Consider the following 288358-nt stretch of genomic DNA (forward strand, 5'->3'; position numbering starts at 1 on the left):
CACGGAGACAGTGTATGTCGCATATAGCCGAATCACTTGAAATCTCAGGAGGACCTCTACAGATTCTAAAGTTGTCTTAGTCAGTACGGTGCGTCACTATGTGGTAACTACGTTGCGTGAATGCTAATCGCATAAATTTCGATAGTCGTATTAATATGGATTCTGGCGGAATTCTTTTGTCTTCGCGATACTAAAAAGCTCTGGTCAGCAGTGTTCCCATGTGATGTTCCCATGTTCCCAAAAGGCCTCGAATTTCTTTGGGAATTCGCGGCCTTTATAATCATGCTCAGACGTGAGATGGACGACCCAACTTTCGATGTACGTAGCGCTGTGACTTTGACAGCGGCCCCGCCTATCGACAAGGGGAATCGCACTGGGGTGGTTGTGAGTGGCGGCGAAAGGCAAACTTCAAGAGCGTCTGGACATCACCGAGTCGTATCAATCAAAATGACGAAAAGTCAGAAAGATATTTGCATCTTCCGCAAAAATTAGAATGTTCCACAAAAATTGTATTTCGGTTTCGATAACATCAAAAATATCATTCATAAAATCAAGGAAGAGAATCGGCCTCAACACGGAGCCCTGTGACACACCAGACGTAGCAGCAACATTATTTGAGCAACTTCCATTCTAAACAGCTCTTCGACGTACTTACTTATCAACACTGCATTAGAGCCTGTATACCGATAGAAGTATTTACGCGTTCATATTACCGCTAATCTCACCTGGTAAACCTGTACTTTGGTTTACTCGCTCCGTTACGTTTATAATGCCATCCTCTCTCTAGTTAGTACTATAGAAGACATTAATACGAACACGACTAGAGTATGTATCTGCCTTATTGGATCCCATTAACTTTATTACCACATTAGAACTTCTCAAAATTATTCCACTCGTTTTATATCCTCAACTTATGATCGAATAGTTGCTCCAACCACACATAAAACCAACCTTGATTTTCCAACTCAAACTGATATCTCCATCGCAACAAATATGGAATCGTATTGATAAGCTGCATAATGTAGGTATCAAATCTAATCACATTAACTTTCTTAAGCTCTTTCTCACCTTAAATGGATTCACCTCCCCAAAGAAATCCTAAAGATTAGTAATAAACGCAGGTTTCATGCAAAATAAACCAGCGTACGTTGTGTAATCTGAATTTGTTAATTACTGATTATGTTACTTATAATTCTTTCCAATGGCAGGTAATATAGTATAACTGCAAAGCTGCCTTCCTGGTGCACAACGACTTTTATTTTTATCAGCCAGAATTGTATGATTATAAAGTTGCGTTTTAATCATTGCATTATTTCTTTATCCTTTTTAACCCATCCCTTTCTGTAATGCCATCGAGCCCTCATGGCGTAAAAAAATAAATTATTAAACTGTAAAACGTATTTTTGGATGAGGGGCGGTCATCTACCGCGATGCAGCAGCAGCAGCAGCAGCAGCGGCGGCGGCGGCGGCGGCGGCGGCGGCAGCAGCAGCAGCATTTGTCACTCTTAACCCTTATTTTGTCTGTGCATGAAAGTCTCATATTCATTACTGAAATGACAACCAAATCCACGAGCTCTTGAAACGCGTATCACAATTTCGGATTATCTCCGCAAACAGATTACTTATGTGTTTCTGGACTCACGTGATAGCATAAAAAAAGAAACGTGCGATGTTTCATATATGCAGTGGATCAAATGTGCTGCGAAAAGACAAAGCCGTGCAATATATTTCAAAACTCTCCGCTAGGGGGCCGTGGAGTACTGACGTGCCTCACATGGGCTCCTGCGTCTTGCGCTCATTTCTGCAGAAAGGCCACTGACCCATTTCATTTTGCACCGACAGAATCGGCAAGCTACAAGGAACCAGCGGATACCACCTACTTTAAAAGTGAGTGCGTTTTGGTCAAGATATCGAACTTCATATTCACCGACCACCCAGCGCCTTGCTAAGCCTACCGCCGCGCGAGACCACACCGGCCCACCAGGGAGAACCACCGTCGCACGTGCAACAGGCACACGGTGCGCGTGAAAGGAGGCCGACAGCGCTCGCTGCCGCACAACAGGCGTTGCACGTTCACTGTGAGCCGAAGAGGAGACTCGGCACTCGCAGGCGCTGCGGCTGACAGGCAGACTTTGAGAAGAGCCAAGAAATTGCCGCGACGGACGCGACGTCAAGCGAACGGCAAGAAGAAATAAGCGCAATGCATACAGATCCAGCGGAAGAAGCCGACGTCGCGCAATCTTGCACCTACGATAAAAACAGCGGCAGAACTATAGACCTCAACGACCAATGGCTGACATGGAAACGGAAAGGCAAGAAGGAAATCACGCGCATCAAAGCCGCCCCAGCGACCCAAATCACACAACAGCTAGCTATGCCGCCGCCGCCACGCAAATCCAGAATGCCACCGCTACCTTTGGACGACATCAAGATTGTCTACCGCCCACAAGCTGGCCTTGAACTTGCCAAATGGTCACTCGTCGCAGTCACTCACGCAGTTGGAAGAGGCAGTGGAATATTGCAAAAAGAATTCCACGACAACGTGCGAGTACAAATGCAAAAAGAAGAAAACCTCATCATTGCAATTACAGCAAACAAGAATAACGCTCAAAACTTAGCCAAGGTCACTAACATACAGCTTGGAGGCAACATTTACAACGTAAAAGCCAACTCGCGTCTACCCGAAGATGTTAACAAAGGTGTTATCGACAGTATCAAGCCTGGGACTTGCAGTGCGGAGCTAATGGATGCAGTTCGAGTGCCAGCACGCTATAAAGTCCTCAAGGCCGGCATGCTCGGGCAGTCCACGCGGCGGTCATCTATTTTGAGGGCCCACACTTCCCCTACAGCATCATTGATCAGAGCGGCTACTACCGATGCAAACCCTACCGCAAATCAATTCAGTATTGCCGAACCTGTGGCAACCTCGGACATCGCCAAGACATTTGCCCAAAACCAACCCCAAATTTCTGCTACAAATGTGTCAAAACAAACCAACCCCCGAACCATGACTGCCAACCCACGTGCAAGATTAGCGGAGAAGGACACGAAACGGCCGGGAAAGAGTGCAAGAAAAAGCTCAAGCCTAACCCACCGCCTTACCAAGTAAGATAGCAATGGCAAACAGGATCCAAGAACGAAACAGTCGGTGCAGCTCCAACCGCGATGAGTTCCCCGAACTAGGCGCTGCCAATGGATGCGCCGCCAAATCAAGTAACGCCTCCAGTAGCACCGCAAGAAGTAGCAGACCCACGTCAAGATCACGATCGAGATCGCGGTCGCGTTCCCGAAAACGCGTGAATTACGCTGAAGTGGCCGCAGCTCTGGCAGTGTCAGCGTCGGATCGGCAGAAGTGGTGGCCGTAAGAGCCCTCGAGAGCAAGCTACAAGATCAACAAAGCCTCATAGACAGACTATTCCAAAGATGCAAAGAATACGAACATGGAAGCACGCAACCATTTACAACGCTAACCACGGATGCAGTTGATTCCACGATCGAAGCTAGAGTTCGAAAGTGCCTCCAGGCTTTCGAAGATGTCTTCACAAAGAACATCCTCGCCCTGATTGAAAACATCACCAAGCCAATTGTCCAGAAGATTGCGACCCTTAACGCCCAAGTCACCACCCTCGCAAATCAAGTCGCCACTCTCACAAGCCAGGTCACCGGCCTAACAGCCCAGGTCAACAATTTCATAGCACACGCAAAGAACAGTTATGTAACCAAGTCTTATACCCCTGAAACACGGGCAAAACTAAAGTCCTTTCCAGTAAACCCCTTTTCCTACTGTGAAGGACCCTTTGCAGAAAGGAGTTGCACCGATGACACACGGCACCGCACTGAACTTCTTCAGGTAGTTCCTCAGATGAACGCCGCAAGAAAAATAGCGCTGGCTGTTAAAGCCACAAGAGAGAAAACATTCTTAAAAAGCTGCGTATTTAATTACACTTAGCTACTGTACAACCTAAATATATATTTTTTTCATTGTTGATGGCTAATAATGCTTATAGTCGTTTATTTTATTCGCGTTTTTGCGTTGTTAGCAGCCATTTAACTTGGTCCAGCAACTATGTGCAGCCGGTGTTTTGCTGTGCGTGCTGTTTATTTTGGTGATGCCCACGTTTCTGTCGTCCTTTTTCACGCCTTTGTCGTCCCTTCCTTTGTGCGCGCAGGCGTAACGCGTTTTATTCAATATGTTATTCCAACAACTGTGGTTTCTTCTGGGTATTTCCTGCGGGCGCTGATTGTGCAGTCTCCATCTCGCGACGTGAACACACCACATGCGCGCAGCAAACGACGACGACACTGCCGGAATTCAACATGGCGGCACTAGCGACGTTATGCGAGCGTTTGAGAGTACAGCTAGAGGAAATCTTCACTATTCGACAAATTGTATTACCGCTAACAATTAAAACATTTTCGCAAGGTAAAAAAAATACCTATGGACACCGTAGTTGTGTGGCAGGTTTCCTTCTATTGACGAGTTGTGCACGCTGTGTGCGAGAGTAACTCCTTTTCCGCTCGAAAAGTAGTTGCGCGATCTCCTTTCCCGAAAAGGAACTTTGCCGTAAACGAGATACTCCTTTGTCGTGTGTCCCTGCACTTCAACGCCTTTCCGGTAGATGTCCCCTTACCTAAAGGACTTTAGAGTGCCCGTGTGTCAGGGGTATTACCTCGACAGCCTTCTCAACACTACCGAGCAGGGTAGAAAGAAGGCTCGCACGCACAGTCGCAATGCCTCCCGCTCGATCTCACCCAACCATGAAGCTGCCTGTGAAATTGAAGAGCCTCATGATGGTGACGCCTAAAACCACAACAAAGAGCCCGCAAAAACCTCTACGCATCTGGCATTCGAACTGTCAATCCTTCCGTCCCCGGTATGCAAACGTACAAGAACTCATCAAACTGGACCGCCGTGATGTAATTGCCCTACAGGAAAAGAATACCCACAACGTTCGACTTCAAGGATACACCGCTCATACACAAACTCAACGCACGGCCATCCTAACCAAGAAAACTCTCACAACGCAGGAACACAAAATAGAAGACATCCCCATCGAGTACACCCTAGTGGAGATCATACCAGAGAGAAAAACGCAGCAAAGCCTCTTTATCGCCAGCATATACAGCCCTCCTCGTGATCAACTTCCGGAATCCGACCACTTTGTCCGTGAACTCGGGATACACACGAAAGGCTATCAAGTTGTCATCATGGGAGATTTAAACGCCCCACATAGAGCATGGGCTTATCCAAACACCACCAAGAAGGGAGCCCGAATGCACGACACTGCTCAACAACACAGGCTGACCCTCTGGAACGACCCACTGCAGGCTACAAGAGTCGGGAATAGTGTCTCCAGGGACACAAACCCGGACCTTACATTCACAGCGAACGTCCACTGGGCCGAGTGGAGTGGACTCTCGGAGACGCTAGGAAGCGACCACCACATTATCCAACTTGACATCGCGCATAACCGGAAACCGACCAAGACTGGAGTTGCTCGACTAACAGACTGGAAGTCCTTTAGAGACAACCTCAGCGGCAACACAACAATCGACGACATCGACCATTGGCTCAAGGGCCTCCTCATCACCGCAGAAAACCCCACCAAGAACATCCAACTAAGCACCAACACCCCCGCAGTCGACCCAAATCTCCTTCATCTCTGGGAGGCCGAAAGAAGCCTCCTGAAGAGGTGGAAGAGACAAAAGCTGAATAGAAAGCTTAAACAACGAATCGCCCTTCTCACCATACAGGCCCAAGATTACGCGGAGCAACTTAGCAGGCAAAACTGGCACACCTTTTGTGACAGCATGCAAGGGACACTGACCACCAAGAAAACATGGCATCTCCTACGCCCTCTCTTAGCTACCGATCGCACCAAAACGCAATAGAAACAAGATCTGCGCAGACTGATCCACAACCACGCTGGATCGGAGCATGATCTCCTTCGTGAGCTTCAGCAAAAACTTAGCAGTGACAAGCCCACTTCATCAGCGAGCGGAAAGACGTACGACGGGGCACAAAACCCGGATCTCGATCTACCATTCACCCAGGCAGAGCACCACGCAGCCTTATCCAAACTCACTAGAAACACCAGTCCCGGCAAGGACAGACAGACAGACAGACAGACAGACAAGAAACTTTAATTGGTCCTAAAGGACAGAATAACTAATAAGCTCCTACGCAATCTGCCGCAATCTTCCACTACAGCACTGCTACAGTGCTACGACTGCTGGCAAAAGGGGAACCTACCAGCAGCCTGGAAGCATTCAGAGGTCCCCATGATCTCCCAACTCAACAAACCCCTTCGCACCGAAACCTCCGTCCCATTTCCGTCACATCTTGCATGGGCAAACTTCTCGAGCACATGGTGCACGACCGGTTAACACCATACCTCGAGGACAATGGACACTTGCCGCACATCATGTTCGGATTCTGACAGCATCTGTCCACGCAGGACGTGCTCCTACTCCTCAAAGAAGGCTTGCTTGACTACCTCGATCACAGACGCAAATCATCATTCCTGGCAATCGACGTAAAGGGCGCATTCGACAACGTGAGCCACGAAGCCATTCTCCGCAACCTCGAAGATACAGGCTGCGGAGCCCGGATCTATAACTACATCAACAGCTTTTTGACACACCGAACAGCAACAGTAGGCGTCTACGACCTCCGAAGTGATAAATTTCGGCTACCTAACAAAGGAACCTCACAAGGATCAGTTATTTCACGCCTCCTTTTCAATATCGCAATGATAAAGCTACCCAAACAACTGAACGCCATCCCAAACCTATGCCATGCCCTTTACGCCGACGACATCACGCTCTGGACCACAGCACCTACTACTACAAGAAGCCGTCGATACTATCGAAAGATACATCCGAGACAGCGGTCTCCAATGCGCACCCGAAAAGTCGGAGCTTTTCGTCCTGAGAGCACGGGCACGAGGAAGACCACCCAATTATATCGAAGCCGATCCTAGCGTCTCTAGTAAATTTGAATATTCAGTGTGTCAGCTACTAAGAGTGTCAATTTTCATGTCGCCGACTATAATAGCTTTCTTATTATTTTCGGTCAGGTGAATGAGAGCATATTTTAGGTCATTTAAGAACATGTTACAATCAGTATGCGGGGGACGGTATACGACACCAATGATGACATTGTGCAACTCTACGAAAAACATCTCCGAGTGTCCGCTAGTAGGTGTATTCAAAGAAAAATAAAGCCTGTACCCAAGTTAGTCTCTAATATAGAAACCCACCCCTCCTCCCCTGTTTGCAGCAATTCTAGGACACGAGAGAAAAACGTAATTTGGAATGTTATAACTTTCGCCAGCCTTCAGCCAAGTTTCCGTGACGGCTATGACGTCATGCATGTAATTGTGCTGTGCCAACAGCGTAAGAAGGGCATCAAATGTTTTTCCTAAGCTTCTCACATTGCATTAAAGCAATGAGTGTGGTCTATGTAATCTATGAAAGCTATCAACAGAAGAAGTCGTCAACATATTGGGGATATTGTGCACACGGTCCAGGTCAGCCTCCGTGAAGATGCGGAGGACATCGGAGTTTTATGCTTTCCTCATTAATATTCGTCCTCTCGATACCCAAGCATATTTCAAGTTGTGCTGCTTCTTTGCGGCAATCGCTTTTGCCAGCAAAAGTTGGTACTCAGTGCATAAGTACACATTTATGAACACTGGTGTACGTTCTGTCAGACCAAGATCGGCTGCAGTAAGGCAGCTAGTTGTCACGGGCGGCGCAGGTCTTGAATTTGATAATGATGTTAGATTGATTGTTTTTTGTTGGAACACGGTGTACGACACAATGTCAGCCATTGTCACCTGCGCAGCAACCTTTGCTGCCAAGGTGGTAACTGCTGACAGTCACTCATTGGGCACCCTGGGGATACCTTTCACTTTAAGATTTGTTCTACGACTGTATTGCTATAGTTCCTTCAGTTCATGTCTAGTAGCCTGCAACTCTTTAGAGAGGCGGCTGTTTTCACTTTTAAGTCGACTTTGTTCCGTCTTCACTTCGCCTTATTGCCTCTGCACATTACCAAGTGCTTTCTTGAAATCCTCGAAGCTTTCGCTTATAATATCTGCAGATTTCTTAAGGGAAGCAAGGTCACGGTTTTGGTTCTTATCCATGTTGTCAATCTTTTCACTCAACTTCAAAAACAACACAGCAAGTTTTTTTCACCGTTGTGGGCGTTTTTTCGAAGACCCTTTTACCCGTATTCTTGCTCCCCGCATCAGATCCATCATCGCCCATAGCTGGAGGACGACCCAGGCACGGAGGTAATATTTAGTTAATGAAGTTGTTTTACACATCTGTAATGCAAAAAAGTGCGGTGAGTAGGCCGACAATGTCAGCGTGCCTGGATCGTCCACAGCAATGGTTCTGTCGAAATGTGAAGCACGCTTTTATGCTCCCCGTTGCAGCATCGAAGGCTTCTGCGCAGCAGTAGTGGCGCAGGAGGCCTGCTTCGATTCCAGTGTGGCGGGATCTGATTCCAGCAATGACCTGGTGATTAGCTCCGGCACTGGTAGCCGCGTCGAATGTTCAGAGCAGCCATCGTCGATGACTGCGCCGTGTAATGCACAAAAGTGTGGTGAGTAGGCCGCCGATGTGAGCGTGCCTGGATCGTCCACAGCAACGAATATAAAACCGGCCTACAGGTTCTTCAGATACCTCACTACTTGAATCCTAAGTGTCTCGGTGTAGAGAATCATTTGTGTTATGTGGAGATTTTACTTGCCACCATCCTCGATGGGCTTCCCGTCCCCAGAATAATCATGGGGCTGAGAGTAACCAGCTTTTTATCAAGAATATATGGCAAAATACTGAATGACGGTTCACCTACATTTATAGGTAGAGGAAAGTAGCATTTCACTATAGACCTAGCGATAGCAACGAAAAATGTGTGCTTAGCCTAGTCCCGCGAAGCTGACCCATGGGGCTCAGATCACCTGCCCATTTGGTTAACACCAACACATACAGGCATTGCAGGGAGCGTTGTCGCCATTCCAATGCGAAATGAGTAAGATTTCGTGAATGCCACCCCTAGCCATAAGCGATAAAGAAGAGTGCCCTCTCTTCGGCGGAGTCCAGTTGGCCTACAGAAGTGCATCAAAGAGGGCAGGTGGTATTGACAATTGCTCCGGTTGGTCTGACTGCTTGGTGTGACCATAAGGAGAACGTGATCTCCTGTGCAAGCACTCGAAGTCTGCTGGCTGCGTCGGACCGCGAAAGTGGTATGGCCTCTTCCCGTGTGTCTTCAAGAGATGCCCGAGCGGCATTATCGGCGTCTTCGTTTCCTATGACGCCGCAGTGACGTGGCAGCCACTGAAACGTCACGTGGTGTCCTTTCTCATGTGATGTATGGAGTAGGCATCTAATATCGAATACGAGCTGTTCGTATGGCCCTCTACGCAGAGCTGATGGCGCAGATAACAGATTTGGGCAACATAAAAGTTCGACCGGTCATGCCTATGGATGGGGCCTGCACTGCAGGTGTGATCTGTGGTGTTGACTTGGCAATTTCGAACTCGGATCTGCCAATTCTGATAAAACCGGCATACAAAGGAGTGATCATCACGCACGTATGCCGACTCGGAAACAGCCATTGCGTGAAGATAGTGTTCAAGGGGGATACCTTCCCTTCGCACGTAAAGGTCGGTCATTTCCGACATGTCGTACGTCGGTTTGTCCCAATGCCACTTCAATGCCACAAGTGCTTCAGGATCGGACATGTTAAGGGCGCCTGCGTAAACTCCACAATGTGCCCCCGGTGCACGGAGTCACACACGGTAGATGTCTGCCGTGCAACAAACTTTAGGTGCGGCAACTGTGAAGGCACCCATGAAGCGACATCTAAAGAATGTCCACGAATCAAAAAAGAGTTCGCAGTTCTGAAGCAAATGGTCAGGGATAATTCAACCGCTAGAGAAGCCTCAGAAAAGAGCCGGTGTCGACGTTGTCATCGACGGAAACGCTCGAGACAGTGTGGAGTTCGTGCACCGCTTGCGCCAACGCCATCATCTTTAAATAGAACGCCCGAGAACACAAGGAGGCCTCAGACGGAAAAGGCTGCCCCCGTGAAAGAGTGGTCGGTGCTCGCGAGCTCTCATTCTTCTAAAGAGCGTCCACGCTTAATGCTCCCATCGAAGCCCACTTCTGTTGGTGAGGCTTCAACAGTGGACTGCCAAATGATTCCGGTGCTGCGATCCATTGTGAATATCATCAGGGCTATGCTGACAAGCATTGACACCCCATCTGCTCAAAGCGGGCTTCAAGTGCTCGACGCGCTGAGCCCCTTCCTAGCAAGCCTTGAGTGAAGCCATGACTGACAATCACCAGTCATTTCGTAAGGAGGTCAGAGAAGCGTCGATCCTTCAGTGGAACGCGAGAGGTCTAAGATCTCGTATCGCCGATTTTCGTCAATTGTCATCTATGAACCAAGATTATCACATCCAATAAGACTATCCGGCTACGAGACAATATTCTGATCAAGCGACAGCAAAAGTAGCAAGGTCCTTGTGTTTATTCGCCGTGAGCTCACTTACGTCGTCCAGCCGGTGGAACCTCATGACAACAATCAGTATGTGTGCATGACTGTTAAAAATAGAAAAATCACCTTTGCACTCTTGGGGTGTATCTGTCTCCATCAAGTCGATTTGACACCAAATACTAGAAGACATCTTCAAAACACAACCTGGTCCATGCATTATCACAGGGGACATCAACGCATGCCATACCATTTGGGAAAGCTCAAAGGTTAACGCGACGGGACGACGACTAGCTTCATTAGTTTCCAACAATGGCCTCTACCTGCTCAATGACGCGAGTCCAACGTTTCTGCGGGGAATAACGTACAGCAGCTCCCTCGATTTGACTTTCGTCTCCCACCACCTCGCCGCACATGTTAAGTGGTTTTTGGACATTGAAACGCACGGAAGCGACCACGTCCCCACTTACCTCAAGATCAAGGGGATGTCTAACACGTATACGTCCACCATGATACGAAGAATAGATTGGACTGTCTTTAAATCCCAGATTGAGGACGCTTGTCACAAAGGTCTCTCTTGTGTACTTCAACAAGCTATCAAGAAAATGGCACAGACAGCCACGCGCACACTCATGTGTTCTCCAAGGTATTCTGAATTCGACCTGGAATTGAAGCGGCTTCGTGCGATTCGCCGTCGTGCTGAAAGAAGATATCGAAGCACTAAGTCAATTCAGGATCTAAGGAGAGCCCGGTGAATGCAAAAGAAGATACATAGCCGCATGGTTAAACTAGAGGCTCAGCGGTGGTCGAAATTTTGCGCGTCGCTAGACCCCCACAAACCGCTATCTCAAGTATGGAGAACTGTGCGAGGTCTACGTTCTGTTCCGGAACAGCGTTTTCCGTTTAAGGCCCTAGCACTATTCCAGCGCCCACAAGACATCGATGTGGCGGAAGACTTCTGTGCTATGATTGACGAGATGCTATGACGAGATTCACGCATGGATCTGCCTTTCACGACGCAAGAGCTTGACGCTGCGTGTCACGCTGGTGAAGGGCCACGAAGTGCGCTCTTGAATATGTATAACGAGTCCTGGCAGGACTCGTTATAGTTCCTCAAGATTGGAAGATCAGCCGCCTGGTACCACTTCGTAAGCCTGGCAAGTCTCCCTTAGAGATTACTTCATACTGCCCAATTGCGCTGGCAAGTTGCGTTGGGAAGATAATGGAGCGAATAATCCTCGCCAGACTTGAGTGGTACCTTGAACATTACGAAATCTACCCAGACGCCATGGCTGGCTTTCGACGTCACCGATGTTCTATTGACAACGTTATCGATCTGGTAACCTATGTTCAACACCAAAAGACCTGTAAGAGGTTATCTGTCGCAATGTTGTTAGATATAAAGGGAGCCTATGACAACGTTCTTCATGACGCCATACTTGAAGCATTGGAATTAGTTGGTCTAGGCGGTCCATTATATCGTTGGACACGCAGTTATTTACATAGGTGGACTCTATTTGTTAACACTGAAGCTGGCCCGACCTCGCAATATTATACGCACCATAGAATTCCACAAGGCCGTGTCTTCAGTCCCACGCTTTTCAACCATGCACTCAATGGTGTCGTGGAACGACTTCCGAACACAGTTAAAATATTATTGTATGCCGACGACATCTTTGTCTGGGCATCTGGTGTGACACGGCCTCAAGCACGCGCAAAGCTTCAAAAAGCTGCGACGTCAACATCGACGTACTTAAATGAATAAGGCCTCAAGATCTCGCCAGAAAAATGCGCATTGGTCGCGTTTAGCCGAAAGCCAATGAGATCATACGATGTCTCTATCTACGGTCAAAGCATACCTTATGTCAGGACGTACCGATTCTTAGGCGTAATAATTGATCGTGACCTTTGCTGGAGCCCTCATGTGGCCTACCTAAAGAAGCGCCTGACGGATGTTTCTAATGTGTTCAAGTTTCTTGGAGGAAAAGCTTGGGGTACGTCAGTACATGCAATGGTGCAACTATACAGGATGCTCTTTCTTCGGTATTTGCGATACAGCTTGCCTACGCTAAATAACACCTGCATAAGTAATATCTGTACGCTCGAAAGCGTCCAGGCCCAGGCACTTAGAGTGTGTCTTGGATTGCCGCGGTGCTCGTCAACAGCTGAAACAATTGCGATTGCACACAATTTCCCAGCCAAGACTCATATAGTCATGGAAGCGATCAGAGCACACGTAAGACACCATGCTCAAGTCCCTGCCCATCATCTAGCCTCACTGTCAGAGGATCGACCACGTGCCTCCTTTTGTAAAACAGTCCTGCCCTATCGTGCATACCTTCCATCAGGTTATCCAGCTCCAGCGAGAGTTCTGTTTCCCCCATGGTGCTTGGGTCAAGCAAAAGTTCGACTAATGTTACCAGGAAGACGAACAAAAGCCCAACTTTCGTCTCCAGCACTCAAGCAGCTTTCACTGCTCCTGCTGTACGAGACATACAACGAGCATCATCATCTGTATACTGACGCATCAATCACGGTGAATGGTTTTGTAGGATCGGTGATATTTCCAGCAAGAACCTCCACCATAAAGATTCGACTATCTCACCACACTACGTCTACTGCCGCGGAGTTTGCTGCTATTCGTTGTGCACTTCGTGTAATTTCTGATGAACTACCCAAGAAATGGAGCGTGTTCAGTGACTCCAAGGCTGCTCTTCATTGTTTGGTTTCTGCCTTACGCCGCGGACCATACGAACAACTAGTTTTAGAAATCAGCCTGCTGCTTCACCACCACGTCGAGCAAGGACACGACATAACGTTAAAGTGGATTCCAAGCCACTGTGGCATAATGGGCAATTAACATGCCGACGCAGCCGCACGATCTGCACATGAGGAGGACTTGCAAGACTCCATTCCATTTTCAAGAAGAGACGCTGCAATGAAAATTCGTGTGCTTGCAAATGAAGCCATGAGAACCTTATGGAACACACCAAGCATGAAGCACACACGTCTACCCCGACTGGACCCATCTCTTCGACTTCGACCTCCATCTGGACTCTCTCGACTCGAGACAGCAGTACTTTGCCGACTGTGGCTTGGTGTCGCTTACACAAGATCTTTCGCCGTCCGAGTCAGTATGGACGAGAGCGTGGCTTGCAGTCACTGCGGCGGCGAGGAGACTATCGAACATGTACTTTGCCACTGTCCTCGATACAGCGCGCCCCGGCTGTCACTAGCGACCGCGTTGGCACGCCTTGACGACAGGCCACTTTCAGAACAGTCAGTCTTGGAATGCCGACATGAACTGTCATCGCACCGAAAGTTGGTCAAGGCTTTGTTGACCTATTTACATGGCTGTGGCCTATTAGAAAGACTATAATGATCCCATTCCGTCCCTTTTCATTTTTTTTACGCTTTTATTTTTTTCACGCTCTTCTTTCCGTCTTTACTTCTCTTCCCCTGGCACAGGGTAGCTAACCGGAGGTTATAACTCTGGTTAACCTCCCTGCCTTTCTCTCATTTGCATCACTCTCTCTCTCTCTCTCTGATAGCATAGATTGTAGGGCTCCCTTTAAGTAACTGAAGATTGACCATTGTCGAGGTGGTTCCCGATTGACGAAACAAAGTGCCGCGCGAAGAGCAGCTGGTTCTGCAGATGTCGATGTCGTTGGGTATCTGTGCTAAAGCTGATGGTAATAGCTCTTGATGGGACAACCACAGCACTGGACGAACACTGGATGTTTGCGGAACCGTCAGTATAAATATGTACACTGTCCGCATACCTCTCGTGCAGAAGAAGCAGACAGTTGTTTCAGCACAGGCAACGACAGCTCAGACTTTTTCCCAAGACGCTAGAACACATTCTATGCGACTGTCCTCAATATAATGTTCAGAGACAGTCTCCAGCGTGCGTTATGGCGCACCTTGACAATAGACCATTGTCAGTTGAAACGATTTTCACATGTCGCCGACAGAAGACATCGCAGCTGAAGGCGACGAAAGGGCTACTTCGGTTTTTGAAAGAGACGGGCTTGGACAAGCGCCTGTCACAGTGATGTCACGTACCACGCAAGAGTGACAGACTGTAACTAACGATGTGTGTGCTGTGCTATGAGCTCTCTCTCTCTCCTCTCCATCTTTGATCCCCCATCCCGCTCCCATGTGTAGGGTAGCAAACCGGTTGAGCTAAACTGGTTAACCTCCCTGCCTTTCCTTCTCCACTTTTTCCTTCCTTCCTTCCAACACATACTGCGGGCCGCCAGACTGCCATCTATAGAGTGACAAACTGGGATAAGTTCTGCCAGCTGATCTCAGAGGTAATGTCACAAGACAGTCTGTTCAAACTGACGAGTGAGTGTTTATGACAAGCTACAGTACAACGACGAAGGAGTATCGGCAAACCAAGCCCCGATATTAAGCTCTTGCGGCTCCACGTATGTCAACGCCGCGCTTATAGGTGGATACAGCACTCTAAACAAAGCACCGACTGGACTCTATAATCGCATTGACACAGCCATACAGCGGTATACAAAACAGCTTTGTCACAAGAGCTGGGCAGCCTTATGTCGTTCGCTGCATACTGGAAGTGGTTCTGCAAGTGTATGGCGCATACTGAAGGCCCTCCACACTCCCTAAATCTGCAAGAGAGATTGACAGAGAAGAATGCAGAGAAAGGCAAGAACCTGCAAGAATCCTACGGCTGCATAGTGAACAAAGACTTGCCAGTCGCCAAAAGTTCTAGCGAAGGCATTTGCAGACGTTTTTGATTCTCTCACGTCTAGTGACACCATAAACGGCGACCTTCCTTCTTTGACTAATCAGAGTACTATTGGTGGCGAGCTCCACCACTGGAAAAGCTAGCGCCACCGTCGGCGTGACGTGGCATGAGGGATCACGGGGACACAGCGGCCGCGTCGGCTGCTTCGGAAGCGCCGAAGCGAGCTGAAAACGAAAGTTTAAAGTCCCACCTGCGCCGTGATTCTGATTAAGTGCTGAGGCTTTGCCGGCTTGGGTGTCTGCTTGACAACATTTGAAAGTACTATAATAGGTAGTGGCTGCCTTTGGAGGCGTGCAGCATGGTAGGCTACTGCTCGGTGCAGCAGTGCCGGACGCACGCAACGGAGCCCGGTGTCAGCCTTATTCACAAGAAGCCGCAGAGCAAGGAGCTGCGTGAAGCTTGGCTGGCGAAACTTAGAACCGGCAGACAGCCATCGGCTACAACTCGGGTATGCAGCAAGCACAGACGCGAGGAACATTTCTGCTACGGCGCCAGGACTGCGCGATGTTCGGCGAATAGCAGAAAACGCGCACTGAGACGCTCGCCCGCGCCCGCTGCCCGGCTAATGTCATGACGGTTTGTTCTATGAACTTGCTGATGCTAGATACTGGCAAATTCACTGGAACGGAAAGGAGGCGGTAAGACACACATTTAAAAAAGGTACGGCATATGGTCATGTTTGTGTTACGAATTAATGCACTGGATTACGAAAAAGCAGCAGAGGGAAATCGAACGCTGAGAAGACCGATAAACATACAGTGCGACGCAACTTGAGAAATAATATTGAAATGTCCAAGAATATAGAAGACAAAAAAAGAAAAGATTGAATCGTCGCCACGGCGCATCACAGTCGCCGTAGCTAGACGTCGAAGTGTCTATAACAGAATTATTTTTGAACAGTTCTGATAGCGTCAACAATGGTTGCTAGTGTACTGTCAAATGCTCATATGCTGCGGCCTAAAGCTCACGGCATGGTGCGAAAACGCGCTCAGAGCGAAAGCAAAACATTGTGCGCGGACATGCATGCAGACGCGCAGTCGGTCGCTGCGAACCTGTGCGATCGCTGGATTGAGGCTCCATTCTGTTATGCCCCATTTGGTTATACAGACAGCCCACTATAAGAACATATTTCACATAGTTTACTCTCAGCGTTTGGCTACCTTTCACGCAAGAAGCCGGTTCGGAAGACTCCGTCGCGGCGACCGCGCGCAGTGGCGTTCACTGTACGTATTCGGTAAAGAGCGTCTGTAAACGATTCTGTACTTTCAGTTTGCCCAAGATTATTATATCGACAGTCAAAGACTTCCCTAGTTTTGAGAGTATACCTACATAAATGTCCAGGAGGGCTGCCGCGTGTTGTTTTTATTGAGCGCCGTAAGCGAAACCTATGAGCAGCGCGCCGCGTGATCCCTCATACTACGCAAGGAAGGCGCTTCCGACAGATGGCGACTGCGTAACTCCTCGCCACCAATAACTACTTGCTATGGTGCAGACTACCAGGTGTACGAGATAGACTTCACTCTTGAGGAACTGCGACGCGCACTCAGCCTCTTTAAACTCCGCACTACCCCAGAGGAGAACTGTGTTAAGTACCAAGCACTGGGAAACATTGATAAGAGTTTTCATGACCGTATATTGGACGAGTACAATGAAGTATGGAAAACCTGTGTAATCTCTGCCGAATGGAAATCGTCTGTGGTAACAGCAAGGCACCTCAAGTGCTACCGGCCAATATTCCTAACTTCAAATGTCGTCAAGTTAATGGGACGAATGCTTCCGTTTCGCCTAGATGTCAGGCTAGAGGAGCTAAATGTTTTCGCTGATGTCATGAGTAATTTTCATCGCCTCCGTTCAGCGCTGTACAGCATTTCAGACCTTGTTTCAGCGCTTGAATTTGTTAGAGGAAGCAAGCACTCCGCCTACATGCTCGTCCTCGACGTACAGAAAGCTTTCCATTCAGTTCCGCATAAGGCGATTACTTTCGCTCTTGCAACCTCGTGCAACCTCGCTCGTGCATAATTTTCTATCGGAGCGCCGAATGAAAGAGCGTGTCGGAGGAATAGTGAATCCCGCTCTGTGAAGGGCGGTGTCCAACAGGGCAGCGTATTATCATCGCTTCTCTTTAACACCGTACTCGACGCGCTTCCAAGTCGCTTGCCTCGGGATAGTGACTTTCTTCTGGGCGTAGCTATTTATGCAGATGATATTGATCTGTGGATAAGCGGCTCTTCACAGCTTGGTATGCAGCTACGTGCAAGCTTGCAATGAGCTCTGAAAGCGACTTCGGAGTACTTGGCTTGAGTTGGACTGCGAATATCTTCTGTTAAGTCGACTCCAATAGCACATCATAATAAACAACGCGTTCGTCGAACAATGAGCCGACTGTCCCTTGACGAAACTGGATGCGACAACATCGTTATTTGGGCTTAGTTGTGGATGACCGCATCTCTTCGCATCCTGTCGTTAAATTAGTACAAGGCAAATTTCATTCCCTCATGTATGTGGCTGCCTTGACTACTACAGGTGCCGGCTGTGACCAAACAACGGCCCTCCAGATGTAGCGGTCTTCTGTACTCTCAGGTATGATGTATGCATTACCAGTCCTGAACGTTCAACCTAGTTTGATGGCACAACTTAAACGAGATGATCGCGTTGCCCTTCCACAAATGTTGGATTACCTCACGAGGCGCAATCTGTTGCATTGCTTACTGAAGCGTATCAGTTACCTCTGAGGTCGCAAGCAGACCAGGGAGCTCTCAATCGTATTGAACGCCTGCCCCGCGTATTGAATGGTCAATCCTTCATTGATCGTCTCATTCACCACCCGTTTTCTCGCATGGGAATATGGGAGCGCTGTTTATGAACATTGCTGGCATTTCTGAACATGCTGCTTCAGTTACGCCTCCGCCTCCGAAAGATAGCACGAAACACGTATTCCCCATTTACCTCTCAATCCCTGATATAGACAAAAAGTCTGATGTGCGTGTTTCGGCCATATTTCCAGATCATCTCGAAATATTCACGGATGCATCTGCACACAACGACGGCCAAGGCCCTTCAGCAGCTTTTTTCTGCCTTTCGGCGCAAATACGACGTATATTTCATATACATCATCCAGCCTCGTCAACAGCTGCAGAGCTAGCAGCAATTAACGCTGAACTGAAATACGTGCAAGAGGAGTTAACCGCATCGAAGATTGGCATCTTTACAGACTCCCGCGCCACTTTAAGCAGATTATAACGCAGTCGGATTGATTGTCACGCAGCATTAATGATTCTGCCAACGAAATCTCATCACATGCGGTATCTCTCGTTGCCCAATGGATACCTTCACACGTACGCATTGCCGGAAATGAAGAGGCTGATCGGTTAACTTCAACTTGCGCCCATCACCACTGTGTGTGCCATTAAATTTTGTGCAATCTTGAGGACACTTGTCTGCTGATTGATCGACACCTACTCAAGCAGCATCCCGACCAACGCGTCGCAAATCGAACGTTTCCGCACCGTGTTCACTGTCGAGGTTGGCTGCGTGAACGTGTGCGAACGTTTATACGGACAAGAACGTGTGGACAGCCAGCCCATCGTGTACGTCTTGCAGTTGCTGCGAGACACTTCAGCACCTGATATTGGAGTGTCCCGCTTTCATTGCACAGCGTACGTCGCTAGTGAGAGACTATCATCTCCTTGGCCTGCGGTGTCCGATACTCGACCAATATACCTAATGTACCCAATATATATAATGTACCCCAGTGGTTGTGCGTCTCGACGCGATCAGACTCATCGCGCTTTCCTTTCGTTTCTAGAAGTAACCAACTTTGGTTGACATTTGTAGTATATTTCTCTTTTTGGGGTGCAGGGACCTCAAACACCATTTCTTTTATTTCGGAACTCTTTAGTGGCGTGACCTGCAGTGACCGGCCCTACTGTGTGTGACCTGTACTGTGTGTTCTGCTTAATTATGTGAGACTTGTCACCTTGCTCTTTCTTTACTCTTCCCTCCCCTGCTTCCTATCTTCCATTTCTATTTTTCTTTCTCCTCCTTTCTGAAGAGTAGCCAGGCGCTGTGCCCTACGGTGGTAGTTGCCAGCCTGCTCCTCGCTCTCCCTTTCGTGTCTAGGGCATATATGTTTTCAAAACAAATAATAATAATAATAATAGTAATAATAATAATAATAATAATAATAATAATAATAATAATAATAATAATAATAATAATAACCTTACCTATGCAAGAAATTTGCTATGCAACAGACCTTGCTAAACATTGAAACCTCACTGACACCAAAAGTGAGCGTTTCGTTTTGCCGCCTTAGAGTCATTAGAGAGGAAGCAATAAAAGAGGGTGAAAGGAAGCTTATCTATGCCAGTATTCGAATGGTTTCCATACAGCGCTGAAATAGTCAAAGAGGGCCCAGAGATTAAAAAGCGATGAATATGAACATCTCATGGACATTCCCGTGCACACGGACAACGCCACGTAGTCAGAGCGCTCATACAAGGCAGTGGCTATTAAAGGAATATTGAGCTAATGGATGATGAGGTCCAATGACAATTAGAAGTTTTCTTTTTTTTTTCTAGCAGGTAGTGACTGTTTAGCCAATCACCTTCAACTGATCTGATGCAATCATTTTCGTACATATATCTTACCGGAGACAACAGCCCTAAATATTGTCAGTGATTAGCACCTTCATGTAATACGTGGACAGCAGTCAGCCACTCCCATGAACGTTTACATGAAAGAAAATCCGATCCGCAAGCAACACTGCAAGGTTGTCTCAGGCTCGGAGAGCCTGGATGGTGGTAGGAGTTGTGATGAAAGCTTCAGCGGGGTGCTGGCTATACTGTTGGTATCCTACTGATCTGATAAATGTGCTTGAGTGTTCGTGTGTTTATGCGTTGCGTACTTGCGGGCGTGAAAAGAGGCCGCTCCTGCTCAGTGTTGTGTTATTTAAGTAGAAATAAGATAATGGTGGTTATGTCGCCATCCCGAGGAACTGAGGCTTCATACTGGAAATATGTAGTCATCAACATTTACATAAAAAATAAAGAGAAAAAAAAACCAATGATATGTTTTTGTCATTACACATTAAAGCGGTCATTGCCAATTTTCCTAAAGGTTTTCCATCGGGGAACTCACTTTCACCGTATAGTACATCCGTGAGCTCTATAACTCGCCACATCATCGTGTGCCAATTTTTGAACCAAATCAACCTCTAATTACTATAACTCCGGTGAAGAAAATATATGCAAGGCAGCCGTGAGTGTAAATGTAACTGCGGTAAGCACATTTCTAGATAATGGTCACTGTACTTCTCATACAAGGGAATGAGCTCCAGAAACTGAGCTGCTCGAGTGTAAGCATCGGTAGCTCAGATTTGTTGATTCAGGAAACTTGATTCTTGGGCGCTGTACTTGGAGAATTTGTTGATTGCCGGAACTGGATTCCTGAAAGCCGTACATGAGGCCGGGTCACGCACCATGGTGGGGCCGATAGCTTTGCTCGGCATAAAACCGAATTTAAGGAAAGTACAACTTGCCAGAAAGTTCTCCGAAAATGCAATCTGTGTTCTTTCAGTAATGTACTGGCGAGTTCCAAGAAATTAATCCAGGTAGGAAGTCAGACGTACACTCAGTTTGCTTTAATGCGACGTGTTTTGTGATTGGGTGGTTCTGGGCAGTAAGAATAGCTTTCGCATTTTACTCACTTCCCGGCATAAACAGATAAATCCTGTGAGCAGGTTTATGATTCTATGCTTTGACTGTCATAAATGATAATTCTGCAAGTGTACGAGATTACGGGCCGACTCTGGCACCGTTAATCGGAAACAAACACCCTAAACAAGTGAACCTTGTAGTGCATACTGATGAAGGACATGTATTTATGCTTTCAACGTCTTTCGTTAAAAAATAGCAGAAGACTAGTTGCCGCCAGGGTTATTTTTTTTTCAAAAGTTCACATGGTGCCCGCTGAAAATTTCTGAAGATTATAACTCCAGATAATCTGTGAGCTTTGATCTATCGCACACTGCTTATCGAACGCTGCTTTATCGCTCTATCAAACGCTGCTTGGCCGCCAAGTCGAAAAATGCAATAGCACGAACATCCTTGGGAATCACAGAGTACGCGCAAACATGTTCAAAAACTAATGTGGCCACAAATTGCGTACACGTACCTTGCTGTGACTTGTGCACCTTTTCCCGCCATATCTTCTTTCGTGACCTGACTTCGTGACCGATGTCCCCTCGCTTACCTTCGGGGCTCAGAGCAGTGCTAGTAAGATTTTTCGTACGAAGTGGCCCGGTCGAGGCTCGAAACATTCTATTTGTTGCGAAAAGTCGTTAGGTGATGATGATGATTATGGCTTGCTCGGAATTTGCCCATTTTTATGTTTCAATGCTTTCCAAACGTTTTCCCTAATATATTTTGAACAATAGCTTTAAGTTTCCTCCTGTGGTGGCAAATCAACGGTCGGAATGCGGAAAAGAGGAACAAACGGTATACGATCTCAATATTGTGCCTAAATAAGCAGTTCCGATGCACTCAGATGACTGATTAATAGGCTCTTGGGTATGGCTCTAAAAGTCGCAACAAAAGGAGGCATGTGTACCTCTCGGGATAAAATAGGGGAGAGCCGTCGAATGTAGCGAAAGTCTTTTAATTAATTTTGCGAGGGCAGTTTGCTGGCTATAAACGTACGAAGAAGTTGCTAAAACTCCAAAAAGAAAATGTTGTCGCTAACCTTTTCATGCGCCACTAAATTCTCTTGAATGAAAACTTACTTTAACCGCATTTCTTGAATCTTGAAAATCATAAAAAAGAATATCTGTAGAATAGATTAAGTACGTGCATTCTGCAGTGGGTTTTGTCAAGCTTACAGAATATGGACTCCATTAAAAAACTCACTACTTTAGTATTAGATATGAAAACAACCTATTTCTCGTCAGGCAGACTTGAAATACCCTTATTCAACAACTTGAAAATTATGCCTGGAGCAAACCTTTGTCAAAACAGTGAAATAACCTAACCCGCTACACACAATGACACATTGACGCCGAGCACCACTGACACCACTCGTTTTACTGAAACATTTCGCACGTGTGATCCAAACATGCAGCACAGTTCCAATCAGAAGTGTTCAAGATGAATGCGGCACATTTTAAATATCGTTACTTTAATCAATGTTGTTGCTCTTTGTGAACTATATTGGCGGACCTTATTGTGTACACAGCACCTGAAATAGTTAATCTGACTAAAAACCCGCTAAATTGAGCGACTTTCTAGCTAAGTTACCAAAACTGGCTTTTTGTATCATGCTATTCTACTGAGAAGGGAATAGGTTTGGGCATGTTGGTTAGTCAAGCAACATAGCGCACTAAGGACGAGGATCAAGTCGAGGCCGGACAAGCGCTAATCCAGGAGAGGGGAAATGCCCAAGGTACTAGAAATACGCTTGTTTGGGCATCTTGCTTATTCATCGTAATGCGAGTAACGTTACGATGAATGTGCTTGCCCTGTCTCCACTTGACCGTCGTCCTTACTGCGCTATGTTACTTGTATAGCGGTGAATGACCAACATGCGCAAAGCTGTTCCCTTCTGATATGTATATTCCTAGTAGATTAAGCCTTTCCTCTCCTCTGGATTAGCGCTTGTCCTGTCTCGACTTGTCTCTCGTCTTTACTGCGCTATGTTACTTGCATTGCGATGTTCTACTGAGCTTCATTCCCCAGTTTGCTGCACAATTTTATTTAATTAATCACTTTTGTTAGCAACTAAAAGGCAGCAGAAACAAAAGAGTGCTCTCTTGAGATCTTTGTGAAAATAAATAAATAAATAAGACGCCTTCATTTTCAAGTGGGCAATCGCACGCAAGGTTTTTATTAAGTCGCGATCCTAGTATGCTTTTTCAAGATTATATACACCAAAAGTGCGCGAACTCTTCGTTATTCATTTTGTCATTCATTTTGGCTGGTGGAAAGGCGAGGACACCCCAGACCACGATGCCTTCCTGGGCGTCGCCTCTGTAAAACTGCTGGCGTTGTACCCTAGAAAAGCAGTTTCGCTGAGTGGAGCTGCGGCGAAACGTTCTCGACATGCAGCGCTGTGAAGCCCGCGAGGTATCTTTCTTCCGGAGTGGCCTTTTCCTGCTTGCGTCGTCGGGATTGTTGGCTATCGTTTTTCCAGTCCCGACAAGGCAAGATCCCAGGGGCATTCGTGATGCTTGAACACTTTCGAGATAAGCGCGAAAACTTTTTCGCACACGAGTAAGTTGGCTAACGCAAGCATTCCACGCATGAAAAGGTTTGAGCTTGTTTTGAGAAGGAGGACCCGCCACGGTGGCTGTGGTGTTGCGCTACTAAGGCCCAAACGATAAAACGTTCCTTTCCTTCGACCTCTTCATAACCTTACGTGAAGCCTCCTTACAGCGAAGGGACGACGGAGGAAGCAAGAGTACTCTGAAAGCACCCTTCGCCCGTCCGTACTTAAGGAACGGTTGCTGTACGCATGGGCTCCAGAGCATCTATTATAAGCTTTACACGAACGCATTTATTGAATAAAAAGAAAGTTGGATGGTCACATAACCTTTAAATTTAATTGCTAATATGGAGACGCGTGGATGTTTTCTTCCAGTTTTGTTTACTAACACGAGAAACCACCGCAGTCGAGCGCAAAACTTGATATGTTCCAGCAGCACTAGCACGCCGGCGTTGCGAGATGCCACTCATGCCGAACGTGCAACTAGTACATTTTACGTGCGACTGAAACGATCGCTGACTCCTGGCATCGTGCTCGCGCTTCTCCGAAGGCGGGCGACATCGCGCATGTGCAAGCTAACCTCACCTGCGCTAGCACTGAGGTGAAGCGCTCGTTCAGGGCCAGGAGCAGCGTAAGGACACATGAAGGTAGCTTGGAGCAACCTTACGCTGAGGAAGCACCAAGGAAGCCTTCACCCAGGGCCCCTCAGTAAGGAAGCTTACAGCGTGACATAAGGTGGCCTCAAAGCAATGAAGGCTTCCTTACTGAGGTAAGGAGGATTTCATTGTTTGGGCCTAAGCCTCTCGATGAGGGTGAAATACAAAAAGCCCCGTACATTGGGTGCACGTTAAATAACCTCAGGTGGTCAAATCCGGAGCCCCACACGCCGGCGTGCCTTAGGATCAAATCGTTGTTTTTGCATGTAAAATCCCAGAATTTCATTTTAATGTTTTACTTTCAAAAGTACCGTGCCACTTCATAACTTGAAGGATTCGTTTGACTGCTACAGAGGTAGCAGTCAAACGCGAACTTACCTACTATGGCTGCTGCCGCAGAGACATGATCTCGTTGCAAGGGACGTGGGGATATTACGGTGATGCAAATAAATCAAGACAAGAGAGAGAGAGAGAGAGAGACAAAGGCAAAGTAAAGACAGGAAAGTTAAGCAGAGATAATCTCCGGTTGGCTACCCTGTACCGGGGGAGGGGCAAAGGGATGCGATAGATGAGAGAAAGAAAAAGAACTAAGAAAAACCCTACGCACACACACACACACACACACACACACACACACACACACACGCACGATACAGAACTGTTTCTGTGGGTACTGTCACGCAGCCCGCAAAGGCGTTCCTAGTGTTACGCAGTGTCAGCGTCCAATCCTACGTCACACAGTGTGCAGTCAGAATTTGTCACAAAGTACCGTGTCATTTAAGTAACGCAGCAGCGCCTTCATAGCGGATCGCGCTGATGTTCGCGTAGGCAAATTTCCAAGGATGTTGTTTTCCGTTAGTGGGCGCTTGTCCAGTTGGTCTAGGGTGGTTTAAAGGGCTGCTCGTTGCGGGGTTGAAACGAGGGCACTCACAACGAAGATGTGCGATTGTTTCGTTGGACCCGAAGAAGTCACGAAGTGGGCTGTTGGCAATTTCGATAAGAAAGGAGTTCACATTTGAAAATGCTACTCCAAGCCATAGACGGATTAGAAGGGTACAGTTACGTCGTGGAATGTCGGACGGAATACGGAGCTGTATATTAGGGTCCAGGGTATGAAGGCGTGCAATTGTGAATTCAGATGAATTCCATTCAGCTAATGTTAATTCACGCGGAAGTGCGGAAACTTTTTTCGCTGTGTCGGCTCTTGAAAAAGGAATGGCAACGCAGTTGACGCCGTTATGGGCAGATTGGGCAGCTGCGTCAGTTCGAACATTGCCATGTATGCCACAGTGACTAGGCAACCACTGATATATTGTGTCGTTCGTAAACTATGTGATGGTGGACCTCTCTGATCTCTGCGACGAGCTGCTTATGTGATCCATGGCGCAGCGCTGAGAGTACGCTCTGCAGAGCTGCCTTGGAATGGCAGAATATTGACCATACACGGGGTGGTTACTCCTGAATAAAATGAAGAGCAGCACTCAGGGCTACCAGTTCCGCAGCTGTTGTTGATGATACATGTATGTTGATGAGCTGTATTTTGACGGATCTTGCTGGTATCACCAGAGCGGCAGCTTAACTTGTAGGTGTGACTGAGCAATTCATATAGACATGTATGTGGCCACTGTGCACCTCATGTAAAAGTCCTAATGTGGCCTGCTTCAGGGCAAACGACAGAATGTTAGCTTTCTTCGTGATTCCTGGGATGGTGAGGTGTATATCAGGTTTGTGCTGGCACCATAAAGGTGAGGATGGTTTTGCTGTAGGCATGTAGTTCGATGGCAACGAGGTACGATTTGCAACAATTACAAAACTGAAAATTGTGTGGTCTTTCTGCAGGTAAAGTAGCAAGATGGTGAGAAGGTAGTCGGGCAACGTGCCGAATATGCGCTCTGAGAGCGTCGGGGGCTAAGTACGTTAATAATGGGTGATCTCGAGCTATGACAATCGTTGCTGCTGTAGACGCACAGTTCGGAAGACCGAGACACGTCCTTAGGGCTTGAGCTTGTACTCCCTGGAGTACACGCAGGTTCGTTTTGCAGGTGTTACCAAGCACAGGGAGGCAGTATCTCGCTAAACCGAGGAACAAGGCGTTATAAAGCTGCAGCATTGACCACACCGATGTGCCCCATGACTTTCCGTCGAGTAATTTGAGGAGTTGTATTATTGTCACTAACCTCCTCTTTAGGTATGAAAGGTGCGGGCTCCATGATAGGTCGCGGTCGATAATTACCCCTAAAAAGCAGCTAGTGTTTCCGTGCTTTTGCAATTGCTTGCCCATTGACACTTACAGCGTAAGGCTTTATTGCCTTCCGAGTGAATGTAACAAGGCAGCATTTCTCTGAAGGCAGCTCTAAGTTTTGTTTTCGCAAGTGCAGTGATGTTAACGTAGCTGCCTTTTGTAGCCTTGCTATTACCTGCAGTCGCGTTCCAGCAGACGCCCAGATGCAGATGTCGTCAGCATAGATTGATACTTGTACTGTGTTGGGCAAGCATCTGACTAGGCCAACGAGCACTAGGTTAAATAGGGTCGGGCTCAACACCCAGTCTTGCGGTACTCCATGGAATGTTTGGTGTTGAGTCGTGGCGCCATCCTCGGTTATCACGAAGGAATGCCTGTTGGTCAAATAACTGCACAGCCACTGAAAAGTGCGGCCACCGATTCCGGTTTTAATCAGGGCCTCTATAATGGCATAATGTGCTACATTCCCATAGGCGCCTTTTATGTCAAGGAATAATGCCACAGTGAGTCGTTTCAGACGTTTTTGATGTTGAAGAAACGTGACCAAAAGTTTCACGTAATAGTTCTGCGGAAGCCTGCAAGGTGCAGAGAAGTAAATTCTAAAAGGAAAATGAGAGATCCAGCCAAACGTAGCTAAGCACTACAGACGAAACCCATACGGATTCCTCGAAAGAACGGTTCCCTTTTCTTTCGAGGAACCCGTATGGGTTTTATTTGTAGCACTTAGCTACGTTTGGGTGGATGTCTCATTTTTCCTTTATAAAACGTGACCAAATTGATGACATTATCTATGGATGAGCGCCCACGCCGGAAGCCAGCCATAGCATCTGGGTACACGTTGTAATTTTCCAGGTACCATTCCAGGCGCGTTAAAATGATTATTTCCATTATTTTCCTGATGCAACTGGCCAGAGTGATGCGGTGGTACGATGACAAATCTAACGGTGATTTACTAGGTTTGAGAAGTGGAACCAAGCAGCTGAATTTCCATTCACATGACACCAAACGGTTGCCCCAAGACTCGTTGTAATGGTTTAACAGCATGAGTTGTGCTTTCTGGCCAAGATTGCCGAGCGCCGCATAGATAACGCCATCCGGCCCAGGTGACGAAGAGCGCCTGCAAGTCCCCAGCGCCGCTTCAAGCTCCTCCATCAAAAACATTACATCCATGCGTGAATCCCGAAGCACTGGATACCTGTGTGTATATGTGTGGCACATGGTATAAGTGCGCGTTGGGGCTGCAATCTGGCAAGTCTTGAGCAAATTTCTTCAGCAATGTCAATTTCTCTTCGACCTTGGTGCAAAGCGAGAGATTTGAAAGGAACACGCTGTTGTGGTGATACGCGAAGTCCACACACGATTCTTCATATTTGAGATAAGCGCTGCCGTGGATCCAACGACTCACAGAATCGTTTCCATCTTTGAAATTGTAGTGCATCAATGCATCGTTGAATCTTCTTTTGCATCCGCCTTGCCTCTCTGAGATCGTGGATGGATTTAGATCTCCTGTATCTTCTTTCAGCCCGCCGGCGAATTGCTCGTAGTCGCTGCAGTTCGGCTTCAAATTCTTCATATTGCGGGAAAGGCTGAAAACCACGCGTAGCCTCTTGCATGGCTTTTTTAATTTCGTGTTCCAGACTTGAATGGTTCCCTTACTGACATACTTCCTCCATGTGTGACCGAAACGCCGACCAGTCCATTCGCTGGAGAGTCGTGGAGGAGTATCTAAATAGTCCCTTGATCTTCATGTATGTGGGAATATGGTCGCTTCCATGTGATTAGACGTCTGGCAACCATTGCACGTTTCTTTAGAGGCGCCGAGAAACCAGGGTCAAGTCTAGGCAGCTGAAGTATGTAAGCCCTCATGAATATGTTGGACTACCATTCTTGAGGCAGTAAAGGTCAGCTGTGTGGCAAAATATGCTAGTCTCCTTCCCCTGGAGTTCATCTTCAAACTTCCCCAAAGCGCAGGGTGACCATTAAAATCTCCAGTGAGAATTGTAGGACCGGGTGTCGCTGATAGCACGGCGTGCACTCGTTAAGAGTCAAAACCACTTGAAGGAGCAATGCAGACAGCGACGAGAGTGAACGTAAGCTTCTTCATTTTTACTATTAAACAAACGTACTGGTTGTCATCGTGAGGAGGGACTGGATGCAACACGTACGTAAGATCACATCTCATATATACGATGACTTTCTTCACATCACCACACGTAGATGACATGAATGCCTCATAGCCAGAAATGCGTATGATATTCTTGACGTTCGGATCACAAATTAGGAGGATTGGACAACGGCTTTCGAAGAAAGTGTCTGAAATCTGAAATTATCGATTTCAGACGCATGACTTTCGTGAGTGACTTTAGCATCGCAATCACTTGTGAATCCTTGTCTTGTATGTGGTCAAATGCAGCTACATTAGACTTTAAGTGGCGAGTCATGTGCTGTGGCTCTGGTGCGTGGCATGTCTTCGGCAGTGCTGGCCACACCTCACTTGATGAAGCATTAATACCATGGCCGCTTTTTTTGCTGACATTCGTGATTTTATTGGAGACAGATGGAACAGGAGGCGGCGTTGCAGGACGAGGCATTTCCCTTGAACCGGAAGAGGATTTCGTAGACTTTCATTTCCGGGAGCAACGCCGCCTTATCGCAGCAGAAGCATCTCTGTGTGATGATCCGTTTCTGGCCATTTTTCTCAGGATTTTCTGCTCTTTCTTTAGGCGTGGACAGGCTTTTGAGGACGCAGCGTGCGATCTTTGACAATTTGGGCACTTGAGCTTTGTTGCACGGCAAGTGTCAGTGTCGTGTTGTTCGGAACATCGTGGGCATATCGTTGTATTTCGGCAGACAGCACTCACATGTCCAATTCTTTGACACCTTCTGCACTGAAGTGGTTTGGGTACGAAAGGTCGTACCACATACCGAAAGTGGCCGACCTCGACATTTGATGGCAGGCAGTCACCTTTAAAGGCAAGCCTGACACAGGTCCCAGAAGAAGTTCAGTTTGGCCTAGTTGGTGTTTACTACATACCATATTGCCCGCAAATAAAGACGGGGACAGCATTTTTTTAAAAGTTCCCTTACAAAAGACTGTTACTAATCTTTGGTCTGGTTTCTTTGTTTCTTTATCTGCATTTTCATTTTTTCATAATTCATAAACAAATGAAATATTTTTGCTCCTAATATGCTTAAAAGAGCGGAACAGGGAGCAGCAATTGAGATCTGCGATGAAGAACTTCGGGCTGTCGAAATATCCGGGTGGCTTAAACATTTTAAGCGAACCATCTATGAATATATCTATAAAGGCTAAAATTGGCTGCATCTATGGGCAACAAATAGCGTTTCGGAAGATTCAAGTCGGTAATGGTCACTGCAGCTAGTCAAGAGGAATCAGGAAACAAATTTGTCGGAATCCAAAAGGGCCAATGTGCAGATTGGATCATAACCAAGACATTTCTGATCCTTCCACCAGAAGATTTGTGAAAGAGAAGCTGCACGATTTCCCTCGCAAGGTTTAGAATACTTACTGTGAGCCTATGAAAGAGATCTGAGCTAGAAGGGAAAAGGATCTACTCAAGCCACAATACTTTGTTTCGGGCTTGAAGGGTGAATGGGTGGTTTATTTTTACGTCAAAGAAATGAACTGGGCGAAGGCATCAAGGAACGCCATCGTCTTGTCTACTTGCCATTTACTGTTTTTGCGTTTTGTCTAAGAAAGTAGGTCGACGACAGTGATTGACGTTTTGTTAGTTCTTGCTGTTTAATATTCCTTGTTCTCATCGTGCAGTTCTTTCTCGTGAAGCGCTTCTGTAGCCTGCAGAACGCCACCGCAGCATTCCCTTCACAGACGAGGTGGTCTTCGAGTGGCTTGAAAACAAGCAAGGCAGTAGAGTGCCTCAAATAAACTAATAACAGTCGAGGAATCGGGCCCAGAGTTGCTTTAGGCTCAATGCCACTTGTTTTCTACAAACGGGCGATGAATGCAAGCAGAGTGAGTTGCCTAAAAAATACGCGTGCTTAAAAAAAAGAAACGCTCCCAATTTTGCAGGTGTTTATTTGACAGCAGAAACTTTTGCCGAATTCTGCCATTACGTATGTGGGCTAATGTTTGTATATTTACGTGCCATAATTTATTTTCCCCGTTGTAGCGCGTTTTTTTTCTCTTTTGAGGGATACACTAAAATGATTAGAGTTCATTGAGCAGAGAATGACTGTATTGCTGCTAAAATCAATACAGAAAATATTTTCTTTCAATAGCCCATCAAAAGGCCGACTGCAACGAAATTTTGGGCCGCATAAGAAACCTAGTTGCAGATAGTGCAGGTATGACGCAGCCTTCGGACGAAATTAGGCGTTCTCGATAATAAAACTGAAGAAACAAACGCCACCATTTCCGCTCCCCAGAAGTGACGCATGATTATGAATGCGCGAATCTTCAGCATTACCTCAATGATAAGGCGCCGGCTGCAGCTGCCAGCCGCGCTGTGCCAAATCTTTCAGGCGACGTGTTTGGACTTGAGTCATATCCTCCAACCAACAGGTGCACACTTCCATCATCTGCTTGTATGCTATATAGAGGCTGGTAATAAAAAAATTATATACATTTACCACTTCTGCCATTTATACACTATTCATCTATTACCAATTTCGACGAAGCAAAATTTTGTTGCAGTTGGCCTTTAATATCGTAGGTGGGCAACATTGCGGGAATGAAATGCGACGGTGTTTTGTGAAATCTAGGCCAGATGAAGGTTGGCCGCCGTGTGTAAGTATCGCATGCTTTAGAATATCTTCTGCCACAGAAAAGATCTAAGCACGTTGCCTACTTACCACAGAATTGATGATGAAAAGTCTGCATTTTTAAGCCCATCTAGCATAAAACATGAGGAAGCATTGCAAATTTTTCCTTACATCCCTTTTACGTTCATTTATTGTAACCAGTGCAACTCCTGAAAACGTTCTCATGTCGTTTTATTATTACGCGACGTTGCGTCTTAAATCTTCTATACTAGGGTTTAATAGTTGTCAGCAGTTCATGCGACAATCAAATGTGGAAAGGCAGGTGGTGAAAGTTGTCGACATATCCACTGTCATCGAATGAACAAATCGGCTAATCAAAACTCAAGTGGGCGATCACGTACAGCGGTACTTGATACTTTTCGTCAAGAACGCCAGCAAAGATATTATGCAGAATTCGCTATATCCGAACTTTTTTTAGGTGCAGACGTGCTGTATTTGTGGAGCATATTGCATAACAGAGAGCTTTAGTTCGTCCATAAACGTATTACCGTTTCCGGAATACCGGGTTACTGGAGAGGTGTACGCGTGAGCAACAAAGCTGGTAGCGAAATCTTGTGGTGCGGAGTTTAACCGAGGGCATACTAAGTTAATGCTGCAGTGACCTATCATATTCTTCATTGCTGGTCTAAAGCGTTTATAGCGAAATAATCATTATCGTGCAGTCCTTTTATGACTTCCCTTCGACCAGAACACTCACACAACGCAGAAATGCTTCAAACGCATTGTAGTTGCACGAAGCGTCGGAAGATGTCGCTACTAGCTTTGCTACGGCATACTTCATTATAGCATACCTGATATAAAGCATACATGTATGCATACCTGATTAAATCAAGCAGGCTAGGTGACTATTTCTCACCGCCCCGTTTCAAAGGGAATTCTAATAAATCGTTATCATCGCGTACCATCCACGGCTTCGAGAACCCGGTAAGGCGTAAATGGTAAGCAGTTTACGGACAAGCTAAAGCTTTTTCGTGTAACTTAGAGAGGGAGAGTGCTATTGAAATAAAGGTGAAGTGTTCAGCTGAATCAGCCTGTGCTTGTAAATACTGGTTATGAAAGTGTTAGTGTCTGCTTTGTATTGTGGGCATACGCATAGCTGCTTTTATTCGCTTGAACACCTTTCTTTATTTTCCTACTTCCCTGTCGATCTTGCCTTTTTTTTATTTCAGCTCGGCTTCCCAGCCTGTACACATGCGTGCAGAATGAAACAAGCGACGTGATGGCACCGTCTCGATGATGTGGTAATTCATTGCATTCTCACGTAGGAAATGAACTGCATCAAATCCTGGCTAGAAAGTTCTTTTTTCATTACTGTGTCAGGTGACACTACATTGTCATGCAAGATTTTAATTAGTTAATCGTTTTGTGGATTCCATATGGGCTTGGAAGAAGAGATGGCTTGGGAGAATAAATGCTAAGGCGCATTTGTAACTGCCAGGCATTTATTAGTGACATGGGTTGATAGAGGTTGTGAAGGAGGAATAAGAAATGACAGCAAATCACAAAAAGCCAAGCAAACAGTAAGCACATGAGTACTTTACAAATGTTTTCGCCGGTTTTTCTGTCACTAGTGCTTGCAACATGGCCGTGATGATGCTAGTTACGAAATGCCTTGAGAGGCACAAATGCGAAACCAGCAAATGGACATAACCCAATAAAACATTACCGCGGGAAGCAAGCTTAACAGGCAACAGAAAGAGTCAATGTGGCGAAACATCCTGATAGTAAATTTCAAAAAATTGTTATTGAGACCTGCTCTACTTAGTTGAAACATAATTGAGCTATTTAGAAGATGCACTAATTACTCATTTTATTCTCTTAATATTTGTGCACAAGATGTTGTAATCGCTTCTGGTATGCCTTTAATATATTAGTCTGTGCCCTATTGCAACGGGCAAAAGTTAACAACCTCGCACTAAGCAGGCAAATAACTACCAAGCGCCTTAACAACCGTGGGAAGCAGTGGGATAGAGCAGGGAACATGCTATACCACATTAATAGCGCAAACAAGATTTGCGTTCTTCTTTTGCCGCTCCACGATACTTCACATAGCGAAGTTAACGTGCATTAATCTTATCGGGCTCTGCGGAGCACTACATACCACATTAAGCAACGTTCACTGCACAAACAATATCACTACACTAACATGTACACCATACTAAGTGGTCAAAGGGATGGCGCCTGTATGGATGCTCAGCTAAGATAAAACTCGTGCTGCTGCTGACTCGGGGCCCGTTGGTTGACACGAACTAACTCCCGGTGAGGCCTGTATATTGTCCAATCGCCGTTAAGTGCACCAAGTGCATTATGTGCGCTGCTTCTGAGCTTGTCGACTCTCACGCAGCACGTGTGCACATCTCTTTAGTGCGAATCTCTGAATCACGTGCTGCATAGCCTCCGTACATACTGCACATGGTCAGTCATATTTGCGCGGAGTACGTAGTAAGAACATAAAACAGACGTACTCGCTTCCTGGCATTCTGCATGCAGGCATTTGACTTCTCGGCAGACAGAATCCCTTGGTCCATGAGTTTCTCGTTTTCCTCTATCGCAAAACGACGTCGGCAAATAAGCCTGCAATGCTGCAGGAAAAAGATGCCTACGGCATATTGCGATGGGAGAATGTTAGATCCACGGTAAGGACTTAGATTTTATTACGTCTGTGTGCATGAGTGTACACTTCAATTTTAGCTCGGCGACAGATATTTTTGTTTCGTGACCTCGCACTTTTCTCGCGTACTTTCATGCTTGCAGATAAACTCCAATAGACGTGTCGTAGTGTGCACTTTCTTTTCTTACATGCGATGCTTTGCTCGGGGCGCATTTCTTCATGTTGCCACTTTGATAGGAACCGAGAACACTGTACCTAGCTTGGAGGTTTCCCCACTTGCAATTAGGAGTTGTGCGTCCGAGTGAGGTCAATATAGAATTATATCTGAGCTTAACCTCTCACTGGTTGATATCTGCTGTGCTTGCGTACGGATTCGTTAATTTTAATATGACGTTTCAGAGCGGTTAACTGTGCGAGCTATACAGGGTGTTTCAGCGAACACTTTCAAAAATCTTTAAAAGTTGCCTGTGGCAGATAGCGCAATTTTAGTTCATGAGCTGGTCTACTCGAAGCGGCGGACAATACTTGCACAAAAAATTGAGATGCGAAATTGACTAATTAATAATAGTTCCCTACTTACTTTTTAAACTAATTACATTATGACCTATACTGCAATGTACAAATTATAGCCGTGGAGTTCGCAAGGCGGATCCACGTGGAACGAATATTCAAGATGGCACCAGTTTCCAGATATAAATTGCCGAACTTTGCGGGAAATGCATTGGCGTTAACAAAACGTCGTTTCATGCACTGAAACACATAAATAACTCCAACGCCAATGCATTTCTCCGCAAAGTTCGGGAATTAATATTTCGAAACTGGTGCCGTCCCGAGAATTCGTTCCAAGTGGATCCGCTTTACGAAGTCCACTGCTAGAATTTGTAAATTGCAATATGGGCCATAACATAATGGGCTAAAAAGTTAATTAGTGAATTCTTGTTAATTAGTCGATTTTGCGTTTAGATTTTTTGTGCAAGTAGTGTCCGCCGCTTCGAGTAGACGGGCTCATAGCTCAACTAGAATTGAGCTATCTGGTACAGGCAACCTTTAAAACTTTTTGAAAGTGTTCGCTGAAACACCCTGTATATCTGACGTAATAGTTCTGCGGAAACCTGTTTGATTGGCAGCACGTTTAAGTAACGGCTAAGTTTTGTCGTTCTAAGTGTGGGAGCAAAATCTTTCCTGTAGTGCCGTAACAATACCAGCGAAAAGAAGGAGCAAATTCACACCAATTAGTTTTGCATATAAATGAACAATCCTGTAAGAGATGCCATAGGTAATTATATTTCAAGATAGTTCCCCAAGACAACAGTATGGAGTGTTTTCTGAGAGGTTATTAGAGCAAATATAATGCATCTTCCCTAAGCGTAGGCACATCTGTTCTAATGTCATTTTTTAAGAGCTGTATTTCAATGAGCCTTCCCATGTTTTTCTTTTTTTCGTCATTACTTCTCCATCGCGCATTTTTGTTTATTTTTTATTCATGTAATATAAAGGTTTTGATGCTCGAAGTCAGTTTGTAGCTGCGACGATGAAACGTTTTGTACCCTTGCAACGACTTGTAAATGAACTATCACATCTGAGGGAAGGACTAAAGATATGCCGCGTTCTACTCCTGGACTATGTGATACTGAAAAGTGATTATCATTATAGTTTTGTTAAGATACCAGAGAAGTTTTGTTATTTGTTTAAGGCAAAGATGCTTCTACTCGAGACGGTGTCAGCAACATAATTCCACGACAGAGCGAACTGACCTACAACAGCATCAGTGCTTTCTGACCATGCCCAAGATGCGGGCGTTTATGACAGCAGCGAAACATGTTCTTTCTTTCTTTTTGCAGGAGGAATTGAAATGGTGTGAGCGGTGTTTAAACATCACACAAGCTATCGTTACACACCACTCAGAAAGCAGCGGTAAAAATGTCATTGTAGCGTTTTCGACGATGCTGCAATAGCGATGGCGCAGGTTAGAAACCGGTAAAAAAGTAACCAAGGAAAAGTCTAAACGTTAACATGAGAATCGCCTGCTTATTGCCAGTCAACAGAGGACATTTATTTCAGTTTTTCTATTAAATTGAACACGAAAATGTTGATTTGCTTGATGCACAAACAATGGATAGCGAACTGCTGCAACGGAAATTCCACTCATGTGTTGTACAGCGACAGGAGGTGTCACACTAGAACAACGGCAATGATATATTGACAAATGGGGTCTGGGTCCTGTGCTCAAATTTATATGTAGATGGCGTTGAAGCGATATGACGTGCTCTGGCCCATTACAACATTCAATGCACGACAGGTGGGATTACGGAAAAAACTTGACAGCATCAAACGCTGCTTGTTGGTACGATATCTGTTAGCTCAAACGAACAAGCAAACGTGACACTGTGAAGGTTGAAAAGCGATATTTTGGTATGCAGCAAGGCAATGTTCACATAAATGCAAATAGAAAGAAAAATAAGTTAGAAGAAGTATCATGCCAGCATACATATTCATTGGCATGACAGCAATTAAATAAGTTTTGGCACCATCCAAAGCAAAAATATTGTTCGCATGCTGAAGAAAATGTCATCTACAATGAACGTAGCCAAAAAAAAAAAAAAAATAGAAACGAACTGCTTGGATGCTCTGTCACGAAGACATAAAACACCTCTAATCTGCACAAGTCATTCACCACCAGGAGTTCAAGACACGGAAGATACACAGGATAATCACATCAATGACAAAAGGAACAACACAGATATGCAAAGACAAGGAGAAAACACTGCAGGCAGCCGCACTGACCAGATCTCGAACAATAACTGAGGAAAACAAACGTACCAGTCGTTATTTGTAGCACGTGAACTTCAATTGTACTACGATATTGAATGCGCGACAGGTCACATTAAACAACGTGGTTCTAAAGGCTAAAGTCCTTAAATAAAGATGCATCAAGAAATAAAACAAAGAAAGGAAACGCTTCTTGAGCCCGTGAACCACTCAAAACGTGAGGCGCAAAGTTCGCGCTCGTGGCACAAGGCTTTGTGAACAATATGACAGCCTGGCCGTTCTCTTTTAAGTCAGTTTCATTCACACCCTGCACACGTGTAGTGACAGATGTTTTCTGTCACAGGTCAGTGGATACAGTTGAATACAAGTGAATATACAACGACGTTCATACCGATACTATGTACATGTGTTCAACGATAAATAAGCTTTGCGTATGCGCAAGAAATGAAAAGCGCTCATGCTCAAAAACATGATAACGTAAGCATACAGCATATACACTTGTATGTCACACACCAGACTGCCAATATGGTAATTGTCTCTGCAAAAGAAATATAAACTCACTCACCCGAACAATTAGGAGAAAGCTAACTGAGCGCAATGAATATCAGCAGCCCAACATGAATCAAATGAACATTTGTTACTAGGTTTGTGGAAACTCGTGGGGAAAAGGAGAAGCTGGCATCCTCATAAAACGTCAGCTTCTCCTTCAGTACATATTTAAATCAGGATGGATTATTTAGCCTCTTATACGGGCTTGATGACCAGAAAGCGTGCGATGAATCAACATTACACACAAGAGGTACAATGAGTGCCATAAGTAAAACGTTCACATCACAAAAATACTTCATTGAGCTCGTTACTTACGTGCTGTCTCGTAAGTGTGGATCTGCCTCTGATTCAGACAGAAGCAGACGCAGACGGGAGCTCGGTTCAGTGCGCTTATAAAAGTGTGCGCAGTGGCTGAAGAACTCTATTTTGTACGCTGCTATTGATAGTCGTACAAATATGGGTGGGAAAATGCAGCGCATAGCAGGAACATGGCACAAAGCATTTTTGGCTTTGTGACAAGTTTTGTTTCTGTTTCCTCTTCCATTAGAACAAACCACATTTTTTTCTCGGTTACATCACCTGTAGATCGCTATATGAAACAATATGTGTTTCAGGGGTGTGAAGTAAGAAAATCGTAGATAACACTTTTTATTCGTTAAGCAATTCATCATTGTTTCCTTCGACATAGTTCTGACACATATAAGTGAAATATGTGCCAATAAATTTAGACCTCACGTCCTATACAGGGTACGCTTACTACGCACCTGCAGCCTTTATACAACCAGCGCTACGACAGTAACAAAAACAAAGTTGGAGTGCTGAAAAGTTGGAGCGACGCAATCGCTTACCTTGCATGTACTCATCACTGATCGTAGCTAATTATATGTTTTACTTGAAGTAGCTTCAACGGTGAAAAGTCAGTTATAGCTACATGTGTACGTGCTTAAATCGAAAGGAATCCAGCTGAAAACACAACATGCAAAGAAGTAGTCGACACAACAAGATGGAACTAGTGTTGTTAGTGCCAGCTTCTCCCACTGTTTACTACTTCTTTGTACGTTGTGTCTTTCTCTGGATTCCACCCAATTTACAGATGCTCCAAAGCCATCCACCTTGTTGCTCGTAATGCTCCCCTCGTGCATAAACCGCCACCAATTTCTCAGCCCAATAAACTTGTGCTTTTGGTTTGACGTTGCCTGATAATGTATTCGCAGTTGCACTCAGTCGCCTAGACATTTATTATGCTCGAGATACGTGTGTATACAATAGTCGTGTGTATAAATGTAATAATACTTCGTTACTACAGTAAATTTTCGACTTACTTTATAGGATCCACTGCACTTTTCATACCTGACAGAAATGCAACGAATTTAAAATCGTTGTGTTCTTTTCTTAGAAGTGAGCGATCGGCCGCTTAACATGAAGCTGTTGTGATACGGGGAAGTTAGCTTATCCGTACAACGAGCTCAGGAACGTCAGATGTAGCATACAACAACCCGTATGGCGATCATAACAGCTCCTGCCACAGTCGTCTGCGCTGCCAGTCATGCAAGCGACAGGTAGCTAGACAATGTCCAGTGACGGTCGCTATAGCACAGCCTCCTCGATGCTATGCGAGCGCAGGCTGGCGTCCTCCTTGATCATGCGTCGAAGCCGGTCGCGGCGACGCTGCCGCTTGCGGAAGTAGCCAGGGCAGCAGCAACAAAGCACGTTCGCAAAAGCCCGTCGAAAGTCTCTGCTCCAGCAGGCGTAGATGACCGGGTTCATGCCCGAGTTAATCCAGCCAAGCCAGGTGACTGTGGAGAACACGAGGTCCGGCTGCATCACGCATGCCTCACCGCAAATACCCATCAAGATATTAGTGACGAAAAAAGGCAGCCAACAGAGGATGAACACTCCCATGACAATGGCGAGCGTCTTGGCAGCCTTCCGCTCTTTGGCAAGCTTGGCGAGCTTACGGCTCAGCGAGAAGTTCTTGACGTTTCTGGATGTGCCAGTCGCGTTGTTCCGGTCGAAGGTGTCGTTAGAAGTCGCAAACACTGCCTTGTAGTTGTTGGCCGTCTGCAGCATGCCTCCGCGGTGAATTCTGAGAGTCACAGAGGTCGATTCTTCGCCATTGCAGGACTGCACCTGCTTGCAGCCGAGCTTGAGATTTCGCGTCTGCTCAGCGGCGGCTTTGTAGATGCGGTAGTACGTGAACACCATGACCATAAGTGGCGCGTAGAAGGATATGGTCGACGAGAACACCAGGTAGCCCACATCGTCAGTGAAGGCGCACTGGAAAGCGGCAGGCGGCAGCTTGGTCACGGCACGCCACCAGGCGATGGCCGGAAACGAGATGAGCGCGGAGCAGACCCATACGACGGCGATCAGGGTGGTCGCCCTGGCCTGCGTCATACGGCACGGGTAGCTGATGGGATCGGTGATGGCCCAATAGCGATCCAGCGATATGACGCAGAGGTTGAGGATGGACGCGGTGCTGGCCAGGACGTCGATGGAGTGCCAGACGTCGCACAGGTCCTGGCCGAATATCCAATACTTGTTCATAATTTCGTGGATGGCCGAAAACGGCATGACCACGGCGCCCACCAGACAGTCCGCCGTCGCTAATGATGCGATAAAGTAGTTAGTCACGGTGTGCAGGTACTGCTCCTTGGCCACAGAGACCATGATAAGCACGTTACCGAATACAGTCGCGATACAGAAAAATCCCAGCAGCACTCCGAGGGCCGCGTGCTGAACGTGGGCCGACTCTACGGTCGCTGCCGTCGCGTTCGCGTCGCTCTCCTCCAGCAGCGAGAGGTTGGCGTCACGCACGATATCCAGCACCGTTCCGTTGCCCAGGACTTGGAGCTCCACGGAGGACGTGTTGGCGCCATTGAGTAAATCCAGCAGGCTGTACGCCGGGCTGTCCCACGAGCCGTTCGCTTCTCCGAGGGCTGGCATTGCGCAGCTGGGTTTCTCACTCGCTCATCTCTGGCTTCCGGCACGGGGTCGCTGCTCGCTGCAAATAGAAGCAAAGACAACGCACGTCACTCAACGGCTGGAACGTCCGACGGCCACCTTCCTCCACCGCGCGCTCATGCACGACGCCGTTTGACACGGCCACTACAGTCCATTCTGTTGCAGTAAGGCGGCTCGAGTGCTCTCGTTCGCCGTGCACACTCGCCCACCTGTTCTGCTACACTGTAAGCTGCTGCTTGCTCGGCGGAGGTAGGTGCCGAGTCGCAAGATATTATAAACAATACGCTAAATATCTAGCTCCAGCTCGTTAACGTTGCTCGAGGAGCGAGAATAAAAGTATTTCAAGCATTTTTTAGTTGTCGCTGGATGGGAGTGTTATGTGCCGACGATATATGCACACGCTACAATATATAAAATATTAATCACAAGTTGGCTATCACATAAGACATGGTACGGGAGCCCTAAAGTACTGTACACACTTGTTTATCATGTGTTGTCACAATAGCGGGGGAAAGCCTTTCGCTCGATAATAACCAACTGTCTTTAAAAGGCGACTATTTTAGTTCGCGTTCAATATCATCGAAATTATGTTCTTGCGTACTTTACTTTGCTGCTCCTTTCCTATAACCAAGGTTCATGCTCCTCAGGAACATTCACAAGAATTGACTCACACTTTCACCGTACAGCCACTAGCAGGACACGAAATTCCCGATTCCTTTCACGCTTTCTGTAAGCGAACTCTGATCTTAAGTAATGCAAAGTAGAAAAATTCATTGACGGGCTAGTTGGGCCATTATTACAACAACAAAAAACAAACAGTGCTACAACACAGGACAATGCATGATCAGGCGTCAGCGTATGTGCCCTGCGCTCCTTTTTTGTATCGCCGTCTTGTAGTGTCATTTTTTTATTAATAAACGGAATTTCTATTCTTACCGTTTCATTTGATTATCTACCTTCTCTTGTCATGCATTTCGGAGAACATTTGATATAAATTGTGTTCGTCGAAAAACAATTTTTTTGGTGCTTAGAGATGGTGTCACCAATGTAAATTCTGAACCTTTTTTTTGAATTTGAGGCAAAGAAGGCAGAGTGCTGCTCCGCTGCGTGGCACCGCCAACCGTGGTGTTTACAAAAACAGCTACAAATGCGAGATTACTGTGAATAGAATTCTGGGGTCTTACGTGCCAAAACCTTTATTTGATTATGAGGCACGCCGTAGGGAAGAAGGGGGGGGGGGCGACTCCGGATTCATTTGTACCACTAGGGGATCTTTAACGTGCCCCCAATGCACGCGTTACACGGGAGTGTTTGCATTTCACCCCCATCGAAATGCGGCCGCCACGGCCGGGATGTTATTCCGTGATCTCGTGCTTCGCAGCGCAACACGATAGCCGCTAAGCCACCGCGGCGGGTGAGATTTCTGAGAAACGCCTGTGATCAGGGCAATGTGGATTTAAAATTACGAAGTTACGAAGTGCCCAAGTTTGTTCATGTCAAAAAGTTGTGTCAATATTCTCGCCCCTGGGGAAGTGTGATTATTACTCGCGGCCCGTGTACATATTCACAAAAAGTTCTTGCGCAAGAGTTGCTCATAAGAGAAAATTTTAGCGTAAGACATTTTTGTGAATACGCACCTTGCGGCTGAATTTAAGATTTTTAAACGTAAGCGCTCTTTTCCATTGGCCGGTGACCTTCGCTAATAATATTAATGCAGTAGCGTTAAGGAGCTCGTGACGCAGAAAATCCGGCGTCCCGCGGCGGTCGTGGCATCACAGAACACCTATACAAATTTAGAGAAGGGAAACTGTACCTTCTACAGTGCAACGGAAATGAGCGTAGCGGTGGCGTCGTGAACTAAAGTATGCGACCACAGAGGGCGCTGTACAACAGGAAACGGAAACAGTATTACCGCTTTACCAGGTGTTCTGTGGCTTTACTGGGTTTCTGGCTGCTGATAGGCGCTACGTTTGCCACACAGCAACCAAAGTGGCGGGAGCACGATCGAGGCGCAGCAGAATATATGTAGCGCTGAGTCATATCGAGTTAAGGCACACTCTGAACTGACTTGTAAGGGCATCCCGAGCGGTTTTTCGTTTATTACGCCGCCGTTACCCCGAATTGTGCCGCCGCGCTCCAGCTGTTGCATTTCGTGTAGGGCTACTGACAGAATGCGGTTTCCAGGTTGGCACGATGGCCTCGACTGGAATAAACGCACACGACACCAAAGATTGAGTAAGCTTGAAAATATTTTATTTGCATTTTACAAGTACAACAAAAAGCACACGTCTACGCATCCACACAAACGCGGTTACATAGTCAAGAACATAGTCAAGAAATGGCTCATTAATAAGGGTAGCACAAACGCACAAGAAAGAAGACCTAAGCTACAAAACGTACGATCGGCTGCTAAGTATAATAATTTCCCTGTCACCGCGTGTCACTTTTATACAGCATCTTTACAGCGCTACCAGGCCGGGTAGTTTGGCGGAAAGAACGCAACAGCTTACGGCCGTCAGCTGCCTCTTCTTTTCGGGTGTCATAATTATCCTAATCTCCGCATCAACGTCGTGCAAGTCCGCATACAGGTATCTGTATCTGAACCATATGTGCCAGCTTAATACATGTGTAGTGAAATTATGATAACCACTGCGTCTTATCAAACATGTATTGGTTTTGCAAATGCGCATTACAGCTGACAAAACGACATACTGTAAGTGAAGCACAAGAGAACAAGGACAAAAGGAGGATACAACACTTGAAGAAGAAATGAAGAATTAGTAGGCGTACAGAAAACAAGCGATGACACAATGATGCATCGGGTGTTCTGTGACATCGGTTTGCGTACTTACGGTGTTATGGAGATCAACGGCATAAAAACGTACCTTCAAGCGTACTCCCTCAACCTCCGCCGCATTCATTATGACAATCAACGCCTAAACAAAATGAGGCACTATTTTTGCCATGAGTAGACCTCTTTATAGCAAGTCTATGTAATGACTCGCAGACGAAACCAGCATGCTTTTCGAAAATGTTTTACCGCCGTAGTATTCGAACGCCAACGGCCAGGAAACACATCGATACCAATAGGCTGTCGGTGGTTAATCAAGTACAAAAACCTTGACGCTATGACTAAAAAGCAGCTTCAACAATCAAATTAAAAAAATATCAGCTGCCTATTTGTTTGAGGTAAAAAAACATCCTTAGACACCTCGATTGTTTATGTTAATGGTTTGTGTAAAGTAAAAAATTCAGTATGTTTAGCGCCCCTAGCAGAGAAAGCACAAATTAAAGTATGCGACCAAATTACAGTAGCTCCACTTGGCGCTTACGCTGAAATGCGCCTCGATTGATTTTTCGCCCTCTGTGGCCATTTGTTGAACTTGAGAGTGTGCGGGGCCTGGTGGCATCGCAAAAAGATTTTCGAACTACATATAGCTTGCTGTTAGGCTAGTTTGTACACGCTGTTAAGAATGAAAACAGGGCAAATAACGGAACAAGGAAGAAAGACTTACAAAACGCTGATTTGCGCAAGGCAAAATATATCAAGGACGGGGGCGCTGGGCCGGGGAAGCGAAGAAACCGCCACAACAAACAGGTGCGATGGCAGGTAGGTGAATGGCCCCGAAGTCCACGCACAAACATAAATATTGGAGGAATGTTAGCGGCCGCCGCGCCGTTCAACAACCCGGAAAATGTTGAAGAATGCGACAGTGACTAAAGAACCCGCCGTGGTTGCTCAGTGGCTATGGTGTTAGGCTGCTGAGCACGAGGTCGCGGGATCGAATGCCGGCCACGGCGGCCGCATATCGATGGGGGCGAAATGCGAAAACACCCGTGTACTTAGATTTAGGTGCACGTTAAAGAACCCCAGGTGGTCGAAATTTCCGGAGCCCTCCACTACGGCGTGCCTCATAATCAGCAAGTGGTTTTGGCACGTAAAACCCCATAATTTAATTTTTAAAGTGACTAAAGGAAAATAATTCTGCGATAGGGGTGATCGATACGAGGAGGGGGGGGGGGGGGGGGGTACGCGCATAAAAGGCGTTAAGAACGAAGTTCGCGGATAATTATGAACATAGGGAAAGCGTCTCATTAATGCCCAATCGCTCAACACCTGACGACCTAGCTGAGGCTCACCTACACCGTTGTAACACGTGCTGCTTGCTGCGAAGAGCCCAGCCTAACTAAATGTCTCGACAATTTTCAGTATAGACGGGTGCCAGGAGAGACAACACTCTCAAATCTATCGAGCTACTGGCCCTAAACAGGCCCTAAACAGGCTCCTTAACAGGACGCAGCCTTGCTTCCCTTACAAAAATGACTTTAGACTGTCTATAGAAAGTCTATAGACTTTTCATAGACGACCTTTCCTTTCTATAGATTTGGACTTTTGTTGATACAAAGTCTATAGACTGTCTGTAGACGAAAGTCGATAAAGTTTCTATTTCTTTTTGTCTATTCGCAGTCTATAGACGGTCTATAGAAAAAAGTTGATAAGGTGTTTGTTTCCTTTTTGTCTACTTCCCCTCTATAGAATACCTACAGACGAAAGTCGACACAGTCTCTATCTATATTTTCCATACTTTGTCTATAGACTTTCTATAGACGAAAATCGATAGGCTTTCTATTTCTTTGTGTCTACTCGTAGTCTACAGACGGTCTATAGAAAAAAGTCGCTAAGGTGTTTGTTTCCTTTCTGTCTACTTCCCCTCTATGGACTACCTATAGACGAAAGTCGATACTGTTTCTATCCATTTTGTCCATACTTTGTCTATAGACTTTCTATAGACGAAAGTCGATAAGGTTTCTATTTCTTTTTGTCTACTCACAGTCTATAGACGGTCTATAGAAAAAAGTCGATAAGGTGTTTGTTTCTTTTGCCTACTTCCCCTCTATGGACTACCTATAGGCGAAAGTCGATACAGTTTCTATCCATTTTGTCCATACTTTGTCTATAGACTTTCTATAGACGAAAGTCGATAAGGTTTCTATTTATTTTTGTCTACTCGCAGTCTATAGACGGTCTATAGGAAAAAGTCGATAACGTGTTTGTTTCTTTTTTGCCTACTTCCCCTCTATGGACTACCTATAGACGAAAGTGGATACAGTCTCTATCTATTTTTGTCCATACTTTGTTTATAGACTTTCTATAGACGAAAGTCGATAAGGTTTCGATTTCTTTTTGTCTACTCGCTGTCTATAGACGGTCTATAGAAAAAATCGATAAGGTGTTTGTTTCTTTTTGTCTATTTCCCCTCTATGGGCTACTTTTAGACCAAAGTCGATACAGTGTCTATCTATTTTTGTCCATATACTTTGTATATAGACTTTCTATAGACGAAAGTCGATAAGATTTCAATTTCTTTTTATCTACTTGCAGTCTATAGAAAAAATTCGATAAGGTGTTTGTTTCTTCTTTGTCTATTTCCCCTCTATATGGACTACCTGTAGACGAAAGCCGATACAGTTTCTATTTATTTTTGTCCATACTTTGTCTATAGACTCTCTATATTATGGACAATATAGTCGACAAGGTTTCTATTTCTTTTTCTCTACTCCCGGTGTATTGAATATGTATAGAAGAAAGTCGATAATTTGTAATTCCGAGTTCCCATACCCCCCGCCCTCTGCGAACGCGATGATATGGCACTGGTTCATGCACGACGGCACCGCAACTCCGGCGCGGCGGGCAAACCGTGCAGACTGCTAGTCTGCGTTCGGTGCAGCTGCCCCGAACGAGGATCGCGGCGGAGCAGGCACCGTCCGAGTCACCAAGGTCTTCCAGGCACCCGAAGGCCCTAAACCTGGCTGCTTCCCGGACGTACACTTCGCGAAGACCAGGTGGTGAAGGTCAGATGGTGATGATGTGGCAAAGGTGGTGAATAAGTGGCGAAAGCCGGCAGACCAGGTGGTGAATTCACCACCTGGTCTTCCTCTGAGTTGTCGTGGTCTTGCATGTCTATAGATTAACAATAGACAAAAACATCGTTAATCTGGGCCCAACCCGTGTACGCTGTAACCAAGCGCAGGTACCGGTGGATAATACGTAGCTGCGTTTGATATAAGCCACTGAAGTTGTATACTGCTGAGATTGCTGTAGAGCCTATTTGTAGACATTAGTATACACATAGTGTATACCTCCGCATTTGTTGACCACATGATATCATCTACGTAGCCGCTCTCGGCAATCCCAAGACAGTCTTCACAGTTGTCGCATCACTTTTGCGGCAGTAGAATAAAGTAAGCAAAACGCCGATCCAATTGTTATAATAGATGTTATGAACGCCAGCTTCAGCTACAAGTGGATTCCAAACAGGCATCAAGCTAACAGCAAATACACTCGTAATGTTTGTAGCTGACAACGCGGACTTTGTGAATGTGCGATGAACCGATGTCGCGCATGTGGTCTTCGCGTTGTGTGTCGTCCGATTCTCGGATACATTTCACATTGTCTTCATATCTCGGCTGCGTCACTAACATCGGGCGGTTTTTTGTTGACTGATATCCTGCGCTATAAACCTATCAAAGTTTCTCATTCACTTAAAATAGGTGCCAAATTCTCTGAGCCCACCCAGTATTTCGCCGGCGGTATGCCTGCGCAGCCACGCATATGAGTACCTCAATGCTGTACTGATTGCTTTGACCTATCATCGGAACAGAAAATTAGCACTAACATACGTGCGGGCATCACATTTGGCGGTACGCTGGAAGATATGCTACAAGTACGCTGTATTACTAATCGACGCTGGCAATAATGCGTCTGAAACGTCTGAAGGGCCCTGTAACGGCTTTTACAAACAGCGCATTCATGTTAGCGTTCCAGTCTCATACGATAGCCCACAGCGTTTGTCATACAACCTACCAGCGCATTTCCTTCGTCCATGAAAAAAGATGAATAGTGGTGTTAAAGATGAATAAGCCACCCGTTCCGGCGCGCATGGTGCGCAGAGAGAGAGAGAGAGAGAGAAAGAGACAAAAAAAAATGAAGGAGGAAAAGGCGCTCACACTCCTCCGAGCGCGCACGCCCTCGCGCGCGGAGCTCCTGCGCATGCTCGGAGCTCTTGCGCATGCGCGGCGGTGCGCCGTCTCAACGAGTGCGCCAGGCACGTAAACGGTTGTACCGGTGTGCGGTGTATGCCTGAACGTCGGTGTCTGTGTATGCGTGTCATCTTTGTGGCATCACACGTCAACTACACTGAACGGTAAGCTTTAGCAAAGACGTTTTGCGTCAATAGCTCATGATTATGTGAGCGCATCTCTTAGCGCGAAGCGGCTGCATGTAGCGCAGGCGACTCGGGTATAGTGTCGGTTTGTCGTTGACATGGTTTGATAACGCGCTCTTGTTCTCGCTTCTACTATTGGCCTCGAGCTCCACCACTGGAAAAGCTGGCGCCACTGTCGGCGTGACGTGCTAGGAGGGATCACGTGGACATAGCGGCCGCGTCGGCTGCTTCGGGCGCGCCGAAGCGAGCTGAAAACGAGTTTAAATTCCCTCGTACGCTGCGGTCCTCATTTAGTGGCGAAATTTTCCCGCTTCGAGTGTCTCCTTTACAACGCTTGAAAGCACTACAATAGGTAGTGGCTGCCTTTGAAGGCGCGCAACATGGTAGGCTACTGCTCGGTGCCGCAGGGCCGGACGCACGTAACGGAGGCTGGTGTCAGCCTTATTCACACGTAGCCGCAGGACAAGAAGCTGCGTGAAGCTTGGCTGGCGAAACATAAAACCGGCAAACAGTCATCGGCTACAACTCGGGTATGCAGCAAGCACAGACGCGAGGAAGATTTCTGCTACGGCGCCCGGTCTGCGATGTTCTGAAAACGCGCACTGAGACGCTCGCCCGAGTCCGCTGCTCGACTAATGTCGTGACGGTTTGGTCTATGAACTTGTCGATGCTATAGATACTGGCAAGTTCAGTGGAGTGGAAAGGCAGCGGTAAGAAGCACATTTAAGGAAAGCATGGCATATGGTCATGTTTGTGTTATGAATTAATGCGCTAAATTACAAAAAAGGAGCAGCGGGAAATTGCACGCTGAGAACACCGATAAACATACAGTGCGACGCAACTCGAGAAATACTATTGAAAGGTCAAAGAATTTAGAAGAAAAAAAAGATTGAATCATCGCGACGGCACATCACAGTCCCCGTAGGCGTCGAAGTCTCTACAATGAAATTATTTTTGAACAGCTGTGATAGCGCCCACGCAACAATGGTTGCTTGTATACTGTCAAATGCTCATATTCTGCTGCCTAAATCTCATGGCACGGTGCGAAAACGCGCGCGCGGTGAAAACGAAACAGTGCGCGGACAAGCATGCAGACGCGCAGTCGGTCGCTGCGAATCTGCGCGATCGCTGCATTGAGGCTTCGTTCTATTACACTCCATTTAGTTATACAAACACTATAAGAACATATTTCACATAGTTTGCTCTCAGCGTTTACCTACCTTTCACGCAAGAAGCCGGTTCGGGAGACGCCATCGCGGCGACCGCGCGCAGTGGCGTTCACTGTACGTATTTGGTAAAGAAATAGCGTCTGTAAATTTACGATTGTGTGCTTTCAGTTTGTCCAAGATTATTATTTAGACAGTAATAAACTTCTCTCGTTTCGAAAGTACTTACAGAAATGTCCGGAAGAGCTCGCGCATGGTGTTTTCAGTGAGCGCTGACAGCAAAACCTATGAGGAGCGCGCCACGTGATCCCTCATAATACGCCAGCGAGGCGCTTCCGATAGATGGCGACTCCGTAACTCCTCGCCGCCAATAGACGAGGCAACCTAAAGTTTGCCCGCGCGGCACCAGCGCCGAATGCTCCCCTAGCGGACCGATGGAAGTTTCGAGGGTCGTCGCTGCGCGAGCGCGCGCCCGTGATCTGTTCGGCGGGAGCGCTCGTGCTGGCTCGGGCGCGTTGTTTTTGCGATGGCGAGTGCGACCTCATCAGCCAGGAAAGGTGGCACGCAATACTGCTGTATTGCTGATTGCCATAACAGCCTCGAAAACACGAAAGGTCGAACGCCGCCCGTGAAATTCTACAGATTTCCGGGGAAGTGGTACGTGAAGGTCAGACGACAAGCATGGATAATTGCAGTGCGCCGAGTCAAGTAAGCACCATACTTTCGTATTCGCGTGCAATATCGCGGCTGCTCGATGAAACGGAATAGTGATATGCCTGTTTTTAGCGCCCAACCGTTTGTTTAGTCATGCCGCGTTGTTGAATTGTGTTGACATCCGCTGCTTGTTAGCGGTAAATGCATGCGTGTTGCGACGCTGAGCTTGACGACGCGAGCTCGATTCCCGGCCACAGCGGCCGCATTTCGATAGGGGCGAAGTGCAAGAACGCCCTTGTTACCGCGTGCTTTGATTTTTGTGCACGTTAAAGAACCCCCGGAGGTAATAAGTATTCCTGAGACTAACCATTACAGCGTGCCTCATAATGATTTAGTGGTTTTGCATGGTTTTGGCAGTTAAAACCCCCGAATTTATTTGATTCTACTGTTCCTTCACTCGCAATCGGCATGGACGAGCTTTAGAGAATTATTTCCATTTTCCAAACGCTGCAACTTAATTTACTAGTTGTGCAGGTAACGAAAGGGGACGCGCGCTAGTTTTGTCTGATAGCAGACAGCATTTAATGCAAGCCGCGGTCGTCGCGTGCGTCGGTAAGCGGCAGATCGGAAAGCAGCCGATCGAGACGTGCGCGTTATGTTTGTTGTTTGGCCATGCTTTCTAAGTTCACAATATCCAAGCTTGCTTTAAGGTAATTACCACCTTGCACATTCTTGCTGATTCACTCTTCCTGCCAAAAACCTTCGTTTCCTGTAGTAGCCGGCCATCGGTGCAAGCTTACTTTAGCTGTTCGCCCGACGAGGCACTAGATTTGCTTTGGTGAGGCATGTATCTCTAATGCTTGCGCTCGTGCTGTTGGTCCTAAGGCCTGTTAACGTGGTCTGGGTTCATTTCGCGGAGCAGTCTGTACGAGCCAATCCTCATTAGCAGTGAAAACGCACCTTGCTGATTAATGCGATGAGTTGCAATGACTCCAACATCTGCATTGAATAAGGCGTGATATACACTAAATATTTATTACAGCATGATTCAAAGCAATGTGCGCCTATGTAGTATTTAAATTGTTAATTTTGAGCAGATGTGTGTTTTGGCTGTTGTGTTCTAGGATTTCGTGCATCCTGGGAAGGAAACTGCTTTAGTGTTCTGGTGAAGCAGCGTACTGACCAGGACAAGGCAGACACACACATGAATACAAGACACTCGCTGTGCTTGTGTCTCTCCTATTTGTACTGGTCAGTGCGCTGCTTCACCAACACGGTATGATGATTAATCACCAACTCGCCCAACTTCCCACATTACTGCGTTAGCTTTATAATGCAGTTCTCTTCGTGCCACGCAGTGACGTTATTGGGGCAAGAAATAGGCATCAGAAGTTACAGGCACTAGCATCTCCGAATCACCATGTATTAAAGGCATGTACAGTTTGCCAAAAACAGCTTAATTTGTGATTTGCCTGAACCTAAGCCTGAGAGGGTATAATGAGCTATAGGCTAGGCCACGTTGTTGAAGGTGGGAAGATGGTCTTTCTCCTTAGTAACGTTCCATGCTCATTTGTGCCTAATACATGTGTTCTTTCTGTGCTCGCAGTGCTGATGACACTCCCTGGGAGCCATCCAAAAGCATGCGAATTTACAAAAACAAGCAGGCTTTGCGAAGCGAAGACATCGATAACGCTTGCCGTTGTTCGCTGACAGCTCCGCGCAAATCAGAACGAACACAAACGTGTAATTTACTAATGCTCCAGCCAAGAAATTTAGCAGCAAAAGGCGGAAGCACAAAATGAGAGCAGCCGTGTGCGCGCACTCAGCTACCGAGGAAACTAACGGCAATCGTCACCGTCCCTCCACATCTCTGCAAGTATGCATGACCGCTTTGTGCCTGCATCATATAGAAATAAAGTGGCTAAACTTCTGAACTTGGTGTATACCTCTAAATCGACATCGTATACGATCTTGGACACCTGTGACACGCACTTGGCTTTCACTGTCACATCACCGTCCACGATTTGTTGAACGCCGTACACGTGCGGAAGCAGACGCTCCCCTTTCGTGAGGTTGCCGCCACGAAAGAATCTGTCCGCGTCGGCAGCCTTCTTGAAACCGCATTGCAATCTCTGCGTCGCTGTTGCGCAAGCAGGCGATCTGCCGCCGTCGAAAACTGAGCGCCGTGAGAACGAGCAGCGAAGAAACGCGCGGGCGAACCGGTGTAAACAAAGCGGAGACCGCGCCACTGCACGACCGCGCTGCATCACGTTTCCACATTGGGGGCGCTGTCAGGAGGCGCAGTAGCGCCGCCTGGCCATGGTTTTCTCGTCTATACGGGATGTTTTACGGCGAGCGATCGCTCGGGCTTGTTGATTTTAGCATTATAGTTTACGTGCGTAAAGAAGGACGTACACCATGTTTTAACTTGATACTGTATGTTGTGTATGTTGTGTATGTTGTGCATTGTGTATGTTGGGCAGCCAGTGCGGTAGATCTAATTTCGTGGCGCTTGATCCGGCCGCGATGAATGCTGCGCCGCATGTCTAGTGAAATTCTCGTGACACGCTTTACGTATATATCTCGAAATTGTGTTAGCATCAAGAATGTTCAGACAGACACGTATAGTTGAATAACTGCTAACGTACTCGAATGAAAGGCCGTGTTTGCGGGGCATGCATCAGCAGTGTGTGCGCTGCCGTTTTCGCATCGTTTGGGAACTTACCGCAAGTTAATTTTGGGAAGTTACCGCAAGCAAAACACGAGACTTGAAGAAATATCAAGCAAAAATCTCTAATTCACCCAATCTATTTATATGCAACCACAAACGCTTTGGAGCATCAAACCTGCGATAAGCTCAGTCACTTGCAGCTTCGCAACTTAGCCGAAAAAATTGGAGAACACTAAATTAGTCGTTCCGGGAAGCACCTTTACACGTTTCAAACTGAAGGCATTGCGTTTGACGGTAGTTGGAAGATTTTTTTTTGTCTCTTTTTTTAAACAGTTTAGCAGCAGAAGTTATCTTTCGAGCTATATGAAAAGCGTTAAGCGCCTTTCGATGCTTCGGCGTTATGCAGTTTACGTGCTCTTAATCACTAGGCAGCTGCTGGCGCAGATTCGCATTGTGCCAGTCGTGCATGGTATGAAGCCCTTGTCGTGTGTAATAAGTGTTCCGGTTTTCATTACTGTTGCATGTAGTGCCGTCGTCTTGGACAGACTGCATACTATATGCGCTGTACAAAAGAAAAAAGAGCCAGATTATCAATTTGGTGGTCTTTTCTTAGTAGATAACGCACAGATTATTCAAATAATTCAGTGGACATTGCATTTGTTCTACCCTTATCACCACGCCTAAGAGATTGTAACATGTTTTAGTTGCTAAGTAACCTGATCAGTACGCCCCCATTCATGTGCATTCTACTGAAAGTATGGCAAATGTATTCATCTCGAAGTATGAGAAAAGAGACATTGCAGACTGTTCTAAACGGAAATAAATTGCAAATGTTAACGTGATTGTTCAAAAGTGCAGTCAGTATGCTGAGCATGTTCGTTCGGCACGGGCATATTGCATTAACACCTGAAAAATGTGCACAGTCCAGCCGGGTATCTTTGTTTCAACAATTATTATTATAGGAATCGTTTGGGATTCTCGCATTTATTTTATTTTTATAAGTACACTGTGTGTCACATGAACCTGTCTTGAAACGAAACGTACCGTTGCTGGCACCGGCGACCATTACGGTTGTCTAACTGCTTATCACACTGTAATATAACGAAACATCATAATGGTACTGATTAATATTGCCATGTAGTCTTTAGTCAGAGAAACAAAGTTAAACTAGAGGCATAAGTGATGAGAGCAAATTATATAAAAAACTACTATTGAACCGTAAAAATATCTCATTGTATAGTTTTCGCTCACATTGTTGCATTTGTTTTACGTGTGTCTCTGTGTCTTCCGTGCTGTACTCGTGTGGCCATCAATTAGGAACTTGCCGAAGCCCTTGTCAGCTTTATTAAACAAGGGATTCAAGTCAGTTGCATCTAATACTACATATCAAGTGACCGACGTGTTATTCGTTTTATCTAAATATTATGGACTGGCAGTACTTGGCAAGCATTAAACCACAATATTTTTTTTATTGCACTTAAGCTGCAGGCGTCATAGATTGCCAGAAAATTTTCATGAAAACAGCCAGGGAAGGCTTGGAAAAAGATCGGGAAATCTTAAAATGGCCACATAGGTATGCTGTCTTGTCATATCTCATACAACGTTACCAGAGAATCTCTGTGTTAAATATATTTTTAAAACCTTTCACTTCATAAAAATTGAGGGAAATTGGTCCTATTTATTGAAAAAAAAAAGAAAGTCAAGCATACTGACAAGGCATTTCTTACTCAATATGTTTTTTTTGCGTTAACGTCCTGAACCTCGATAGCCTAGAAAAAAATTTCATCTTTCAAAGCACCTTAAATAATTTACTGTGATAGAATTCATTCGAACTATCTTATCAGTTCTGTTTCCTAGGAGGTGCATATCTGTCGTGCCATGACACAAAGTGCTCGTGTGGTATTTCGGGTGCTCATGTGGTATACCTAACTTGGAAACCTGTTAGCATGCCCAAGAGGCCTCATTACCTGTAAGAAATTAAGTGACCATATCAATACAATCAACCCATCTGCCTTCTTTTGAAGTTATGGCCAATGACCATTCATTTAAAAGTATGAGAAAGACATTTAAATGTGTATTAAGCAAAATAAATTACAATCTTAGGCATGATACTGTGAATATTCCAGTCACGTCTTCTGAAAATATCCCTCTGCACGGGCATACTTAACTACCAGCCAAAAAATTGTACAGACAGCACAACTGGGTAACGTTTCAGCAATAAATATAGAGACCATTTGGGATAAGTATATTAATGCATCATATATGAACTTGTCATAAAAGGGAACATACTGTTGCTGGCACGAGCAGCAGTTGTGACTGTTTAATTGTTCACCATACCATGCAATAAAACATTGTATAAAGGTACTGATTTGTATTGACAAGCAGCCCTTAGTCATAGTTAAACCGCATTAAGTATTGACTTAGATGGTTTGAGCAAATATATTAAGCTGCTTAATGAACATACAAAGAATACACACTTGTTATTTTTGCCTCATATTGCTGCATCTACTTATTTGCAGCATACACCTGCAGCACCTTTGGGACTAATGACACAAAGGTCAAGGCCAGCCTGGCGACCATGCTTGCCAAGGAGTAGTGTAAATATGTAATCTGTTTCCATAATTAGCATAAGACATGAATTTAAGGAATTCATATATTATATCGAGCAATAAAAACGGTTAATGCATTGCCGGTGCATTTGTTTTATTTTTTTTGCACTGCATGATTCAACACTATATAAATTCTTTCTGTTTATGCAACATATATGAAAGTACAGCTGGTTCAGGAGCATTATTAATCTGCTAACGGTAATGCATAAGTGCAGATGAAAAGGAACAGGTGCACATGCATAAATACATTCAAAACGTTTTGCTACCGCATGTAAAGAAAAATGTAAACTAACTTGTAAAAAAAAAAACTAGTAGGTAGCCGCTATGGAGTTATGGCCTTATACACTCTTTGTAGACTTGTCTATAAAATGTCTGTGTCTATAGAGTGTCTGTAGATTAATGAAAATGCATGTTTGTTGACAAATGTCTGCAGAATGTCATAGAAGAAAGTGTATCGGATTATAAAGTTCTGTTTTTGTAGACTGAAGTCTATAGAATGTCTATAGACTATCTATATACATTTGTCTATAGACATTCCATAGACTTCAGTCTGCAAAAGTAGAAGTGTATATATAGTTCTACTTTTGTAGACTGAAGTGTATAAAATGTATACAGACAAATGACATCTATAGACATTCTATAGACTTCAGTTTACAAAAGTAGAACTGTAAGCCTATACACTTGTCCATCGACATTCTGCAGACAACTGTCTACAAACATGAATTTTAATTAATCCATAGGCACTCTATAGACTCAGACTTTTTATAGACTAGTCCATAAAAAGTGTATGGCCATAAGTCTATTGACAGTCTATAGGCTCAGACTTCTTATAGACTAGTCTATAAAATGTGTATGGCCATAAGTCTATAGATAGTCTAAAGACTCAGACTTTTTATAGACTAGTCTGTAAAAAGTATGGCCATCAGACTATAGACTGTCTATATGTAGTGTATAGACAGTCTATAGACTCAGACTTTTTATAGACTAGTCTGTAAAAAGTATGGCCATAAGTCTTCAGACTGTCTATATGTAGTGTATAGACAGTCTATAGACTCAGACTTTTTATAGACTATTCTATAAAAAGTGTATGGCCATAAGTCTATAAGCGGTCTATAGGCAGTCTATAGACTCAGACTTTTTATAGACTAGTCTATAAAAAGTGTATGGCCATAAGTCTATAGACCGTCTATAGACAGTCTATAGACTCAGACTTCTTATAGACTAGTCTATAAGAAGTGTATGGCCATAAGTCTATAGACAGTCTATAGACAATCTATAGACTCAGACTTTTTATAGACTAGTCTATAAAAAGTATGGCTATAAGTCTATAGACTGTCTATAGACAGTGTATAGACTGTCTATAGACTCAGACTTTTTATAGACTAGTCTATAAAAAGTGTATGGCCATAAGTCCATAGACTGTCTATAGACTAGTCTAAAGAAATGTCTATAGACAGTCTATAGACTCCATAGACAAATGTCTATAGACTGTCTATGGACTTTCTATAAAAATTTTTGTAAGGGTTCGGACTGTCTGCGTCACCAATTGCGGAGTACGATCAAATAACAATATGCGTCGCGTGATGACTACAATACCACGATCGCAAGTTACTTCCAAACTTCTCATCAAACAAGTCCGACAGCAGGTCACCGAAAGTGGGTGAAACATGCATCATATGATACTATCGAAGTTCTAGAGCGAAGCTTCCTTCTCGTATTTTTAAATCTAGAGTAATATAGCACGCACACAACGCAGAAAGAGTGATTGAGTGCTGGCTACTTGCAAGATAGTGCCCCCCCCCCTCATCCGTACGTAGCCGTGGCCGTAGCCGTGGCCGTATATATGTATATATATATATATATATATATACATACATATATATATATATATATATATATATATATATATATATATATATATATATATATATAGGGAGAGAAGAGAGAGAGGGGAAGGAGGGGGAGGCGTGCTAGTTGTCGGCGGAGAACACCCCTCCACCCCGAAATAAATTTCTCGCTACTCCACTACCTTGGCCACCGCAATATTTCTTTCTTCTTAGAAAGTGATGTGATAACCTTTCCGGTGAAGATTGAATAGCAGGATGCTGCCATCACCTCGAGTGGGATTGATGGCTGAAGAAAAGGTTTAGGATGAACAAAGCCGGTTGATGCCTCTGTTGCGGCCCGCTTGCAGTGCGCGTGACATGATGGAGACGTATACGTATATTTGGAACGAATTTTCTGGACTGCACCCGTTACGAGATAATAATTTCGAAAGTGTCCGACGCAATGTACTAGCATTGAAGTTACTTGTTTGAAGAAGACGCTATTTTACGCATTGTAGCACAAAGGTAACTAAAACACCAAGGCATTTCGTCGGACACTTTGAAAATTAATATCTCGAATTGATGCAGTTTCTTCCGACACTTTGAAAATTAATATCTCGAATTGATGCAGTGCATGCAGAGAATTCGTTCCAAGTGGATGCGCCTTGCGAACTCACCGGCTATAATTCGTAGATTTAAATATGCGACGTAATATAATTAACTGAGAAGTTGGCTAGGGTAATTATGTTCATTATCCAATTAACCATTTCCATTTCTCGTAAAAATAGTGGCCGCCTCATCGAGTAATTTGGATCAATGTTAGAAATGTGTTATTGGCTACAGGCAATATTGAGAATTTTTGGGCCTTCTAAAAAAAACACCCCATATATTCCCTTATACAATGTAATCGTGGCTCGGGCAGGATTTATCGTGATACACACAGAGCTGAAGCACGAGTGGTGAACTTAGCAGAGTGCTCACCTGAAAATGCTAATGATGATGGGATCAAGGTGTGTACAGTGTGATTTAGATGAGCTTATGTTTTTGTGAGCAATGGTATCTATGAAGACGAGGAGACCAGGGGACGTATTTGGTATGGATTCTTGTCATTTTCTATCCCTTTTTCTCGTCAATGGCTCACACGAGGCCCTCCCCCGCCATAAGCGGTGTCGGTCACGCGGAGGCACGAATTATAATATTGAATAGAATCCCAGAGAAATAAATGAAAACAATTCTAATTGCTATGTCGCCGAATGATGTTTCAATTATTGATGTTGTAGTGCACGACCTCATTGAAATGATGCCCAATTGAACCCTTCCATTGCCATTGGCGTAGCGGTACGTTTCGGCGTCTATGTTCCGTCATGTTTGTTTTGGGATTCTGTTTTCCAGACAGAAATGTGAAGACAACACAAACAGCGCATGTGCCATGATCCGTGGCATTTTTTTTATATCTGCGCTATCCAAAATAAACCGCTGTGTTCATTTTATCATATCCGAGAGAAAAAAAAAACAACAACAACAACAGAACCTGAGTGTGCGTCACCTCCGGAGAAATCCGGCAGTGATAGGTTAAGTAACGCAGAGAACACGAGAGCAGACCCGAGGCTGCGCTTCGTCGTATAAACGCTAAGTGTATTTCACGGACTCTGCCCTCCCGTCGCCTCCCCTTATGCGGGGAACTTCCTACGCCTCTAGCAGACTCTTTCCAAACTCGTCTTCTCACTCGAGTTGAGATTTTGTGGATACCTTGGTCACGCGGCACAGCAAGGCAACGAACAGAGGACCCGGCTCGCCTGTTACACTCGTTGCTCCCTACATCCCGGAACCAAGCCCCACATTATTCTCGACATTCTCCCATACTCACAGCTGCGGTGATCGTCCCAATGGCCCTCCACACATACCGCAGTCCTGTTCTCCTTGCCACGCTTCCCTCTAAACACCCAGCAACTTACCCCCTACCCTTACGTCTGCTTGGTTGACTCGCAACATCACTGGTGAGACGGGTCACCAAGCAGACCATTAAAAATGTAAAGAGCGCTCTTGTTGCTTGCAATGTAGTGTCGCCTCAGAATCTTCTGCTCCGAAAGTGCTCTAGCATTGTCTAAAAGGCGCCTGCGCATTGTGACGGACTGCGCGTATAACGTGTTCGTACATCGTACGTGTCACAATTCCCTGTACAGCATATTATCGTCATCCGCACCCTTTCTCTCCTGTTCCTTCCCGTTCTGCCTTTACCCTACACAGTAGCAGGCCAGAGATACTCTGTAGGGGCCGGCGTAGCTGCTCTGGCCGACCTCCATGATTTCGTTACATATGTTCTCTCTCACCACATCACTGCAGGCTCAGCAGTACCTCGACACTTTCATCGCTGAAGCGACGAAAAGAGTGTCCGGCGGGACCCTGAACTGGGAGGGACCCTCTTCAAAACTGCTGCTCCTATCTTTCACTACAGTGTACGTATCTTTCTCTCTTATGAGGAAGCTTTAGCTCGAGTGCTCCTATCTAAATACATGTAAAAGGAGAATTCGTTGTTCGCGTCAGCCACTGAACCAAATTTGACGAGGTTTGTTGCATTTAAACGAAAAAAACTTAAAATCCAGTGACTATTGGTTTCGGATTTTTTATTTAGGTTGTCAATTTTGTATTAAAAATTGGCAAAAATAAAAAATTTCAGAAATCGAAGTTAATTTAACCAACCTGTAACTTAGCAATAAAAAATGATACCATAATTCTGTGAATTGCATCTAATAGTACATCTAAAGCGGACAAAATTGATGTGTTACACATGAATCTAAAACAATTGAGTAATGTGGAAATACAGCTTTTGCAGAACCCTTGTACACGACGTAACAAATTCACGAAAGACATAAAATGACGTATCAAATTTGTCCGCTTTCAATTATCTAATGGATGCCGTTTACAAAACCGCGATATCTGTTCTTGGTGCAGAGCTATTAATTTGTAAACTTCGTGCTTCTATATTTTTTCAAACGTTCCAATTTTTTAATATTCTTGTAACAACATTCAGGCCCTAAATCGAAATTCCGCTTCCAACAGTCACTATAATTTAACTTTCTCTGTCATATACAACAAATTTTATCAAAATCGGTCCGGGGGTTATCTCAGAAAAACGTTTTTGCGTTTTTACATGTATTTTAATAGGCCGCGTCGGAGTTGGGCCCGAGCTAAAGTTTCCTCTTAAGGTCCGCACGATCCCACTTACGCCAGGGAACCCCATAGTTAGGGGCGCCCTCGATAACTCAGCTTCGAGCTGTGGGGCGCTCGCCACCTGACGCGACTGAATCGACATCACTGAGAGCGCTGTTTAACAAAGCCGAACGACAAGTGATATAAAATGTTGTCACCACTCTCTCTCTTGCGCGTTGTCCTAGGCAAGAATACGTGATTTAAATTTGATTCTGGCACTGACAAGTCTATCTGGAGCAAGAAAGTGTTGCTCCTATCTTCTTTCTCTGGTATCGTTATTAGGCAGGAGGCAAACTGCAAGCACATTCCTAGTTTCTCCTGCACTAATATGAAAACTATTAAAGTTTTTGTTTTTAAACATAAACAGTATTTCGGATGCAAAGAGCTATTTCGAGTTCCACCGTTCATTTGTTTCGGGTACATCACATGTGTATCACGTATTAGATGATTATAAGATACCTTTTATTGACGCGTTATGCCACCTGAGAAGTTATTAAATCGAATAGATTATGTTGCTAGAAGTGAGGAGGGAGTGCTAAAAATTATAACATTTAGTTTTGTATTACGCAGATGTATAAATTAAGGGACCCGTGTTAACCTACACGAAACGGTCGAGTGAAGAGCGTTGCCAATGCGATTCAATATGGCGAATTATGGCAGTTACAGCCCGTGTCATATATTACATATTTACCTCACATATTACATCTCCCTTACCTCGATGTAGATAGGAGGCAATGGGTATGCTCTTCTGTCTCAACCTCTCCTGTTTCCTGATCATTGAAATCTGTTCCTCGTAACAGTTTCCCCTGGAAGCATAAACATTAATAATTTGGACGCGTTCGGCTGAACGGGCATCGAAAATAATAATGATAACAGCATAACTTATATGTAATCTTTGATAAAGTATGTACATATGTAACGTACGGTGTACGCAGATCTTCAGACTACAAGAGCTAAAGCGCTGTTATTTATGTAGCTCTTGCGAACGACACGCAGCGGTCGAAGAAGATGCAGTGAAAAGACGCTCTATTTTACCAGTCCAGCACTGTGCATAAAGTGACGTTCGCCCAGTGCTCATACTTAAATGCCACAACGGCAAAAAATTGTGGTATTGCTTAAATCCCCGAACTTACTTCCCTGAACAGTCACAAGCTTCTTCTGTCCTGTTCTGTCCTTCCATTGAACTATCTTCACCCGCTGCTTCCCTCAGTCATTCTCGGTCAGAGATGTCATGTAGTAATAATCAAGCTGCCTTCCTCAATCATTCTCGGTCAGAGATGCTATGTAGTACTAATCAATCGCTGCTACTGGATAACTTTTCGCGCCGGTAACTGTTGTGGGGCTACGGTTAACGAAGACCACCCAACTTTTATTGCGGGATTCACCTGGTCATGGACGCAGAGTCAAGTGAGGAGTCAGCAGTGAATTCGAGCTCCTGTTCCAGGCGGCATCATAGCGCGTTCTCCATGATTACGCCATTTATGCACTTTATTTTGGGAAATATTTAACAAAGATAAGATAGGTGGATCAAATCATAAACTTGCCTATACCTATGTACACAGTCTTAACACCAACAAAAGTTGCGTACAAATTATTGCTTAGTAGCTCTGGCTAAAATAGTACGCTGTTGATGTCACGGGTAGCCGTTAACTCAAATAATAAAAGGCGCAAAAAAAAAGAATGAAAGAAAGACGCCGAGCTTACTCGTGCGTATTTTCGAACAAGTCCCTCCCAGGCAGCCAGGCATCACGTAGCTTTCTCGCAAGCGCTTTCGAGCAGAGCCTCTTTTTTTCCCACAACACCCCTAGTTAATGCAGAGCTGTGAACGAGTTGTCGAAAGCGTGGCACGCGGCGAACGCTGCCAGGTGGTTGCGCCGGCGCCGGGGCGTTCGCACCAAGCAGCGCAGAGCAAACGAGCCGACTGCTAATGAGAGGAAGCAAGAACTCGTTTGAAGTTCCGCTGTGCTCAGCTGAATGAGAGCTGCTGCGGAAGCAATTCCGATGAGGGGGGAGGCTCCATTTACAGAGTCCCGACGTCATCACATCACGGATGGCTGGGTTGTCGAACTGGCCGATACCCGAGATAAAGCGCTGGGAGTCTACGCAGGGCCACGCAAACAGGGCCCGGGGCTTGCAAACACGCGCATGCACCTGCTGGGACCGCCGCGGGCAGTCACAGTTTTCTGGCACCAGCGACGGTGGTGCCATCCCTTCCAATCAGAGTTTGTCTATCTTTACACCATACAACGCTCCCATTATGAATGTTAATACAGAAGAAAGCCGTGCCTCGCACAGAAAGATCGGGCAATCGATCTGCTGCGCGACAAAACGAGCGACGGTGCCGTCTCGGGACACCGCCCTGTCATGGTGTACACCCCCCGCCTAGCGCGAGCCGTGCAAAGCAAACAGTCGGCCGAAAAGGCGCGCTCGTGTCCTTGCCACTCTCGGCGCGGTCTGCTTTTGAAACGAGGCTGCTGGCTCAACGTGGCTCCTACTCTCCCTCATTTTCGCCGCTCTGCTCCCTTTTTTCCCCTCTAAGCTGGGAATCAAACGCCACTCAATGGATTTGGTCTCCAAAGCTGCTAGGAAAGTAAACGGACTGCAGCAGTTGTGCGCCTTCCCAAACGCTTGAAAAGTAGTGGGCGGTGACCTTCAGTCGCAGCAAGGAACAGGAGTCCGGGTGAGGCGCCTTAGATGGCACTGACAAGGCGGGTGCCCGCACTGCCTGCACGCGAGTGGCATACCAAGTCTCCGCAGAAGCCACCTGCTGAACACTGCGCGCCTTCGGTACGACCACTTTGAGTGCATCGAAGTGGCCGGCATCTGCGGCATAGGAAGAAGGGGCGGAAAAGTAAAGGAGCTTTGGGGAAGGCGGGAAGTCGGAAGGGGTGCCAATTTACAGTCTACAGAATGGTTGTCCACGAAAACACGCTCAGCGGAGGGAGCACGGGCGGGGAATAAATGGCAACGAGCATGTCATAAATCATACCAACATTTGCAAACCCAACACTCGTGCAAATTGTTGTGTTGTCTTGCTCGCAACGATGTGAAAAATGGCACCAAGGAATCGTATTCTCTTGCAAGTTCTTTTTGATACAGAAAAAAGAAATCACCTTGTAAGGTAAGTGCAGCAGGATTGAAAAACAGGATAGGAACAAAGCCCGACGCCGATTGCCTATAACTCAATATTCCAACCATCCTGAGATTCCGTCGCTTTTACACTTTTACTTTAGTATACGACTCCTGTGTAGAGCGCCGCAACGACCATTTTTCACTGGGATGGAATGCGCCCGCCGGCAGCAGTTCCACACGAGCAGTGGAGAAACATTATCTCAGTCTAGTGCACGCAGCTGGCGCTCGACTGATGAAGAATAAGGACTGGAACGCAAGATTGCTTCGAACAATATCAATCAGGGGCACTTTTGTCATCACATCAAATCGGTTCGCCGGACATACCATTAGAATACAAGAACGAGAAATTAAGAAATGATGTGCATGTTTCCAAGATAACCTTGACAAAGCTAGAAACTGTTGCTGTTGTTGCATCAAATCAGGGCTCATACCGACGAGGGCGATTGGCCACGCAGGAGGTCATGAAAAGTAAACACAACTAAAACAAAATAAATGAGTCAACAATCAAAAGGAAACATTACGTAACATAGGAACAACAGGCGGTGAATTCGCAAAGCTTTTCGTTCGTAAGGGCATTATCAGTATCATGATTGACTGGAATTCGGTCTTTTGAAAAATTCTAGTGTAAAAGCTTTCTGTGACTACGGGAACATGTACAGAAAGAAAGCTTTTCTAAATTTGGCGAAATGTTCCTGAAATAAATGAATCAGCTTACGAAAAATCTGACAGAAGCAAAAGTAAAGAAATAGTACGCGGTAACCTTGTTATCTAACGGCGGCACGCCGAACCTCCACAGTTTCTGGTTCTGTTAGCCACAACTCCAATGGCTAATTGAATAAATGTTGACAACTTCAGCAGCCTTCGAACTACCTCCGCTTGGACTCCGTTCTCAGAAAGCTGGGTTTAGATATGGTTTAGAACTGGAAGCTATGAGACTCGAATTGTAGAGACCCCATCTTCAGCCATGCAAATGTTTCTTCCATCTTTTTCCAAGGAACGAAGGCTCTACAGCTCGGAAGCGTACCTATAGGTAGCAGGGAGGAAAACTTTTGGCGAATTTGAACTGAGTTTAATTAACGAACAAGTTCAGCATTTTTCTAAGTTACAAGTAGCACACGCAAAGAACGCGTGCGTAATTTGAGATAACATGAACAAGTCGTAGCTGCGGGTGCAGCGGCGTTGCTCACTCTGTTCCTATATCAGCCTACCCTCCCCGCGTTCGTCGCAGCGCATATAGCGGCCGCATTCCCTTTCAGTAAATTACTCGCAACAGAAGCTCATCCGAACTCAACCGTATTCACACGGAGCAAACAAAGCAGATGAGAGAAACTACGCACACTGGTAGCAGGCAGCGAATGCTTCAACAAGGAGGAAAGACTGCTCAATAAGGGTTCGCAATTAATGCGCGATTTCAAGTCGCATCGCGCCTGCGTTTGTGTGCAAGTTTGGGCGCGTGACACTTTCAGCGGCTTTTATTTCCCTCCACGGAAGGCTGCCAGCTGCAACCCTTCGAAGAGATTCCCTAGGCGCGAAACGTGTCGCGATGATTTCTTTACGAGTTATGCACGCAGTAACATGACAAAAACGAAGCAACGCAATTTCGCCCCCGGAGAAGAGCTCAATGAGAAGTCTGTTTTAGTGCGTGACCTCAGGGCACACAGGGCACGCGTCACTCAGCGCGACTTCTCGACGCAGGAACAGTTTTTGCGTGCTTCGTTCCTTTGCTAGCGGATTAAGCAAAACAGCCGCAGGTCCCAACTTGGACGACGCCTTATATATATTTGGGCCGCACTTCTTGTTGCTCGGGCCAGCTTTTCCGGCAGCTGTTTGAAGGACCGCAAGAAGGAAATGACGGCTCCTGGCAATTGGTTGGAAGAGTAATGGCTTCTCTTCGTCGTTTTGTCGAGGCCAAAGTGAAAAAGAAAAATAATGAAGCGGAAAAACATCTCTCGCAAGCACGCGCTCTACCGCAGGGAAGGTGGTTAAAAGGTTCGATGGGAGAATTTATTGTCATCTACAAATGCTGAAAAGCATAAACTGCGCCTTGAGGTTTTCTTTAGAGAAAATCGGCTCGCGATACTGATGGACACTGGATAAAGTGCTTCCCCAGTTAGAAGCATCCGCCTTTATTTGGGCTGAGCGGGAAATTCCTGCAAATCTGCACACTTCAGGCGTTTCATTCCACCGGCCTCGGATGCGATTAGAAGATTGCAAGATCCCAGAAGGACAGGTTGACACAGATTCCGTCCGTCAGTCACTGAGGTTCAGCTGCAAAAGTGTCTTCATTCAATGCCCACGATCATTTTTTTTTTCGGGACTGCAGTGCTGCCAGCTGTTCATGCAATTAAGAAGGTATCCTCCTTTCGCCCTGCTGGGGTTTTTAAAAGTATGCACTAAAGAATGCAGACTACGAATCCAGGGATTGTTTCAGGCGCCGTCGAGTAATTGCGGCACGCTCGCGCCGTTCTTCCATAGCTCCGGGTATACCAGTAGAATGCGCTGAAACTTATTTCCGGAGACCTCCACTATGGCGTGCCTCATAATCAGAAAGTGGTTTTGGCACGTGAAACCCCATAATTTAATTTAATACGAGCACTGATAACCTAAATATTGTCAGTTGACCACTAGCCCACTGTTGGGCACTATAATGACCCAAGAGATTGCACGCATAATCAGTATAAACGATACAACCCTCGATAGGCCGGTTGAATGAAACAGTTATTATCCTACTTTCATTGCGCGTTTCCCCCTCTCGCTATAGCGTTTATCGAACACGCAAGGCAGAAACAAATACTTTACACGGAATTGTATATTTTGGCGGAAAACCGCGATACTGTAGCTTGAATTATTGCTTCATACTTCTTAAAAATGTCTGGCTCGTGAACCGCCGGCAGCAAGATATACGAAGCTTTAAGTGGCCAAAAAGGCGCAATAGTTCAGAAAAAGCATTATTATACCAGAAAAAATAATCCCAGCTGTTGAAATTTTTTCCGCAAAAATTGAAAAAAAAAATCGCTTCTGAGCCGCGCCTGCATGGTTACCTTGGACTGCTTAACCATCGCCGCACGTGGAAGGCGATAAGGTACGTTGTCAAAATCAACGAGGAGAGCCTCTATGTTCATTTTCAGTTTGTGCACGAAATCATGGACGAAAGCAAGCATGCATTAAATGGTCTAATGCACCCCCCCCCCCGCTCTTGCTTTACATGCACCGTATTCACATATAGTTTCACGTTCTTGGCGCTTCAAGCCGAACATAAGCCGATTACTACGCAACTTTCCAAACCAGGTAGGGAGGTTCCCATTCCTCTTTAAGGCAACGAAGGAATACACGCATCGCTACACCTGCTTGTAGCTGCGTGAAATGCCTATTATGTATAAAACAAGGAACGAAGGAAGGAAAAAGTGGAGAAGGAAAGGCAGCGAGGTTAACCAGTTTAGCTTAACCGGTTTGCTACCCTACACATGGGAGTGGGATGGGGGTATGAAAGCTGGGGAAGGGAGAGAGAGAGAGCACATTGCAGAGCACACACATCGTCACTTATAGTCCATCAATATTTCCGTGGTACGTGATAGTACTGTCACAGCCGCTTGTCCAATCCCGTCTCTTTCAATAACCGAAGTAGTCCCTTCGTAGTATAAAACAAAATAAGTATATTGTATATTCTATTGTATTGTATAAAACAAAATAAGTATATTGTATGTTGGACTTCCAAATTTACATCGACATCTCGATGGCCTCAAAGAATCATGTAATACAGTGGATAGGACATTTGCCCATTTGTAACGGAATCATATTCCCAGTGATTTCCGTAACACATTTCTCAATACAGCCGACAAGTCATATGAACCTACTTGCCTATGACAAACGGCTAAGCACGCAAAGCTATTTTGATGTCCCGCGTTTAGTCTGCTGTGAAGAACGATTGACGATACAACTTGAGGTATGATTTTTTTTTTACGGTAATTTCTGAAAGCATTTCTGAAAGACCAGGAGTGGGCCGTCCAGCGGGCCAGGGCCATTGCCGAGGATCTCGGAAGATTTTCCTCGGGCGATGGACCCCTGGCAGCCTAGCCCCGGGCACCAACAGCAATAACCGTTGGACAAATAAAGTTTATTCCTATCCTATCCTGAAAACAGTAGTTATATGACGTAGGCTTACATTTTTAGAAGTGCTCATTGATTTTACATGCAATCACTCTGAAAGCTTTTGCCCCCCCATGCGTATGATCAACCAGAGTAAATATGAGTATACAGTTGGTCGGGGGCGCGTTTCCGCAAAACTTCTCTTACGCAAGTGCTGCCTAAGATTCGGGGTCGTCGCTGTGATGAATTTTCCATCATTCCTACGACTATATAATGAGTGCCCTGCACTCATACGCCGGCCATTTCTTCCATAAGGTAAGCTTTGTGAACACGAGCCGAGATGTCAAGGTTGAAACTAGGGTGTCGAACCCAACCCAAGCCCGAACCGGAAACTGTACTCGAAGCAGAATCCTAGCCGGAGCTGAACCTGAATCCGAACCGATATTCTTAAAACGTGCCTGAATCCGAACCAAACCTGAACCAAAAAAATAATAATAAATGTTACCGGTTCAGCACGTAACGGTTCATGCATTGTATGGTTCACATAGATAATTGATTCTTCTAAGTATTTGCTTCTTCAGACGGCACACCGCCCTACAGTACATTGTTACGATTGACGTGTTGCGTTATGTGCGAGAATGGGGATAGACCTAACCAGAGACGCTTGCCTCTCTTAACTCGACCATGCCAGTTCTGTCCTACGGCTGAAACTTTGTTTCAGGGGCTCCGTAGACTCACCGTTTTTTGTTGAAGCTCCCAATTCGGCTGTTATAGGTCGGCTTGCTAGTATTATTAAATCAATTATAAAGCGCGCAAGCTACGATACACTGAGAACAAAAATGATGGTGCTACGAGAAAGGAAAATACGAAAACCAACAAGTGTATCAACAGGGCTTCCTGTAACAATAACACTGCGGTGGCTAATCTGAATGCCGCAGCCATCTCAGTGCGCGACAACAACGGCGCGTAACGGCACGGGAAATTTGCCTTTTGTTGCCTGCCATGCTTCAACGTATGATTGGCGCCTTTAAACTGATTACAACCTTCTCCCATTTTTCAAATCTTTCCTTGGCCAAATATGCATGATTTGGACTTTGTGTCCGCACTTAGTCAGCAGAAGAGTTTGTGCCACGTGCATTTGCGTAAGAAAGAAGGTCGCGGTATTTAGCACAAGCTGCCCTTGTTCATCGTTCGCAAACATCAATGTACTCAGCTGGACTTATTTAAAAAAAAAAAAGCAGAAAACTGGACAAGATGTTATTGCTAGGTTCTTTCTTTGCTACAAACCAGAAGTTTGGAGTTGTAATTTATGTAATACAATCCGAATGTGGTGCTCTCTCTGACAGAGAAAAACGTACAAAAAGTGTGCAAAGAAAAAGAAAAGGATGCAGAAGGGAACCGCTCGGCCGCTGTTCGCGTTGTCGGCCTCTCAATGCACGGATCTACGCTGCATCCTCAAGGTCAATTCTGATAGTTTCAATAGGATACTATAAGATACAACAAGAATTGTTGCAGTCTACTGGGAAACATGTTGATGCAAATGAAGACTCGTCTGAGTGATTGTGGTTTAGCAGGACCGTAGTTGCTGCGCAGATGATCGAGTTCCTGTGCAAACACACGGAGGAGGTCACTTATGCACACTAGTTATCGGCCACGGAGTAAGCGTGTCTCGTCTTACGCAACCTACGAATTCGCTTGCTCGATTTATACAAAACACTTTATTATTTGACTTATCTCAACATGTTTGGGTTCTTTCAAAATGATGCGCGGTGCTCTAGTATTGCCGTTAGCTCTTTCCACGAGCACTACACTCTATTAAATGCATCTGGGACATGCTCTTCCCATTTTTTGTAACCTTTGTTGTCATCGTGTACCAAATGTGATCGTATTTTATCACGTCTGGTGTATATATATCAAATATTGTAAACAAGCGTTTTGTTGCCGAACAGACCCCGCTAAACGTTTCATTTCACTTTTTTTAGAAATTGTGAGTATTCGAAACTCGACTCGATACTCGACGTTCATTCTGGAATAGACGCATTCGATTAGAAAATTTCGCGATTCGAACACCCTCATAAATCTATACTGCGGCCATGGGCCGGGGAGCCCATTCCTTCCGCCTCCTGACAAGACCTGCGCATGCGCTATGCGGACAAGTCAATATCACGGTGTAACGTGTCGCCATCATAGGAAAAGGCAAAGTTCACTGTGCCGAGCTGGTTCTCGAACTGGTTCAGTGTTGTGAATCGGTTCGCGAACCGTTATAAAATCTTGTGTCAGTAAACCGGAATGAAATCGCAGCGCGTTGAACCTGAATCCGAACAAACCCGTATTTTTTTTTATTCGACACCCTGATTAAAACAAATGGTGGTGGTGCCTGCTTGCTTTCAAGGCAGAAAAAAAGTACATCAAATGCCACTATAATCAAAACACCAGCGCATAAAAAAGTGAGCACTGCACTATTTTTAACATTGAGAGAGCGTTTGACTCTGTCAGTCACGTTAGTGTTATTTTTAAGTTGTTGAAACTAGAAATATCCGATATATTCTTGTGGCACGTTTCGCAACATTTATAAGATCGCACAAGTTCCACACAAATGAAGGAAATAGTGTTTAACATAATCTCGAACAGGAAGTGCCATGGCAGAGCGCTGGGCCATTTCTTCTTTAATTCGGTCTTATGATATTTGCCTCAACGACTGCCGCCTCGATTATTATACTCAATGTCTGCAGACGTGTGCACTTGTCTACTTGACTCTAGCTTGTACGTCGTCTTCCGAGGGTTCCACAGGATTGCTTAGTTAATATAAACCAACTTTTAAAAGTGAGGTGAATGCTTCTGGCTCCATCCTATGCAAAAAGAGCTGCACTGCCCTGCACACAGAGGTGTACAGGGCAGTACAGCTCAAGGGAGTAGTCAAGCTTCCATCTTTATCTGAAAGCACATCCAGTGGACAACAACAAAAATAATAATCGCTCTCTTGGAGTAATACTACACCTGTAGCTGTCCTGAGTTCAGCGTTTAAAGAAACTAGAATGTAGTGTCAATGTGGTGTTGCATCTTACTTCGCGGGCTTGCCGGCACATCGTGGTGTTGACAAGTAACATCCATACTGCAAGCTCACAAGTCCGTAATTCAACAAAAGGTTTTGTAATGCGCGCGATCTCTACAAAATAACTCCCGTATTCGAAAGATAGACTCCAGCAGCTCAAAAAAAAGGTATTTGGTTACTGCTGCTGCCCACCCTTCTTGCTTTACCGGTGGAAAACGATAGAAATACTGAAGTAGTTTTTTAGAGCCAGTACTTAATATAAATACGCTCATTGCATTAACGCTCGTTTTACTAGATCGCAGATCATTCAGCATGGAAGGAGTTTGCAAAAACACAATTTCAATTAAAAAAGCGCTATTACATTAAAAAAATCGGTAAAGACTAGTGAAATTATCTGCAGATATTAAAATTGCATCTTTGCGTGCCATTTTCCAAACAAAAATCATAATAAATGTAACTTGGCGTTCTGTGCATGTATGCGTGCTTATAACTTATAAGGGTTTTCCGCATAAGCTTTGCACTTAAGTTCCGTTTCATGAATATTTGTTCAGTACATCCTTTTCAGCTGTTGCTATTACCATTGATTGATTAGGACTGCTTTGTATAAAATTATTTTGTTTTGCATATTTACTGCGATGCAAGTTAATCGATCCATTGTCAAAGTGTACACTGCACTATTTAAGGCGCTGACGTTTTCTTTCGTTTGTCATGTCGAAATTTGAAAAAAAGAAGACAGGAAAACTAAAAAAGGAACATTAAGACAGCATCACGCAGTTCATTTTTTGCTAACTTGTTATGCTACGGTTACTGCCGCCAAGAAGAGATACCGCAATATTCCGAACCACGTGTAAATGCTCACGACATTTCCCATCCCTTTAGTTTTCACACAAACCCAGCGTAAAATACACCGGCAGATCGCCCTCCTCCGGCTCATTTGTATTTCCCCGAGTCCACCTTCTTTTCGGAAAGCAGGCTAATAGGAAAAGAAATAAATATCTCACCTGATGTAGCGCTACTCTCCTACGAAGGCGGACTATAACCACTTTTAAAATCTAAGTGGCCATAATTACTTTTTATTCAGCTAACAGGGAGTTTTATAGATTGCAGATGCAACAACCCAAACCCAGGCTCGCGCGCATTCTACGAACTGACGAAAGCATCGCCTAACTTTGGGTCCTATGTTTCTAAAGCTCCAAAATAACGACACATTTGATTACGTCGGTAGTGCCAATGATTACAGAAATATCGTTCAGGTGCATTTGGAAAATATCAGTCAAGCATCCCGAACAGTGATTGCTCTGCATACTTTGGCTTGTCTAAGAAAACGTTTCTCCACAAGACATCACGACGCCGCTGACGACCTTTCCTTTGGTGAGACTGGCCAGTTGGTCAAGGTGGGCGACGGCTCAGAATGTTACGGGAAGGAAAAAAGAAAGACGAAGCTAATTTCTTCTAACCCGATATCTTAGCTATCAAAAGAAACAGTCTACACCACTTGGCGGCGACTTGCGTCTTTTACCAATGACATGAAAGCGTGGTCGTCGACAAAAGGTGTAAATATTCGGTAAAACTCCGGTATACGTAAGAGAAAGAGGAGCATGATGCATAATGCGCCCTTACTATCGTAAGGGTGATCATCTATTGCTTTTATGCCACAAGCAGTCCATGTCGCGCTTGTTAAGCAATTTTTTTTCCCTGGAAGTTTTTAACTAGATGCTACACGGCACGTGCGGTAACAAACTTGAGATGCTATTCTCACGCGATCACGTTTAGTGGTACGATACTTCTCGCGATATTTTTCGTAAATCGACACCGGACGCATCGGCGTGTCATGCCCACAACGCTCATGGCACGGCGCCGAGGTCGCTGTCTTCGCGCAGTGCCAGGAACGCGGTCGACCGCCGTATAATTCGACGCGTCCAAAGCTTACAGTCACGCGTTCCTGAAAGTGATCTCCGAAAGTGATGGCTGGAGAATACCGCCCCGGTGTGCACGTCACAGTTTAATTTTGATGCATGCTCTGCAATCCAAGCTAATGTAAAGCGGTGAGACCCAGAGCGCCCAGTTACTGGAGCGTACTTTAAGTATGCCATGCCTGAGCTCCCCTTTCATCAACAACCATTTACCATATATATAAAACGGAGTCGGTGCCTGTGACGAGCTTTGCCCATAACATTTGTCATTTCAAGCTCAGGTTCTTCACTTCAAGGTATTCCCAGAGATTGTATGGTTACCTCTTCTCTCGCTGATATTTATTTTCTCTTGTAGCCGAAATTAATCTTCAGTGCCTTCCTACGGGTGCGGCCGCTAACGTAAAATTATTCGTCAGAAGCACAGCACAAAACGACAACAGCGGTGATTAAAAGGCGCAATCGTTGATCTTCATTGCTAGCAACGCTGATCAAAACGTAAAGCGGACTATTTCTACTGATTAGGATTTTACATTATCACGAGCACTATTTATAAGGTCTCTCAGTCATGTTAGGCGGACAGAAAGCAGGTCGACAGTGACTTCGTTCACCATTACGAACAGTGGCAATACATCAGCTTAATTAGTGTGCCATGAGCTTGGGCTTGTAGAAGTAGCAGTCTCATCGGCGCTTAGGTCAATTTTACTAACACTAGCATGCTTCAGTAGAAGTGTGCTCATTTCGTCGTATGATAATTGAAATGCGGAATAGACTAAAATGCTCAAAAAATGGTCGACCTGCCTTTTCAAAAATTATTAAGCGTGTAAGCTCTTGACTGTTTACCTCACGCACGTTTTGCAGAGCTCCTGTAGCGTGATACCTGCTTAACGTGTTGTAAGAAGTTAGGTGTCACAGTGCTGTAACAACACCGTTGAATATCATGCCAGCTTATATTAAATGGCTCGTATGCTTTAGTGGTACTTTTTTATATAGGGTGGTTCAAGTAACTAGAACCAAACCTTAAAACAAATAGAGCGGTACACCTTAGACGAATGAAACCAACCGTAAAACTTTTGTATAGTTGTTCTCAGTTGCTCAAGCTCTTTCTTTATTTATTGCTATTATTTAGCGGATTAGTTGTATTTAATCACGCGCATTTTTATGTATGTCCGTTTTAGGGTATATGTGGCACTTGGAAAGCTATATAGAGCGTGCTCAGAAACACCCAACCAAGTTGTTAACGCAGCGTTGTCTTACGTGGCTCTTTTCTTTTGGTCTCTCAAAACGCCCGCGAATCATGGAAAAAAATGACGCAACTGGTGTATCAGGTGTCTGGATGGCAGTGCTCTCAATCATGGTTATGAAAAGCGGAGCCCAGAGTCCCTTCATGAAAAAAAGAAGAAGAAAATAAAACTCGCGAGCGTTTTGGCATTAGCGTTCAGCGCCTTGCGTATGCCGATCTTCACAACGAAGGTGCTGAAGTACGCTGGGTGCCGTGGCCGATCGTTTTTTTTTTTCTATATGCACGGGAACTTCGCTCTTTGAAAAGACGATTGACAGCGCTGCTATGCAAAGGCGTAAGAGCAAGCTTAAAATTACGTCATTTCTTTTCACACTTCGCGGGCTTTCTTCAGAGCCTGGAAGTAAGAGCCACGTAAAAGATAACGTCAAGGAAACAACTTCATTGGGTGCTTCTGAGCACGCTCTGCAACTTTTGGAATGTGATTTATGCCTTAAGGTAATAACATTTTGCGTAATTAAGCTCGACTAGGCCGCGATCTTGTAGCGATGCCTTCCGCACGAGTGTATGCCATTCTAATAATCCGCCGCATGCCAGTTGGTCCCATTGATAACACGGGCGGACCACCGCTCTGACCCCTGACGAAGCGCGGAAACTGCGAAAAGGGATAAAATTCGAAAACACATCGCCAAGAAATCATGGTTCTAACTAGCTAGCTAATCGCACCTCAAAAATTAGTCCGAGTAACTCAAGACGCCTGCGAACAATGCACCGTTGGTTTCATTCGTCTAAGGTGTAGAACTCTATATTTCAGTTTGGTTCGATTTACGTAAAACACATTATATATATATATATATATATTGTAACGAAGAAGAAGCGCCAGTTAGCGCGGCGCATCACCAGCGCTTTACGCACGGGGCAGGTTCTGAATGCTCGCAGGGTTTGGACTACCGCACCGAGTTCGACCTCTCACTCCTTACGTACCCTGTCAATAAACACCTTGACCATATATATATATATAATCATATCGTCAGAAGCCGACAAACACTGACGCCAAGGACACCATAGGGGAAATTACTTCTAGTTTCAAGTTTCAAGTTCATTGCTTCAGTCATTAGTGGTACATATATGCAGTAGAAGTTATACAGAAAGAGGTCCCACAGTTAGAAACTGCAGCGGGACCTCTTGTTCTTAGTTACGTAAGAATATATAAATAAAGAGGCGTCAGTTGCGGTTATAAACAAAGAACGGATTACACAATTTCTACAGTGTTAAAGAAATAAAACCTATGGCAATACATCACAACATAAAGAAATGTACATAATAGGCAACATAAAAAATACTTAAAAGAATAGATGCAGTTTACAAGGTATTAATATAAGATCTCAGTGAACGTTGATATGACGATAATGTAGGTGAGGATTTCACGTGAGCAGGTAAATTATTCCACAATTTCACGCTAGCCAAGCCAACGGTTAGTTTGCCATAGTTGGTGCGTGATTTTGGAAGTAAAAGGTTATTTTGTAAAGAGAACCTGGTAGTGTTAGGATTAGCAAGACTATTCCTGCCATAATACCGCATTAACTTTCCTCTACACAAATACAAGAAGTATCCTCTATAAAGCTGTTCCCATTTTCTCGCTTATCGATTCATGCTCTGCATCCTTAATCGCGTTCACGGAAACGTGGCTTACGGACAATGTTCCCGACGACAGCATTTTTGTTACCGAGGCGACGTTTAACATATTTCGCTGCGACAGGTCAAATAGGAGAGGCGGTGGTGTTTTGTTGGCAATAAAAAAAGAATTATCATGTGTGCCCATCATAATTTCTACGTTTCTGGAATGTGTATGGGTGTTGTTAAACGGTAGCAGTACTGACATACTCATTGGTGTTTTTTATCGCCCCCCTGATATGGGCAGTGCTTTTATTGAAGAGTTCTATCGCATTTTGAGTGAAGTGTGTAACCGATTTCCAAAATGTGTGTCATTAATATTTGGGGATTTTAATTATCCACGCATCAATTGGGCAACTCTATCTGTCACTGAGAGTGAAAGAGAATCGAATGCATTTCTTCAGTCATGTCTAGATTTTTCATTATCCCAACTTATCATGCAACCCACACGGCGCACTGCCACATGCTCCAGTATTCTTGACCTAATCCTTACTAATATCCCTGACATTTGCGCCAACATTAGTCACCTAGATGGGCTCTCCGATCATGACGTCATTACTAGGGACATTGTTTGTCGGCATAACAGTAGGAAGATCATTGAAAAAAAATTAAATGCTATAGCAAAGTTAACTTTGATGGAATGAATGCACAATTATCTCTTTTTGCAGACGAGTTTCTTAATGACTTCTTGTCCCGTACAGTTGAAGAAAACTGGGTCGCGTTCAAAAATATGTTTACTGACGTCGTTAACAAATATATACCGTCCATAACAATTAGGAGTAGGAGCTCTACGCCATGGTTCAACAAGCAACTTCGGTGTCTAAACAAAAAAAAAGCGTTTGTACAGGCAAGCCTAGAAATCCAGTCTTGCACCATCATGGCTTAAATACAGACAGTGCGACAAAAAATACCAAGAGTTACTTAAATCCAGTCGTCGTCACTTTTTCAACCACGACCTGTCATCTATGCTGACTAACAATCCTCGTAAATTTTGGCAAGTAATAAATCCAAGCAATCACCCCGATGTTGTGCTTACCGATCGCACAGGCGCCACTGTTCCCGAGTCAAAGTATGCACAAATATTAAACAATGCATTCTCGTCTGTGTTCACCCGCGAGGACGTCACTTCATGCCCAAACATAGGTACACTTTCCGATATCATCATGCCGCAGATAAATATTACCGAGTTCGGTATCATATCACTACTTAATAATCGTAAGGTATCATCTGCATCTGACCACGTTGGGTTCAACAACAAGTTGCTTAAAAGCACATCGCAAAGCATTTCGGGAATCTTGTGCGCTCTTTTTTCACAGTCATTGTCATCCGGCCAAATTCCTAACGACTGGCGTACAGCCAAGGTCATACCAATTTTTAAATCTGGCGATCGCTCATTACCGCTTAACTACCAGCCTATTTCGATAACTAGCACCGTTTGCAAACTACTCGAACATATCATACATTCTCAAATCATATAATACTTAGAAGAACATAACATAATCTTCAAATACCAGCACGGCTTTCGCAAGGGATATTCATGCGATGGGCAACTTGCAGGGTTTACTAATGACTTGCTTTCATGTATTGACGCTGGCAACCAAGTCGACGCGATATTCTTAGATTTTTCCAAAGCTTCTGACCGCGTTCCTCACCACAGGCTACTACTGAAACTTAAACATTTTAACATTGACGCACAAGTCATTGCATGGATAAAAGATTTCTTGTCATTTCGAACTCAATTCACAAATATTAATCATTGCAACTCCCCTTTTATTCCTGTCACGTCCGGCGTTCCGCAAGGGAGCGTGCTTGGCCCTTTGCTTTTTCTAATTTATATTAATGACTTGCCTAACTGCATGTCGTCTAGAGTAAGACTGTTCGCCGATGATTGCGTAATTTACCGTACCATTTCTACTGACACTGACCATCAAGCATTGCCGTCAGACCTCAACGCAATAAACAGATGGTGTTCAGACTGGCAAATGACCCTAAATCATACTAAAACTAAGTGCATGTCATTTACGCACTCCTCTTCCCGTATTGCAAGTTCATACTTTATAGGTAACAATGTTGTCGAACTTACTACTACGTACAAATACTTAGGAATCAACTTGCAATCGGATCTAACATGGCATCATCACATCAACGTTACTCTTGCATCTGCTAACCGTACTTTCGGAATCATGAAACACAGACTAAAGCAAGCGCCTTCACACCTAAAGAAACTCGCGTACACCACGTTAATCAGGCCTAAAATTGAATATGCATGTGCCATCTGGGACCCGAGCCAAGACTACATTATACGTAACATTGAATCCCTGCAAAGCCGTGCTGCTCGCTTCATTTTTTCAGATTTTTCTCCGTACTCCAGTGTTACATCTTTAAAAATTCGTGCCCAACTGCCTCCGCTATCACTACGACGGAAACACGCCCGCCTATCTCTCTTTCACAAACTTTATCATCATGATCCTTTGCGCGACGACTTCTTTCAGTCACCCCCTGTCATTTTCCCTCGCCGTGATCACCCCTGCAAAGTCAAACGCCCAGCTTGCCACTCGGCCCATTAAGCACAATCATTCATCCCCAAAACCATAGCTGACTGGACTAACCTACCATCTGATATTGCCACTGAAGTTAACACCGATCAATTTCATCAAATGCTGTGGACTCATATCAGAATTTGACGTCTCTGTGCGTCTTTGGTGTTAGCTATTTTTTTTTCAGGGCTAATTTAATACCTTTGCATCTTGTTTGACATCGTATTGCAGTTTTTTCTCTTTTTGTGTTATCCTTGAACCCCCGGTGTTTCAATTTTCACACTTCATTCTTATCTTTATTCGAACTTTAATCCACTTCCAATATTGGTGTATGCGTATATTGTGGTGTTCTTACTATGTTTGCTGAATTGTTTATTCTTACTTTCTTTCTTCTTTTTTTTTCGCATATTCTTATTAGTGTGTTTCGTGTGCCCCCCCTATGTAATACCCTCTCCTAGAGGGCCTTTAGGGTATTTGAATAAATAAATGAATAAATAAATAAATAAATAAATAAATAAATAAATAAATAAATTCCTGCCAATGATATAATGTAATTGTGGGTTTTTAAGAAGGCGGTAAATAACGATGCTGTGGTTGTACCAGATCGTTTTATTTATTGTGAGGATACTTAACTCAGTGAAGATGGGGGTAACATGAGCGTTATAAGGAGCTGAAGCGATGATACGGACAGCGTTATTTTGGATGTGCTGTAAGGGAGCTACATGACAGCGATATGTAAGACCCCAAGAACTGATACAGTAACTTAAATGGCTATAAATGAAGGCATAATACAATGTCAGGAGAGTGTGCTTTTGAAAGTACTGTCTGGCCTTTAAAAGCACCCTGATACCACAGGCAGCTTTATTTTTATGAAGCTGACATGCAAATTAAACTTTAGAAAGGAGTCTAATTGAACACCTAAATATGAGCACTCATTAGATGGTAATATTGGGTGAGAAGCTATGTACAGTGGTCGAAGGTTAGGCCGAGGTTTACAGTGTGAACTAAAAACCATAAACGTTGTTTTCTGAGGGTTAATTAGCAATTGATTTTTTGCACCAACTACTTACATTATTTAGCTCATCATTTAAACTCTCAGTTAGAGTAAAGATGTCGTTGTGGGAGGCGTAAATAGTGGTGTCGTCCGCGTACAAAAGACATTCTGTAGAAGTTAGGCAGTTTGAGAAATCATTAATGAAGATTAGAAATAAGAGGGGACCGAGTAAGGACCCCTGGGGAACGCCAATGTTAATTATTTTTTTGTCGTCTGACAGCACTCCTGAAATGCAAACCTGCTGTTGTCTGTCCTGTAAATAGCTTCGCAGTAGCTCCAAAGATGGACCTGTTATGCCATATGCGCTGAGTTTAGTAAAGAGAATGTTGTGATTAAGGGAATCGAATGCTTTCGAGTAATCGATAAATACAGATCCTAAGAATCTGCCCCCATCAATTTCCGCTTTGATCTTGTCAGTAAGGGTGATTAAAGCTAGGTTAGTAGAATATTCAGCACGAAAACCAAATTGTCTTGGTGTTAATAGTTGGAATTTGTCCAATAGTTAGACAGGCGCTGTGCTATTAGTTTTTCTATTGCTTTACTGAAACACGGCAAGATGGATATGGGCCTCTAGTTTGCTAGTAAGGTGACGTCTCCTTTTTTGCGCACAGGAATTATTTTTGAACTTTTCAAGTCACTAGGAAAAACGGCAGTTTTAAAGATTAAATTGACAACGTGACTGCAAGCTTCACATATGCTGTCAACAATTTCTTTGATATGATGCGAGCATATGGAATCTAAACCAGGACTGCAATTTTTAAGATTCATAATTGTTGCGCGAACTTCACTTGGTGTAGTTGTCCAAAAACAAGAAAGGGGCTGACAGATGGAATAGCACACTGTGGTATAAAGTTTGTAAACAGGGATGAAGTGCCTCAGCCTGTCTGAGGCACTTCATCCCTGTTTACAAACTTTATACCACTTGGTGTAGTTGGGAAGAGATAAAATGATTGTTGTGACAAGCGCGACATCTGAGTGTCATTACCGCCAGGGATATCAGGCACAGTAGCAAAACAGTTGCTGAATGCGCATGCAATATCTTCAGGGTTTGTAAGTAGGCAGTCTTTTTATTGAATTTTTTTTATTCTATTCCTAGTAGGATTCTTATTCAGAAATGCATTAAGTATCTGCCATTGTTTCCGGGAATCGTTCCCGGTTTGATTTATGACATTTTCATAGTACGTTTTCTTTGCTTGTTTAAGTAGATATGTCAGTAAGGTGCAAAATTTTTTGTACCGAAGCTTAAGAGATTCGTTAAATGGTCTATTTTTGCATTTACGATGCAGATTTTCTTTCTTGCGCATGGTCTTCAACAATCCTGGTGTAAGGCAATGGTTTGAAGGGGAGGCAAAATGTTTACGGCACTTAACTATTGTTGTTGCTGAGGATATACAAGCTTTGATTATAACAGATAACTCATTATAAGAGGCTTCAGCGTCATTTAATGATGTTACGCGCCACCAATCTGTACTGTTAACTAGCTCTATGAAGTGTTCTTTGTCAAACCTGGGTTTTGTGTACAGAGTTTTCAAGGCGTGATTACGACGTGGAAAACAGAGCACAATTGGACAGTGGTCGGTTATGTTGCTTCGTACCATAAAAGCCTTAGCCTTCTGCTTAATAAGTGGAATAAAGAAACGATAAATTAATGGGAATGAAAGTGGATGAGGAAACAACTTGCCGCACGTGGGGGAACGATCCCACAACCTTCGCATATATATATATATATATATGTAGTCATATCATGAGAAGCCAACAAACACTGGCACCAAGGACAACATAGGGGAAATTACTTGTGCTTAGTAAATGGAATGAAGAAACGATAAATTAATGGAAATTAAAGTGGATGAAAAAACAACTTGCTGCAGGTGGGAACCGAACCCACAACCTTCGCATTTCGCGTGCGATGCCCTACCAATTGAGCTACCGCGGCGCTGTTTCCCCATCCACTTTTCTTGGGTATGTTTGTGTACTAGTAGAACCCTGGGAGGGCCCCTCGGTTAACCCCTTTTCTTGTCGTTTATATATATATATATATATATATATATATATATATATATATATATATATATATATATATATATATATATATATATATATATATATACACGAGAAAAGAAGAGACACCGAGGGGCTTCATTTGTGTTAGTCATGACCATATAAAGCCAACAGACAAAGCTATGGAAAGCATCGGGGAAATAAGTTGTGGTTGAAATTGAAATACAGCGACAGCTGTACGTACAGCACTGCTCATATGAGACAACTGCAGACACTATGCGTCTGCCAGTTTAGAATGTTGTATTTATGTCGTCTAGACATGTACATCAATCAAAAGAGTGTGGAACTTTACAAGACCTCTATAGAACACGTCCAATAAATCGACATTGCTTTAAAATTCAGTCATGCGTACGAAAACATAAACTCGTCATGCTGTGTCTGCCAAGTGGTAGTGTGCAGTACGTACCAAAACAAGTCTATAATGGTATCCTTGCATACAACTAATTGACATAAAAGAAGGGTAGATACAATGGCGCTGCTACGAGGACTTGTCCATGTCGTGCACTGACGTACCTCCAACACGCTCACGTGCTTAGATGTCATTTGCATGTAAGCATGCAGGAACGCGGAATCCAAATTTTTTCTTCCTTATGAGAACGCTTTTGTTTATAGCCAGAAAAGGAAGTTAGAAAATTAGTAATTGCATTGTGAGATGTAATAAAATCCGAAACGTTTTTGTTGGACTTCAATGATTATTCACACAGACTACATTTGAACGATATGAACCGCAATTAGTGCTTACGGCAGGTAAATAAAAAGCTCGCCACTGAGACTCGCACCGTCTTGTTGCAGGCCATAATGTGGTTATAGCCCAGAAAATGCGCGCAAACACGACGCATGTTTTCTGTCGATTCAGCACGTACGCATCTTTTAAAGATGAGTAAAATAAGTATTCTTTGTTTTGTTTTTGTTTTTACTCGCATTTAGTTGGCGATATACCTTTTTCGTCTTGGTATATGTCACGGTACTCGCGAGTGTTACAGCTTGGCGTAAAAGTAAATTAATCAATTTTGTTGAAATTAAGCAATTAATGTTCTACTCACAACATACCTAAATTAAATATGTTGTGAGGAAATAAATAGTTTCGTTTCAAGAAAATTATTTAACCTACCTTGACTTATGAATACAGCGTCTGGAAATAAATATCTGCTTTTATGACAACCACAAACGAAGAATTGATGAATATTTCATTTAGCCTGACTTCCAGCGTGTTCATTTCGGACCTTACAGCTCAATCCGTTACTTCTTATCAAAATCACGTGTTCTACTTGATATACATCGATCATAATGCAGCTTGCACAGAATCATTTATTTAAAACACCAGTATGCCCCAACTATGTGCTAAAGAACACAGAAATGCTGTATGAGTGTTGTTCCAGAGTTCCTTCCACGTTCGGTTATTGCTATATTTTACAGCGGCAAAAATCTCTATTTAGTAATCGATGGCCTCTGCGTGACTAAATGAAAAATAGTTGAGACTTGTGACAGTCACGGTGTCTGCACAAGCGCACCGGAAAAGCAGAAGAAACAAACACAAACAAAAAGGAAGCAAGGGTGTGTAGCCTATTTTATACTGAAATGTCTATAAGGGGTACGATGGTCGCGTCTGCGAACAACATCAGTTGCTCCCTTTTCTTGTCCACATCGCTGCTTTCTTTTCTTTCTCGTAAGCACCAGAAAAGGATCAACGCTTCTCTCTAATTTCTCCTCTTCCACATCATTTACCCTCTGTACCCTCAAAGTTGTCATCTTATCTTTTCATGTTTTGAATGGCCGGCGTTCTGTTCCTGAAATGTCGAACACTTCCCTTCCTCTTTTCGGAGTGAAGCTATTTTATTGGCGAGATGTGTTCCTTATTACGGCGCATGCCGCATCAGGCCAGCGTTCTGGTTCTGGCACAAAAATATTTATTCCTGAATTTGAGATCTCCCAAGCCTTCTTCAACTACTCGCGAGTCTGGAACCTAATGATTCACAGAATTATAGGTTTTCAGCTAATTAAGCCACCGAATATTATTTCTCTGCAGCTTCGAACTGGCTGGCATAAAAATTTGGTTTTTGTAGACTTCATTGTAGGAATTCTACCCCCATTTATTGTGTTAGTATCTGCATTTTGCAACGGTACTCTTGATTTGGGAACAGAATATACTGTAAGGCTATGATTATGAGCATTATTCGACACATTGTATGCGGCAATACTGGCCATAATATTTAGGAGTATAGAAATAGAAACATTTAAAGACGTTGGTCACCCTGCGTTAAATTCACATCGAAGGCCGACAGCAGGTGGCGCTTCTGGCGCTTTCAAACAAGATTTAATTGAGACGAATGCTCGTATTCTGCGGATAATTGGTAGCTTTACCTAAAGATAACCATGTTCTCGTGCGTATTTAACTGTAAAAATCACTTTTATTTGAATTTTACAAACGAACGCGCAAGCATCACTACAAAAAGATTCATGCGTTGCAACGCAGGAAGACAAGACAGTTGCTATTAGAAAAAATTGGGAAAGCGCGATGATTCTGGTCGCGTCAAGGCGCGCGGACACTGAGGTGCAGACATCAACGAGGGGTACGAGAAAGGTCGAGCAGAGCACGCACTCGGTTTCATAATTGACCTGGCTACAACGAAAATTCGGTGATCAAAATGCATCACTCCGTGCGTTGTGTGGTCAAGTGGTTCACACATGCCGCTTCAAGTGAAATGTTCGTGGGCTTGACATCATGCCAGGGCAATTTCTTTAATCTTTTCCTCTTAATGACACCTGAAAATATGACGCACGTTAACTTTTCGTGGCGTCTTATGATCGTCATACGAGATATGTGAGACTACACGCAACATCGCCAAGTCAGGTGCATCTATCGGCCGGTTTATGCTTCGCTGCGTGCCAACAGCAACCAACAGCGTATACTGAATATGATGATGCTACTACCGCGACGGGCTGCAAAGGATAAACGTGAAAAGGGAACAACGAAAAGCAAAATGATCTGACATAACGAACTAGCAGTCGTATAACATGGTTTCTTTCTTTTTAAGGAATATTATTTTTCTTCCTTCATTAAAGAATCTAAATACAAAATAATTTCCCACAATTCTTGGCAGAAACATCAACCTATTTGTTGGTGGGAACGCAGTCACAGCATAAAGTATATCCAGCTTCCATAGCGTTGCACGCGATGCATGGAACGGAGTATAGCATATCAGTCGAAGGACGCGCGCTGTGCCCTGTTTCTTCTTCTTGCTCATGTGAAAAAACTAGTGTTTTCGTGTTGCAGATACATGTAACAGTTTTATAATTTTGTGACTCAGCCACTCGTCCCATAATGCTTGACATGAGGATAAGTTTGATGAGTTTTACTATACACTTGTTCTTTTCCCTTCTTTGTACATCACCAGCTACTCCTATATGTCTGTGTCAGGTTGCAGCATGCGAAAAATAAATAAACATAGAACTTCAGTATACAGCAATCAACATATACAGAGTTACGTAACATTAGCTCGACTTTTTCCAGCTATGTCAGCTGTCGTATACCTTAAACTATAATGATGTATGCAAGCTTCGTTCGACAATTAGAAGCATAACCAGCTGAGAAGACTTAGGTATGGAGCATCAACCGGACTGAACACGCATCTCGCCTCCTGCGCGAAGGAGTCAAATTGAAGTCCTGATTTACACAGCTGTTAGCCCCACGCCCACGTCCCCCCCCCCCTTCCTCGCATCCGTCCCGTCACCATCCGATCAACGTCATGACACCGGCGTCGGTCAGGCGAAAGCGTTTCCTCGACTGTTTCTCCTCAAAAACTGGACGCCGGTGACGCTGGCCGATTCTCTGAACGTCACCGGCACACCGTTCTTTTGAGGAGACACCGGCGAGTGAGCGAGTGAAAACTTTATTGAGCAGAGTAATTGGTTGGCAGAGTAATTGTGTAAGAAACCGGCGAGGAAACGCTCCATTCCGACGGACGCCAATGACGTGATGGTGACGCAACAAGGTGGATGCTGAATGCGTGGATCAAGCGGAAAACAAATGCGATGACGACGACATTCTTACTCATTGGATGTGGCCTTACATAAATAGCCGTGCGAGAGACTGAATTACGGTAGAACCCGTAGAAACGTGCACCATGTTGCTCGCAACAGGTTAGGTTTAACAACTTTCATAAGACGATACGGATATGGGCCTAATGTTTCTGAAACACATGAAAATAATTTGCAGATCTATGCAGTGAGCGGCACAGCGGACAGCAGAACACAATAAAACCCTGCAGAGTACATCGCACCACACGCCTCATCGCTGTTCAATATCACAGTGCGTCATGTCTGAGCGCTTCAGGAGCGAGAACCTCTCATTACCGAGTGCTACCGAGCATGCTGCCGACGACAGAGCGCGGCGAACGCAACTCGAATCAACTATGCATATACTGTTTCACGAACACGGAACCCATGTTAATGAGGCTTCCGGTCTGGAGGCTGGTTTGCCGTGTGAGCGCTTGCCGCACTAAATGTGACGAACACGGTTATGCATTCCCTCTCATCCTTTTTTGTGGTATCTATAGAACGGACCCCCATGTGGAGCTTATATCTTTACTTCCATTTGCAGCGCTTCTTTGCTGTGGGGACGACCGAAAAATAACAAAGCCACGGGAGGGCCATAAAAGCTCGCATGCGCGTACCACACAATAGGATTTTACGTGCCTTTGTGTTACCGTAGCAGACAATCCAAGTGCGCACTGTCGCTCAACTTTAGTTCCGAAAAAGACTCTCGCGGAATGTATTGGTTGGAGGCTGCATTGCGGCGCTGCGGTGGATTCGCTCCAGCTTGGCCGTTCAACCACGATGGTCGCATTGTGCGTGCTGAGAGATATACTCTCGCTTCGCTGGAGAAAAAAGGGGACGGAGGATATAATTGGGCACTGGTTTTCATCGAGACAAAAAAAAATCTAACAAAGCGAAAGAAGCGTTCGGGTTTTGCGCATGCGTCAAAATCGACTAGGCTGGTTGCACGGCTGCCGCTGTGGGATACATTATTCAATAAACGATTTTGAATCCTCGCAAGAGTTACAATATCAATTTGCTCCCTTTGTTCTTTTTTCATTATATGAATATATACGGGAGCCACCTTGTTGGAAAATTAGCTAGAGTACAAAGCGAATAACAAATTGCGCCGCTTAATTTCATTGCGACAAATCACTTCTTTTCCGCGCTTCTTAAGCGGGGTATGTCCTTTACTATTATTTCCATTTTTTCTACGTGTGACGAGCAGCAACGTTTCCGTTAAACGATCACGCACTGAAACTGACGAGCTGGAAGTTTCACATGGCATGCATTTTTTTAACATTGAGAGCCTTTACACGAGAACGGAAGTATAACAATGGATAAATCTGCATTAAAAGAGAAAGCTTCTACCCATTAGTGAAAACACAATGTGAAAACAGATGGGTCCTTATTACCTGTACCGCGGCTCTGCAGGGCACTTCAAAAGCATTGTGCTTCTAGAATCATGTGCATTTCGCGCAGTGTGTCGGCGCCGATTCATGGACTCGGCTGTGACAGCACCGCATAATTTTCGCAGTAATTATCATGAGCACGTACGTACAGTAACTATCCTATGCGGCTTAGCCGCTGTAACGTTCTTTTTCTGTGCTTTTGGGTTCGATTCTTGTCGCAGTGGCAGTGGCCCCATTGTATATATATGATGGGGACAGAATGTGAAAGAACTTGGGTGTATAGTCGTTGGTGCTGCTAAACAGTTGAAAAGGCCCCTAAGATGGTTTGGACGTTGGAAGAGGAAATGTGTAAATAAAACGCAGTCGTTCATTGAACTGCACCCTATATATTCAGTTAGGGCGTCCCAGAAATGCAAGCAGAAGCCCATGCCAAATTTGACGGCGACATTAATGGAATAAACAATTTGCCTAAAAGGTACTGATGGGCTAGTTGGTGAGCCATGATATTGAAGCAGGGCACTTACATCTCACACATACACGCACACAGGACATACACAGGCGCCTGTGTATCTCCTTTTTTTATTATTGAAGTGAATGTTTGGAGAGGTTGCGCCTTTATGGTGGCACCGGCTACTCCTTGTCACTTGGGAAACTAAAGAAATTTTCGTAAAAAGGGAGAATAGCGACACAATATATAACACTCAGTAGAACACTGGGTGAACAAAAATTATACAGTCCAACAGTACATGAGTCGCAAAGTTCTGTGCATTAGTTCAGTCCACGTACGCATATATAAAGTCAGAAGTTTTGAACAGCCAAAACACACAACACATGTAATACACTGCAAGTACAGAACAGAATTATATATATTGCGTAAAAGTTGCGATCACCACATAAACTAATTATGAACCACGAACAACATTTATGTAACTGATTTAGCGTATTCGAATCATCTGATACTTAATATTTTCCCAAAATGTTGGTGTCCTCTAAAAACTTTTTCAGAGCAAGAAGTGCTCTTTTTTGAAGGCCCGCAGTTGGCCATGGGCCAAACATCTTTTTTAGAGTGAATGGTCTTCTGTCTAATATAAACAAATTAGCTTGCAGTACCGTTCTTTGTGTATCGTATTTCGTGCACCCGAGAAGATGATGCACATCTTCGTCTGGATGGCCACAAGAACACTGCGGACTAGAGACACGTTTTATCCTGTACAAGAAGTGTTTCGTAAATGCAGTACCAAGACGCAGCCGGTGTACCAATGTTTCAAATTTTCTGTTGTCTCTTAGAGTTTCCGGTATTGATAAGATTATACATGGGTCTATAGAGCATAACTCCGAGTATTTACTTTGCTGGTCAAACTAAGTAGTTTTGCTGAGGCGACAAGAAATCTGTCTCAGGATCAGACGGACTTCACTACGCAATAGGGGAAGATTGGTTGCCTCTGCGATATTGTGCGCTCGATTCGCAGTTGCGTCCGCTGCAGTATTACCAGGAATATTGCACTGCCCAGATATCCACTGAAATGCAACTACGTGGTTGGTTGCGCTTGCTTTTGTAAGTTGTTTGAGCGTCTCATACAATAGCGAAGTGTTCAAAGAATTTTTCTTATTGCTCTGTAGTAATGTGAGAGCGGCTTGCGAATCGCTAAAGATAACCCATTTTTGCGAATGTTTTTCTGATGTTATGAAATGCAAAGCACACAGGATTGCAAATAGTTCTGCCATGGTGGAAGATATCTCCCGGAATAATTTAAATGTTGCTCTAGCGCTAAATGTGGAATGACGAATGCTGAAGTCGAAGAATGTTTATGACACGAACCATCTGTATAAACATGGATGTACTGGGGATATAATAAGTAAATTTCGAAGAGTGCCAGTTGCTGTGCGGCTACTATGAACATGTCTCTCTTAGATATAATTCCGTCAACCAATAATTCTATTTCAGGGCATGTTAACATCCAGAGAGGGTAACTAACATCCACTTTGCATAATTAAAATCTTGGTAATAATGTTTTATGTTCTCGAACAACATCGTGAATTTTGCTTTTGTTTCTTTCGGTGAGCGCGAGGTTTCATGGATGCTTTTCGTGTTGGGGTAAGATGCGATAAATATGTCGGCATGTTTCAACAGTTCGTATGACTGGAACTGGGGGGTGACGAGCTTCAGCAATTACTAAAGAACTCGAGGTAGCCTGCGGAACCCCAAGACACACTCGTAGCCCCCTTGCTAGTAAATGTTGAATACGTTCCTCAGAAGTTTGCGATAAACCATGGAGAATAGGTGGGGAGTAAGCAATTTTTTGTTTTATGAGTGCGTTGTGAACTTTAGTACAGCGAAGAGATGATCCCCCCCACGTTGTGCCTGCGAGTCGCCGAAGTACGTTTATTACTGCATTGGTCTGCTTTTCAATTGCGCGGATGTGTGAAGCCCATGTTAGCTGGCGGTCAAGAATAACTCCAAGAAATTTATGCTTTTTCAGAAACATCAAAGTTTGCCCGTTAAGCTGAAGTTCGAAATTAATCAACTGTCGTCTAGTGAAAGGAAGTACGGCTGTCTTTGCGTATGAAAGACTCATGCCTCTTTCTTTTAAAAAGGTGTTGATGCTATCAAGACCCGCTTGCAGCGTTGTTTGAATGTCTTGTATATGAGATCCAGAGGCCCATATGCAGATGTCATCTGCGTACAGAGAATACTGTAGACCAGACGGGAGTTCTTGTGGCAAGGCTGCCATGACACAGTTGAATAAAAACCGACTGAGAACACTGCCCTGCCGAACGCCCTGCGTTATGCTGTGATAATTACTTTCTCCTTCAATTGTTTCCATAAATATTTTTCTATCTTTCAAGAAATTTGATACCCATCGCAGCGTTCGACCGTGTAGGCCAAGCTCTAACATACCAGCAAGGATGTGTATGTGACTTACAGTGGCGAATGCTCTTTGAATGTCTAAGAATACTGCTACTGTCACATTTCCGCAAATTCGTTCATGTTCGACGCATGTGGCAATGTCTAATACTGCATCCATTGTACACCGATTTTGTCGAAATACGGTCATGTGGTCAGAAAACACATTTGTGTGTTCACACCACCATTGCAGTCGATTGTCTATCATCTTCTTCATTAGTTTGGAAAAACAGCTTGTGAGACTGACGGGTCGGTAGGAGTCAAGACAAAGTGAAGACTTTCCTGGTTTTAGCACTGAAATTACCCGAGCTAATTTCCATGAATCCGGAACAGTCTCTCTTATCCAGATATTAGTAAATATCCCCAAAAGAGTCATTCCTCCTACTGGACCTAGGTTCTTTAACATCACATACGTAACACCATCTGGGCCTGCGGTTGTCTTTGTACGGCATGACGAAAGAGCACTTTTCAATTCATTTAAACTAAACTCACAGTAAAGTTGAGGATGTTGTGACATAAAGCACGCACGAACCTTCTGTTCTGCCAGTGTTGTCGAACTTGGAAATTGTAGGCAAGTAAAGTGAATTCCTGGTCTGGATATAAGTTGACAGAATTCGTCAGCAACAGGTGTTTCCGGAGTGCTTCGAGCTACGGCAAGGGCTCGGAAGGGATGGCTCTGGGTAACTGGACCACTAAAAGATCGGACAACTGACTATATTCTGGGAACTGGAGTAAACGGAAACAACGACGCGCAGTATTCTCGACATCTTCTCGTACCTAATTTTTGTAAGTGTCTGCGCGAAGTTGACTGAACTTTCTGTGCCATCTTGCAGTCATCCAGCTTTCCACTGCGGCGGTAAGCCCGTTCTGCGCGTCTTCTAATTGCTCTGAGGCATTCATATTTGCCGTCCACAGCAGCGTATTCATTTGGAACAATGACTTGCTTTGTGGAGATCTTGTAAGACTCACACAATATATTTGCAAAACTCTGAAAGTTCGGATTTTCGCCCAATGAGTTACTTAAATGGTGCCGAAAACTTTGCCAATTAGTATATTTTGAGTAGCGTCGGGTCCCCTCACTCCGTATAAGGCGATGTTTTACCAGGATCGGAAAATGATCACTACCGTGCGTTTCTACGTCCTTTATATGTGTGCGTGTACGTGTCAGATGTAAGTGCATTGCTTGAATAACAAACGATTAACTCATGTTTATAATATATCCTTTTTTTCTGTGCAATACATAGCGTAGCATATGCAGGTTGTCTAATCAGCGTACGGTTACGCTGGATACACCATGGAACATGTCTATAGGAATATTTTATCTGTAGTCACGATGGTGTATATGTAGCCCTACTCTGGAAAAAGTGAGCAGTGAGTGCGATAACGATTCTACGCGGCATGAAAGAGTAGCAGACAAGTTCGGCTGTATAAATACCCGTAAGAAATTAATCTTTTTTTAAGCAAGACGATCGTCATGTAGCTCATGCTATCGCAGCTCTTCAGGTATTTCTACAATAATAAGTGCGTACTTTAACCCGCCGTTGTTGCTTAGTGGCTATTGGGTTGGGCTGCTAAGCACGAGGTCGCGGGATCAGCGATCCCGTACTTAGATTTAGGTGCACGTTAAAGAACCCCAGGTGGTCCAAATTATTCCGAGTCCCCCACTACGTAAAGCATGCGGAGCCAGAGCGAAGCTGCAACGCACGCTGTGGGAATGCGTCGGTAGCGAGCAACAGAAGTCTCCAACGAACGGGGTCTCGCCGATCAAACGTAGGCCGTCCGGCACGCCGAGGAGGCCGCCCGTTTCCAAGGACTCGAGGCCAACACCTAGGGTGGGGTGCTGGTGGCCCTACCCCGTCCAAATCACCGGACATCTTCAATAAATGGTTCACTCACTCACTCCCCCCCTGCGGCGTGCCTCATACTCAGATCGCGGTTTTGGCACGCAAAACCCCATAGTTTGAGTGCGTGCTACTTGAAGGACAGATCATTCTTTGTGCAAACAGAGGATGGTGCGTCATCACAACACAACAGCTACCATGGCGTATCACAAGGCGGAGTCTTGAGTACCAATCCAACCTCGTGCTCATCGACCTGGTTGACAGCCTTCCACATTCCGTTCTTGTGTCGATCTATGCAGACGATATATGCATTTGGTCATCAGGAGCGACGCATCCCCAGGTGCGCGCCAGTCTTCAAAAAGCGGCCACACTAACATCAGGTTATCTTCGAGCACTAGGTCTGGAGGTGTCCTCTGAGAAGTTATCTATGGTCGCTTTCACGCCCAAGGTAATGAAACCATACTTTATTAGAATTATTGGACAGCCTATTGCCTACGATAAAACTCACCACTTTCTAGGAGTGATAATAGATCGAGACCTCTCCTGGTGTCCTAATATCTCCTACCTAAAAAGGAAACTAGTCATGATAACCACGTGCTCAGATTTCTTGCAGGAAAGTCATGGGGTGCGTCTGTGAGTGCGGTGCTCCAACTCTATAAAGCACTGTTCTTGGGTCTCCTACGCTATAGCTCTGGGTGGGACCGACAAAACCAACCTCCGTGCCCTCCAGTCTGTGCAAGGTCAAGCTCTGCGAATATATATTGGCCGTCCCAGATGGGCATCCACGGCAGCAATAATAGTCATCGCGCATCACCACCCCATCAATACGTATATTCAAGTCGACGCTTTAAGGACGCACATCAGCCACTTCGCCCGACTTTCATCGCATCATCTCGCCTCCCTTCCTGCCGCTTGACATCGTTCAGCATTTAGCAGGATTATTGCCGCCAACCATGAAACATTACCGTCAATCTTCGCGCCTGCAGCACGACCATCTCTACCGCGGTGGTGCCTCCATCCACTACAGGCCCTTCTTGTCATTCCCGGCATCAAAAACAGAGATGTCATATTTCGCCCTCAAACAAACCGTGCTTTCATTCCTACATGACAAGCACAAAGAACGCATCCACGTTTACATGGACAGTTCTGTCTCCTCTGAAGCTTCAGCTGGAGCAGTGGTAATCCCCGCAGAATCTGTCGCCATCACATTCAAGGCGTCTCACATTACATCATCGACGGCTGCTGAACTCGCAGCTATTCGGGCTGCTCTGTAGTTTATTGTTCCCAAATCATAACATTTATGGTCCGTCTTTTGTGACTCGAAGGCAGCGCTCCAGTGTCTGCTTCCCCCTTTCAACCACAGACCTAATGTGCAGTTAGTCACAGACATCCGACTACTCCACCATCACGCAATCGACAAGGCGCACAACATCACCTACCAGTGGACACCAGGTCACTGCGGAATTTCGGGAAATCACAGTGTGGTAGAGGCTGCCCCATCGGCCCACGATGGTGCCCATATTATACCAATACCACTGTCAAGAACAAATGCTGCCACAAGTCCTCGCTCTCTCGCACGCGAGCTTACGCAGAATCTGTGGAACACAAGTGAATTCACGAACGCACGTCTCCACAGATTGGATCCACATCTGCAAATCAGTGTTCCACCAGGGTTACCCCGAGCTGAAGCAACCCTTCTCGGTGTGGCTCAGTGTGGCATTCACGAACTCCTATTCCTTCCGCATTGGAATGACCGACAGCCCTACTTGCGACACCTGCGGCTGCGAGGAGACGATCGGGCACATCCTCTGTGACTGTCCCCGTTACAATGTGCCAAGAAAAGCAGTCGTGACCGCGATCGAAAAATTGCACAATCGCCCCTTCAGAGAAGAAAAAGTTCTAGGACACTGATCCAGACGGGTTTCGGCACTCGAGGCCTTAAGGGCTTTGCTGGACTTTCTAAGGGCATGCGAATTCTGCGACCGCCTTTGAATGTTGTATCGCGTAGCATGGCGTTGCTGTGTGAAATTTTCTTAGTTTATTGTTCTTCTTCTTTCTCCTTTTATTCCCTTTACCCCTTTCTCCAGCACAGGGTAGCCAGCCGGTACTTACACTGGCTAACCTCCCTGTCTTTCCTCCCCTTTTGTCTCTCTATCTTCCTTTTTTCATTTCTCGTCGAACTTTCTTTTAATAGGCGGTCACTTCCAAACCAAGTCAAGCTCAGTTACGCCAGTAGTGCACATGTGGCAGTTTTAGCACCCCTTTACGCGTAGTGTTTTTCAAGATAGAGCGGGTTTAAGGCGTTTTGTATCTCACAGGGAAACCACAGAATACCATAGATAACACAGGGGTCTCCTAACACTCGCACGCGTACAACGTCACTTACGCTCGCCGCCAGGAAATGAGGAACACCACTAGATGCAGCGCTGTTCTGCCATTCAACTCGTTGCCGTCAGGGTCACGTCATAGCGTTCACGTCAGAGCTGCCACTAATGGCGATTTTTCTTTACATCATAGTAAGCACGAAAGAGTGCGCTAACTTATCGAAAAATATAGCGGAAGATTTAGTTTCCTTTTTTAAGCAAAAGAGCATGGTGCCCTAATGTCGTGTCTAATAAACGTGTCGGCCATGACCTTTTTCCGGCTTCTGCAAGCTCTTCCGGCCCCTTCGGTGCACAAAAGCATGGCCTTCGAAATTCACTTCCGTTACGCCGAGAAAGCTTTCGCTGGTTGTGCAATTCGGACAGATTTTATTGAAAGTAACGTACACCAATTTGTGATCATGTGAAGTGACTCTAACGATAGTACCCAAGTTTCCTACTAGAGTGTCTCAGCATTAGGCTCAACATGGCGTAAAGTACTTCAAGTGCAAAGTTCAACTGATCACCTCGCCAATGTGCTCTGTATGTAACGCCTCTGAAGACATGAAACTTGTCTGTACGACTTCTGCCGCTGCTTGTCGGAGAAAAAGTCTTTGAAGGTGGCAATAACACTTGCACCGGGACTCGAGCTTAAAACGCTTCTGGGGTTTTCCGTAAAAAACACGGGAGCTGGTTTAGATAACTTCAACTCAGCTCATGTAAAGCTTATAGCTCATCTTATCAGTGACACACTCTCCCACATAATAAATCGAATTTTCAAAACTGGCGTCCTTGCTAGCTGCTTAAAAATCGCCAAAGTTATTCCTGTTTTCAAAAAAGGTAGGAAAAACTCATTATTAAACTACCGCCCTATATCTATTTTATCATTTTTCAGCAAGGTAATCGAAAAATTATTCATAGTACGTTTAACTAGCTATTTCACAAAGTTCAATATTTTGTCATATAATCAATTTGGCTTTCGATCTGGTTACTCAACTGAATTAGCGATCATTACTTTAACTGGTCATCTTAAAACAGCCATTGACACAGGTAAATTGGCTGGTACCTTGTTTATTGATTTTTCTAAAGCTTTCGATTCATTAAATCATGACATACTTTTTGCTAAACCAAACGCTGTTGGCGTATGTGGTCCAGCACTTTCCCTAATTCGCAGTTATTTACATGATCGAAAACATGTCGTCTACAATTCTGATACTCATTCTCGTACCAAACTGACTAACATAGGGGTTCCACAAGGCTCAATACAAGGACTAATTTTATTTCTCGTGTACATCAATGACCTTCCAGAATACATTACACATTCTAATTCTATTTTATATGCTGACGACACAATTTATTCTTCTAACACTTGCTCGGGATCGCTAATATCTTACCTTAATGCTGACGTGGCTAACATCGTTAATTGGTGCAGATATAATATGCTCAATATTAATGCTACTAAATCGAAATTTGTAATTTTTTCATCCCCGCAATAGAATGTACAGGAGAAGCTATGCATTAACATTGGTCCGACTTCGCTGCAGGTTGTTGACCATGCAACATTTCTTGGAGTTGAACTCGACAATCATTTGAAATTTACAACTCACATATCTTTATTGACCCGTAAAGCGGCATATGGCATCAGAATAATAATCAAAGTCCGCCCCTATTTTCCAGTACGTATATTAATTTCACTCTACTACGCATTTCTTCGCAGCCACATCTCTTACTGCATTTCTTCTTGGGGCAAAACCTACGCAACTCACTTGGCAGCCCTGCAGGACACAAAAAACCAAGCTTTAAGAATAATCACTTAGAGCCATTTTTCATCTAGTGCCCAGTCATTACTCCGCACATATAATATTTTGTCAGTAGTGGATTCAAATAAATGTTCTCTTAGTGTCCTGACGTATAAATTTTGTCGAGGAGAATTACCAATTTCGTTGATAACAAAAGACCAAACCCCACATTTCACTGGCACTTGATTTTCACATCACAATAACTACCTGCTACCGAAACCAAGGACTAACTACGCAAATTCACTGCGAACTTTTCGGCAACATCAATATGGAATTCACTACCGCCCTCCGTTAACTCATCCCCTTTAAATCCATTAATTTATTTAAGAGGGAACTTCGTCACCATTTGTTGGGAAAGTGATTGTGTTGTTTATTTTTTTTACGCTTCTGTATGTGGAATAATACTCCTAGGATCTGCCTTTTGTGTTTATGCTTCATTGCTATTACTATGACTTGACTTTATTAATACTTCCTGTTCCATAGGATTGCTACTGCTGTTGTCAACCGTATTAAGTGTACTTTTTTTATGTATTTATTGTTGGAGGTCCCTCCCCAGTCTTTGACTATGGGACATCATAGAGTTACTTTTTCTGTAAAAAAATTTCAATCGCATCAATAAACTGAAACTGAAAAGTACGATCTAATTATGAGGAACACCGTACAGCGGGAGACTTCGGATTAATTCTTACTACCTGAGGTTATTTAACATGCACCCAGTGCACGGGCGCTTTCGCATTTCGCCCCAACGAAGCGCGGCCTCCGCGGCTGAGATTTGACACCGCGGCTTCGTGCTTAGCAGCGCAACGACATAGCCACGAAGCCACCACGGCGATTGACTCAAACTTGGAACTGGGGTATATTTTCGGCCCGTGGCAAAGCACCACGTGCTCGTTACGTGCCAGTTGCGAAAGCAGTGCTGATGTTCCTTAGGGCCAGAAGCCTTAACGAAACTATGCAAATATCTGCTTTGCGTATGTGTGTTTTTACGTGAGCACTGTGTATATTATAATTACCACCCAGCACGAAGAATAACATGTCCGTCGACGTGTTACTAGCCAGGATAACATATCGTGAATCGCATTAAAGCTTGTATACATGTTTAGTAATATATCTCTCGGCATACTTTTCCTTTTCATGATTTTCTGTGTGAACTTAGAATAATGCCTGTTTTGCTAGCTCTCTGCTGGTTTCAAAAGAAGATTCAACAGGCGGTGATGAGGCCGGTTGGGTTAATTGGCTCGGTGCCCCATCTCACTGGATTGCCGGCAGAGGAGCCGAAGCAGTGCACGAAGCTGCCGCGTTCGACCGTTGTCGCAAGGTGAAAAACAAGACAGGACACATCCCTGATGTCTGCCCATGAAATCGGAACTTTGTCAGCTTTGGAGAACGGTGCATTGAAACAACACACGGTATGAAGAATGTGGAGGTCTCTTCATTTGCAGATCACGACGTGTCCATGGTTTCGGGCCACTTCTTTTCTTCTTGTTCCGCAGCTGTTTTTGATTTCCCGAAGGAGCGCCATTGACAACAGCGAGAAAATGCCTTGTACAGTATCTTTTATATACGTCTGATGATCCCATTACCTCTTTCGGATTGGTTAGAAGTTGGGAGTATGTCTACTTTTTTCCGGCTATTTGCGAAACGCCAAATGTTCTTGCCACTGCTGAAAGACGCCGTGCTCATAATTTCCGCGCGTTTAAATCGTTTGCCACTATGCGCAAGCGTCACAGATCACTTAAGTCAACTAAGGCCACACGTAGCGCACAACCTTTAGTCAAACGTCACAGTTGACGGGAGCAGATTATATTGTCATGTGAGTCAAGAGTATGGAAAGGGTGCAAGATGAGTGGTCTGAATTAGGCGCTCTATAAGCCAATAGAAGAGTATATGACGTCAGTGCGCACCTGCGCACTCGACAGAGGTTAGAAAAAACTGACACAATACTGGGGGAGTGATGCAAAGCTCTGCTTTAAAAATAAATAAACAAAAAAAGGAAACAAAGTGAAAGAGGGACGGCGTCACGTGAAGATCCGAAAAAGGCTGCCTCGTCCCGAAGGAGTGTGCCGCGGGCCATCTAGGTTAAATGTAAGCGCTAATAGGAGGACGCAGAAAGAGGGTGAAACAAATTTATTGCACTAAACCGCTACATCTCGACTAACCTACGCATTTGAAAAGCATTTCGTGCGGAAGAGCACTACCTCCCCTTCGTGACAGTGCTATTAGCTAACACAGGGCAAAATATTTTTTACAAGAACGTAACAACAGCTAGAAGGGCGCGAGATGGTAAACTTAATTTGGAGTGCAGCGGAGCTCCGAGGCGTAAAACGAAGCAACCGATCGATAAATCTATCAGTCCGGTCGCTCGTAGCGCTCTTGTTAGGTTAGTGCGCTGCCAGAAAAAAAGGAAAATCACAAGAGCAAGAACTGATGGAAAGAGATAAAGAATAAGTCTCACGTATTTCGGCGCAAGTCAGTTATAAATATATATCCACTGTCTCTGGAAGATAAAATTAAAACTGTTCTTCACAGTAGAGTCTGCCGCGCTATGAACGCTTTTTTTTAACTGTGATCAATAGCTAGTGTCTGCTGTTTAAGACATGCAACTTCGACCTGTGGCTGTCAACTTCAAAATAAACAATTCCAGACTTATTGAAGCGGTCGAACGCTGTCTTTGTATTTCGTATTGCTGGTATGTTATAGAAGAATAAAAATTGCATGGTCGCTTTTAATTTGCATTTTTGCCAAAGTCATTTGCGACGTTAATCGTGTGTCGGTTGGTACGTGCCGGCTGTCTTTACCCAAGCAAATGTATTATACGTTCGGCGAATAGAAGTGCTACACTGTGGTACCGTGTTTTCAATTCAGTTATACGCATGCTTTTGTTTTTTCATTCCAAAGATTCCTGTTAACGATATCTTGTATACATGCGTCGTTCTTGTCATGCTCCTGCGTGAGTACACGCATGGCAGGGTTTGATTCACAGTCCATGTAATTCGTGGCGTTGTCACCGTCACAATTTACAGTGCGGGCCTGTTCTCGCCGCTTTAGACAGACGTACCTTAGCCGACCGCTTAATAAGCGTACCGGCTTCAAAACGTCGCAATAGGTGGCAAGTTCGCAAACGAGTTATCTGCTCGCAAGGCGCTATTCTCTCTTGAACGCGGGAGGAGTCATGGGATCGGACTCGTCGAGCCATTAATCTTCTTCCAGCACTTATTAAAGACTATCCCCCGCTCGACATCAGCGGGGCAATATATACTGGGATTTTGGGAAGCCCCCTGCACCTCAGGCGTCAGAGCAGAGCAGCTCACGTGTCCCGGGGCAACTCCTGAGTGGCAGCGGCATTGTTCTACCTTGTGAAATTGCAGCGAGCGCTAGTTTATCGTGCTTCACTCACCGAAGGCGGTGAACTAAGTTTTAGGGTAATCCCTTTGGGCTTGCGCCGCTAAAAAGGACTGAAGGCCGGTAGTTTAATTAGCAGGAAGTGGGAAACCAGCTTCTTTGGGGAATCGGCTTAACCGGCTAATTTAGCAACGCAGCGCAACTGGCAATGATCAGGCTTTAGGAGACAGCTCGCAAAGCCTCGACGCGTGGCGAGCCTCGCTTGGCGTTGCCTTGGCAAGCCACTGGCGACGGGAAGCCGCGGCCTCGGTCATGGACTTTGAGTGCTGAAATCTTAATGCTGCTAGCGACGCGCGAGTGTTGCCTTGGCGAAAGTGGGCGGCGCGAATACTTCAGTGAAAATTATGAAGGATCGCTTTCTCTGCTCACCGCCAGCATTTTGAGCAGACATTTGATGCGCTGAAGACGTGAGTTGCACACACATTTCTGAACAAGATTATTTCACTCTTTTAATTCTCGTAAAAAGGCGGTGCGTCGTCTCGCTGCGGGCACAGAATAAAGAGGAGAAAAAAACTAAAAAACAGAAGAGCGCAGTTGGGGATTACTCGTCTCACGTTTGCATGATGGATACGCACTTCTTGTCACACACACACACACACACACACACACACACACACACACACACACACACACACACGCACACACACGCACACACACGCACGCACGCGCACACAAACACACACGCACACACAAGCGAAAGCAGCTTTTTATAGCAATTGCACTCAACACGAATAGCAATGTTCTAGGCTGTGTCGTTCATCATTTAGTGTTTTATACATCGGGTATGGTCACAGCTTAGCAGTGTTCACGTTTACTTCTGTCGTACACTACAATTAACCATGCTAAACAGGACACACATTAGGCACACTTTCATGCACAGTGTCTCGCGCTCGTGGTTGTTGTTGTTTAATCTTTTATTTTGTTCCCCTTGTATGTGTTAGTGATTGTGTGTGCTAAAGTGCTTCTATTATCATTTTCATTCGATTTGTTTTTTTCAGGCAAGTTAATATTTTTCGTATAAGTGAAACAGGGTAGCCGGAGGCCCACTGCTTCCAACCTTTCCAGCTGTACTCTTATCTAATCCCACTCACTTCACACATACAAACCGTCAGCTTCATTTGCCGCAGCAAGGTTTGATTCCAGCACCTTTTCCAGAATCAGGCAACTGTGTTACATAACTTTAGTAAAACGAGAAGGCGTTATTAGGGTCAAGGACTTACGATAGATGCGTGGCGCAAGGTTAATATCAATGTAAAGAAGAAGAGGATACAGAAAGTGCGCGAAACCCTCAACTAATTTTATTACAGGTAGCACCCAACATACAGGGTGTTTCACGTAACTTGAACTAAGGATTTAAAAAAGTGGCTAGCCGCAGCTGAATGAAACCAATGGGATATGGTTTGCCATTATGTGGCGCTCCGTAGAGTATATTTTACATTCCGCTTAATTAGTTGATTAACTAAGATTAATTACTCAAAAATTTTAATATTCACTTGAGGGCCAAATGCTTTTCGTTACATTGTAGAGGGGGCTCAGAAACGACAAATCATATTTATTGTGGCGACGAACATGCTGCGTAGTGGTTTTTTTCGACGTTCAAACAAAAAAAGCCCGTGAAATATTAAATAAAACCACGTGACTCCGCTCATGCGCTATCGTATTCAACCGCGAAGTGTGTGTCCATGGCCTGTGTGTGGCGTTAATATGTTGCTGGTTGCTATAGTAAAATAGTCATGTGACGTGGCTGCAGCCACTGAACGGGAGTTCCCTTTAATGGCGCGAAATACAGACACCACACACCAAATACACGCCACACGCAGAAGCGCACGTTTGCGTCTTGTTCTCTGTGTGGCGCCTGCTTTTCGTAGCTTTAGAAAGAAGGTATAGTAAACCGCACCAACTTGCCCAGCAACAAGTCCTTTTCAACTGAAGGGAATCTCTTCTGTTATAGAGTAATCGAGGCATGCGTTATTTCGTTAGTTAGCACGTCAGTTACAAACTAAGGTAGCTTGCCCATCATCACCACATGGGCGCTTGTGTCCGATGCGCCAGAAATCCTGCGAGGTTTGAGCCACGACGACGGGCCGGAAGGCCGGCGGGCCCCATATTTCAACCGGGGGCAGGAGGACAGACACTTGACGCGATCCGCAGTGTTTTCTGCCAAATGAGTTCTTCACTGAGAGCACTGGCCTTCTTAGGCGACGACACTGCAAGAGCGCTCAGGACATTTGTCATATATATATATATATATATATATATTGCACTAATCGCTACATACAGCACTTTCTGAACATCCTCGATCAGTCAGACACGTTACACCCTTGATACTTGTTTCTGAGTTGCCGCCTGAATTCACTATATCGATCTCCGTATATGAAGTCACCCGTATGAAACCTGGGCAATACGCAGGAATGAGTGCAATGCTTTTCGAGGAATATATGGCAGAATACTTTTTTTCGAGGACCTACTATGTATGGAAATAAAAAGAGGGTAAAGAGAGTAATTCCCCTTCAACTCATTGGTTCCTCAAATCTGGGGCGGAGCTGATCGACGCCTTGCCTATCACTCCTTTATTTTATTTTTTTTCCTTGGAGCGCCTTTGGAGGTCGGCGTGTGCTGGCATCTGACAAAGGGTTCTCGAGATCGACAATGAAACCATGAGAGGACGGGGGGAACGTGTTAACAACCGCCGCTTCTCCATAGTCTAGAAGACCTAGAAGGGTATGAAATTGAGCGCGAGATTGTGCTCGTCAGTAATTCATGGCCAAAAACGATCACTCTATGGCTGGCGTCAATGGGCTGATGCCACACGACGTCAACTGGCATTTTGAATAACATCGAGAGAGAAATCCGCACAACAATTCATCATGTCTGCTGTGACGTCATCGTTGCTATGCCACGTAGGGAGAAAGAGAGACAGGTTCTTTAACGAATCCTGGAGAGGCTTACACAACCGGGCGCCTGGCATGTTAATCCACATGGGAAATGTAGGAAATTAATGATACCCACACGGCTCGTCACAGACACAACATATATAAAACACACCACAATGCGTAAGCCACAAACAAATAAAGTACCTCGTTGAGGCCAGTGTCTCTAAGGAAGGTTAAATGTACGATCTTTGCGCGGGATACACAGGGCGCACTCGTCCACTGTCCAACCACGTATTCAAGGTGTTACAGTTCTTGATGTACATATACTCGTTTTGCTCCTGTGAGGCCCGCAATGTTTTTTTTTTTTCTCAATTTTTACCGCATGACGGCCTCCCACAAGGTCGACTACTCATTGAAGCCTCGAACGGGGCTCAGACTGCTATTCAAATAAATGCAACCACTGGCGGTGGACTAAATACACGTTTACAGTCGCCAGCTGATTTTTCGGACACGAGCTAGTGTCATCTTGTAGCGCATGGCAGGAAATAACCCATACACGAGAATACGCGCGACGCGTAGTGAAACTTCTTTTTCTAAATGTTGGCACTGTAAAGTAGGGGTGCAGGCCTTACCCGAAGGCGGGCCCTACACGAGTAAATACAATGTCCAGCGCCGGCATTAAGGTGGTTCTTTTTATAACGTGAACATGCTGCAAAAGCAGACTGAGTGTACTATGTCCTCCCGTACTTTGCCCGTACGGCACAGTGGCGACATTCTGCCCTTAATTTTAAACAGGAAGTGCGACATGCCATGTATACCTTACTACATTAAACACCTTATACAGACACAGTTAGGTGCAAGTGCATTTAAACCACAACCGGCCGTAGTTGCTTAGTGGATATATGGCGTTGCGCTGCTGAGCACTAGGCCGTGGGCTCGGTTCCTAGCGTCGGCGGCCGTATATCGATGGTTATGGGGATGAACTGCTAAAACGCTCATGTGCTTTGATTAAGATACACGTTAAAAGAGCCCCAGACGTTCCAAATTAATTCGCAGTCCCACACTATAGCGTACGTGCCTCATAATCAGATCGTATTTTAGCCACGCAAAACCCCAGAATAATATCTTTCTTTTTTCTCTCCTAAACTACAAACCTCAACACCGACTGTCACAACGACTTGTAGACTTATGATATAAACTGTGTCCTTTCTATAGGACAAGTTGCAATAATATTCGCCCTATCTCGATGTGTAGGTTATGTAATAGAGAGCTTTAAAAGATTTTGGAGTGCGCATTCTCGTGACTATCGCGAAAAATAGTTTGATTGGTAGCAAACAACGCGTTGTATGCGTGTCATGATGCAGCTGTGCGCGAAGGGTTTTCTATTTATCTGCCCAATATTATGTATGTCCCCACGACAAAGGACTCCTAACAAAGCGATCAATAACGTTCGTACGCTTCCTCCGTTGGGAGGAAAATACCTCCGGTTTCCTTCAACGCAGCGGGAGCCGGATCCATATTCCAACTCAGCCTTGAAAAGAAAGGATAGTTGCACGTTTCCTATACACTCATTTGGATATATCCCTGCGCCACTACGCGCGGACTGATTTCGTACTTGTGTGTAACTTCAGAAAACAAGTTAAAAACAGACCAAGAAAGAAAAAGAACGGTTTTGTGCATGTAATGAGGTACTCTCAGACCGCAAGAAGTTCGCTTAGCTGCACCCGCTGTTGAGAACACGTCATGCAAAGGATCTTTGTCAAGCCCCTATAGAAAATTCCGGTCAGGGGACGTTTAACCATAGGTTGCGCTCCTTTTACCTATGCAAATAAGTTGTACGTCGGAACGGTGAGCCGTGCAACGTTCTTCGCTGTATTCATTTGGCGCAGTTTTGATATGGGCAACGATGCGCATCAAGAAGGTCGTAACCCACGCAAAAACCAAACGTTCGGAGAATAGAACGTGACTGATAGCCCCTGGCAGAAAAGTCGTCATGCTGCCTGCCGTAGTTTTTCAGATAAGCTCGGCCACGACGCGAATTCTCAGTGCTCTGATGCATGAAAACACAGATTGGTTCGCAAGCCCGCACCTCGCATTCGTACAGAATGTGGTCAAAGGTCGGCCTGCCGGCATGAATTTAACGAGGGAGGTTTATGCCATCGCAACAGGGCCCATCCCATAGATCACTTCCTAAATTTTATTTTTAGGAAAAGAAGAATACCGGTTGGGAAGCTGTTTTGTATCTATAAATTACTTGATGGTACCTCCATGGTTAAGTAGAAAATATAGTCGAAGCAAGGGGCCTAATGTAATCGCATCCTTAGTGGCCTGCTTCATTCGTTTTTAAAAGGGTAACGTTCCTGCTACATATTTAGCCCACGTACATGCTACGGTCCTCTATCCTTGAGCACGCACATATGTTTTTCTTTGCATTTATCTTGCTGCATTGCTCCTTAAATAAGTATTATCTCGGACGCAGGTTAAGACCATGGAACCAGCTCCGGTTATCCGATAGCAGCCGGAACAGCAGCATTGTCCTCGTAAACAATCGTCACACCACAGAGTGACAGAAGCACTGCTCTGAAACTTCAGTTTCACTGGCTAAGCTGTCGTGCACGGCCACCTCCGGCATTTACAGCGTGCATTTCACTATGCTTTTCACCATATTGACACGTGTACTTGTTCATCTTTGTCGGGTGAACGCTGTTCACTGGCTAACAAATGTTAAACGCTATCGCTCAGCACAAGACGCGCTTGCATGATTTGGAACTTACGCGAATGTTATCGTTCATTCTATCTATTGCGTATATCCTCGCTGATCTATTTATTATCAGAGTGCATGTTCGACAAGAATTGTACAGTAGTTTTTAGAAGCCACGCGGGATCCAGCGATTACACCAGAACCATTGACGCGTGATGTATAAAAAGCCGACGCGCTTGACCCTTTGCTGAGATTTGGACGATCGCTCAATGTGTTCGCCGCTATCGTTGTGCTTTGAGTGTAACTTCTTTGTGTTGGCACAGGATCACCCAATAAAAAGTTATTTTCGTCATTCACAGTTTTGCTACTGTTTTCTTCCCCGTCACTACTATGTGACATCTGGTGGAGGTGCTAGTGCGTTCATGTACCGAACGACCTCACAAAGCCGCGATCAATGCCCTCATGCGTGGGGTAAACACGAATTCTTTGCTGCACTTCTGCGCAACCCGCCCGAAACCGCAGCAGAATTTCTGACAGAGACTTCGACGATTGAGAAGAAGCTCAAAATGCGTACTAGGCAATACAACCGCCGCTCGACGCTAGACAACGGAGACCTTCAAGCACGCTGCCCCAATTATGTGCCGGACGATAAAAGCAGTTGTGCGAGAAGAACTCCGGAAGATGTCCCCAGCGGCGTAGCGCCAAGTTAATTCGAGTGTTGACGCAGTCTGAGGGAAATTCAGCGGTCACTGGAAGTACTACAAGTTCTGGCATCACCGCAAACCCAGTCGGAAGGGATGGCCTAAGCCGCCATCGCCCGCCCGTCGTCCAGCGAAGCTACCCGAGGAAGACGGACATTTGGCGCGCCCTTGACCACTGCCCGCTCTGCTATCAGTGCGGGGAAGCCGGCCATGCTTATCTCCTATGCCCATATCGCAATTTTGGACTGCGATTGTTTGCCGTCAACGTGCCGCGCCCACATCAAGGTGAACTACCTCGTGATATTGCAGACTACATCACCGCAACGCATTGGAGACCCCGGTCTTCTTCGCGTTCGCCGTCACCAGGGCGCTACCGTGCACAGGACCAGCCCATGGCCGGTTTGTATACGCCCATATCCTGAAAACTACACTGATGTAGGTGCAGTCGCTGTACATCGAAATGCCGAAGATCCTCCGCCACCGACGTTGTAGATCTATCTCGACGACGTAGGAACGACACGCCGCCATCCCAACGAAACCTCGAAACTAGGGAAACGCCGACAAAAGAAGACATGACGACGCACTGTATCAGCTACGGAACAACGCGATGCAGCCGCGATGCGACGCCACGACCCAATTGCAGTGCACCATCACACTGTCACCGCTCTAGTAGACGCAGGAGCCGACTACAGTCATCAGTGGACCCGTCGTCACCGAGCTGAAGAAAGTCAGGACTACATGAGACGGCCCTCATATCCGGCCAGTTTGAGCACACCTTATAACACCGACTGGATTCTGCACAGCAAGAGTTACAGTGCATGACCGGACTTACACTGTGACCTTCGTTATCCTGCAAGAGTGCTCACGCGACGTAATTATCGGCGTGGACTTCCTGAATAAACACGGCGCCGTCATTGACCAAAAGTTGAAGTCGATAACGCTGTCCACAGACCAAGCGATACCGCCAGAGAGGACTTCCAGTCAGCATGCCTTGAGAGTACTTGAAGACCAAGTAAGCATTCCGCCTCGCGCCAACATCATGATTTTCGCTGGGGCAAAAGCATCAGAAGACATGGAAGCCATCGTCAAAAATGACCAGCATCTTCTACTCGACCGTGAAATCGGCGTCGCGAGGATTATTGTCCAGTTAGACGGAGGAAAAGCGCAGGTAAGGGTGGCGAACTTCAGCCAGGAGTATAAACACCTGAACAAGGGCACGAAGATCGCATACGTTGAGCAAGTGGCAGCTGTCAGCGATGAATTTGTCTTCTCCGATTCTACCGAAGCTATAGCGACGGCGCGTGTTCCTGAACCAACCTTCGATATCAATCCGAGTTATCCAAGGCATAAGCAAGAACTACTCAAGCACCTCATCCAGCAATACAAGGACTGTATTTCGTCGTAATCAAGGATTCGACAAAGACCCGTTGCAAAGCATCGTATAATCGCCGAAGAATGCGCTCGGCCACTCCGTCTGAGTCCGTACAGAGTTTCGACGCGGGAATGAGAAGCCATAAAGCAGCAAATCGATGAAATGCTGCGCGACGAAATTATCCGGCCATAGAAGAGTCCGTGGGTGTCTCCTGTGGTTTTAGTGAAGAAAGATGGAACTCCGCGCTTATCTGTCGATTATCACGGCTTGAACAAGATCACGAAGAAGGACGTACACCCCCTCCCACGGATAGACGACGCATTAGACCGGCTCTGCAATGCTAAGTAATTTTCATCGGTGGATCTCAGGACTGATTACTGGCAAATTGAGGTCGACGAAAGGGATCGAGAGAAGACCGCGTTTATTACGCCAGACGGGCTCTCCGAGTTCAAGGTCATGCCATTCGCACTTTGCGATGCGCCTGCGACGTTCTAGCGCATGTTGGACACAGTCTTAGCAGGTCTGAAGTGGCCGACTTGTCTCGCTTATTTGGATGACGTTGTAGTTATTGCGACGAATTTCGACGATCACCTGAGGCGGATTCAGATAGTATTAGAGCCGATCAAGTCATCCTGACTCAGCCTCAAGCCAGAAAAATGGCATTTCGCTTACGAAGAACTAATGTTCCTAGGACACGTCATCAGCAAGTTTGGAGCCCGTCCCGACCCGCGGAAGTTCCCGCAGCCCGTCGACAAGTAGTGCGCACATTCCTTGGCCTGTGTGCCTATTACAGGCGCTTTGTAAGATAATTTTCAGGCATTGCGGAGCCTTTGACCCATCTCACGAAATCCAACGCCGGATTTAAGGGGAAACACGGCCTAAAACGATGGCTGCAGTCACCACCGGTGCTTTCACACTTCGACGGAGACACCGAGACGGAAATCCACATCGACGCAAGTAGTGTATGCCTCGGTGCCATGCTAGTTGAAAGGAAGGACGGAGTTGAAAGGGTAATGGCTTAAGCTAACCGGCCACTGTCGAAAGCAGAAGCGAATTATTCTGCGACGGAAACAGAGTCCATTGCGACGATTTGAGCTACGGCGGAATTTCGGCTTTAGATATATATATATACACGGCAGTAACTTCAAAGTGGTAAGCGACAACCACGCCTTGTGTTGGCTGGCAACCCTAAAGGATCCTTCAGGAGGCCTTGCCCGATGGAGTCTCAGACTCCAAGAATTCCACATCACCGTGGTCTGTAAGTCCGGATGGAAGCATTGGATCCGACGCCGACTGCCTGCCGCGCGCTCCTATTGACCCGTCACGACAAGGCGAACTGAACGACGACGCCTTCATAGCAAGAAAACCGCAGACGACTTCGCCGAACTGCAACGAACAGACCCGGAGCTACGAAGCCTTGTGGAGTACTTACAAGACAAGACCGACGTTGTACCTAGGGTATTTCGGCGTGGACTGTCGTCGTTTTCTTTCTACAATGAAATTTCCGTAAAAAATAACTTCTCCCCAGTCCGCGCAAACTACCTTCTCGTTGTGCCAGCAGCACTCCGGTCAGAAATCCTGCACGCCATGCACGACGATCAGACAGCCGGGCACCTCGGGTTTTCCTGTACGCTAGCAAGGATACAAAAGAAGTACAATAACGTACAATACTCTGGCGCTCGGCCTGTTGGTACATAACTTGACAAAGGACAAAACCCAGCCTTCGAAGACACGTACACAATAGGAGAGAAAAGCACAACCACACATGCTGGGACTAGCAACAGAGCTTAATGAAACACTTGGGTTGAAAAGAAAAGAACAGCAACATGCGCATGCGCCATACAAAAACAGGCAGACATAAAAGCCATCAGTGAATGACACATTCTAAAGACGGCATTTATCCTTCCAAGACGACAGTTATCCTTCCAAGAGGAACGCTGAGAATGACTGCTGCGCTGCGAACGACTGCTCTATCGCGCAACAGTAATACCGCGTGAGCGTACTGCATGCTGTCAACACTCTTCGGGTTTGTGTCGCGCGCGCTACGAACTCCGCACAAACTGCCAGAGCACAATGTGCACGAAAGGTCCGCGGTCAGTGCACTCGGCTCCCGAGTGCACACTGCTGCAGTGGCACAAGTGCGAGTCCTCCTGGCGGCGGCCGGCAAAGTTTTGTTTTTTTTGGCGACATGGTGAGGCTGAAGGTGAGAGGTAGCATGACGGCGGCACGACAGCAGCAATGGCGACGAGGACTGCAGTGTTATGACAACGACGGTGCATGACGCAGGGTAACTAAAACGACGTACGGAGGGATCAAATGCAGTTTTCAGATCTACCTGCTGTCGCAGTAAAAGAGGAAACTATAGTTTGCTGCGACATTTCGGAATCTCTTCAGGTTACGCCAGCGCAGCGCCACAATACAGCATTTCATCGAATGCCTTGTCACTTCGCGTCACGTGACAATTGAAGAATTGCGGGCTCGCCAAAAGATACTGATCGAAGGAATTCCCCATGCGATCATTCTGTCATGGATGGATATTCGGAACATCCTGAGATGCGCATCTTTCTGCTACTCTGTCGAGAAGTCGTTAGCCGGCGATATGGCGGAGCAACCCCTGTTATATGAATTTTTCCGATGTGAGAAATTCCACATAGCAATATATTCAGCACACATAGACACGTTCCCGACACAGAGAATTCAGTGCCACCGCGAAATCAATCCGTCGAGTTCGAATGAAGTGGCGTACATAAATAACTTTCACTATACAGGTTACACACAGCTGTTTTTTTATTGGTGCTGTGGCCATGAAATTCGAAAGTTTTCGATGTTGTTTTCATGTGCAAAAATATGTACTGCGAAAAGAAGCACATTTACGCGTAACGCGTGAAGATTGGACGAGCGCCCCTTTACTAGACGTGTGCAAAATACTTGCACCAATGTGGACAAGTCAACTACAGTCAAAGTTAACACCTTAATAGGCTTCTTCGTTAACCCATGCTTAGATAAGTATGTGACCACTAGGCCTGTACAGCGATGTATACATTGGTGCCTTTGACGTTGTGCGCTGTGGACTATGTGCGAACTGCACCTGCATGGAACTCCCATCCATTATACGTAGTAACATGAAAAAAGTTAAAGGTTGTAAAGTGCATCCCATATCTGCGTATTGGCATGAACATGTGCTAGGTATGTATTACAAATATTCCTATATTGAAATTTCCGAATGGAATGTGAATTGGGGAGAAAGAAGACCTCCTAATAAGGAATAGAATATCAATCTTTTCTCAGGCGCGATATTAAGTTCTTGTGGAGTCCGTTAGGTGTAAACAGAAACAAAAAGAAAGAAGGAGAGAGGGCTCTTTATTTATTTTATATATGCACGTAATGCAGTTTGCAACTAGACGCCTAGTCAATTACGAGGCTTGTGAATGAGGAACAATTGTTTTCAGTTATTTGAAGCACCATGACGACAGCAATGGAGAAAAGGGAACAACACGTCATTAGATGTACGTGGTTGGTTGTATCAGTTGAAGGAGAGAGCTTAGTGCTACATCACTTCACATTGTTTTAAAAGGATTAACACAGTTCTAAAAGTGCGTTCCACGCAGTGGGTTCCAAGTGCCCCCCCCCCCCCCCCCCCCGATGGGATCCGGTTTGCCTGTCTGGCCTACAGGGTAGCAAACTGGATGGCAGCAAGGTGAGTTCACAAATTTATTTCCGGTACCAGTGTGTTATTTGTTAACAGTACCGCTAATTAGTTTATTGATGGACGCAGTGATCTACGTTACTTTCTGCATAATGACGGGAATTTCAAATTTCGTATGCTTAGTGATGCATGTAGCGTGGTTCACTTTGCCTGCTCCACCAGTCGAGGTGCACAGGCTGAACTACCGGTTGAATTAACAAAGCTTTCGTTCGTCACAACCATTTGTCATTGACGGGCTACAAATAAAAAATGCCAGTAATATGTTCACCAATCTGAGTGACTAAGCGCCTATTCTTAGGAACCGCTCTAGCACACGAACTGCATTGTGAATACGGGTCCTCTACCGCAATCGCCAAACGTTTGGTTCGCCAGTGCCGTTTTCCATTCGGGCCCAAATTTTACAGTATGTTTTCCGGCCAACTCAGCTAGCACTAGCTAAATTTAATTCTTTATGTCTAGTGGTTGAAAGCTACTTTCACCAGCCGTGGTGGCGTAGTGGCTATGGCGTCGCGCTACTAAGCTAGAGGGCGCGGGATGGAATCCCGGCCGCGGCGGCCGTATTTCGATGGGGCTGAAATGAAAAAAAAAAAAAAGAACGCCCGTACACTGGGTGCACGTTAAAGAACCCCAAGTTGCCAAAATTATTCCACAGTACCTCACTACGGCGTGCCTCATAATCAAATCATAGTGTTGGCACGCAAAACATCAAAATTAAATTTTTTAAGGCTACTTCCTTCTACACTGGCAATACAACAGTGTGGAATTCCGAACAAAATGCTTCTGATGGCATTAGCAAACAATGATAAATTTTTATTGGCCAGTCTGTTTAGGAAGCGCATAATTTTACAGACAGCTTCTCGAACGAAGACGCTTGCGTACGCAGTGGCTGCATCCCGAAGTAGTCTCTCACTTGGAGCAACTTTCCGGGCGCATTATAAAGGTCGAAGTGTAGTACAAGTCAGCCTGCCAATCGTTTTTAACCTACTGCACACGTTTCAGACCTGCATGTTGGCTTTGAACATAAGCGGTCCTATGTCGAGGAGGAAGTTCATGACTTCATTTATTTTATTTCACAATGACGACAAATTGACTGCATTGCGAGTACTCTGTTGTAGTGAGCACAAGGAGAAACTAGAAATGTTAGAAAGTTCACTGTCTGCAAGTAAACGCGGTGATTAATAACAAAAATTACATTCTGTGGTTTTGCGTGCCAAAACCACAATATGATTATGAGGCACGCCGTAGTGGGGGGCTCCGGATTAAATTTGACCACTTGGGGTCTTTTAACGTGCACCCAATGCACTTTAGAGGGGCTTTTTGCATTTCGCCCCCACCAAAATGCGGCCACCGCGGCTGGGATTTCATCCAGCGCCGTTGGGCTTAGCAGCGCAACGTGAAAGCAAATACGTATCATAGAGGATCGCGATGATTAAGGAAAATATCATTGTTAGAATTCGTGTACGGTATTTGCATAGAATGTTTCTAGGCTTGATGAGGAGTACGTTCATCACACATGCCATTTGTGAAATCCACTGCTTTATCCATCGGGCAAAAATATTTTTCGTTACTCATCTGTTCCTTCATACTATCAAAGAGTCCAATGTTTCGCATGCCAATAAGCGAAGCATTGGCAAGTGCATCCAAAAGCACTGGTTTTGCGCTGTAAGGCACAACCAGTGCTTTTGGATGCGCTTCGTTTTCAAAGCGCACCTTTTGCTACACCGCTTTCTTTACTTCCTGCAATGGAACATGGCTCACGAACATCGTAATGCCAGTTTTCGCGAGGGCTCTGCACCTCAGTACATGTCTATTCGGCGGTACAGTAGTATGTACGGCAGAAAAGAAAGATAACTGTTATTCAGTACTAAAGGATTGTGAAGACAATGACAGTTAATAAGGAACTGAACTGTGATATTAGCTCGCATTTATCTATCGCATTTATCGATCGCATTTATTTTGATACCGCATTTATCTTGAACGTTGTTGAAAGAGAATGAGAGATATATAAGAGTCACAACTGAAACGCAGGAAGGTTAACCAGACTGAGCCCGGTTGGTGACCCCTGCACTGGGGGAAGGGTAAAGGGGAATGAAAGATGAGAAGAAGGAGAGATGTTGCGCACACAACGAAGCGTTAAGCATTTATTTGGTCACAAGTGGTCATACAGGCTGGTGCACCTCAATAAGCGCAGCAGCGCTTTTGTGGCTTTGCACATCGCAGACGAATGAGGTCACGGTCCCAGGGTTTACCTACTCATCTGTAAAAGGCTTGGAACCTAAGCGCTGCAAAGCTGTCCGAAGGCCAAGCCTCTCATCTTCGCATGCTGGCAAGTCACACAGAAGGTGCTTTATGTTTTTTTCTATGCAACACGTGTCGCAATTGGTCCTACGCCATTCCTATTCAAAATTTCTTTTTCCAAGACCGATGTGCCTCACAGAAGGGCTCTTGGTATCTAAAAAGATATTTCTTGTATTCCCGTTAACGGAACCAACCACTACAAGCCGTGATATGCAAAAAAAAAGAGGAAAAGAAAGGAAGAACAGTGAAAAACAAAGACTTGAAGCAGATTAAATGCATCTTTTCTTTCGGCTACCGGGCGGCTGGTCCAAGAAGTCTACATGTCAGTAGCGGGGATCTTGGTAATTGCGCTCGTGGCTTTCCAAACCTGGATGTGAATCAACGAATATTCCCTGAAAATCTCACGAGCTTCATGCACGTCACTGGCCCGAACCATAATAGGTCTTAATTTACAAAAGTAACTAAACTGTCCTTTTCAACTGCGTTTTCCTTAATAAGATTTGTTGTTGGGCGAGTTGGTTCACACAGCGAGGAAATAAATGTACATGTATTTGCTCGCAGTATTCATTAATTATTGAGGCGCTGCGTTCGATACGAGGCTCTTATAATTTATAGCATCGAGGAAGAACTTGAAGCAATTGTCTTCAGCAGAGACAATCACTAAGTTTCCGTGTTGCTGCCGCAAAATATTCACAAGCTACGTTCAAGAATGCATGAAACGGTAGCTCATTGCGTGGTCTTTCTAGCGACTCGCATTGGTGTTAATGGGGATGGCGCGCTAGGAGACGCATCGCGTTATTGCGCCAGCCAAAGTTACCTCAAGCGGGTGAAGTCACCTCCAGCGAATTAAAATAATCGACTTGCACGTCGCATCCACAGGGAGAAAGCAAAGGCGGGAGAGCCTGGCGTTTGCTTTCCTCCGGTGGTGGTGGTGAAAAACTTTTATTGATGAGAAGGCCAAAAGTAAAAACAAATTAAAAACTCCGCTCACAGGCAAGATGCGTTCGCTAAACACAGGCGCGAGCTCGTCTCGGATGCCGTCACGCTAGGGTTGATGCGCTACAAGTAAATGCGCGTGCGTTGCCTCACGTAGGTGCGCGAGGAAATGCGAAGCGCTTGCGTCAAACTGCTGTAAACGCGGCTGCGAAGATGCCAAGAGACACTAGCTTGGGGCGACACCAGGTGACCTATTTGTCAAGAATTCTTTATTCTGATTACACTCCTTTTTTATAATTCGTCACAACGAGTGGCCGATGCTTACGACAGTGGGGCGCGACTTCGTGCAAGGTAATGGCGAAAGAGAAAAAGAAAGTACAACGAAAATTATAGTTAAAAGCCTTGCCAGACTTTACCCGGTATGGATGAGTGTTGCCTAAAAGCAGCATTCAAGAAAACTTTTTTTTTTCTTTCAGAGTATCGGTATTGACAGCAATGTTTCTGGCTAAATGTATTCGGCCAACATTTGTTGGTTTACAGCAGAAACCCAGGACGAGGAAGAAGAAATTCGGCACTCGACTCGCTTTCTTTTGAAAGCACGGCCAGAGGAGACAGACCAATGCAAGTTCTCCAGCTGCAGTGCTGTCAGGCACGTGATGTAAAGCAAATTAAATGTACACCTATGGTTCACATGTGACGAGAGCTGTCTGTGAAAAATCCAAACAAGGTTATAGGTGACTTGGGTGAAGCCCACTTCCAGTTTTCTACCTCGTGTTTCCAACTTATTGCTATAAAAAATGTCGCAAAGCATTTTTTTTCTTTTTTGCTGATTATGCTTATTCTCGATGTGCTTAGCAGATTTAGATAGAAAATAATTTATTGCGGGTATTTATAAGTCCCGTTATCAAAGGGCTAAAATAAGGGATGTTATAACTACCAGTTGGTTTTTCTAAGAAGATTGAAAGAAGTGAAGGAAGGAATAAGGACATGAACGAATGAATGAATTCGAACCAAGTATAAGGGCATCGTCGGTATTGTTTGGTAATTCCCCAACAACGAAGCAACCAATCTATTAGGAGACGAGCGCAATATCCTACAGCTCAACGAGCTTTGCAGCGCAGAAAACACTACATTGACGCGTAAGAACAAGCACAAGGCTGTGGTGGTGGAAATTATATTATTAACGAGGGCGGCTGGCAAATGATGCAGTTCTGAACAAAAACCTGCCCGATTTCGGCTCCAGAGTTGTGCAGCTTGATTTAGTATTGCCGCACGATTTTAATTTCTTTTTCTGACAAATATCTGTACAGTTGCCGTTATTCCTTGTGTTTCCTTTCCAAAGATCTGTATTTTATATATTGTATAACAAATGCATTCACAGGAGAAGGGCACTGACAGGAAAAAAAATCACTGCGTTGTTGCACCACGCCCAAGCGCACATAAATCTTCTGTCTTCTTGCGCGCTACTTGCATCAATGCAAGCGGTTTAACTTAACGAGAAGCACCAGTTGCAGAAAATTAAATCTCTCGGCAAGGAAACAAGGCCATTTCTTTGCTGTTGCGGAAAGCTCCAGGGAAGCGGTGCCTGTGTACACATGTTTCACAGTGTCAGAAACAATTGCGAGTTAAGTAGCTCCGCATGAATGAAATAATTTTTTCTTTCCCTCATCCGCGCTGTTTCGGCCACCCCCTCTCTTGTGTCCAGTCCTGCTTCTTCGCGCGCAAGCCTAATCGTCGCAGACCCGGTTCCGTCCTTCTGTGCTGCCAACGCCAGCCTTTCGGTGAAGAGCGACCGCTTTTCCTGACAGGCCGTTGCTCGTAGAAGTCACTGCAGCCTTGCGCAACACCTCTCCAGACGTCGACAACTTCAGAGTGTCCGGTATCTCATTTTCTTCGCACGTGGAAAAGCGTCGCCTATCTTGCGCAACGACTGCCAACGCTGGCACGCGAAATTTTCCCGACGCGTATCTCATTTCCCGAACCGATTTCAGCAGCACTATGAAAACAGCTAACCTGTGTCTTGTCGTATGTCGCGTCGCCGTCGATATACCGGGTGTTCAAAATTAAGCTTCATGGTTTTCTTAAAATTAGGCACTGGGAGGCACGCGATGACAGTTATCAGGACAGTTATCATCTTTGCCAATGCCTCCCCCGCCCCCCGTTCTCCGACTAAACGCCTCACGCAACAGCCGCGTCACATCAAGGAGGAGCTTTGCGCCGATCCTAACTCTCTTGCATGCGGGATCATGCGAACGACAATTAAAATTTGGAGTCGGATATCTCGGAGCACAGACACGCTAGAAGAATTCTTCCAACTGATACTGTGTAGAAACATGACTGCCTCTAACTTTTCAATACAAACATACCCACTTACTGCAGTCAACAAAAAGTTAATTATTAAATTTTAGTTAACTGGGCTGCTGGCAGCGATAATCGTCATATGATATTGTGTCCCTCGGTCCACATATTTTATTTGCACAGGTGGTCTTCGAGTGCCTTCCTGTGCCTAACTTTAAGAAAACCATAAAGCCTAATTTTGAACACCTTGTATATCCAGCAAAGGTGCACCGTACGTTGTAGAATGTCGGTGCAAAATACAATCTGTACGGGGCTGAGCTGCTAGTGCATTCGAATCATATTTAGTCGCTTTCACGTTTTCGTTTTATGTCGAGGCAGGTGTTTTGTCACCTGTGAACTGTGCAACTGCGAATGGCGCGTTGCGGAAGACTGCTGAGACGAGGGAGGGCTAACTAAAAAAATCCCTTTTCATATTCTCCGATGTACCGGACGCTTCTCATCATCCTCCCTTACCCACCACAGTGGCTCAGTGGCTTAGGCTACGAAGTGGCGGATTCTAATCCCGGTCAAGGCAGCCATATTTCGTCGGTATAGCGGAATATAAAAACCCTCGTGTACTTAGACTTAGGTGCAATTTAACGAACCCTAAGTAGTAAAAATTATTCTGGAGTCCCCCATGCATTACAACGTCCCACAGAACCAACTGTGTTAGTTTCGGGACGTTCAATCCCATATTTTTTTTCTGTTCCTCGCTTTTCCGATCATTTCCCTCGCTCACAACTTTGCCTCAGCGCGGCGCTGTTATGGTGTTCTCCAGTGGTGAAAACCAGCTCGCAAGTTTTCTTTTCTTTTCAAGATTCGTGCACATCAACAAGTACTTCCCACCTCTGCACTGCTTCCCCTTCTCTCCACCGAGACGATAACTCTGGGTGCCGCAACAAGGCGTGATGGAGCAAGCAATAGTTGCTATATCATCGACACCTTGAGAAAGAGTGTGATTGCTAAATGCGAGTACCCTTGGTTCAATCACGCGGTTCACTTGGTTCAACTTCTTAATGTTAACAAGAAGTTAAACGAAAATGAGGCAGACGTATCTTTCAGTCATGCTATAGAGGAACGGCGAGTGCCCTTTGTTTGAATGGGGCAATATATTTAATTGGCTTGGTTATGAAAAAAACATCAAGAAATTGAAAAGAAAATTTAACCCCGTATATTGCAATCTGCGTGTATACGTTTTTTCAGCAAGATCATGGGCGCGAAAATTACCACGCTCTTACTGTTCGTAAGAGAGGATGCCAGCCATTCGCTATGTAGGACACATAATTAGCGAACGCGGCCAGCCAATGACAAACACCACTTACGGACGAAAATATTTTTGAATTTGACCCCATGGTATATGTGTAATGTTGATAAAAGAGAGCTGATTGCAGTAACAAACCACACCGAGAGTTCTGACATAATTTTACTAAGACTTACGTATATGAGAGAAGTCTTACGAAGGCGATAATGATACAGAATGAGAAGACAGCAAATGCGGCGGCCTGTGAAAACCAATGTTAAAGGAGAAACACTGTGAGTGTACGGCCCCAATCGATGGTTTGCTTGCGCGTTATGGTCGCCGGCAGGTTTTTAATATGCCACGATTGATTTAGTAGCTTTCTTCACTGCCACTCAGGTATAAGTTGCTGTCACTACTGTTCGTTTAATTTCTTTTGCTGTCTGCAAGGCGCACCGCTCACTGCACCTGAATCGCGGATCTAGAAAAGACGTCGGCTTGCTTGCATGCTCTTGCTCCTGGTAGTGTTGCCGCCTTCGAAACCACTGCGCAGAACGGGAGGCCAATCTTTCGTGAGCGCTGGCCTTAGAGCGTCACGGTGCTCTTCTCTTCATCGACTGAACGGCCGGCAAGGGAGGTCAGAGGTGCAATATAGACTGTGTGTGCAGGGAGGGTGAGTGGTCATCTTCCGCTTACCGAGCACAGGCATTCCACGTCCGTGGGCCCCGATTAGCCGATATAGGAGAGCCGCTGTCTGGGGTGTATAGAGGGGGCCATTGCGGTAGCCTCGCGAAAGACGCACTGGTGCAGAGCGGGAAGGAACGGGCGAACCCGGGGCTATATCAACGAGTATGTATAGGGCACCTGGCTGTTTGGACGGGTGGCAATTGCGGCACAACCGCTTGTACAAACTTCTGATCCTGTAGCACGCTCTATGCGCGCCGAATCAAAGTAAGTGAGGATTTAGAGAAGAACATAATAATTAAACACGGGGGGAAAAGTTAACAAGGAGACATGTTGTTCATTCAACTACTCCTACGAGTCTTCCGTCTCAAATGCAACGTCCTTGGCCGAAAAGGTGGCATCGACAACCAGTGGAGCGCGATGATGCAGCAGCTTGGCCTCGTACCGTCGACGTATTTCAGAGCGGGGAAGCGTACATATATTTTAGGATGTATGTGGAGAGTGTATCATGCTTTCTAATGTTTTCTTCTTTCTTTTCATTTTTTATTGTTGTTTCAGAAACGAATTTGGGATTGCGGGATATGAGTCTCTGACGTAGCCTACTTTGCCGTGTTTCGACATCTAAGTAAAAAAAAATCTAATATATTTAGAGAATCACTTGTCTTTCGTCCACCAAGGCAACAAGCTGGCTTCAGAAGGGTATTGTACAACGAGTCGCATTGATGTCATCAATCACGTAATTGCAAGATTTTGCAGTACAAATAAGCTCTCAATACGGCTTTCATAGACTATGAAAATGCATTCGATCCAGTAGAGATACTAGAAGTCATGAATAAGGTATATCGTTGTCAAGGAGTACAGAAATCATACGAGAATGATGTTACGGGAAGGAAGAAGCGTGCGTCTATTTACAGATGGCTTTTAATGGCTGGGCCAATAAACGTAGAGCAGCGAGAAAAAACTACCCTCTTCCTCGTCGTCTCTCAGGCCACCATCATAGTCCTCTTCTTCACACATTACCGACTGTGACATCACCCCCGTCGGAAAAAGCACCTTATTGGTGCGGCTCATCTGTCCGAGAAAGGTAAGGTTTGAGACGGCTGACGTGGATGATGTCAGAGAGAGGTGAAGGCACCGTGGCATCCAGCGGAGACACTTCATATGTGACAGGGGTCACCTGGCGAAGGATGAGGTAAGGGCCATAGTATCGCGAGAGGAATTTCTCCGAAAGACCAACACGCCGAGTTGGATACCAGACTGGCACAAGAGCACCTGGTTCGTAATGCACATCGTGATGGCGCTGGTCGTAACGGCACTTCTGGTGTGTCTGTGAAGCAGAAAGACGAATGCGGGCAATCTGGCGTGCTTGGGTCGCTGTGGTTATGACATCCCGAGTGTACTCTGTCGGCGAGTCGAGCGTGGTCGAGAGGAGTGTCTCGAAAGGCAAAGTGAGCCCACGGCCGAAGAGGAGATAGAAGGGGGAATAGCCAGCTGTGTCGTGGCGCGAGGAATTGTAGGCGAACGTGACAAATGGTAGAGCAATGTCTCAGTCGCGATGATCGGAGGAAACATACATTGTTAGCATGTCAGTTAATGTGCGCGGTTCAGGCGTTCGGTAAGGCCGTTAGTTTGAGGATGGTAAGCGGTAGTAAGTTTGTGTTTAGTAGCACATGATCGAAGTAGGTCGTCTATGACTTTGGAAAGAAAGTATCTGCCGCGATCGGTGAGAAGTTGACTAAGTGCACCGTGGTGCAAGATAACGTCGCGAAGCAAGAAATCACCGACGTCTGTAGTGCAGCTGGTCGGTAGGGCTCTAGTAATGGCACAGCGAGTTGTATAGTCCGTAGCGACCGCAATCCACCTATTTCCGTCATTCGATAGAGGGAATGGTCCGAGAAGATCAACGCCAACACGAAAAAAAAGGTCGGCGGGTATATCCAAAGGCTGCAGCAGTCCGGAAGGAGGCACAGCTGGTCTTTTCCGGCGTTGTCACGACTCACACGCGGCAACATAGCGCCGAACGGAGCGGTTGAGACGGGGCCAGAAAAACCGTCGCCGAATTCGGTCATAGGTCCGCGTAACGCCAAGGTGTCCAGCGGTGGGAACGTCGTGCAGGTGCTGCAGTACAATCTGTCGCAGATGAGACGGAATGACGGTTAGGAGCTCGGGCCCGTCTGGGTGCATGTTGCGGCGATACAGGATGCCATTTTGTAGTACGAACATGTGAAGGGATGGGTCAGACGGATCAGAGAGCAGGCGTCCGATAATGGGGCGTAACGACTCATCGCGTCGTTGTTCAGCGCCAATGTCTTGCAAGGCAGAGAGCGAAAGAACGCAGATCGGTGCGACATCCACTAAGCCGTCCGGTACATCGACGGGATGACGAGACAGGCAGTCGGCGTCCTGATGTAGACGACCCGACTTGTAGACCACAGTGTATGTGCATTCCTGCAGCCGTAGGGCCCAGCGACCGAGGCGTCCGGTGGGATCCTTGAGGGAGGAAAGCCAACAAAGGGCGTGGTGGTCGGTTGTAACTGTAAATGGCCGACCATATATATAGGGTCTGAACTTGCCCACCGCCCAAATGAGGGCGAGACACTCGCGCTCAGTAATCGAGTAATTGCGCTCTGCGGGAGAGAGGAGGCGGCTGGCGTAGGCGATGACGTGGTCGTGCCCACATTGGCGTTGAGCTAAAACTGCGCCGATGCCGTAGCCACTAGCGTCAGTGCGGATTTCTGTCGGAGCGGAGGCGTCAAAGTGGGCGAGGACAGGAGGTGTGGTGAGCAGCGTGATGAGCTGCGAGAAAGCAGACGCTTGTTCAGAGCCCCAACAGAAAGGAACGTCTTTCTTCAGGAGGTCAGTCAGGGGACGGGCAACATGGGCGAAATTTTCCACAAACCTGCGGAAGTATGAGCAAAGGCCAATAAAGCTGCGAACATCTTTGGCACAAGTTGGTACGGGGAAATTGTGCACAGCATGACCTTTAGCGGGATCGGGGCTAATGCCTGACGAATCGACGAGCTGTCCGAGCATGGTTATTTGGCGGTGACCGAAGTGGCACTTGGATGAGTTGAGCTGCAAGCCAGCGGTGCGAAAAACAGAAAGAACAGATGAAAGTCTTTCAAGATGAGTCGCAAAAGTTGAAGAGAATACGATGACGTCATCCAAGCAGCACAAACAGATGGACCATTTCAAACCACGCAAGAGCATGTCCATCATCCGTTCAAAGGTCGCCGGGGCATTGCACAAGCCAAAAGGCATTACCCGGAACTGATATAGGCCGTCTGGTGTGACGAATGCGGTCTTTTCACGGTCCATTTCATCCACGGCAATTTGCCAATATCCAGAGCGAAGGTCTATAGATGAAAAATAAGTGGCACCGTGGAGACAATCCAGAGCATCGTCAATGCGGGGAAGTGGATATACATCTTTCTTGGTGATCGTGTTTAGATGACGATAGTCAACGCAGAATCGCCAGCTGTTATCCTTCTTTTTGATGAGAACAACAGGGGACGCCCACGGGCTGGAAGAGTGTTCAATAATCCCTTTGTCACGCATCTTGTCAACCTCGCTCTGGATAACGTGTCGCTCAGAAGGCGACACCCGGTATGGGCGTCGGCGAACAGGTGCTGCATCGCCGGTATTTATACGATGCTTCACGACCGTAGTTTGACACAAAGGGCGATAGTTCAGGTCGAAAATGTCGGAGTAGGACTCGAGGAGGCCACGGAGCTCTGCGGCTTGTTGGGTTGAGAGGTCTGGTGCAATCATCTTTGTAAAGTCGTCGGTCGGGGCTGATGCAGAAGGCGCAGAATGAGCATTGGTCGAAGACGGCGCAACAGATAGAGCGGAAATGTGGCACTCGTGCGTCGGTGACAATGTGGCAAGAGACATGCCTCGAGGAACTACTTGTGGGTACCGTCCGAAATTTAGAATGGGAAGACATGTCTGATTGTCCGCAACAGAAACGATGGTGTGCGGAAAGGAGACATTGTGAGAAAGCAGGACTGAAGTCGCGGGAGTAAGGACGTAGTCTCCGTCAGGTACAGGTGGGCAGGCTAAGACAGGGATGCAGGTTGCTGCAAGAGATGGCAGGCGTATAAAATCCGCGGAACAAAGCTGAGTTGGAGCTTGAGCAGGAAGGTCAACGGATAAGGTAGGGGTAGGTCAAGTTGTACAACGCCGGCGGAACAGTCAATCAGAGCAGAATGGGCGGCCAGAAAGTCGAGTCCGAGGATCACATTGTGAGGGCAGCGTTCGAGCACACTAAACAAAACTGACGTGTGGCGACCGGCGACACTGACACGAGCAGCACACATTCCAAGCACAACCGGAGTTCCACCGTCGGCGACTTGGAGCAGTCGAGTCGGAGCAGGAGTCAGTACATTCTTCAAGCGCGTTCGAAGCTCCGCACTCATGATGGAAATTTGGGCTCCAGTGTCGATGAGTGCTGTAACGGGCAAACCATCCACGTCCACGTCCAGAAGGTTCCGATTAGTAGGCAGGGTCAACAGAGGAATTTCAAGCCGGGGTTCTAGAGCAGCGTCACCTCCAGGAGCTGCCCCAGTTAGGTTCCCGTCGGAGAGCGGCGACGGTAAGCTGGGGATGGAGAGCGACGATGCTGGGGCGAACGGGAGCGGCGACTATGTGGTGATGGCGAGCGGCTGGTCACGGTGGCTCGAGCGTTGTCAGGAGCGTCTTCAACCTCGGTGGAGAGTGATGGAGGGCGAGGATTCAGTGGGGAGCGGCGGTAGGCGGGAAAGCTTGGTCGAGAGTGGGCTGGCCAGGAACTTCGACAGTGGCGAGAGATGTGTCCCACACGTCCACAGTAAAAGCAGATGGGTCTATGTGTGCGCCATTCGGCCGGGTTGCGATAGCCCCTATATGGACCGTATAGGCTCCGGTGAACAGGGGCAGAGGCAGCAGACGAAGCAAAGTCAGGACGGCTAGCGGAGCAGATGGATGGAAGACCCACATTGGCCAGTTCTTGGCGAATTACCGACTGAATGAGAGACACAAGCGGCCTGGAATCGTCAAAGCTCTGCGTCACTGGCGTGGCAGGAGACGCTGCTTCGATTTCTCGCCGAACGATACGTACGACGTTCTCGCAGGAGGTGGGCTCACGCGGTGGACAAATGTCTTCGAACGTCGATGAAGCTGCGGTATTGGGTAGCCGCGTAAACTGTTGAACTATGCGGCGACTCTTCGCGTCTTCAAAGCGGCGACATTCGTTAATGATCTCATTGACCGTTGTTACGTTCTTGTAAACAAGCAGGTTAAACGCGTCGTCCGCGATGCCTTTTAAAACGTGGCTGACCTTGTCTGCCTCTGCCATATTGTTATCCACTTTGCGGCAAAGGGCGAGGACGTCCTGGATATACGCAACGTAAGATTCAGTGGACGTCTGTACACGGGTCCCAAGGTCCTTCTTCGCAGCACGTTGGCGGCCGACGGGCTTGCCGAACAAATCTCTGAGCTTCTGCTTGCACTGGTCCCAACTCGTAATCTCTTCTTCGTGTGTTTCGAACCAGACCCGTGCCGTTTTCTTGAGGTAGAATATTATATTGGCCAGCATAAACGTGTTGTCCCACCTGTTGTGTGCGCTGACCCGTTCGTAATTCTGCAATCAGTCATCGACGTCAACGTTGTCGATCCCGGAAAACATGCCAGGGTCGCGAGGCTGGGCCAGGATGAGCGTCGGTGGCGACGACGGGGCCGTGGTTGAACTCTCTCCTTCGGATGACATGGTGGCCAGGTTACGTCCGCTGCGGAGCTCCGTCTTGCGCAAGTGATTACCCCGCACGTCCACCAATGATGTTACGGGAAGGAAGAAGCGTGCGTCTATTTACAGATGGCTTTTAATGGCTGGGCCAACAAGCGTAGAGCAGCGATAAAAAACTACCCTCTTCCTCGTCGTCTCTCAGGCCACCATCATAGTCCTCTTCTTGACACATTACCGACTGTGACAATATCATAGCAATCATCTATAAAGACTCCAGAGCTTCATAAGTTATTTCTCCACAAGAAAAGCCAAAAGATAGCCACTGAGATAGCAGGGGGTAAGGAAAGACAATCTCTTCAGCGCTATTCACTGCATGCTTATAAGAAATATTCAAACTATTAGACTGGAAAGGACAAACGGTGAACATCTCAGCAACCTGTGGTTTGCAGATGACATTGTCCTGTTCGGCAACGCTGGAGATAGGTCTGAAAGTGTATAGTATAGCCCTGGATAATACATATATATATATATATATATATATATATATATATATATATATAGTGCCGGACAGGCCGCCATTGGAATCTGAACCTGGCAACGTTTAACGTTAGAACGTTATCTAGTGAGGCGAGTCTAGCAATGTTATTGGAGGAATTAGAGGGTAGTAAATGGGATATAATAGGGCTCAGTGAGGTTAGGAGGACAAAAGAAGCATATACAGTGTTAAAAAGCGGGCACGTCCTGTGCCCTGTGCCCGCGGGGAGACGAGAACTAGGAGTCGGACTCCTGATTAATAAGGATATAGCTGGTAACATCCAGGAATTCTATAGCATTAACGAGAGAGTAGCAGGTCTTGTGAAACTTAATAAGAGGTACAAATTGAAGGTCGTACAGGTCTACGCCCCTACATCCAGCCATGATGACCAGGAAATCGCAAGCTTCTATGAGGACGTGGAATCGGCGATAGGTAAAGTCAAAGCGAAATACACTATACTGATGAGCGACTTCAATGCGAAGGTAGGCAACAAGCAAGCTGGAGACAAGACAGTGGGGGAATATGGCATAGGCTCTAGGAATAGCAGGGGAGAATTATTAGTAGACTTTGCAGAACATAATAATATGGGGATAATGAATACCTTCTTTCGCAAGCGGGATAGCCGAAAGTGGACGTGGAGGAGCCCGAATGGCGAGACTAGAAATGAAATAGACTTCATACTCTGCGCTAACCCTGGCATCATACAAGATGTGGACGTGCTCGGCAAGGTGCGCTGCAGTGACCATAGTATGGTAAGAACTCGAATTAGCCTAGACTTGAGGAGGGAACGGAAGAAACTGGTACACAAGAAGCAAATCAATGAGTTAGCGGTAAGAGGGAAACTAGAGGAATTCCGGATCAAGCTACAGAACAGGTATTCGGCTTTAACTCAGGAAGAGGACCTTAGCGTTGAAGCAATGAACGACAATCTTATGGGCATCATTAAAGAGTGTGCAATAGAAGTCGGTGGTAACTCCGTTAGACAGGATACCAGTAAGCTATCGCAGGAGACGAAAGATCTGATCAAGAAACGCCAATGTATGAAAGCCTCTAACCCTACAGCTAGAATAGAACTGGCAGAACTTTCGAAGTTAATCAACAAGCGTAAGACAGCTGACATAAGGAAGTATAATATGGATAGAATTGAACATGCTCTCAGGAACGGAGGAAGCCTAAAAGCAGTGAAGAAGAAACTAGGAATTGGCAAGAATTAGATGTATGCGTTAAGAGACAAAGCCGGCAATATCATTACTAATATCGATGAGATAGTTCAAGTGGCTGAGGAGTTCTATAGAGATATATACAGTACCAGTGGCACCCACGAAGATGCTGTGAGAGAGACTAGCCTAGATGAATTTGAAATCCCACAAGTAACGCCGGAAGAAGTAAAGAACGCCTTGGGAGCTATGCAAAGGGGGAAGGCAGCTGGGGAGGATCAGGTAACAGCAGATTTGTTGAAGGACGGTGGGAACATTGTTCTAGAAAAACTGGCCACCCTGTACACACAATGCCTAATGACCTCGAGCGTACCGAAATCTTGGAAGAACGCTAACATAATCCTAATCCATAAGAAAGGCGACGCCAAAGACCTGACAAATTATAGACCGATCAGCTTACTGTCCGTTGCCTACAAAGTATTTACTAAGGTAATCGCAAATAGAATCAGGAAGACCTTAGACTTCTGTTAACCAAAGGACCAGGCAGGATCCCGTAAAGGCTACTCAACAATAGACCATATTAACATTATCAATCAGGTGATAGAGAAATGTGCGGAATGTAACCAACCCTTACATATAGCTTTCATTGATTACGAAAAACCGTTTGATTCAGTCGAAACCTCAGCAGTCATGGAGGCATTACGGAATCAGGGGTAGACGAGCCATATGTAAAAATACTCAAAGATATCTATAGCGGCTCCACAGCCACCGTAGTCCTCCATAAAGAAAGCAACAAAATCCCAATAAAGAAACGCGTCCGACAGGGAGATGCGATCTCCCCAATGCTATTCACAGCAGGTTTACAGGAGGTATTCAGAGACCTGGAGTGGGAAGAATTGGGGATAAGAGTTAATGGAGAATACCTTAGTAACTTGCAATTCGCTGATGATATTGCCTTGCTTAGTAACTCAGGGAACCAATTGCAATGCATGCTCACTGACCTGGAGAGGCAAAGCAGTAGGGTGGGTCTAAAAATTAATCTGCAGAAAACTAAAGTAATGTTTAACAGTCTCCGAAGTGAACAGCAGTTTACGATAGGTAGCGAGGCACTGGAAGTGGTAAAGGAATACATCTACTTAGGGCAGATAGTGACCACGGATCCGGATCATGAGACAAATAATCAGAAGAATTAGAATGGGCTGGGGTGCGTTTGGCAGGCATTCTCAGATCATGAACAGCAGGTTGCCATTATCGCTCAAGAGAAAAGTGTATAACAGCTGTGTCTTACCAGTACTCACGTACGGGGCAGAAACCTGGAGGCTTACGAAAAGGGTTCTACTTAAATTGAGGACGACGCAACGGGCTATGGAAAGAAGAATGATGGGTGTATGGTGCATCCACATGACGGACGAAATCCGTCTTTTTCGCGGCGGACGGCGCATCACGTGACTACGCGTCACGGATTTGTGCCGTCCGCGTGTCGTCCGCGACCCCCACGGACGGAAAATGCCGAGCGATTTTTCGCATCCGGATTTTGGGGGTCGAATGCTGCGGATTTAGCCTAGCATGCTCTACAGTCTGGCAACAAGAGCGGCTTTGGGATCTTTCTGAAACAGCTTCATCGCTGCTGACACCATTCGTGTGCAATTCGGACAAAACAACAGCCATTGCGGCCAACCGTCGTTTGCTTTTGATCTCAATTTTCATTCAGAGTGAAAACCACCTATGACAAAGTGTTTGTTACACCGATGGCGCCATCTAGAGTGAGTAGAAACAAGCAATCATGTTAACTTACGGCCACTGAGATCCGCCCGGGCCGCCGCAACATGTTTGAGGCCATGTTCAGCCAATACAGCCACTCTAAGCCTACACGCCGAGAATCTGAGTATCGCTTTCGGAAACGGTGCCCACTCATCACAAATACATTGCTGTCGAAGCTTCTGGACACAAATTTAAACCAAATACAATCCTCAGTTTGAAAGTTACGGGCCACACAGTGGACGACGACGACTTGACAGGTTCGAGCCGGACGGCAGTCGCTTCGGGCAGTGCCGCCATCTTTATTTTTCCGGCGCGGTCGTCTGCTCAGTCCGTCCGTCGTCTGGATGCGCTTCGCAGCCGGACGGGCGGCGGAATAAGCGTCCGCGGCACAGATTTGCGCGGAGCCATCCGTCGTGTGGATACACCATAGGGATAAGAAAAGAGCAGATAGGGTGAGGGAACAAACGCGAGTAAATGACATCATAGTTGAAATCAAGAAAAAGAAATGGGAATGGGCAGGACATTTAATGAGGAGGGATGATAACCGATGGTCATTAAGGGTTACGGACTGGATTCCAAGGGAAGGGAATCGTAGCAGGGGGTGGCAGAAAGTTACTTGGGCGGATGAGATTAAGAAGTTTGCAGGGACAACATGGCGACAATTAGTACATGACAGGGGTTGTTGGTGAAGTATGGGAGAGGCCTTTACCCTGCAGTGGGCGTAACCAGGCTGATGATATATATATATATATATATATATATATATATATATATATATATATAATCATAGTATAGGTCTGAAACGTGCAATAGCATGTCTGCAGAATAGTTTTCAGAAAACAAGGATAATGTTCAATAGCCTAGCAAAAGAACGAGAATTCCTGATTGAAAGTCAGCCTCTGTAATTTGCGCAAGAGTACGTTTGTCTAGGACAATTATTTACAGGGTACCCTGATCACGAGAAGAAAATTTCCAGACGAATAAAAATAGGACGGACGCATGCGTTAGGTCTTATGGAATCATGATTGGCGGCTTACTGCTATGAATGAAAACAAAAGTGTACAATCATTGCATTCTTATGACTGATTTCTAAATGCGCCAAATTGGGAAACAGGACACCACACAAGAAGAGACACACAGAAACATCGAGCCAGATCATGCACAGACCGCGCAACGAGCGATGGAACGAAAATCTTTAGGCGTAGAGTTAAGAGGCAAGTAAACAGCGGTGTGGACTAGAGAGCAAACAGGAGTAGCCAATATCCTAGTTGACATTAAAAGGAGGAAATAGACCTGGGAAGGTAATGTAATGCGCAGGGATGGTACGCAGAGATATTTGCAGCCATAAGCTAGGGTCAGCTGTCATAGGACAGGGGTAATTGGAGATTCCTTGGAGAAGCTATCGTCCTGTACTGGACATAAATAGGCTGACGATGATGCCAGCGGTGCTCATCATTTACGGCGAGACACAACCTGACGTGTCTCACCGTAAATCAGCCGTGAGTGAAAAGTGCGCGCACTCGTGGCCATGAGTGTAAATAAGCCGCTCGTGTCGTCCTCACATTAGGTTGTTTCATTCCTGAATGGTTAGGAACAACTTTTTGATTGTGAATTTAATGAACTGGCCGGTACGTGTCTGCACTTCATACAGCGACTGCATTCACGTTTGCAAGAGGGCTCATGCCGAAACCAAAAACAATAACAAATCCATGCTCGTTGTGCCTGCATACCAAGAACGAATGGTCATGTAAGCTGTTTCACTCTATATCTACAACAGCAGGGCGTGTATTAACAAAACAGTTTTACGCTGTGCTATTCGTAAGCGAACATGCCTATGAATCGTAATATCTGACAGTTATTAGCGATGGTGTCCGGCCAACGGCAACCAGCACTCGCTAACGAAAAACGGTGAATTTGCCCCCTGGGAACGAATGAAGAAAGCCTTTTGCATTGTCACATTGGCTAGCTAGCCCCAGGTCCCGTATTCGGTCCCAGGGTCCTTATTGAGAAAAAAGTACGGGGGCACGCAAGTAATTATCATGATGCGTAAATGCGAGAGCATTACTTGTGGCTGAGTGTACCTCAGAGTTATGCCACTGAGTATAGTGTTGCGGCGAAATCTTGCTGAGTTTAGGGCTGCTGCATTGTCTCTGAGTGTCTCCGAGTTGCTGCTTATGAGGTTGCAACAACGCAAGACGACAAACCAGCCATACTGCAATCTCTCAGGTGAGTTTTATTTGCTCGAGTTCTCATTAAAGTGGTGTTTCCCGCACATTGCGGTGAGTGTTCTTTGTATATGTGCAATCCGAGAACCTCTTATTTAAACTGTTTATTAAGAACATTTTTGTCAACGACAGCATAGAAAATAATGTGAGGAATATGAAGAGATAGCTGCGTGGCAAGCATCCCTTGAAACATTGCGTACGAGTTCCCGACGGGGCTCTTCTTGTGACCTTTCCTTTACTATCTGACTAATTAACTGCCGTAGCTTGAAAAATAAAGTAGATGAGTTTCCTGTTTTGCTTTTTTTTGTCCGACCATACATAGTAATCGGAAATGAATGTTGGCTGCATGAACCTATTGCAAATTCTGAAATATTCTAGTGTGGCTACGATGTTTACCGATGCGACAGAAGCACACTGGTGGCGGCGTTTTTTTTTTTTTTTGTTCTCGTTAATGAATATCGTCAGAGTAGTAAACTGTCTACTACTCTACATTATTCTGAATCTGCCTGGTGCAAGGTTAAACTTAGCAATGGTAGCTGCTGCGCTATTGGATCGTTTTACCGACCTTCAAGTTCCACTAATTCGGAATCATTTAACGAGTTCTCAAGTTTCTTAACTACCATAAATTGTGACTCTATTATTGCTGGGGACCATAATATGCCTGCCGTTCACTGGGTAGATAAAAAAAACCTGTGCTGTCAGACTCTACCTCCCTATCTTTATCGTCTTATCAGTGAAAGCGGCTAGTCAATGGCAAAGAGCACTTACGAACGAAAAGCTTTGTGAATTCGACCCGAGATTCACCTATGTCACATTGCTATAAACACGGCTATGCTCGTTCCTGCATGGGGAAATACGCAGTGCGTGTTCCTGTGAGGTGGATTTTCGTTGGCTATTTAGATAAAAAGCTGGAACGAAACAGCGTGTTTTTTACTGACAACAAAAAAGAGGTCGCTCGATTGCGCATGACTGACATTTTCTTTCGTTGTCATTTAAGTAAAGGACAAACAGCTCTTCATCCACCTATGTCGGCTGCGTGGGCGAAATTTCAGACGCTAATGTTGCCTCCGTGGTTGTGGCATTGTTGAAATCATATTCCGAGCTCACTTGGGGAAGCAAGCACTCAATACGAACGGGAAAAGAATGTGAGAATAGAATGCGCAAGATACTCCAACAAAAAACTCCGCTGTGATTATCCTATATATTTTCTGAACATAGTTGAGCGAAGAGTTTCGTGAGCTGTATATAGGCGAGACACAACCTTTGTGCAGTCGTCTGGAATGATGTCTAAATTCACCACAGAGATTCCGCGACATCGTCGCGACCCTGCCGGAGGTGCGTAGATTAGGAGCGTGATCATGGCTTCGTTCGCACAAAAGCATACGCTAATTGAACGGATGTTTACGTAAGACGCACCACGGTTAGAAACAACAGCGTGAAGAAAAGCTCATCTAACGTGTGAGAAGCGATAAGTGCCTACAGCGAATTGCACTACATTCGTCACTAATGCCTTCTTTTTCTTCCAGCCAGCCTTTGTACACGGTGTTTTCTTTCTCCATTTTGAGAATTTTCCCCCATGCTGTGCGTGCTGTCAAATTCAGATGAAAAAGAATGTCTAAATATTCAAGTTGCGAATCGAGGCTGCTGAAAGCCGAAGCCGAAGAAGTTCAGCCTTTTTATGCTGCCTCAGCGTAATCCGAGCAGGCAATTGTTCAAGCGGAAGACGATTACGACGTTTTCCAACACCGATATTACTTCTGTCACAGTATTTGTTTTGTCACGTGGTTGATAGGTGGGTTGGAACGTGCCTTTATTGCTATAGCCTGGATGTCGCGCATGCAAAAAAATATACTATTTAAAATTAATTTGTACAGCACGTCTTTGTGGCCCACCTGCGGTGTTGAGCAGGATTTAAATCGTTTAATTTGGGTTTGTATTCATTTCACAACCTCAAGGGCCGGCTGTTTTGAGGAACGTTATAAACATTGGACATCAAACACGACTTCAGTTACGGGACGTTCTTTGACAGTGGAAATGTCCGGTATCTCAACTACGCCCAACTAAAGTGCTTATAGCATTCCTGCAGGATACAGGCCTCCAAGGAAACTCTATAAATGATTTTCGCAGTAGTACATTTACGTTAGTGCATGTGTTAGTGTGTGTGCGTGCGTGTGTGCATTGTTTTTGTTTTTATCTCACTCGTTTTCTTTCGTCCCTCATCATCTCACCTGAAGTAGGATGACAGGCTGGTCGTTCTGGGAAAATGTCTCCAGATATCCTTAAATTATCTGTTTTTCTCTAGTAGAACAAGTAGCGTGCAGAAACCGTTATCAAGTGACGGTCTCCTATTTCAAATTACCAGGGACGGCGGGAAAACAGGCAAGTCGAATTATTAAGTAGGTTATGCGGCAATAACTTTGTACTAGAACGGTTCCATATTCGGCTTTAGTTTTCTCTTTCCGTATGTGTCCATCAATTCATTTGACACGGATACACATATCATAAAGCACTGTGGTTTTGTCGCAGTGTTATTCTGTCAGTGAAGTTCTGTTTTAGATAGCAGCTCTTAGGGGGGCGACCGTTCCTGCGGCGAGCGTCGGCGTCGTACCTCGTAACCAAGCGAACGAGCAGAGCGAAGGCGAACACGGAACGCACCGGGAGACGAAAGGCGACGATAGCGAAAAGTGCGCGAGGAAGAAAGCGGAGAAGGAGGGTGCACCGGAATCATGAGGCGGAAAGTGGAGGAGGAGGGTATGGCGAAAGCGTGAGAAGAAAAGTGTAGTGCCGCGCAAGACGGGCTGTGCGGTAACGATGGCTACGAGATGGCGCCAGAGTAACGCGCGTCGTCTGGCGCCCAAGCGTCACCCACGAGCTGGCTCTCGCGATCTCCCGATTAGTGAGGCAGTCGCGCCACATTTCGCTCCGTTTGCAACGTGCCGCACGAGACGTATTGTGCTCGGCAGCCAATGTATCGCTAAATAAATCAAGTATAGAGCGGCGCTCAAATTTTGCATTAGGGAGTATCGTAATCGTCGGTGAATTTTTGTTTTGCTACTGTTATATTTGTGTTGCATTGTCGCTTTATTATATTTAAGATCTGCGCCACAATGGGCTGTCACTAGCGGCCGTGTTGGCACGCCTTGACGACAGGCCAATTTCAGAACAGACAGTCTTGGAGTCCCGACATGAACTGTCGCCCCACCGAAAGTAGGTCAAGGCTTTGTTCACATTTTCACGCGGCAGCGGCCTATTAGAAAGACTAATAATGATCCCATCCCGTCCCCCACATTTTTTGACGCCTTTCTTTTGGTACCCTCTCTTCTTTCCGTATTTACTTCCCCTTTACCTTCCCCTAAGATTTCAGTGTGCCCTTATTATCTATGAATTCGTAAGCGCCGTTGAACACCAGCTGCTGCCTAGAGGACGTCTTCGAATAGGGATCCTTCTGCAGCTACGAAGTACTCTAAGTCTTCTTTATCACATCTTCAGTGGCTTTCTTGATGGCCTACGCAGGAATTCTACGGCATCCGTTATCCATGCCATGAGCTAATCTGACGTCCGTCTTGATAATGTAAGCACGACCTTTCACATAACCCCAAAGAAAGAAATCGAGTGCAGCAAGGTCAGGTGACCTAGCCGGCCAATTTGCAGGCCCGAGCCTCCCAATCTATTGCGCACGAAAAGTCGCATCCAGCCAGTTTTGTGTTCGTCTGCTGGTGCGTGCGAGTGCCCCATCTTGCTGATACCACAGAAGTAGAAGACGTGACAGCGGGACTTCGCTGAGAAACTCATCCACCTCTCCTTCAAGGATTTCGTCCACGTAACGCTGTCCAGTCAGTCTGTGATCGAAGAAGATGGGACCGACTATAGCACCGGCGCAAATTCCGGACCATTCATTGAACGACGACTGGTACTGGTGACGATTGCGCTTTACCCAGTGTGGAATGGAGTCACTTCAATAGTGTACTATCGGGGACAAAAGTCTCCGGACCGCCGCGCACGGCCGCCGGAGCAGCAGCGAGCGCATCGCCGCGCGCTCTCGCGGTGACGCGCCTGGTGACGAGACCGACGCTGCGCGCATGCGCATCCTTTCTTACCTGCGCCCATGTCGGTTTACTAGCTGGGAGCCGCCGCTGATCGGTTGTCTGGGGCGCGCCGGCAGGGGCCGTCGCTGCATTGGCACGCTGCTGAGTCATCGGCGATTAGCGGCGCGTGTCGCTCGCTTGCCCATACACTTGCACCCGCCTATTGGCACGCGCGAGGAAAGGAGACACGAGGCGTGGGGCTTGGAGTCTCGGTGCCAACTAGTCTTTATTCTTTGTGCGCCGGCCCTCTCTCGGCGGCCGGCTGGCTACGGTCGACTGCGGTCGGCTCTGTTCCGCGCTGGCAGCACCGCGGCTTATCCGCGGCATATTTGTGTTCACCACAGCACTCCCCCCCTAGTGAGAACACGAGCGGAACCAGCACGACAAAACACTCGTGTGATTAGAGGTTGAGGCGATTTGGCGCATTTAGACGTCTGCCACTGCGCGTGTGGTAGGTGCGAGTATCAGGCGTAGCTGCATTTTCCGCCCTGGTGGAAACCGCTGCCCTGGGACGAGGCACTTTTGCATGGGTTCCAGACGACGGGTTGGAGGTGGGCGTCATGGACTGCGTTTCCATGTACGCAGGTTTAAGTCTGTCCAACGAGACAACTTCCCGCCGCCCCCGCATTTCGATAGTGAACGTCTTCCGCCCACGACGGAGAACCTTGAATGGCCCATCGTACGGTGCTTGTAGTGGTCGTCGTACAGCGTCGTTCCGCAGAAAGACGTGACTACACGACTCAAGCTCGTTGCTCACGTATGTCCTCCTCTCTGTGGGCTGTCGCGGAGGTGTAACTCGAAGTTTGTTCATGATGTCACGGAGGCGAGATGCGTAGTCGCTGGCGGAAATGCGAGCTTGCTGTTGGCCAGATGCAAAGAAATCACCGGGCAGACGTAGCTTCGTGCCGTAGACAAGTTCCGCAGCGCTGCAGCCGATATCTGCCTTGTACGCTGTGCGTATGCCCAAGAGCACGATAGGCAATGCTTCCACCCACGAGTCATGTTCACTTGCCATAAGTGCTGCTTTCAGCTGCCGGTGAAACCTCTCGACCATTCCATTGCTCATCGGGTGGTAGGCCGTAGTCCTGATGCGCGAGGCGCCGATGAGTTTCGTCAGACTGGCGAACAACGCAGACTCAAACTGGCTTCCTCTGTCCGTTGTAATGGAGGAAGGTGCACCAAAACGACATAGCCAGTGGTTGACAAAAGCGCGAGCAACAGTTTCGGCTGTAATGTCGGGAATCGGGATAGCTTCTGCCCACCGCGTGAAACGGTCGACCAAAGTGAGCAAGTACGTTTGGCCCTGGCAAGGTGTCAATGGTCCGACTATGTCCATATGGATGTGGTCGAATCGAGCATCTGGCCCTGGGAAAGTCTCCAACGGTGTCACCGTGTGACGCTGAACCTTGGACCGTTGACACCTAAGACACTCGCGAGTCCACTGTCGGGAATCGCGGTTGATGCCAGGCCATACGAAACGCGCCGTGAGCAGCTTCTGGGTCGCCCGGATTCCTGGGTGTGAAAGCTGGTGTAACGCAACGTATACCTCCCGACGGAGGCAAGCAGGCACGAATGGTCGAGGGCTACTTGTAGATGTATCACAACAAATGTCTCCTGCTCCGGGCAAAGGAAACCACTGTAGGACGAGCGACGTCGATGTTTCCTGCAAACGGCGCAGTTCGTCATCGTCGCGTTGAGCTGCCGCCACTTTTGCGAGGTCTATTCCCGTGTGAGTGATGGCATTTACTGGGCTGCGCGACAGAGCATCGGCGACAGCGTTATCTACTCCTTTTATGTGGCGAATGTCCGTGGTGAATCCCGATATGTGGGACATCTGCCGCAGCTCGCGGGCTGTGTGCGTGCCGCCATCAGATTTGAGGGAGCGTAAGGCGTAGGTGAGAGGCTTGTGATCAGTCATTACAAAGAATTCCGTTCCTTCTAAGTAATGACGAAAGTGCCGGATTGCTGCGTAGACGGCCAACAGCTCGCGTCCGAAAGTGCTGTAACGCTGCTCGGTGGGTGTCAATTTCCGAGAAAAGAAAGCGATCGGTTGCCATACTCCTTTGTTGAGTTGTTGAAGGACAGCTCCCACAGCTGCGTCCGAGGCGTCGACCATGACGCACTGTGGGACTCCCGGTTGCGGGTAGGCGAGAAGTGTGGCGTCGGCGAGGTGTCTCTTGATCTCTTGAAAAGCCGCTTCGGCGTCGTCCGTCCAGAGCAGCTCCCTAGCAGCACCTTCGTGTGTCGACAGCAGGAGGTGGAGAGGGTGTAGAACGGCCGCGCACCGAGGTACGAAACGTCGGTAGTAATTTACAAGGCCAAGGAACTCGCGGAGCTGGCGCTTAGTGGTGGGTCGTGGAAACTTCTCGACAGCTTTAACCTTGTCTAGATGAGGTTGAATGCCAGAGCTTGAAACAACATGGCCAAGAAAAGACAGCTTCTCGGCACCCAGCTCGCACTTGTCCGTGTTCACCAGGATGTCATGCTCCGCCAGGCGCTGAAACACGGATCGCAGATGCACCTCATGCTCGTCCGGTGAAGTTCTTGCGATGAGTAGGTCGTCGAGGTATGCACGGCAGAAGTCGAGGCCATGCAAAACGCCGTTGATAAAACGCTGGAATGTCTGTCCGGAGTTTCGCAGGCCGAACGGCATGCGTAGGAACTCGAACAGGCCGAAGGGCGTGGTTATCGCCGTCTTCGATACATCCTCTGGAGCCACGAGGATCTGATGGTGCGCCCGCACGAGGTCGACCTTGGCGAAAATCGCCGCACCATGTAGGCTGGACGTGACATCATGAATGTGAGGTACCGGATAGCGGTCGGGCACGGTTGCTCGATTGAGGGCTCGATAGTCGCCGCAGGGTCGCCAGTCTCCTGGTGTAGACTTCGGCACCATGTGCACTGGAGACGCCCACGGACTAGCGGACGGGCGGATTATGCCGAGCTCGAGCATGTGGTCGAATTCCTGTCGAGCTGCTTCCAGCTTTTGCGGGGACAGGCGACGTGGGCGTGCGTAAACTGGTGGGTCTGTGGTGACAATGTGGTGGCATACATTGTGTTTGACGGCCGCGCTGGCCTGTGGTTGCCGCGTCAGTTCGGGGAAATCGCCGAGGATGCCAGCGAATCGTGTAGCGCCCGGCGGTGCTACGAGCGTGGGGCTGAGGGGTGGATGCCTGGATGGCTTCCCGCGCACTTCTGCTTGTGACAGGGGGTCCTGTAAACGCCGGTTGCGGACATCGACAAGAAGTCCGAAGTTGCGCAAAAAGTCCGCTCCCAGGATGGCAAATTTTACGTCAGCCACGACGAAAATCCTCCGAAACGTCCTCTTGAGGACCAGGTCCAGCGAGAGGGAGCGTTGCCCGTACGTCGGTATCGTCGTATTGTTGACAGCTTGCAACGGTGCTGCGCACGGTCGTTTGCGGTCGGCTGGCGACGCCGGCACGACACTAACTTCCGCCCCTGTGTCGACTAGGAAACGAGCACCTCTTTCGCGATCGGTCAGGAAGAAAACCGATGGGCGACTGTCCGACGGGGCGGGGACACTGGTCACCCTCAGTGCTGGCCCGGGGCGTTTCCCGAATTTTCACAGGGCGACACACAGTTCCGTGCAGCGTTGTCGAATTTGCGGTGGTACCAACACACCCTACGTTGTTGTGGTTGTGATGCGGTACGCTGTCGTGGTCGCTGGTTTCCGCTCGAGTGCAGCGCTGCGACGGTGTCTGCGAGGCGAGAAATTTCCTCTCGCATCTCTTGCAAGGAATTGGCGGACGGTGTGTCTGCGTGCACCGACGCGACTGTGGGCACGGCGACAGCCATGAGTTTGTCGGCGAGCTCGACCATCTTGGCAAGGTCCGTCTCGCCCGATGCCATGAGGCCTATCCGTACACTTGTGGGAAGCCTTTGCAGGAACAGTTCCCGCACTAAACGACCGTCGCTTGCTGTCGCGTCGCCGGCCAGTTGTTGCATGCGGCGTAGCAACTGGCTGGGTCGGCGGTCGCCAAGTTCGGCCTCCCGCAGTAGCTGTTGGAGACGCTCCAGCTCTGTAGGTGTGACACGGCGAATCAGTGTCTCTTTTAGCGTCTGGTAGGCGTTCTCTGCGGATGGTGTTAGCAGTAGGTCCCGCACCTCGCTGGCCGTCGCAGGCGGGAGGCTGCCCACCACGTGGTGGTATTTGGTGCTGTCAGCAGTGATGCGGCGTGCAGCGAACTGTGACTCAACTTGCACGAACCAAAGTTGCGGGTCGCCAGTCCAAAACGGAGGTAGCTTCACATCAAGTACGGCTACCGTGAGGCTGTCGGCGTCGCCTGGCTGGTTCATGGCGATCACGTCCGGGTCACCAATTATTGGCACGCGCGAGGAAAGCAGAGGCGAGGCGTGGGGCTTGGAGTCTCGGTGCCAACTAATCTTTATTCTTTGTGCGCCGGCCCTCTCTCGGCGGCCGGCTGGCTACGGTCGACTGCGGTCGGCTCTGTTCCGCGCTGGCAGCACCGCGGCATATTTGTGTTCACCACACGCCTATGATAACGCTTGTCGGTTATCTTCGCCACTTTTCCGGCCATGATAAAGCAATAAAGAGACGATTACAAAATGCACAGCACCTTAGCCGATGCGGTATCAAATGGTCGCGCTTGCATTCACTCATACACGATGTGACTGTTTCACAGCCCGCATAGCCATAAGTTAAGCCCGCACAGCTTGTTTCCTATATTTTTATTCGGCCTGCAGCATTACACTGGTTAGTGCTCCTCAGTGCGCTCTCGAGTATACAGCGTCTTGTTTGACCGTTCAAATGTGAAGAGGCCGCATCGTGCGACAGGCACTCTGGATATTTCATTGTGTGCGGTGTTCTAATTGTTGCTTTATTTATTTTACACGGCCTTCACACGCGCTGCGCTGATAATTGGCGAAGACGAGCGTCAGGTGCCAGCGCCAGGGCAATCGAGCGAGAAGCGCCTGTCAACTCCGGTGCAGAACGATTTACCGATGAGTCAGCAGCGTGCCGCTGCAGCGACGGCCCCTGCCGGCGCGCCCCAGACAACCGATCAGTGGCGGCTCCCAGCTAGTAAACCGACATGCCCACAGGTAAGAAAGGATGCGCATGCGCGCAGCGTCGGTCTCGTCACCAGGCGCGTCACCGCGAGAGCGCGCGGCGATGCGCTCGCTGCTGCTCCGGCAGCCGTGCGCGGCGGTCCGGAGACTTTTGTCCCCGATAGTACATTATGCAAATTTACCTGGGCGTTTCTGCGAAAATTGGCTTCATCTGTGCACATGATGTTGCTCAAAAAGTCCGGTGGCTCATCGGCTTTTGTGAGGACCCAATTCGAGAAATCTAGGCGATTCTACAGGTCCCTATCATCTAAGCATTGGTGCTGGTTAAGGTGGTACTAGTGAAAGGATGTCATCTAGAATCCTCCAAACTGATGACTTAAATATTGGTACCTGGGTGGCGACGTCCTGCATGCAAGCATGAGGGTATGAGGCCATACATGGTCGAACAGCCTTGCGGGTAGTAGATGGAATCTTCCGCCGGTGTTTCTTGAAGCTGGCGGTTCGTCTCAGGTTTTCATAATTTATAATGGTAGTTGATGCGTTTAGTTTACCACCCGACTTCCATGACTGACATATATTTGAGGCCTTCCTCTTGTTGCCCTTTCCAGATCCGAGTAGTCGCGAGTCCACCTCAGGTGTTTCCTCTGTTCGTTCTATTTCTATTTCTCTGTTCGTTCTATTTCTACTCAAGCTATGGGAGGCAAGACGCGGGCTCACTAAAAGATGGAAAAAACAAAGGCTAAACAGGAAGCTCAAAAAGAAAATCGCAGAGATAACCAAGGAGGCGGAGGAGTATGCGGCTCAGCTGACTAGGCAAAACTGGCAACAGTTTAGCGAGTCCCTAAACGGAACGCTTAGCACGGCAAAAACATGGCACATACTCAAGGCACTCCTGGACCCAACAAAAACAAAATCTGAAAACAATAAGGCCATACACCGCCTGGTACACCAATTCGAGGGACCGGACTCTGAACTGCTAGAGCAGGTCAGAGTCAAATGTTTCGGACATGACCACCCGGCGGCCTACACACAACAATACACAGGGAAAGAAAACGAGCTGCTGGACAGGCCAATCACAAAAGAAGAGGTGTACGCGGCCATAAGAAGCGTAAAAAAGAATACAGCAGCGGGCGCGGACAAAATCAGAAATTCACTTATTCGAAACCTAGGAGACGAACAGGTGGAACAACTCACCGCCTTCCTCAACCAACACTGGGCTGCGGAAACGGTACCAGAGGAATGGAAACACGCCGAGATTGTAATGATTCCCAAACCAGGTAAAAAGCTACAGGTAACAAACTTACGACCAATCTCCCTCACATCGTGCTTAGGCAAATTATATGAGAGGATAGTAACAAAAAGACTACAACATTGCATGGAGGAAAACGAGCTATACCCCCATAGTATGTTCGGTTTCCGATCCAAGCTTTCGACACAGGATGTCCTTCTCCAAATTAAACATGAGGTTCTCAGCAACATACCATACAACGGAGAACACATTTTAATGGCACTAGACATAAAAGGAGCTTTTGACAATGTAAGCCACGCGGCAATCCTGGAGGGCCTTAACAGCGTAGACTGCGGGAAGAAAGTGCACGGATACGTCAAAGCCTTCCTCTCCAATAGAACAGCAACAATAGGTTTGGGAGAGATTCGATCGCAAAAATTCCCCACACCAAACAAGGGGACACCCCAAGGTTCAGTAATTTCCCCGATACTCTTTAACATCGCAATGATTGGCCTAGGGCATAAACTAAGCAAAATCGAAGGCATAAAACACGCCATTTATGCAGATGACATCACCATCTGGGCCACTAAAGGCTCGCTGTGCCAAAAAGAAAGCTATCTGCAAGAAGCAGCCACTTGCGTGGAAGAATACGTCGGGGAAAGAGGCCTTGAGTGCTCCACGGAGAAATCCGAGCTTCTGAGAATTACACGGGGCAAGAAAAGCAAAGAAAGCCTTAACATATGGCTAAAGGGGCAGCCGATACCCGAAAGCCAACAAATCAGGATCCTTGGAATGTGGGTGCAATCCAACCAGCGCTGCACCCACACGCTGAAAACACTCAAGCAGTCAACATCCCAAATAGCACGCATGATCACGCGGGTGTCACAAAAGAGATATGGGATGAAAGAAGGAGACACACTTAAGCTGGTTGGCAACCTAGTGGTCAGCAGGGTCGCATACTCACTCCCGTACTTCAACTGCACCAAACAGGAAATACAAGAAGTGGACACAATTTTACGCAAAGCGTACAAAACAGCACTTCACCTGCCGAACAATATATCGACAGAGAAACTAATGGCACTTGGTTTAAGCAACACCTTCGAAGAACTAAAAGAAGCCCAAAGTATCGCACAGCTCATGAGACTCCAGCAGACCAAAACGGGAAGGGAACTGCTAATAAGGCTAGGCTTCGCGGAATCAATCAAAGAAACCCAAAGAACGGAGGGGATTCCTGATGAATATCGGAAAACATACACTGTTAGCCCCCTACCCAACAACATGGACCCAAACCTCCACACGGCGCGAAGGGACGCAAGGGCGAAATACGTCGAAAAGTACCTGGCCACAAAAAACACAACAGTATACACAGATGCTACAGTATACGCCAAGCAAGGAGGCACAAACATAGTAAAGACAGCTGCGATAGTAATAAGCCAGGACTACAAAGAGATCAGCAGCGCGTCAATGAAGGACTGCTCGGTAACGGAAGCTGAGGAAATAGCCGTAGCTCTAGCGGCAGTGGAGGGCTACCGATCCGAAAGGTCTTTAACAATACTCACCGACTCGCAAACTACGTGTCGGAATTACATGAACGGCAGAATAGGACGCAGAGCGCTTCACATCCTCCGCTCCTGCAGGGCTAACAACAAAGTCAGGCATACAATTTTCTGGGTACCGGGACACGCTGGAATAGAAGGGAACCTAAGGGCGGACAAGGCAGCTCGAGAGCACACAAACCGAGCGGCCACATGCACCGACCCTGAGGAACCCATACCAGTCAACCCAAGCTACTCAGACATTTTGAATTACTATAAGGGGGTCCGCATCAAATACCCTCCACCCCACAACAGCCTAAATCAGCATGAAGCAACCTCTTGGAGGAGGCTGCAAACAGGAACATATCCAAACCTAAACACACTAAGCAAGATGTTTCCCACCCAGTATACAGACATTTGCCCCTGGTGCGGCGCCAAGCCCACCTTGTATCACATTACATGGGAATGCGTTCAGAATCAACAATTCCTTCAAATAAAAGACCCGAGTGCGGAGCAGTGGGAGAGGGTGCTCTCCAGCAGCGACCCGAAAGTCCAGCATGGACTAGTAAGGCACGCTCGCCGAGTAGCCACCCTCAGTGGTGCCCTGGAATAGGGGCGTCGACCCTGCGCAGATGGGGAAGAAGACCGTGAAGACGGCCGACCGCATCTGCCTCCGCAAATTTCTAACCAATTAGAGCAAATAAAGTTTTTCCTCCTCCTCCTCCTCCAGATCCGAAGGCAAGGATCTTGTTTTCCTTCTGCTCATTAGAGAAAGACATGGTGACTGTGATGAAACAAAACGCATGTTTCATCATTTCCACTGTCGTTGTCAATTCGCTTGTGTGATGATAGGATTTGTGGCAAAAAAAGAAACCATCCGTACACTTTATCTACGCTGAGACAACAGTTATCACAGCTTGTTTCCAACACCAAACGCGATTGGCGCCTATGACGGCCGTAGTTGGCGCCGTAGTTGGCGCCGTAGTTGGCGCCTATGACACCATATACAGAGAAAGCGCGCCATGGAGCTATTTGCAGCTTCTGCGTCCGTTCTTGAGAGTGAAACTGAAATATTTGTCGCTGTTCTGTGCAGAATGGGCGGATTTACTGACACCACAGACTTCCGGCAGCCGCTCTTAAGGTGTATCACGTTCTGTTCTCCTGCTGGATCGTGTGACTGTCTGATCTTCGAAGAAAATTGTTCATCAAACTACCTCTCAGTATTGTTCCTGACAACTACAGCGCGATGACGGGAACGTGAAAGCGAACATTGAAGCGCCAAGAATTGGGCGGAAAACGGGCAAATAATACAGTGATTTTATTTATTAGCGTAATAATTTAGTCACGCGCATCTTCGTGAAGCCTGAACACGGCCTTATGTAACCTGCATCAGCCAACATACTTTTTATGTTCGCATTTGTGATTTACCGTATGCGTTTGAAATGACCGCGATGATGTGTGTGTACACAGTCCTGCAGACACTTTCGCAAGATATGCACTGAAGCTGCGACATGCAGCTTCCAAAAACAGCTCGACAGCTGTTCCTAGTGGATGACAAAACATAACAGGATGGCGATGGAGTTTCAACGTTTATGCATCAGCACAGAACGTGCGCGTAGCTAAGCAAAGGCAAACATCCTCGAAATGTTGAAAAAAAAAACTTATGCTATAAAAGAGCATGCTTTACGCTCACGTCACACCACATTTACAAGTGAAAATTAACGATACAAATAATATACCATAATACTGTAACATTTCCCAATGCAGGTTCCACTTTGGTCTCCTCTATCTAAGCTATGTTAGTTGTTACCATCTTGCACTTACTGTAAAGAGAGAGAGAACGCGAACTGAAGGCAGGGATAATAATCATATAAACCTCTGTTGGCTATTCTGCCCGAAGAAGAAAATATCAAGGTGTCGAAGTAACAATAAAAGGTAGGAACGTGAGGGAATTTGCGAGAATGCGCGGAACATCATCACAATTCGTACACAATACCCTCCTAAGAGCCGAAAAAGTGCATGGCACTGTAAGCCCCTTTATTTGCTCGCCCCCATTCAAACGTACCTCTTTATCTACTAAACAAAAAAAAGCAATCTAATTTTTGTTTTAATTAGCACGCTAGTATGTTGAGTGAGAACAAAAGGCCTTTCTTATGCTAGTGTATCCACAGTGTTTTTTTTATATTTGTCTTGCATCGTGGTTGTTGTCCGGACGTTTGTTCCATTATGAATGTGGGAAGAGCGGGTCACAAGAAAACACGCTTGCTGCTCTGGTTTTATTGATTGCGCGTTAGATTAGTAAGTTCGTGTTTTATCGGCCGTATAAACGTATATAATAGTTTTATCGGCCGTATAAACGAGGAAACATCCGCTTACTAACTGAAAGCGACCGTCAGTTACCCTTGCGCCCGGCGGCCTGTGTACGCGTAGCAGGTGGCTTTCAAGACACAGCGCACCGGGCGAGGCGCGCCGCCCCGAGTAAAACGTGCCCCTCCACCCCGCTCCCCCTGGAGCCTTGCGCGTGACCGAAGATGGCACGCTACCTCTATTTCGCGCGCGAGATTGAGCCGCGATCGCTGGCTCACCGCGGCACGCTTTCACTCGCACACACAGCATACGGCGCACGGCTAAGATGTTATTGTCCGTGTACTTTATACAGAACCTCACTGCGACGCCGACGGCAGAAATGCGCCTGGAGTGTCCCTATAATTGCTCTCGCAGTAAAAGTCGCAGTTTCACCCGAAAGGCGAAGCATCAATTACGATAGCAAATTAGCGGACAGCTATACGAAGTAAGGATAGTAGTTTAAAGACAGCCTCTGTGCTTTCACAGTACGATATGCGCTCTGGTAGGGTATAATTTGAAGGCTTATTTTGCTCCATTCCTTTACGTGAACGGTGAACATTCACCGTTCACGGCCTGCTGATTCTCGTGATAACGTTGACGAACTACTGTGTCGACCACTGACGAAACGCGAAAAGAAAAAGGACTTTAAATAGAATCGATACATTATTCCGACCCTGGTTGCCGTCATATGACGATGCGGGCTGGGCGTAGTAAGGTCCTTACGAATGAATACGAGAAACTACTTCGTTTGGTGTGGTTGAAGCAAACGATTTGTAACTTCGTAGTCGAATGGTGGTTAACCAGTTCGGTAGCAAATTACCATTATTGGGAGCCTGTTTAAAAAAACATCATGACAAAAATCTGAAATTCGTGACTGGTATTCTATTGGATGACACAGTCCCATCTGACCTCATCACGAAACGGGCGTTGTTGCAATTGTGGAAGAGTTATGGTTCTGCACCATAAGCGTTCAAGCCCAGGTGTATATACTAAAGGTTTCCGAGGAATTGAGTCAAGGCTCCCAGTACTTGCATGGGGCTTCGAACTAATGGCATTTGCAACTCTCCACGAACATGCGAAAAGCTTTCACTTGCGGCTCAAGCGTGACAAAATCTTGCTCGTCTCGATGCTTCAGTTTATGGGAAATATAGCGAGCGCGAGAGGCTGCTGAAACACCACGTGCGTGAACAACAAGGGCGAATTAAGGCCGCTAAATTAAATCCGAGGACACCTAAGCACGTCCTATGAGCTGTGAATGCGAATAAATCAACATCCATTTGAACGCTGCTGAGCGATCTTTCGAGTTATGAAATCCTCGCGGGCAGCTAGGCGAGCGCGTTGAGATGCGTGGCCAACGCCTCCTAAATAGCACAAGGCCGGTGCACTTCGATCCTTGACGTCAAGCTACCTTGCCTTACAATCACATAATCAATTGGGGACGCACCCGAGTAGGCCGCGATGATTTCTACGCCACCGCATTCCTCACGCCAGGCTTGGCAATGGAAATCTGGGTCCAGGTAGCATGATGTCACATAAAGCAGAGTGCACAGGCCTGCTATGTAGGAGGCGCTGGTTTAGCCCAGTGGGTGTGACACTCGGCTTCTGAGCAGGGGCTGCAGGCTCGAAACTCACTACCACGAACGTGTATTCTTTCGAATCCTCTTTTTTCTTCATTACATTCTCTATAGCGATTACCAAGGCAACGTTAGAACGCAGGCGACAGCTTACGCGCACAGAGAACGCGCAGGTAATACGGGCTTGGGACGTGGAGTCGTTTAGGCGACATAACCTGCTGTTATTTTTTAATGCACGTTATTATTACTCAGGGCATACTTGTGAAATGGTTTTGGCACGTGAAGCCCCATAATTTAATTTAAATAAATACTTGTGAAATGGGTGTCACCACGGGACAGTGCTTCGCTGTCATCTAATCTTTACCTGAGAAAGGATTATTTGTCGACTCAAGACGCATGAAGTTAATTAATTTATGGGGATTTACGTGCCAAAACCACTTTCTGATTATGAGGCACGCCGTAGTGGGGGACTCCAGAAATGTGGACCACCTGGGATTCTTGTACGATCACCTAAATCTAAGTACACGGGTGTATTTGCCCCCATCGAAATGCGGCCGCCGTGACCGGGATTCGATCCCGCGACCTCATGCTTAGCCGCCCAACACCATAGCCACTAATCTACCACGGCGGGTACGCAATAAGATCAATGAGTAAAATAGTTGTAAGTTATTTCTCTGATGTTTCTCCGCTTTGGACTTCGATACAAAAATCCTTTCTTTTTTAGTTTGAATTTAAGATATATGCAATACCTATTTTAGCTATACTTTTGAATCTTTGTTAAATTGAACTTTAAAACGTGGATAATCAGCAATTTGCAGCCGAGAAGCAAAGAATTTAGCATTCATTAAAAACTGTAACACATACTAATTTTCCCGAATATATATCCAGAATATTGCACTTCACGTTAATTAAATGGCTTAACGTGGAATGCCTCTTGATATTTTTATAGCTTTAATCTCTTGTGTGTGAAACACACTGAACTTGTTCTTTTTTTCTAAGATAAAAAAAAATGTTACAGCACGGGAGATGGGCAAATGTCAAGCGGCAAATATCTTATCAAAGTGTAACGGCAAAGCTATCCAATCGCACCGTATGCAAGATTTTTTTTTAGTTCTTTTTTCTCAGTATCCACGTACCGTATAGGCTCGTGTAAGGGCCGCACTCATGTATGGGCCACACACCCAACCTGAATGCCCAAAATTCGAAAAAAAAAATTTCCAAAGAAGAATTACAGCCATCGCGTTCGGGAATCCGATGTCGCGTGCGTGCATTGGCGAATTTTCGTGCACTATGTCATTTGCCATTTTTTCAGCACACGAAGAGCGAGTTCATTCGAAATACTTGTATTTGAGATTTCTTCGCAGGTCACGGCTTCAGCGGAACCCATTCCTCGGAGTTACCAACTTTCTGGTTTTAGCTACAATGGCTCCACTATCTCAGCGCTACAAATCACTGCCGTCCAAATTTTTTGTGCACTTTAGTTGTCATGCAGAGGCCTAGGAAAGTATTCACAAGAAACAAGATGAAATGCATTGAAGTATATATACGTTTCTCGATGGAATTCTTCTGGTAGCACGTCGCCCTCAAAGGCGCTTTTATGTCCTTTCAGAAAGTGCTCGAGCCATCGTACACGCTGTTTCGCCTTTATAGTAACGTTTTATGCTTAACGGTGATCTTCACCGTTTCCACTTGGTGGCTTATACAGAGTCTTGCACCTACACAAAATACAAAAAAAAAAAAACTGACACCTCGTTTCCGTGCTTTCTTACGGAATACAAGACAAAAACTATTGGGCCCAGGGATAAGCGAGCTGCGTCGTTCTCGGAAATCCTTCTTACAACGCCGTGTTCTTTTTAATGACCCAGCGCAAAAACATACTTTTTCGGTCGTGGTTTCTCAATAAAACGGCATTACGTTCTTTGTTTTTACGTAGGTGGCGTTTTTACATCTTCAGCTGCGATGTTTCCTCGAAATGGTTCGCGCGGAGATCGAAATGGGTTTCGCGCGTCTCTATCGTTCCTTTACACACATTCTAGAGTGGAGACGTCGGACAGATAGTAAAGATTGTCGAAAAATTTGCCAGAGCTTCGGCATGCCCCAGGCACTAGAAATATATATATATATATATATATATATATGTATGCGTAGCTCTTGAACATGGCTCCAGGTATACGTGAAAGCTAGTAACCTTAAGGGCTAAAGTAAAAAGTATACAAAAAAATACGGAATAAAACTTGCGGCCAAATGCGTCGCATGCGAAAATGAAGTAGTCTATAGTGAACCACTGTCATGCAGTCGAAGATATATTTGCAAAACAGAAAGGTGCTTCAACGCTAGGCTGAGAGGGCATCGTGATAATTGCCAACAGAGAGAAAATTCCCCCGGGAAATCTATACACACATGTGAATAAAGATTTGCGCACACCTCAACTAAAAAATGCCAGCACTATACACATGTAGAAAAAAAATGAATAATAGGAGCCATTTCATTCTGTGAAGGTGCATGAGCAGCGAAGCTGTTTAGCACACGGCACAGAGGTGACACAAAATTTTGAACAAGGGTACAAACATACTGTCTTCATCGGTGGTCGTCGTGATGAAAGGCCCGCACGCGCATTTATTTACATACACTTGCGTGGAGAAATATATATATATATATATATATATATAGACACGTGTGCTTGTTGTTCTGCATCGGGTGACCACGTTTCACCGCCTAACAAGAGTTATTTCACAGCGCAGGACGCACCTGCATGTATCGAAAGTTTCTGGCATGTTATCGATGGTTCTATCCACTGTCTGTTGTCACCGACCCTTGTGTACGTAGTATGATTTAATGTATGTGCGACGCGAACGGTGTGGAAATTTCTGGAAGATACGCGGGCACCAGCGATTACTTTGCAACCTTCGCTGACTCACGTATTAAAGCCGACGCGCTTGACCCGCTGATCAAATTTTCGACGATCGCCGACTGTGTTCACCGTTACCGCCGTTCTTTGAGTTTATACTGTATTTGAAGGCACAGGTTCGCCCTATAGAACAGTACTTTCGTCATTCCCAGTTTTGGTGCTTTCTTTACCATCGCTACTACGTGACATCTGGTGGAGGTGCTTTACCCTCAGGTACCGAACGCCCCGTAAAGCCGCGATCCAAGCCCCAAACCCGAAGACAATACCAACATCGCCAAGGACCAGCGAGCAAGTCGTAGGCAGCAAGGACTGCGACCGGAATACGGACCTCTTCCCGAGAATTCCAGAGGAATCAAGCCCACGTCAGAAACCCCAATGGCTGCCCCAGCGTGTCCCATTCTGCTCCAACAACCTCCGGACCCACCAACCTTCCATGAATCGTCGTCTGAAGACCCAGAAACCTGGCTCGAGACATATGAACGAGTCACGACTTTCAACAACTGGAACTACATTGACAAGCTGCGGCATGTATACTTCGCCTTAGAAGACGCTGCCAGAACGTGGTTCGAAAACCGGGAGTCGACCCTGGCAACATGGGACCTGTTCCGAAGTGGCCTCCTGCGGACATTTACGAGCGTCGTGCGCAAAGAAAGGGCCGAAGCTATGCTAGAAACTAGGGCACAACTACCCAACAAGAACATCGCGATCTTCACCGAGGAGATTACGCGCTTGTTCCGCCACGCCGACCCGGATATGCCTGAGGAGAAGAAAATTCGCTTACTCATGCGTGGGTTAAAACAAGAGCTCTTCGCCGGATTGATGCGCAACCTGTCCTGTACTGTTGTTGAATTTATTTCCGAAGCAACAATCACCAAGAAAACTCTGGAAACGCGGAAGCGACGATTCAACCGCCGCACGAACTGGATAAGATACGCCGGAGTTCAATCACTGGCCAACGACGACCCACGTGAGACCATCAGAGCGGTCGTGCGAGAGGAACTTCAGATGTTCCCTAGATCCCAGCCTCAGGTTGGCTCGATCGCTGACATCGTGAGAGAAGAAATCTAGCGGTCACCGGTCACCGGAATCGCCGCACGCTCAGCCTGAAGCGATGACCTACGCCGCCGTCGCCCGCCGTCTAATTAATCCTCCGCACCCGCGCCAGGGCGCTGCAACGACTCATTTCCGCCGTCCGCCGCCGCCGCCGCCAGCTCACCCAAGCGTCGACCAGCGAAACTAACAACCCAAGGAAGACAGACGTCTGGCGCGCTCCTTACCACCGCCCGCTCTGCTACCACTGCGGAGAAGCGGGTAACGCCGACGACGCCCCTACCGGGAGATTGGACTGCGAGGGTTCGCTGTTAATGCGCCACGACCACAGCTTGGCGAACGAGCTCGCGATATCGCCGACTACCTCGCCGCTACTCAGTGCAGCGCTTGAAGACCGTTCCAGGAGTTCAAGCACATCAACACGGGCAGGACGATCGCATACATCGAGGAAATTCTGAAAACCAGCAATGCGTTTGTCCTCCCGTATTCTGCTGTCCCGACGACCGTAGTTCCGGAACCAGACTTCGACATAAATCCAAGTCTCCCCATGATTAAGCAGCAACAGCTCAGTAGTCTGCTCCTACGATACAAAGACTGCTTTTCGACGTCATCGAGGATTCGACAAACATCAGTGGCAAAGCATCGCATAATAACCAAAGAGTGCGCTCGACCACTCTGCCAGAGCCCTTGCCGAGTTTCGAAGCGAGAACGTGAAGCTATAAAGTCCACGAAATACTGCGCGACATCATCATCCAGCCGTCGAAAAGCCCGTAGGTATTTCCTGTTGTCTTGGGTAAGAAAAAGGGCGAACCCTACGTTTCTGCGTCGATTATCGTCGACTGAACAAGATCACAAAGAAGGACGTATACCCCCTCCCACGGATAGACGACGCATTGGATGGTCTCTGCAACGCTAAATACTTCTCGTAGATGGATCTCAAGTCTGGCTACTGGCAAAGAGAAGTCGACGAGATAGATCGCGAAAACACCACTTTCATCACGCCTGCCCACCTCTACAAGTTCAAGGTCATGCCATTCGGTCTGTGCTCGGCGCCTGCAACGTTCCAGCGCGTGATGGACACAGTTTTAGCAGGGTTGAAGTGGCATGCCTGTCTTTTCTACTTGGATGACGTCGTCGTCTTCGCCGGGAATTTCGACGATCACCTTAGGCGGCTTACGACAGTACTAGCGGCTGTTAAGAACGGCCTGCTGAGGTGCAAGTTTTGCCAGCCAAGTGCGAGAGCGGAATCGACTTTTCCTGGAAAGCCACCGCCATCCTCTAGCCAAACGGCGTCACTAAGTCTACTGTGTGCGGAGGACAATACGCCGCGTCCTCGACTCTCCGTCGCGGGATTGCTGAGATGAGTTCGACGAACCAGGCTTTGTGACTGAACACGCCACCGCCGACCCGGTCTGCCGTGAGCAAGGGAGTTCCCGAGGGAACGTATTTGGAGGCCCCATCCCAGGCACCGTTCCTGACGTAAGCCCCGAGTTCTGTGAAGACCGTCTGACCTCGGTGGGGTCCGTGAAACCGGTGCGGAAGTGTGTGTGTGTGCCCTCCCGCTCAAAGGCGGCTCGTCTATGATGACTGATCGAACGGTTCTTTCACCTATGATCGAGGGAGGACCGAGTGTTTATAAACTGCTGTTGTGCGGCTGCTCAGTGTACTTTCTCTCGCAGTCACGCTAGATTGTCGAATGTATCCCTTGTTCTAATGTAAATATCTGTACATAAACCCTGCTCGCCTAGCCCTGTCCTCCCAAGTTCCTCCCTACGACTACAACTCCTACAACTGGTGGCAGCGGCGAGATCATCCGGCAACTCCGACAAGGCCATCAAGTCATCAGGGCTTACGCTCAAGCTGGCAAAGTGCCGTTTCGCTTACGATGAGCTGCTGTTCCTAGGCCACATCATCAGCAAATCTGGAATCCGTCCCGACCCACAGAAGACAGCTGCCATTGCAAAAGTTCCCGCAACCTAAAGACAAAAAAAACAATGCGTAAATTTCTTGACATGGGTGCCTACTACAGGCGCTTTGTCAAGGACTTTTCAAGCATCGCTGAGCCGCTAAAACATATAACTAAATGTGATGTCGAGTTCAAGTGGAAAACGCCGCAGGCCGACGCATTTCAAGAACTCAAACGATGCATGCAGTCGCCGCCGGTACTTGCGCACTTCGACGAGGACGCCGATACCGAAATCCACACTGACGCCAGTAGCATAGGCCTCAGTACCGTCCTAGTCCAGAGGAAAGACGGATTTGAACGGGTGATAGCTTACGCTAGCCTGTCGCTGTCAAAAGCGGAAGGCGATTATTCTACGACCGAAAAGGAATGCCTCGCCATCATTTGGGCTACAGCAAAATTCTGCCTTTACCTATATGGCAGGTCATTCAAAGTCGTCAGCGGCCATCACGTGCTATGTTGGCTAGCAAATTTCAAGGACCCTTCAGGATGGCTGGCGCGGTGGAGCCTCAGACTGCAAGAATATGACATCACTGTAATCTACAAGTCTGGATGAAAACACTCTGATGCGTATTGCCTATCACGCACCCCTATTGACCCGCCACCGCGAGATGACGAAGATGACGACGCCTTCCTTGGAATAATAAGCGCGGAAGACATCGCTCAACAGCAACGAGGAGACGCGGAGCTAAAAAGCTTCGTCGAGTATTTGGCAGAAAACACCGACATTGTCCCTAGGGCATTTAAGCGATGATTGTCTTCGTTTTCGCTTCAAAACAACCTACTCGTAAAGAAGACCGTCTCACCAGTGCGCGCCAACTACCTTCTTCTTGTTCCCTCAACACTGCGTCGGGAAGTACTGCACGCCCTACACGACGATCCGACCGCTGGGCACCTCGGATTCTCCCGGACGCTATAGAGGATACAAGAAAAGTATTACTGGCCGCGCCTGACCGCCAACGTCGCCGTTACGTCAAGACATGCCGAGACTGTCAGCGACGCAAGACACCGCCGACAAGGCCAGCGGGACAGCCGATCGAGCTTCCATACCAAGGAATTCTGGACATGTGTTTAGTTTCTTTTTTAGCCACCACGTGGCGTATCGACCGTAAAGATTTCAAATTCGCGCCGTGACGTATGCTATGACGCAGAACTAAGGAAAACATAATAAAAAGAAGCACACCTTGAGACTGTTGCTTCACTTCGGAACTTGGAAACGAGCGCGCTTATGTATTAGCCTTATCTTGAAGACAACCTGCTACTTCCTCGACTTGCAATGAATCGACGATTTTGCTAGACACCTTGCCAGACAGCTCGTCGGCATTCCGGGTGAGATGTCTGGCCGAGATGACGGCTCCCGCAAAGCTTCCGTTGGGTTTCCTTTCTTCATTGTTTTTTTCTTAATATTTGTGCACCACAGCGGCCGCGGGCTTCCGTATAGTCAGCGTTATTTTTCTTGTGTTTTCTACGAACCGGTGTGATTCAATAAGAGGAAGCTTTAGCTCGGGCCCTTCGTCGATGCCGGCTGCTCAAATACATGTAAAACGCATAAATGATTTTATGAGAAAATCGCTCAACCGATCTGAATGAGAATTGTTGCATTCAAGAGAGAACGTTCCATCACAGTGATCGCTGCAATAATAATTTTGACTTAGGCCATGGCATTATTGACAAGAATTACCGGAAATCGGTAAATCTGAAACAATAATAGAAGTACGAAGTTCACAAATCCGTTAGTTCGGAGAAAAACTGATATCGCATCTCCCTAAACTGCATCCCTTGGAGCATTTCAATCGGACAAATTCGATGTATGAATTTATAACTTATGTGAAGTTGTTAGAATGCCTGTAAAGATTTTGCGAATACCATATTCAGGTGTTAGTGGTTTATTTCAGGGTGGCACATGATATATCATTTTTGTCCACATTAAATGAAATATCAGGTGCTGTTTACAGAATATCGATATCGTTTTAGTTGCTGAGGTACAGAGTCCTACACTTCTAGTATTGTTTTTAATTTCGTATTTTTTTAGAATTTAAAAAGCGGAAGCTAAATAAAAATTCGCTTTCTGAAATCTCAGTTTAACTGTTTCTGTTAAGTTCAGCATAACTGATGAATTGTGGTGCAGTGGTTGTAAGAAGAAAGGGTTGCTGATTTTCCATGTAGGGGCTAAATCTTCCCGTTAAGTTAGGTTTAGAATAATATTTTTGCTGAGAGAAGAAGCAAGACGGGTAGCGTATATACATTATGGCGGCCGCAGTTCAATGGGGGCGAAATGCAAAGACACACGTGTACTTAGATTTAGGTGTACGTTAAAGATGCCCAGGTGGTCGAAATTTTCTAGATTCCCCAACTACGCCGTGCCTCATAATCATATCGTGGTCTTGGCACGTAAAACCCCATAATTTATTTTTAATTTACAGAATGTACAGTAATTTACAGTAATTGACAAAGCCAAGCCTACAGCAGACTAGTCATTGAAGCATTCACTTCTTCAGACCTAAGCTCGTGCTGATCTTCCTCAGCTTTGTGCAGAGCTGCGCAACTTATTTCCACTTGGCGCGGAAGCGCCGTGCCACTGCTTTTTAGACAGAAAAGGACTGGTAGCGTTTTAGGCGGCTGACCTGAACGTCGTGATGGGAAGTCTGGGTGGAGCGAGTAGTAACTGCGACCGGAGACATGTCGTATGTTACGTTGGTTACCTGACAGAGGACCCGGTAAGGGCCGGAGTAGCCAGACATCAGTTTTTCCGAGAGGCCGAAACGGCGGGTGGGACATCGCAGAGGGACAAGATCCCCGGGAATATAATCGGCGTCCTGGTGACGACTGTCACAAATGCTTTTCCGCTTGTTCTGAGAAGCACAAAGGCGATGGTGAGCAACTTGGCGTGTTTCTTGTGCTCGAGCAATGACATCGTTTGTATACTGAGACACGGACTCTTGAGCGGTAGGCAGTATTGTATTAAAAGCAATAGTGGAGCTCGGCCGCACAACAAACAAAATGGCGAGTAACGTGCAGTGTCGTGGCGTGATGAATTCCACGCGAATATGACGAACGGGAGAGCAGTCTCCCAGTCACGATGGTCATCAGAAACATACATGAAGAGCAAGTCTGTTATTGTTCGATTAAGCCGCTCCGTAAGACCGTTCGTCTGCGGATGGCATGCATTAGTAAATTTGTGCTTGGTAGAATAAGAACGGAGAAGTCGCCCACAACTGTAAAGAGGAAGGAGCGACCCCTGTCCTTAAGAAGTTGACGAGGAGCGCCGTCGTTGACAATGATGTTGTGCAACAGGAAGTATAGGCTACATCTGTTGGAAGGGCTCTGATGACCGCCAACCAAGTTGTATAATCTGTGGCGACGACAATCCACTTGTTGCATCAGTTAGATGTGGGGAAAGGTTCCAAGAGGTCTACACCAACGCGATAGAAGGGTTCGGTAGGAACGCCAAGAGGCAGGAGTAAACCAGCAGGAGCACGCACATATGGCTTCTTCTGGCGTTGACATAACTCACAAGAAGCGACGTAGCGGCGGACAGATCGGTACATACCAGGCGACGAAAGAATCGTCGCCGCACACGGTCGTACGTACTGATTCCCCGAGGTGACCAAAAGTAGGTAGATCATGCAGCTTGGACAGAATAGTGGTGCGAACATGCCGGGGAATGACCAGCACCATCTCAGATCCACTGGGGTACACGCTACGCCGATGGAAAGTGCCGTCCTTGAGTAGGAACATGCCAAGAGAAGGATCACATGGCCTAGATGTGAACTCTTTCATGATACCACGTATGCTTGGATCTCGGCGCTGTTCGGTAGCGAGGTCAGCTAACCAGATAGAGAAAATACAGAGCAGAAGTATAGGTCGCAGGAACATCGTCTGGGTGGCGGTACAAGCAGTCGGCTTATTGGTATAAGTGGTCGGACTTTGTAAGCAACTGTGTTCGAGTATTCCTGTACGCGTAGCACCCAGTGACCTAGGCGATCGGTAGGGTCTTTGAGGGACGAAAGCCAGCAGAGCGCATGGTGGTCTTCGGTGAATGTAAAGGGCCGACCACATAGGTAAGGGCGAGATTTCGCCACTGCCCAGAGAAGTGCAAGGCACTCACGTTCAGTAATGAAATAATTCCGCTCAGCTAGAGAAAGCAGATGGCTGACGTAGGCAATGACGTGGTCGTGGCGTCGTTGACGTTGGCAATAAATGGCACCGATTCCATGACCGCTGGCATCAGTGCGGACTTCTCTTGGAGCAGTCTGGTCGAAGTGCGCAAGAAGAAATGGACATATAAGTAGAGAGATAAGCTTCGAGAAGGCAGTTGCTTGTTCAGGTCCCGCTGAAAATGAAGTATCTGCCTTCAGAAGAGCAGAGGACGGGTGACCTCCGAAATATTGTGCATGAAGCGGCGGAGGTACGATAACAGGCCCACGAAGCTCCGGACATCTTTAGCACATGTTGGCACGGGAAAATTCTGTACGGCACGAGCTTTTCCCGGGTCTGGGCGCACACCAGATGAATGAATCAGATGACCAAGGATAGTAATTTAGCGGCGTCCGAAATGACATTTAGACGAATTGAGTTGAAGGCCAGCATTGGGAAAAGCAAGAAGGAACGAGCGAGAGGCACTCCGGGTGCGTGGCGAATGTAGGAGGAAAAACGACGGCGTCGTCTAAGTAACAAATGCCGATGAACCACTTGAGGTTATGAAGGCATGTGTCCATCATGCATTCGAAAGTAGATGGAGCATTACATAAGCCGAATGATGTAAATTTGAACTTGTATAGGCCATCGGATATTATAAAGGCGGTTTTCTCTCGGTCCATGTCGTCGACGCAGTGTGCCAATTACCGGAACCGAGGTCGATGGAAGAAAAATACTTCGCACCATAGAGGCAGTCGAGGGCGTCATCAACGCGTGGTAGAGGATAAACGTCTGTATTGGTGATCGTCTTGAGGTGCCGGTAATCCACGCAGAAGCACCAGCTGGCGTCCTTTTTCACTAGAACGACAGGGGACGCCCAAGGACTGGATGATGGTTCAACGATTCATCGAGAGAGTATCTTCTCGACCTTCGTTTGAATGACTTGTCGTTCGTACAAGGACCGACGGTATGGTCGCCTCTGAATAGGGTGTGCGTCACCCATGTCAGTGTGGTGTGTAGTGGGAGAAGTCTGGCCTAAAGCGCGGCCCACGTCAAAAATGTCGCTGAACGCGGAGAGCAGCTAGTTGGCGTGGTGAGGCAGAAGTTCGGGAGCAATAACGTTTGTGAGCTGACGAAGGACAGCCGGCAAAGAAGAAGAGTCAACGGGAGACGACGTAATATAAGCAGCCGAGGCTGAAAACAGGCAAACTTGGGAGGAAGACAGCGTACCTAAGGCTATGCCTTGTGATAGGACGTGGTCACCGATTCAGAGATTGACGAGCTGAAGGCTGCTAGAGTTGTTGGTGATACTAACGACGCTTTGCGGAAGAGCAACGTGATGAGCAAGGAGGACTTCCGCGAGAGGAGACACAACACAGTCACCATCAGGCATAGGTGGAGCTGTATAAAGCAGGACGCTGGTCATGGCTTTTGGGGCGAGTCGAATGTGCTCAGCGAAGCAGAGCCTGCTGGGAACTTCCTCAGGAGGGTCAGGACAACGTAAATCAAAAGTAAGAAGTCCAGCGGAGCAGTAGATAAGGGCGGCGTGAGCGAACAGGAAATCAAGGCCTAGAATAACGTCATGGGGACACTCTCAAATAACAGTAAACAAACCAGATGTTTGACGACCAGAGACACCAACACGAGCGGCACACATTCCTATTGTGGCCAGTGTTCTTCCGCAAGCGACTCGTACAAGACAGGATGCCGCAGGTGTCCGTACGTAAGTGAGCTGTCTACGAAGCTGGTCGCTCATCACATAGAAGTGCGCGCCTGTAACCAGCAGAGCAGCGACATGGGCACCATCTACGTCACATCAAGTGAATTCCTTTCCGTGGGTAAGGTCAGTAGAGCAATTGCAATCCCGGTCGTTCTAGCAGCGTCACCTCTCGAACCTGCACCCGTCAGTTTCCCGTAGAGTGCAGGTGCATGGGGGACGCAGAACAGCGAATAGAGGGTGAGCGAGACAGGGGTCGTCGTGGTGAGGGTGAACGACTCTGCCGTGTAGATGAGAACGCGTGCGTAGAGTTGTGTGACTCTGTGGAATCTTGCAGTGATAGACAAGTACCTGGCAAGTGGCGGCAAGGTTGGAGCGGAGTCTGATATTGGCATGACGTCCAGGTATTTCGGTGTGGCTGGAATTGTGGCCAACGCGCCGGCACTTCATACATATAGCCGGTCATCGGATGTTCGCCATTCCGCTGGGCTGCGAAAAGGCCGACAGGGGTACTGGCCTCGCGAAGAAGAGATCGTTGGAAAATGTAGGTGTCCGCTCGGTTGACGGAATAGAGACTGAATTCCAAGGTTTGCCAACTCGTCGCGCACAACAGACTGCACAGGGAAATCCTCATTCGAGATTAGTTCGAAGAGGTCTGGAAGCCAATCGGTACCGCGGCTCCGTTCTTCCGGCGAACGATACGGACGAGGCTTTCAGGCATTGACGGCTGACGCGCAGAGCGAAAGTCCTCGCACGAAGACGTAGCAGCAGTATTTCGAAGGCGGGTCAACTGGTGTGCGATGTGACTTTTTGCTTCTTCGATGCGTCGACATTCATTAATGACGTCGGCTATGGTGGAAAAAATCTTAGGCACGAAAAGATGATAAGCGTAGTGCTGCAGATAACCTATTCGGAGCCACGTGCGCCTCTCCGCGCATGCGTCGATGGTCCCTATTTCTTTCTTTCTTTCTTTTCTCTTCTATATATATTTCCGAGCTGGAAATAAAGCGTCGTCTGTTTGCTCTGCGAATCGGCCTGGATTTCATCGCGTAGCTGCCGGCCTTTGGCCGGTAGAACGTAACACGTAGTCTGCTATGCCCTTCCGTACGTGGTTCACTTTGTCTTCTTCTGACATGCTCTCGTCAACCTTGCTGCAAAGGGCGTGAACTTCCTGGATGTATGTCACATGATACGGTCGACGCCTCTATGCGGGACCCAAATTCCCTTTGCGCAGATGGCTGACGGCCAACAGGTTTCCCGAACAACTCGTGGAGCTTTTGCTTACATTGTTCCCGGCTCGTCACTTCTTCCTTGTGGTTTCGAAACCTGAGCCATGGCCTTCCTTTCAAGTAGAAAATTATGTGAGTCAGCATAGCACTTTTGTACCACCTGTTGTGGGCGCTGATGCTCTTGTACATTTGGAGCCACTCATCGACATCAAGATTGTACGTACCGGAAAACGTTCCTGGGTCGCGGGACTGCGATGAGATGACTGTTGTCGTTGTAACCCCTTCTAACAATATATGCGCTTATAGGACTTAGTAGGAAAATCAGTGGTGCGTTAAAGCAGTGTTTTGGTCAGGGATCGGCGGTGAAGTCACGTTTCACTTCAGGAGCAAATTGTTTTCTACCCTCCTGGCAGAGGAAAAATTAGGCCTATTTTTTTTAACCTTCACTTCGTGCAGGCTCGTGTAGACGAGTGTAGTCCTGGGCATAGATTATGACGTCGTGTGCTGCACTTGGCTCGCTGAGCTGCAGCCGATCACAGCAGACTTCACGTCGTCTTCTTGCTACATTCGTTTTCGTCGTCGACGAAAAGCACCTGACTTCGCATTTACCGGATGCATATTTCTGTGTTAGCGGCGAAAACACCCCAGGGAGCGTCGCATCGAGCTTTACTAGTAGCCGCTTTACTAGTAGCCGCTTGCCATCGCCCCTTGCAGGAGCAGGGATCGCCGTCACACACGCTGGTATCGGGGACTCACGACGACGCGGACGACCGTAGCATTACCCGCATCACGCTACCCTGAAACTAAACTCCGTGTACGACTTTTCTTTCGTCAACAAATCTAGACAAACTGCAGCTAAATACATGGCGAATGCGCAGTGCACGAAGTCAGCGCGCAGTCTGAAACAGCCTGCACCATCCATGAGTAAGATAATTTTACCTTGTTGGAAGATTAGCTCACCTCCCTCTGTGACACATGGTCAAGCAAGCACTTTGCTATCGTCTTTGCAGCGAGTATTTACTATCATCGCTATATCACTAATATTGTTCCATGTCCGCTGCCTGCATTCATCGAAAGCGCAGTGTAGAAAGTGTAGTTTTCATGCTACACTACAGCTATAAAAAATGATTTCGTGCAGGCAGGCGGAGCTAAACTATTCTGCGCCAAGTAAAAAATGTCGACTTCCTACACTAACTACACTCTTGTAGCCAGTGTACATAGCCCTATTGACTTCAAGAAGCACGAAATTTAAACAATAAGGCGATTTATTAGAGCTGGCGTTGGAACTGTTATTGCAGAGCAAGTGTGATTTACTCTGCACGCAGTACCGTCTTGAGAGGCAGCAGGGAGGCAGAGGGAGCGTATATGCGCGTATATATATGCGCGTATGTATATGCGTGTAAATATGTCTTGAGTGTGCATGCGCGTGTACTTAAGTTTGTGTGCTCGTCCGTGCTTGTGTCTCCCTATTTGAATCTGCGTGCGCACGAGCGCGTTTATGCGTCTGCGAGCATACGCGCATTTGTGTACATATTGCGTGCATTTCCGTGTGCGTGCGTGCGCACGTTTTTCTTCGTGTGTACATGCATGGGCGCCTGCAAATGTGCATGGAGGCAAACTTGCCTGTTATCTGTGCGTCTGTATGCTTGAGAGAGAGAGTAATGAATATCTGTTTGCGTGTATAGGTGTGCGTGAGAAGCTAGCATTTCCTTACTTCCACCTACTCTCGGATGCAAATAAAATATGGACGTTAAGATTATGGGGCTTTTACGTACGTATCAAAATCACAATCTGATTATGAGGCACACCGTAGTGGGAGACTCCGGAATAATTTCGACCACCTGGGGATCTTTAACTTGCACCTAAATCTAAGTACACGGGTGTTTTCGCGTTCCGCCCCCATCGAAATGCGGCCGCCGTGGCCGGGATTTGATCCCGCGACCTCATGCTTATCAGCCCAACACCACAGACACTAAGCAGCCACGGCGCGGATATAGAGTTTACTTCAATCTTATTTATATCCACAGATACCAAAACGAATGGAACTGCCATTACACCATATCACTTTCTGAAAGCGAAACCGACGCAAAAAGAAAAAAATAATATTAAGAGCCATTCCACTCTGTGAAGATGGACGACCAGCTAAGCTGTAGCACACATAGGATTAGACAAGGGGTCATGTATTTATTTTCACCATTTGGTAATGGTAGTGACGATAGCCTTGTGATTACTGTGATATATACGGGTTGGTCCGGTTAGAACCTTAGATAGAATCTTGGCGAAAGTAGAATCTATGCACGACCGTTGTTACTTAACTGAGTTACTTCGATTGGTCTAGCACTTCAAACCAAATTCTTCTTGCAGAAACTCAGTGAACCATTTCTTTTCTGGTTTTGAAATGCCCACATTGAAGTCTCCAATGGTGATCACAAGGGTAGTGTCATCGCGGCTAACCAATGCAAAGTGCGTGGTTATGAACTTCTCAATACCACACTTGGGTGTGCCTGAATATATATACACAATGCGTATCATAATTCCGTATTTCGTTTGTACGGTACAGACAACCCCACAGTCGGTGCCCCTCTTCTCTTGCGAGTCAAGATTGTATGGTAGTATACATACATTTTCTCCTCTGCATATATGGCAATGCCTTCTGCGCGTGAGGCCAGGTGCGGTTCAGAAACGATTCCAGTATACCCATCGACGGGAAACAATGTATCTTTATTTATTCATTTATTATTATTATTATTATTATTATTATTATTATTATTATTATTATTATTATTATTATTATTATTATTATTCATGGGCGGAGCACTTGAAGCCTGCTTCACCTCCGCCGCATGACAGCCGGATACTCCGCAAACTCCGGCACCGGCATGAATTTTGTCGGCACCGGCCCGACAAATGCATGTCGGGGCAGAGGTACACAGCTTCGCAGTGAAAGCGCCTGTGCAGGACACTTCTGATTGTCTTGGGAAACAGGAAGTCTACAGCGGGCTGTCGGGCCAGGCAATGGCGTCGCGTGCAGATTTACTAGTTAAAGCGGCAGGGGAAAGAAGAAATGTGCCCAACGGTAAAGCTGGTTCGCATCCGAACAAAAGATAAAAGGGGAGTATGCAGCAGTGTCGTAGTGGGAGGAATTATATGCGAATGTCATATATGGCAGTGCAAGGTCATAATAACGGTGATAAGCCGACCCGTACTTTGTAAGCATGTCTGTTAAAGTCCCATTCAAGCGCTCGGTGAGCCAGTTCGTCTGGGGATGGTATGACGCGGTGATCTTGTGTTGCGTGGGGCAGCAGCGCAGGATATCGTAGATGACTTTGGACAGGAAGGTACGGCCTCGGTCAGTCAGCAACTGACGTGGGGCACCCTGTACTAAAATCACGTCACGGAGGAGAAAATCCGCCACGTCTGTTGCACAGCTGGTCCCCAACGCTCGTGTCATTGCATAGCGCGTCGCGTAATCGGTAGCGGCGGCAACCCATTTGTTTCCTGAAACATATGTAGGAAACGGCCCGAGCAGGTCCAAACCGACACGGAAGAAGGGTTCAGGTGGGACGTCCGCGGGCTGAAGATACCCAACAGGAAGCGTAGACGGTTTCTTTCGGCGTTGCCATAGTATTGTTCCGCTTGCACCTGCGAATGTTCTTTCAAGCGAAGCTTGTATTGGCTCACACGTTTCAGTGGCGTTGTCGTCGCGCAAAAACTCAGTTGCTCCCGGACATGGAGAAATGAAAAATAAAGGAGGCAGCATTACGTCACGCAGCCAGTCTTGGCAGTCAAACGCTCCGTGAAGCCAGAGTGGTGGCCCAACACGTGATCTCTTGCGTCGAGATCATGGAGCAAAATCGAGATTTCCCGAGACGTTCGGTTACCGGTAGCTTTTATTCGGTGCGCGCTCGGCTTCCAACTTCTTGATAGGTTCCCTCACTGATGCGGCTCGCCGAAGGGACACGCATAGTGCAGCACCGCGATTCGACGCCATAATCGAGAAATTTGAGCGCAGCATGGAGCGAAGGTGCCGCGGTGGTAGCCATGTTTTTGGTTATTTAAAGAGTTTCAAATGGTTTCGAATGGGTATCGAAAAAAATCAACCGGAAGTACTAAAACCTACCGCGCGCTCTGACGTTTTGACTTGTTGGGCCACCACCCTGGCTCCAATCGCGTTGCGGTATGCTCCCTCCTATCCTTTTCCTTCCTCCATGCTCCCAGAGCAGAGCACTGCGGGAAAGGGCGGTTTGATGAGTAGCTTCGAAGAAGCCCGCAAATGCACGTAAAATTGCGACTGGCCGTTCTAGGCACTTTGCGTGTATCCGCGGGCTTCTTTCAGGCTCGAAAAAACACTTTTCTGTAGCACGTATTGAGCAACGGAAAGCTGTATCGGGAGTTTTTCATGTCGCTCTACAATTTTCTCACTGACACTTTTCATCTAATTATAATATTTGAGAAGTTGATTAAGTTATTAAGACTAATTATACTATTAAGCGGAATGAAAAAAAATATAATTTGGTTATCTCCAAGCGACAACAAACAACACAACCTTGGTTCTGTCCAGCTACGTGGCATTGGCATATTTTTAAACTCTGGCTAAAGTTAGCTGGGACACCCTGTATAATACCAGCTCACTGAAAGTACTGCAGTACGCCCATCGCTAAACCATTCAGAGCAACTGCAGAGGCGACAGGTTAGGGACAGCGTCAACACAAGGCGTTTCGGGGTCCGTGCGGAAAACATATACCCCCCGCACCGAGTACTCTCCCGATGGGACATGTTTTAGGACATGGCGCTGTTTTTCGCGCGGAAGTTGTTTTCTTCTGCCTTACTTAGTACGTAACAAGAAACGGTACAAGGTTACAGAATGGCTGGAGAACCATAACAAGGAAGGAACACTGGAACAGGAAACCTGCTTTCATTCGAAGAATATGCTTGCGGACCAGCTTCGAAGCAAAACTATACACGTGTGGCAACACATGCGAAAGAGGGCAATGCGAAACGATAGACCGTAATCCGACCGTTATGACGATCGACCGCCAAAGGAGCGACGGCTCCATTCTTCTGCAGGCTCATCTGCCGTGCGCCCTGCCGACGGGGCCCATCCGTCTCTCCCTCGGCTGCGCAGCAAACAAGAGCGCTTGGTTCGCCGGTGCTACTGGTGCCAACCTGCGGCTGCAATACCAGAGTCTTCTGTGGCATCTAATAGCTCACGCTTTGCGCAAACTTCCACGTTTACACAGCAGTGCAGTAAGTTATGCTTCCCCGAAGGATATAAGACACCTGGCCTGGCCGATATGCTCTGTTCCCAAAGTTAATGTGCGCGGCGTACGCACATTTTTAGTGTTGAGCACTTACCCGCGGTTTATTTTCCTGCGCGTGTGTGTGTGCGTGTTTGTTTTTTTGCGCACGATGAGTTGTCTGGCTAATGGTTTTGCAGTCTATAAGGCTATACTTCTTGTGATAATCGCCATTCACGGTTCGCGTCATTTTTACCCTAACGTATCCTATATTCACTCCAGAAGACATTTGTAATATCTATCCGATGAAGCAAAACTGAAGCAGGAGTCAGAACACACAGGCATGCTTAAGTTCAGCCAGCTTTGTCCTATCACGTGACAGCAATATAAATTTTCCTGATCAGCTAAGTTGGATTCTGTTCTACCTAAAGAGCTAGAATAAGATAATCAGGACTAGTAGTAACGCAAGAATTTCATATCGAGTTCGGAAACATTTTAGAAAAAAGAACTGCAAGTACTCGCGTTTTGAACTTCAGCTTAGCTACACTCTTTAAAAGATTGGTGCCCTTTGGGGTGTGTCTTGTCCCACAACAATAATCGTCCTCTGTCTTGCCCGCATTTCCTTTAACGCTGCGAGCCCGGTACTTCCAAATCACGAACGGCAAGCGCGTTATCAGCGTGACAGAGCGTTCTCCAAAGGAAAGTAGCGAGCGCAGCGTTTTCAAGAAAGCAAACTCAAGCAGTGACCTAGGTGACAATAAAATGTGGCCAGCTTGTATGTTATAGAGTTTGTTTGAGTTGAGAAAGAGAAAGTACGGAGAGATTTAGATAGAAGGTTGAGTGTGCCAGCTTAGCACACGTGCATAATTCGTGAAGCTGTTAACCCTAAAAGAATGAAAACGATTTCCAATAATTACAACACAGCATCTCTTTTGGCCATACAGATATATGTTTTATTCCAGAGTCTCCCACTACGGCGTGCCTCATAACCATATCCTGGTTTTTTCACGCAAAACTCCAGAATTTAGATCTACGCTTTCGGTGAGGGCATATTCAAAACATGCACAAATACGAGCCATGCTCTGGAATATTGAAAAAGCAATATATCCTGATATGCGCGTGTGGGCGTGGAATGATGTAAGGCACCGCTATGTATGCATACGCTCAGAAAGTATCGACCTGGCAAAATATATGATTCCAGGCTGTGTGCGCAATATCGACCAGTACAAATCTTGGATGCGTACTTTGAGGCTCGAACACCAATGGCAGGTATATTGCCTTTCTTGAAGGAGCCCACAGGCCAGGTGTATGTCACTTTTGCATAAGAAAATGAAATGATACGAGAGAACTACGAGTATATTGCGCCTGAGAACAGAATGATCGACGGCAAACAAGGAACAGGATGAATGAAGACATCTTTTTTAAGGTTTAAGCATGATCGCGTAAGTAGTCAATGAAACAAGTTTATTGAACCCAGTTTGGACTGTACAAGTCGAAGCAGCTAAAAGAAATACTTGAGGCACATCTGCCAGTAGCAATGGGTAGTAAAAATCCACGCAAGAAGTCAGCTACAAAACAGCATATATATATAGTTACGACATACGTTGGATTTGCACAGTATATTTTACTGAAATTTCGGCTGGTGGACAAGCCATTGTCAAAGCACAAATCAAATACAAGTATAAATAAAGTATAAATAAAAGCATAAAAGCAAATATAAGTGCAAATCAAAGTACTTTGACAAAGGCTGGTCCATCAGCCGAAACGTCAGTAAAATATACTGTACAAATCCAACGTACGTCCTATTCCTACGTCCTACTTTTTCTTCATTCTAGTACCGGGGCCAGCATAATTTTCTCTTCTCAGCCACAATTATATATATATATATATATATATATATATATATATATATATATATATATATATATATATATTGAGAGAGAGAGAGAAAAAAGCAATATAACTTTTTCATGCAAGCAAAATCAATCATCTAGCCTATAACTTACAATTTATCAAGCATTCTATAGCGTGCAGAAACCATGGACACAAAAAGAATAAGACAAGCACAAGGGCTGCGGACAAGCGTTCCATCCCCTTCGTGTCCATGGTTTCCGCGCGCTAAGAAGTTTGATGCTATATGGTTATATGTTAACCGTTGCATTATGAAAATAGAGCGAATTCTCGACAACAACCACAGTTCTACGTAAATAAATTTCCGCATAACAAAAAAAGGCGTTATATTATTATACCTAAACAAGGTTATTCCGCAAAATACAACCAACGCAAGATTGCCGTTTTTCCCGATAACATTGTTTTACTAGTGGCTGAAGAAAGTTCACCAGGTATGTAGTAGCCTCATGTCGTAACTGTGAAGACAAAAGGTGCATAAATAAAAAAAAAAAGGATAATTGTTATTTGTACAGACGGTGCAGAAACATCGACTTTTTGTAGTTTATTAGCGCTTCAGGAGGAATGGTTGGTATTTATTACAGAGAGGCTTAGTAGGGGCCATATAACTCGAGCTCCATAAAAAATTAATTCAGCACTTTTGGAGGACCGCGCGTGGCTTTAGGTAGAGACCGTTTGTATGGCTGCATAATTCCTTACAGTATAACAGCTGGATATAGGAAAAGGAGAATGCAAAATATATCCTTCTGAAAATCGATACGTCTATGAACTGGTGACATTTATGTAGCACGAAACCGACAATGTTGACCTTTTTAAAAAACGACTCACTATGGGCTTCCCAGTTAAAACAATAATATGATATCACATCAAAACATGTTCAACTACTCACTATTTGAAAACTTATCCTTGCCTCGCTCACTCCTTATCATTATGTGATCGGAACCGCCAAAGTTTCACATAGCTCAGGAGGCACAGTCTGAATCTGTCTCTACAGATATGGCCTACAGCTGGAATCCTTCGTTGCGAGTCAACTCTGCTGTGTACGCTGTGTGTCTATGATTCGGAGTTTGCGTTCACGAACGCCCTCCCCGCCTTCATCGGAATGGCTGACAATGCTGCATGCGCTGTTTGCGGTTGCGCAGAGAGTATCGACCACCCGTTGTGTGACAGTTCTCAGTTTGACTCACAAGGACAATCGTTATCCCACGCAGAATCACAGTCGCACAACCAGCCTTTGTTCACAGACAAGATCGTAAAACACGTAACTCGCCGTTCACGGGTGCACAAGTCTCAGAAAGCGCTAGTGCACTAAGATCAATGAGCCTGTCTGATAGCCTTTGATCAATTATGGCAGGTGGTTTGTGCGCGCCTGGGTTTAGGGAACCTTCTCTATACCTCTTTTCCTCCTCCCCCTGTGTACAGTAGCCACAAAAGGGTGTTTAACTGAGCTAGTTGGTTCATTCTCCGAGGATTGTAGCAGCAGAACTTTTGGAAGAGGGACACAGAAGGAATGAACTTCCACGTCTATTTGTTCCTTGTGTGTCCATGTTCAGCAAGTTCTGCAGCCACAATCCTCGTAGAGTAGCCAACCAGGGCGGCGATTTTCTAGCAATAGCTTCCGCTCGATTATTCGACTCTATACCACTCTTATTATCCATCGTTCAAGAACGGCTCATCCCATTGATACCTCAGGCGAAGTGTCGCTCTGACCACCGACGAAGTGCGAAAAGCGCGAAAGCGTACAGCATGAGAAAAGAAATCACTACAATGTCACTGCTTACGTGCTCAATTCACCAAGTTTTTCGTTCGCGAGGGCTCTTTGCCATTGGTTAGCCGTATTCTCTAATAGTATGTCCAGATTAACTGGAATTTCTTAGACACAATTGTAGTGTGTGAATACTGGCCTAGATATTTTTCCGCTTAGTCTCGCTAAATTTCTTCTTCGTAATATTCTCTCTCCCTCTTTCTTTAATTGAAATTGAAGCACAGAAGAGTCCAATACTACAACCTTTTGTTAAGAATTAATTTCCAGACATTTTGTCCTCGGGAAGTTATTGCGACTCGGGGTCGAAGACGAGAAAGACGGACTCTTGAAGCCCACGATGAGGAGACGAAAAGCTTTATAGCAGTATATACAATATAGCAGGTAATAGCAGGTAATAGCAGGTAGTAGCATAAAGTAGCGAAGCCGAAGAGTGTACGAGGCCGAAGGGGCGGCTGGTGGCGACTCTCTCTTCTAGCAATGGGCCGGCTCTGCCTTAAATCCCTTCAGGCGCTCCATCTTCCGCAGGAACGAGGCAGGACCGGTGAACGTCAACCGCGTCGCTTTCCTCTTTCGTCGAAGCAGAAGTTCAAGCTGCGTAAAACCGGTCTCCACGGCAGGAGTCAGCAGTTCTGTGGAATTTTGAAGGCTGCCAGTGGATTCGTCATGGAGCTCTGTGTCCCCGGACTCCTCAGTGGAGCCACGAAAAGGGTTGGGCAGTTTCCTGGAAATTTGCCGGTAGTCACCAAGGCCAACCACTTCAGAAGAACGAGGTGGGATGGGGAAGCGCCCGTTGCCTCCGTGTAGGCACGCAGTGTGGCACAACATGCACCCGCGCCGCCAGACAATGCACCCAGAAGTTGAGCTGTCCGACGCAACTCGTACGATTGGATGCTCTAGTTGAGCGGCGTTGTCGATTGATCGGAGGGATAGGCCTTGGCGTTTTTTCCGCCGGTGGTCTTCCCTGCTGCTCGGCCCTGAGGAGGTCCGACCGAGAATAAACAACGCCAGACCACTCCGGCCAAAGCAAGCACCCTAAGAATGTGCTTCAAACCGCCAGACCAAAATCACAAAGCACTTTCTCAAATCTTGCTACCCTAAACGAAATAAAAGAAAAAAAAATATTTCCGAACAACACGAGACACGTATCCGAGAGAAAATTCGAGATATGGACCTTTCCTCAATTGTCAACGCGTGACAGAGCTAATCCAATCAGAATTTTTTCGTAAGCGACTCTTGACTCTAATAGCGGCAGGTTGGTAAACACCAAGGTTGCCGAGGATCACTTTATTTTGACCCCAAACGCCATGACGCGAAGGTTGAGCGCTGCTAATCTGTGCGCTTGGGCGCCACTTCGCAAAAGTAGAAGGACAATCCCCAACCGATAAAGCCCTTCGCTCAGTGCTGTCTAAATGCACTAGGTAAAACGAGTGAGTGAGTGAGTGAGTGAGTGAGTGAGTGAGTGAGTGAGTGAGTGAGTGAGTGAGTGAGTGAGTGAGTGAGTGAGTGAGTGAGTGAGCGAGCGAGCGAGCGAGTGAAGCAACTTTGTTATGAATGCCTGCAGAATGGTTAGCCTTCCCCTGTTAGGGAGGCGTCACCGTGACGCGGCCATGACGTCTTCGCGGCGTGTGGCGCCTCTAATTCGGCCGCGGCCGCACTACTCACTTTGGTCGACCGCGCCTGCCCCTCTTTTGGGGTGGCAGCCTCCATCCGGTTTCGCTTGGTCGTTGCCTTTCGAGGGCCGCCGAGTTCTGCTGGATGGCCTGGACTTAGACATCTTGATCATAGCACCACGTTGCGGCCTCGAGCCGCGGCGGGATCGTTGTTATCGCTGCTGCTTCGTGCGGATTGTTAGCACAGTCCCAAAGGATGTGAGCTGCAGTGACTCTTTCCTTTCGGCACACACAACACAGGTCACTTACATAAACACTTGGATACACGTGCCTCATCAGCACCGGATTGAATAACGACGCCGTTTGAAGTTGTCGATATAAAACCGCTTCCTTACGGTCAAGCCTGAATGAGGTGGCGGCATAGTCCTTCTCTCTAGTCTGTACCACTTCACAATTTCGTTGTAGGAAGTCATTTTTGTCCTTGGTTTCCCACTACCACGACGGGTCGACCGCAGTGGCAGCGGCACGGTTGGTTAGTCCTCGTGCCGCCGCGTTCGTCGTCTCGTTGTGGTTTGCGTTGCCGCGATCCGACCAGTACCACATTTTTAAAGCACAAAATAGTTCTAACCATTTAAGAAAGAAATATTCAAACTCACGCGAACAACATAAAAACAAAGGCGAATCTAAATTCTACACTAACACTTACAACTAAAGCATGCGATACATAGATCAAGTCACAATCTGAATTAAGCTTTCAGCCTCTTCCTAGCCTACTTATCCGTAAATACAACATTCAAACAGAAACACTGACGCTTTTTTTACTCAAGCGTTCAGCAATCAGGTTTTAGCAGAAAATAAACAACAAGAAGAGTTATGTTTATCGCGAACAGAACAGACTAACAGCCTAAAACAATGCGCTTTTATTTACCTTCATCATTTAAAACGCGCAAGATGCGACTAAACTTTATCGCAAGGACTAAAAAATGAATACTAAATTTACAAATAACAGAAGGGGCTTTCAAAGTACCATGTATTGCTCGGTGTGCGCAAAGTTACACTTTCAGGCCCGCTCGAGTGGGTCGATCATTCGTGAGTCTGCGCACTGTCCAATCGCGAGACAAGAACAAAATTGAGTCGCTTGAAGTACCTGCGTCCTTCGACCCGCGGCCTCCAAACTCGGGGAAGGCGGCGCATTCACCGATCCGCGTGAACGCTGTCCTTTTGTACGCTAGGCAGTCGCCTTTCTTTCCCACGGGATGGGAGTGGCCATTGTAGAACACTTTGCGCATACCCGACGCTTCGCTACGTTCTTCTGCATACAATGCCTTGACACCACTGACAACAGGCCGCTTGTGCGGAGTCTGCATTTCTGTGAAATTCTTTCTTTCCCGACGTGCGTCACGCCTATTCTAGATTTCGACAACCGCCTAAGCTTCGGAATTAGCCCACTCGCGTTTTGCCGAACGTCTTGGCGGTTGGTGCGTTTGACCCAGGCTTGTATCGCCGCCCAAGTCCGAATTTCTCGGCTTGCCCCTTCGTCGTTTGCCCTTGGCGCGGCTGGCAAAGCAAACTTGCGGTATCGGCAGTCTTACTCCCAGATACGCTGCCTTCTCGGCGCCACAATACCGCTCCGGGCGGCAAAGCCAAGTTAGGCTCGCGGTCGTCGCCAGATGTCTGTATGCCTGACAAAACTTGACTGCATCCGACGCCATCTGAGCTAGCCGGCTCGCCCTGCGGTCTCTCCTCCACAGGCTCTGCCTTGTCGCTATCATCTTGGCCTTTGCAACTGGCGTGACTTATAGCTTCAAAAGGGCTCAACAGACACCTCTTAGTCCTGCCATAATCCCGCTCTACTTCATCGGAGTATCGCTCCAGAACACTAGTACGGCCACAGCCGCAGCCACATTGTTCTTGGTGTGTTCTACCACCTAGCGGTATCGGCGAATCTCCGTAGCTCGGCCGCGAAACAGCTCGAGTGTCCAGTGTTGTCCCTTACTATGTTACTCAATGGCACCACTTCGGAGCAGTCCATGGCAGCCACGAAAACGAACAGTCTATAACCAAGTACTTTGATTCGTGCAGGTACCTTTGTTAGAATTCTTACTTATGTAACTATTGTCTAGGCTGCCGGACTGCTCCTTATAGTGCATGAAAAATGAGTGAGAAGCCTCCTACAGCCGTCAAAGAGCTGGCCAAAGCTTTGCAGACTTGACTAATAGACTTCACGTGAAATATGACGAAATGAAAAGTCACCTAATGCATGTAATGAGAACCGAGCTGGACCCTGTAAAGCAAGCAATGAATTAGTGAAAATTTTGGGGCCTTTAAAGCGGAAATGCAAGCAGTAAAGAATTAGCTAAAGTTAACGATGCCAACAGGGAAATAAAAAATGACAACATGCGCCTTTTGAAGGAACTCAAGGACATTAAAGAATCAGCTGACTTCCAACAACACAACCGCAAGAGCAACCTGGAAATAGAAGGAATTCCTTTCACCGGAGACGGGAAGCTGACCTTGACAATGAAAGCAATTTGTAAATGCATTGGTACTGAGATTGCAGAATCTGACGTCGAAGTAAGCCATCGGGTCCCGTCAAAGGACAAAGAAAAGGCAAACATTATAGTCAAATTTCACTCTCGTAAGGTGAGAGACCAATTTTTGAAAGCAGCAAAGAAACGGAGACTGAGCACGTCTACCTTAGATTTTAAGACTATTTCGCCAGTGTTCGTGAATGAGCACCTTTGCCCAACAAATAAGATACTTTGGGGGAAAACCCTGAGCGCGAAAGGCGGCGAAAATGGGAAGTTCACGTGGATGTCAGACAGTAAGGTGTTAACGCTCAAAGCAGAAAATTCGAGGGTCCTGCATGTGACATGCGCGGATGACCTCGACTGAGTACAATAACTGATCAAAATGATTAACAATGCAGAAATCGAAAAGGCGTAGCGTAGACATGAAAATTTATCAGTTTTTCACTGCAATACCCGCAGCATGAAGAAAAATTTTGACCAACTTCTAATCTACCTGTCACAACATTCGTTTCAATACGACATAAGTGCACTAACGGAAACATGGCTAAGGAAAGATGATCACATAAATATACTTGGATATGTAACGTTCTCACAGCCAAGAGCGCAGGTGACACGTGGTGGCGGTGTAGCTCTGTTTATCAAGAATGAGCTCAAGTTTCAATGCCTAATTGATATCTTGAGCACTCAACGATCTGCTGAAACACTTTTTGCAACCCTTGATTGTGATGTCATTTTTGGTGTAGTTTACCACCGCCAAGACTCGTGCGTTGATGATTTTATATCCATTACGGAAAACGCCATGGTTCCCCTGTGTAGCATCACATTCTCAAATAGTAGTCTGTAGTGATTTTAATATTGATCTATCAAAAACCCCATTCCATGATTATGTGTTCGCTTTGCAGTCTTTCAATCTTATAAATGTTATAACCTAACACACACGTTTCTCGGAACGTTCTGCGACATTTTTTGATCACATGCTCTGTCGTCTCAATACAAATGTAGAAACTGGTGTTTACTATTTCGCCATTGTTGATCACTGCCCGACTTTTCTTGCCACGATTATGCTTGGATCCCTCTCGAAAGCTGAGCCCGAGAAATCGCACACGAGTTAATTATTCGCAAGTACGTACCCTCATGAAATCCACCTTGTTTAAAGCACTGCATAATGACGATGTCCAAGTAGAATGTGAAAACATTTGCAGCATCACCAATGCAATTAGACAACCATGTTATACGTGCACACGACATAAGTATGACCGTGTTATATCTCCTTCGATAACTCAGGCTATTCTTGCACTGCTGAAGAAAAAAGATTATTACTACAATAAGTTGAAGTTGAAGAAAACAAATTGTCATTATAAGGCCCAATTTGAATATTTCAGAAATCAGTCCGTCTGGATGATGCGTAGAAAGAGAAAAGAAGGATAGAAAAGGCAGGGAGGTCTTCCAGAAGAGCATCCTGTTTGCTACCCTACACCGGGGGTGGGGGAAAGGGGAACAGAAAGAGGGAAAAGGGAGAGAGTAAGCACTGAGTGCGTGTAGGAGGGACACTATACACAGGGACACTATAAACGGTCTCTTAAGCCGGTGCACTTTAAGTATTGCACTAGTGCACGAATCGCTTTTCGAGCCAGTGACGGACGGATGTGGTCACGGTCCGAGTATCTTTGACTCGGTGAACGGTCTCGAGTCCAGTCGGTTTAAAGTTGCCCGCAGAGAGAGGCGTTGGACATCGTAGCAAGGGTACATACACAATAGGTGCTTGATGCTTTCCTTGCACCCACAGGAGTCACACATCGGGCTCTCGGCCATTCCCAAACGATAGGAGTACGTGTTTGTGAACGCCACTCCCAGCCACAAGTGGCACAGCAAGGTTGTTTCACCGCGGGAAAGGCTAGATGACGGTTGCAGCCGTAGCATGGCGTCCAGTTTATGTAATCGGCAATTGAACGCACTTGAACTCCAGAGATCTTGTGACTTCTTGCGTGCAAGTAGGCGAAGTTACCTGGCAGCATCCGACTTCGCCAAAGGTGTTGGACGCGTCTGAGTAGCTTCGTGGGCAGACCGGGCAACCTTGTCAGCTAGGTTGTTGCCGACGATGCCACAGTGAGCAGGAATTCATTGAAATATAATGTGGTACCCTCTTTCCAGAGCAAGGTGGTGTACTTCCCTGATGTCAGACATCATCTGCTCGTAAGTTCTGTGATGTAATGCAGACTTGATATTGTGGAGAGCTGCAAGTTCTGCCGACGTAGATGTAGTCATGCGTGACAATTTGAATCTTACTGTAACCTGTCTATCTGGAACGACGAAACCGGCAGTTGAGCTGGTAGGTAAGGTCGAACCATCGGTATATATATATATATATGAATGTGGTCATGATAGGTCTGGTGGAGTGGTAGGAGCGTAAGTTGCTTCAGACCCGGCGATGGATGATTGGACTTTTTGTAATTCCAGGAATAGCAAAATTCACTTGAGGCTGTCGCAGGTACCACAGGGGAGATGAAGGCTTCGCCGCCGGTGTAACAGATGTCGGTATGCACTCTTGATGAGCGCTAATCACTCGTGAAAAGGTCGCTTGAAGTCTCTCGGCTGGTAGGGAGGCCAAATGATGGTCGGGGATCCTTGACAGATGGCGAATGTGCGCTCTGAGAGAGTCGACAGCTACATTTGTCTGGATTATATGGTCTCCCACGATGTCAATTGTTGCTGCTGCTGAGGTGCACCGAGGCGGCCCTAAACACGTGCGTAAGGCTTGACCTTGTATGCTCTCCAAAGCGCGGAAGCTCGTCTTGCATGCATTTGACAACACTGGTAGACTGTAACGTAGGAGTCCGAGAAACAATACCCTGTACAGCTGCATCAGAGAATGGACTGGAAAGAAGAAGACGACGACGCTGTTCGATCTGTTGACACCTCAGCTCTGTAATTTTTCCATAAGTTTTGCTATTCATTGAGTGAGTTATTTATATCCTTGGAAGACGGCCGCATCTTTAAGGCGGTACTGTCCCTATAGAAAGGGTACGGCTGCTCTGTCGCCGGCATCTTTAAAGGGACAGAGCCATCCGAAGGAAGCCAGCGTGGCGGAGGTGGCCATGGCCTCGCAAGGCGTGGAGCTGTCAGTCATCAGGGACGATCAGCAGTCCAGTGCGTCATCATCGCTCAGTGGGGACGACTCCACTATCATCGACCCTGACGAGGAAATGGCTGATATGGCGGAAGTGGACAGCGACGGCTTCAAGGTGGTGAGTCATCGGAAGCAAAGAACGCTCAGAATCCCAGTGGTAGTTTTACCAACAGAGAAAGGTGTTGATTTGAGAGAGCGGAACCCTATCAGGCTCTTCGAAGCCATTAAAGTACTGCTGGGATCTGCTCCGATTCGCAGTCGCTTCACAACGCAAGGTGCTCTTCATATATATCGCAACGGAAGAGCAAGTTGACATTCTTCTCCGGTGCTTTCAGATTGGTGACATAAGAGTTAAAGCCCGGTTGCTTCACTCCTACATGACTAACACATGTTTTATTAGGGGGAGTACCAGTGTGGTATTCGGAAAGCGACCTTCTTGACTACTTGAAACCGCAAGGTGTTTTGCACGTGAAACGTATGATGCGCCGGGTGGAGACTCAAGAAAAAGAATGGGCAGCCAAGCCTACTAACTCTGTTGTGCTAATGTTTGCTCCCAACACCGAGCGCCCAGAAGAAATTGACCTCGGTTTTACCAAGCATGCAGTCAAAGAATTCGTTGAAACTCCTCCCCGATGCTTTAAGTGCCAACGCTTTGGGCATGTAGCCAAAGTTTGCATCAAAGATCAACGTTGCAAACGATGTGGTGGCGCCCACGATTACAAAGCCTGCAAGGCAGATTTTGCTTGCGCTAATTGTGGTGGTGACCATCCAGCGAGTTTCGGTGGCTGCCCCTTCCGTGTAAGCGCCTTACACCGCCGAGTGTCCTTCATTAGTGGTCCCAAACCACAACCTACTGAGAAGCGGATACCTGGAAGTGACGAGTTCCCTGCTTTAGAGTCGGAAGTTGAGTTCCCTGCGTTAGAGTCGGAAGTTCGTGGCGTGGTAACAAGCAACGTTGTTCGATCTGCTTCAGCCAAAAGTGTCCAAGTTCCTCAGCGACCAGATCACAGCCAGGCTCGAAGTCAAGGAGGACATTCCCTTGCCTCAAAAGAGATGAAGAAACCAGCTGCAGCGGCCAAGAGTGGGTCCGAGATCGCATCTTTTGTTGAAGTTGTGAGGCAGTGCGTCCAGCAAAATAAGGATCTCGAAAATCGGGATCTGGCCGACCTTTTGCGAGTTTTGTTTGAAGTCCTCCGTTCATATGTTCAAGCGATGCAGAGTGGCACCGTAAAGAACTTTCTACAGCTCGTTCTTTCCTTTGAGTCCATGATTACCGCTTTCGTAGCGAACTTACCTTATAATATGGCTAGTTTTCTTCAACCTCGTGCAACTAAAAATCACCGAAAAGTGCCATTTATTATGCAATGAAACTGCGCTGGAATTATAAGTCGATTAGCAGAACTGAAATTATTTTTGAAAGAAACTTGCGTTCCAGTATTGGCCCTCTCGGAGGCTGGCCTACCAAGGGGGAGATCTTTGACTGGATATGTCGCACACAAGAATTGCAGCATAAAGTCATTTCCCGCAGGAAGTGCCACCCTTTACATACGAAGAGAGATTCCTCATGTGGCTGTGAACGTCACCGATCTTTGCACCGATAGTATTGAGGTAGCGGCTGTGAGGATACGGCTCGGCTTCCGAACTCTTTCTGTTGCATCCGTATACGTGTCTCCGCGGAAGAAGGTAGCGATGGAATTGTTTCTCCAGCAGCTTTGTGACCGTTGCCCAGCGCCCCGAATTATCTGCGGTGACTTCAACGCCCATCACTCTGTCTGGGCTGACAGGAACGGACGCAAACTTGTAGAAGTTATCGACAGTGTCGACCTGTGCATGGCCAATGACGGAAGTCCCACTTCCTTCCGGCCTCCAGCCTCAGCCACATCTATAGATTTAACCTTGTATTCACCTGACGTCCGTGTGAAGTGGTCAACTGCACCTGACCGCATGGGAAGTGATCACTATCCAATTTTAGTGTTTACTTCCGACTTCCATATGCGCGGCGCTAAAATGAGCCATGTTGATAATTGGGACAAATACAGGGAGCAACTTGCAAGTGTTTCTGGAGATGTGATAGACAAAATGATTTATGGTAAGATGGCTGCTACCACGGCGGTCAAGTTGCCTAATCATTTTCCGACTCCGGATTTAGAACTCAGGAACCTTTGCACAGCGCGCAGAAGGGCGGAGCGACAACTGATGCGGAAGAAGGACGACAGATCCTTGAAGACGACCTTCAACAGGCTTAACTCTGCCATTCGACGCCATACGAACAAGCTCTGTAGATCGCACTTGGCGTCCTTCTGCGCTAGTTTGACTGTTTTTTCACTGATGACGAGAATTTGGCGAGTCATTGGTAGCCTTGCTGGTGATTCTCGTCCTAGTAAGCCTTTCGAGCGCTTGCACTGCGCAAGCAGAAACCTCTCGCGTGCTTGGCAGAGGAATTTGCAGATGCATTTGTACGTGCAAGCTCAGGAATTCATTCATGTGCTCTGCCTGCAACATCTACGTCTGTTATGGACGCCCCGTTCACACTTCGAGAGCTACAGACAGCACTCAGCAGCCTGCGGCGTCGATGTGCACCAGGTCCTGAAGGCATTAACAACCAGATGATGCAGAACCTACCTCTAGAACACCGGAAGATGCTCCTAAGCTATCTCAATCGAGTATGGGAGACTGGTGACGTTCCTCCTTCATGGAAGGTGGCTTGTGTTGTCCTAGTGCTGGAGCCCGGCAAAGAAATGACAGATTTGGCCTCGTATCGTCCCGTTTAACTTACGTCGTGTGTGGCTAAGCTCATGGAGAAGCTGGCAAGTAAGCGTTTATCATGGTGGCTCGAAGATAGAAGGGCTCTGCCAGCATGCATGACTGGATTCCGCACAGGTTAAAGCGCGCAAGATAGCGTCTTGGGACTTGATAAGCCACATTGATCATCAAAGAGCTTTCGGCCTCTCAACACTAGCTATTTTCCTAGACGTATCAAAGGCTTATGACAGCGTCCTTCAGAGCTCAATACTAAATAGCTTGCAGGCCATAGGCGTACAGGGCTATCTTCTGCGATTCATTCACTCACTTATCAGTGATCGTAAAATTCAAGTGCGGTTAGGAATTACCATAAGCACCGAAAGCGCGGTATCGCGAGGTGTACCTCAGGGAAGCGTTCTTTCCCCGACGCTGTTTAATGTTGTAATGGCTGGCCTTCCAGCTGAAGTGCAAAAACATTGCAGGCACATCCATATGTCGATATATGCGGACGACATTTGTATTTGGTTAAGCGGATATCAACACAAGCGTTTAGCTCTGATAGCTCGACAGGCATTACTTTCAGTACAAAATTACCTTCAAGGCGTTGGGTTGGCTCTATCGGTTGAAAAATCTCGCTTCATCATGTTTCCAGGTAGAGGAAGACGGTATGCGCGGCTGAAGATAGACCTTGATCAATCTTGTCAAGTATGCACCAACTCGCCCAGAAAGAAGTTTTAATAATTGCCTTCGTCAATTCAAGCACGAGCGCTTTTTGGGTGTCATTATTGACTACCGTATACAGGGGCGACGAGCTGTGGACTTTATTGTGACATCACTATCTCCGCGTCTCAATGTGATCCGTAGAGTTGCAAGTGAGCAATGGGGAAACCACCGTTCTTCAATGATCAGGCTGCGCGATGCACTAGTGACGAGTCGAATAATGTACCAGCTCCCTTTAATTTCCCCCTCACTATCACAGCTGGAGCGACTTGAGGTTTTGCACAGAAAGGGCCTAAGGAGGGATCTTGGCGTTCCGCAGATTGCTACTAACAATGCAGCACTTTATGAGTCTCTATCGAGACCTCTTAGCCTAGTCGCTTCACAAAGGTTATTGATGCAAATTGGCCGCCTCAAACAGACGATAGCCAGGCGAGCCCTTCTACAGAGCCTTCGAAAGAGATCTGAGTCCCGAGCGTACTTGGCCATTAATACTCTTGGTTACCTAGGTCTTGACGCTAGAGGTCGAACTAAGAGGTTGAAACCACCTTGGTCTTTCGCGAGCCTCGATTGTTCGTTGACAATTCCTCACGTTCGTGCTAAGCGGAGTTCTCCTTTGGCGGCAACGCGTTCGCTCGTATTGGAACACATTGAAACTGAATCTTCAAAATTTTTACTGATGGCTCTGTGGACAAGGTCAGAGGATCTAGTGCAGCTGCTTTTCGCATTCCCTCTTTGAAGTATGGTTGGTCAGTTCACTTCACTGCAGTCGTGTCCTCCACAACGGCCGAAAGCATTGCCATTGAGGCAGCTCTAAAGAAGCTACGGTTTTGTACGCCTCAACCTGTTGTCATTCTTACAGATTCGAAATCCGCCCTTCAAAGGTTAGAGCACGGGTTCCCTACTGATGCCTTATGTCTAAGCTCCCTACGCTCGGTGCACAATCTCCATATCAAAGGCTTCTCCATACGATTCCAATGGGTGCCCTTGCACATACGTATCATAGGCAACGAGATAGCGGACGGCCTCGCCCATATAGCGCTGTCTGGGAATCCATTGAGAAATGTACCTCAAGAGGACAAGAGACTCTTCAGAAAAGTGGTGTCGTGCCACTTCAGTTCTTTGTGGAGCTCACCTCACAAGCCATGTGTGACCAAGGGTCTCAAAAGAAACCAAGCCACTTTACTGCTCCGCATTCGCACGGGCTCTGCTCGTACCCCTGCGTGGATGTATAAGACTGGCCTGGCGTTGTCTCCATTATGTTCAATGTGTGGTGCGTGCGGTGACCTAGAACATTACCTTATGTGCTGTACTCTGTATAACGCGGAAAGGAGTGTGTTATTCGGGTCCCTCAAGAAGACAGGAATTCCCCACAGTTCTCTTCAGGACATTGTTTTCCCGCACGGGAACCAGTTAGATAGGAAGGAGGTTTCTCGCCTTCTTTTAATTTAACTGCAGGACACGGATTTGGCCTCCACATGGTGACCTTAGGAGTGACTATGTATAGTTGTGAGGTCTGTGTCTGATTTATATGATTTATGTATTTTAAGTGTCGCTACGGTGGAGCAATTGTCGGCAGCAACTGCAAGGCTAATCCCACCAGTAGCCTACAAATATTCAATTCAACTCAACTCATAGAATGGACTGTTGTACCCCATTTTTTCCCGCAGGGAAATTTGAAGACCTGAGCAATGCGACTAACTTCTTCTTGAGATAGACACAGTAAGGGCTCCAGGAGAGGTTGCGGTCAATGATGACGCCCAGAAAGCGATGCGTCTTAACATAGGATACAGCTTGACCATTGATTGAAACAGGATACAATGACATTTTTTTACGCGTGAAACCAACAATGCGCACTTTTCAGTAGACACACTGAGGCCTTGTTCTCGGAGATAAGACGCCGTCATGTTTGCCGCCCGCTGAAGCCTGACTCGTACCTGAGGGCGAGTCACCGCAGAGGCCCAGATGCAAATGTCGTCGGCGTATATTGAAACATGAACTGTCTGCGGTAGGTACTCCGCTAGTACTACCGCGACGAGGTTGAACAAAATAGGGCTCAACATTCCACCCTGCGGCACACCACGGCAGATGTAATGGTCTGAAGTTGGACCGTCTTCGGTCTGTAAGAACAAGCACCTCTCAGTCAAATAGTCCCGAATCCAATGATACAGCCGGCCACTAACTCCAATAGCCTCAAGTGAGTTCAGTATGGCCTCATGGGCGACGTTGTCGTATGCTCCTTTTATACCTAGAAAAAGTGCCACTGATAGGCGCTTGAGGCTTTTTTGATTTTGTACCCAGGTTACGATGTCAATGACGTTGTCGATGGACGAGCGACGTCGACGAAAGCCCGTCATGGCGTCCGGATAGATGTTGAATCGTTCTAGGTACCATTCCAAGCGAGGAAGAATCATTCTTTCCATCACTTTGCCGACGCAGCTCGAAAGCGCAATCGGACGATATGATGAGAGCTCAAGCGGATACTTTCCGGGTTTCAGAATGGGGATCAAACGGCTCGATTTCCATTGTTTAGGAACAGCACCGTTCTGCCAAGAGTCATTGTAGTAGTTGAGCAGCTCATCACGTGCGTCATAACCAAGGTGGCATAGGGAAGCATACGTGATGCCATAAGGTCCTGGTGACTAAGAACGCCTGCAGGTCGCCAGCGCAGCATCGAGCTCTTCGAGTGAAAAGAGCACGTTCATTTCTGGTACACGTGCCTCAGGGATGTCATTCAGGGCTGCGTCAGTGATGATGGCCACGGACCCAGCCACCCGTGCACAGAACTCTTCAGCCACTTGAAGTTCCGAACGGAGTTGGTAGAGGGCAAGAGCAGCAAAGGGCTTCTTTTGATGCGGAGGTGAGCGAAGACCCCTAACCGCTCTCTATATGTGCGAGAGCGACTTTCGAGGATCAAGCGATTGAGAGAAAGTTTTCTATCGCTTGTCTTCCAATTTACGCATATGACGCTGGACTTTCTTTTGTATGCGTCGTGAAGCCAGTTCTATGTTTAAGTCTGTTCGCCTTGCTGACCTTGCAAGCGAGCAGATGGATGTTTTCAATGCCTCTGCGATTGCTTCTTTGATAGTGTGTGAAAGGCCTTCCCGACTTGTGTCATCCATATCCTTCTTAAACTTTGACCAATCAACTGTACGCAAGACAGTAGAGAGGCGTTGCTCAACTCCTCTAATCTTTATGTATGTAGGAATACGGTGGCTTCCATGTGTTTCTATGTCCGTAAACCATTGGACGCTCGAGGCAAAGCGCCGTGACACTAAAGTTAAGTCCAAGCAGCTACTATAGGTCGTGCCTCGCAGAAATGTAGGGTTGCCGTCATTCACACAGCGCAAATCATGGTCCGCATCAAAGAAGGCAAGATTCCTGCCTTTGGAGTCAATTTTAGTGCTTCCCCATAGCTGATGATGCACGTTGAAGTCACCTGTGATAACCCTGGGGCTGTTGTTCATTAGTAACATTTTCTTAAGTCGTTCGCCATCAAAGTGACTCGCTGGGGATATATATACTCCAATTAGTGTAAATGACACATCCTTCTTTTGGACATTCCGGCAGACATATTGGTTGTCGTCATGAGGCTGTATACCGCGTTAGCGACATATGTTAAGTCCGTGCGGATGTAGATGATTAATTTCGTGCTCGCACCGCATGTGGACCTGACGAAAGGTTCGTAACCGGACAGTCTGAGTGAAGGTGATGTATTTGGTTCACAAATGACCAGTATGGGGAAGCGATTTGTAAAAAATGAATTGGCGAAAGATACCGGTCCTTAGAGTCCTGGCATTCCACTGAAAGATCGACGCACTTTTAACTTCAGTGTGGAAGGGGACTATTGATCGAGCCATTATGCTTAAACGATGCTAGCAAGCACTGGATTTAGTGTATCCAGTATTTGTAGAGCACTTCGAGCTGCTGGTTTTTGCAGCTTGTTCAGTATAATGCGCATTGTATTAATTAGCGATTGCAGCATATCAGGCACCTGCCTGTCTTGGTCGCACAAATCACCGACAGTGGACGTCGGGGGTTGTCCAGCGAAAGTTTGCTGTGATTCTGCTGGTGAATGCTGTCGTTTCGGTAGAGCCGGCCAAGATTCGGCAGATGTGGTTTTCTCCGTGGACTTGCTCTTCGCGGTCATTTCCACTGTGTCTGGCCTGGCCGGTAGAGGAGGAGGTGGTGTTGTAGTAAGTGGCATGCGCATCGCAGAGGCAACAGCCTTTCTTGAGGAGCGCCGGCGACATGAACGTCGCTTCCTGCGTTGACCGGCGGCTTCGCGATGAGATGAATGATCTCCCGCCATCTCTTTCAATATGGCCATTTCCTTCTTAATATGTGGGTATTTCTTCGATGAAGCTTCATGTGACCCTCCACCGTTTGAGCACTTCATTACAGTCGCGCCACATTTATCTGCAGCGTGGGGCTCGCCGCAGCGGGGGCATGTTGCCTGATTTTCGCAGACGCTGCTCACGTGTCCCAGTTGCATGCATTTGCGGCACTGAACAGGTTTCGCAATTAAAGGCCACACTGCATGTCTGAAGTGTCCCACTTTAACATGCGAGGGTATATATTTACCCTTGAATGCTATCTTCACGCAGCGCGTGAACAGCCTAGCTGCTTAACACCAACAATGACCTCATCATTGGCTGGCTTCATAAGAATCGGCCAGTCGTTATTAAAATTAAATTATGGTGTTTTACGTGCCAAAACCACTTTCTGATTATGAGGCACGCCGTAGTGGAGGAATCCGGAAATTTCGACCACCTGGGGTTCTTTAACGTGCACCTAAATCTAAGTACACGGGTGTTTCTGCATTTCGCCCCAACGAAATGCGGCGGTCGTGGCCGGGATTCAATCCCGCGACATCGTGCTCAGCAGCCCAACACCATAGCCACCGAGCAACCACAGCGGGTGGCCAGTCGTTATTAAGGATGGCGACGTATACGTCGTAGATAACGCCGGTGACTACGCCAGATCGCAGAGGGATGTAAGAGCGCGCCTGAATGCCATCGAGGTCCGTTACGCTGCGTAGAGTGGTCATAGCAGCCGCATGCTGGACATCAACCACCAGTAAATTTTTTCGCGTATTCACTCAAATGTCTGATATTTCATTTGGCACCAGGACTTCCAGTGACATCGATACAGATTGCCTGTTAAGTAGCTTCATGTTGATGGTGGGAAGCAGGGACACAGATATGATGGTATTGGCGTCCGGCCTTTGCGTGTGTCATACTGTTTGCGTGCTTCACGATCATGACGTCCTGGTGTTCCTTCTGTTCGCTCTGCAGCTCTGCGCAAGCTGGAAGTCGTCATCAGAAGTGTCCTCGCAGCGGAGGAAGAAAACATGGGTGTCCTCGCTGTCGTTGTCGCTCTGCTGACCGATCCGCTTCCTGGAGGCGGCCGCCCTGGCACCGCCGTCGCCGGCAGACGTGCGGGGTCGTCCACTTTCATCACGGCCGAGCAGGGAGCGAGGACCAGCGGATGAACTTAGGTTTTCACAGAAATAAGCCGGAACTAGAAAGAACCGCGCTGTATCAAAATGCGTAAATCCAAAAAGGCATATTATACTGGTCTCATTAATCGTTGCAATACAAAACAAACATGGCAAATTGTCAGAGAAGTCACGGGATTCTTCCGGACAATATGACAACTAGGGGCGCTATAACGTAAAACTATTCCAAACTTTTCTATTCCAATTCTGCTATCAGCTCTCCACGATTGGTCAAAAACATTTCGACCACCCCCACTTCACCTGTCTGTCACGCGACGTCACGAAAACCGCGATACCTCCCCATCTGATATGATGTGTACACACTGATTATGCATGATTTGACAGAAAAAAGAAAAACAGCTTTTTCTGATTCAACCCCTTTTCGCCATTAGCCCTCGGCTATTGGTAAAAAGTTTTCGGGCTGCACCCACTTCACCTGCCTCTCACGCGACGTCACAAAACCGCAAAAACTCACTACGTCAAAGTGACGTGCACGCGATAAAGATGCATTAATATGCCGAACAAAACTGAATTTTCTTCTGAATAGCGGCAGGCTGCCCCGTTCCGAAAGGAATAAGAGATTACTGCCGCCGATCGCTCAGTCACTGGCTACTCGCACCTGTCGGAGAGCATGGGTTTATTTGCGTGTAATAAAGCTTTTTTCGTGGCCGTGTAACGTTTTCGAGCACTTTCGGCATGTTTACGACCTCGTTCTGCCAACTCTTCCTTGCTGAGGATCCGTTTTAGCGTCATTCTTAAGCTTCCGTTGCATGCCGCCGCGATTGTCGACGAGCCACCGCAAGCTAAGTAAGGGAAAACGGACCAATCGCACATGCCGGTACCACCCTCTTCGTCCGGTTATCGATTTTCAGTGCAATGGCTCGGCCCCATCGAATCCCTCTCCACTTGAGCGTGCTCCTCGCCTCTTGTGAGCCAATTAGATAATACAAGCCGCTCAGTGTAGGCAATGTTATTCGTTTTTCAAGCAAACAAAAGTGACCTCCTATGAACAAGGAGAGCGTTTGATTGGTCTGTTCAGACAACCCTGCGGGTGACCGCCCGATGCTTGCGTGGGCGGTTACGCAAATTTGACGTCAGGAGATTGGAATAGAAACATATTGGAATAGTTTTACGTTATAGGGCCCCTGAACTGTGGAAGAGCGCGAATGCCACTCTTAGCATGTCACTCCGTTAGCATACGCCCGTGAATGACGTAACTGTTTATGCCTCAGCGTCGGGCAAGCTGTGAGCGAGCGACACCGCTGCTTGATAAGGACGCTTGCTCCATGCCCGCCTGACGGCGAGGCGTAAACACCTAAAAAGTCACGTCACACATAGGCGTAAGCTAATGATTTGACAATTGAGCGCTTCGGTAGTTCAGTTTGGATTTTCTGGATCAAATTGGCCGGAATTCATGCGCTGAAGAAATTTACTGATGCAGCTTTTTTCGTGCCTTGGACCGGTTATAGGCCGCGATATTGTAGCGATGCTTTCCAATTGATTCTATATGCCCAATGTTACCCTCCATCATTCACGGCTAGCTGAGCCCATTGATAACGCCAGCGCAACATCACTGTTCCCTGACGAAGCGTGACAAGCGCGAAAACGAATAGCATGGAAAAAAGCATCGCTACAAAATCGCGGCCTAGGTATTGCAGTGGGTTGAAATCTCCAACACTTTCGCTTAAAAGAGCATAAATCTCAGTTTCGCAATTACTTGTCTAAATGCGACATCGAGTCATGTTAAAATGTGTGCTGCTAGGATAAAAGGAAACCAGAGGAAATGAATTACCACATATGTTACCGATTTTAAACAATTAAGAACGCATTGTCTAAAATACCCTCAGGATTTCTGTTATGCCATACGCGAGCCATGCGCAGCTTGCTTAACCAGAGTACGCACTGCTGCGCATGGAATACGTATGATCCAATGCGTATCTTCGCCCGAACAAAAGTATTCATTTCCCCGCATTTTCAACACAGACCGTGCTTATTCTGTGCCGGTTTAATGTAAGAATTTCTTTCACTTGATTATTTTCCTCTGTTATCCCTAACGGCTCACGGCCATCGGATCCGGATGATAATGTAGGGAGAGAATTGCTCGGACCACTGGCTCGTGAAAAACAGCATTGGAATGAAATCATTACATTATCTTGGTCCTGCAGGCCTGCCAGACAGATGACATTTAGGTATGAAGTCATTTTCCGCGAACGCTGTTGCACCAAAATTCACTGCAGTGCCTAGGCGTTGCCATCCCATTCGTTCTTTTCTTATTTGTGCTCTTCTCTTTTCCTTTCCCCTTTCAGTTTGTTTTCATCTGCTTTAACATCGACCTTGTTTACTATGGGGGAGCCATGTGGTGGCGCCACTGCGCCGACTACGCCGATGTTGCGACGTTGGCATCGCACAGCGCACCAATAAATCCAGCTTGGTTTCGGCGGTGACACGCGTCACATACCTGTCAGCCGTGTCTTCGCACCCCGTTTGAAAAGCAGCGTTCGCCGTAGTGAGAGCCCGTGCTGATAGAGATGATTTCGAGTCTGTCATACATACATCCGCCGCTGCTCACACTTGCTCATAGCGACTCTCGTTGGCTCACGTCCTTCGCCCGTCGCGCGCTTGGTGTGCGCTCTATTTCTCTGCTCGTGGGGGAAGCTTCTGCGACTTGCTTCGCTCGTCGTCAAGTGTTCTGTTTCCCATCTGCCTCACTCGTCGCCGAGCCGCAGGGTTAGTGCATTGTCGAGAGCCGTCTTCTCGAGCAGTTGAATCCATGCTTCTACCTTTGCAACTCGCAATAACAAACAGTCGTTTGAAACGAGCGCTGGTACTAGCTACACATATGCTTTGACAATTTCATCGCCACCACGGTGCAGGAGCACGTGCTAGAATTGGAGTCCGAAGCAACTGGGTCTCGATGGCCGTGCAATGCAAAAGCACCCATGCACTGAGACTCCGGTGTATCTTAAACCGCCACAAGTGGTCCAATGTAATCCGGAGTCCTCTAGTACGGAAGCTTTATTGGTAAGGTAACACCCAATCAATCGTGTCCACTCAATCGCGGCCAAGACAAAAAAATTGCCTTTGTGTGACTCTTCTTTCTCCCTTTTACATAACTCGATTACTACAGAGAGGAGCACCGACATAACTGACACGCAGTCTTAAGTAGGAAAAACGTTGTGTAATTGTGAGCAGATACACAATATTCACAGTTCTACACCTGTGAACCTTACTGTCCACTGGGTGCAGGCACGTGGCACGACCACATCAATAGCCTTGCGGACCGCATTTCTCAATCTTTCTCGAGACCCGTAGCTCCTCCTCATTCGCTCTGACCCCCGCTCTATTCTCATCGTCCGAAAATGCGTCCTCCGGCGTCACACGCCTGCCATCACGTGCCTGCTCCTTTCCCCACAATCTTCCTCCGATAAAGGAAGTCTGACTGCGGAGACTTCAAGCCATGGCGGTCCTTAAACCAGCCATCACTTGTGCTTGGGATGAACAATACGAAGACATTGTCCAGCGTCCGAAGTGCTCCGCTCTTGCGTCTGCAGCGGACGCCTGCCATCTACTTTGGGCGTGCCCTGAGACAAGGACAATTCGCAGAAGTGTACTTAAAGGTGTCCAACTGAACAGTGTGATCAAGCTGAAGACTATGAAAGGTGGATTATGGACAACCCATTTTATAAGTCACTGTTGCCGTATTTAAATGAAATGGGCCTGCATGCTTATAGTTAGTTTCATACTGACAGTATGCCGCATGACAACCAATGCGAACTACGAAAAGAAGACCCGCAGGCAAACTGGCCCCATATCACAGAATCGGAAATAAAACCACATTTGATGCGAAGATAGGGCTGCGACAGGTAGCTTAATTTAAAGGGAATGTTTCTTTACCTATCCTCCTGGGTTTTGCGTAGCAAATGGCTGCTAGGTCGGTCAGCATCTCGTGAATATATTTGCGTACATACTTTATAGAAAAGTTATATGTGCACCAAATCAAATTGCCAGCGAAAGGGCTTATATAACTATTGTATGTTGACCAAGTATATGCACCTCTGTTCTGCGTAACAAAAGTGTGACTTCCTACATAAAACTTGAACCTGTAATGTCGGCTCCAAGCTATATCAAAGGCACACCAATCTGCTAATAGAATGGCGATTTATATTCAACGGATAATATTGCCTTGCTTAATTTTCTTTGATTTAGACATTTGGCATGTATCACTTGGTGTGTGCTCGTGATTGGCCAATCCTGCAGAATGGAGAGGTCCCACTGCTAAAGATGAGGTATAAGAATCCCTAAATGATGCTCCATACGGGTCGTGCTTGTCTGTGATGTTCACCCGTCATCACCATTCTTTCCTGGACAAGCATCACCTTACTGATTTAGGCTTGTAGCGCAGCTCAGGAAGAGCAAAAGAGGAAGGAGGTAGGGGTAACCAAAGGGATCGGAAAACAGGGTGAGCGCTAACTTCCAACTGATGGTTTATTTCGTGACACACGACTACTTATACACTCGGCAAACCATATGACATCAAGAGATAACAAAGAAACCAAGCAACAAAACCGATAGTAACCAAGTGGTAACATATTCAGACAGCCTGTGGCTGCAGTCGGAGATACGCCAATTCATTGCTTGATAATGATAATGAAGGTGAGCTTACACATGCATGGCCCAGACCAATGATAGCCTTTGCTTCGATGATTTCTCTTGTGAGCTGATTACGACTGCGACCAAGAATGACGCATTCCTCTAAGACAGGTTCGCAACCACACGTTTTGCAATGCTGCGCAAGAAACCCCCCAGCTGTAATACAATTCTTGGCATTGTAACCGTGTTCGCGCAGCCTGTCGTTCAGGCATCGGCCAGTTTGACCAACGTAACGTTTTCCGCACTTGAGTGGAAAACAGTAAACAACACAATGTGCGCAATTGACAAACTTATTTTTGTGGTTCTTGTCACAGGAAAGAGGAGCTACCTTATTGGGGTTAGTGAGTCTGCAAATCCTCATTAGCTTGTTAGGGGCAGAAAACACTACACGAACATTCGCTCGCTGGGCGATTTTCTTAAGATTGTGTGAGACGGTGTGAATATAAGGGATGACGCTAGTCCTACCCCGAGTAGTTACAGGATTATCTGCGTGCTGGTTGTCTTTTCTACGCTCTCTTAGAATTCGTTCTGCTATTGACACTTGCAGGGAGACGGGATAACCAGCCTGCGAAAGCCGTTCGCACTGCGAGGCAAAGCTAGACGAAACACTATGGTGGCACGACTTTTTTAAAGCATTATTAAGGCAAAGGTTAGCAATGCCTCTCTTGATCAACTTGGAATGGGCAGAATGAAACGGAAGAAGTGGTTTGTTAGCACGAGGTTCATAGTACCAACACGTATGAACATCCGAACAAGCCAAGCGCAAATCCAAAAACCGGATCTTATGATCCTGTGGGAGCTCGTAGGTAACGTCAAGGGGCGCAAGGCATTCTTGGACTATTGGCACTACCGAGGCAACCTCAGTCTCAAGGTCAGCCGCAGAACACTGAACACAAAACAAAAAATCATCCACGTAACGAAATATTTTAAAAATGTTAGTCTGATGAAGGTTGACTGACATGGCGACGTCTAGGCGAGCTAAAAATAAATCACTGAGGAGCGGGGCAATGCACGAACCAATGCATACTCCGTTTTTCTGCAAATAGATGGTGTCATTCCATGTAATGAACGTAGATGACAAATAAAAGCTCAACAGTTCTAAAAAGTGATTACTAGACAGCCCAGCATTATTTTGAAAACGGGTGACGCCAAATTCATCAATTGTCTGCGAAATAGCTGACAGCAGGTCATTGTGGGGAATAGAATAGTAGAGGTCCTTCACATCGACGGAGAAGACTTGAAAGCCTCGATCAGAGTTGTCCTTTAAAAATTCAGTTACTTCATCGGAGTTGCGTATTAACAACGGGTCATTCACGGGTAAAATGGCTAGCTTGGCCTGCAGAAACAGTGCGACAGACTTCTGCCACATGTCCTTTTCTGAAACAATAACCCTCAACGGGACGTCAGGTTTGTGCGTTTTCGCGCTAAAGAACACCTCTAGGTGATCTCGTTTGCTGCTGACAATGTTTCTCAACACTTGGTCCAAGTTGCATTCCCTGCAAAGTTTCTTAGCCTTAGCTTTTACCTTACTTAAGGATACTGTATCCTGACGCTTAAAAACGGCGGAAATTGCCAGACCAGCTTTTGCGTGAAAATTCCCTTCTGAGAGTACACAGAACCCGCCTTCTTTATCTGCCGGTAACACGCAAATCGAATTGTCACGCAGATAGTTAGCTACACGTCTCAACGAAACCTTCGGAAGTGCCTGTCTAGAGCGGGATATGGCCCCTACACCTTCGGAAATAACGCGCGAAACACCCTCTTCTGCCGCGAACTTGGAAATCTCCCTCACCATTGAAAGCATCTCTTCTGGTGGTTTGCTAGACTCCACCGCGAACTTAGGTCCCAACGCCAAAACGTTATGGATGTGTTCTGGTAGGTCCAAGTTTTCCGGCGAGTGAACAGTGTTTCCAGGAGTCGCTCTTCTCCCGGAACAACGGCCACGAAGTTCACGCAACTGGCACTGCCACAAGCACTCGGTTTTCTGGTCAGCGAAGCGTAGAAATTTCCGCACTGTCAGACCCAGCGAAGAAGGTTCCGTAGAAACCTGTAGCTGAGTAGAGAGCACCTGGCGGTAGAGCCGAGCCTGCCTGTGCAACTCGGATTTGAGAATCTTGCAGATTCTGCTGGAATGTCCGGATGAGGGAATGAATCCACCAAAGAGGGAACCTACTTCCAGTGGGATGATCTTGCGGCGAGCACAAAATGCCAAGGTACGGGCTTTGCACACGGTTGCCGCGATGAGCGAAACAGTAGCATACGGGTCACGAGTTGTAGCAAGAGAGGGGCCCGTTGAACTAGAAATGAAGGTCAAAAGCGTGGCAGTTTGGGCGAGTTGGTATGTCATGACTGATTTAGGCTTGTAGCGCAGCTCAGGAAGAGCAAAAGAGGAAGGAGGTAGGGGTAAGTTCGCGGTCGAGTCTAGCAAACCACCGGAAGAGATGCTTTCAATGGTGAGGGAGATTTCCAAGTTCGCGGCAGAAGAGGATGTTTCGCGCGTTATTTCCGAAGGTGTAGGGGCCATATCCCGCTCTAGACAGGCACTTCCGAAGGTTTCGTTGAGACGTGTAGCTAACTATCTGCGTGACAATTCGATTTGCGTGTTACCGGCAGATAAAGAAGGCGGGTTCTGTGTACTCTCAGAAGGGAATTTTCACGCAAAAGCTGGTCTGGCAATTTCCGCCGTTTTTAAGCGTCAGGATACAGTATCCTTAAGTAAGGTAAAAGCTAAGGCTAAGAAACTTTGCAGGGAATGCAACTTGGACAAAGTGTTGAGAAACATTGTCAGCAGCAAACGAGATCACCTAGAGGTGTTCTTTAGCGCGAAAACGCACAAACCTGACGTCCCGTTGAGGGTTATTGTTTCAGAAAAGGACACGTGGCAGAAGTCTGTCGCACTGTTTCTGCAGGCCAAGCTAGCCATTTTACCCGTGAATGACCCGTTGTTAATACGCAACTCCGATGAAGTAACTGAATTTTTAAAGGACAACTCTGATCGAGGCTTTCAAGTCTTCTCCGTCGATGTGAAGGACCTCTACTATTCTATTCCCCACAATGACCTGCTGTCAGCTATTTCGCAGACAATTGATGAATTTGGCGTCACCCGTTTTCAAAATAATGCTGGGCTGTCTAGTAATCACTTTTTAGAACTGTTGAGCTTTTATTTGTCATCTACGTTCATTACATGGAATGACACCATCTATTTGCAGAAAAACGGAGTATGCATTGGTTCGTGCATTGCCCCGCTCCTCAGTGATTTATTTTTAGCTCGCCTAGACGTCGCCATGTCAGTCAACCTTCATCAGACTAACATTTTTAAAATATTTCGTTACGTGGATGATTTTTTGTTTTGTGTTCAGTGTTCTGCGGCTGACCTTGAGACTGAGGTTGCCTCGGTAGTGCCAATAGTCCAAGAATGCCTTGCGCCCCTTGACGTTACCTACGAGCTCCCACAGGATCATAAGATCCGGTTTTTGGATTTGCGCTTGGCTTGTTCGGATGTTCATACGTGTTGGTACTATGAACCTCGTGCTAACAAACCACTTCTTCCGTTTCATTCTGCCCATTCCAAGTTGATCAAGAGAGGCATTGCTAACCTTTGCCTTAATAATGCTTTAAAAAAGTCGTGCCACCATAGTGTTTCGTCTAGCTTTGCCTCGCAGTGCGAACGGCTTTCGCAGGCTGGTTATCCCGTCTCCCTGCAAGTGTCAATAGCAGAACGAATTCTAAGAGAGCGTAGAAAAGACAACCAGCACGCAGATAATCCTGTAACTACTCAGGGTAGGACTAGCGTCATCCCTTATATTCACACCGTCTCACACAATCTTAAGAAAATCGCCCAGCGAGCGAATGTTCGTGTAGTGTTTTCTGCCCCTAACAAGCTAATGAGGATTTGCAGACTCACTAACCCCAATAAGGTAGCTCCTCTTTCCTGTGACAAGAACCACAAAAATAAGTTTGTCAATTGCGCACATTGTGTTGTTTACTGTTTTCCACTCAAGTGCGGAAAACGTTACGTTGGTCAAACTGGCCGATGCCTGAACGACAGGCTGCGCGAACACGGTTACAATGCCAAGAATTGTATTACAGCTGGGGGGTTTCTTGCGCAGCATTGCAAAACGTGTGGTTGCGAACCTGTCTTAGAGGAATGCGTCATTCTTGGTCGCAGTCGTAATCAGCTCACAAGAGAAATCATCGAAGCAAAGGCTATCATTGGTCTGGGCCATGCATGTGTAAGCTCACCTTCATTATCATTATCAAGCAATGAATTGGCGTATCTCCGACTGCAGCCACAGGCTGTCTGAATATGTTACCACTTGGTTACTATCGGTTTTGTTGCTTGGTTTCTTTGTTATCTCTTGATGTCATATGGTTTGCCGAGTGTATAAGTAGTCGTGTGTCACGAAATAAACCATCAGTTGGAAGTTAGCGCTCACCCTGTTTTCCGATCCCTTTGGTTACCCCTACCTCCTTCCTCTTTTGCTCTTCCTGAGCTGCGCTACAAGCCTAAATCAGTCATGACATACCAACTCGCCCAAACTGCCACGCTTTTGAAGCATCACCTTCGTATCGTAACGTTGCTACGTAGACGTCTAACACAGTGCATCCGCCTGATTTGGAGTTCGCCTTTCGGCATATATAGTTTGTGAGTAATGCAGCGCGTAAACACGAAAATTCCGCGATATTAAAATTGTGACCTTTGTGTTGGATTAGCATAAACATTGCATGCGATTGCACGTCATCTAGGGATGAAAGTAAACAAAATTGTAGGCATCGCAGTTAGTTGTAGTTCCTTTAATAAGCATATATTGAGCATTTTAAGAAATTAATAACGCATTTATTACGAACTGAACAACCACTTTACGAAACCTTCGCTTCATATAAATACCAAGGTGTGCTTTGGATCGGCATATAAATAAATAAATATATATATATATATATATATATATATGTTATGGTGAAAGTCTACGAGTAGGGACCGGAAGGCTCCGGAAGCCATAGTGCGCCAGCAGGCTTCTTTTATTAATCCGGGGCTGTCTACAGCTACACAGAAGTACTTCGCATCAAGGTTTCAACTATTATGTTATTTCCTTTCCTTTCCCTTTTCTTTCTTTCTTCGTTTCCTTTTCACTGCGACAGTTGCGGGCAAGTATATGTTCGGTTGCCTGCAGCCATGCCATGCAGTGACTTTTGGCGCCATGACTTTGCAAAGAAAACTGCTCCCCTCGATAACAGAGAGAACCGTATAGATGCTGGCGCTCTCATCGACAAGCGAGCAAGATGGGTGTGTAGATGAGTGGTTTAGAGATTCCACTAGAATCCGAGGACCCATGTTCCGAAGCCCAATGCAGAGCTCTCTGACAACTTTGCCTAATCCGTTACCACAACCGGAAGCATTGCATGCGGCGCTGTTGGTCATTGCGATAAAGAATGACTAAGCATTCGTAAACGCCACACCCATTCATATGCGACGCAATAAAATTGTTTCGAGACAGAAGAGTCCGGTTGGCAGCTGCAATATCAAGGGTAGAGGGAACACAAGTAAATTCTGGTGAAACCAGGTGAAATCCATTGCTGAAGTGCAATGTGGCAAGAAAGACAGCGAAGTTGCCGCTCAGCATCCGTTCTCACAGAAATGCTCAAAGTCAACGTGTCTAATGTTCCTGGTTTTCTGACAAAACGGCTTAGGAGGGCTCGGCATCGTGAATAAGCTTAGAAAACAGATTACAATGTTGAAAAATTGTTAGTTAGAATCGACTATGGTGTTTCCACATTATATTCAACCGCACCACATGAACAAAAATGACTTCCTTCGAATCCAATTTATGTACAACATCAACAATTAAACCTGTGTGTGACCTTGCAATTCAAAAGGGCATAATTTATTGACCACGCTGTTCATAAATTAACTTAGACTCGTGGTTTACGCGAGGACAGTTTGAATGGTTTTATTGTGAAAGAGATACAGAGAAAGGAAAGAAAGAACGTAGGGATGCTAATCACAAAAGCGTCTGGTTGGCTACCTCACGCTGGGGAAGGTGAAAATGGAAAAGAGAGGATAGAGGTGAATGTGTGTATGTACGCGGACAGCACCACACAGTGAAAGACGCTCGCACAAGCCATACGTTTTCAAAAACGCCGTCAGATTCCACGCCCTGTAGGAATCGATGTTATGCGAAGCAGTGTGCGGGGAGCCTACCATGCAAGTTAATGAAACGACCATGACAGCACCAAGACGTAGGCGGATGTTTCATGACTTACCTGACACGCATGTCATGTCATTCATGTCGTGACTGATCATTTATGTTCGTCATACATTCTTGTCATACTGTGCAATAATTTGGTACATACCAAGCTAACGAAACGACCATGAGAGCACCAAGACGTAAGCCGCTGTTTGATGACTTACATGACACGCATATGATGACATTCATATCATGACCAATCATTTATGTTCGTCATTCATTCTAGTCATACTATGCGAATTTCGGTACATACCAAGACGTCAGCGGCTGTTTCATGACCGACATGACACGCATGTGATGATATTCATGTTATCACCGATCGTTTATGTTCGTCACACACTCTTGCCATACTAGGCCAATTTTGGTACATACCAAGTTAACGAAACAACAATGGGAGCACCAAGACGTAGCAAGATAGATAGATAGATAGATAGATAGATAGATAGGTAGATAGGTAGATAGGTAGATAGATAGATAGATAGATAGATAGATAGATAGATAGATAGATAGATAGATAGATAGATAGATAGATAGATAGATACTGTCAAAGTGGCAAATGTTCACCAAGAAATGCTTCGCATTCAAAAGCACAAAAGCGCTGCCTTCTGGGCCGATGATCGGTAGAGACGATATTACAGTACTGTCTGTACGCCCAGCAGAGGATCATCTTGTCGACTCAATGCATTGGGCATTGATTGTCACTGTATGTGGAATCGAGGACAGTGGTTTGATACGTTATCGGTGGTATCTTCGCAGCCGCAGATGTCACAAGCAGGACTGTCAGCCATTTCAATTAGCACTTGATAAGTTTTCGTGAAAGCAACTCCCTACCACAACCCATTAAAAAGAACAATACCAAAGCTTGTTCTGCAAGCAGTGCTTCTCGATATGCCTATAAAAGCTCTGTAATTGACGCGTCGGCGATTGTATAAAATGTTTGTTTATTACCTTCTTCTAAAGTGAATAATTAGTCGCAATGACTAAATGTTGGTGGCCAAGATAGGCCACTAGTAGACACACACGGTTTGTACCTTTGGAGCACTCCAGCAATGTCCAGAGGTATTTTAACAACCATCTATTCATTCAGCTGATACAACCTTGGTCACTATTTTGAATCTAAGCTTTTTCCAATGATATGCCTTTTCGCCCTTTTCGCGTTTCTTCAGTGGGCAGAACGACACTCCGCCCGCGTTATCAGTGGTATCAGCCGGCAGTGAATAGCGGATAATAAGACTGGCATAGAATCGAGCGGAAGTAATTGCTTCAAAAACGGTCCAGTATCGATCAACGCAGTATAACGAATTTGCCTATTCTTGCATTCATTCATTGCAGTTGCAATCTGTTCTTCATCAGATAACTTACTATATATAAAAGAGGTGAGACAGAGATTAAAAGTCAATTGTCTATCATCGTCGTCTGTAGGAGAACCTAGCCTTCACAAAGGCAATAAAATTTGTGAACAATATAAGTATTTCAGCTTAGATTGAAAATACGCTTTCCCGATTTTGAAACCGGTGCTACACTAAACTGGCCACATCAGGACATAAGGCACTATACATTTAGGAGGATGTAATATTTCATCATCTGGTCGTCTCCGAACGCAGAATTCAGAACAGCCGCGCTCAGTGCTGGAAAACGTCCAGAGCTATGGCCGCGGCACCACCATCGCGCCATTTTTGGACGTCAGGCATGAGGGGTCGAATTCGGAACGTGCTATCTGTCATTGGCCAGTTACCTTCACCAATGACATGGGCAACTTCGCGATTGTCTACTATCTGCTATTACAAACAATTCTAGCATAAGTACTTTTTTTGCGAATTTCGGCCCAGCTCTACGCATCTACGGCCCAGAAACCCATCACATAAACGTTCATAGAGCTAAAGTTCATACAAAGGCATGGCTATGAACCCTAGAAAAAGAGAGTAAGAGAGATACTTATAATGCAGGTTAAGATACATTTAAACTTGCATAAGTTCGTGGCCTCGTACTTGAGATCGAAAACGTGCTTTCATTTTGCTCCAATCATGTACGATTGGAACGAAACGCAAGTAAGTTTAGAAACACATTGCGCAAGAAGAAAATATTATCAAGCCAAAACGAGCATTAGGTTAACATCAACGAATGTATAAGAGTGCCCAAAGGCTGCACTGCTGTAGAAAGAGCAGTAGGAAAATTGGTGCTAGAGCAGCGTTCCCTTTTGTGCTTCATGGTGGCAAAATGTTGCTGCGAGCGTCATTCAGTTTCAGCTTCACTTAGCTGCACTTAGATACGCTGGGCCGTGCTTTTGCTGCCAAAGTTGAGGTGATCATAGCTGTAACATTGACACAGCATACAGCTCGCGCTTGATCATCATCATCATCATCATCATCATCATCATCATCATCATCATCAGCCTGGTTACGCCCACTGCAGGGCAAAGGCCTCTCCCAAACTTCTCCAACTACCCCGGTCATGTACTAATTCTGGCCACGTTGATCCTCCAAACTTCCTAATCTCATCTTAATGTCCTTAATGCGCGTTTCTTCCCTCACCCATTCTGCTCATTCTGCTTATCCATTAACGTTACACCTATCTTTCTTCTTTCCATAGCTCGTTGCGTCGTCCTCAATTTAAGTAGAACCCTTTTCGTAAGCCTCCAGGTTTCTGCCCCGTACGTGAGTACTGATAAGACACAGCTGTTATACACTTTTCTCTTGAGGGATAATGGCAACCTGCTGTTCATGATCTTCGAATGCCTGCCAAAGGCACCCTAGCCCATTCTTATTCTTCTGATTATTTCACTCTCATGATCCGGATCAGCAGTCACTACCTGTCCTAAGTAGATGTATTCCCTTACCACTTCCAGTGCCTAGCTACCTATCGTAAACTGCTGTTCCCTTCCGATACTGTTAAACATTACTTTAGTTTTCTGCACATTAATTTTTAGTCCCACCCTTCTGCTCTGCCTCTCCAGGTCAGTGAGCATGCATTGCAGTTGGCCCTCTGAGTTACTAAGCAAGCCAATATCATCAGCAAAGCGCACGTTACTAAGGTATTCTCCATTTACTCTTATCCCCAATTCTTCCCAATCCAGGTCTCTGAATACCTCCTGTAAACACGCTGTGAATAGCATTGGAGAGATCGTACTCCCTGCCTGACACCTTTCTTTATTGGGATTTTGTTGCTTTTTTTATGGAGTACTACAGTGGCTGTGGAGCCGCTATAGATATCTTTCAGTATTTTTACGTACGGCTCGTCTACACCCTGATTCCGCAATGCCTCCATGACTGCTGAGGTTTCGACGGAATCAAACGCTTTCTCGTAATCAATGAAAGCTATATATAATGGTTGGTTGTATTCCGCACATTTCTCTATCACCTGATTGATAGTGTGAATATGATCTATTGTTGAGTAGCCTTTACGGAATCCTGCCTGGTCCTTTGGTTGACGGAAGTCTAAGGTGTTCCTGATTCTATTTGCAATTACCTTAGTAAATACTTTGCGCTTGATTCCGCCCTGTTAATTGTTGTAGAGGCATCTTACTTGCAGACGCATGTACGGACACAAACAAATACATCAGTTATGTTTGTTTCTGTGTTCGCGTCAGAGGTATGGCTAGATTTACAAGCATCGCCAATCAACTCGAGCACCAATATGTCCCCACTGGCATGTGGTGCTTCACAGTTTGGGCCCAGCGCCAAGCTGGCTTCCCGATTTTATGAGGAAACTTAACCAGCTGAAATGTTAGACAAGGTGCATAGTGCGCTTGCACAGTCCACTGAAAACGCTCAAGTGGCGATGCAGTTAGATGGTGGGCATACTGCAGCGAAGGAGATTCCACACATGAAAGATAAGCTCGAATCCAAAGCTCCTCTTGCGAGCAAGGCAAGTGCCATAATTCCCCCCCCCCCCCCCGAAAGAAAGGTAGGCAAGACACTCAACGTTGCTTTTCGGGGAGATCGAATCTGGTTTCATGTGCTTGCATGACTGCACAATATGCAGGTGCGAATTGGGGAGAATATTTGTGCCATATGCGCGCAGGTTGCATGTGAAGAGCGATAATCTTGCACACACATTGATTACGCTCATTTTAGTCCCTCTTACGGCCCTGCACAGCAGAGAGATAGTCAACTAAGCGAGGACTGGAGAAACCGATGTTAAGAACGGCCCAGCTGAGGTGCAAGTTGTGCCAGCCGGTTGCGACAGTGGCGGAAACCTTTCTTGGAACGTCCCCGTTACGCTCTAGCCTCGTCGCCGTTGTGACTGAATGTGATCGGCGGACCAACTATTGTTACTGAGCCGCCGCCACAACCCTGGTCTGCCGCGAGCGCGGGAGTGCTCGCGGGAACGTAGTTCGAGGCTCCTTCCAACGCACCGTCCAAGACGCAAGACAATGGGCACCCGGTCGCGCTGCGGGGGTCAGCTCGGGGAATAAAAGGCTCCTTTCCTGACACAAGCCCCGAGTTCTACGAAATTCGTCTGCCGTCGGCTCCGGACTGTGAACCTGTGCGGAAGTGTGTGTGTGTAAGCGGTCCCGCAGAGAGCGGCTTGTTTACGGTGTTTGGTCGGCCGTTTCCGTCACTAGGGTATCGGGGGAGGACACTGTGTTTATAAACCGCTGTTGTGCGGCTGCTCAGCGTCACTTTCTCAAGCAGTCATGTTAGACTGATGCACTTTCTCAAGCAGTCATGTTAGACTGATGTACTTTCTCTCGCAGTCATGCTAGACTGATGAACTGCATGTAGATACTGTAAATAAACCCATATTCCTCGTTCTCGATGAGAAGCAGTCCTTCCCTTCAACAACGTCTTCAGCGTGGATAAGTTGGAGGACGGCATGGGCCAGCTACCTTCTAATTCATGCTCGACTCCAATCTTGACAACGAGTTACGAACGGTGGGATTGAGACCCCAATCCTGACAGCTGGCTGACAGCGGTGAGATGGACTTTGCCACGTGGTGCTGTGTCTGCGGTGAGTGCATGGTTCTTGCTTTGACTCTCTAGGCTTTGTTTTGTGGTTGTTCTGTTTAGAACTGTAAGGAAGCTAGATTGTTGATTGTTAGCTAGGTTGTGTTTTCTTAGGTAGATTTAGCGAGCAGGACCAAGGCAGTAAAGCAGCAATCATGGAGTTAAGGACACTGCTGAGAGACGAATTGTTGATTGTTGGTGAGGAACTAGGCCTAGATGTACGCAAGGAAATGCTAAAATTGGAATTACTGAAGCTAATTTCCGAACAGGCCAGTGAGGAAGAAATTGAAATGGGGTTGGAACTTCTGAAAGAAAGAGAAGAACGGGACAGAGAGAAAGAGAGGAACGCGAGTTAAGGAAAATGCTACTTGAACTTGAAAGCAAACGTTTGGAGTTGTCTCAAGGAAGTGAAGGGGCTCTGGGACGTTCAAGTGAGGCAGAATCATACCGCATGGACAGCCTATTAAAGTCATTTGGGGTCGGGACCGACATAGGCTTGTTCCTAAGCAATTTTGAAAGGACTTGCGAGAAGATGAACTTCGGTCAGAGTACATGGCCACAGCGGTTGCTGTCTATGTTGCCGTGTGAGGCGGTAGAAGTAACCGCCAGAGTCAGTGCACAGGATGCATATGATTATGCTAAAGTTAAGGCTAGTCTCCTGAAGAAATGCCGCCTTTCAGGTTTAGGAGCACAGGCAAGAAAGATAGTGAGGGTTATCCGGAGTTTGCATACGGCTTAAAGGCCAACCTAGTCGAGTGGATGAAAAGCGCGGAAGCGTACGACAGCAGAGACAGGATCATTGAATGCATGTGTCTAGAGCAGTTTTACAAAAGCATCCCCCAAGCTGTGAAACGGTGGGTGCAAGACAGAGGGAATTTAAACACTGTGGAAAGCGCGGCTTAATTAGCCGAAGAGTACGCAACCCGTAGAAAGTTAAACGCCGAGGACGGAAATTGGGACGGTCGAAATGGACCGCAGAAACCATTTCCGTTCAAAAAGGGTTCGCAGACTAGACGACCCGAGCCTGTAGACGTGGAGTAAAAGCCCTCAGAAAAGATCGATTAGAAATCAAACGGGGAAACACTACCAAAAGAGCAGAAAAGAAAATTCTAACCTTTCAGACCAATCCGCTGTTATAAATGGCACAAACTGGGACATATCCCTGTGAATTGCGGAAACCCTAGCCTAGTTTTTTCCTACGTAGATGAAAAAGACGAGAATATGGAACTCTTAAGCCCATATCTTCACGACCTGCAAGTTAATGGCAAACCATGCCGAGTGCTAAGAGACAGTGCCGCCACGATGGACATTGTCCATCCGTCTTACGTGACGGTAGTTGACTTTACTGGAGAAGTAGCATGGATCAAACAGGTTGTAGAAGAACACAGCGTGTGTCTGCCCATGGCCAAAGTCAAAATCAGTGGACCATTCGGGGAACTAGTGACGGAGGCTGCAGTTTCCAAATTTTTGTCACTGCAGTACCCTTACATTTTTTCGAATCGTTCAAATCAGTTACTGCATGAAAAAGGGCTTAAACTGGGAGAGGGCGTAGTACAGGCATTGGCGCGAGGCCAAGCTCATAAAATCGCGTCGCTTTCAGCTGAAAATGCACAAGCTGCTCCATCGGAAGCAGAAAAGGGGATAACTTCAATACCCGAATCCGAGCTAGGCCCGAGGGAGAAAAAAAAACAGTTGAGGAGAGCCTGCCAGCTGACCAGCTCAATGAGAGCGTATCACTAGAGTGTCAAAGTTCAAGCCTGCAGGAAGAGCAAGCTGACGCAATCGCAAGCGAGACAGGGTCGTTATTACCACCGGCCTCAAAGAACTTTGATCAGCTCTTACGTGTGGATAGAGAGTCACTGGCAGCCGAGCAAAAGAATGATGAGAGCTTAGCTAAATTACATCACACAGCTAAAGAAGGCATTGCTAGGCGCAACGTGACGATACATGTGAGAGGAGAATTGTATCGGCACTACAGAGATCGAAAGGGTAGGATTTTAGATCAGTTAGTCGTACCTACTAAGTACAGGGAGGACCTATTGAGTTTGTCATGGAAGTAGGTGGTCTGGCCACCTAGACATAAACAAATCAAAGGAAAGATTCCTTATGGAATACTACTGGCCTGGTTGTTTCAAAGACGTAGAAAACTTTGTAAGATCATGCGACGCCTGCCAGCGCTCTGGTAAACCAGGAGAGACGTGGAAAGCTCCAGTAAAGGTAGTGCCCTTAATAACAGAGCCTTTCAGACGACTTGTGATAGACACGGTAGGGCCTCTACCAAAAACAAAATCGGGTTACAGGTGCTTCTTTACCATGCTGTGTCCGGCTACAAAGTTTCCAGAAGCAATCCCTCTGAAAGAGCTCAGCTCCACCGAAGTAGTAGACGCGCTTTTGACAGTGTTTGCACGAGTTGGGTTTCCAGCCGAAATTCAGGCGAATCAAGGGCCAGTATTCACCAGCGCACTGACTTCCACATTCTTGCAAAAGTGCGGGGTAAAGCTTATACACAGTTCCGTCTATCACCCTCAGTCAAACAGTGTAGAGAGGTGGCATTCAGTGCTTAAGCGAGTTTTGCGTGCGCTCTGTTACGAGCACAAGGAGGACTGGGAGAACTGTCTGCCGGCAACTTTGTTTGCTTGGCGAACGGTTCCACATGAAGCGACAGGGTTCTCGCCAGCAAAACTAGTGTATGGGAGGACACTCCGTTCTCCACTAAGAATGTTAAAAGAGATGTGGGAGGAAAGAGGAGAGAGTCCTACAGTGGTTGAATACGTGCTAAATCTGCTGGAACGGCTAAGCGCAACCCAAGAACTAGTCGGAAAGAACATGGGAATAGCTCAAAAGAGCGCCAAATTCTATTACGACAAGAATGCGAGGCTTCGTACGTTTAACGCCGGAGACCAGGTAATGACCCTCAAAGCTTCCAGAAAGAACAATCTTGAAGTTCACTGGGACGGGCAACGTTAAAGTGTTGCACAATCTTTCAGATAGTAACTATGCTCTGAAAATGCCCGGTCGCAGGAAGGAGGTGAGGATATATCACTGCAATTTGATGAAGCCGTATATAGAGCGGAGCGGAGTCGTTAACTATACCATCAAAGAGCGGGATGGCACTAGTACCAAGTTTAAGGAGTATAGGGCGACCTCCAACTCTGAAATCGGCCTCGAAGAAGTAGCAAAACATTCGGTAAGCTCGCACGCGCTTAGACCCGAGCAGCTAAATGAGCTAAAAGGGGTGTTAGGGGAATATCTCGACAGATTCAGTGATCGGCGGGGTAGAACCGATCTAATAACGCATGAAATAGAGCTGACATAGACCGAACCCGTAAGATCAAAACCTTACAGGGTGTCTCCAAGACAGGGAGAAATTATGGAGGCAGAGATACAGCGCATGCTAGAGTTGGGAGTTATTGAGTCCACTGAGAGTGACTACACGTCCCCGCTAATACTGGTAGAAACCCCTAACAAGGACCCTCCTCCGTGTGTTGACTACAGGAAGTTAAATGCCATCACTAGGGATCAGCTGTACCCGATACCCAACATTGAGGAACGAATTGAAAGAGTTCGCGCTGCTAAATACATTTCAACTATAGATCTCGTGCGGGGGTACTGGCAAGTTCCCCTTTCAGAAAGTGCCAGCCGCTATGCCGCATTCATCTCACCTGTAGGCACTTTTCGCCCTCTCGCACTCAGCTTCGGGCTGAAGAACGCGCCGTTTAGCTTCTCTAAGTTAATGGATATTGTCCTAAAAGACTTGCAGGAGTTCGTCTTGCCATTTCTTGATGTCGCAATTTTTTCGGACAGCTGGGAACAACACGTATCGCACCTCAAATAGGTGTTCTCACGGTGGAGGGAAGCCGGCTTAACGATGAAAGCGGAAAAGTGTAGATTTGGGCGTTCGCAGGTTACTTATCTGGGCCATGTTGTCGGCCAGGGCACGAGACGGCCGGCCGAGCTGAAAATAGCTACGATTGGACAATTTTCTCAGCCGCGCACGAAAACAGACCTTCGTTCATTTTTGGCACTTGTGGGATACTATCAACGGTACATCCCGAATTACTCGCAAATGGTAAGTCCATTAACGGACGCCCTTCGAAAGGGAGCACCGAGTAGCGTACACTGGGATAAGGACCAAGAGAACGCTTTCCAAAGTTTGAAAACGCTATTCGTTTCTCGTCCTGTGCTTCACGCGCCAGACTACACAAAAGAATTCATAGTTCAATGCGACGCAAGCGACAGAGGTATGGCACCACTTCTCCTCTGTACACTTCCGTCTCATATTTCTGCATTTGTGCTCGAACTTTCGAAAGCTTGCAGTTTGTGAAGTAGGTCATAAAGGCAATGCTTTTCAGCATTTTTGTTCCTTTGAGACAGCTCACATGAAATAGCAATGACCTCATTTCTTACTCTCTTTGATTATTTCCCATTGAGAAAACAGTGGAAGCTGTCGAAATTGTGTTATCTCTGGTAATAATTCTTTCACTTTGTTTAGAAAAATTTCCAAAACGTAGTGTGCTGAGTTTCAACAATTCCCAGTTTGGAGAAAACTTGCTAAATTTTCGGGGACCCCATGAAAAAGCTACGAAACAATGGTCTGAAATATACAGGCTTCACGGCGTAGTTGTCAATGTACGACCAGAGATTCGTCGAAACATACGGGTGCACACGATCAAGTCGAGCATGACAGACACGCTGAAAGTGTGTATAACGCACCCAGAAAGGTGTGTAGGGATCAGCTGTACCCGATACCCAACATTGAGGAACGACTAGGAACGTCTATTCGATTGTAGTCACCCATTAATTGCTGAAGCAAACTAGCACTTGCATCATAACGATTCGTTAGATATGAGTGATCTCTAGGATTACAAATAGTTGAAGTCTCCCAGCACTACCATATCTCTGGCAGTGCCTGGGAGCGGAGCGAAAATGAGGAAAAGAAACTTCCTGTCACTCGCTTTTAAGGGTGCATACACGCAAATAAACCACCAATTACGGGAAAGAAAGGAGAGGTCACAACATATAAAGCGGCCTCCCCTATCAACACGCAGCGACAATGAGTGATTTAACTGCTTTCGAACTAACAAAAAGCATCAAGCGAAAGCACCATATGCTTGGCTAACGCACTACCTCGTAATCTGGTTTAAAAGATTGCAGCGCAAGGTTGGCATCGCCAGTAGACTAAATCTTGGTCTCTTGCATTGCACCGACATCAATTTCTTGCTGTGTACGGCGATGGAGTAACTACTGCTGATGCCTTATATTGCGCAGCTCACGCACGTTGAGTTCGCTACACCTAAGGGAAGGGTGAAGGCGGTAGTCATTTTGCTCACTTGAAGATTTTGTTTTTCATCGCCCTTGGCCACAGGTGAATCTGTGGTCTCGCTCCCTTCGCAGTTCTTTGCGACACTCTTCGGACTACGCTGACAAAACCGCCGTGGCGCACCATTGCCAGGGTAGGGAACTCGTTGAGCAGTAGAAGGCACTTTCTTGGCGGCCTGATCTGCTTTCCCTGTTGATTCGTCGTTGCACGGTGCTGGACGCTTCCTTGCCTGACTGCTGTCCATCGCCTATTATCTTGACTTGTCGTCATCAGGGGGCTTTTCTTTGAGGTTTCCTAGGCCACGTGTGCAAACCGAGTTATCATCGCTTGTAGGTTTGTTAGTATGACTTGGGTTGCTCTGCCTGCTCGGCATTGGCTCTGGACACTCCGGTTCTTCATCCCTTTTGCCTCCTGTAGCTTCTTCAGCGGCATCGACTACCTCTGTAGCATCCATGAGATGGTCTAGTTGTGGCGCTTCTGCGCTATATTGTCCAGAACGAAGCTTATTAGCGTAGCTCGACACGCAGGCGTCCGCCGAATGACCAAATCGGTGGCACTGCAAGCATCTTGGTGGTCTGCATTGTCGAGAGACGTGTCCCACACGCTTGCAACGAAGGCACAGAGGAGGCCTACCGGGGATAAGCACCAGGCACTGCTGTCTATAAATGGACATGATGTGTGGCACTGAGCTTACGGTGACAGTAGCCTTGAGCGCCAAGGAACCACCTTGGTCCCCCACTGTTCCATACCAGTGCACCTCCACACCTCTCTCTCCACAGACTTCACCTGACCGTACGCCTGCAACGCCTCTTCAACGCGTCGAGGTTCAAGGTGAGGTGGAAGCCATAGTAACTTAAGCTTGATATTTTTAGTCCCCGGACCTGTCACCATGAACTTCTGTCCTTTGACACGAAGGTTACCATGGGCGACGAGTTTCTGTTCCGCCGCACTTTTTGCGTAGGTATGCATGCATATATGCCTCATTTGATGCTGTCCGACACCTATAATATTGGTAGTATTCACTACTACAAGCAAAACATTTCGGGAATCAGGAAGTCGGAAGCCAGTCTCGACAAGGTCTGTCTTTCAGGAAGACGCTGTCGAAGTGTACAGTGTGGTTAGAACCATTGATCCCGTGCCTGAGTAGATTTCGCATCTAGAGGCTCGTGTTTGTTCGCCCGATTTCTGAACTTTTATTGGACTGCGTAGTATGTTTGCATTTGCTTTTCATGTATGTCTAAATGTATAGCAACCAATTTTCAAATTTTTGCATGACACTACTGATAATTCCATGCAATAAAGAAAACAAAGCGGGTGTTTAGCCCATAAGGTAGGACACCCGGTTTCTGAGCGTGGGGTCGTAGGTTCGAAACTTACCATCGCCAATGTTTTATCTGTTGAACTTATTTTGTTTCGTACATAATTTATAGCGATTCGTCTCACGTGACGGACGGATGGACAGGTTTCCTCGTTGGGTAGGCATAGAAATGCTTACACATTTAGAAGTGCTGCAATATTTTGTTCTAAGCACATCGCTGGCCCGGGCAATCTTCGATCTTGGCACAGGCGAGCTGACAGCGCCATTTCCTGCCAGCTGTCACGGATTCCTTTCTCGGACGTTTGCCTAGATATCCCCGGAGGCTTGAGGGGATTCAGCCTATGAAGAATCGATAAGGAATTTCTCATTTTGATTCTCATTCCTGTGTACGCTTGCTTCGTATTGTGTTCTTAGTCGCATACCTTGTTCAACAAACTTCGGGTCGTGCTTAATGTCATGCAAACAATGCTACGAGAAGGATATATTTTCTTAAAGGGATAGTCCTTCGGTGCGAGCGGAGAAAGGAGGGCGTTCGACCACACATATGTTGTTCAATTACGAAATGACTCAGGCTAAGGTTGAAAAATGAAGGCAGGGTGTGTTTCTGTCTTTAAAAAAGGTTTTACTTAAGTGCGGTGAAAAAATTTGGCATCAACCGCCAGCGCAGAGGCTTTAATTATCGCGCTGCTCAGAGCCTCTCTCGTCTCTCAATACAAATCTCTGCGATATGTGCCACGTCACCAGTCTAGGCGTAGAGCGTGAGCACACATTTGTTCATGCAGAGCGTAATTTCACTGCGCAACCATATTACGGTTATCGCGCTTACCATCATTTGTTAGATCTTAAGGAAACGGATTCGTGCTCGCACAAGGCACACACGGCAATATTGTTGAAAATATTTCCTGCAGCTCATCCCTGTTTCTCCTAATTCATGGTATCTTCGACTGGTTGCTTCCGTCCTCTGAAGCAGAGTCGGGCAGATCCGGCTTTCCACGAACTCGGAGGTAGAGGACAAGCGCGTAAGCCGAACGTGTGACTCGCTCTCGGAGGAGGAAATAGTAGACGCGAAACCACGTGACTACTGCCAATGTCCGATGTTTCGCTTATCCAAAGCTCCTGGCGCTGCCGGGGAAAACGGTGGACGCGCCGGTGGAACGAGCGTTCGTCGAGCCGCCAGGATGCAGCGGTCTAGGTTGCCTAGGTTACGGTGGATGGTCGCCAACAACGACGACGCTGTGCTGTAATGACGTTTCGGAAAACGCTCTCAATCTCGACGGCTGCTCCGACGACAGGGCTCGGAGCGCCTCAGAGCGCTCGAAGATGGAGGAGAGCGATCGAAAAAAACCAGCCGAACGCAGGGCGTGCACTCTCTTTCAACCAGCCGAAGACAACGCCACTCGCGAGAGTAGTCTAGAGCGCTCCTAAGCGGCCAGCCGAAGTTGCCATTAATTTCATTGACTCCCACCATGGACTCGGCAGGATATTGTCACGTAGTAGCGACGGTCAGGACACAGTAGAACGTCTGTGATTGACAAAACTAACTTTTTATTGGGCGAACCCGTGCCCACAATAAAACAGGCTACACTACTAAGTAGAACGATAGCGCCGAGAACAGTCGGCGATCATCGAAAATCTGACCTACGGGGCAAGCGTGTTGGCTTGTATGCACGAGTCTTCGAAGGTTCCAGATTAATCGCTGTTGCTCGCGTGTGTTCTAGAAACTACTACACAATTCGCTTCGCGCGCACCATCACGTTACACTAGGTACGGTGAGAACAGACAGCGAATAGAACCATCGATAACGTTCGAGAAACTTCCGATACATACAGGCGCGTCCTTAGCTGAGCGATAACGTTTAACCTTTGTTAGCCGGTGAAAAAGCGATCACCTGAGAAAGATAAACAAGTACGCGTTGAATGAACTATGTGGTTTTACGTGCCGAAACCACGATTTGATTAAAAAACGAGTAGACGTGTCAATATTCGTTTTGCCAAGGGCATTATTATCTGTTTTAGAGAAGCGCTGTTATTTGTTATTATTTGACGCGGGCACTCTTTACAAGGGTAACATTTTTCGCATTTACACAAACTACTAAATGAGAATATGAACACGCTTTCGTCGGCCGTTTTGTCGCAGCCAATAGCAGCAACGCCTGTGTCTTCCGGCGGTTCTGTGCGTGAATTAAGCAGCAACAAGATGTTGATTTGCTAAACATTCACTGTCGCAACCCAAATCCTGGCACTTTCCAGGAGACTTACGCAAGGAGTTTTCTCGTTCACCTGTGTTGAGCCTATAGATTCCCGTACTCAGTAGTTGTAGCTAGTTCTCTGAGCCGTCAGTTTCTTAGATGCTTAATTTCTTTGAGAAGGGGAAGGCTGCTTCATGTCCAAAAAAAAAGAAATAAAGACTACAGCTTTGTGGGGGCGACAAATATCGACTCACTCGCAGAAGCAGATGTCAGGATAGAATTTGCAGCGCGGATTTTATGCGTCTGGATTTTACATCTGTTGCGTGTGGTCTTTTGCAAATGATGCCGTCTGCCTGTGCTTGCAGTCAAAAGGCAATACATCACTCGTTCCTGGTGCAAGCTTATAGTGAAGAAACAATTTTTCGTGTAGTTTCAACTTTGCTCCGAGAGCGTATGGTTTGATTTACGCAGTGTGGTATATGGAAGTAATATATACATATATACATTTTGAACTTTTACAGTGCAGGTTCAGCGTTCGCTTTGATAATTAATAACTGCGATGTTTCCTTTTGTGACAATGAAGGGCTATGTGATAAATATTACCCTATCGTTGTGTGTTACTTCGGTGTGTTTTTTAACACAAGCAGAGTCTGAAGTAATAAACGAACGCGCATGTATTGCGCGTTTATTTTATTTTACCTTATATGCATATGTGAGATCAATAACAGCCAATAAAGGCGGAGTTCTCGGTTCAGCCAGCTAAGGCTTGTGCATTTTAGTAGAACTTTGATTGCACGTAATTACGTTAATCATCTTGATAGTTACTTTGAAGTTATAGTAGAACTTTCTGAGTGAGGGGTGAAAAAAACTGTTAAGGGTATTACCTGTGAAGCTCGTTGAGAAAACAAAGTATGTCACTCTTTTTGTAAATTACAGTCAAAATAAGGATGGTACCGATTTTTGAAACGCGCAAACTATTCACACATAAAATCGTCCCGTCATACACACGCACATTTTGAATTACCCGGTGCGCGCAGCATTTCAGGACACGGCTTCGAATTGCCATAACCATTAACATTATAATTATACAGGGTGTTTCACGTAACTCTGCCAAGGATTTAAAAAAAGTGGTTAGCCACAGCTGAATGGAACGAAAGGCATATGATTTGTCGTCATGTGGCGTCCTTGTAGTATTTTATATTCCGCTTAATCAGTTCATTAACTAGGACGAATTATGCGAATTTCTTAATATTCACTTCAGGGCTAAGTGCTCTTCGTTGTGTTGTAAAGAGGGTTCAGAAAGGACGGATCCAATTTTTTGTGGCGACGTACTACAGGCATGCTGCGTGGCGATCTTTTTCGGCGTTTAAAGAGAGCCTGCGAAATATGAAATAAAACCACGTGATTGCGCTCGTCCGCTATCATATTGGAGCGCTCTCAGCCGTGCGTCGGGCCTTTCGCTTACCAGTGACGCCGGCGCTTCCCCCACCGTGAGCCATCGCCAAAGATGCTGACGCACTGTGAAGCCGATGCCTAAAGCCGCGACCGCACACTTCGCCACGGTCCGCGAGCACGGTTCTTTCGCACGAACCGCGATTGAGAGCGCTGCAATACGATAGCGCACAAACGCAGTCACGTGGTTTTATTTCATATTTCGCGGCATTTCTTTAAACGCCGGAAAAAATCACCACGCAGCATGTGCTATCAGCGTCAAATCAAACGTGAACAGCGGAGCGCGTGGCCCAAGCATAAGTGAAGGTATAGTGCACGCCGTCCAGTGATCACTATTGATTTGGCCGCACCGCGCGATCCCCCTATAGTGAGATATTTTAGCTTCTGTTCTGGTTCTTACATTTCACAGGAAGAAAATAAAAATAAAAGAGAAGCTAAAATTTCCAGCCTACGGCGAGTATAGTCGCATAGTTCGCCGAAACCATAAGCGCATCGGCGCGAACAGCAGTGTGCGTAGTGCAGTTTGCACCGTCATCATTGTAGATTCGCTCATGTGTTTTGCGGCTTGTGCGCCACATTCATTCTTTCAATCAGCAAATTACCCGCCGTGGTTGCTCAGTGGCTATGGTGTTGGGCTGCTGAGCACGAGGTCGCGGGATCGAATCCCGGCCACATTTCGCTGGGGGCGAAATGCGAAAACACCCGTGTACATAGATTTAGGTGCACGTTAAAGAACCCCAGGTGGTCAAACTTTACGGAGTCCTCCACTACGGCGTGCCTCATAATCAGAAAGTGGTTTTGGCACGTAAAACCCCAAAATTAAATTAATCAGCAAACTCGCGTAGTGTGCTGTCGCTGGCAGCCGCGACGGTGGCCGGCGTGGGCGTGCCGAGCGCCTATGGCCGTTTGACTCCCAAGCGAGCGCCGTGCGGCCAAACCGGATATGCGCGCGTGTCAGTGGTGATGGCTGGACGGCGCACTATACCTTTTTTTTTTTCACTCATGCTTGGGCCACGCGCTCCGCTGTTCACGTTTGATTTGACGCTGATAGTACGCTGCCTCAAAAAATTGGATCCGTTGTTTCTGAACTCAACGCAACTAAACGAATTTGGCCCTAAAGTGAAGATTAAAATTTTTGCACAATTCATCTTAGTTAACTAATTCAGCGGAATATTAAAAATATACTCTAAGGATGACTCTATGACGTCAAACCATATGCCATTGGCTTCATTCAGCTGCGGCTAACCACTTTCTTTAACTCCTTGGTTCAAGCTACGTGAAACACCCTGTATATATATGGGCGCTTAACACAGTCTACACCAAGTCCTCTGTCATCTATCGAGCCAAGTTATTCCATAACAGCAGCGTTCAGTATGATGCGACAGGTGAAGCCGTACGTTCTCGTAGTCGTCTTACACGTCGATCACAGTGGCTTAGTGATCGCCACCTACTTGGATGTCACGAAATCCTTTGTTCTTGGGGTGAGAAGAAAATTGATGGCCAATTGTCATCTGCCACAAGGAAAAATAAGCGTTGCCTACTGGTTAGAAATAACGGATATGAATATTTCTGGGTCGAGTTTGCCAATGAATTACTAATTAATTGCCTGCTATGGCATCATGCCCCGTGACACACTTCTATACGACTTCCTGCTTTCTTGGAGTAGCTTGGATTAGGCCCTGTAGTACTCCACACATTATACTTGCGTGTGATTGCCTATTAACCGATATGTTCTAGACATGGAAACGTAGTGTTTTTTATACACAAGCTAAAGCGACACGATTGTTTTTCAGGAGACCTACAACACAATCAATAAAGCAATAAGTTAAAGGCTCGCGGAATCTTTTTTCTTTCTTTTTGTTGCTGTCTTCCAGAATGATTTGTACAGAAACTACGTATATATATATTCTGGTGGTAGAAGATATGAAAGCCATCGTTCCTTTCCCTTTTTCCCTGTACCTTCCGTTGTTTTTCTAGCGAAGTGAGAACTCTCGTAAGTTACTTGCTAAGAAAATGCCGCATTCGATAAGAAGGGAAAAAATGGTGGTTCATTATATTTAAGTCTCTTCTTATATAAGTCTCTTCTAAACACTCTTCTTATCAATTACACCAACCTTTGTAGTGTTCTCGCCAGAACTCAGAAAAACTGCTGCAGGCTTTATCAAGAACAATAGCATATATCTTGTGAGCTAACCCATCAACATCGCCGAAGACCTTCAAGTCTTCTGTTTAGCATTCTTTCAGCAAGCGGCATCATTTACTGTGTTTGTGTGTTTCACAAGCGGGCGCACGTGTGCGAATCACGGCTAAAGAAGGAGAGACTTTGCCAGGCGCGCATCTTCGGGTGCGTAAATTAATGCCAGGACAACGCCATCAGGTGCAGCTGCCTGTCATTGCGAAGGAAGTCCCGGCAGCGAGAAGCCGCATCATCAGAGCGGCAAATAGGCGGCCGCGGCAGAGGCAGTATACGTGCGAAGAACGAGGGCGAAACAAGAAAATGGAGCGTACACGTCCGCGTTGACACGTAATTCAGTCTCGCTGCCTTCTTTTGCGCAGCTTTCTTCCGCGGTCCGCTTTCGAAAGTAAACAACTCTGCTACGCCTGGGCTCTGAGGAGAGCTGATGCTTAGAGCAAACGAAGCATGGTTGATATAAGGTCGGAAATTGGACGGGGTAAATTGGTTGGTGCGCTGCATTGGTTCTGCTGACTCGAGATGGCGAGCAAAAAAATAAAGGCACAAGCTGAAATAAAAAAAAAGGCCGTAACGACATGCCCGAAAGCGAAGTGTTGCCAATACGTGACCGCCGTTCTTGAGTTAGTAACAATGGCGACGGTATCTGTTGACGTCGCTATGTACTGTTTTCATGCAGTAACAACTTTAGTGCATGTTTCAGTTTATCTCTCCCTAAAGGATACACGCAAGTGCCCGAGCGAGGAGTAAACACAACACAACCCTTATACTATCGCCCACAAAAATGTTCCGAAGCGCGGTAGCACTGAATTAGCATATTACCCTGACATCCTGTTCATGCAATCTGCAATTGAGAGGCACATTCGCGGAAATGTTCTTACACTATAAATGCCATAAAGTGCAGTCGCGAGTTAATCTTGATGTAGCACATGTCATTAGCGAACGGAGGATGTCAGTGAGAGAGAGAGAGAGAGAGAGATGAACCCTAACACGAAACTCCAGCCCGGGTCCACCAGTGGCAAACAGCACGTCGACACTAGCGGTAAAAACGCGCCTTTTGTGCCTTTTAAGCTAGTTTCATGCCGCTCGCCGCGGACTGGGCCGACCAATGAGCGGGGGAGAGAGCTGCTGGTTCTCTAAAGGAAGAGACGCCGTGAGGAGCTACAACTGTCTCACAGCATCTCTCATCCCAGTTGCAGTCATTTCAGGTGAAGGCAAGTCAAGGCACCTGATAGCCATGGCAGCAAACCCGCCTGCAATTGTGGTCATTCCAAATGCTGGCGCGTTTTGCCGTTAGCCGCTCGCCGCCCGCGGTTAGCCACTAGTGTGGCCGTGCCTGTAGGGACTTTGTGAATTCGGCCACTGAACGCGATCGGTGCGTTTCGTCTTTGAATTATAGGCAGTGCAGTAAGATAAAAAAAATAATACTGGTGCAGAGGTCACAAAGCTTTTCGTTTGTAAGTGCTGTTTACTATTGGTCAGTCGTCTTCGCTGACGGTATTTCGAACATCACGATTGGCTGGTATTTGCTCTTACCTACAGCTCTAGCGCAATAAATCTGGGCTGAATAGGTCCATGGGTGAGAATCCAAAGAGCTTTTCATGCGTAATTGTTGTCTCTTATGGCCGGCCGCATTCACTAATAAATCTTCGCTTTGCATTATGGGCGACACTGCAACTTTTCTTATTTTTTCGCCCTATTGCGAACGTGATGCTGATGATGGTGAGATTGCCTAATAAGGACGCCAACTTGATGCATGACGACGTCTGCTTAAAGAAAATGACTGATGGACACCGCCAACCCATTTTAGAATCTCGTTGGAACCACTTACAGGGATGACATCAAATCAAACGCTCAGCACCGAAACGCAAACACTTGGCTGTTACAGCAACCATGGAGTGTTTAAGTTCCCGGCCACCATTTGAAACAACAACATGGTTTAGAACTTGACTAACATAATTAAACTTCATGCGGGCTAAAAGAACCACCAAATTTATCCTTGTGGTCTCTATTGCGTCGAACAATGTAAACGTGGTTGACTTAGGGGTTGTTTTTTCTTTCTCTCTCTCTCTCTCTCTCTCTCTGTGTGTTTTGCGAGTGTTTATCACTGTCGACTTGGTTATTTGTTTTATATTTCTCTGTGTCTCCAACGCGACGCTTATACTGCTTGCCCTACTTCACCACGTATAGCGTCTTCATCGCTACATTTAACGTTTAGGTGGCTTCACATTGCTGCGCGACGATAAGCAGGGCGGAAAGTGCGACCCACCTCGAGCCTGGCACATAGGCGATCCATATAATGCACACCCCAGTCCGTTTTAATACGCCAGTTGCTCACAAGAGTGCGGGAAATTTACGAGTGGCACGATTGAATCACCTAATTGCCGCCATGTTTCTCCTGACAGGGAGTGCGAAGTAGGCTGTGTGCTCGTGTCCTGAAGACACAGTGTAAATTGCGTTAGCAGGGCTCGTTTCTTCTACATTCTTTGTCTAGGAAGGAAGAACAATGAATTCGCTGCATTCGATTATTCTACTTGCGATTCGGTCGTTGATGCGTGAATAACGCGGGAGCTTACTATAGCAGAATAAGTTTGCGGTGAAAGCATACCCTTATCTTCGGAATCTCCGGCTTGCCGGATGGCAAGCCGAAGATACCACCTCAGTCCAAGGACTTCGAGCCGCCTCCTGAGGCCACCACAACCAAAACCGCCGGATCGTTTTTTTAATAAAGTTTATTTTCTTCTTTTTTTACAATCGAAACTGGGCTGCTTTTCTCGTGCTGCTGCTCGGGAATCAGAAAAGATTACCAGTCGACTGCGATTTCCCAGTTCAAATACATGACTAGAGAAGAAATGCTCGCGTTAAGCCACTGCTTGCAGATGTCGATAGGATTTGTTGCAACATTTTTTTTATTTTCGCAATAAAAAATGAACAAGGATCGTGAAGTTGCAAAAGAATTAGAATGCCAACTAATGAAAGCTTTCTATCTCGGAGACAAAAACAAACAGAGAAATACCGTTCAAATTAATTGTACAAAACAGAATATTTCTAGCAGATCCCGTCTGTATAAGCTATAGCGCACGACCAATGAATTCTCGCCGTTCTCTAGGATACCTGTAAAGAATTTCGCGGATTTCTCTAATATATCTTGCCGAAATCTCTCAGAGCTTTCACAGGTTCGAAAGCTGCCCAGTGAGCGTTCTAATTACCGGCCCTTCACATCTTTGTATTTATCCGAGCTCCCAGTTGGTCACTGGACGAATGTTTAACACTGCGGTTGATGTCAGTCGTACCCCGTGGTTAACCCGACTCTCTCAAACCGAAACAGTCGATTGCTGAAGAAAACCATACCAATGTAAGAAACACCTCCAGGGGCGCCGGAGCCACACTATGGGTGTGTTCCAATTCTGGCCAGCATCGGATACACTCCACGTAGACAGCTAAGGAGACAGCCGAGACAGCTTCGAGGCAGTGTAATGGAACGCGTTCCGAACCGTCTGAAAGACATGTGAAAGAAGCTTCTGCGACATGACGCCACCTCACCGCGACAAGAAAGAGTTGAGAAAACCATGCATTATTTCTGTATTTTATGTCTTTGTCCCGGCGAATCTATGAAAAACACGATCTGACTTACATTAAGGGCGCAGGAAAGCATGTCTACGGTTTCTTGTGCGCAGACGACCTTCCTGTCGGCTTTCCAAGCGTCCTGCTCAGCCGCCATCTTGTTTGGGCAGGAAAGTAGCCTGCATCGTTATCGACTTGGATGCTGTCTTCGCGAAGCCGTCTACTCTGACGTCTTCGTGAGAACTCGAACGAGACTTAAGATGGCCGCTGTCCGTTTAGCCATCTACTTTGCCGTCTACGGCGACTATTGGAACACAGCCTATGCTGTCAGTCTGGCGCCACATTGTTTGCGGATATAGTCCGGCGTTTCCGGCGTACCATGCAGGAAGCGCTCGGCACCGTCGGATTCGCCAGCCGGCGACGCCAGGAGCGCCGAAAACTTGCTCTTTGTTCAGCATGCCCAGCGTGGCCCGCAGCAGCGCGGCGACGGGCTGTTGCCACAGCGCACGCGAGGAAGCGCACGGCGGGAGAGCGCTTTTTCACTCGGCGCCAGGCGCAAACTCAGCGCGCACCCTGCACTGCCCCCGAATTGTAGGCACGAAGCGCAATGTACTTCTCGCTGGTGCTGCCGACAGGCCAAGATGGGATAGGTTCTTTACAGTACGGTACAGTAGGGTCTGCTCTATGTTCCGCCTAGCCATGGACATAAACTGTCCCATAACCTCAGAATGGATATGTTACAATAATAATAAAAATGGCGGTAACAATGTGTGATTATCAATTGGTCTGCGACCGCTAAAGCGACATCCCCATTCCCCTCACCCACACTGCGCGCCGGCTCGCTCCGCTCTTCCTGCTAGGCGTTGAGGTGAAGCATAACAAATAGGAACGTGCACTGCAGAAGCTAAGGCGAGAAAATGACATACATATATGTAGAATAGGCACGTCTACGTTGCTAGGCGACCCCTGACAGGGCGGCGCATATGCAGAGCGGACCCTTCTCGAGCGTACTATAAGGAACCTTTCCCGGACAACCTAGCGGACTATGTACTGTGCTTAAGGGGACTGTGCACTGTACTTAAAGTAGCAAATGTTCTCTTCGGAGGGCATCAAAGTGCGTCGAAAGCTGCCGGTAACGCTGGCTGCGATGGCCTCGTGCGCGACCGATGGCAGCGCTGCGAACCGGATTACGCTGACGTCACCTGAGAGATTCGCCTTTGTTGTCTGCTATGCTACGGCTAGAATAGCTGCATTTTCATTCATTTACTCACGCTCTGACTGCATGCTTGCGTAGCACAGCCCTCTCTAACAGTAACTGTATTTTTCAAGGCAAGGTTTTTCTTTTTGCTGACTTCAAACGCCAGTATTAGGCAAACAACAAACGTCATATATTTCATTCATATTCCATATAACGACAGCCGTCGGGGTCAGAGACATCATCTCGTGACTAAGTCATAAACATCAAGCCGAGTGAGTAAACGAGAGCCTACGCAGCTTTGGAAGCGAATCACAATCTCAGATCTCATTAGCAAAACTTCGCGACGAACACGCAGCACTGATGTTGAACGCAAATTTCATATTTCGCTCATAATTCTATTCACCTTATGCTGCATGTATAAAATTTTGCCGACAAGAAATATCTTGTTATTTCTCTGACAAGCGCCTTATCTAGCGCATTAGTTGCGTCACGCTTCACCTTTCGCAATCGTTGAGCAGGCCTTACACTATTTTCTTGCAAATAAACCTAATTACTTGATTTCACAGCAAAAATTTATGTTTATTTAGGTTAGCATGATTGAACTATTTCTGCTCATCATACTTTCAGACGACAGAAAACCATTCGGAAACCTGCATTTTATCTGCATGAAAACAAAAAATGTTGTTATAAAAAGAAAACATAGAAAGGTCGATCTTCAAGGCCCTAGTGGTGCGTAGAACATTTCGTTGCGTCTGTGTGCAGTCGCCCTATTTCCCTCGTCTGTTAATCGCTCCAGCTCCTTATTCGGTGAGGAACCAGCAAACTCAAACTTCTCAGCGTTGTTGTCTTAGTCTGACACACGTGCGACGTCCTTACAGAACAAAATATATTGAAAACGATTATCTGAGGAGAGGTTGTTGCCTGTTCTTGTTTCGCCACAACTAGTTCTCATCGCTGGAAGAACCTCGCTGGTGAACTGTGTCCGCTACTCATGGCAGGAGCAAAGAAAGAAGAGTCGGGATACACTGAGCAGACTAACGTTCAGTGGTCGAGCGGAGTCATGTTGGAAGTAATCAAGTTTAGTTGTCTTGTGCAGGTCCACACTGCATGCCACACAATACTACATAACTCTGTATGCTTTGTCCACTAATCTTGTCCGCCCTTCTACAAGGCGTCCCAGACATTGCACAACTATACTGCTAACCTGTGTATGTGTGGTCGGCGTCACGGCTTGAAATGCAGACGACAGCGCTTCGATGCGAGTTTCGTCATTTTTATGGTATTGAAACCAACCCTATAAGTTCAATGAATTGATAATATACTATCCGCGTACATCACTTTTTATTTTCTTTTGGAGAAGTGTAAATGTTTCCTGTAGTAAGTAAAAGACACACAAAATTTCACGCAATCCTAGGATCTCACACTGAACCATGTGCACACAATTTCACATCAAATGCACATGAAAGTGGTCAACGTGTCTTGATTCCGCTTTCACGAACAGACGCCGCGGCTGGGCTGCGATTGATGTCCCGTGAATGTACTTTGCCCCTGTGGGACTCGAACGTTTTCACCATGTGTCATTTGCGTTCGTTATCTCTGGAAACGGATGGACCAACCGCCTGGGTTACCAAGACGTGAACAGACCATGCTTTACCGTCTGTGGCTAGGCGTTGCACTTACGAACTCGTAAGCATTCCTTATTGGAATGGCCAACAGCTAGCCCCACGTGCGACAGATGCAACATCGATGAGACGCTCGCACATATTATCTGTGTCTGCCCGCGATATAGTGCCCAGAGATAAGTGATTTGCAGAGTACTGGACCAGTCGGACAATCGTACACTATCAGAACTAAAAGCTTTAGGTCAGTACTCCCAAATAACATCCGCGCTGAAGGCCTTATACCCCAGTCACACGGGCACTTTCAAAGTCCTTTGAACCAAAGATTCGTTACTTCAAGGGAGAATGCGCACTGTCAAGCAGGCACAGCAAAGGAGCCCTACTGGAAGAGAGCTTTGAGTCAAAGGAGTGCGCGTTCGTCCTTTGAAACCTCGAGGGAATACTCTCGCGCCTAGAGGGCGTCCGACAGCAGAAAATAATATCTCCAAAAATATGGAAGTTAAATATTTACCTCTTCAGAACAAGCTTATAAGTACTGAATACTATTACTAAAGTACTCAAAACTTTCGGGACACCCGCAATCTCCATCATGAATGCGCCGGTATAGCGCCGGCACGGCCTGTCGCCAGCAGCAACATCGACACAACATGGGTACCATGCGGAACCATGTGCGATTTGGTTCTTTGGTTAGCGGCTGCTAAGCATCCCAGTCCTCTCGACATTTTTCTGCGCGTCTTCTGCCCTCGTCACTTTTGTGTCGTAGCGCACCTTCACAATCGTTGCGTTGAAAAAAAAAAAAAAAAACAAGGCGAGAACACTAAAGGGCAACAACAAATAATTGACGCCAACATGCGGTGTACGAAGCGGTACACATGGTGGCCATCATTACAATAAACACATCTGTATTTGTTAACGTAATGCCTTTACTACGTGTGCATTTTGTTTTGATGTTTCTATGTATTAGAAAAAATAAATATTGCTGAAAAAGAAAACATGACATAAATTTATTATAATACGCATTTGGGCCATATATTTTTCTTACTTTTGAGGCCATGGCAGCGCTAAGGATACGTTGCGGTTTCTGTTAAAAGCTTCAACGGAGAACATCCAGGGAGACCGCGTAGCAACGACACATATCCCTTGAACTAATGTGCCTTTGAAAGCTCAATGCTCCTTAACTTCGAAGGACCTGTGGCATGCTCGTGTGAATAGGGTATTACTCGCGTTATTAAGGTTCCTGCGGTCTACGGGGCTTCACGATAGACTTTAAGAACGCCGCCCCCTACCGCTCTGTAGTGTACGCGGTTTGTTCGTGCTCGTTTCTCTTTCTCTCTGTCGATCTCCCCCTTCCACTCTCTTTCTCATTTTATCCCCCTTAATCATTCCCCCCTTGCAGGGTAGCCAACCAGAACTACCTCTGGTTAACCTCCCTGTCTTTCTATGCATCCTTTTTTTTTTCTCTCTCCCTCTGTTCTCGCAATTTCTTTGTGGTTTCTGAGCAGGCTTGGCTTGCATCGTTGCAGACCGTTTCAAGCTGAACATGCATCACTTACCTAATTCCACATTTCGCGCTAATGCCGCAGTCTAGCAAAACATGGAATTTCGCTGCAATGTCGCTAATGCAGTGTATGCGTTAATGCACCGCAGAGACTACATAATTTCTTGAGAATAGCAGCAAACGTCTTTCGTGATATGGTTAAAGCGTTAGGTGGCAACAATACTGAAATATGTGTGACCAACGCAGCATGCGCCCGATCATGCAGGGTACGCTGAAAACAGACAAACATTACTGCCGCCCAGACACGGCAGCTTATGGCTAAATGCTGCCCTTCATCGTCAAAAAATGGCCGACAAGTCAGTGTGCGAGTGGCAAAACCACCAATCAGTCTAGACGAAATCAATGCCGCTTACGCACCTGTAAGACTGATGGCTAACAGACGGCACCAGGAGCAATTCGCGGTTCCGACAACTACACCGCTCGATTTCACAGGGAATATTATTCCGGAATATTCCGTGAATAGTGACATTTCAAAAACCATAGCAGAGTAGGTTGGCTGACCGCGTCAAAAGGCCTTCATGTAGCAAGCAAGCGCATGGTATCGGAGTCCAGCTGACGTCGCACGCAAGAAGGTGCCACTCAAAGGCGTCTCCTTTGGAGTCTGAGAAGCGCAGAGAGAAATTAGCTTTGAAGAAAGATTCAAGAACACGGATGGAAACAAATGGCGGCTAAAGTCCACAAATATTTGTACCTCAATAGCGTGGACACAGAAGAAGAAGAAGAAACTTTATTAAAGAATAGTCCGGCAGTTCTTGTTGTGGTGGCCTCAGGTGACGGCTCGAAGTCCTTGGACTCGAGCGGCATCTTCGGCTTGCCGGACGGCCCAGAGCTGGTCTGCCAGCTCTGAACTTCTGATAGCCGCCTCCCAGCGGCAGCGACGCCAAGGGGGAAGGTCCCCGGCGGCTCCCGCATCCGGGGCGGCGTCGGGAAGAAGCGAGCTCGAGCCTTCTCCTACTCTGGCTACGGCCGCGATTATGGACGCGTCGCCAACGGTGCTGGTTTGATTACCGTTGTTGCCGGCACACTCCCAGAGCATGTGTCGCAGCGTTGCTCTCTGGCCGCATGTTTTACACGCGTCTGTTGGATATAAACGCGGATAGCAGTGGTGTAAGATAGCGGGGCTAGGATAAGTGTGTGTCTGGAGCAAGCGTAAAGTTACGGCCTCGTTCCTGTTCAATTTATCGTGCGGTGGCAGGAATGTGCGTCTTTCGAGTCTGTAGTGTTGGGTGAGGTCTCTGAACGTGGTTAGGCGATCGCCCCACGCCTAGTGTGTTTCTTGCTGCTGTGTTTCTGTTGTAGTGTTCCGATCCGGCAGATCCGATGCCCCGCTCTCGGGGGCGGAGGCGGCCACATAATCAGCGGCGGCTCGGCGTGTGAGATCTCGAGCCGCGGCGTGGGCCGCCTCGTTGCCCGCGAGCGGAACATCGATGTGTGCCAGGGTCCAGAGGAGGAAGACCGTAGAATTTTGGGGTTGCGAGGGCGATGACGAGTCGCCGTCGTCAGAAATTTGGAGTATGCGGGCCGCTTCCCGCGAGACACGACCGCGCGCGAAGCCGCTGATTGCCGCCTGCGAGTCGCTGATCACGATCGCAGCGTTCGGCACCGCGACGAGTGCTAGGGCTATCGCGGCTTCATCGGCCGCCTCCGTGTGTCCCGTGGTCACCGTGGCGCTCGCGAGGCACTTACCCGAGCGGTCTACAACCGCTATCGCGTGTGCGCTTCTCCCTCCTCCATATCGAGCCGCGTCTACGTACACCGCCTCGTTGCTGTTACCAAACTTCTTCTGAAGGTCGCTTGCTCGTTTGTTGCGTCTCTCGGCGTGGTGCGTCGGGCGCATGTTCTTGGGAAGCGGCGGGATGATCAGGCGGTCGCGAACAGAGGCGGGAACCACCGTCTTTTCTCCATGCTGAGTGTGGTACGCGATGCTGAGCGACTCGAGGATGCATCGACCTGCCTTTGACCTCGATAATCGTTCGTATTGCGCAATTTCGTGCGCCTCGATTAACTCGTTAACGGAGTTGTGAACTCCGAGCTCTAGAAACCTGTCGGCGCTCGCGTTGAGTGGAACGCCGACCGCCCTCTTGAAAGCCTTTTGGATCATGCATTCGACTGTTTTTTTTTCGGACCCGATCCACCTCAGGTAGGGGGCAACATACGTTATGCGGCTTATCGCGAACGCCTCCACGAGACGGATCGCGCACTCTTCACGCATACCATTGCGTCTATTCGTGATGCGACGCAAGAGTTGGATCGTGTCATCTACCGAACGACGAAGTATTCGCACCATCTCTCCGTTATGGCCATTTGCCTGCAGGTGTAACCCAAGGATTCTAATTTTCTCTACGTGTGGTACGGGAGTACCATCTGCCAATGTAATGCGTATTTTGGAATATTCCCGTTCCTCTTCGCGCAGGGTTTTACGACTTCTCCTTGTGAGTTTGTGGAGTAAGAGTTTGGACTTGGTAGCGGAGCACTTGAGGCCCGTTCCACGCAAGTAATTCTGAACCGCATCTACTCCTGCCTGTAGCGTTCGCTCGACGTGACCGTCCCATCCTCCCCCGGGAACCCAGAGGGTGATGTCATCCGCGTAGAGACTGTGATGTAATCCTTCTATTTCTGTTAATTTTTCGGGTAGACCAAGTAGAACTAAATTAAAGAGTAATGGGATTATGACGGATCCTTGTGGCGTGCCGCACGGATCCGTCTCATATTCCGGCGATTCATCGTCGCCGACGACGACGCATGCGCGCCTGCCCGCGATGAAATCTCTAACGTAATTATACATTCTTTGGTATAGTCCTAATGTTCTAATTGTTTTTAAGATCGCTTCGTGCTTAACGTTGTCAAAGGCCTTTTTAATATCTAAGCCTAGAATTGCCTTAGCGGAGCTGGTAGTGGTCGTCTACGATCTGGTGTTTACGCTGAAGCTATACGTCATTTGCGGAGAGGTTGCGGCGGAATCCTAGCATGGTGTGCGGAAACGCGTCATGATCTTCGAGAAAGTCGGTCACGCGGGTGAGAACTGCGTGTTCCATGACTTTGCCGACGCAAGACGAAAGCGAAATCGGTCTTAGATTATCGAGCGTAACTTGCTTGCCAGGTTTAAGAATCATGATAACGCGGGCCCGTTTCCACGCTTCGGGAAGGGAACCCTCTCGCCAGCACTCATTGATGTAGGCCGCGAGTCGGGAGATTGACTCGTCGTCTAGGTTGCGGAGAGTCTTGTTGGTAACCCGGTCCGGGCCGGGCGCCGATCGAGTGTTGAGTTCGAACAGGACTATCCAAATTTCCGATTCGCTCAATTCCGGGTCCAGTTTCTCGTTTGTGACGCCGTCGTACTCGGCGTGCTGGATGCTTTCGGCCTTCTTAAAGTAACGGTCACGTATTGCGTCGAGGAAGTTATCGCCTTTATAATCTCTTACTAGTCTACGAGTCTTGTGGCCTTGAGCGGCCCGAGTCTCCTCCGGATCTAATAGGTGTCTAAAAAGGCGCCAAGCGCTCGCCCCGGTCATCTGCCTCTCGAGGCAGTTGCACGTGTCTTCCCATTGTGCCCTGCATACCTGAAGTGCGTGTTCTTCGATGCCTCTGTCTAACTGTGCTATGCGTTTGCGCAACGCCTTATTATGTCTTTGGCATTTCCAATATCTTTAGGAGGGCTCGCTTTGCTTCCCACATGTGTAGGTGCCTGCTGTCAATTATTTCGAGGTTCGCCTCGGGCGGAACGTCGCTCGTTGCTGCGCCTACGTCCCTTCTGAGCGTCTCGGTCCACTCGTCTATGTCCGTAATCGGCTCGTCGCCTCGCCCCGCTTCTTCTCGCTTCTTGCGGAACGTGTCCCACTTCACGAGTTTGAGCTTACGACCTTTGCCCTCAGGGTTAGTACCACACCGCTCGGGCCCGTGCCTATCGTGATATCGATCAGCGCATGGTCGCTCCCCAAATCTTCCTGCGTATTTTGCCAGTGCGCTGTTGTTACATTCGAAACGAACGCAAGGTCTGGTAACGTATCGGCACTCACGCTGTTCCCTCTACGTGTATGATCGGCGGGATTCGCGATCAGTGCAAGCCTTTGGTCTTGCGAGTCTTCCCAAAGGCGTTTGCCCTTGGGTGTTTCTCGGGTGTAGCCCCAGGCTCCGTGGGGCGCGTTAAAGTCGCCCGCAACAAGTGGACACTGAATGGAGAAAAATTTACATAGAGTTGGCAGCCCAGTACAGGGTAATTGAAAGTGCAAACAGACAACCAGGAGTCATGAAAAAGAAAGGGAGCGATATCGAGACAGTTAATTGAATGCAAAGGATGAAAAAAAAAATACAATGGTGGTATACAAGAATGGCAAGAAAAATAGTTGAGAGCAAAATCTTTACGAAAAAAAAAAAGTTCGGCAGGTGTTACACTCTTGGGGCGCAAGAAGGCGAAAGCCTGCTGCTGCACATTTTGTAATACATGAAATTATACAATCGCGGTTAGACTTGTTTGTAAGACGTATTGGTAATGCATTAAGTTATACAATCCGGGCTAAACTTCTAGCAATTAAGACATAACGAGCCGCGATGGGAAGTGCACGTGTGGCACTAAGGCGCAGCGGCACGCGCTTCTTCCGAAGTGGCGTACTTGCGCGGCCGTGCTCGCGAGCCGCAAGAGCGTTGACGCTCCTCCATCGCTCGCCGCCGACAACCGCCGCCGCCGCTCCGACTGTGACGTCAATGCGCACAGCGCACGCGCCCACTTTTCTGCTCAACACCACCTCGCGCGAGAGCAATTACTAAACTTAAAATTGGGCAGACACTTAAGACTGCTAACGTGTGGGAATGCGAACTCATTACAGCTGTTGTAGACCTCGGAACGTTACCAAGGTGCTGATTTTATACAACCATGACGTGGCGCCACCTCTTACGCGCCGTCACGTGCGCCGCCCAATGACGCTTGACATTAGTCACTAATGACACTAGTCGGCGAGATGGCTGCGACGTGACGTGTGGTTCGATTCCCAACCAGACCGAAATGTACCAAATTTTATTTTCAAAGCCAATAGTTTACGTTGTTTACGGGAACCTCCATGAAATACGTGACATCAATCCAAGCATTTTCTGAAGCGTTTTTATTTTTTTGCGGCGTCGGCCACTTTTCATCAAGGTGCAGTTTCGCCAATGTCACCGCCAAGATAAGACACCTAAGGCTTGCGTCTTTGAAATCCGCCTCAGTTCCACCCTATAAAAGTAGACGTCCAGCGAAGCTGGGGCGGACGTTAAACAAAGACCACCACGACAAGCTACGTACGTCACACGCGCACGCGCCTGTGCGGAAGTGCAGCATATATCCTCATTTTTCTAGGCCGTCCGCCAAGCGCAAGACCCTTATTGTACTAAATTGATGTTTAAAGTAAATTGCGTCGGAACACTTTTATTTCCGGCGGATGTTTATTGGTATATACGGGAAAACAGAAATCTGTTACGCGGAAATCGAAAGACAATGCCCCTTTTCCAGGCTGCCATTGAGGTATGTCTTAGTGGAAGTGGCCGCTAGGTGGCGGTATCGTTAGCACAGCACATATCATTCGCACCAGGGGATCAGAAAAGTTGGGTGTGGTAGTTCATAGTGTTTTTTTTTTTATTGTTTAACCTAGGTAGAACATTTGCAGTATAATAGCAAGATCTTGGTGGCGCAACCCACCGCCCCGTTCCAAAGAGGACGCTCATAACATACATCCATCCATCCATCCATACATCGTCATTCTTGGAGGCCCTTCGCTTAGCGCAAGTGCGTTATTCAACCAATTTAATTTCTCAAAATTCCTAAAGTACAATTTACACACAAGCTGCAGACATGATAGCATCGGATTGTAATTCAAATATACGAGAGAACATAATTCTGTTTCACGGAAACTCAAACAGAACCCCCTTTTCCAGCTGCCGTTCTTGGGTGAGCACGCCACGCAAAATCCCGACCAACTACACGCTAACAGCTTCGCTGTAAAACACAGAACGCAGTGCCTTGCTATTTGAGACCCGAGTGGGTTGCCCAAGGACCAAATCATACCGGAGCAAATATTCGCAGTAAGATGTTTAGAACGGTTAGATATATTCATAGATAGAAACAAACAAACATAGATACATTCGTACATACATCCCCCGGAAAGAGAGAGAGAGAGAGAAGAATACAGGAAGGCAGGGATGTTAACCAGTCAATAGTCTGGTTGGCTACCCTACACTGGGGGATGGGAGAAGGGGAAGAGAAAGAAGGGAGAGAGAAGGTGTAGGTACGTGTACGGACAGCACTTCAGTTAAAGTCCCTCGAGCAAACCAGAAGTTCTGAGAAAACACAAAAGTGCCTTCACTGCCTTCTGAGCCGATGATCGGTCGGGACGGTGCTCTAATATTGTCTATTCACTCAGAGGACGATCATCTAGTTTCCTCAATGTGTCGGACAAATACTGTCTTTGCGCTTGAAATTGAGGACAATGGCACAATAAGTGGTCAATGTTCTCCTCGCATCCGCAAACATCACATGCAGGACTATCAGCCATTCCAATTAGTGCTGAGTAGGCATTCGTGAAGGCCACTCCAAGCCATAACCGACATAGAAGAGACGCTTCTCGCCGGTGCACACCGGCTGGAGGTCTGAGTTGAAGTGACGGGTTTAGTCTGTGCAGTCTTGTGTGCCTTGTATGTACGGTATTCCACTCTGCTAAGGAGATCGTGCGTGCCAGAATGCCAAGAATCCCCCGGAAAGTGCCTGAAGTACCCTAAGGCATCTAACGCATAAAAATCAGGGAAGAGATTGATAAGACGAGCTCCGTTACTGCCGTAGGTAACAATACAAGGCAGATATAGACGTCTCTCTCCTTCTTTCTTTCTGAGAAAGAGGAAAGAAAAACCGAACAAGCACATATTTATGCTTTACCGGTCAAAACAGAAAAGCGACTTGATTGTACATACGTGTAATCGGTGACCGTCAAGGATTTTAGACATCGTGAGAACTTTCGTATTCTTCAGCTAGCAGTCCTCTTGTTTTTTTTTTTTTTTTGTGTGTAAAAGCTTGAGTTGAAGTTCCACACTCCAGTAGGTGGGTATTTATTTTTTTGTGAAGTTAATGGTTGGTCTCCGTAGTCGGTGCGTGATCAAGGTTTCTACATTAAGCTCCTGCGTAGTCCGCACGGGGTTTGTTTCATATAATATGTGTCCAATAAAAGTGATGTATTTATGCGACACTGACTTAGTATCTCCAAACACAGTTTGTGTCGGTATAGTTGCTTGATAGGCAATATATTTTTTACCTTTTAAAATGTGGTCCTCTGAACTGTTCGAAATTGCAGGTGCTGCGCACTTTTGAAAAAATTAGAAGGGAATTACGGTTTCTGTGGGTCGTCGTTAGCCGCACCAAGAAACATTATGTTAGGCCTGAATGCACTAGAGCATCCTAAATGTCAAATTTAACATTCGATAATAAGAGAAATATTAATAATAAGAGAAGTTTCAATAGTAAGAAAAACGATTAAGGTGATGTAGGCAAAATGCTCGACTAATAAACATGTATACATTACCTGATGAGCTCAAGCAAGCTAGGTGACTATTCGTCACCGCCCAGTTTCGAAGGGAATGCCGCTAAATGATCATCGTTATCGCGGGGTTATATTTTCACAAGCGTAGCGTAACTACGCTGCGGGCGACCACGCGCGCGCGTTGCGCTGGACTACATCCGCGCCTCATACGCGGCTACAATAGCGATCCGATGCTGCGCCTGCTGTGGTAACCTGCAGAACAAGGGTAGGTAGTGATCGCAATGCGCGTATCGAGTCCAGAAGCTAGGAAACAATAGAAAATGAGAGGAGGGCGGACAGCAAGTACGAACAAGTATCAGGCCGTGAACAACCATATCGCGCTCTTGATTTGATTTTGATGCTTCTCATCTTGAGCATGAGGGAAGCACTAAAGCCCTGTGTGATGTTATTGGGGCCGGATCACTCCAGAAAAAGGGAGAAGCAGCACGCGAAAGCACAAACACACATCAGACTTGTATTGACGTACACAACACAGATAACGGCACATACACGTGACAGTTTCCCAAAATGCCTCATAGACGACATGCACTATATCTATGGATCGGTGGATTATGATTGGCCTACAGTTCCGGCGGAAGCGTGTGTCGCCGTGTCTGAGACCTCGTGGAACCGATGCTGGCCAGCGGGGTCGGACAGCAATGTCGGCCGGCGGGTCGGACAGCTGGGTCGGACGGCAGGGTCGGACGGCTGGGTCAGACAGCCGGGTTGGACGGCCGGGTTGGACCGCCGGGTCGGACGGCCGGGTCGGACGGCCGGGTCGGACCGCCTCGCGGGGCTCAGGTAGCCGGCCGCCGTCACCGGGTCGCGTCCACAGCTGGTGGGGTAGCCCTGTGGCCGCTCACCCGAACGCTCGACCGCCCCGGTTCAGGACCGCCAGCCCTTCTGGACCAGTGCCCAGCGGAAGAGCGGGGCGAGGTAACCTCCCAGCGGGCGACAGCGTTGACTCGGGTGTGGCGTATTGGCGCGGGCGGCGATAGCTCCTATGGGCCAGACGCCCAGCGAGGAAGCTGTATTTCGTCTAACGCCGAACCTCACGCACTCTCACGCCACGGGCCACGGGCCACACCCCCTCGCGCCACGCTTTTTGAGGCGCCACTGCCGCCGCTCCCAAATTGGTGTCGATGATGATGATGACTCTCTTGTGGGTATTTGCCAAGATTCGCTGTTTTCTTCGCCCCCGCACGGCGCACTGTCTTCGTACGTTTAGGTTTCGCACTCCCGCATACCACATATTATGACACCCTTTCTGCAATTAGAATAAACTCGGGGTTGCGCTTCTAAATTTAAAAGTGCAAGTCCGTCATTTAATTTGTGTAACATGCTTTTATCTAACCGACATAGTAAGGCACTGAATACTTTAAATCTGGGCAAAATGCATGTCTCTTTGATACAGAGCCTCACTAGTTGAACCCGCGCAATGGTCTTATGATTGATAGTCGCGCTCTAATCGTCCATCCTCAGGCTGTTCCTGGCGTACAGTTCTCGGCATCTACGAGATTCCGATTTACGACAACACACCTACCCTACCCACTGGACTTTTTTACTAGACCGCAGTATGCTTGACAGATGTACAGTGCTCACGGAATGAAACGCGTCAATTTAGGGCTAAGTAATGCGCATACTTTCGGTTCAACCGGCTGCAGTTCGTGTCACATCGACGTAATTTTGGCGCGTACACTTACATCGGAGCCCTCGTCACCTTTGGTGACCGAATTCCTAGCGACATGACATTGTGCTCTCGCGTACTTTGCACATATGTAGGGTTGTACTAAATGCTCATTGTCCTATTTCAATGCGTGAGCACTGTACAGCGTCTCGACAATGGTTGGGAGCGTCTTTTTTCATTGTTGTTAGTGTAGTTTAGAGCTGTATGATCATATCTTTCTATACTTATGATGGCTAAAACCAAGAACAGTGCTCCTCTGAAGCACAAGTCAATGGACCCGAATAATATAGTAGAGTGTGTACAGCTACACCGACAATTTAGCACTTATAATAAAAATTAAGTATATTAAACAGGCCTATAATTAGGTCTGGCGTTAAAAAATACGTCTACTTGCACAAGGCAGCTGCGCAAAACACTTGGGGAGATCTATTTAGGGTGGCATCCACCAGTTCCTGTCGTATTAAAGCTTGAGAGTTTCTCAGAGCACAAATCACGAATCGTTAGGCCAACTGCATTTTTAAGAAGCCCTAAAGAACCAGAAATGTTGCCCTCGTTTTAAATCTGCGTACCGCAGAATTTAGAGACATCTTGCGAGGCGATAATAAAATTGGGCAAAAAATGTAGGCCGGCAGAGCTGCAAATTATAATTAACCATCGTTAGAAGCTGACGAAAGGGGAAGAGAGAGAGACAGAGAGAACGTTTAATGATATCTGGAGAAGTTAGCATATGGTGACATGCTTTGCATGTCACCATATGTCCAGGTGAGGTGGCAAAGCGAAAGGAGTGAGATAAAAAAAAACACAAAGCACGAATACTAACACATGCACTAACAAATAGACAAAAGGAATAGTTATTTACAGCGTCTCACTAGAGGTCCGTATCCCGCAGGAATGCGCTTGTCCTTGTCGCCCTTTTGTGCCGCGTGTCTACTCTTGCGCTAGTCACTTCAGCATGGAATGCTATAAGCGTTTTAGTACATGGGGCATAGTTGAAATTCCACGGCTACTACCACTGTTTCTCGTCGCATATGAAAGCAGCAGGCGGATCGTGTTCATCTTGTGTGCGCTTTCCGACAGGCAGATGTTTGGGACAGTTGGCACATCGTGAATAAGCTAAAATAGCGCAAAACAAGCGGGACTGAAATAACAGAAGAGGAAACACGAGCGCTATCCGCTGCCACCTTCCAACAGTTAGTCGGAAGGCGGCATCTACTTTTGCACAGAAAACTACTTTTACATATCATGCGGCTTCCAGCTCAACCAAGAAGTAATATTGGATCCATGATGTATTTCTTATGCTACACGAAACGAGCATCTTGCGGAACATTATTCTGTGGTCGGTGACAAAATCGATACTCCAACATAATTTAAACGATGGTATGAGCTGCTTCACAGTCCATTAGGCCTACTGTACGTTCAGTTCGGGCAAATAAAAAAAAAATGTGCTGAAAGGCATTGAGTCATGATGTACACAACTCGGTAAATAGACGTATATGTACATTATGTTACATTTGCAGCATATCATGAAATCCAGGGTTTGACGGATTGCGAACAAGGCTCCCGTGGGGGAGCCGAAACATATTTTAATTTTTCCTTAGAACATTTTTCTTGTACGGTGTTACCTTTTTTGTTTCGTTTTTTCGTCACGTGTATATCATATATGTACTGTAGAATGGGGGGGGGGGGGGGGGTATGTATACGCTACATGTACGAAAGCATCGGTGTGAAAAGCACCGCATGCTCAGAACATTAAATCTTCATAAGACACTGCACTGCATTCACGCTCCAACATCTCCGTATTATGATGTCAGTAAAAATAAAATATTAGAAATGCTAATTATGCTTTGCGCAACATTGGAGCCCGCTCACCTCACGTAACACGGCTCGGCGTTCGCGAGCCAAAGGAACGAATGCAAGAATTAACTTTATTAATCTGCGCATCTGAGACAGTCAGAATCATATGCAGAAACAAATGAAAGCAGCACATTGCGTTACTTCTAGAAGAAAAAGGTAAAGGTCCATGTGCGCCTCATTCGTAAGACGATGATAAGTGGGAAAACAGCTATCAATCAGACAATTTACAAACAATTGCTACGAGGAGAAAGACGACGATAGTAGCACCTGATGTATAACAAAAAAAAAAAAAAACATAAGCATCTATTGGCATGCAAAATAAAATGCGTAAAGGAGACGCTGAATAGAGAAAGAAGAGTAATTTGCAAAACCCCCCCACAAAAAGTAATGCAAGAGAATTGTAAAGTGCAGTAGAAATAAGAAGAGAACAAGGCTAATTGCAGAGGAAGGCAGAACAATCAAAATTTTTAAATTTTCGGCACGTGATAAAGGTAGAGTGATGCTATATAGAGGCCGCGGAACAGCAGAGTGGCGAGATAAACGTTAGTCATTTGTAATCGGCAGTGGAAGATGGAAGTGGAGTTTCAGTTGGAATGAGATCCTGGTCAGACGAGACTAATAACAATTCGATGCGGCGCCATCCGACCACCGGAAAAAAAGATAACATTGAAAGGTTCCGTGCACGGCTGTAGAAAGTGTTAGTGGAACGATCTCTTACGGCATGCAATCAGAAACTTCAGCAACAGTGACAGGGTAGCTGCATATTGTATGAACGCCGCAATGCATGGCAGCTGTTTATGCGATGCTGGTATTCAGATAGGGTCTCAGTTGGGGATGCTGAGAAACCGCTTCGTGCATGAGCAGCGGGGAACTTGAGCGAATGAGAATACCTGGAAGTAGTTGGGATGGCAGGCATGACATAGCCTTCGTAGTCTGGTGTGCCAAGGTCACAAAGAAAGACGGGCAAGAGGGAGCGCGAAACACACTGGCTGGCGCGGTATCCCGTTCAAACAGCTTCCGGTTTTCTGCTCCTTGTAAAGAGTAGGGTTTCTTTAGTTTTGCCTCTTTTCTCTGCGCCTTATGGCGAGAGGGAAGCTGGTGGCTTCAAAAAACGAAGAAGACGGGAAAACGACGACGACGGCCGTCGTCGTAACGAAAAGGACGGACGGACACACAGTTATGATCTCTTAACTACTGTTGCAGTAAAACTACAAAACATTACGTATAATAACGCCTCATGACCCATTTACGAACGTGAATTAAAGGCTATTACTTCAATAAAATGTGATCGTTGGAAGGAATTTAGTTTTTCCAAAACTTGACATATTTTTTCCAAAAACTTATTTTTTCTCAATTTACCTTACCTTTCTTTAAAAATCTATCTATGAGGCGTAATGCTTCGCCGGACAATGAAAGTCGAATATGAGTTACTGCGTGATGTACCTATGTTACTGTGCAACTTTCTATCGCCTATACCTTTCGCAACAAATCGGAGCATGTTATATGACGTTTTCTCGTGTTGTATCCATAAGTGCCCGCCGCACTTTTCCCGTACATTCGCGGCGTCACCATCACCAGCCACCGTAACCGTATAACAACGCCCCGGTCATTTAATATCGTCGTGTCGTCATCGCATCGCTAAATAAATAGACAGTCGAAGAAGAAAATGCACCTTTGCCGCGTTTGGGCCCGGGACCCGTCATTGTCAGCTGTCTCCCCGTAACCTCAAAACGGTATACAGAGATTTTCATGAAGAGGTTTCGGTCTAGGGAAGCCCTCATTCCTGGGGTTACATGCAAATGGGTAGGCTCCACCAAGGCCAATGACAGCTGTTTCAGTCGCGGGCGTAAGTCACGGACATTTACCGCCAGTTGCATAGAGATACGGCTTGGTGATGGCGGCAACTGCCTGCTGATCGAGACCGGTAGCGGAGCTTCAGTATCTAGGGCTGGGTAATTAATCAGTCAACGCTACGATTATTCAACTGCTGTTTTAATCACTAGCTTTTGTGATCGCGAATAGTCGGTTCAAATCACCTGAGCAAAGTCGGGCAACCGTCGTCCCCGCTTCACCTATTGAACAGCACAGAACTGAACCACAGGCCCGACCAAGGAGGCACCTGTGCACAGGTCTATTAGAAGCGAGAACAAAAGACAACGATTCGCGCTGCCCTTCAAGACAGTGGGATAAGTAGTCAAGGGAATATAGGCCCAACTGCAGCTGGACCTATAAGATCGTGTGAATTTGATATGCTTGATATATGCGCTACTAATCAACGACAACTCTCTATTCAAAAAGCAAGGTTTGTTTCTTCTGCGCAGTTCATGTACAAAAATTATTAGTTTCAATTTTTTTCAGCTCACATACATGAATAGACAAATCGGATAAATCGATGAATTATTCGATGAAAGGGTTCCGATTAATCAGGTTAATATTTTCAATCAATACGCAGCCCTGGAGCCCACTATGTCTTTCGCGTCAAATTGCACGGTGCAGAAATACTTTTCCAGTTTGGGGCACAGTACATCTAACCCGTCATAATGCTTGCATGATGAGCACAACGAAAAGTTAACATGACTGCACTATACGTATATAAACGGAATAGGGACTGGTCAAATTGTTAGAACGTATGGGGCCGTCTCGAGCTCCCACTAACGTCACAAGAAACAAAGTGCTCTATCAACGGGTCCTTATAATTGCTCGCATTGCGGGTAAGGCCAAAATGCTTACGACGTCACACGTGGGCCAGCTTTCGACGCATGCTTGCAGTCTATAAAAAGACCCAACTGGGGCTTTAATACCGGATTAATCCCTTATTATGGAATCAGAAGCTCATCTCATTCAGCAACATCGACAGAACTTTTTTCCCCTCCTTTCCTTTCAGCACAGCTGGCAGTTGCTCTAATTCTTGAGGAGGGGGGGGGGGGGGCAGTGCTTCAAATGGCGGCGAGGCGAGAACGGAGTTCTCATTCTCTGTCCGTTCACGCTGAGCATTTCTTTGTGATCACGGACAGTCGCTTATTGTTCGCGCGCCTCGGTGCTCCGTCTTCATCTCTCAAGGGTTCTTTTTTCGCGCCAAAGGAGAGGGCACATGAGAAAGGTAGCCGGTTCCATATCTGTTGGCAGATATTGCGCGACTGTCGGACACCGTCAGCGGTGCTCCGGCGTTTTGTCTTTTTCGCGCGATTCACTGGGGCCTCGTTAGAGGCCCGACCACGCATCGGTCAGTCGAGGGCAAATTCAATAAGACCGGACCGAAGGGTCACGCTAGGCGACTCAGCGTACTTGGGCGCCACTACTCGTAGTACACACGCTGACCACGGCCTGCTGACCATATTGGAATCGCTCTGAAGGGAACCAACGTTGTTTTGCTGAAAATGCACGCAAAAAAGAAAGAAACAGCGTAATGCTCAGCATTCTACGAGTTCTACGCATAGACATGATAGGAAAGAAAGAAACACGGTGGCAATGCACAAAAAAGAAAAAAAGAAAAGAAAACGAAACTACAAAAGCAAGGCAGTACCATATAGGCGACAACCTTCACCATAAGGTGTACAGCGACAGATGTCGCCTAGTGTCCTTTTCTCTTTCTCTGTATTCATTCCATTATTTCACTCATCGCCGAAAATGCCATAAGAGTCGACAACAGCCCTATACCTCACCAAAGTGGATGCTCTTCTTTATGCAGCCGCCTCTGCGGTCTTCTTGCTTGCCGTGGCTTGTGTATACTCAGGTTCTTCTGGAAAAAAAAAAAGAAAAAGAAACAAAGGACAGAGATAGCTTTCACCAAGTACATCCGGCTATTAAAAAAATCACATATAACATACACACTTGCTTCGTTCTTTTCACGTACACATATAAAAGCACACAAAATATCCTTGCGTATGCGCATATTTAGGTTGAAAAAAGGGCTAGCTATAGTTTCTGTGCGACATGACCGCTGCATTTGCGAAAGTAAAAGCTACGAGCGCGCTATTTTTGTCTCATTAAGGTTAAAAGTCACCTCCTCAAACGGCAAGGAGGGCGCAGACATACTAAATGCGCGCACCATTAGTCTGTTTACCGTTCATGCAACGGCGCTGCTTATATATACGCCGTTTCTTGCGCTTCGAGCTTCTTTATTGGTTCACATACTTGTTTACTCTAGCATTCACTGATTTGGGTCACTGAAATCAGTTCAAGACGAAAGCCACTACCAGGTAGGATTGCACGAAGGACAGCAATAGCGCTTTCACTGGCGCTTCGTCGAAAAAATAAGAAACAAATTACGTCTTCGTGGCTTAAGCAAATGTCGGTAATGTGGTAATTTCTGTTCAAGGTACGCGAATATTCAGTATTTTCAGTTCGAATCGAAGAATGTTTGCTGTTCCATTCCTATTCGATTCGGGAATTCACTATTTGATATTGTCGAACATTCGTTAAGGTTCGGTATAAAAAAGATAACTCTAATTAAAGTCTCGGGTCAGAAAGACCGGCGAAAGCGGAGAATGTCCTGGAATATTCTGCTGCAGCGCAACCTGCAGAGAAGCACCAGGGCCCGTACACACAAAAAAATTCCTACGATAGAATTATTCCTAAGAGAACACTCCAGCCAATTCTGAAACTGGATGTATCATTAGCCAAGCTAGGCGGCCGGCCAATGTCAAAGATCACTTACAACCGAAAATTTTTATGGATTCCGCCCCAGTTCCTCAAAGAACGCACAGAGCTGCCAACTTCTGTACAATAACTTCCAGTCATTCAATAAGAATGCCTCGATTATGAATTAGTTGCCTCGATTTAGGCAAAGAAATTTTACATTTCGTCAATCTCATCACGGTTGCACCTCTTTAAATGGACCTCCAGTGCTGCCCTATAAGCTACCCACCCTTACAAAAATGAGTTTAGACTGTCTCTAGAAAGTCTATAGACATTTTATAGACGACCTTGCCTTTCTATAGATTTGGATTTTTGTTGATACAAAGTCTATAGACTGTCTATAGACGAAAGTCGGTAAAGTTTGTATTTCTTTTTGTCTATTCGCAGTCTATAGACAGTCTATAGAAAAACGTCGATACGGTGTTCGTTTCTTTTTTGTCTACTTTCCCACAACAGACACCTATAGAGGACAGTCGATACAGTCTCTATTTATTTTTGTCTATTGTTTGTCTGTAGACTTTCTATAGACAAAGTCGATAAGCTTTCTATTTCTTTTTGTCTATTCGCAGTATATAGACAGTCTATAGAAAAAAGTTGATATGGTGTTTTTTTCTTTTTTGTCTACTTCCTCTCTATACACTACATATAGACGAAAGTCTATGCAGCCTCTATTTATTTTTCTCTATTATTTATCTATAGACTTTCTATAGACTAAAGTTGATAAGAATTCTATTTCTTTTTGTCTATTCGCAGTCTATAGACGGTCTATAGAAAAAAGTCGGTAGAGTGTTTGTTTCTTTTTTCTCTACTTCCCCTCTATAGACTACCTATAGACGAAAGTCTATAAGATTTCTATTTATTTTTGTCTATTCGCAGTCTATAGACGGTCTATAGAAAGAAGTAGATATGGTGTTTGTTTCTTTTTTGTCTCCTGCCCCTCTATAGACTACCTATAGACAAAAGTCGACACAGTCTCTCTTTATTGTTCATTCTTCGTCTTTAGACTGTCTATAGACGAGAGTCGATAGGGTGTATATTTCATTTCTTCTTGTATATTCCCACTCTACGTAGTTCTTCAAACACGCACATGCATACATTCACGTACCACACACACACACACACACACACACACACACACACATATATATATATATATATATATATATATATATATATATATATATATATATATATATATATATATATATATATATATATATATATATATATATACATATATATATATATTGCTGGGCGACCGGCCGCTCGAGTAACATTGCGTGTAATCGCGGGCTTCTTCACGCTCGGAAAAACACTTCTATGGAGCACGCGTTGAACAGAAAACTGTATCGGGAGTTTCTAATGTTCCTTTACAATTTTACCATTGAGAATTTTCATCTAATTACAATAATTGAGAAATTAATTAACACTAATTACCTAATCAGGGGAATGCAAAAAATAATCTGAGTGTCACCAAGCGATGGCAAACAACATTACCTTGGTTCCTCCAGCAACGCAGCATTTGCATACCTTAAAACCTGGCTCAAATTAAGTGAAGCACCCCGTATACTTTGCAATTCGAATTATTTTCCACGGTTTCCTATATCACCGCCGATGAAGGCCATAGGGTGGGACGTCACCAAAGGTCATGTCAACTTGTGCGAACAGCCCGTATACCGATTGTGGTAAGGCGTGAGATGAAGTATAAAACAGCCGATACTGTAAAATTCTTATTGCTTCAGGTTTACAAGGCGTCTATAGATTGACAATAGAAAAACATCGTTAATCTGGGCCCAACCCGTGTACGCTGTAACCAAGCGCCTGCAGGTACCGGTGGATAATACGGAGCTGCGTTTGATATAAGCCACTGAAGTTGTATACAGTTGAGATTGCTGTAGAGCCTATTTGTAGACTTTAGTATACACATAGTGTACACCTCGGCATTTGTTGACCACATCATATGATCTACGGCAATCCCAAGACAGTCTTCACAGTTGTCATAGCATCACTTTTGCGGCAGTAGAATAAAGAAAGCAAAACGCCGATCCAGTTATGATAATAGATGTTATGAACGCCAACTTCAGCTACTAGTGGATTCCAAACATGCATCAAGCTAACAGTGATGAGAGCAAATGATATAGAAAGCTACTATTGAACCGTAATGATAACTCATTGAAGAGTTTTCCCTCACATTGTTGCATTTGCTTTACGTGTGTGTCTCTGTATCCTTGTCTTCCGTGCTGTACTCGTGTGGCCATCAATTACGAACTTGCCCAAGCCCTTCTCAGTTTTATTAAACAAGGGATCCAAGTCTAATACTGCATGTCAAGTGACTGACGTGTTATTCGTTTTATCTAAATATTATGGACTGGCAGTACTTGGCAAGCATTAAACCACAATATTTTTTTATTGCACTTAAGCTGCGGGCGTCATAGATTGCCAGAAAATTTTCATGAAAACAGCCAGAGAAGGCTTGCAAAAAGATCGGGAAATTTTAAAATGGCCACATAGGTATGCTGTCTTGTTATATGTCATACAACGTTTCCAGAATATCTCTCTGTTAAATATATTTTTAAAACGTTTCACCTCATAAAAAGTTGAGGCAAATTGGTTCCATTTATTGAAAAAGAAAAAGAAAGTCAAGCATACTGACAAAGCATTTCTTACTCAATTTGTTTTTTTTTCCGTTAACTAAAAGTCCCGAACCTTGAAACCCTAGAAAAAATTTTCATCTTTAAAAGCACCTTAAATAATTTACTGTGATAGAATTCATTCAAACTCTATTATCAGTTCTGTTTCCTAGGAGGTGCATATCTGTCGTGCCATGACACAAAGTGCTCGTGTGGTATTCGGGTGCTCATGTGGTATACCTAACTTGGAAACCTGTTAGCATGCCCAAGAGGCCTCATTACCTGTAAGAAACTAACTGACCATATCATTACAATCAATTCATCTGCCTTCTGTTGAGGTTATGGCCAATGACCCATTTATTTAAGAGCATGAGAAATACATTTAAATGTGTATTAAGCAATATAAATTACAATCTTTGGCATGATACTGTGAATACTCCAGTCACGACTTCTGAGCATATACCTCTGGACGGGCATACTTAACTACCAGCCAAAAAATGTACAGACAGTCCAACTGGGTAACGTTTCAGCAATAAATATAGAGATAATTTGGGATAAGTACATTAATGCATCGTATATGAACTTGCCATAAAAGGCAACATACTGTTGCTGGCACGAGCAGAAGTTGTGACTGTTTAATTGTTTACCATACCATGGATGGATGGATGGATGCAAAACTTTAATAAGGTCCTGAGGTACGCGACTCAGCGCGCTGCGGGCCGCTCCCACGTTGGGACAGTCAGGCCTTGCCCGACCGCCGCATCGTGGGCCCTCTGGACAGCCCATAGTTGCGCCCCGGCATCGGGGCTCTTGATAGCGGAGAACCACTTGTCCTCATTGCTTTGTTCTGTGCCTCGTAACGAGGGGCAACGCCAGAGCATATGGTCTAGGCTAGCGATGTCATTGCAGTGCCTGCAAGAACTAGTGGCATAGGTGTCGGGATAAATTTTGTGGAATAAAGCCGGGTTGGGATATGAGCATGTTTGCAATAATCTGAGGGTCAATGCCTGCGCTCTATTTAACTTCTTGTGTGGAAGGGGAAAGTCTCTCCTGCCGAGATAGAAGTGCTGCGCAATTTCGTTGTATGTGGTCGGTTGATCTCTCTTCTCCACCACGGCGGGCCGGCGTTACCATACCATAAAATAAAACATTGTATAAAGGTACTGATTTGTATTGACAATCTACGTGCATGTGGTGACGTTGTGTTCTATTGTTTTATTACTGTCATTGTCATGGTGCACGCGATGAGGAGAGAAATTCGCTTAGGATTTACAAGTTCCTCAGTTGACTCAAAGTCCACCTGAGAACGGCATTACATCCATGCGTAAATAAGCCATTTTTACCAGACAGACATGACGCAATACCTATATATCGATTTGTTCAGAAATAAGAAAATACTTGGTATTCAAGTCGATATTCGAAGGTAATTTTTCTCGAGCATTTGTATTGGATTCAATTCGCACTATTCGAAACGCCTCAAATTTATACAAGTTCAGTAAAGGCGGTACAAAATAATTCGACCAAGGAACGTTACTAGAAACGTTACGAGCACAGGCTCCAAAGTTTTGTTAGAATAAACCGTAGAACAATCGTGAGCAAATGACGACAATCATAGGCGTACATACCGGCGGGGGGATGGGGTAGGTATATGGCATGTGCCCCCCCCCCCTCCCCCACACACACACGCGCGCGCGTGCGCCGCACTGATGGCTGCATGCACGCTGGCAAATCCAGGAAAACAACAGCCGATTCCATATTTTGTTTCTATATATAGTGGCTGCGTAAGTATTTATTTTCTTTATTACGTATTGCCTGCTTGGGCAGTGAGGAGTATTTCTGCCTCGCCACGACGCTCTGCAGGAAACAATGCGCGGGATACGCCATGCACGCCCTCATTGCGGAAGAATGTGGCGCCGAACAGGGCCGCAATTTTGTAGCGATGCCTTTTTCGATGCTATGCTTTTTTCGCACTTATCACTCTTCGTCAGTGGTCAGAAAGACGCTCTGCCGGTTATAGCGTTATCAGTTAACGTTAGGTCGCTATAAACGGAATAAGACGGTCGTGAACAGTGGGTGATAAGAGTGACATAAAATCGAGCGGAAAGCATCGCTATGAGAAATCACTGTCTAGTTCTCGTCATAAAACGTTTCAGCTGGAGCCGCTTGAGTCATCCCGAATATGTTGGGGTCGTCTAACCAGATTTCAAAACAGAAAAACCTCACTGAAATATTTAACCTAAGGGCGAGGGGACGGGTCCGAGTAAAGTATTATAATTAGCCGCGCCCAACATATGCATGCCTTACGGCACGCTATCGTGGGACTGTCAAATACCGGGACTATTGGATCACTGTCGAGAGATACAGGTGACATAATGTTGCAGTGTCAGCCTCTTCTATCACCTTCAAAAACAGAATAAAACCTCTTGCAGCTAGGTGGGCCCGCCGAATTCGATCGCGTAAGCACTGCTTATTCTAGATATGTTGGTGAAAAGGACCTTGCCGAATGTGAAAAAAAAGAAAAAGAGTAAACGAGGTGCGGTTGCGTTTTCAGAAACGCGCACCATTACAGTGCTGACTTAAATTTTTTCATCGGCAAGTGTCAATTTTGATGTCCGTAAATTTCATTTTTAGCCTGTTTCTGCATAAAAGTTACGCTAGCACAGGTTTTTAAAAGATCGTGTCTTCCTTTGAGAGTTACCCACATTTAACCTCATCGCGCGTTCATGTGTTTCTGGACTTTTCGTTGGCCGATTCCGAAGATACTGCAGCATAACAATTCGGGCCCATCCCGAAGGTAGTGCAGCCTAAACTATGTAGGCTGATACCGTTACCGACCGTTCATGAAATGTGCTGGCGTGAACCGAAGTATGTGCCTGCTGTCTTCGTTTTGTCAAGCTCTGGAGCACGGGTTTTCGATGGCAAGTGGCCACGACGTTGTCACAGTGGAAGTGATGGTGCCTGCGTGTTGTGCGCCACAACAGCACGAAATGCTTACTTCCATCTTTGCTTTTCGTTGAGCACGATCACGCTACGTCAGCACATGAGCACAAAGTTAGTTTCTTTTTCTTTTCCGGTAGATATTATTAGAACCAACGTCAGAACTCGTAGTACAGTCTTTGTTATATATATGACGCACACAGACGTAGTTTTCCACTCAATAGTCCTTAACGTGTTGTCGCCAATTGATCACAACATTGGCTTCCAACTGGTTTTAAAGGCCTCATGGGCCTTGAATGCCGTAAGAAAGATATATTTTGTTTACGCTGTATAATATTCTTTCTGTATTCGGCGATCTCCCATTTGGGCCAAATAAACACCTGGCATACACGAGAACACTCCTGCTGCGAGGTTTAGTTTCATTCGGGAGTATTAAACCACCGCAAAATCTCTTTCAATATTTTATTTAAAATGAGTGCGTCTAGACAAAGCCTATCATTCGACAAGTACTTTTTTCAGCGAACTGAGGTTCCAAGCGGCGACGCAAAGCTATCACTACGGCAGTATCGTTCATTTCAGAAGTTATGAGGCAACATTCTAAGTTAATGAAACTTCTCTGCGTGAGGAAATCAGGGGCGGAATTCACTAAGCTGCGCTGTTCGTACGCAATTTATTAGCCAAAAAGCTCTTACGCTGAGATAAGGGTGCAACCGAAGTGGCAGAGCATTTAACATACGGCGTCGTATGAGAGCGAGGAGGAAGCAAAGCTCGGTCAACATAAATGCCGTCAACAGACAACATGATCGCACATCATGCATGAATAGTTGAGGCCATATTCTTACGGCAAATCACTGCACAAACAGCTTCCTTTTCTGGCGTAAGCTACAGCGCCGACAAGCGCAATCGCGCTACCCATTCATCGCACCGTCGTCAAAAGAATTGCAATGGAAGTGTTACGCACTCTTGTCACATTTCCGCGAGAAATAGGCCTGATGTACACATAGGGCCCTATAACGCAAAACTATTCCAATATGTTTTTATTCCAATCTCCTGACGTTGAATTTGCGTAACCGCCGACGCAAGCATCGGGCGTTCACCCCCAGGGTTGTCTGAACAGACCAATCAAACGCTCTCCTCGTTCATAGGAACTCACTTTTGTTTGCTTGAAAAACGAATAACATTGCCTACACTAAGCGGCTTGTCTTATCTAATTGGCTCACAAGAGGCGAGGAGCACGCTCAAGTGGAGAGGGATTCGATAGGGCCGAGCCACTGCACTGAAAATCGATAACCGGACGAAGAGGGTGGTGCCGGCTTCTGCGATTGGTCCGCTTTCCCTTACTTAGCTTGCGGTGGCTCGTCGACAATCTTCTGGTGGCTTGCGGTGGCTCGTCGACAAGCTTAAGAATGACCCTAAAACGGATCCTCAGCAAAGAAGAGTTGGCAGAACGATGTAGTAAACGTGCCGAAAGTGCTCGAAAACGTTACACGGCCGCGCAAAAAGTTTTATTACACGCAAATAAACCCATGCTCTCCGATAGGTGCGAGTAGCCAGTGCCTGAGCGATCGGCGGCAGCCATCTTTTATTCCTTTCGGAGCGGGGCAGCCTGCGGCTATTCAGAAGAAAATTCAGTTTTGTTCGGCATATTAATGCATCTTTATTGCGTACACGTCACTTTAACGCGGTGAGTTTTTGCGGTATTGTGTCGTCGAGTGAGAGGCAGGAGAAGTGGGCGCAGGCCGAAAACTTTTAAACAATAGCCAAGGGCTAACGGCAAAGAGGCGTCGAATCAGAAATAACTATTTTTCTTTTGTTCGGTCAAATCATGCATAATCCTTGTGTACACGTTATATCAGATGGGGAGCTATCGTGGTTTTCGTGACATCGCGTGACAGACAGGTGAAATGGGGATGGTCCAAAAAGTTTTTGACCAATCGCGGAGGGCTGATTGCAGAATTGAGGTAGAAAAGTTTGGAATAGTTTTACGTTATAGCGCCCATGGTGACATATTTGTAGCAGAAAGAGACGCGTAGTCGAAGCAATTGCCCGCCAGGTCTGCCAGGCTAATCCCACCTGTATACATCACCACCACCACTACCACCAGCACTGTATTACAAAGCAACTAAATGTCTTTATTTCGATAGTAACTACTGCAATGAAAAAAAAAAGCTCCCCATATATAGTTCGTATGGCCACAAGGCAAGGGGCCCAGCGCCTGTATGTTCATCAGTATGGTATGTGATCGCGCTGCACATGGTTGCAGCCGCGGTTCTAATGCCACGCATAGTCCAAATATCAGCTCCCTCGGCAGCCCGTACCGACAACAAGGTGGTGGTCGACGATGTCGTCGACCGCCAGCCGACGATGAAACGCGCGCTCCTTTCACATAGCATCGCTGTCGAGGGCACATATAGAGCTATTCAAACGGCCCTGAAAGCAAAATAGACAAAGAAGCCGCCGCTACCGACATTCCCAAATTATGACATAAAGCTTTACGCTACGTAACACCCACACATGAAAGTTTCGCTGCCTATCACCCTTTGACATCATATCAGCGTTCATCGCTTCTTCTTGGCTTGTCCTCAGCTGATAAAACAGGTGAATAGTTTGTTTTATAGCTTCAAGAGGCCGCACTGAGACAGAGGCAAAATGCGCAGAGGCACGTACACATCAAATTTGGAGGCCAGTAATAAATCATAGGTTGTTGATGTCAGGGTCTAGAGCTTCTAACTATACGCTGTCTGTCATAGCCAAGTGGCACTTCATAGAAGTGAGGGCTAATCAGACAACATCACCAGGTTGCCTATCGCCAACGTTGCCATAAATTTACCAGCCTCATAGAACATATGATCAACTGCACATCAGAACACCGCACAGCACCGTACACGTAGCAAAAGGGGTTTAACATTCCAGCTGGCTTAGGAACAAATCGCTTGCGATAATAACGCAATTTGTTCAGAGCAGTAAATGTACAGATAGTACGATCCCAAGGGGGTTGGTAGTGTTCAAGCAGCGCCCGACGCCGTTCAGTAAGCATGCTAATGCGGCCTCGTATATATTTCTAAATGCGGCCCAAGAGCAACAGTCCGTTAAAATCCCGGACGAATTTTGGAGGTTGTAAAACGTCATCTGCGTACTTTTATGTTCCCTGCAGGACAGAGGCCTTTCCCAGTGATCTCTCATTACCCCTGACCTGCGCTAGCTAATTCAATGTTACGCCTGCAAATTTTCTTATTTCATTACCTCACCTAAATATCTGCCGTCCTCGACAGCGCTTCCTTACTTATAGCACCCCACTCTGCATTTCTAATGGACCACCAATTATCTGTCCTATGAATTATGCGGCCTGCCCAGCTCCTATTTTTCTCTTAATTTTAACTACCAGTACCTCCGTTCGCTCTTTAATCCACACCATTACCTTTCTTTCTCCTATATATAAGCGTTAGGCCTAACATTTCTCGTTCCATCGCTGGTTTGAGCGCTCCTTTACTTATTCAAAAGCTTCATTGTTAACCTCTATGTTTCTGCCCCATATGATAGTACTTGAAAAATGGAATGATTGTATACTTTTCTTTTTAGTGACAGCGGTGAGCTCCCGGGCATCGATTTGGGAATGCCGGCTGTATTCACTCGGGACCATTTTCGTTCTGTGAATTTCCGTCTCATGATTAGGGTTTCCTGTGAGTAATTGAACTACATAAACTTACTCCTGCAAACAATCTAGAGGCTCACTGCCGATCATGAATTCTGGTTCGCTTGACAGATTATTCAACATTACCTTTGTCTTCTGCATATTAATCTTCAACCTACTCTTATATTTTATAAGGTCCCCAATCAATTGTTACCATGTGTCCCCAGCATTACTGAGCAGGACAATGTAATCGGCAAGCTAAAGGTTGTTGAGATATTCGCGGTTGATCATCGTCCTTAATCCTTCCCAGTCTAATAACTTGAATACTTCTTCTAGGCATGCAATGAATATAATTGTAGATATTGCGTCTCTTTGCCTGACCGTTTTCTCGATAAGTATTTTTCTACTTTTCTTGCGGGTGATTAACACATGTGAATCCGGAACTATCACTGAGGCAGAGTCGAAGGCTGAGAAGTTGCGGATACGTGCGCTGTGGCTGAACGTAAATGTGGAAGTTACACATCGATGAAATAATTATTGAGTTGTCAGCTGTATGCTGCAAGCACCACGCCCTCGATGTGAAGCTCGTTCAGTCCTTCAGTACACTCCATAACATATGCATTGACTCTGCTGATTACACACAAATGTCGTAGCTTCGTCCAAGCGCACTCAATTAAATTATCGCTCTCCCAGCGGCGCACAGTGCACAAGACAGCATAATTCTAGCGACGTAAATGCTGATCATGTTGATAAGACGCGTTTTAGTGGCTGCGCTTAGCGTTGTGCACGCTTCACATTGTTCATTTCGCAATACCAGGCCCTGTGACCGGCTTTCTCATACCGTCATGTTGACCGGACTACTGCGCAGCAGTGACGGAGCACCGTAATACTGTGGCTGGCTGGAAGACAATTCTTTCGCTGAATTAACAAACGCCTGCATCTTCAGCCTATCATAAGACGACGATGTCTGCCGTCTGCTGTCGTTTTTGTTTGTCGTCTGGTCTTCACATGGCCTGTGTGTGTGTGTGTGTGTGTGTGTGTGTGTTTGTGTGTGTGTGTGTTCTTATTCCAAAATTTGTTGTTAAGTTCGCTTAGTGAATTCTGCTCCTAACTACGAATAAGGAATAGAATTCTACGAATAGAAATTGCGTACGCATGCCGTGCGCTCCCCTTCCATCGGGTTGGAGACATTCCGACGTTTCACCCGCGGCTTCAGATGACTCTCCTGGTCTATTCTCTAGGTGTTCAGGACAAGCGGGCTCATTTTCTGAGCCTCTGTTACAAACAAATACTTCCGTCCTCCGTTAGAGACGCTCTCAGTCTCGACTGCTGTCCACTTCGCCGAGTTTTTTTTTTCTTTTTTGCCAACGGTGCGCGATGACAAGGAGCCCCTCTCACATTTTCGTTTTATTTTACAGAGAAGTTGGTGAATCAATGGATAAGATGTCTTTCTTTCGTAGGCTCATGCAAATATAGTCGTTTCTGATGACTGCGCGGTAAGTTCGCTTATAGCTCGTTCTTGTGTTACCGGCCACTTTGTGAATTTGCAAAGTCCTCATCTGAGATTGGGGCTGAGACGTCGTTCACCCGCTTTTTCAAACTCGATCTTGCCAGCCGTATTGTGCAGTTGTGCTCTCTCTATCTAGTTTGTCCTTTTCTCATTCGATTAGGGTTGGCAATTATTTTCGGACGTTATCTTTGTGTAACAAAAACTTGTCAACATCATTGATACGCTATGTAAGTTCACACCATACGTTGCAGTTCAGGCATTGAAGACACTCTAGACACCACTGGACACGCTACCACACAACCTTAGAACGACAGGAAAATGACCAAGCTGATAGGGAATTGGGCTTTTTTAAAACCTTAAATCACACAACCTAATCGGACGCGCTAACCATTGCGCTAGCCCGCAGCTTTGGTGCTATGCAATCTGTGCAGTGCTTTGTGTTCCATGCAGAGTCTGCGAGTGGGGGCTTCTGCGTGGATCCCAGTAGGCAATGTGAGCTTCTCAGCACTTCAACAGAAGCTCTGAGAAGCTAGTGGTGTCCGCTGCGACAGCCTGTTGATTTCGCAGTAAATCATTTCAAAGCCGCAGAAATCGCTCAACTGTGCTGGTCTTTATTTTTTATTTTTTATTTATTTTTGCTAAATTGCCGATATAGTGAACAGCACCACACAAACATTTGCGATATTTTCGAGCTACGAAGAAAAAGCGGGGAAAATAAATTAATATTTCGATATAACGAACCGGCTGCACATACAGGAAGTAACCTGTCCCCATCGTTAAGCAATGCTAACCGTAGTTTGTGCGCATTCCTCGCTTCAGTAAACTCACCTCTCCAACAATCGTTCAAGCCACTCTGAAAACTAGTCTCAGCCAGACTTCATATGGTCCCCCGATTATAAAATAATGTGACCCATTCCTGAAAAAAAAAAGGAGAATTGAGAAAGAACGGTTCCAGTTGTAGGCTTGGAAGGACTTGCCATTTCGAGGCAAATAGGAATTTTCGGCTCCTGTGGAACATTTCGCAGCCCTCCTGCTCCTGTTCAACACGTCGGCACGCCGAAACCACAAAGCGGCCTGCGCCGGCGGTGTGGAACACGCGACAGCTTCCCACTAACAGTTTGAATTAAGCACTTGTAAAGATTATTTCAACGGCTTAGTTTAAGTGTACAGGCTGCCCTTGCGTGTGCGCGAAATCTTTCAAGCCTAAATGTTGAGTTGTTTGTTTACAATAAGAATACTTCCTTTTTATTCACTTGTCGAAGAAACGCTTTCATAGCTGCGATGAAAATTTTAAAGTTTCCCTAAGCGCCCTCAGTATGTCTATAACTATGAATTTTCATCATTACGTTTCTCCCGAAGCAAAGCATCTTTAGAAAGTGTTACCTTAATCGGCCAAGAGGTTCGCAAACGGCAATGTTTATAGCCTTCCGCTGCAATCAGCATCGCGCGTGATGCGACAACCATACCTTGCCACGTAAGTCTTAATGCAGCAAAAATTCATTCCACTGAAGGAAACACTCTCGTCAGTGATATTCTCTGTCCACATCTTGAGTTCCTTTTTTTTTCTGTGACAAATTGGCAGCACCGGTCAGTCAGTTCTCGTGAGTGCACGTTTCTCCTAAAGATCTCGACAAGACGTGTAGTGCAAAACTTCCTCTCATTCTTTTTTGCCCTCTTCCTCTGTCTGTCTATTTTGGAAAGCTTCGAGTAGTTCAGCTAGGCAACGCGTGTACCTGAACCGAAGGGCACCTATTCGATCCATTTCGCACTTGTCGCTGGGCGCCACCTCGCAGTAGAGAGTGTATGATTTACTTTCCATTTCAGCGCCATCCTTCTCCACGTACGAATACGTACAGGGACGAAGCGGCGCTTGTCGAAGGGTGCGCGCCTGTCCAGCCATACCCTCGCACGCTCCTTGGAATTCCATTTGCGACAGGAGGAATGCGTGCAAACAACTTTCGCGATTAGTACCAACGCTCGACGGCGAGTGCGCGCCCGCCGTAAACCTTAATCTGGCTGGCGAGCGCTCGGTTTGTTTGGCCTATTTTGCAAGTTGATGAAAAATAAACTGGACGAGGAAGGAATTATTTATGGCGTTTTATCGGGCTCAACGTCAGGTCTAGTTGTTGATGCCCCCAGGACTTGAGAAAGACTTGCGTCCCCTTCTGCAGAATGTATGCACCTTCAAAGACGTAAAGTCCTGCGGCGAATGACTTTGTGACCAATTTATTAACGGTCGAGGCAAAACTCTTCGATCTAACACTATTATAACACTATTACCTCGTCACATATCGCTGTGATTGCATGTTGATGATTAACATTCATCATAGGAAAGCGGCAGCCGAAGGTACATTATTTTTTCTCTCCTTTTTATGGAGCTCTTGTGCGCCGTGCTTAGCGGCTTGTTGGTTGAAAACTTGACACGTTTATTCGTTAATGTCACTTGTGCGAGAGTCACGTGTGTAGGCACGAAGCTTAACTAGCAGCATGAAGTCATTCAAGTAATTCAACAGAATTTCCAGCGGCAACCATGTTTTTTGTTATAATGATGATGAACCTTTAATTATGGACGTCTGATTTTGTTTAAAAGAGGCTTGAGGCACTGTATGAAAGAGACTAGATGACATCTAGTACGCTATACTTTGTTTCTAAAAGGTGAGTACCACATTTTGGCGCACACTATCACCATACAGTATGGTGCTTGTTTAACCTGCTTTGCCATCTCGATCGTCGGATGCTCTTGGCATACCCGGATCGATATCAGTACAATCAAGCTATTTTATATGTTTTGCAGGCTACATGCAGTCGCAGGGTCAGCTCTAGCACCTACGTGTTTACGTAAGACTCTGACACGACGAAACAAGCACACTGACAGGGGACACACTCGCCAACATAAGCAATTAGTGGGCCTCTGCAGTATGCACGAAAAAGAAGCATTCTATTTTATATTACACGCGCCGCCAGCTACAGGCGCTTTATTATGTTCTGATGCGATAGCATCAAATGGCCCATTGAGCGAAAATGCCGGCGGCGTCTGTAGCAGCGAAACGGCATCTAAATTCCTGTTGGCTACGACGAAACGTACCGAGCGCGCCTCGACGGAGTTCCCATTGGGTGCGACACCACGTCACGAGCGCGCCTCGGAGAAGCGGAGAGGATGAAGCAGCGCTAATGCGTCAGGTGTTGCGTGAAGGGAGAAGGCGTTGCTGCGATTCCACGTCACCCTCGCTCTCACTCCCAGAAGCCGGCGCGTGTAAAGTCCCTTAAGCTTCGTAAAGTAGCGACACTCTCCTCCTCCACCTTCCCTCCTCCTCGTTTCTCCTCTCTTTCACGTTCCCCCTCAACCGTGGATCCACGTACAGCGCTCGAGCGTAGCAGACGACCTTTCGCAGAGTAAATACACGCATAGCAAGGCGTTGCGCTTTAAGGGTTCGCGTTGGCCTTCCAGCTCCGAGTAACTTCGTGTACAGCATAGAATTTCGATACGGATTGTTATACAAATGCAGCGACGGCAGCTTTTTTCCCCCTGTTTTGATAACTATTTCTTTAAAAGTATCTGAAAGAGTGCTAACGCTGTGGCATGACGACTCCGAATGCATCGCGTGCGCTACAATTAAGTACGCAACATTTGTCAAGACCGTGTCACAAGATATTGTTGCGAATGGCTGTAAATAAAACATGTAGAATCGAATGCCAACATCCTGACCTCAAGCAAGCCCTCAGTAGCCTATATAATCCGCGCCGTCCTTACCATGTGAATTCGCGTCGCGTATCAGCTATGACGTATAAAAGACGACAGAGGGCACTAACGAGCGCTGCTCGGAAGGTTCTAAAGAGTAGTACAAGCTACACTGCCGCGAACGTGCCTGTTTGCCAATATTCTAAGCACGCGCAAAGGCTCAGAGGTGAGCGATGGTGCTGTTACGTTTCTCGCGCCTCAAAGTCGACAGAAATACGCGCAGCCTATCATCGCGTCGGGATTTTACGTATATAGTAAATGAAATCAGTTTTCTAGTACTCGTTCGCGAAACGGGAATGAGGTAACAGCACTTCATTAAGGCTCAAACAAGTGCATTATTTTTTTCAGGTTAGTGACTTATCACGACTAACATTTCATCTTGCGTTTGCTCATCCATTCACGAAGTGACGTACTTGTCACGAACCGAGTTGCCCTAAGGTGCATGCATTGAGGACCGGTTGCGTTCTCTTCAAAATAACCTTTCAGGGATATGACTTTAGTGAAGTGATGACCGCGCAAAGAATTGCAGCGCTATGAAGCGGCCGAAATTGCGGTAAGTGAAATGATGCAGTCGTTCATACTGAGGCACCATTCGTAGTCTCATTAGACATATTGGTTGAACGAGCTAATAGGCGAACGAACGAGTAACCGAACGACTAAGCGAACGAGTGGACGGCGACTAAATGAGCCAGTGAACGAGCGGGTGGCCGCTCGTTTTCTTTTGCGAGTGCTCCACCACCGCATCTTAACCTACACACAATTTAAAGCTGACACGAATTAACACGTACGTCTCAAATACTTATGATGCTGTCGTTCGGCAAAGAACGCGGTTTCGGGAGAGCACGCACACTTTTCCTTTGTATCGCAAATCCACCGGGCGACCGCCGATGACGAACACGAACAAAAAAGGCAAACATAGGCAAACTATTCGCTCTAAAGAAGGCTAGTTAGTAACCACAAAATGCAAAATTTTGCTTTCATAAGATTAGTTTTCACGCTCGGGCTTCAAATTTTGTCAAAAGGAATGCGCAGAATCCTAAAGGCTCGTAATAACGCCTTCACACGCAGCCTCGCGTGCCCGCGAATTCAAGCCTTTTGGCGTAAATTACGATTATGCGCACCAAATGTGACCACGTACTGCTTATATAAACGAAGTACACATCGCGCAGGGAATCCTGTGAAAGCGTGCAGCCAAGTGACAACTTCGTCAGTGAAATGTGCAATATCTACTGCGTTATGGCTCACAACAAATTACGCAAGCCTGACATATACTATACTATGAGAGATTCGCTACTACGTCGTATAGTCGTGCGTAGAATGTTGGTCTGAAGTCCTCTCTTCAAATTCGTTGAATCCATGTTTTTCTTCTTAACCCGTAGCGCTTACCAGACGGTATAGAGAAGAGCTTCTTGACTTTGCTGAAACTATTTAGGCATACGAAGGCGCAACAGGTTATAGCGATAGAAAATGCCTTGAAGCGACATCGCACTTGCCACAAAACTTAGTTCAAGGCGTTCGCAAACGAAAACAACACGGAAGGGCAACGGCGCCAACATGCGCTCCTCGCTAACCCGTTGACGCTTCTCAAGCAAAAATGGCGCTGAAGCGCGACTGTAAACAAACGAAGCCGGCGCGAGGGCCCACGTGATGCCATTAGGCCAATGGCGACGAGGCGTTGGTCTCGGCCAGAGCACGCGTGGAGGAGGCGGCATTCTTCAAAGCGTGGCGTTACATTGCGAAGTTTAAGGGGTTTTAGGCGCGTGGTCCGTATCTCTCTCTTAGCCCCACTGGGCTGAGCTGCTGCGCGCGTCTGCTGGCCTTGGTGGCCGCTGCTGCTTCCTCAGTCTCTCGTCGCGCAGCACGTCGGTGATGTGCGGCGTTGGCACCGCTGACTGCTGCTGCTTGCTGCAGTGGCTCAGGCAGCACGTTACGGTACATTACTCGCAGCGCAAAATTCGAAGGACCACTCAGCGGCGTTAAACATTAATGCTTACGCATTCACAGCTCATAAGAAGTGCTTAGGTGTCCTCGGATTATTTTTCACTCGTATTCAATAAACAACACACAACAATTTGCGTATCCATCTACTACATCGCTGAAGAGGGCACCAGCTCTCTTAGGAACGACCAAACATGCTCATCGTGTAGCTGAGTGTGAACATCGCCCAATTATAGCAGTTCAAGTACTCACACATTGCGCGAAAGAAAGAAAGAAAAAATCAAGTGAGGATTTGACACGTATACAGCACTGCTTTTGTGCACGCTAGTCGCATGGTGCTCTCGTTTTCGCTGTCACGAGTACTCGAATGTGGTTTATTCACGCGCATGAAGAACACAGAATATGAAAATCGTAAAGTTCCGCGCATCCTTCTTTATTTGCTGTAACGGAGCAGTCGCTAAGCAAGTTGCGAAATCGACAGGTGCTTCGGAACGCTTTCTGCTTCACGCTCTTTCGTATCCAAAACACAGTTTTGGGTACGGTTGATCTCTGTTGTCTTTCGGTCTGGAAAGTGAACCAAGCCGACCCAAGGTACAGAAGTGTAAAGGCCGGAAACGGCACTGTTGTCGCCGGTCTCCCGCGTTAGAAGCCAGGACGCACCCTATCACGTAGTTCACGGCAGCAAAACGAATACCCACCGGAAAAAAATTGCTGGGAACGAAGTATTCTTTGTTTAAGTCACTATCCGATGGTGGTTTTTAGGCGCCATGGGAAACTAGTGCAGCGAATACACACTGCACAGGCACACACTTCTTGTACATTCGTGTACGTCGCAAGGCTCTTGCATGAGCAGTTTTCTCTTTCGCTGGTTGTTGGTGCAGCCAACGACGGCACAGTGCCGCCCGGACGACCAACCTTTGCACATCCCGCTCAGCAGATGCGGTAAGAACAAGTCTAAAATAAGCAGCTGAGTAGATGTGGCAAGTATCCGCAAGTAATCGTAAAACTATAACGTAACACTATTCCAAACGTTTCGATTCCGTTTCTGCACTCAGCCCTCCACGATTGGTCAAAAACTTTTTTGGACCACCCCTACTTCACCTGTCTGTCACGCGACGTCACGGAAACCGCGATAGCTCCCCATCTGATATGGCGTGTACACGCTGATTATGCATGATTTGGCCGAACAAAACAAAGATAGTTATTTCTGATTCGACGCCTTTTCGCCATTAGCCCTCGGCTATTGGTAAAAAGGTTTCGGGTGGCACCCACTTCACCTGCCTGTCACAAGACGTCACAAAACCGCAAAAACTCACTGCGTCAAAGTGACGTGTGCGCATTATAGATGCATTAATAGGCCGAACAAAACTGAATTTTCTTATGAATAGCCGCAGGCTGCCCGGTTCCGAAAGGAATAAAAGATGGCTGCCGCCGATCGTTCAGGCACTGGCTACTTGCACCTGTTTATTTGCGTATAATAAATCTTCTTGCATGGCCGTGTAACGTTTTCAAGAGCTTTCGGCACGTTTACGACCTCGTTCTGCCAACTTTTCTTTGCTGAGGATCCTTTTTAGCGGCATTGTGAACCTTCTGTTGCATGCCGCCGCAATTTTCGACCACAGACTGCAAGTAAGGGAAAGCAGACCAATCGCAGACGCCGGCACCACCCTCTTCATCCGGTTACCGATTTTCAGTGCAGTGGCTCGGCCCCATCGAATCCCTCTCCACTTGAGCATGCTCCTCGCCTTTTGTCAGCCAATTAGATAAGACAAGCCACTCAGTGTAGGCAAGTTTATTCGTTTTTCAAGTAAACAAAAGTCACCTCCTATGAACGAGGAGAGCGTACGAGTGGTCTGTTCAGACAACCCTGCGGATGACCGCCCGATGCTTCCGTCGGCGGTTACGCAAATTTGACGTCAGGACCTCTATAGGGCCCGTTTTATACAACGGTCAGGACCCGTTATAGGGCCCCTAGATGCAGTAAGGGTACAAGCAGACAGATTCAGGCAGGTACTTCCAAACAAATATGCAGTCGTAGAACAAAGAGATGAAGGTGACATAGAGGTAATGAATGAAACCGTAGCTAGGCTGGCTTCAGAGGCAGCAGAGGCAGCAGGCAAGGCACAAAGACAAACAGTTGGCAAGCGCTCCCAAGTAAGGACCTAATAAAAAACTGACAAAGAATGAAGGTGTCTAACTCAAGAGATAAAACAGAATTTGCGGAACTGTCAAAAGTGATCAACAAGGCGAAAATAAGGGATATTCGAAATTATAACGTGAGAAAGACTGAGGGAGCCGTAAAAAATGGACGCAGCTTGAAATCAGTGAGAAGGAAACTTGGAATAGGACAAACCAAGATGTATTCACTGAAAGATACGCAGGCTAAGATTCGAAGCAGTAATGAACAGGTTGCAGAGACTTGCCCTATAACTACCGATGAGGTCACAAGGACTTTGCAAGACATGAAAGGGGGAAAAGCGGCAGGAGAAGATGGAATAACAGTCGATTTAATCAAAGATGGAGGAGACTGGCGGCTATACGAAGTGTCTATCGACTTCAAAGGTCTCAGAAAACTGGAAGAATGCAAACATTATACTAATCCACAAAAAGCGAGACGTTAAAGAATTGAAAAATTATAGGCCCATTAACTTGCTTCCAGTAATATATAATATATTCACCAAGATAATCTCCAACAGAATAAAGGCAACACTGGACTTTAGTCAACCATGGGAAAAGGCAGGTTTCAGGAAGGGATACTCTACAATGGATTACATCCATGTCATCAATCAGGTAATCGAGAAATCCGCAGACTACAATAACCCTCTCTATATGGGTTTCATATATTACGAAAAGGCATTTGATTCAGTAGAGATACCAGCAGTCTTAGAGGCATTACATAATCAGGGAGTACCAACCGCTTACGTAAATATCTTGGAAAATATCTACAAGGATTCCATAGCTACCCTAATTCTACACAAGAAAAGTAGGAATATACCTATAAAAAAAGGGGTCAGACAAGGAGACGCAATCTCTCCAATGCTATTCACTGCGTGCTTCGAAGAAGTATTCAGGCTACTAAACTGGGAAGGCTTAGGAGTAAGTAAGGATCGACGGCAAATATCTGAGCAACCTTCCATTTGCAGATGTCATTGTTCTCTTCAGCAACACTGGAGACGAGTTGCAAAAAATAATTGACGACGTTAACAGAGAGAGTGTAAGAGTGGGGTTCAAGATTAATATTCAGAAGACAAAGATAATCATGAATAGCCAGGCAAGGGAACAAAAGTTCACGATCGCCGGTCAGCTTCTAGATTCTGTGGAGGTGTACGTTTACCTAGGTCAATTAATCGCAGGGAACCCTGACCATGAGAAAGAAATTCAGAGAAAAATAAAAATGGGTTGGAGCGCATACGGCAGACATTGTCAGCTGCTGACTGGAAGCTTACCATTATCATTGAAAAGGAAGGTGTACAATCAGTGCATTTTATCGGTGCTGACATGTGGTGCAGAAACTAGCAGACTGAAAAAGAAGCTTGAGAAGAAGTTAAGGATCGCGCAATGAGCGATGCAACGAAGAATGCTAGGCATAACGTATTAGAGGCAGAAAGAGAGCGGTTTGGATCAGAGAGGAAACGGGTATCGCCGATATTCGAATTGACATTAAGAGAAAAAAAATGGAGCTGAGCAGGTCATGTAATGCGTAGGTTAAATAACCGGTGGACGATTAGGGTTACAGAACGGGTGCCAAGAGAAGGGAAGCGCAGTCGAGGACGTTAGAAGACTAGGTGGGGCGATGAAATTGGGAAACTGGAGGGCACTAGTTGGAAACTGTTGCCGCTGGAAAGGGTAATTGGAGATCGCAGGGAGAGGCTTTCGTCCTGCAGTGGACATAAAATAGGCTGATGATGATGATGATGACACTGTCGGCATGATATCTTCTGTCTTGTGCAGTAGTATGTCTATACATCCTCTGAGTGTGAAGATGAAAAACATTTAGGCTAGGACCAGCATAGGATAGAGTATACCAAATGCAAAACTATAGCAGACAACCTTTGGTAAAGCCGCCCACAATTGCAAATATACATACATATGCATTCGGGCAGTGGTGGCGGCGGCAGATACGTTGGAACGGCAGCTAAATAAGCTTTGCTCACTTTTGCCGAGCTCGAAATAACGTCCCACTGTCGAAGTACCAGCATGCTTGGGTTTCTACTGAGGAATCGGAAGACGCAAGGTTCTTGGTCAACCAAACACCGCATCACTGTTGAAAGCCTCTCTTCTCTTTTTGTAAGGGTCAAGGTACCATATGACCTATTGCTGGCTCCATCTAATCAGCTAGAAACGCCTACTGCATATCGAGATTCGCATTCGGGCAGTGGTGGCGGCGGCGGATAGGTTGGAGCGGCAGCTCCCTTTTGCAGGTTAGTTCGCAGTTCTTTTTGTAAAATTTTCGCACTTCTAGCCATTCGTACTTTTTGCTATTGCCCCTACTGCCCGAGCAAGTGTTTTTCGTGTAATGCGTGTACTAGCGTACTAGGGAAACTTCCTGTGCGCCAACACTTTGTAAATTTTGTATTTGTGCAACCTGTGCATTGCGATAAGCACTGACTTTAGTGAATCATGTCTAGCATGTTTTGAGGAATTACTTGCAGATGACGATTATAAATATGTGATGTGCGGAATGCAGTCTACGGTATCATCTGGGATAGTGCTCATGTCGTGGAGAGCGCACGTACAAATAAAAAAAGCGCAAGCGGAAGCCGAAATGAAGTGTCAGACATGTCACCTGACAGCGTCTCGAAGCACTGACACTGTTCGAGAGCAGGATAGTAATGTGCCCATTGCTTTGAGCAGGCAGCTGGCGGACATAAGTAGAACGCTTGCTGCGCTTACAGTGAAGGTCGACCGTATATCGATTCTTGGAGATGCTGAGAGCAACATTGAGACGTCTGTGCAACACACGTCTGATACATATGATAAGCTCATTAAAGCTTCAAATAAACACGATTAGCAAATCTAAGCCCTGCAATAGAGACTTGATACTTTCGAAGGAGCTGATGACAAAGAAGAAATTGCAGAGTTACGCAATGAGCTCAATGCCCTAAATCAATACAGCAGACAACAAAACAGGGAACTTCATGGCTTGCCTGAAACTGAACGCGAAGATTTAATGGAGAAACTTAATCTCGCTATCAAGCTTCATCTGCCGGTGCTTTTTTTTTTTTAGTGAATGATGTTGATGGGCTGCACCATATTCCCCCTCGTTCAGACAGAATTCGTGTAGCGCTCATCAGGTTCTGCAACACAATCCACATAAGCACAGTGGATTGCCAAGCGTAGCACTCTGAAGCAATCCAATAAGAATATTAAATTTTTTTACAACTTAACTGCACAAAACAAGAAGCTATAGTGACTCGCGATGACAAGAGCCGCTGAGGCACACTACAGGTTTGTCTGCATCAAGGACCAATATTTGCTCGAAAAGATCAAAGTACTCGCGCAATTTGCAATAACAATGTTAGTGATTTAGGCAAAATTGTCTAGAACTGTGTGTCCGTGTTTATGTTTTTCCTTTGAAAAGAAGTTGAACTATGACCTATTTTTCTGCTGATTCATTTCAAGAACTGCTAAAGACATCTGGATATGGTACAAACAATAGCCTATCCTTTTATCATTTACATGCGCAAAGCCTAAGAAAGAAGGGCGAGGAAGGTGAGGCAGAAATAAAACAGATGAACGACACTTTCGATTTCCTTGTTTTTACTGAGAAATGGTTTCGCTCGAACCAAAACGTCTTCCCCCACCATGGTCGCTTAGTGGCTATGGTGTTGGGCAACTAAGCACGAGGTCGCGGGATCGAATCCCGGCCACGGCGGCCGCATTCCGATGGGGGCGAACTGCGATACACCAGTGTGCTTAGATTTAGGTGCGCGTTACAGAACCCCAGGTGGTCCAAGTTTCCGGAATCCACCACTAGGGCCTGCCTCATAATCAGAAAGTGGTTTTGGCAAGTAAAATCTCATAATTTTTTTCTAACGATGATGTCTTTCGGTTTTCTGGCTACAAACATATAACTAAATTCAGGAAAGATAAACGAGGTGGTGGTGTGACCCTATGCATTCGCAACAACCTATATCTTTTGACATCTAAACTGATTACACCGGTATTTTCGATGATTTCGAATCTGTTAGTGTACTACACTGTAACATTTTTATCATTGAGCTGTACCACCCCCCACAAGGAAACACGGATTCCTTTCTTCAGTTTATTAAGTCGTTCTTATAAAATGGGGATTCAAATATATGGCGCATTATTGCACTTGGCGATTTTAATATTGATATTATGGTTAGATCTCCCATTCAAGTGGCTTTGACTGAAATGCTGCTTCTATATGTCTGTGCTAACATGACTGAGTCGCCAACACGAGTAAACGAATCATCAGCAACAATAATAGATCTTTGTTACACCAACTTCCTTCGTTATACGGTCTTTTTTCTAGTGTTTTCCTCGGGTCTAAGAGACCACTTACCGCTCTTTGAATTTTTTCTTTCAGTAAAAAACTGGATCACTCCTATTTACTCGCGTAGAACCACTTATTTTAATAATATCGCTATTTTCTATGAATTGATGACAACAACAAATTGGGCAGAAGTTTACAGTGCGAGTGACACAAATGAAGCGTACAATAACTTCCTAACAGAAGTGATTAACCATTACAATGTCGCTTTTCCTGTGGTAGCGATTAGAAAGCACAGAAAGGATCGTAAAGGTTGGATAACTAAGGCTCTTTTCGTGAGAATAGAACACAAAAAAACTTCATGCTCTCTGATTTTCACAAAACAAGAAGTTCCGAGATGTTAGCCGAGTACAAAAAGTTTCGTAATATACTAAACACAGATAAAAAAAAGCAAAGTCATCCTTTCACAGAAATAAGTTCTCGCACATAGGGAACAGCTCTAAGCAAATCTGGGAAGAAATCCCAACTCTCATAGGTAACAAAACTAACACATCTCTTGAAATGCTGATAAATAGTTTTCTTTATACTGGAGTTGCATTAGCAAACAAATTTAATGCACATTTCCTGGAAGCGGGCAAATTTACCTGCAGCCTCAAATCCCCTCCCAAATAATACCTCCCTTATGTCCTACATGCACACATGAAATTCTGACTCGATATTTCTTACACCAACAATACAAGGAGAAATTATAACCACTACTGGTTGTCTAAGATATACCTGTGCTCCTGGGGATGATGACCTTTCACCAGTGCCATTTAAACATTCTTTTGGATGCTTTATAGGACCGTTGACTTACATATTTAATCATATGTTGGTTACTGGAGTGTTGTCAATTAGACTAAAAGAAGCCCGTGTTACTGTTGTTTTCAAAGGCGTAAAGAAAACAGAATTCGGCAATTATCGGCCAACTTAAGTTTTGCCAGTTTTCTCTAAAATTTCTGAAAAAATAATTTACAGGCGTCTTTTTGGTTTCTTTTCCTCCAAGAATGGGATAAGTGATCATCAATATGGCTTCCAAGCCGGCAAGTCGACTGAGACCACATTACTTTATATAAAAAATGTCTTAACTCAAAACATTGAATTGAAACTTTTTACTATTGGTATCTTTCTTGACTTCAGCAAAGCGTTTGATTTGGTCCAACACGATGTTCTACCAACAAAATTAGAAATTTACGGAATACATGACATCGCTAAATACCTAATGGAAAGCTACATGACTGGAAGACAACAGTACACACTGCTACATAACGACCATGGAATATTACAATATGGTGTACCCCAGGGATCTATATGAGGACCTCTCCTATTCACTACGTATATAAATGACCTCTTAAACATTTCTTCAACTTCGATTATTATGCTATACGCTGATGATACTAACATATTCTTTACTGGAACTGACCTAAAAGAAGTTGAGCAGCAAGCGAATATGTGGCTTGACAAATTACAAGCTCGGCTGATTGTAAACCAATAGACATTAAACGACAAAGAAACTATTTCATACTATTCCACGTAAAAAGCAAAGCAATAAAGCACTACCCCAAGCTCTATTTCGATGATTCAGAAATCGCACGTAATAGTAGTTGCAAGTTTCTGGGTGTACACTTCCTGCACGATATGAGCTGGTCTGATGACGTCACTCATGTCAAAATGAAAATGCCTCGATCTATAGGTGTTATCAGCCGCATTAATATTCTGCAGCAAAGAGGCATACTTCTCTCTTCTTTGTTCGCACCTGCCATACTGCAACTTAGTTTGGGGCACGTATAATAAGACTGATGTAAAAATGATAATCATGCAACAAAAAGCACTGAAATTATTAACGAGAAGGCCAGGTAGCCACAATAACTTATTCTCTGTTTTTCACGTAATGTGTTTTACTGAGTGCTATAAGTGTGAACTAGTGGTTCTTATCTATTATCGTATTAATCAAGACTTCTTTTTTCATTCAGCAATATGTACCTCAGCCGTAATATTCACTATAACTTAATAACGATCTCACTTGTTTCGATTAGATAACTAGATCATCAAATAATAGAAATATATAATAGTTTTCCTTCCTGTAGTGGAAATTGCAAAACTGAGCAGATCTGTATACCATTTTAAAAAGAAAGTAAGATTACTTTTCGGACCCAGGTTGAAGCGTTTTTGTCTGTTTTTTCTCTCCAGTGTGTGTGTCTGTGTGTGTGTGTGTGTGTGTGTGTGTGTGTGTGTGCGTGTGCGTGTGCGTGTGTGTGTGTGTGTGTGTGTGTGTGTGTGTGTGTTGTGCATGCGCTCACATCCTACCAGCTGCCATGCCTACCTCTGTTTGTTTAAGTGTACTTCATCATACTCCAGATGTAACGTTATGCACATCATTTAGTCTTACTTCAAATTTTGCTTGAAGTGTTTACCTTTTGATTTGCTTATGTTTATTGATCATATTGTTAACATAAGATGAAATTGCCTATATTTTATTAAATTTATTGCGAAGGTTTGCATGTAATTGGTAAATGTTCTTGATGTACTTATATATGTGATGCATTTGAATTGAGCTGTTATCGAACGTTTCTTCGCCGAACCCACTGCTGACCCGTTTTTTTTACGAACCAGGAAGTAGGCGTAGTCAGGAAACATGCTTTGTCTGTTTCTTTTTCCCTCATCTCGTTGGCATGATACATTGTTGGATATGTACACATGTCAGAATAAACAGTAGTTATATATTGCTTATTTTACGCAAGTACACACGTTAAGAAACCAAATAAGGCAGGCAGCATCACGTGGGCAGTTCTTGCGGCGCTCTTTGTGTGCGTTTCGGTATCGAAGCCGGAAAAGATGAATTCTCGTCGACGAATATCTTGAAAATGCATCGCTTTTGTAATACTGACTAAATTGCTTTTGCTTCCTGCGCTGTCCACCTCAAATACTACCATCACCAATAACTCAAATGAATAAAAACATCATTTACCAAACATAGTTAACTAGCGATCGGACTGCAACGGTCGCTCGACCATCTATAGTGTCCGTCATGCTGAAGGAACCAATAGTAAAGAAAGCATCACCGACATCGGTTAAATCTTATTAAAAATAACTTCCCATTAAGATTAATCACATGGGGCCGTATAGCGTAAAACTATTCATATGTCAGCACACATATGTCATATGTGTGCTGAAGGGGCTCTACGAAATTATACTGCCACATCGAAATATTTGCGCAAATAAATCCATTCTCCCCGGCAGTTTCGAGTATCCAGTGCCAGAGTGATCGGCTGGCAGCAATCTTCTATTCCTTTCGGAATGGGGCAGTATTCGGATATTTTGCAAAAATACTCAGTTTTGTTCGGCATAATAATGCATCTATACTACGTCCACATCACTTTGACGTGGTGAGTTTTTGCGGTTTTTTCACGTCGCGTGACAGACAGGCGGAGTGAACGCAGCCCGAAAACTTTTGACCAATAGAAGTATGCCAATGGCGAAAAAGAAGCGCAGAACCAGAAATATATATCTTTTATTTTGTTGTTTAATCATGCATAATCAGTGTGTACACGTCATAACAGATGGGGAGTTCTGGCAGCTTTCGTGACGTCACTTCAGAGACAGGCGAAGCTGGCCAGCCCGAAAATTCCTTTGAAAAATCGTGGAGTGCTCTGATTGCGGAATCGGTATAGAAACATTTGAAATAGTTTGACGTTATAGCCCCATGGTATATATATATATATATATATATATATATATATATATATATATATATATATATATATATATATATAGAGAGAGAGAGAGAGAGAGAGAGAGATGAATGAATTTTGAAATGCAACCGTCATCAAGAATTAGTTATATCTATTAATAAAAAATAAAACCAGTTCATTTACGATATGCTTTCTTAGCCTTCACCGTCGTCTGTTGGATTTGTAGAGGCGTTAACCACAATCTGAGCCCCCTCGGTTCTCCTGATTATTCTCGCACATGCAAATAGTAGTCGGCAAGTGCGGAGAAGCCTGCGTATTATGGAAAGATTGCTCCTGCATCGTAGATGCCATGGGCATATATTATGCGACCTATCATTGGCCTCGGACCGTATACGAAGTGTTGCCGCACCTCAGCCTGCGGTCAACGAAATCGGAAGCGGGGAGCTTGGCCAGAGGCTGCAGTACCCGTGATGAATGATAGCATCGACGCATCCCGTGTCAAGTTTGGGTTACTCGTTGCTCCGTGCCCCCACCCCACCCCCCTCCTTTCCCGCTGTCCAGCTCGCGCCTCCTGCGCACTGCCATGTGCTTAGGGCGTCCGTTCTTGTGGCTGCCGGCGCTGCGTAACGGGGAACCAGATTTGACGGACCATTTGTTGGATTACCCTGAAGATGCCGCGCCTTCCATCATTAAAGCTGAACGATATTTCCTACGCGAGTGACTACGAGGAGATTGACAGCAGGGTAGGTCAAATCTTTACTTTGTTGTACGTTTGGAGCCTATCTCTGTGTTTGCCTAAAAAAAGGACAGTTTGCTATGCTGTGCATTCCTAATGTAGGGAAATGATAGACTATACAGGCCACACTGATTGACTTTTACGAAACGTTGCATTCAGAACAGATGATACGAGCAGGTAGCCGGGTAATTCGAAATAAAGGGTTCAATGTAACGCCGGCTACAGAGCTTGCTTTCTTACACCACGTGTGAGACAAGTTGCGTCCCAATGGCCGAGCGAAGACGGCACACACCCGGATTGCGGAAAAGATGCACTTTTGTGTGTTATCTTGCTGAGGGCAACGTCGTGTTGAACGTCCGAGGAAGATCTCTCGGGGGCTCTCGTTCACATTCATAGTCCTGTCCCCTTGACGCGTGTTTGTCGTTCACGCGGCCTTAAGGCAGTGCGTCGCGCCGACGGCGAGTGCGCCGGTCTCGGGAATTCTTTCAGATTCATTATGACTTGCGGCAACATGGCTCCGTCGCTAGGACAGCCCATAACACTTCAGTTCTTTTTTTTTATGAATATTTCTTTCTTTCGTGTTTCTTCCTAAGCTGCTCCGGTCAGGCAGCCCAGTGAGTCGGACGACGCATGCGGCAAAGAGTCTCTTGCTAAGTGACCAGAAGCCGAATAAATCTTGACATTCGCTAATGCACTCCAAATTCACGTGCTATGTTTCTAGTTTTGTCTACGACGCCATGCAATTTTAGGCTCTCTACAGATACTTCAACACCCAGTACTGCGGGCAATAGTAGACATGAGGCGTACTCAACATAACATGCAACACGTTATAAGAAGCAGAAACAAATCCCCATATTAACAGCTAATAAATCACAATCACACAGACAGAACATCTTCTGAAACTTCGTATTCGTGTAAAGGTACCGAGCACAATTTCAGGAGAACTCCCAGAATTCAGAGTAACATATGTGGAGACCAAGAATTAGCTTTGGAAATACCTTACCCCTTAAATTGCTTCCCCGCAGTTTAAGACATGTTAATGCACGGACGTAAACGCCGAATTTCTGAATGACCATGAAAGAAGAGCTATACTGCGTGAAGCGTCATTGCAATTCATCGCTACACACGCACATTTTCTTTCACGAATAATTTTCACGTGCTGTACAAAATGTTCTGAAATTATGTTTCTTTTTATTATTATGTACGTGCTGCTTCAAGTGCTTTTTAATTATTTGTCTTGGTATTGTGGATTTTACTGCAGCTTGGTCAAATAAGTCTGGCAGCCAAGTCCTCTAATGCAAATATTGCAAATATTACTTAAACAGTTCAACAAACAAACAAAGAAATAGTGAAATGAAAGAAAGAAAGAAGCACCGTTGACGTTTGCCTGTCTTTTCTATCGTTTGACCTTACTGGTAGATCGCTCAATGCCCGTAGCATATAAAGGAACCTGGGGTTCTTCATTATTGTGCACGTAAAGCTCAATACACTAGAGCTTCTTCGATTTCCGGCCGCGGAATCCCACCAGGGCAACTCATTCTATGCAGAACACCATAACCAATGAGCCAACGCGGCGGGTTTGTTATGCTAAAGAAATCACAAAGAAATGGCAGAGCAAAGTGTCATAGCGGAATGTGTGCTCTTCGCACAGTTCATAGTAAAAATAAGTTGAAGCACATTAGTTGGATTGAAAAACTTTCTCATTATTATGTTTCAGAAAAAAAAACCCTAACAAGTTTTAGCGATTCTCTCTGTGCGACTCCTTTCCAGACATCCACGTAATTTCATATTCACCCGCCGTCATTCCCGGAGCTCTAAGGCCCAGCTGCCACTGACGGGTTCCCAAAATTTAGTGCGTGAGAAATTTTTCTCCACTTACAGAAATACTCTTATTACTCATAAGGAAGTACCCCGCCAAATCTCTTGAGGCAGCACGAAGTACATACAGATTGCTGTCCCAGCAAATTAAGCACTGGGTCGCCGACAAGGTGGCCTTGGCACGAAGGGCACAACAAATAGTGTTCTACACCGAATGCCCCTCTGCCGCTTATATGGCGTTATACGGCACATATTCAAGCATCAAAGAAGCTAGACGTAGCAGTGAATCATTCTCTGCATGTGATGCAATCTAAGGCCAGCCATTCTACAATGAAAATCTAGCACCAAGCCTATCTCCCGCTTTCCGAAGTCTGGGAGCTCTAGGCTCCCGGCCTAAGGCCGCCCTTGATCCGAAGACATTTTTCACCTTTGTACGTGTTGACGCGTCGGTGTCAAAGAGAAAGAGAGAGAGCATGGACAGGAAAGGCAGGTAGGTCAACCAGACGAGCACGCGGTTTGCTACACTACACTGGGAGTGAGGGAAAGGGCAATGAAAGTAGGAAAAGAGGGAGGGAGTGAGCACTGGTTGCGTGTGCGAGGATGCACAGGGACACCATAAGCAGTCTCTTAAGCTGGTGCACCTCAAGTAGTGCCCCTGTGCACGACGAATCACTTTTCGTGCCAGTGACGGGTGTGGCTATACTGTCCGAGTATCTTTGAGTGCCGTTGGTTAAAAGCGTTCCGCGTCTAGCTTCTAGCTGTGTGTGTGTGCGTGTGTCTGTGCGTGCGCATGTGTGCGTTTGCGTGTGAGTGTGCTTGAAGAAGGGTCTCCTCACTCTCCGGCGAGTGGAAGCAGCAGAGTGGAAAGAGGCTCGGCAATTCCGCACAAGGCTTTGCCACGTAGAGCGGGCTGGGCTGAATAACAAATCGTTCTAGCTGCTGCATCGTGAGATACCTAAGGCTTTACTCTCGACAATTTGTCCTTCGGTGTGTATTCCTTAAGAGTAGAGTGCTACCAATGCGAGCCATTACTCTAGCACTGAAGGTTTTAAAGGTGTTCGGCAAGCTGCGCTAAACTGAATTAGTAATCCATAGCACATGGACCCTTGCTGCGATGAACACCGGCACAAACATGTTTTGGCAATATTTCTATCTTCTCAAAATTCAAAAATTAATGTTTCTGACGCGAACTTGCTCAAACGACGCATCAAAGTACGTATGAATATTCCGCCTCACAAGAACTCCCAGATTACTCTTTTCTTTTGAAAGCTTTAAAGAACAGTTCGTGTCCGGCGACGGCTACGTCTATTATTTCACAGGGAAAGACGGCAACGTGTCATACAATATAGATTAGTAAGCAATCGAACATCTGCATGCTGCCACGGCGCCTTCGCCTTTTCAATTACCGGTATACCGTCGGAAGAACGAAGGCCTCATAGCAGAGGAAGAAGGGACCTAAATCCGCTTGCTGCCAAACACAAATAGTACAAAGGGTGCACCGTCGCTTGCTCCCGTGAAGAATAGATGGCGACAGTTCCAGCCTAACTGTACGTGACCGTTAACAACAGTAGGCTGATGAAAGCAACAGTCTTAGGGAGTTCTATGAATAATATTTTTCTTGTAGTTATGGGCGGCGGGGGACTTTTCTATTAACGTTAATCTCTTATGTTGTGGTTATAATTTCAATGTGTGTCACGTCCACCTTCTCTTGCACTCGAAACGTCATACGTCATGCTGCGCTGTGATTAGGGTTCGTATGAGTCATAACTTTCAGGGGAAGGAGACAAGGAATCACACGAAACAACTGATCCTTTAACTTTGTCTCGCCAAGAAAAGAAAAATAAACAGCGCCAAATAAGCTCTGTCAGAACTTAAGCGTTTTGTTTTTAATTAGGCTTAGGTTGGCGCTCGGCTTTCAGACGTGACTCGGCGTATAAGGATGTTGTTGTTAGGCCGTTTGTTGCTGTAACGTTGTGGCTCACCAACTCCTGCCCTGGGATCGGGCCATGCCCCAGATGTTATTTTTGGCGTCTTGGTAACTGGCGCCCTCATTAAATGTACCTAAGTATCAATTCATGTACACTCGATTATACAACATACAGAACGCAGCGGTGCGCGTTCATCAAATAGAGAATTCGCATACGCATGCTGGACAATTGCAACTTCTTATTTTGAGAGAATTAAGAAGAGAAAACGCGAGAAAGACTAAAGAAGCCGTAAAAAATGGACGCAGCCTGAAATCAGTGAGAAAGAAACTTGGCAGAGGACAAACCAAGGTATATGCACTTAAAGATAAGCAGGGTAATATCATCAGCAATTTCGAAGGTATAGTAAAAGCCGCTGGATAATTCTATACTGACCTGTACAGTACCCTGAGGAGTCAGGATACCTCCATTCGAAACAGTAATGAACAGGATACGGAAGCTCCTCCTATATCTAGCGATGAGGTCAGAAGGGCTTTGCAAGACATGAAACGAGGAAGAGCGGCAGGAGAAGATGCAATAACAGTCGATTCAATCAAAGATGGAGGAGACATAATGCTTGGAAAAATCGTGGCTTTATATACGAAGTGTTTATCGACTGCAATGGTGCCAGAAAATTGGAAGAATGCAAACATTCTACTAATCCACAAAAAGGGAGACGTTAAGAATTGAAAACTTATAGGCCGATTAGCTTACTTCCAGTATTATATAAAATATTCACCAAGATGATCTCCAACAGAATAAGGGCAGCACAGGACTTTAGTCAACCAAGGGAACAGGCAGGTTTCGGAAAAGGATACCCTACAATGGATCACATCTATGTCATCAATCAGGTTATCGAGAAATCCGCAGAGTACAATCACCCTCTCTATACGGTTTTCATAAATTACGAAAAAGCATCTGATTCAGTAGAGATACCAGCAGTCATAGATGCATTGCGTAATCAAGGAGTACAGACCGCTTACGTAAATACCTTGGAAAATATCTACAGAGATTCCACAGCCACCTTAATTCAACAAAAGTAGGAAGATACCTATAAAAAAGGAGTGAGACAAGGAGACAGAATCTCTCTAATGTTATTCACTTCGTGCTTGGAAGAAGTATTCAAGCTATTAAACTGGGAAGTCTTAGAAGTAAGGATCGACGGCGAATATCTCAGCAACCTTCAGTTTGCCGATGACATTGTTCCATTCGGCAACACTGCAGACGAGTTACAACAAATGATTCAGGACCTTAACAGAGAGAATGTAAGAGTGGAGTTGAAGTTTAATATGCAGAAGACACAGATAATGATGCATAAATTAAGGATCGCCAGTTAGCCTCTAGAACCTGTGAAGGAGTACATCTACCTAGGTCAATTAATCACAGGGAACCCTGACCGTGAGAAGGAAATTTACAGAAGAATAAAAATGGATTGGAGCGCATACGGCAGACATTGTCAGCTCCTGACTGGAAGCTTACCATTACCATTGAAAAGGAAAGTGTACAATCAGTGCATTTTACTGGTGCTCACATATGGGGCAGAGACTTGGAGATTGACAAAGAAGCTTGAGACCAAGTTAAGGAGCGCGCTAACAGCGATGGAACGAAGAATGCTAGGCATAACGTTAAGAGACAGAAAGAGAGCGGTTTGAATCAGAGAGCAAACGGGTATAGCCGATATTCTAATTGACATTAAGAGAAAAAAATGGAGCTGGGCAGGTCATGTAATGCGCAGGTTAGATAACCGTTGGACCATTAGGTTTGCGGAATGGGTACCAGGAGAAGGGAAACGCAGTTGTGGACGACAGAAAACTAGGTGGAGCGATGAAATTGGGAAATTGGAGGGCACAAGTTGGAATCGGTGGGCGCAGGACAGGGGTAATTGGAGATCGCAAGGACAGGCCTTCATCCTGCAGTGGACATAAAATAGGATGGTGATGATGACGGCGATGGTTATGATGATCATATATAGCTTTATTGTTTGTGCGCGCGTTGTTGTGCGCGTTCACTCGTCACTACGCTGTCTCACTGCCCTTCCCTAGACCGCGGCGCTCGCTTACCGCCGCCGAGTGTGCCTGCCTTGTGCTCGTGCACCGTGCTCGATGCTAAGCGCCGGTGCCGTCTTTCGTATACGACGCCTGCTGGTGCACAGCTCTACTTGTGTGTAGACGCTTTGCTATCTGAGGACTGCCGCAAATATTGTGATAAAACCTTGTTTCAAGTAACTATCCCGCTCAAGGATTTTATGTGTTGCAATGCAGCTAGCCCTACAACTTACAAGTGAGAATTAAAATAATACTGCCAGTGCTGAACAAAAAATCAATGGTGTCTCTAACACCGTACCCCAAGCCCAGCGAAATAGTACGCTTCTTTTTTTTTGTAAGACGAGCGATACACCCAAGGGGGAATAATGACAAAGGGAAGCCTTAACCCTCTGGAAACGGTTCGACAAGGGTTCTTTTGCTCAAGTCTTATACAAAGAAACAGTAAGAAAGATATCGCGGCATTTCATGACAAGTGATTCAGTGCATCATGAAAAAAAAAAAAGGTCTTGCGTAAACCTACAGTTCGCAGAACCTTCAGAAGGTTCGTGCAATTTTGGGACATCATTTGAGCGGCAAAATTACGCTGACGCCGGAATGAAATATTGAGTGCTTAAAGTCAGGGGGGGCCCGGAGGTGCCCAGCTCCCCTTCATGTATTTAGAAGAGGCTCGGCAACCCCCCCCCCCCCCCCCGATACACACACACACACGGCAGCACAACTGTAGGACTGCGGCACCCATTCGACAAGGTGCTGGAAGGTATTTTATTACCAGTAGTGCCTTGTGCCGGGCAATAATAACCCTCGAGTTTTTTCGATTAATGATTTAATTACGAATAATCGGTTGATAGGTCATGAGGGGAAACGAAAAAGTGAATATTGTTGTTCTGCTGAATGCATTTCCCTCAGGTACTGCACATGACAATCGCCACCCTTGTTCGACTAAGATTCTTGGGACAGCATGCAGTTTCTTGGCCCATCTCAGCGCGAAGCTACCTGCTCGTGAAATAGTGACAGTTCACCTTGGTTTATTTAGGTTAGCAGTTAATTTTCATTGTTCCGACATCGAGTTTCCGCGGTCATTGTGTAGGATGGGCTCATTTTTGCCTGCGCGCTCGACACCATGCTCGGTAATTTATTCAGTAAACAAATGTTTACTGGAATTTATACAGCCGATAAAATTGCTAACCTTACTTATATTTCTTTTATAACCTCCGTGTTACGCTCGCGTAATACGGAGGTCGTAGGTTTGAATCCCGCCAGCGGCATGGTAACTTTTCGTCCATATCCCCTTTCTTCGTTCCTTTCCAGATTTCAATTTCAACCAAAGCTGCTCATTTTATCTATGCTTTCCTTGGCTTCATTTTATGTTGGCTTTTCATGGTCGTGATTAACAAGATCAGGCCTGTTTTCCTTCTTCTCGTGCAGGTGCACACACACGCATATATATATATATATATATATATATATATATATATATATATATATATATATATATATATATAAATATATATATATATATATATACTGTGCAATACCAACGTAGGTCGCACCGCCTTTCTTTCTTGAAGTTATTCATACGGGGACAGTGTGATTCCTACTGTGTAACATATATATATATATATATAGTATTCGACTCTTCTTGGCGAAGCAAGAGCAGGTAACCCGTGTTGCACAATCGGCTAAGGATTGCACAAGCAAAGCGTGCCTAAGTTGCACTCCGAACCGACAAGTAAAACATTTACTCTTAACTGCAGTCACGACAGCTCTCAAGTGCCTATACTGGAATATCACTATATTTAGAACTCGGGAGCGCTTTCCTTCCTTATCTGGTGTTTTCAGCTCAGAGTTTCTTCAAATACGAGACCTGATGCTCTTCATGAAGAGCGGCTTTCTCATTCTACCACAAGGAGCTTTTGCGATCAGCCCTTTATACGATCAACGCATGTTTCGGGAACCTCGCCACTAGCTGTTCGAAAGGCTCAAGAGAGTTTGAATATATATATATATATATATGTTACACAGTAGGAATCACACTGTCCCCGTATGAATAACTTCAAAGAAAGAAAGGCGGTGCGACCTACGTTGATATTGCACAGTATATATCTGACGTTCTGGCTGCTCCACCAGTCATAACTTAATCTGTGTTCCTAATTTCATCCAACTCTTGGCCAATATCCGCTACTGCATATGCGGGATGAGGAAAACCGAACCAAAACCAAAGCCTTCTCCTCGAAGAAAGCAGGCTGCACTGTCAAAAGTGAGCGACTGTAAGAAAAATGGCGGCACACCCAACAAAACTGGGACAGTGATAGCAGTCGCGATATTATGCCGAGTAAGACTCGCAGGGTCTTCTGCTTTATGACTTGAACAAACAATCGCAGTGGCACGCAAACACAACGAGTTTCACTGCTGTTCTGACTCTAAGTTCTTATATGGGCGGGCCGCCTGTCGGGCACGACGTTATTTCTATCCGGCACCGTTGAGAGCGTGAGACGAAGGCAAAAGGAAAAATAAAGAGAATTAAATGGAATGGGATCTTCGGTAAGCTTGACGCCATACTAAGGCGTGCAATACAAAAAGAAAAGTTACAGAACGTCATGTCCTACGCTCTAGATCTTCTGGAACCTCTCACTGACATATGTGGGTTGACCCAACCATGTTTTTTTCCTGGACCTTCGGAGAATCGCTGCTTTCTCGTTTGTCTTTTTCCCATCGTATATTTAACATCGTGCCGCCTACTCCCCTTCACTTCTTTTATTTTGGCGTTGGTTTATGTCTGTCTCGTGTACCGTTCGTCACAATAACCAAAGTGAGCCCGTATGAAGAGGAAAGCACGCTAAATTGTCAGAGCCGTGCATGCACACCGGCCAGCTCTCCTAAGCAGAGGCAGTAACGTCTTCGTCGACATCTAATGCACCAGGGAAAGTTACGAAGTATTCCGACGCACAAAAGATAGCTTGAATACTTGTGCACCAACAGATGCCACATTTTACTAACCGACTTCGAGCAGTAATATGAGTCTGCGAACAAGTCCATAATACACCATTAGGTAAGCAAATTTGTTTCTTCTTGCGATACACAAAACCACAACAATGTCTAAACATGCGTGACGGAAACGCAACATCATGAATCGGTATACCGTGACCGTAAATCAGCAGTGTAACCATTCTTAGGGGATTTACGAACGTGTCACGCCGAAGCGCTTTATGCGGCAGCGTCTTCCTTCTGTCACACGGAGACTGAACATGTTTTATCCAGAGACGTATACAGAGCCTTGTTGCCAAGATTGTGGTGCTTTAGCCTCGCTCGAACACATGCTCTGGTCTTGCGAAAGAATTGAAGACTCGGCGATCAAGGATGCGTCCAGGTGGGAGGCTGCACTTCGCAGCCCGGACCTGGATGAACAATTCTGGGCTGTCCAGCAGGCTCACGATGTGGCCGTGAGGCTTGGCCTTCCGGTCCCAACGTGGGAGCGGCCCGCTTAGTGATTAATTATCACTACTTGCAGGACCACATAAAGTTTTCCTTCCTTCCTTCCTTCCTTCCTTCTGTCACTGTACCGTTGCTATGGTAATCAAAGCGCTGAGTGAACGGACTTTGCTATATCAAAGAGCCCAACCTACTTGTTTACTCAAAGTGTCTGAACCAAATAAGGTTCTCGTTTCGTTACTTAAGGCGAGTCGATCTGAAGTAGCAAAACGCAGACAATTCTTGAAAACTGACATGGACCTTGACAACACTTCACGATGCGCTAAAGATTGAGGGCTTTATCTTCACCAGTATGCGGAAGGGACGACACCACTGCAGTGAACGTCCAGTAATTATAGTATTCGACTCTTCTTGGCGAAGCAAGAGCAGATGACCCGTGTTGCACAATCGGCTAAGGATTGCACAAGCAAAGCGTGCCTAAGTTGCACTCCTAACCGACAAGTAAAACATTTACTCTTAACTGCAGTCACGACAGCTCTCAAGTGCCTATAGTGGAATATCACTATATTTAGAACTCGGGAGCGCTTTCCTTCCTCATCTGGTGTTTGCCGCTCAGCGTTTCATGAAGAGCGGTTTTCTCATTCTACCACAAGGAGCTTTTGCGATCAGCCCTTCATACGATCAACGCATGTTTTCGGGAGCCTCGCCACAAGTTGTTCGAAAGGCTCAAGAGAGTTTGAAAGGCTCAGGAGAGTAGAACGCATTCGCCGTCGTTATACCCTTGCCCATGCACACGCAAGCTCACTTAATTTTCCGCCGCACACTCTTTGATATGCACAACGATTTAAGTGCAAAGTGCGAGCGTGCCGCAGTCGCCTAGATTCCACGGTCGGTCCGTAATTGGTGCGTGGGTGCATTAATGCGCCAGTAAGAGGACGTAATCTTTTACAGTCGACTGGAGAGCATGATGTTTGCTAATCACGCCGTCCACGTTCTCCTTTTTATTCTTGTATAGCTGCGCGCAGTCACGTACACTCTTCACCGAAAGCGAGCTCGGGACAGAACGTGATTCAAGCTTTCATGCACACCTAATTGAGACGCTTAAATATCAAGCCACGAAAGTGTCATAAGGCATAAGAAACATTATATTCACAGAACTGGTAAACGGGTTATTGCCTTCACACGCTTCAGAAAACAAAGTGTGCGAAAAAGAGTAAAATTTATTTACGCGCGCGCGCACACACACACACGCTGAAAAATAAACAAGCAAACAAACACAAAAGAAACCGATGGTGCATCTACTCTCGCAGCATCTAAGCTCATGTTCATTTAGCTACATGCCTTGGGCGCGCTTCTAAGACTAATGACGCAACTGTTTCCTAAGTCGATAAAAAATCGCATACCCCTGATTTCTTTAAAATTTAGATTCTTTCTACAATTCATGTTTTCTTTTCTTGCGGCAACGCAAGAGGCACGAATAAAATATTAGATAGCCCGAAACACATTGTTGTCTCTACCTACATAAGAACAGAGGCGTATAGCACTGTTAATAACGCTGGTGCCATTATAATTCAACGAAAGCAGATGTTCGCAATCCTTAACATCGTATGTAATAAAATAGGTAAGTGCGCCTTTCAAGCCACGATTAAACTTCTTTGGTGCTATTTCTCTCTTCTATTCATATAGCCGTTACGAGATTTCATGGTTTCCTTCTGTCATTTAGTTTATTTAAGTCCATTCCACAGTCGATTCCTTATTTGTGGCACTCTTATACAGATTGAACATATATGCTGAGCCGTGTACACTTTTGTTATAATGCACGCGAAAAATTCGAGCGCATACCTTGAATGTGCGCATGCCTGACCGCAACATTCGAAGTACCAACAAAAGCACACAAGTACACACAAGTTGAACGTTAAAGTGCTCGATGCCTGAGCTGTTCGCCCGATGCTGGCGTCCTCCTGTCAGAACTTACGGAAAACTCATTAAACAGCTTTATATAATTACACAAGCAGTTCACTCTTGCTTTCGAATGAAGCATTCTAATTTACTTTGACAAAGCACTCCAACAAAGGCATTTAATGAACCTCGTTTGTGATAGGGAAAGGCTTATTTCCCGAGAAACACACGGTACACAGCTGCGGCACTGGAACTGACGCTAATCGCCAGAGCTCCGATGGTGACAGCGCTCTCAGTCAGCGCCAATTGTTTGCATGAGAACCAAACAAATGATTTGTTTCCCTACGTTTTGCTCAAGTGGCACAAAATTTCAATGCACAGGCGCCCACAAAATTTAGGCGCTGAGCCGTGTCACGACTTGATCAGTTTCTGACACAGTGACGAGAACAGGGCTCAGCTCTGCGTCATCACAAAATAAATAATAATAATAATAATAATAATAATAATAATAATAATAATAATAATAATAATAATAATAATAATAATAATAATAATCTTTATTACATCCATTCTCTTTGCAGTTACATATCCAGCTTGCATAAGCAACAGTGCTCGTGTGCGAGGTCGGGCAGTACGGCAGGTAGTACCAGTACGTGTACCAACGGAATTTAAAAAAAAACTTAAAAAAGGTGCACACACACACACATATATATATATATATATATATATATATATATATATATATATGTGTGTGTGTGTGTGTGTGTGTGTGTGTGTGTGTGTGTGTGTGTGTGTGTGTGTGTGTGAAGAAAAAATTATTGCGGCCGCTATTCAGTTGAATGGTCACTCGGATTCGGGGTGCATTCTGGTCACGTGGTATACGCGCAAGAATGCAGCACTGCTCTTCAACAGTACGCAAGTAAAAGCCCGCGCAGTCATCGTGAATGAACGATATTTTTTTCCCCTCGGCTGGAGAAATAGAACTGGCGTATCCGGGTAGACGCGCGCTGTTTAGCATTCAATGCCTAGAAAGACCATGAAAACACACTTCCGGTATTTTCTTTTTCTTTTTCCTCCGTAAAGGAGCCGAGAGGCCGATATATCGACAAGCCGAAAAGCGGCCCGCAACGTCTCGAAGGCGCTGCAGCGAGCCGGACCGCAGAACCAAACGAGGCGGTCGGCAACACTTTAGCGACCTCGGCCACGGTGGCACGGAGGAGGGAATGGAGAAGAGGCGGCCGAAGCGGCGCGTCGGCTTGGCTTCCCTCCGATGTCCGACAACGCCAGCCACTGGCACGGTAGGGGCTTTCGGACGGACCGCCACGCGTGACTGCGCTCTTGAACTCATCTATTATGAAGGGAGCCAGCGCCCGCAGAAAAGCCGCTGGGTAGCTTAATTATGCAGCACAATGATCACATTCGCTTGATGAAGAGGCGTTGACGAGCAGACGGTGCTTTGTCGGTGAACGTGTTCCACCTGATCGACTTTTCATAGGCACGGCGGAGCTGCCGGCAGCGCGCGCGACCGCTTGAGATCAACGAAGATACGGAGCACGAGAGACCGTTTTCACCGAAATGCGGAAAAGGGCGTGGGGAAATTGAGCCGCGTGAAATGGGTGACCAGTGGAGGAAGCGCGAGCAGTGGGAACCGCAGATGAAGCAATCAGTGACCATGAGTCCTCAACGGCCTCGGCGCGAAACCGAAGAATGAATGCGGCAGTTAATGATGGCAGATATAAAACGACAGCGCGTTAGGCGCGTTCAAGGAATAAGCAACTGCGATTACTAAATATTAATGCTAGAAGTATTGTAAATAAAGCAGATTCCTTAGAAATCCTGTTACTACAACACGACCCTCACATTACTGTTATTACCGAAACTTGGCTTCGCGAAGACATTAACGACCAAGACATCTTTCCTCCCTGCTATAGTGTTTATCGCGTGGATAGGTCTTCTAGGGGAGGAGGTGTGGCGGTACTAATTAAATATCCGATAGAGGCTGTCGTTCTGGACATAATACCTACGTTGGAATGTATATGCATAAAGGTATCTCTTTGGGGTTATACCCTCGTTATATTCGCAATCTACAGACCTCCTGACTCCCCTCCTGAATTTCTGCATGAATTACGGTCTTGTATGAATAACTATTTACACAGTAAGATTATCCTATTAGGCGATTTTAATTTGCCCGGTGTAGAATGGATGCGCCTTCAGCCTGGGCCACATCACAGTCAGAAAATTAATGTACTCTTTGATATCATGTTAACACATGATCTCAGACAAGTTGTTCTTGAACCAACACGTGTGCAAGGTTCTTCATCTTCAGTTTTGGACCTTGTTTTCTTAGCTCGGAAATTCGATGAATTCACGGTGGTGATCGAGCAGGGGCTATCCGACCACTGTCTTGTTTGTGTTGGCTTACAGCTTGTTTCCTGGGCTAAAACTAAAAAATCATCTGTCCATTTTGTCAAAGATTATTCTCGCGCGAACGACGCATGCGTGATTGATTACTTGGAAAATTGTCTAACTGATTTTGACGAAAATAATGTTAACTTACTTTGGACCCGCTTTAAGGACATGTGTCATTTTTGCCTTGATAAATTCATACCAAATAAGAAAAAACAAGTTCACAAGCAAACACCATGGATCAATCGCAACATCATTCATATGAAACGTAAAATCAAGAGATTAAAGAAGGCCCGTACGCAGCCAAAGTTAATATCTGAACTACAAGACGAGCTTGCACTGGCCGAGCGTAAATCAAAGGATTATTATTTTAACTCATCTCTGCCTAATTTTATTACAAACGATCCAAGTAAATTTTGGAATTACATTGCCGAGAAGAAGAAACCAATATCCCAAATGACAATAAATGGACAGATGGTTACGGAGAAGGTTGAACTTGCTCATAACTTTAATATGTTTTTCACAGTGTCTTCTCAACTCCCAGTAATTGTTCACGTAACTGCCCAGCGTACCAACCGTTTGATGTGAATTTTATATCGTATGCTGGTGTACTGTCTATGGTGCTGAACCTAAAACCGAAATGTTCAAGTGGGCCTGATAATATCCCTAATTTGTTTCTCCGTAGATATGCTGTAACCTTATCAAAGTTTCTTGTTATAATATTCCGTGCTTCATTATTGTCGTCTGAGTTACCGAATGACTGGAGAACAGCCCGAATAGCACCAATTCATAAAAAGGGAGACCGTATACTTGTAGATAATTACCGTCCTATTTCTTTAACGTCATCATGCTGCAAACTCATCGAACATATCATAGCAAAAAGCATAACCACATATCAAGAAAAACATTCAATTTTAACTAAGTTCCAGCACGGGTTCAGAAGAGGGTATTCGACTGTCACACAGCTGGTCACTGTAGTTCATTCGTTTGCATCAACCCTTGACAAGAACGGACAAACAGACATAATTTTCCTTGACTTCCGTAAGGCATTCGATACGGTCCCTCATGATAAATTAATCTTAAAACTTGAAAATGCAGGAATCCCTCAGATGTTTATCTCTTGGATTTCAGCTTATTTGTCTAACCGGAAACAATTCGTTGAGATAAATGGCGAAAAATCGGGCTGCCTTCCGGTCACATCGGGTGTTCCCCAGGGCAGTGTGCTAGGTCCTCTTCTTTTTGTTCTATATATTAATGATATTGTTAACACGGTTCAAGGTGGTGTACAGATTCGATTATTTGCCGATGACTGTGTACTCTTTAAAGATATTGTTTCTCTCCATGATCAAACTAGTTTATGTTGTAGTTTAAATAACATTCTTGCATGGTGCGGGTGCTGTGGAATGACACTAAACACAGATAAAACTGTACTACTGCGAATGACACATAAGAAATCACCCTTCTTTATACATATAAGTTAGGTCCATCACCTCTTCGTGAAGTCACTAGCTATAAATACCTAGGAGTGACCCTTAACAATTCACTATCATGGAATGATCACATAACTAACACTTGCGCTTCAGCCTTCAGAAAACTATGCCTGCTGAGACACAAACTTAAGAAAGCCCTACCTAATGTTAAAATGCTATGCTACATCTCCCTAATTAGACCTAAGCTCGAATATGCTTGCATAGTTTGGGATCCATACACAAAAACTAATATCAATAGCCTTGAGAGAATTCAGAGAAAAGCGGTCAGATTTATATTTAACAAATTTTCCAGATGTGATTCCCCCACAGAACTTATGAAAATTAACAACCTTGAACCACTGGAACTTAGAAGAAAAAAACAGAGACTTGAATTCCTTAAACTACTACACACTAACAATTTATCCCTTGACCCATCTGAACATTTATCGCAGGTATCGACCAGAACTACACGCCACCGCAGACATGATGCATTAACCCCTTACTTTGCAAGAACAAACACATATAAGTTTTCTTTTTTTCCTAGAACTGTAACCGAATGGAAATGTATAAATTGAATCTACTTCCTAATCTTGTTTCTCATTGTTCTGTTTTGTTTTGTCAATCTGATTTTCTTTGTATGTACCATATCTCGCCCTCCCTGCTTGGACCACGTGTCCGCAGTATTCAATAAATAAAAAAAAAAAAAAATATATATATATATATATATATATATATATATATATATATATATATATATATATATATATATATATATATATATACACATATAAGTCTAGTTGGCACCATGTGCGTGCGTGTGTGTGTGTGTGTGTGTGTGTGTGTGTGTGTGTGTGTGTGTGAATTTACAGCCGACCAAAGTGCGACACAAATTAATGAGTGTGCGATGTCATCCAAACATTTCCATGCGTGAATTGGCAGTGCTACACTATTTAAAAAGCTGCGGTGCTTGCGATCTAGCAGCAGTTATTGCTGCTTACGCTATTTTGCTACAAGGACGCTGATCAATCTCGACCGCCTATACATTGCCAAAGCAAGCTATGCACGCGGCCGCCAACATAGTGCACTTCGCCAGCTTCCTCCAGCCATATTAAAGGAGTCATAATGCTCGACATCAGACAGATAACTACGAAATGACCATAGAAAATTTTCGTACAATTTAGTTAGGGCTCGATCTCTTTCACACCCGCTGCTAATAAGAAAAGATATAGTAACTCTAATACACACAGTATAAAGCAGAATTTTGGAGTTAAGTCTAGTTGGCGCCCCAACGCCCACCTATTGCGAAGTTGGCAGCATGGGACCACCAGACTGCTTTTTGAAGAGTCTTAGTGTTTTGTTCGTTTTGGCTCTTGCACAGCAACGACAGTGATCAGAACAGACCTCTACCAAGCAATGCAGCCCTGGAAACCACTCTAAATGCCCCCCCCCCCCCCCCAAAAAAAAAAAAGGAATCCCGATCCAGCTTTATATTGCTCAATACGTGCTACATAAAAGTTTTTTTTTTTTTGTTCAAGCCAAGCGCCTATCACACTCTTCTAACATAGGTGCAGTTTCACTACAGCTGCTGCGCGATGAATAGCGCACAAAGGTACCGTTGTTCAAGTTCAAATTTTTTAACGTCAAAATGCACAATATTCTCGTGAACAACCCGAAAAAGTTCTGTTTGCACCTAACGAGGAAAAACGAAACTATTACTAAATTGAAACTCAACGACGCTGTCACTAATAATAGTAACCGTATAACCAATGCATTCAATGATTACTTTTCGTCTGTGTTTCTTTGCGCCACTACTCAATCCAAATCTTTTCTGAAAACCAGTTTTGTTATCGCGGATCTAGACATAAACGAAACGGGAATTTTTTTTCGGCTCTGCTTGAATTAGACACCAAAAAAGTTCTCGCTCCGGATGGCATGCCAAACACATTTCTCCGTAGATACGCTGAGTGGTGTGCAAAGTATCCGCATATAATTTTAAAAGAAAGTTTAGGGAAAGCGGAAATACCTTTGGAATGGAAAACAGCCATAATGGTGCCAATTTACAAATCGGGTGACACACTTAAAGTAATCAACTACAGGCTGGTGTCATTGCTGTGCAGTTGCAGCAGAGTCTTGGAGCACTTCGTTTTCAAGCAGCTTTCTTCTTTCTTAGAGAAGAATAATTTTTTTTCAGGCAGCCAGCATGGGTTTCGGCACGGCTTATCAACTACGACACAACTCATTCATGCTACAAGTGATCTAACTCTAATACTTAACAGAAGCGGACAAGTTGATGTAATTTTCCTCGGCTTTGAGAAACCGTTAGACCGTATGTCGCCCGCCAGTTTAAGGTTGAAGGTCCGATGCCTTCTAGATAACCGTCACATTGTACAGTGGCTCGACACGTACCTTACACAGCGTAAGCAATTCGTTCATTCGGGCAACTCGAACTCAGCATTTGTATCCGTTCTTTCAGGCGTTCCCCAGGGATCGGTGTTCGGGCTGCTACTTCATTTTAAATTTATATTAATGATTTACAAATTAGCTCTCCAGTGCGTTGTCGTGTATTTTCCGACGATTGTATTGTATATACACGAATATTGAGTCAGATGAAGATCAACAAATACTAAACAACATCTTATCAGAAATTAACAACTGCTGCTTACTGTGGCAAATGCGACTAAACGCTTCTGAATGCGTTCAGATGAGAGTTACACGCAAAAAAGATACCGCTCAAGATCAACAATGTTCCATTAATTGCTGTAGACAAGTTTAAATATCTGGGATTACATCTAAACTCTTCTCCAACCTGGAAGAGTAATGTGAAATACATAGTTTCGTTGGCTTGAAGGAGCTTTACATGCTACGAAATCGTCTAAAACAATGCACTTCTAAAACTAAGCTTGTGGCCTACACGACATTAGTTAGACCGTTATTGGAATACGCAGACGCCGTTTGGGATCCGCACACCAAGTGTGATATTAATTGCACTAAACGTGTTGGGGGAAAAGCGATAAGATTCGTCTGCAACGCCTATGGCAGGCATGTGTCCATTACTAACGTTAGGCAATTAAGCGGCCTTCCTACTTTAGAATCACGCAGAAAACTACACTGACTACAAATGCTCTTTATTATTGTAAAGAACAGAACAAAGACGGAATTCGTCGGTTAGATGCAGTATAACAGCGCAAGGCTAACGAGATGGAAACACAGCAAGACGATTCTAATGCCACGAGTGAAAAACGCATACCGTTTTTCCTTTTCTTTTCGAACCATAGCAGAATCGAACGCGCTGTAGTTTGGTTATCATCACCCAATGCCTTCACATCTGCCGTGCAACTGTACCTGTGATATTCACCGGCAGTTTTTTTTTTTTTCCTTTTTTCCCATTGTGCATATAGCTTGCATTGTATGCGTGTCACTGTTGTTTATTCCCTAGGCACTTCTCTGTTACTTTTGCGGTATGCTTGTTTTCGCGGAAATGTTCCGGAAATGCAACCCTGTTCTCGTGTATCTTTCTGAATAGCTATTGTTTATTTGCCTTTTCCTTAGGTTTTCTTCGTTGATGGTTTCAGTTAACTTCGGGGCTATTGTTTATCATCTTCATTCTGAATAGCTCTTTCGCGTGTTGGCTTATGGCTGCAAAGAGGTGCATGTATTCACAATGTTTTTTCGGTGCTCTGGTGCCTGCGGTATTGTTTCAGAATAACTACCATTTCGCGAGAGTACAAGCTTAGTGCGGTACTAATGAGGGTACTTTTTCTTGTTCCCGCCTTTCGTCGTCGCTGACACATCTGCTTTCTCAGTATTTTTACGCAATACTATTATTGTTTTCAATTTTGTCGACTTGAATGATCGCAATGTATAATTTATTCTTCTTTATAAAATCATTGTAACCACTCCTGCCATGGCTTCCAAAAGGCAGCCGGCAGTATATTACAAATAAATAAAGCTTGCGAACACAAAAAAGGTGCCGTGCGACTAAACAGCGCGACAATTTTGTGTGTTTTCAAGATGGTCTACAATTTTCGCATTGACACCATGGCTCTAAGTATAATATTTAGGAAGTTGAATAATTATTAACTAAATATGTATTCAGATGAAATACGAAAACTAGTCTGACTTGCTCTAAGCGACGGCAAGCAACACTAATTTGTTTCTCTCCACTTACGTGGTCCTTGCACAAGCTACGTGGACCCATGGCACTGTATAATTTTCTAAAGTTACATTGCACAGAAGAAATAATTGCATCGCACCAACCCAAATCAACCTTCATTTCCGAAATAAAAAGTGATTATGTGATTACTTTGCAGCAAGATAGTCGTAAGAATGCGTGACTATTGAAACACGTGATAAAGCTCTGTGCAACAGTTTCTTAAAGTTAACGGCTTGTCAGTGAATTAATGGGAATTTTTTCATGTCGTCCAGCATGTAGCCGCCAAAATGAGCGGAATTTGCGAGAAAAATGAATATATTGCGATTAACTGCAGTGGCACGTAGTCGATGCGCCGTTTTACGATTAAGCCATAATTAGTGCTACGGTTCCAGAGGTGCGCATATTCCAAGTTATTTGATGGCGTGCTTGCTTTTCTTTTATAGTTTATTGCGGTTGAGTCAAGAGATCAGCGCGGTTAGTGTCCTTGGCCGCGACCGCAGTGGCTTTTTCAGAGGTAGGTAAAGGATATGTCGTTTGTCGACCTGATAACACCGACTTCAAAGATATATATTCGAATACCATCCTTACTCTCTCTCTCTCTCTTTCTATATATATATATATATATATATATATATATATATATATATATATATATATATATATGTATATAATTTATTCACATTGTGGTAAGAGTCCGGTCTCCATCTGAATACAATGTATGACATAAGTGCAGTTAATATACACTCTAAAAACATTTACACCCTTTGGGGCGTATATTGGCCACACAACAATAATCGCCATCTGTCTTGCTTGCGTTTATTTTCTTGAAAACGCTGCGCTCGCTACTTTCCTGTCGAGAATGCTCTGTCATGGCGATAACGCGCCTGCCGTTCGCGAAGTACCGGCTCGCAGCGTTAAAGAAAGGAAATGCGGGCAAAACAGATGACGATTATTGTTCTGTGGCAAATATACACTCCAAAGGGGTGCAACTGTTTTTAGAGTGTACATTTGCATATCAACCATATAAAGATATGTTTACATAAATAACGAAGAAACTGGGTGAACAAAATGCGTGTCAATCGCTCTATGGAACAGCTGATGCATGTATAGACATCTATAACAGTGCATTATAGAACGAGTCACACGCATTTTCTAGGCCCATATTCTTCGTTTTTTTCAAGTAAGCATATCTTCATCGGGTTGATATGGACGTGCATATTAACTGCGCTTATGCCACACATTGCATTCTGATAAAGTCCGGACCTCACCCGAGACATCAATAAATCACTTGATACGCGCGTCTACTAAACTGTATGTACTAATATATATATATATATATATATATATATATATATATATATATATATATATATATTGTGAGGGTGAAGTGTGGCAAAACGGAGTGGGAAAAAAGAGAAAGTAGTCAGAGCGAGAAACGGGTGTTCTGGCGGGTGGCCGACTGCTTCTCTTAGCGCAAACTTCTGCGCTGCAAAATGAATGCAAATGCAAAGTCTATAGCAACAAACTAGCTCACCTTACCTCCTTGAGAGCGTGAGCGAATTTTGGAGCTCTCTTATACGATCCCTGGTACACCTCACGTGAGTAAAATTTGGCTTGTGCGTTGGTAAGAGTTATTTCGAGCCTAGCACGGGTTATTAAAATATTCACAAAGCGTTGCCGCAGGGTGCCTTTGAAAAAATATTTGGCGTAATAACAAGCATCCACTATTAAAACGACATCATCATCATCATCATCATCATCTTCATCATTTTATGTCGACTGCAGGACGAAGGCGGCTTCCTACGATCTTCGATTACCTGTATCGTGCGCTAGCTGATTACAACTTGCGCCTGTAAATTTTATAGTTTTATCACTACACCTAGTTTTCTGTCGTCCTTAGCTACGTTTTTCTTCTTTTGGCACCCATTCTGTAAGTCTGTTTGTATTTGCAACTGTATCTGTCAGATGTAAGATTCGCAACACCAATTAAAACGATCTACCACTAAACAGTTGACAACAGAGAGAGAGAGAGAGATAAATTAGATGCGAAAGGCATGCGGAGGTTAACCGGAACACAAACGTCCAGTTTACTAACCTGCACTGGAGAAGGGGTAAGGGTAGACGGAAATATGAAAAGGAAAGCGTGGAAATCAAGAACACCCCACAGATAGATATCGCGGGGAACTATTTCGGGTCTTCTAAACGATCTAAAACGTTTTGCATTTCCCCCGAGGATAACCAGACAAATTTCTGTCGTGAATCTTGCGTCTGACAAATGCAGTTACTGAAAGAGACTTTTGATACAGCCTACATTTAGCGTATTTGTTTTCAATCTACAATAAAACAAACTTTATTTACCTGCACACTGATGTGACGCGTATGCAGCTTCCTTTCACGGTGCTGCTGTCAACGACAGATCGAAACTTTCATGCGCGAGTCTCGAACCTCTTAACAAGTTCGGGACCGGAGAGCACGCCTTTTTTTTCCTACAGCGTAGCGCATAGCAGGCATCCGATGCATTACAAGAAAGGGTCGTTGCTAGGGGCCTTTAGCGAGCTTTCCCCACTGCATTATGGCAACGACGCATTCGTCCCGCGGGCACAGAAGCATACTTCTTCTCCGAATAGCGATCATTCGGTCGTGCTCCATGGATTCAGTCCTTCCAGCTTAGCAGAATGAGGTTTATTGGCACGTTTCTGGAATTGTCCTCCGAAAGCCGCGGGCATTACAATAGGATTTTACTAGGGCACCGACAGTCTCTTATTCTGCATGTCCTTGAAACCAATTGTAGTCGTTCGTCTTTTTTTAAATATCAACGCATTGTGTCACGCGTGCGGCTTTAGTTTTTTGTGAGCTCATAATGCCGACGCAGACTTTAATAAACCCATATCCTAGTGGAACAAGGTATCCAGAATAGCCGCAAAGCGCAATCTTGATCTTGAAGACGCCATACGTACGAAACTTACGCCATTGCTTCTGGTAGGCAGCGCAGGAAGCTTTGTGTACGTCGAACGCTGGCAAATGTAAAAAGTGCGCCTTCATAGAATATGGAAGTCATATGCGACTCGACATCCAATTTCTTAAAGTGGAGGAGTTTCCTTCAAGCATTACCGTATAGATGCACATTATTGGAAAGCAGACATACATAGCCCAATAAAGCGCACTTACCTCTGAATGGAACGATACTAAGTGCAGAGAAGTTAGTAACAGTAAGAGTGCGGAATAATAAAAGAAAGAGAAGCGGAAACCCAAACCTTTAGTGAAGTGGCGTGGATGCAGGGTAAAGAAGAAAAAAAAATGAATAATTTGTAAACATGAGCTCGCGTCCGCATCGCGCATAAGTGGTATAGCTTGGAAGCCCGAAGGCCGTTTGGGCAGCCGATATTGCTTCCCGACTCACGTTGACGTTGTGCTGTTCGGCAAGTGCTGTTAATGCGATCTGCAACACTACAGCACGAAGAGGCTAACGAAAACCTTGGGGATCCTTTGTGTTGCTATACGAGATTGAAATTTTCCGATAGCCGATGTATGCCGCAAATCCTGAGTACACCGACACCCTGCTGCGCTAAATTTGTGTGATGTTCCAACTGGGATACGTATTCTCTTCTCAGGTGATTTAAATCAGTGAGCTCGTTTCAATTCGCTGATATTTGCCGTACAAAGGCCCACAATGTTGGATATCTAATTTTTACAGGCAAAAATAATAATGCGCAAAATTAGAAATGGGACACTCATAGGAAAACATTTACACGAGCCAATCTCACTTGAAGCTTAAGCTGCATGGAACAAGACGTATGCAAAAAAAAGGAGAGTTACATAGAAATCAGGTGCACGAGCGGTACTTCGTGCGAACAGGTAAGCTAATGCCAGCAGAGCAGAATTGAGGCATTTGCTCGAAGTTATCCGGCAGATAGTTGCAAGCATGGTCTGATGCACTCAACTTGTCCCGGCTGTATCGTAAGTAAAAAAGTGTGTGCCAGTATATGTGTCACATGCCAGCTTCTAAAATTGAGCCGTGCTCCACGTTTTGCTTTTTCTTAAGTCGCTGCGAGGCCATTTATTGCACGAACGAGCTCGGAAGTAAAATAACGCGTTTTTTAGTTCCTTCGCATCGGATTTTACAGTTGTACGAAGGAAACAGAGACCGGATAAGAAACAAAAGTAAAAGTCTACGTAAATGTCAATGAAAAGAAAGTTCGCTTTTGTAAGCGTGCAAACTACCTAAGCCAGCCCCACAAAAAATTCATGTTGACGGGGACTACAATCTTCGAAAACATGTTTTTGGCCCGTTTCACCACTTTACCTTCTCCACTTCATATGTTCTTCTACTAAGCGCGCGATTTCGTCTTTTATTAAAGCTTGATACATAAGGCCAAATAAAATGAAAACTTTTAACCTGCTGCCTCATTTCCTGCGTTGGCAAAGTGGCGGAGCACGTCGTCCTCAACAGACTAAACAGATATCTCGAAGAGAACAGCATCTATACTCACAACATGATTGGCTTTCGTGCCGGCCTCTCGTCGCAGGACGCCATGAAGATGATCAAACATCAAATCATCGATGGCAGTACCAGAGACACCAGAGCCCTGCTCGGACTCGACCTCGAGAAAGCGTTTGACAACGTTCTCCACGAATACATTCTGGCCTCCATGGCAGACCTCAAGCTGGGCCCCAGACTATATAACTACGTCCGTTCGTTCCTGACGGGGAGGAAAGCGAAGCTGCGGATCGGCGACTTTGTCTCCGACGAGGTGCTCCTGGGCCCACGGAGCACGCCGCAAGGCTCGGTCATTTCGCCTGCTCTCTTCAACATCTGCATGATCGGCCTCTCGAGGAATCTGGCCCAAGTTCAAGGAATCAAACACACCATCTACGCAGACGACATCACCATCTGGTGCACCGGCGGTAGCGAAGGGCAAATGGAAAGCGCCATGCAAGAGGCGGTAGACGTCACGGAGCAGTACCTGCTACCCACCGGACTCAGATGTTCCCCGACCAAATCTGAGCTTCTCCTTTATAGAAAAGAAAAAGGCCGCAGACCCAAGGGCTGGAAACCGGTCTCGGAAAGTGACATTCACCTGTTCACTCGGAGCGGTGACCCGATACCCAGGGTCGACACCATCAGAGTCCTGGGTATGTTTATAGAATCACGCGGCGGCAACGGCACTGCGTTACGCAAGATAATTGCGAAAACCGACAATGGTTTGCGCTTCGTCCGAAGGGTCACGAATAGACATCGTGGCCTCAAGGAGGACAACCTGCTTCGGCTCATCAACGCCTTTGTGCTGTGTCACTTCACCTACACGGTGGCCATGCACAACTGGCTTCAAGAGAGCCCTCGGGCTGCCCGTCAGAGCGCATACAGAGGACCTCCTTCGACTCGGCATAGACAACACCATGGAGGAGATGGCCGAGGCTGAGGAACGGGCCCAGCTAACTCGGCTGTCCACCACGCCGGCCGGCAGGCGTATCCTCGAGGAGATCGGACTCGCACCAACCAAGAACTTGGCTGAAGACACCCAAATCCCCAGAGAAATAGGGGAGAAGATCGTGGTCGCCCCTTTGCCCCGCAACGTTCATCCCGTACAACGCAGGTCGTCGCAAGGCAAGAGCATTTAATATACTAGAGCAAATAAACAAGGACAAAATCGCAGCAAGCTTCGTGGACGCAGCTGCATACCGAGACGGCAAGGCTTTTGCGGTTTCCGTCATTGACACGCTGGGCAAAGTCATCAACTGTGCTTCCGTCCGGACGACAAACCCAGAGGTGGCCGAGCAAGTGGCCATTGCACTCGCCATGCAAGACGGTCGGAAAGACAGGGTGTATAGCGATTCGAAAGCCGCCATCAGGGCATTCCAGAAAGGCCGGGTAGCCCGGCAGGTAGTTCAAATTCTGAAAGGCGCCAAACAGGGCAACACCTCCATGCACTCGATCCTTTGGTTCCCTGCACACGTCGGGGCGATTGAGGGGGTTCCTCTGAACCTCAACGAGTCTGCCCACGAGGCTGCGCGTGGCTTTACCGACCGCGCTGCCCTCGGATCGGGCGACTCCCTCCCCGGACACAGAGACGCTCCTCTCACACACAACGAAATCACGAAATTTTTTTACTTAGAGAGAAGCGTTTTCCCCCCGCCTCACTCCAAGCTAAGCAGGCCGCAGGTGGTCACACCAAGACTTCTGCAAACGAACTCGTACCCAAATCCGGCGTCCCTTAATAGCATATATCCCGAGATTTATCCGAATTGTTCTTGCGTGGCCTGTGGTGAGGTAGCTACGTTGCCTCATATGCTCTGGGAGTGCGGGTCGCTGGGCCCGAAGTTCACCAAGGAAGAGTGGGACGCGCTCCTGCGAAGTCCTGTCTTTGAGGACCAAATCCTGGCCGTCCAGCGCGCCCGCGATCGGGCCGGCAGACTAGATCTGTCAGTCCCGTCGTGGGATTAGCCGGGTGCGCGTTTTATCGCGCTTTGCTGGACCAAATAAAAGTTTATTCGCTCACTCACTCACTCACTCACCTGCTGCCCCTAGATGACGAAGGTAAACGCAACATGAAGGATCCCATGGCTGTCCATAGTCCTTCACAAGCTGCATCTTCTTCGCAGCCTGCGTCAGTATGGAGGTAGCGGTCGCAGAAATGCAGCTGATTTTTGTTGTTTGCTCTTCTAAAGTTACATAAGCTTATTAACTCTACATTCGCTTGCGCATGCTTCAACCTGCTTTCTCCTCTTTCGAGTTTTTTTTTTTCCTAAAGCCTATTTACGTGCTACGTAGCTATAAACTTCCAGCGGTTCGGCTGTGCATCGTGCCATCTGCGGAAGACACCTGCCGGCGCTATAGTCATGGACTCGAGCTGACATGTCCCTGGTTTCGTGCGGGAACGCACTGAGCTAACGATTTCGAGAATGGCCAGCCAAGAGCTCTCTAAAGCTGCATGCTGCCTTTGTCGTCTGCTACGCTCCGCTAGAATAGCTGCATTTTCCATCAGTACGGTGCTCTCCAATTACATCCGATATTTTCTTCTTGTGCTAATTTCGTAAATGACGGCCCTAGGTAGGCAACGAACGTTATATTTTTAATGTATCTTCTGTAAAACCACAGCAGTTGAGGTCAGGGGCACAATCGTGCGACTCAGTCATGTCCAGTGAGTATACTACCCTACACGGTTTTGGAAAACGAAGCACGATCGCAGTGCTCATTAGCAAAACTTCGCGTCGATTAAGCGGCAGAGTAGTTGCACAGAAATATATATATATATATATATATATATATATATATATATATATATATATATATATATATATATATATATATATATATATATATATAAGCTTTTGCGGACAAGAAAAATGTCCACTCCACTCGCAAGGGGGTTATCTTAATCATTGGAGGGACCACATTGTATCTTGTTTCGTAATCGTAAAGCATGTGCGGCCCCTTGTCGCTATATTCATGAAAATAAATGCTGTTACATTTCCCTGCAGAAATGGTACGTTATTTTATTTAGGTTAGCATGATTATACTAGACCTGTTCAACGTACTTTTAGACTACTAGAAACCGTTCGGAAAAGATCGCTTCATCAGTGTAAGGATAAATATATGCTGTTCTAAACAAAAGCACCGAAAACCGGTCTCTAGGGCTGTCGTGGTTCGTAGAACATTGCATTGCGCGTGAGTGCGTCCACTGCTTTGTTTTCGTTTGTTTAGTG

The 288358-nt window shown here is 46.1% G+C and overlaps 1 protein-coding gene and 2 long non-coding RNA genes across 3 annotated transcripts; 2 read left to right on the forward strand and 1 right to left on the reverse strand.

Moving 5' to 3' along the window:
* Positions 1–32668: 32668 nt before the first annotated feature.
* LOC126545595 (dopamine receptor 2-like) lies at positions 32669–233747 on the reverse strand. Its single transcript, XM_050193514.3, has 2 exons — positions 233187–233747; positions 32669–40177 (listed from the first exon to the last, which is right to left on the reverse strand). Exon 2 carries the CDS (start codon positions 40117–40119, stop codon positions 38761–38763), a length of 1359 nt encoding a protein of 452 aa, XP_050049471.1. The 5' UTR covers positions 40120–40177; positions 233187–233747; the 3' UTR covers positions 32669–38760.
* LOC129380554 (uncharacterized) lies at positions 47123–54545 on the forward strand. The gene is made up of 2 exons (XR_008608680.2): positions 47123–47342; positions 54374–54545. It is a non-coding gene; the product is annotated as an uncharacterized lncRNA (long non-coding RNA).
* LOC129380555 (uncharacterized) lies at positions 48896–51117 on the forward strand. The gene is made up of 2 exons (XR_008608681.2): positions 48896–49237; positions 50790–51117. It is a non-coding gene; the product is annotated as an uncharacterized lncRNA (long non-coding RNA).
* Positions 233748–288358: the final 54611 nt, after the last annotated feature.

Source organism: Dermacentor andersoni, chromosome 1 (assembly GCF_023375885.2).
Source record: "Dermacentor andersoni chromosome 1, qqDerAnde1_hic_scaffold, whole genome shotgun sequence".
NCBI lineage: Eukaryota > Metazoa > Arthropoda > Arachnida > Ixodida > Ixodidae > Dermacentor > Dermacentor andersoni.

What these genes read in the sequence shown, in the direction of transcription:
- LOC126545595 (XM_050193514.3), bottom strand. Translation starts at nt 40,119, where the DNA reads ATGCCAGCCCTCGGAGAAGCGAACGGCTCGTGGGACAGCCCGGCGTAC.